General features: G+C 41.7%; 1 protein-coding gene across 1 annotated transcript; it reads left to right on the plus strand.

Annotated features, from left to right (window-relative positions):
- Positions 1–59,280: 59,280 nt before the first annotated feature.
- Positions 59,281–194,122, plus strand: LOC148540674 (cadherin-like protein 26). The gene is made up of 20 exons (XM_088442598.1): positions 59,281–59,397; positions 84,933–85,004; positions 117,169–117,276; positions 131,917–132,066; positions 134,291–134,435; positions 135,215–135,381; positions 140,787–140,918; positions 143,661–143,846; positions 146,441–146,751; positions 147,991–148,133; positions 154,983–155,213; positions 167,664–167,885; positions 170,563–170,678; positions 174,065–174,121; positions 177,477–177,524; positions 179,553–179,609; positions 179,705–179,782; positions 182,526–182,585; positions 183,648–183,737; positions 192,467–194,122. The coding sequence occupies exons 1-20, from the start codon at positions 59,362–59,364 to the stop codon at positions 192,683–192,685; spliced, it is 2,628 nt and encodes an 875-aa protein (XP_088298724.1). The 5' UTR covers positions 59,281–59,361; the 3' UTR covers positions 192,686–194,122.
- Positions 194,123–288,358: the final 94,236 nt, after the last annotated feature.

The raw sequence follows: 288,358 nt of genomic DNA on the forward strand, positions 1-288,358 counted from the left end.
CATGACAGTTAGGAGCTGAGTGGTTGGTCGTTTATCACTCTCCAATTTATCACTTTCCATAGCTTAGTACATCTCCCCCTTCACATGTCACAATTTGAATTTTTGAATTTAGGACCTCAGTCAGAGCCACTTGCAAAATGCGAGCGCTCGATCTGAATGAGGGCGGCCGCTTCTTCTTTAAAATCCGGCCTTCTGGCTGCTTGCTAAGCTGTGGGTGTCCACCCACAGCTTTAGAGAGTGACCAGGTGATGGTCACGATAGTCGAGACCATCGCGACCATCGAGGCTTGCGACGAGACCCTTTGGGTCGGGACTTGTCTCCCGCAAACTCCAGGTAGCTTCCTGCTCTAACAATGCAGGAAGCTCCCTATTGACATCACTGCTGATTGCAGTAGGGCGGCTTACAAACAGCAGGCGTTCCTTCAGGAACGCCTCCGTTTGTCCGGCCACCTCCCCTCCCCGAGCTGTCATTCAACATCGACAGCCGCCCCTTTTGTAGCGAGCCCCAGGGCGAGTGAATTTGTCACTCACTCCGGGGCTAGCGCATGCGCACTGCAGCCGCTGCGCGTGCGCAGGGCCTCACCATCGACCTGCTTGCGAGCGCATAGGCACTTGCGAGCGGGTCTGAATGAGGTCCTTAGTTTCTTCATCTTCTGTCATGGCATAAGAATGTTTTGCTATTGCTACGTGACCATTTTTCTTATTTGAAATGTTGATGCTTTGTTTATAGGCTGCAGCACTGTGCCTAGGCCAGTATGAGGGCTATGTGCAATAATTTGCTATGTGAAGCTTGTGCCGCCAACACATTTTTCATAAGCTCTGGTAGTAACTAGTACATATCACTCCCACGGAGCACTGATGCCCATTAGTACAAAAATCAAAGTGAAGCTTCATATGCGCCAATTACTATTACAAATGTCATTCTGTCAGGAATATAACAAGGCTTATTGTTTTAAATGATCATTTATATCTTTGATGATCAAAGCGTACAAGCCAATTCTTTACGACAGATAATGAGTAAGCCCAGGCTGCAGGAACAGTGATTGGCTCATTTCTGTCAGTAAGATGTTCTCAACTGTGGAATGTGTTATTTTATTGTGTTCAAAGAATTCCAATAGTATTCAGGTATGACCCTTTCTTTCAATTACATTATTCCTATTATTTGATTTGCTAAATCCAACCTAATAAGAAATTAACCCTTTAAAACTTGCCAGGGATAGATCCAATAGTGCAGCTGGTTAGGAAATGTGAAGATAGTAATACAATGCTGCAATACTAACCTTGGAGGCACAGAGAGAAAATAATAGCTTTATCAGTTCTGAAATACTAATACAAGGTTGAATCAGCAGCAGGCAATGAAGTCACAGGGTTCAATGTCAGGGCAGATAAAAATGAGTAAACAAGTAACAGTCAGGTTTGGAAGCAAACAGAGGACCATGAGGGCAATTGTGAACTATGGGACACATTGGAAGAACAGGAACAATAAACTAATACAACTGTTTCTTTCAAAGCCCACCCAATATATACGACATAGAACTGTATGGAGCTAGATCTTATATCATCTACATAAGTGTAGTGTTCAGGAGCACACACAGGATTTCTACAGGGGGCTTCCAAATGCTTAATTTAGAAACAAAGTAAAGAAAAACTGCACAATAAAGCAGACACTTTTTTGTAGTTAAATTATATTTCATAGGTACAGTATAGTTGAGTACTGCAGTGTTGTTCACACAGTCTTATCTCTTTGCACTATTGTTCATTGTGCATGTGTAGTTGACGATAATCGCTTAACTGTGTATACATTGGCATTGAGTCCATCTCAGAATCAGGCCCAATGGTAGGAGTATAGGCAACTCTCTGGGGTCAATGCTGGGGTCCACAATGTCCAAAATTAGCGATGATCCCACACTGAGATTTGTCCAATGCAGAAAGCGGACCTGGTGATGTTGAAGTGGAGCTTGGAACTTGTAATGCAAAGTCCAACTTGCGCTGCTGTGGTGTATATAAAAGTTCAGGTAGTCCAATAAGATGTCAGCATCCAGTGTACAGTCCAAGATTGGCACCAACGCGTTTCACTGCTCTAGGCAGCTTTTAGATACACCACAGCAGCGCAGTGGATTACTGCAGTGGGTAAATCACCCGCAAATGTAATAGGGTGCGACTATAGTAAAACTTTATTATTCATCCCAAAAAAGCATCTCGCATCCAGCTGTTTTCCCTCGGGCAATGTAATAGAGTGCGGGGGGGAGGGTGATGCCACAGCCAGAGAAACCCTCTTATCAGGTCCCCCGGGCCAAAGATTTACCCCAGACCACTAGTCAGCCCAGGTCGGGGATCCCTAGGGAGGTGGGGAGTCCATGGAGGGGACAGGCTGACCGTGCACAGCCAATCAGCGGGCAGCTCCTATGGAGGCACCCACTGATTGGCTGGCAGCTCCTGCAATGACTGGGCACATGTGGGTCTCAGTCATTCGAGCGGAGGAAGGATATGTGTAAACATACCTTCCTCGTGTCCGGCCTGTTTGTTTTTTTAACCCCCCGGATACCTACATGACCCGAAGAGTACATGATCAATGCATAGGATGATGTGAGGATACTACTTGGAGAAGTGGATGTGATTAGCTACAGGGATACTAGGTTTAGTTGTATCATCTCTAAAACTGGCAAATCGGTGCACAAACAAAAACACTAAGGGGCTTATGTAATAGGTTGAAAGCTGAATCATTTTAAAGGCAAAACCAACCTAATTTTACCTGTAAAATGATTGCCGATTTAAAAATATACAGTAGGAAGACGCGCAGGAATTCCCATAGTGGCTGCAGCTCACAAACCTTTACATAAGGTCCCAAGGCTGAAGAATAAAAGGTGTGTTCACAATCTTCACAGATTCCTGAGGAGAGTCTAATGTAGAGCTGTTCATTGACCCCTGTGTTTTGTTTTAGAGCTGAATTAATTTTTGTGTTTTGATTTTGGTTCTGATTTTGCTACACCATACTTATGTCTTTTGGTTTTGGGTCTCTATTTTTTAAAAATCATGTAATGTGGGCCTTTTTCTGTTCCTACAATATTACTAACCTCAATAACATTAATTTCCAGCCAATTATGACCACCTCACAGCTCACAATATTTTCACCAATATTGGCCAAAGGTTGCAGTTAACTGACTGGCTAAACTAAGTGACAGAGCAGCGGCACCAACACAATGCAGTCTAAAAGAATATAGAACATCTATAAAACATTGCCACACAGCAGTGGCAGAAAAGAAAAGTGGTGCAAGATGGAATTGTCCTTGGGCCCTCCCACCATTCCTTATGTTGCATATTAAAAAATACCTGCGCAGTTTAACAAACCAAGCACTTCAGTGACAGGGACTACCACTTTTGTGGCTGAAGTGCATGGTTTGGGCCCCCAGAAATCAAGCTACCAATGGGTTTTAGGCAGTTAACAGTGTTGTTTTGTTAATTATCTCTTCTCTACAGTGGGAAGATGACAACATAATAATCCTCACCCTCATCAGTGTTAACATCATCATCATCATCACCACACAATATTAACTCATCCCTGGTGGAATCCACCATTACAGAAGTCTCTGTACTTTGATGTAATTGGCAGGAAATGTCTTCGTCATGGAATTTGTAGTTCATTTTTATAAACATCATCTTTTCCAAACTTTGAGAAAGTAGCCTCCTATGCTGATCGCTCACAAGGTTCCCGGCTCCGCTAAATATTGCATCCAAATACACACTGGAGGGTGGGCAGCTTAAGTAAAGAATAGTGAGTTGGTACAAGGGGCTCCAGATTGCCTTTTTTTTCCTCCAGTCAAAGGGACTGTCTGACATGATAATTTGTACACATGTATACTGTCATTAAAATAATCCTCCACCATTCTATGGATGGTTACAATATCAGATTGCATTATGGTAGAGGTGTCACTAATTTTGGGCAACTCTTTTAGACTTGACCACATGTCAAAATGTTGTGTTGACTCATTCACATCACTACTGGGTCTGTTGTGAAAGCTCAATTTTTCCTGCCAACAGTTGCAGGAGAAACTGAAGGAGAAGTCTCCGTCGTGTTATGTGCCACTTGAGCCACCAACTTTCTCACCAGGATTTTTTGCATCTCTTAAGATCTGTGTCAGTTGGAAAGATATTATGTATGACTTAAACCTGGGATAAAGTGTGGTCACTAACTTGTAGTGATCTGATTTCAAGATGTTGACAACCATTTGGTCCTGGTGAAACAAACTTAATCTACAAGTCCAACATCAAAATCAAAATCACTTTGTTTCACCTCAACTTTTTTCAGTTTCCTATGTTGCTTTTCCATTATTCTAAATAAGGAAATCACCTGAATCATCTGACTCAAGCTAGCAGTGTCTGAACACACTTCATAGGTTACTACTTCGAATGGTTTCAGTACCTTGCATAAAACAGAAAGTACTCTCCACTGTGCTGAACTAAGGTACATTCCCCTTTCTCGCACTATGGGGCATATTCAATTGGGTGCGAAAAAAGCCAAAAACCCGCAGCTGCGAGGTTTTTCCTGCAGATGCGTGTTTTTTTGCTATTCAATTAGGTGCATTTATTTTCTAATTTGCGCGCCGGGATGTTTTTATTGTCGCACCTGTAGAGCAAGTGTGATTACTTTTCTAATTTCGCTAATTTTAGAAAAAATCAGTGGGACTTGCTCTGGGAGCTAAGCGGCACCATGAGGACTAATTAAGCTTTTGGAAGTTTCCAATTAGCTTAATTAGTCAGTAATTACTCCCCTTCCAAAGTGCTGTCTTCTGCATCCAGTGTCGGGACCCGGACTCAAGCAGCAGCGATGAGTATGTATTGTGAGTGAGTGTGTGTGACCCCTGGTGTATGTGTACCCCCCAGTGTCAGTGTGGCCCCCCGGAACTACATCTCCCAGCAGCCCTTGCCCCTCCCATCAGCCTCTGGAGCCTTCCAGGAGCCCTCAGGACTCCCAGCAGCCCCCTCTCCAGCGAGAAGATAAATTGTAGGCCACCGAGAGCCGTGGAGTACACCGTAGATCTCTGGGCAGGTTACGTGGTGCAGTGTTTTCAGAGCTGAAAGCCCCACAACCACTTTTTACAAACTGGATACTGCTGGTATAAGGATCGTGTGCATACCCGTGGTAATCTAAAATTGGGCATGAGGGGCAAGAGGTTTTTCCTTGTTAAACCTCGTGCCCAATTGAATATGCCCCTATGTCATGGCTTGATGTGTAGGTCTGGTTGGCTTGTTGCTGTTCCTCCATTTGCTGAAGCATATAAAGGGTGGAATTTCATCTTGTTGCTACCTCTTGCTTCAGTTAGTTGTATGGCTAGTTAAACTGTGCTTGCAGCCACTGCATTCTTCTACATGCTGTTGCTGAATGCCGAAAATATCCAGTATTTTTTTTGTCATAGACAGCATCTCTTGCACACACCTGTCATATTTTAAAATATTCTGTATCACCAAGTTGATTGTGTGCACAAAACATGGGACATGTTCAAATTCACCCAGTTGAAATGCTCTCACAATATTTGTTGTGTTATCAGAAATGACAAATCCTGAGGAGAGCAGGGGGATGCAATCAGGAAACCGGTTGACGTGATCCCGACAGCCGGCTTCCTGACTGCTTTATCCTGGCGTGGATTAAATGACAGGCATCTATATCTAGACGCCTGTCATTTTCCTGATGCTGAGAGAAAGACGCCTGGCATCCCGATCGAAGGGATGATGGGCGCTGAGAGTGTACAGCCGCGGGGGGAGGGTTAGGTTTAGCGTACGCGGGGGGACCTAGGGTTAGGCACCCCCCCGGGAGGGTTAAGGTTAGGCTAGGGGGAGGGTTAGGGTTAGGCTAGGGGGAGGGTTAGGGTTAGGCACCCCCATGGGGGGATGTAGGGTTAGGCACCCACCTGGGGGACTTAGGTTTAGGCAGCGGGTAAGGGGGGGTTAGGGGTAGGCACTTACAGGGGAGATTAGGGTTTGGCACTTACAGGGGGGATTAGGGTTAGGCATCCCTAAGGAGGGTTAGGGTGGTTAGGTTAGTATATACTTACCTGAGGATGATCGGCATTTCCAGCGCTGTCGGGCTGCTGCTGCCAGGATCTGTCCATCTGTCGGGCTGCCGTGCCGGGAATCGAAACTGCTGGCCATGCGGCCGTTGGTATTTCATACCGATTCCTAGCAGGGTAAGCCATTTTGCCATGACATCCGTTAGCTTCTCTAACAGGTTGACACTGGTATGACTCTTAGTGAAGCCAGTGATACAGAGAGTAGCCTGCCTGTGAATGAGCTGGCATTTTGTGTTACATACTATTGTTGCTGAAGGTGATATACCCACTCAATGGACTGTCACAGTCATGTAATCTTTAGAGTGATTAATACCATTTGTCCACATATCTGTGGTTAAGTGGATAGTGGATAAAATGGTATTTTCTAGGCCATGAATCCATTTTTTTTAACTGTCTTGGTATAGGTGAGGAATAGCTTTTCTGGTAAATTGGAACCAAGATGGAATTTGGTAGCAGGGACACAGGACTTCAATTAACTGTCCAAAACCAGATGCATTGATGGCAGATATTGGACCCAGACCTAATGCTAGCATAACTGTCATGGCTTCAGTGATCTGCTGTGCAAGTGGATGGCAGATTTCATATTTGCTTCATTGTTTCACAGTAAATTGATGTTTGAAACCACTAATAGTCCTTGGTCCCCTTCTGTGATGAAGATTCACCCCCAGCAGCAGCAGGCCTAGTGCTCATGGATTCTTTTGAGGCATCCTGGATATCGGAGTACTCAGTTAGCCATTGCAAATTGAATGCAAGTGGGATACCTTCAATCATTAATGAGATTGATGATGAAGGTGTTGGCAGTGGAGGTTGCATGTGCTGGGATCTAGCTGAAAGATGGGAGCTAGCTGATGCTGGATTGCTTGGTATTATTTTTAGCAGATTTTGACAAAAACTTTGCATAAACTCCATTCAAATGACTTAACAGGGAGGAGCAGGGGCATATTTATAATGGGTGCAGGGTGTACGGTACACATGGGCCCCTAGGTCCATGGGGAGCCTGCACCGCACACCCTGCACCCATACTTTTTTTTCATACTTATCTCTCTGATGTTCCATAGAGTACTACAGAAAATGCCTGGAAAATGACCACCGCGCAATATTCCTGATAATCTGTGCATGCGCAGTGGACTCCAGGTATACTCTAGTGCCCGGAATCTACCACTGCTATCAGTTTGCTGACGGCAGCTGCGGAGAGAGAAGGGGGCCCCTCCTCTTTTAATATGCCCCTGAGGGGGAGGATCCTAGATGGTTAACATCTCTACCTCTACTTACTTTGGCTGTACAAACACTACAGATGGCTTGACAGTTGTTGTCAGGATTTGGAAAAAAAATTCCACACATATGAGGTGGATTTTTTGGTTTTATGCCCAGGCATAACAATAGCCTTCTTATTATTATGGGAAAGAACTGCTGCCACTGGTGCCTGACTTACACAATCAACATCCTCATTATCAACATCCTCATTAACGGTTTCTGCTACACAAATATCCCCCTCATCCTATGGCATCCTCAATTTCTATTATGTCACCATCTTTACTTGTACTGCTCAGCCCCACATTTACAGAGGGTGCAGAAATGGTGTAAGGATGCTTCTCTATGAGTACAGTATCATAAATGTCAGACTCACACATAGCACTCGTGAACACCCTTAGATTCTCCTCAGAGATTTGTGACGTTTCTGAACACAGTTTGTTCTTCAGCGTTAGTGTTTTTTTCTGCACTGATTTGCCTGTTTTAAAGTTGACACCTCTTTAGACTCTGAGTAAGAAGTTGTTGCATCGTCATGCGATGTTACAGAAGATGCCTTACTTACAGCAGTTGCAGAACCACCACTCACACATAAAGTCCATGGTCTGAGCCTTTCCTTGCTCATGCATGTGGTGTATGGCATATTGGCAATTATATATTTTTTGGCAGGAAACTTTCCCTTTATTATTAGCTGTGATTTTTTTCTTTACATTGTAAACTATTGTTTTGATTTCAGATGCCCTTTCTTAAACCCTCTATGCCCTTGAGCACCAGCTTTAGTAGATGTTGGAGGATTAGGATTGTCATGATTAGCAGCAGCCACAGCACTAGTACTGGTTGCGGCTCCTGCTCTTCTATCAACCGATTGTGATCCAAATCAACTCAGTGGCATGATACCTACAGAGCATTATTGTAACACAGTGCATGGACATGAATACACACAAGTTTTGTTAAAATAAAATAGTTTTTCCTCTTTCTTAACAAATGACAACAACTTCACACTGTGACGTACACAGCACTTATTTTATTAATGCAGTGACATGGCACCTACTGAGCACTATTGTTTAACACAGTGCCATTGCCAGGCCATGAAAACATGCAAGTTTTGTAAAAAAAAATTGCTTTCCTTTTTTTATTTTTAAGAAATGACAACCACTTCACACTGCGACTTACACGGCACCTACTGAACATTATTGTTTAACACAGTGCCGCTGCCTGCCCCTGAACACACACAAGATCTTTTTATCTTTTTTTTCCCCACAATGCTGTGACTCAATGCAATTATTGGCACACTGGCACCTAATGAACATTATTATTTTAAAACACAATGTCAGAACCTAAACAACACAACAAGATTTTTTTTTTTGCATACTGCTGTGACTCACTGTGATTATAGGCATATTGGCACCTAATGAATCTTATTATTTTACAACACAATGCCCAAACCTGAACAACACACACAATTTTTTTTTTTTTTTTATTTCATTTAATATTTTTTACCTGCTGTTGTGACTATAGTAATGGTGTCACACTGGCACCTAAACAAACCCCTAAAAGACAAATGCATGGATAACATTGGGTTACAGGGATTAGAGCATGGCCTTATGGGAGCATTTAATTACATTTGCAGGAAAGTTGTGATAAAGTGTAGTTGCCTGGTACAGAAAACTAATGATTTCTTTTTCCAAGATTGTTAGAAAACTTTATACTGTAGTTTACCAAGCCAAATGAGCAGAAGCAGAAATTGTTTATTAAGCAGAGCAATTCTTTATGTAGTTTATTTTTTCTCTGTTCCAAGCATAATATACAAGTCTGAAAAAAGTAAAGCTCAAAACATTATTTCCTTTAGATAACTTAAATAGAAAGACAATTTGTTTAATTGGCTTAAGGTATTGTGAACTCTGAGCTACACAGGAAAAGGTAAGGTCAGTGTAGTACAGATTGAGAGAGTGCACTGGAATCAGATATGTTTTTGTATGATATTCCTGCAGTACCATTAAGGCTTTTCTCTGAGTACTCAGTCTGAGCTACTTTCACATTGTTTGCTGTATCTATCAAGTGGCTCTGACATAAAGAAATTGCTCTTTTATATTGTCCTTTCACTCCTTTGCCTCTCTGTCCGGTGGTCGCTGTGAAAATCACCGTGGAGGCACTCATATTAAATCCAAAACACGCGAGATCTGATACTGGGAAGATGACATTTTGGCTTGTTTTGAATTCCGAGCCTGGTGGTAAAACCTGAGCCACAGCTCAGATTCACTCAGATTCAGTAGGTTCTAGGAAACCGAACCCGCTTATCTCTAGTCTAAAGGGTATATTTACAAGGCACCAGATTGTAAAGCTACTGTTCACTATCCGCTATCAATGCATCTGGTTGTGTTCATATGTCCACGCTACCGATAAGTTGTGGTCATGTGTCCACGCTACCAAATTCCACTTTGATTCTATTTTTATCAGAACATCAATGCCTCACCTGTACCGGGATGTTAACGTATTCTTTGAAAGGCAAAGAAAATGATTTCCAAATCTCGTGCAAAAAGAGCAACCAGCACAAACCAGCCCTTTCAGTGTCACCTAACAAACTCCAACAATATATATGTCACAATAAATTAGAAAGTTCATATAGGTGCTCTAGTGAAAATAAGGAGTAATGTTCTGACGGTTTTAAATGTTCAACAGAAATCTCCCTGATGTAAATTCTTAGTTCTTTTACTCTGGCATGTCATATGTAGCAAGAATTAATCAGCTGACCCGGCTAGACTTAATGTTCCTTAACTGTTTACTTTAGGTGGGGTTTTGAAGGATTTTTGAGCCTATAATTGGATCACTGCAAAGAGTTGGCCAATATTTTCTAAGAGATTTTTTTAAAAGTTTGTGTTGGGAAATAAAATCTGTTACAAAGGCCCATATAAATTTTTAATTTATTTTTTGTTGTAGTGAAGTTGCCTTAGGTATTAATACATTTGCTCTTTCCACACTAATGGCTTCAGCTACCATTTTATCTACCATTAGTTCTTTATAGCCACAGGATATGAATCTCTCTTTCATTTCCTTGGCCTGTTCTGTAAAAACATCTATATTAGAGCAATTCCTTGTCAAATGTTTAAATAGGCCACTTGCGATTGAGTCCAGCCAATTAGTATGATGACAGATCATTGTATGGATAAATGTTCAGGAATCAATTGGTTGTACAAATTATTTTGTATGTATTTGATTATTCTCTACATAAACTGTGATATCTAAAAATGTATTTCTGTTTCACTCACTGTAGAAGTAAATTTATATTCCAATCATTGGTATTTAAAAAATTAAGACATTCTTCCAACTGTTCCCATTCTCCTCTCCAGATAAAAAAGATATTGTCTATATATATTTTCCAGGACACTAGGTTTGCCCCATATGGGTTGTTACACCATACCCTATTTTGTTCCCATTGACCCATAAATATATTGGCACAATTGGGAGCGAACCTAATTCCCATTACTGTACCTACTTTTTAATTTTTTTTTTACTTTAAACAGAAAATAATTGTTATGCAAAATAAAATCTATGCCTTTAATAAGAAATGTTTGTAAATATGGACCTAGTTCAGATTCAGCTAGGTAGAGGAGCCATTTGTACCTACAATTTGTCTGGAGAACATAGCCAAGATTCTTGGTAGTGGAATACCCAAGTTATTTCATCTTATTCCACTGCTGCAATTGAGGCTTTTGTGTCTCACAATGAATTGGCAGGAGTCCATTTCTGCACACACTTGTAATAGACACCTTTTTATGATTTGTTCAATTAAATAATTTTACACTATATTATCCTCTTTTCTTCTGTTTCAATTACCTACTGGGAGCATCATGTCCTAAAGGAAACAGTTGGGGAACATCAAGTCTAACCGAGTCAGCTGAATGATTCCTGCTGCATATGAAATGCCAGAGTAAAAGGAACTAAGTATTTACACAAGGGAGATTTCTGTTGAACATTTAAACGGTCGTTAATGTATTCTTTGCCTAGAAAATCCATTGTACCTACTGTCTACTTAACTACAGATATGTATTAAGCACTGTCTAGTATTTCTGGGCTGTGCAGTTAGGTGGATCACCACTGGGGGCTGTTATCTGGATTCAGTTTACTAGACTGATGGGGATTTGCCTGTAAGGATTTAACTCTGCCTGACTAGCTGTAATTGTGCATCAGATATTTAACTAATCTCTCTGACACAGTGAGTTGCTGGTCATTGATGTTTCTGCATCTGTTTCTCCTTGTGTTGGACTCTCCTTGTGACAGAATCTCCAAGTCAGATACTTCATATCTGTTTCCATTGCTATCCTGAACTCTTGCTCAGCATTGCTTCACAGCTTTCATCATATCTGCATATTTCAACCAGTGGTATACTGAACTCTTGCTCAGCTTTGCTCCACAGCATTCAGCAAACATGCATATATCAAGGGTATTTACCAAGTGTTTTCTGCTATTCAAGTCTCTTGTAGACCTGCATTTTCATGGTTACTGTGAACTCTGAGTGTGTATCCTGTTTTATGTTCCTGCTGGGTAGTTTCATGTCTGATGTGCTTATGTCTACTGTTGCTCTCTGCCTGAGCTCTGGTACACATTCGTCTACAGCCTGTCCGTGATGTATGCTGTAAACAGGGACTTTTGTTTATCTTCCTGCCCACTGCTTAGTTACATCTTATGTATATAGTTTTTGGATTTATCTTCCTGTATGCCATTAACTGTTTTGTATTTGTGTACTCTCCAGACCTCAAGGGATACACACACCCTGCATTCACATGTGCTTTATATAATAAACTTTTTGTGCACCTGCAGCTATACCTGGAATCTGGAATTGGGTTTTTACACACACTAAATCATAACAATATGTGGACAAGTGGTACTGGCAGAGCTAAAGATTACATGACTGTGTGGGTGTATTGCTCTCAGCTGCATTATCTAACACACAGCACTAGCTCATTCATAGGCAGGCTACAGTACTCCCTGTATCACCAGCTTCACTAATGTACATATGGGTCGATCAGACAATGATTCGATATTGTTGTCTGATCATCCTGCATGTGCTGGATGTTCGATATCGAACATGCACCAATCCCCAAATGACTTAATGATCCCGCGAGCAGTGATCACTGGTGCCTAGAACAAACAGGCTAACCTGGTTGATATCGACCAGGTTGGCCTGCATGCATGGGCGATGGTTGATATCGATATCGACCATCCGTGCCCGTGCATCAACCATTATTTGATCATGAGAGGGGTTGAAAAAAAGAACGATATAAACGATAATGATGTTATCATTTATATCGTTCTTTTAAGTTGATAGGTGTTTATGCACTATAAGAGGCATACAGGTGTTAATCTGTTGGAAAAAGTCAGGGATGTGATAACAAAATGGCTTATTCCTCAGGATTTGTCATTTCCGATAACGCAAGTAACATTGTACAAGCATTACATCTGGGTGACTTTTAACACGTACCATATTTTGTGCTCACAATAAGCTTGGTGGATCAGATTTTCTTTAAAAATAAAAGGTCCGTGCAGGAGATGCTGGCTGTGGCCCATAAAATTTATGGGCATTTTTGGCATTCAGTAACTGCATGTAGAAGAATGCAGCAGCTGAACAGTTCAATTTGTCATGCCACCAACTGAAGCAAGAGGTAGTGATCTGCAACTGGAGAAACAGCAAAAAGCCATCATGACACACACATCAAGCCATGAGAGGGAGGACGTGTTACTTTACTGCAGCACACTGGAGAATACTTTCAGTTTTATGCAAGCTACTGAAACCATTTGAAATTGTAACCAATGAAGTGAGTTTAGACACTGCCAGTCTGAGTTAGGTTAGGAAACTACTGGAAAAACAGCTGGATTAGCTGATTTCACTAAGTATGTTAAATTTGTAGATCAAGTTCTTTATTTTCTTTGCCAGGACCAAAGGGTTTGCAACATCTTGCATTTGGATCAGTACATTTTGGCTACCATACTTGATCCTAAGTCCTATGTAATACACAGATATATAGAGCTCCTTATTAGGAAGTTATCTGCTTAAGTGGCACATGACACAATGCTTCAGTTACTCATACAAAGACTGCAGCCAGGAAAAAACTCACCTTTCCAAGAGACCCACTGGTAATGATGATGAGTCAACTCAGCTCAACTGTCCCTTTTAATATACAACAAAAGAGTGGGTGGGAGAGAAGGTAGTTGAAATACCGAAAGCCAGGATGCAGGCACTCACAATGCTGGTGCTGGAATCCCGACACCAGTCAGAATCCTGGCGCCAGCATCCCAACGCTAAGTAGTGGGGTTAGGGGGAGGTTTTAGGGTATACAATCGGAAAGCCGGCTGCCTTAATACCGACAGCTGGCTTCCTGACTGTCATATCCCGGCGAGGGATGCTGGGCGCCGCGAGCGGACAGCCGCGTGGGGGGGGAGGGTTAGGTTTAGGGCACCTGGGGGGGACCCCCAGGAGGGTTAGGGTTAGGCTAGGGGGAGGGAGGGTTAGGATTAGGCAACCCCGGGGGGACTTAGGGTTAGGTACCCTCCTGGGGGACTTAGGTTTAGGCAACGGGGAAGGGGGGGTTAGGGTTAGGCACTTGGGGGGGAGGTTATGGTTAGGCACTCCTAAGGAGGGTTAGGGGGTTATGTTAGGTTAGTAAGTACTTACCTATCGATGATCGGGATTTCCAGCACTGTCGGGCTTTCGCTGCCGGTAACTCTGCTTTTGTCTGCCAGGCGCTGCCGGGAATCTAACCATGCGGCCGGCGGTATTTCATACTGATTCTGGTTTTAGGGGTTATGGGTAGGCACTAAGGGGGTGGGTTAGGTTTAGGGTGCGGGGAGGGAGTGTTAGGATTAGGGGTAGGGTTAGGATACTTACCAACAGGTGTTGGTATCCTAACCCTGTTGGGATACCGGCATCAGTATTCTGACCACCGAGAGCCCAAGCACTGGCATCCTGTACCCAACCCGGTGAGAACCTGAAGACAATTCCATCTTGCACCATTTTACATTATGGGCTTTACCAAGATTGTGTGTGTTTAAAAGAGAGCATATATTATTATTACTGTACATTACTGGGAGGTGTGGCCCCAAATCAAGATTATAGTAATACAAAGGAAAATTCTGACCTCCTGAAAACATAGTTACAAGTCTCCACATGATTATCATCACTCTGCTTTTGTACAATGATTGTGAATAGTGATGGCAACAAGTCCCAGCGACAGGTGGAGACTAGTGGCACAGCCGTACCGGGCCCCAACATTTTAAGGGTGCCAGAGGAGCCCACAGACAATACTGATTGTAATGAGTCAGAGTGACTCATACAATACACTGCCACAGCAAAGAAGGAGGAGGTGACTCGACCCTCCTCCTCCCCTCTTGTCTCCTCCCCTGTTCTCCTCGAATCCTCACCCATCTCTGACCCTCCCCTCCTCTTACCTTCTCCTCTCACAGACAGCATAATGTAATCCACTCTGGAGATTCTCATTTCTAATCTCTTTAGCTATATAGCAAAAATAATTTATTTTTACCCACAGATATTTCTACACAGTCACCCAGGCATATAGGTTTCTTTCTCTGCAGCTTCTCCACAGATACAGAGTACCATCCTCATTATCATCCTTTATTGTGTGTGTTTGACAGGGAGTGTATATTTTACTGTACTTTCCTGGGGGTTTTGGTCCCGAATCAAAGTGATATTAATACAAAGCAAAATTCTGACCACATAAAGATAAGGTTACAAGCCTCTACGCAATTATCACCACTATGCTCCTGTACAATGAAAGTGAATAGTGATGGCAACTATAAAAATGTGCATACTATAATGCAAAATAAAGTAGTTAGCGGATTATCTCAGGAAAACCAAATTTATGGAACTACTAATAGTTGTCCTCTGGTAACTTATTAATTAATTATCACTTTCTACAATTATCACTTTCTATCGGCCTGAGGGCCTGATTCAGTGCCGGACGCTATTTGCGCTCACTCGTTCTGAAAAAGGGGCCGGCTATTTAAATTGAGCGCTCGCTCTTTGCAGTCTGTTGACACCTCTATGTCTGAGCGAGAGTACGAAACATGCGATTGCTATTTTGTAAAAACGCCCCCTGGCCGCTCGCATCCTACATCATCTCCGCTATTTATTTGATTAATCGAGTACATCAAAAGGCGTCTGAACTGCTCGCAGTGCTTGTGGTAGGATTTTCCTACCGCAATCATGCGAAACAACCAAGTGACGTGGTCGATGACACTGCTTTGTTAATAGTGCACACCCTATAAATGCCCGTTTTGACCATTTGGCATGCCTGCGTTCGGATCTCCACTCCCGGTTTTCAAGCACCTTCCTCTGTTACCACCCACAAATGCCTCATCCTGTCACTCAAATTAGCAGGCACTTGCTATTTTGCGAGCGCTCGATTTCCGACTGCACTGACTGGTTGGTGCATGCGCATTACGACCCATATGCATGCGCAGATGTGCGAACATCGCTCAGAGCAAACGAGCGGCCACTTACGAGTGGCTCTGAATCAGACCCTGAGGCCTGTGATTTGGTAATATATATTGTATTTTGTATTTTTAATAGGCTTTACTATTAGGCTATTAGTTTTTGATTAATGAAAACATTATATAGGGTTGTACAATTTATTAAACTGCCATCCTATCTGCCACTGTTGTGCCACTATGTTTCATACAGATGTGACCTAATACACCTAACCTCAATATGCCATGCAGTGTTAGTGAGCCTCCCAGTACCATGTGACTCAACTTGTGCCAAGCGTCTTTTTCACGTATTTTTCATATCAAAATGTGTCTTAGTCACAAACTGCAAGGCCACTCCCCTGATGAGTGCACTTTTGGGGTCGTGGCCTCATGGCAAGGGGGCTTGCCCCGAGCTCTGGGAGCTGCTAGGAAACCCCCAGGCTCTCGCACCACAGTATGGATGTTCCATCACCACTGCAGCCCTGCTCGATGACACCATCTGAGAGTGTGACACATCCCCTTGGCTGGTGTCACCTGGTGTGGCCTGCACCCCTCTGCACTACCCTAAACTTCCCTAAAGGGCCTGAATTTGAGGTGCACAAAAACGTGACCACAATTTACTTGACACTGCACTTCCTTTAGTTAGTTCCTTGTTCTATACCCATCTAGGATTTTAAACACAGAATACCACATGGTTTATGGTGCGTGATATAGGGGATTTTTATCTTAACTTTAATAACCACTGTCCGTAGTGTGTCCCTATTCAGCAATTACATTTACCACACAGTTGAAGTCTTTAGCGTAGGGTTGCAGTCCCTTTAGTCAAGGATTGATTATCCAGATAGGAGACACTATCTAAAAGGTGTGTACACAATAGACAATATTTTGCCGGGGCTGACATATCCTCAAAATCGGCTAATGTGTGTACCCACTATATCAGGCCATACGCGCCCGTCTGGTCATCGGTCGCATTGTCTGGTCGGTCCTACATGCACCTTAATCTGACAATGCGATTGACGACCCCATGCAGCAGGATGCAGCAATTTCCAACATATTGGGAGGTCGGACTATCCAAAGGAGCTAAAGTGTTTTGTATGGTGGCCTGAGTGAGCCTAAGGTTTCATAGAACGGCTGCCTCATCTCTGCTGCTGAGGCCAGTAAGTCTGCGTTTGGAAGATGCGTTCACTGTCCTCGGCACTACCACAAACAGAGGCAGCAAGCAGGGGAGAAAGGAGCGCTCGCAAGCTGGTCGATGGTGGCCCAGTGCGCATGCACACGATGGAGCCAGCTCCGTCGTACACATGCGCAAGACCCGGACAGCGACAGGCAAACCGTCGCTCCGGGTCTCGTACCAAAGGGGGCATGCTGTCGATATTGAGTGACAGCTCACCCCCTTTGGTGGGCGTGCCGGGGGTGTGGCTGCCCAGACGGAGGCGTTCCCATGGGAACACTTACCGTCTGGGGCCGGCCCCACTGACATCACAAGTGATGTCAGTGGGAGTGCTTTCGGCTCTGTTTGAGCCGAAAGCACTCCAGGGCTTGCGGCAACGAGACCCTACCACAAGGGTCTCATCGCAAGCCCGATGGTCGTGATGGTCTTGACCATCTTCCTGGCCGCTCGCTATAGCTGTGGGTGGTCACCCACAGCTATATGAGCGGCCAGGAGACCGCTCTAAAAATCAAGAAGGACGGCCCTGATTCAGAGTGAGCGCTCCGTCAGAGCGTCCGGCTCTGAATCAGGGCCTCATTCCCCCCACCATTGACACACCACTTCGTGCTACATTGAGTTGCCCTTACCTTGCACCTTTGTCCTACAGTCTGTGGTGTCATAGTAATGTTTCTTTGTACTTATGTTATATACTTATACTATTGTTAGCTGTTTTGTATTGTAATTATACTATTAATCTGTTATTTTGCTAAATTTTTTCCTACCCTCTTGCACATTGCAATAATAATAATAATAATAATAATAATAATAATAATAATAAGTGAATACAAATTATTCAGTCATACCTTCAGTTATTATGCACGCACAAACAACTCTGCCAGATAATCTCTAAATTATATAAACAGGACATATAAATTCAAGAGAACTGATGACACCAGACCTCTTATCACATTAATGGTGCCTACACACTTAGCGATGTGCACGATTTCCCTTGAAACTCTCCCCGGCAGCTCTGCACACAATTTGGTGTCCAATATCCATACAACCTCTCCTGCATCCAGACTTTCACAGTGCATCGGGTCCTAGATTGTCAGATCTGCCTTACTGCACGGTAGATCTGACGATGCAATGTGCAACCAGCAGGGATGTGCATCGCATTGTGATCGTGAGTGGGGACTCATGATTTGGGCATTTTTTACACGATCTGTCGTTCCGATGTATATGTGTAATATAGGACTGGTTACCGGCACCCAGCGACACCATCCCTCTCTGTGAGCGCTCCATCCACAGCCCTCTGAGAGTCTCACTACCAGGAAGCTGCGCGGGTCACATAGGGCATCAGCTGCTGTAGATGTGCAAGCCGGGAGAGTTTGTGAGCATAAATCCCAGGGGGTGAGTATTCATGATAACTGGGCTCAGCTCTCAACTGATGGTCCGTGTCCTCAACGCGTTTCTTCGCACACCGGCGGCTTTATCAAGAGGCGGAAATGTAAGTCTGTGGGGCAGGTCCAGGCTAAATAGATGGAACAATTAGCTTATTAGATTGGCTCCCGATGTTCACAATTAAGGAAACTCTTTGACCCACATGGATCATATGAAAACAATACTCAGATAGATAAATCTTTAAAATGGAATTTTCATCTATAATATGGATCTATCAGATCCTATCTCTATAGAAGTCCTCCATGTGAAGGGAGGTGAAGCTTGTGGTATAATCACCTCTATGCCTTAAAAGCTGCTACTTTGTTTTCCTTATCCACTGGACTTTGCTTTAAACAACTGGATTTCTGATCACTTGAAAGCCAGTCGCAATACAATTACCATACTTGGCTTGGATTAACACGGGGACAGGTGAATGAGGTGACAAGTTGACTTTATTATAGCCTCCAGACCCATTGAGGCTGCGACTCAGTGTGTCACCGGTTCCAAAATTGGGAGCAACCACTTTAGCAGCCCATTCGATCAATCCCTTAAAGGCCAACAAGCGCTACATTGCTGTAAGGCCTAGAGGTGATTATACCACAAACTTCACCTCGCTTCACACGGAGGACTTCAGATATACATTTACTCTGCGCAAAGACCTGTAGGTTGGAGATGATGGATTAATATTATTATGGTCCGGTGAAATCACTGTGTCTTTGGACATTTTTCATATATTTTAAAAGTTTGTGATTCCCAGCAGGGATCGTATTTTATATACAGTATATAATAGGAATATAGCAGCTGCTGTTGTGTTTTTTCTACATATTACCCAGACTAGTCTGTATAGACTTCTTTTAGAGAAGTATTTTTAAATATTTGTGATTGTAATATTTGTATAAATGCTAACTAATATATAAAGAGAAATTTCTTAGTCATATATTTGATGTCTTGACTCTATTTTCTGCCATGCCCAGTTATTAATTAATCTAATATTTGAATTGGTTATTTATAAGCGTAGCCAGGGCTGGCTCCAGGGTTCTGAGCAACCTGTGGCACCTCTTGAGAGAGCGCCCTAAAGCCGCGCGCGCGACCAAATTTGGGGATGTGGCCTAATTACCATAGGCCACGCCCCCGGTGTGACATTATTTGGAGGCGTGTCCGCATGGCACGCCTCCAAATAACGTCAGGCTGGGGGTAAAGCCCAGCACTTCGTCACTGGCTGGGCTTCCCCCAGCCCTCTCCCATCAGTGAATGGATGCTGCGCGCATGCGCGGAGCATCCATTCACACTCCGGGGATCCCCACAGCTGCGGCGGTGGGGGTCCCCAGCCCCCCAATTTGACCACTAACGGGCCACTTCGTCCCGCGGGTGGAACAGCGAGACAGTACTGAAATCGGGATGCTGGGGAGTGGTGCCGCCCTCTACGGGTGGTGCCCCTGTGCGACCGCACAGGTCGAACACCCCTAGAGCCGGCCCTGAGCGCAACACCAACATTCTTCTTGTGCTCGTCTGAGACTACCTAGGTAATCTCATTTTTTGGGGTTCCTCACAAACCCTTAGGTGTATGCAGCTATTTTATATATTTATACTTTTATACATTTATATATAAACTGTTACTAGCACCAAGCTGACAATCCAAGAGCCCCTGTGGAGATATCGGCATTGCTGTAATTGACATAAATGGAGGAGAATATTTTACACTAAAGGAAATTGATTGATCTGCAAAGCGGACATAGATACAATGTATCTAATTGAGTAATGAACAGAGCTGATAACTTAGCATGCTGTATGTCTATTAAGTGCGATGACACACATGTGAAACTATCATGCTGCCATAAATAAATCACTGGTGATAAATCGATAGTGCTAATAACTCAGCGGTTTTGCATGTTTGGTAATACTGTGATGTAATAATTTAATTTTGGGAACAAACAAACATTGCTGTATACATCATAAAGGAAAAAACTGAGCCGGTTAATAAGGCATAGAAGTGTTTGATAATAATACAGCAGCTATCTAAGGGCCTGTTTCAGAGCCGGACGCAATTAGCGCTCGCTCGTCCAGAAAATAGGGGTAGCTATTCAAATGAACCGTTCGCTCTTTGCGGTCTGTTCACGCCTCTAGGTCTGAACGAGCGAACAAAACATGCGAATGTAATTTTGAAAAAAAACGCCCCCTGGCCGCTCGCATCCTACGTCATGTCCGCTATTTATTAGATTAATCAAGTACATCGACCAGCGTATGAACTGCTCGCTATTCTTGTGGTTGGTTTTTGCTACCACAATTTTGCGAGCAGTTCTGGCTATAAAATAACCCAGTGACGTGGTCAATGACGCTGCTGTATTAATTATGCACACCCATAAAACGCCCATTTTGACCTTTAAGCACGCCTGCGTTCGGATCTCCACTCCCCGTTTTCAAGCACCTTCCCCTGTTACCACCCACATATGCCTCCTCCTGTCACTCAAAATAGCAGGCATTCGCTATTTAGCGAACAAACGATTTTCGGCCGCACTGACTGGTTCGCACATGCGTATTACGATCCGTACGCATGCGCAGTTGGGCAAACATCGCTCGGGACGAACGAGCGGTCGCTTACGAGCGGCTCTGAATCAGGCCCTAAATACCATTTAAGGTGCATTGAGTGTGAATGAAAATCCCTGACATCACCAAAGACAACAGAGCTTTTTTAATACAATTAATCTTATTATTATTTATCACAGCCATTATAATTCAATCATAAGGGGATATTAATAATGACTTCTCCATTAAACAGGGGCCAGACTCCATTATTTAACCTATTGCACAGAATTACTGCTGTAGTGCTATCTCTGAACATAATGTTAGTAATGAATCTCCAGGGATGAGCTCCTTTGCCAATTGAGTGGCAGTCTATTGGCTACATTGTGAATGACTTATTGCAGAACCAAAGTAACATGTAAATACACAAGTATGTCTATTTGAACTAACAGAGATTAGTTACTATGTATATCTGGGGATTGCATTGAACCTATACAGTTCTATTAACCCTAATATAAATCCTCTGACGTATTTTTCAGTACATTTAGCAACTCTCAGTGAATATAAGATTACACATTGTAGATCCAAGTATAGGATTCATTCTGCGGAGCTATCATAGATTGGCCAATTTAGATAAGCGCCTCATAGTGGTATACAAACTGTATAATACTGAGTGGTTGCCAAATTTCAACATTGGACTTTCCACTTCATGAGATTAATTGAACAAATAGATTTATTTATACTCAGTTTATTCAGTTAGGAAGAATAAGGTAATTACAAGTGAACAGTGTTTTTTATATCACTTTATTTTCAATTATAACACATTTAATATATTAACTAGAATATATCGCTAGCTTTTGTTTAATAATCACAATATACTTTATAAACGTAATAAAATATAAAAATAAAAAATAAATAATAAAAAATATAAACTAATAATTAACAATAAATTATTTTATTTGACAATAATAAAAGTTATATTTTATGTAGTATTTGTATTGGGATTTCTAATATAACCAGATTACTTAAACTCATCCAGTGAGTGCCCCATATAGGAATCTTTTCTCTTTTCTTCTTCTTAATGCCTGAATCTTATTCCTGGGTGCACTTCCACCGAAAAATGTAATTGGACTGAACAAGTTCTCTATAATGTAATAATATGTGGATTGGAATGGCTGAGTTGCTAATATAGGTTTAATATATGATTAAACTACAGATCTATGCGGACACTTACCTTTTTTGTGCGGATATAAGAGATAACAGGGATGTCTGTAATCCATGGAAGGAACATTATTGGGATATTCATTGAGAATCCCTCATTCTGAGGGCATTGCTTCTCCTCCTCATGGCTAGACGTGGGACTCCGGAGAGGTAAGTAATACTATGGGTGCATGGTGTGCGGTGCGGGGCCCCCCTGACACAGAGGAGGGGGCCCATGACAGAGACTGCCCTCCTCTCTAGAAACACCCCTGGCTGGCGACCTGCTTAATGATGTGTCCAAAATACTAGTTAGTACAATAATAAAGTACTGTAGTGCCCCTATGTGTAAAGAAAGTAAACAAAATATTGGTGCAAAAATAAATAAAGAAAAGACTCCTTAATACTTATTAATTGCCTTGATCATGGCTTGATCAGACGTAGTCTAATGATATTTGGTGTAAAAAACAAAATATAACCCATACACAACTTGCTCCGAATAATCCCGACTGTGCAACAAGTTAAAATCAAGCAGTCCTGCTAGTTGATAGCGTGACAGATATAATACATACTGTAGCACCTGTTGTGATAGACAATGTAATATATTACATACCACAAGCCCTTCACTTTCCTATAGGAATCTTCTTTCCTGTAATGTTTGTAGAAATTACATGTAAACAGGTAATTCCATACCAAATCATAACAAAAAAAAAGTAACCTTTCAACCCGCCCATCTAAGATTTTCATGAAATTTGGTAGGATAATAGACGGCATAAAGTAACTTTCATATATAAAATTTTAACCCTCAGTGGTACACAGTGTTCATGCTACAGGGTTGCAAACATGACAAAAAATGTAAAATTTATACTTGCAAGGTCAACTAAAACGAATCATAACTTTGCTTCTAATTGTGGTAGAACTTTCATGTTAGTCTTGTTTTGAAACTAATGGACCATAGTTTTCATAAAAATAGTTTTATATTTACAAATTTACTTTTATATTTCAAGGTGAATATCTAAAAAAGTGTATTTATTATTTTTTTGTACATAAAGTATGTTATACACTTAAATACAATCTCTCTTTGGTATAAGTTTCATTTTGGAAAGTTTTTGGAAACAGGAGTAAAAAAATATTAAGTACGACAGTTGAACCCTTCTTGTACTAACCATGCAAGTGGCAAGTTCAGACTTGTCTTGTAGTGTCTCTCTGTGTTCTAGGGATGGCCATCAGTGATTTTCCATCGATGGTCACCATAGATGGCACCATCAGTGATAACCAATGGTACAATATCAGACACCCGCTGCCGAGTGTCTGGCTGGCCGCGTGCTAATAAAAAAACAGGGGGCGGAGCTTAAGCGGCGGGGGTTAGTGGACAGCCAGGGGATGGGGCTAAGTTCTGTGTGATGAACAGAACAAAAAACATCGGGGTCCACTTTGCCATCGATGGCAGAACAGAATTGACTCTCTGCAATTGATGGCAAGAACATCTGTAGTAAACCATCAATATTTGTAAAATTATGATGGTTGATGGCCATCCGTACTGTGTTCTTTTTGTGGTGGCTGCAGCTTCTGCATTGAGAACTAGTGATATAAGGGACTAAGACAGTTTACCTAATATAGTTTATCAGTGAATAGTGGTAGTTTGATCATGGATAAAAAGTACATTAAGACTCAGTGCTGCAACCAATTTTATATTAAAAGACACAGCAGCAGTAGAAAACAATTATCAGGCTCAGGCAGGAATGTGGAATATATCCTTTTTTATAACTTTTGCAATTTTTACAGCTTTCCTTTTGCATTGGTTTTCGTCTTTCATTCTTTTCCTCTTGATGGGTGATGTTCCCACACTGTGTAAACTTTCATTTAAAACTTTAATTTAATGACTGCAAAACTAATTCAGTGCTGCATGTTGCTACTTCTGTGTCACTTTCCTCATCAATAGATGCGCTTGGTCCTTCCTCAGCAGTTAAAGAATCCCTTTTAATTTGTTTCCTACAGTTATCACAAACCATTTGATCACTTTGACACGTGGCTGTATTTCAGTCATCCGTGGTAGCACCTTCCTTAATTGTTTTCTACTGATGCTATGTCCTTTAATAGCAAATGGGTTGCAGCAATGAGTAATAATCCTTATCCATTTGTCATGCTCTTGATCAAACTACCACTATTCACTGATAAACTGTATTGGATAAACCAGAGGTTCCCAAAAGCAGTCCTCAAGGCTCCCCAACAGTTCAGGTTTCACAGATATCCATGGTTGAGCACAGGTGGTTGCAGCTCTCACACAAACTCTGTGGAGGGGGGGGGGGGTGGAATGATGCATCATCATGGCCCTGCACCCTATTTCACAATGCCAGTAATCTACAAAACAAGACCAACATGAAAGTTCTACCACAATTTGAAGCAAAGTTATGATTCTAGTTGACCTTGCAAGCATAAATTTAAATTTTTTGTCATGTTGCATGAACAGCGTGTATCAATGAAAAAAAAACGACTGGAGTACTTGTGTGTCAACATTTCAGGGCGTCAACCATTTTATCAAGACCAATTTATTATATAAAAAACATACCTTTAATAGTGTTCACCTTGTGCATATTCTCCTGCTGCCGCGAATCCTGACGGAGACCCAATGATGTCATGTGGGGTGCCGTGTCGCCGGCGTCTCCAGGGGGCGTGGCCAACTAGTGTTTACCTTCACCATAGTGACTGTAGTTAAAAACAAAGATAAAATGAAATACTAACAGGGATATTACAGAGGTACAAAAGACTCTAAGACAATTATACTGACAGCCAAGACTCTGATGGATGAAAAATAATATGTAATAAATCCATACATGAATCGGCAAATCGCCATAAGACTGAATGTATCATATTAAGGAAAAGGAAAAAACTGTGCCGTGAATGATAAACTGAAACAGTATGGGAAGATCAGGATCACTCAAATATAATAAACTGACAAAAAACTGCCTAAGTAAAGAAGCAGTGGATATGGACCTCACAAAAACCAAACTATCTGTGGGATACTTGTCTAATAGCATAATTTAACAAGACTAAATGCAAAGACTGTAGCAGACAGTATAACTGGAGTGAGATCTGTTGAAGACTTTTATAAAAAGCTAGTGAATGAGATGATCTCGTTGAGTCCTTGTGGATTGACAGTCTGTAGACTGTGTATCCACCAAGCTTCCCTTTGTAGCAATATACGATTATGATCTCCTCCTCTAGGATTGGGAGGAATCCAATCTATCATTTTATAGCAGATGGTAGATAAATTGTGTTTGAATTTGTGAAAATGCCTGGCTACAGGATGTTCTATACTTTCTTTTTAAAAAAAAAATAAATAATAATACATTTCTCACTAGCAAATGCTATTTTGTGAAATCCACTTCTAATAATATATAAAAGGTTAATCTATAAAGTACTTAATCACTTTTGTAGGCATTACAGGTGTTAAGTGCATTTGACAAACATTGTCAACACAGTAATAAATGTTCTGTGTGTTTTTCAAGGTCATCACAATGTAGCAGATCTAATGTTAATTACTGGGATGTGTCTACATTTGCCTTGCCCAAAAATGAAGGCCAGATGGCCTGGGGACAGATATAGATAATATCATCTCCACACACCTTTATAAAGAATCTTGGGAGGCAGAAATGAGAGAAATCTAGACAAGACTGCTAGCATCTGGTAACCATAGGAATTATTATGGGGAATTATATCTCAGTATAACGAGGCTCCTATCTATTCTGTCACATATTAGATAGTATGAGAAACAACTTTCAGAATAATGGGAATGTTTCAGATATAGTGATAAGGACACTGCATGCACAAACACACCATTTGACTTCTCCATGAAGTTGTGTAAAACTGGTTTAATTTAAAGGCATAATATTATTACATATGGTGTATTATTCTTTCAAAGATTTTTATTCCAACTATTAAAAGCAACTCAATATTTGTTGATATGTGTGTACTGTATGTGGTGATATACAGGTTATAAATAGTAGACAACAACAGAATCCAGATATAGTAGATGGGTTGGGTATGGCATCCCGATGGTCAGAATCCCAACCGTAGGAATGCCGGCAACGAAGTCCCGATGGTGAAAATGCCAGCGATTTTTAGTCGGTATTCTAAGGTTATCCCCAACCCTAACCCACCTCTCCTGCAAACTAATGCTAACCGCTCCCACCCCCCGCAGCATGACCCTAACCTTCCCCTTCAGCACCATAGCCCAAACCCTCCCCTCCTGCAGCCTAACCCAAATCCTCCCTCCTGCAGCCTAAACCTAACCCGAATACTTACCATTTGAAGTTGTCTGCATTTTGACCTGTAAGAATCCCCCAGCTGGTATAGTGCACAACAGGATTGTAAGTGCTGACTGCTTCCCCAGTAGAAAGCCCAAGTACTTAACCAGATGTTTGGTTTATTGAAGTGTTTGTACAGCCATACTCACAGCTATACAGTCAGTGGATCTGGGTGGAGTGGAGCTTGAGCAGAACATACAGAGGATCAGCCGGTCATGTACAGTATGAGGGTAGAGGTGCAGCAATGTAACGGTATTTGCAGATTGCAATGCAGGATACATTCAGGGTCACTGGAGCTAAGTGGAACATCTCTGTGTCCCACTGTGATACTCAAACAACGTAACAAGATGGCACCACACATGCGCAGAAGACCAAACTGAAGTCATCTTGATAAAGGACATTTGGAGCATTCATAGAGAAAGCGCTGTAGTGCACTCCATATTTCAAGATAAAATTGTTTTATACTTTCTTGGGTTCTAAAAAGATTATTTACGAAAGGCACAACTGCGGGAGAACACTGCAAATAAGCTTTACACCTGTAGCCCCTATGCCACTGGGTACCTCAACGCACCTGGTGGGGAGAGGGGTGATAAATTTCACTGTTAGGTTGATCACACTTCTTATTTAATCTCATGGTGGTCTTTCTCATTTGATAAAGAAACTGTCTCTCTCTCTCTCTCTGTAAATATATACATATATACAATATGTTGACAAAAGTAGACACCCCAGCGCAAGCGAAATGGTCCCATGCATACCTTTGCACACAAATTCCAAATGGCCACTACTGTGGCAGTTTTGATAAGAACACTTCATAGGGAGGCCCATGCTCTTGCAGTTCTACAGAAACAACAAATGTGTTTATCAGGACGACAATGGTACCTGTCATGTCTCCTGGGCAATGCTGGACTGGTATACAGAAAATTCGGTAACCTGGATGAACTGCCCAGCTCAGAGTCCAGATCTTAACTGCAGGGGCGTACCTACCCATTGGCCAGTATGGCACTCACCAGGGGTGCCGACCAAAGGGGGGTGCCGTCTGGCAGTGCCACCAGTAGCCAAGGGGTGGACAGGTCCCCCGGTCCCACAAGTGTAGGGCAGACCGCAGTGATAGCGGGCTGCCCTACACTGTTTACAAACACACAGCCGCCAGCGGCGGCTGTGGGTTTGTAATAGCAAGCAGCTAATGAGAATCAGACAGACTCTCATTTGCTGCTGCGTCGTCTGCAGAAGGAGCCGGCTGGAGTTCACTAATGAGCTCCGTGTGCCGGCTCCTCCCGCAGCATGTGATGGGAGAGACGTCATATGTCATGACGTCTCTCCCATCAAGGAGAAGAGTGTCCTGGACTCAGTCAGAGCAGACAGCAGCGGTCGCGTCAGGAGCTGGGATCAGGTAAGTTGAATTTTTTTTGTTCTTTGTGTGTGTTTGTGTGTGTAATCCTGGCTCTACAGGGGGGCACTTAAATAGGGGGTGGCAGCTACTGGGGGCACTTTATGGGGGGGTGCCTGTTACTGGGGTGCACTGTAGAGGAGTGGCCACTACTGGGGGCAATTTATGGGGGTGGCAACTACTGGGAGCACTATATAGGGGTGGCCAATACTGGGGGCAATTTAGGGGGGTGGCCACTACTGGGAGCACTATATAGGGGGGACTACTACTGGGGGCACTGTATAGGGGGGTCTACTACTGGGGGGCACTGTATGGGGGGACTACTACTGGGGCCACTGTATAAGGGGGGCTACTACTGGGGGCACTGTATAGGGGGGTCTACTACTGGAATAGCAAAACATACCACCTGCTATTGTCCAGGAACTTGTAGACAGTTTGTTAAGAAGGGTGCCAACAGTAGTAGTGCCCCCTATACAATGCCCACAGTAGTAGCAGCCCTTAGAGCATTCCCGCTAAAACAGGCTTCCAGGTGTTGTCCATACCTGTGGGCGGGGAAAGATTGCAGTGCAATACTCACCATCGGCATCTATTTACAGTGAGAGGAGAGCTTGAAGGCAGCCCGGCATGTCCATAAGTGCTGTTCACACCCCCAAGAGTATAAATCAATAGATGGGGTGACTCGCGCCTTCTAGCTGCTGCACAGTCCCACTTACAAGAGCACCAAATCTTGAAGAGCATATATATATATATATATATATATATATATATATATACATACAAAAAAAGTGGTCCACAAGCGCTGCTAGAACTCTATGCAGATGTCTTGATAAAGGCATCCTATTTCTTCAAAAGATAAAGAACAACAAGTGAATTATATCATCCAGCAAGAAAACTAGTTTTTTCACTGTGTTCTTTAATAAAAATCTCTAGCCCCTATTTTGGTGAGATGCATTCACATAAAGGTTTCTTTAATAATCCCTTTACTCTTCCTTCCAAAGCACGGAATTATTCACACTCTTATAGAATTGTACTCACCTGTGATATAAATCCCTATATGCCCAAAAAGGTTTCTTTTGTCCCCAGGTGTTCCAGGGTATGAAATCCAAAACAGTAATAGTCCAAAGATTTCCAATCAAATTTCCATACAGGGCTGGTACAGGAGAATGGAGCTATCACACAGGGCTGGTACAGGAGAAAGGGCTTGGGTACATTATGAAGGGGCTGTCACACAGGGCTGGGGTACAGGATGAAGGGGCTGTCACACAGGGCTGGGTATAGAAGAGGCTGTCACACAGGGCTGGGGAACAGGATGAAAGGGCTGTCACACAGGGCTGGGCATAGAAGGGGCTGACACACAGGGCTGGGCATAGAAGAGGCTGTCACACAGGGCTGGGCATAGAAGGGGCTGCCACACAGGGCTGGGCATAGAAGGGGCAGCCACACAAGGCTGGGCATAGATGGGGCTGCCTGTCACACAGGGCTGGGCATAGAAGGGACTGCCTGTCACACGGGCCGGGTTCCCCTCATCCAGGTCTTAGCTCTTTGCTCAGTGTCCCATGCAAGATACTGCAGCTGCTCCGCGTACTCTGACCGGGAGCTTTCAGACAGGAAGTGAAAGTAAACTCACTTCCTCTCTAACCTGAGCAGAGCTTGAATGATGTGGTGTGGGGCTGGCTCCTGCAGTACTGCTGGTAGCCACTAGGTGGCTCTGCCAGTTACAGGCAGCAAAAAAAAAAAAGAATAAAAAACCCAGCCCCACGGACATGTTAGCCCACCGGGAATCTTCCCTGTGAATTAAATGGAAAAATCTGCTCCTGCCCACAGTAGTAGTGCCCCTTATACTATGCTAACAGTAGTAGTGTCCCCTATGCAATGCCCATGGTAATAATGCCCCCTTACAATGCCCACATTAGTAGTGTCCCTTGTAGTAGTGCCTCTTGTAGTAGTGACCCCTATACATTGTCCTCAGTAGTAGTGCCCTTTATTCTTTTCCACAGTAATAGTGCCACTTGTAGCAGTGCCCCCTATATAATGAAGTAGTGCTCCTATACATTGCCCACAGTAGTAGTGACAATTGTATTTGTGTCCCCTATACATTGCCCACAATAATAGTAGTTCCCCTTGTAGTAGTGCCCCCTATACATTGGCCATAGTAGTAGTGTCCCATGTTGCAGTCCCCCTACATGTTGCCCAGAATAGTAATAGTGCCCCTTGTAGTAGTGCCCCCTATACATTGACCACAGTAGTAGTGTCCATTGTAGTAGTGCCTTCTATACATTGCCCATAGTTATAGTGCCCCCTATACATTGTTCACAATAGTAGTAGTGCCCCCTATACATTTCCCACAGTAGTAGAGCTCCTTGGAGAAGTGCCCCCTATACATTCTCCGCAGTAATAGTAGTGCCCCTATACATTGCCCACAGTAGTAGTGCCCCCTATACATTGCCCACAGTAGTAGTGCCCCTATACATTGCTCACAATAGTAGTAGTGCCTTTTGTAGTAGTGCCACCTATACATTGCCCACAATAGTAGTAGTGCACCTGTTAGAAGTGCCCCCCTATACATTTCCCACAGTAATAGTGCCACCTATAGATTGCCCACAGTAGTAGTACCCATTGTAGTAGTGCCCCCTATACAATACACACACAAACACAAACAGTACTTACCTGAAGCCCCGCTCCGACAGCTCCTTGCTCTGAACTGTGGGAAAGAAGTCATGACGTATCTCCCAACACCCACTGCAGTAGGTGCCCGACATATGGAGAAGGCAGTGGCGGCGCCTTTTCCATATGCCTCTTGGTGGTGGGCAGCTCAGTGCACTATGAGCACTGTATATATATATATATATATATATATATAATATATATACACACACACGAGGGTGAGTCAAAAATTATCTGCACTCCAGTTATATTAAAACCTCTGTTTTGGCTGCACTGTCTTATCAACGCTTTCCATACTAAAGGTGCTTACACACTTGGCGATATTTTACACGATTTGCCTGATTCCGATGCATCCTGATGACTAATCATGTAAAATATGTCCAAATCGTGAGTGTCCATTCACGATCATGATGCTGATGTGTGTCCCTGCAAGTCGTACATCACATCTTCAGATCTGCCGTGCTGTAGGGCAGATTTGCCGATCTTGTACATGATGTGTTGCAGATCATGAGTACTTTTTACTCACAATCTATTGCACGATCTATCACGTCCCGTAACTTGACTGACAGATCCCTGTACACGCCCAATTGCCATTTTGTGCAGCATCGTGCTTTGAAGAAGGACGCAATTCAGCCTGCACACCCAAGTCTGGACTTCTGTGTTTTGGTGAGTATTGCTGCTGCATTGATGAACCTGTAACCACTGTCCACCAATGTGAGCCACCCACTGTCCACCTGAAAATGTATGACCCAGCCACCACCCGCCTATATGAGGCGGCTGGTGGCTGGGTCATGCATTATACACCCTGTCCACTATTGTTAGCCACTCACTTACCCACTGTCCAGCAATGTCACTCACCCTCTCTCCTCCTAAAAGTATAAAGCATAACCCAGCCACCACCCACCTATAAGAAGAGGTTGGTGGCTGGGTCATGCATTATACACCCTGTCCACCAATGTGAGCCACCCACCTACCCACTGTCCACCAATGTCACGGGCCACCTATTAAATACCTAGAAAATATTAAAACTCCATAACAAACATATGCCCATACCAAATATATTTAAACACCATAAACACATGTTAAAACAACATAACAAACTTATTAAAACACCATAACAAACATTAAAACCCTGAAAAAAAACATATTAAACACCATAACAAACATATTAAAACACCATAACAAACATTAAAACCCTGTAAAAAACATATTAAAACACCATAACAAACATTAAAACCCTGTAAAAAACATATTAAAACACCATAACAAACATATTAAAACGCCATAACAAACATTAAAACCCTGTAAAAAACATATTAAAACACCATAACAAACATATTAAAACCCTGTAAAAAACTTGTTAAACACCATAACAAACATATTACAACACCATAACATGAACAAACACACTTAAAAATTTACCTAAAAATTTAAATATCAACATTAAAAATCACAAAACTATTTACAATTATTGCTAAAACTGTATATGTCCATATTTTTCTTCTTCCTAGGAATGTCTATTGATAAGGAGAGAGCATTTGTCACTGGATTACTGGATATCCTGGAGTCCAAAGATTGTCTATTGCGGATAAGCTGTAGAGAATAGTCCAAAAAAATGGCAGTGTTGGAGGAATTGCTCGAGTACAAAAAAAAGTTTTGCTCTGATGCTACCATCAAAATGTTCCGCACCAAAATCCAAAATTTGCAGATAGTGTATGTGAAGGAGCGGAAGAAGGTGGAAGAATCCAAGCGGTTCGGAGCCTCGACGACCTCTATCAGCCCACGCTGTGGTACTATAACCTGATGACCTTTATAAGCAAGCAGGAGCCACAACGGCAGTCTCTGGTCTTGATGGCTGAGCAAGAGGAAGAAGAGGAGGTGGCAGAAGTGAGTGGACCATCTGAGCCTGTTTTGGTAAGTAGAGACACAGGCCCTGATTCAGAGCCGGACGCTCTGACAGAGTGCTCGCTCTGAATCAGGGCCGTCTCTCCGGAGACGGCGTTCCGTGGGAACACCTCCGTCTGGGCAGCCACGCCCCCGGCACACCCACCAAAGGGGGCGTGCTGTCAATCACCATCGACAGCACGCCCCCTTTGGTGCGAGACCCATAACGATTGGCTTGGCCGTCGTTATTCGAGTCTCGCGCATGCGCATGACAGAGCCACCTCCATCGTGCGCATGCGAGCGGGTCTGAATCAGGCCCACAGTTCATACGCCAATACCTTTTTATTTAAAACAAAACATTTTAGAAAAATCTGAAATGTCTACTTTAGTCAGTTATCTCAGACAGTCCTCCTGCCATACCACCGCACCTGGGAGCTCATTCAGAGCTGGTCGCTGTGAATGTGGGCGTTTTTTTTTTTGGTCTCCAGCCACTCGCAAAGCTGTGGGTGACTACCCACAGCTTGTGCGAATGGGCTGGAGACCGTCGCGATAATCGCGACCATCGTCCTTGTGATGAGACTCTGGGGCAGGGTCTAGCTGCCGCAAGGCTGAGTGGACTTCCTGCTCTAATAGAGCAGGAAATCCACTACTGACATCAATAGTGATGGCAGTTAGACTGCCGAACAAACGCCAGGCGTTCCTAAGGGAACACCTGTGTTTGTGCAGCCACCCCCCTACCCACCCACAAAATGGGGCAAGCTGTCAATCAACATTGACAGCCGTCCCGTCTTGTTGCAAGCCCCGCAGCAACTGACGTTCAGTCGCTCAGCAGGGCTCGCACACGCTGGACCCGGCGCATGCACAATGCGCAGACATTGGGCCGCTTGCGAGCGGCCCTGAATCAGCTCCCTGGTCCATTAAAATAGTCATATACTCCTCCCTCGCTTCTTTGGCACATGCTGTCGATGTTGTTTGAATTGGTGGTGCAGACACTGATGTAAACTGGGCAATCTCCTCCGTATGTCCTGCATCTTCTGGCCTAGCTGTGAATGGTCCCCATTGTGTAGTTTTTCTTTGCAAAAAGTTATGCGACACACAGCACGCCATCACAACCCAGTCTATCTTGTCCACACATAGGGTTATGGTGGTGTGGAAAATGTGGAACCGGTTACTCAGTATTCCAAATGCATTTTCCACAATGCGCCGTGCCAGGGATAGACGATAGTTGTAGATCCTCTTCTCCCTAGTCAGGCCCCTATGTGCAAATGGCTTCATAACATGTTAATGTAAAGCAAAAGCCTCGTCTGCTATGAAAATGTAATTTAGGCCGTGCTTTGTCTCGTCCAGTGATGGCAAGTTGAGGGTTTTGTTGGTGAGTCTCTGGTAGAATGTCATCTGTTTGAAGGACTCGCCATCTGAAGCCTGACCATTCTTGCCAACATCCACAAACAAAAATTCGTAGTTGGCATTCACCACTGCCATGAGAACGATGCTGAACAAGCCCTTTATAGTTGTAGTAATATGATCCGGTGTTGGCAGGTGGGTTGATACGTATATGTTTTCAATTAATGGCTCCTCCGCAGTTAGGGAAATTCCAACGTTGTTCAAACTCTTCAACGATGGCCTTCCACTCATCCACTGTGTTTGGAAACTAGAAAAATAGTAAAAAAAAGAGTTAAAACATGACTACAATATTTTTTCTCCATTTTTTTCATATAAAGACTCCAACCCAAGACCCTGATTTGTCCACAACTCCGGAGATCAATCTGATCGGGGATAGCAAGGTGGATACTGCATCCCCATGTCCACCGACCATTGAACCCCCAACATCTTCCGCACCTCCCCAAAGGAAGAAAAAACTACAGGGGAGAAAGCAACAGCAACCCACCCAGTCGGAGGACATATTCTTGTGGCAGGCGGAACGAATCCTCCAAAGAAAACCGGACCATATAGATGACTTTACATCACATATAAATAGTGCAATGCGCCAAATGATAGGGCATATACAAAAGGAATTCCAGAGGCTGGTCTATGAGCTGCTGATTAGGGCTCTAAATTCTACTCTGCCTATTTCAACATATATAGCAGACCCTCTTATGTGCTCAACTGCCTCTGTGAGGCCCCCCCAGTCCAGTTGGAGGCTAGTCCCCCACCTAGTACCCATCCACAAGTCAGGCAATTTACAGTTCCATGCTGGAGGCAGAAGATGATTTGCAACATTTTCTAAATATGTAATGTTTTTTTTTTTAATTATTGTTTCCTGTACTATCACCAAATTTTAGCACTCCCAATAGCTACTGTATGGTATACGGTGGTGATGACGCTGATTTGACAAGGTCACTAGTGTGTATTGGCCTGTTCAATCTGGCATCTGACCCACCATATACCATACAGCAGCCTAGCTATCGGGACTGATAAAATTTGATAATAATGCTGTTTTCTACATTTTATATTCATACTTTAAGTTTATATGGTAAAAGAAAATATATGTATATATTTATTACTGTGCAGTGTTGTTGGCACAGTGTTGTTAATGCAGCCTTATTGGCTGACAATATTGTTCTTTTAAGAGTGAAAAAAAAAACAGATATAATTTTTTTTTGGACAAGAAACAAATGTGTAGTGTGTTTTATTTTCCTTACCTTGCAACAGTGGTACTGCAGCACTTTAGCAATAGCCTTACAGGTCTCCGGGATGTTAACTCCCAAGGACTGAGGGGAGATGAGGGTCCCAAACTTAAGGTCTTCCAGTGACCTTCCTGTAGCCAGGTACCTCAGGGTAGCCACCAGCCTCTCTTCAGCAGGGATTGCCCTCTGCAGCCTTGTGTCCTGATTCCGGATGTGGGGGTCACCATACTCAGCAACTCCTGGAAGGTGTCGGCAAACTTGCGCAGGTAGTTGCGGTAGTTGTCCAGGTTGTTTTGCTTGATCTCCATCAGCAGGACATGTGAGAGTGAGTATCCCTTTGCAGCAGCCACTCCTTGGTTCAGCATGCTCCCCTCCTTCGCTGGGCCCTCTCCTTCATCACCTTGACCCCAGCATAGGCGACAAACACTCTATACCGATAGAGATCCATCAGCACAGAATTCAGGAACAGGATAGAATGCAGATAGCACACACTTGCAGGTAGAACACAATTTGTAAAAGGCAAGCCAAATACAAAGCAGAGCACAGTAGCAATGTACAGGCTTCAGCAGGTATACACCTAGCCTCAATAGTAGCAGAGCAGAATTTGCACAGAGTTAAAATGGCGCCTGCTTTTTATACCCCCTAGCTAGGCCCGGCCATTATTTAAATTTCCATCCAATCGTGAAAATCCTCGTGTGTTGTTTGGTAGGCTCACATTTTATCATGCACGATCTCACGATTTGGACATCCGACACGATGCACGATAGATCGTGAGATCGTGTATCAAATTGGCGGCTTTTTGCACCAAATCATGTGCATGGCAGCCGGGGAGACTTCAAGGGAAATCGTATACAATGTCAGATCGTGAGCACATCACCAAGTGTGTAGGCACCTTAAGTCGTTGTGCTGTGCAGGTTTGAACATGTTACGTCAGTTCATTTGTGACTGCAGTGAAAATAAAATGGTTGCCCCACTTGTGATTTGCACGAAAGAAGAGCAGTGGGCAGTGATTCGTTTTTTGTGGTCTGAGGGTGTGTCTGGTGCCGATATTTATTGAAGACTTTGTGCACCATATGGAGAACGTGTTTTGTTGCGAAGAAGTGTGTATGAATGGATAGAGAAATTCAAAGAAGGTCGCACAAGTTTCAGCCATGAAGAAGGAGCCGGACGCCCATTCACGTTCACGACTGATGAGAACATTGAGTGTGTACGTGAACTGATTCTGTTGGATAGACGAGTGAAAGTGGATTATGTTGCAAATCACCCTACAGTACGAAGATTCACGTCTGATGAAGAGGTGAAGACAGCGTTGCATTTGTGTCTCGCAGCTCAGTCTAAAACATTTTTTAATAAGGGAATACGAAAGCTTGTTGACAGATGGACAAGTGTATTGAAAAGCAGGGAGATTATGTAGAAAAACAATGTATTTGTCTTTTCTGAAAGTTGATAAAAATAAATTCTACAGCCAGAGTGCGAATAATTTTTGACTCACCCTCGTGTGTGTGTGTTTATATATATATATATATATATATATATATATATGAAATGAAAAAATGAAGTACAATCAACTTTTAACCATTTGGTTCATTATTACTGTATCTATAAAGATTTTAGGTACAAGAAATAAGAACCATTTAAAGTTACATTTTAAGCATGTGTCATTTTGTCAAATAAAACTTATTTTAAAGACAATTTTATATTCGCAAGCAAGAGTTGTTAACAAAATTTAAAAACATGTTGTGAAATCTCTACATAGTGGTTACATAGTATATGCATTAAAAAAATTATGTTAAAAAATGAATATCTCGTCCTTCATGGCTAAATAAGCATATGTCACACAATTATGCCAAAAACTTTTAAATTCTTGGGGGCTGATGCAGAATTTACATGCAAGTTCATTCTGTGAATTCAGAGTTATACAAATCCAGTTGTGCCTGCTCTTGTGGCTGAACGGTATAATAGAGTGGAAACAGGGCATTCACATCATGTACTGCCTGCTACATTTTATATGAGCAGGTCAAGGGCGTGTATAGAGCATTGAGGGCTATGCTGAGTTATGCATAGTCAGAAATACATCTGGTTTCAGACAGATCTATTTCTCCAAGGATAGGGCTGACCAGGGGCGTATTTAGAGAGGAGGGGCCCGTGTGCATACCCTGTCTGGGCCCTCCCCTCTCTCCCTTGCGGCCAGCAGAAGATTGACAGCAGCAGTAGACTCTTCGCACTGGTCTGTGCCCAAAGTCTACTGCGCATGCGCAGGTCACCGGGAAAATGCAGGACTGCGACACTCGACACAGGACTTTGCAGAGGTAAGCATTAGAAAATATGGGTGCAGGGTGTGCGGTCTTGGCCATGATAATAATGATGGCTATTGGCATACATGCAAATAACTGCAGTTAGGGCCTGATTCAGAGCCGCTAGCTCGCGCTGTGGATTCGCAAGCGGCCCGATGTTCGTTTGCAACCCTCTTGCTCGCCCAGCAAAGGCAGTCCAGGGTAATGAGTGGAGAGGCCATTTGTGGGTGGTAACAGGGGTAGGACACTTATAACGGGGGGTTGGAGATGCAAACGCAGGCATGCCTGGGTGGTTCAACGCCGTTTTAGAGGCATGCATAATTAACAGGCAACGTCATAGTACACGTCACTTGCCATTTTTTTACACTGATTTCCTCGCAATGCTTGCGTTCGCATCCGATGGTGCTCGATGTACCAATGTTTTAATACACTTCCTGGAGATGACGTGTTGCTTGAGGGCGGCTCTGCCTGTGCGATTGGGCGTATGCATACACAAAGTGGCCGCACGCTAAGACATGGTGGGCGTGCTTATGCCTTGGCGAGCGATCGCTTCCCGTGGCGTCACTTTGAAAAATATGCGTAGCGAGCATAGAAAAATCTAGCGAGCGTATGCAGATAGCAAATGGGTCTGAATCAGGCCCTTAGTTCAGCCACTTGATACGCATAGAGGGGCCGATGTGTGTGGGGTGTACATCTGTTTTTGTTTAGTGTAAAACATGCAAATTAGTTATGTGCATTCTCACAAAAAAAAAAGAGTATATTGTTGGTCATATTTAAACTTGTGCTTCTTATTACAGGTAAGGTGGGAAGGGGTGAAAAAAGTATAGTAATAAACAGTAACTGGGTAGGATGGTGAAACCCCAGGGAGCATCACTCAGTTTACTAATGTAATGTATGATATGGTGAAGATTGTACATTGCTGGCTGCCACAATTTGTTCCATTATGTGAAGGAAAAACAATGGACATAAAAATCTTTTGATTCTAATACAAGTGAGTGCTGGTCTTGTATGTACCAGGGTCCCTGATGGAGCTCTTGGAAAGGATTTTGCAATAATATATATATATATATATATATATATATATATATATATTTTTTTTTTTATTATTTGCAGAGTTACTAGCTATTTATTGTTTATTCTCCTTTCTGTTTTCCCACCTTCCCTCATCGCCCTCTGTTTGTTCCCCTTTCCTCCTGTCCAACTCTGGTCATCTCCCTGTCCTTCTGTCTGCCTCTGCAATTAAGTTGCAGTGGAATGCAACTTAAAGGCCCCCATACATCAGCAATTGATTGCAGCAATCGTGCAATTTGCAATCGATTGTGTATAAAAATCTTTCCCTTTTTCAATCGATTGCAAATTGCACGATTGCTGCAATCAATTGCTGATGTATGGGGGACTTTAATTGAGTCTATACCTGGAAATGGTCCATTTTATTTCAGATATTAAAGTTTAATTTATAAGTTATACAAAGCGGAATATTAGATCATCACCCTGTGGAGTTGCAGTACACACAAGAGGTTTATACTATGGCCATAGTGTCCTTGAAGAGCTTAATTTAACATGAAATGAACAGTAATTGAAGTGACGTTAGAGTCTGTGAGGGATTTAAGGCAGATTTAACGGGGGAGTCCACACACACACACACAGACACACACAAAGACACACACAGACACACACGCACACACGTCGAGAGGTGAAGTTAGTAGGATCGTTTCCAACTCATCCCAATAAGTAACAAGCTGAATTCCTCATTTAAACTACAGCTATTGTTGCAGTTTTTGCGATACTTAGTTGTGTTTATTATGTCTATTATGTAACTATAATAAAATTATTGCTACAGTCACTATTGCAGTCTTTGTGCTACTTATTTGTGATTATTATGTTCATTATGGAACTATAAGAAAATAGTTGCCACATTGGGATATACACATGTTATTCAGAAGCTATTATGGTAAATATTGCAAGTCAATTATGAAGTATCAAATAGCCAGTATAAAAGGTTTTTATCTAACAAATAGATGATCGTTCTATTTATTTAATAAATAGAGGACTTTAGGATTTAAATTTGTATATACTATTTCTTATATTATTAATGAATATAAGATTAGAATTCCTATAAGTATGTATTATTGGAAATAAAATCTAGTATAGCTGCTGGATTTGTTAGTGGAAAATAATTCCCTTTCCTCTTAAATCAATAGAGGATTATTATAAGAATATTATTGTTTTTTATTAGGTTGCCCTATCTTGGTTCTCTGAGGATATAAAGTTGAACTTGCTTAGGATAGAACAACAATTTGTTGTTATTATCATCTTAAAATATGGTATGTATATAATCATTTTATCTATTTAAAATAAAAAAAAAATTGGGATCTTGCACCAGTTTATTTCACCCCCATTTCTTTTTTTAGTCAAGAAATACCCCTGATGAAGTCCTTTCTATTATCTGTGCATGTGTCCATTTACGAGGCCCACTGTAGCGATATCCATATGACAAGGTGCGACAGTGGTCTTTTAAAAATCTTCCTGTTAATGGTTATATTATCAATATCTGCTCTAAAGATTGGATGTAAACCATTTTAAGAACTATTTTGTGTTTGATTGATTTTATATGCAATAAATATTTTGCAGAACTAATGGTGGCCATTGTGCCTTTTTGGGTAATATCTTGGTGCAAGGGTTTATTTTAGAACAACCCCAAGGAGGAATTACATCCTCAAAGATTTCCAACTTCTGACTTGGCACACTTACTGTAGATGGTGATTTAGAGACTATTTCTAAAGAAGAAAGTTCAGTAACGTTATGTCAACACATCAACTGATTCAAGACACTGTATTTTCTTTTGAGGACCTATTTCATTGACTGTCTATTGTATCTATATATTTTTTAAAGATTATGTAACATCATTACAGTTAATGTGTAGTGCAATCTTTTTTCCTTCTTCTAGATATATATACATTGTCCAAGGTCTGGCACTCCATGGATATATATTGTGATCTAGTAATGCTGTAATAACTGTGCATATATATATTATGACATGTGTATATAATATGATGCGTGTATCTTGATCCAGCGACACCTACTGTAATATATGCACAGGATTGTTTGAGGGAGGGGGCCCCAAACCCGTATCTTGCCTAGTACCCCATGAGATCTAAATCTGGCTTTGATTGGTAGAGCAAACACACTCTAATGAGGATGTTTGTCAGCACTAGCTAGCTGCTTCTGACTGGCTAATTGTGCAATCACTGCTGAAGCAGATAGTGATTTCTTTATTGCTCATGCATATTATATATGCATATGTTATGTAACGTTCTTTATAGTTTTTTTTACTTTTATTCGTATATGGGAAAGAACATTTTACCCACTGTTTTATAAATTTTTTACTTAAATAACAACCTAAAAGCAACATGAATTTTGCTATCAAAATGATTGTTAAACCATCTGTGTGCCTATTGTTGATATGTCTTATTGGAGTAGATATAGGAGCCAGTGTAATTGTGGAATGGAGTTTAGGGCCAGACAGTTTGGCATTAACCAGGCTTGCAGGTTTATTAAGAATAACAGCAGTAACTATTAAGATATTACAGCACAATACAATTACAGCAATTGTCTGCTTTGTACAGAGTAAGCGGTTTATATCCCAGGAGACAGCAGTGATATGGTATGTACACACACCACGGAGAAACATGTGCTGCACGTCCATACAGTACATCCAGGGCCGGTGCAAGGTTTCTAGGCACCCTAGGCAAACCTACAGAATGACGCCCAAGCTCCTCCCAGTGTCTTCTCTGCCGCTTACACACAGACACACACACACACATACTTGATTGTTTTAAATATTGTTAGATTTACGTATATTTAGATAAATTAACATAAATTATGTGAAAGATTATGAGACAGTAAAAGAAATTACACAGCTGAATAAATACAGTATACTACACTTAGATCTTGTGCTGGTCAAAAACACAATCTCAAAAATCAAAATACAATACTGGAGAGATCAACTGGATCTCAATTTGCCAATCAAGTAAATCCTGTAGGCAAGTCGACATGACCTGTCAGTGACCACACTACTAAGAACCCTGTGATCACATTTTTCCTCTTTTGGTTTTGTGCTAACTTAAAAATTAGTTTGCAAAAGTCTGCACCATTAATAAAGATTTAAGGGGCACACTGGAGACGGTCAGTCACTCATCCAGCTCCTAGCTCGGGGGAAGCATTGCATGCATCAAACATCAGCAAATGAAGTGTCATGTGACTGCCAGTACAAGCCTGGACAGATGAGTCACTGGCTCCAGTAGATACCACCAGTGAGTCACATTTTGGGGTCAGACTGTGGGGAAAGGGACGCATAGTGGAAGTTACGGCTTATAAGAGCCATGGCCGTTGCTGATGGCCATGTAGAAGAGGCATGTCTAAGAGACATCTTTGATTTATTAGCTTTGACTCAGCAGCAGCGCCCTTCAGGTGCCAGTGCCCTAGGCAGCTGCCTATAGCTGCCTAATGGTAGCACTGGCCCTGAGTACATCACACACTTGGCAATATAACGCAGGGGCTTGCATGTGCAGTAAATGGTCTGGTGGCCATCTTAGTAAAGGTGGCTGGCTGGCTTCAATACAGAGCAGTAGATGGTGCTCGAGCACACTCCTCTCTAACACCTATGACCTGGTTGTGTATAAGTGTATGTGTAAGTTTCTGGGTTCTGCTTACCCAAAATAAAACAAGATACTGGAAATACTGTATGTTAATAATACCACTTTCAGACAGGAAAATCCCTAAAACCTGGGTTTTTTTCCATATCTTTCAACCCGGGAAGGACCCAGGAATTTGCTCCTTACCCCCTTTAACACAGCACATAATTCCAAGGAAATTCCCGGGTCGACCCCTTAGACACAGAACACAGATCATCCCTGCAATATACAGTGTGTCATAATAAATGGACTGCTTTTATGGCACAGAGATGAGGTCATGAAAAGTGCAGCCCGTGCACCGCCATACAGCCAATAAGCGCTGCTTACTATGCCCGGAGTAGAAAAACCTGTGTTGGCACCTTTCAGACAGCCGCCAACCCATGTAAGACCCGCGAAAAACCCAGTTAAATACCTGGGTCGAAATACCGGGAATTAGGTCCCGTGTTGACCCTTTCAGACAGGAAAAAAAACGGGTCAACCTGTCTAGAGCCGGAAAATTACTGGGTTCTTTTCTCTGTCTGAAAGGGGTATAAGAAAGTATTTATAAATTCTGTAGGTTCAAGTGAGAAAATGTACAGTAGGCAGACATATGAATTCTACATATTTTCTTAGATGTTACAACAAGGCTTCCAAGTTACAATGAACGCTGAATAATATCAATACTGAAAATTATGTCTGTATTGCCTCAAATAATAAATTCATCAAATAGTTATGTCACATCAATATATTTATTCTTATTTGGAGCTCCTCAAATGTGAGCTTGTCCTTTAAAATCTGCAGCAAATCACTGGAAAGGATTGGTAAGTGTGTCAATTATTCTCAAACTCGCTGGGTATTAAATCAGATGTATTTAAGCCCAAACCTAACAGCGAGTTCTAGCGATTTGTGGTGATTAATATAATTACTCACAAAAAACTTGCTACCTAATACATTCCCTGTATGTCTGCAAATCTCCTAACACTGTGGCATAACAATATTGGTCAAGCTGTTGGTCTTACTCAACTGTTCATTAACATTGCATGATGACATTGCAAAGTTTTATGCTTTAGCTCTGTTGACTCTCGTATTTAACCATTCTTGTGATCCAGGTGTCTTCAAGTCTTTTGCAAACATCCCAATGTGTATTTTATAGTATACTCAGATCCCCTGACCTTGTTTCAATATACTGCAGTGCTGACTTATTCATATTACACAATCTTTTTATTTTTCATAAGTTTGCCATCTAGTGAGGCCAAAATGTATTAGCTTTAAACTAAAATGAATTCTCAGTCTGGCAATGGGAGAAACGCGGTTGCCCGATGTGAAACTGGTGCATGCTGACAGTTCCGAGCTAGACACATCTTGTGATTTATCCAGCTTGTACTTGTTTTTTGTTGTTTTTTTGGTGAATACATTTTACATCTGCATTAATTAATGCAAATGCATTTAAACTCAGGATGAGCCTCAGGATGTGGAATGTACAATGTGTACAGATAAAGCAAACAGTGAGTTGACACCAGATGCATCTTGAAATGCACTGTGCACCATATTTCACAAAATACAATCAACACAGTATTTAATGAATTATCACCCTACAAATAAACTTATAGTTAAACCCTTAAAACGGTAGCCCAGGTAGATAGAGGGCAACAATTCATACAGATGAAATGTCTGTGGATTTGGGGTCTAATTCAGAGATGTATGAAAATCCTATGCCGCACTGCGCATGTGCAGGTCTCATTCTATGAGAACGCTCGCAGTGCCCTGGAAGTCGTAGCCTGACTGACAGGCTGCAGCGTTGCAGAAAATGGAGGAGTGTCTCTGGCGTGCTGACGCCAGTGGCTGTGTCCTTGGATGCAGCTTTACTGTCTTCAGCAACATGAATTCTCCGATCCTCCTGAGTAACCTGAGGGTTACTCAGATGACCAATGTTTAGGCAGGTGATTTGATGCTACTTCCTCGGTGCAGTAGCAGATCAGAGAAGCCGGCATCTATGTACATAAGATGTCTCCTGCAGCATTAGCATATAATCACACAGCCGCTGCATACAAAGACGCAGGGGCTGTGTGATTGGTGTACATCTCTGTAACCAGGCCCTAGGAATGTCTTTCACAGCTATTGTTATGGAAGAAAATTCATCTCTGATACCAAGACCAAAGGTTTCCCTGAAAGTGCAAGTACTTGGTGCTATCTGGCTAACTGGACCAAGGCCAATGAAATAAAGTGCAATGTGTACATTAGAAATACTGTCTGGTAGCAATGAATAGTGGTCCAGACCACGAACAAAGGTAGTTCAATTATTTCAGCATACACGGATAGAAAGTTACTGGAGATTAACTGATCAATGCGTCTCATCTCCTATAGAAAACTTTTTCAAAATGTTATTTGTCTCTTCCTTTCCTCAAGCAATCCTGCAGAGAAGTTCAATGTACCGTGCAGATAGCTAGAATTCTTATACCTTACTAACAATAAGCAACAACACCATTTGTGACGGTATACGTTCAGGAAGCCGGCTTCCAGACACTGTTATCCCGACTAGGGACGAATGACAGGCGTCTAAATGTAGATGCCTGTCATTTGCCTGACGTTGGGAAACTAGCGCCCGGCATCCCGATCGAGCAGATGCCGGGCGATGCAGCGGAAAGCCATGCGGGGGGGGGGGGTTAGGTTTAGGGCTCCCGGGGGGGACAGGGTTAGGCACCCTCCCGGGAGGTTAGGGGGAGGGAGGGTTAGGGTTAGGCACCCCCCCGGGGGACTTAGGTTTAGGCGGCGGGGAAGAGGGGGTTAGGTTTAAGCATTTAGAGGGGGGATTAGGGTTAGGCACTGGGGGGGAAGGTCAGGGTTAGGCACCCTAAAGGAGGGTTAGGGTTAGGGCGTAGATTAGGCTAGTCAATACTTACCTAAGGACGATCAGGATTCCTTCCTCTGTCGGCCACGTGCTGTCGGGATTTGAACCGCCGGCAAGGGGTCCAGAGGTAATTCATACCGATTCCTTTGTGACATACTGTATAAGAAACTTTCACTTGTGGTTTCAATAATATATTCACATTATTGATAGAAAACAATAAGCAAGACACTATTTGGAAGATGTATCAATAAAGAAAATGCGGTAAAACCTCTGAAAATGGCAGTTTCCGCAGGTTTACCACAATACATATGGATCTCCATATTATTAAAGTGGTCTTCAGCTAATATCAGCTGAATTCTATGAGGTTGCTATGTGCCTGTATGCAGCATGCTCCTAATAGCAGACCCTTTTGGAGCTTCTGCAGCTGGGCAATGCCAGTATTACTAAAGCATTGCGAGTATTAGTGACACCCCAGTCACGCTATTAATGCAGGCTAGCAAATATCAAACTTACTGTTCTGGACCTCTACCCACAAGTACGTTTTCAGCTGGTTTTCTGGGAGTAACTATCCCCTATAGCGGCACAATATATAAGACCAATTGATATCGTAACCACTTGTAGGTTTATTAACAATAAGGAGTATAAGGGCAGGAGTACTGACAACAATATTCAGCTTAGTGCCTTACAAACAATATATATCAGTAACAGAGCCGGATTTAGACCTCATGGGGCCCTAGGCAAGATACCAGTTTTGGGGCCCCCTCCCTCAAACAATCCACATCCCTATATTTTAATTTCTGACTCTTGCCCTTGTACAGCACCTTGAAGAAAAGGTCCGCTGCCGCCTTGAAACGTCGGCTATGTATGTAAGGGTTGGGTATGGGATGCCAGCACTCAGAATCCCGACGCCAGCATCCTAACAAGGTTAGGATACCGATACCTATTGGTAAGTATGCTAAACTTACCCCTAAACCCTCCCTCTCCACAGCCTAGACCTAACCCTCCCTCCTGCAGCCTAGACCTAACCCTCCCCCCACAGCCTAAACCTAACCTTCCCCCCGCAGCAGCCTAACCGCTATCAGCACAGACATCCCCTCCCCTCACAGCACAGACCCCTCTTTCCTCACATCACTGACCCCTCTCCCATCTCAGCACAGACCCCCCCCTCCCCTCAAAGCACATACCAATCTTTCCTCACATCACTGATCCCTCTCAGCCCAGCCCCCTCCCCTCGTAGCACAGACCCCTCTTTCCTCACATCACTGACCTCTTTAAAAACTGACCCCCCCTCCCCTCATAGCAAAGACCCCCTCTTTACTCACATCACTGACCCCTCTCCAATCTCAGCACAGAACCCCCCTCCCCTCATAGCACAGATCCCCTCTTTCCTCACATCACTGACCCCTCTCAGCACAGACTCCCTTCTCTCACATCACTGACCCCTCTCAGCACAGACCCCCTTCTCTCACATCACTGACTCCTCTCAGCACAGACCCCCCCCCTCCCCTCAAAGCACAGACCCCTCTTTCCTCACATCACTGACCCCTCTCAGCCCAGCCCCCCTCCCCTCGTAGCACAGACCCCTCTTTCCTCACATCACTGACCTGTTTAAAAATAGACCCCCCCTCCCCTCATAGCAAAGACCCCCTCTTTCCTCACATCACTGACCCCTCTCCCGTCTCAGCACAGACCCCCCCTCCCCTCGAGATCCTCTCTTTCCTCACATCACTGACCCCTCTCAGCACAGACCCCCTTCTCTCACATCACTGACTCCTCTTAGCACAGACCCCCCCTCCCCTCATAGCATAGACCCCCTCTTTCCTCACATCACTGGCTCCTCTCCCATCTCAGCAGATCCCCCTACCCTAACAGCACAAACCCCCTTCCCTCACAACACTGACCCCTCTCCCCTCTCAGCAGACTCCAATATCCTCACAGCACAAACCCTGTTTCCTCACATCACTGACCCCTCTCCACTCTCAGCACAGCCCCCCTCACAGCTCCGACCGGTCTCCCATCCACTTCCCTCACCTCTCACAGAACAACATAGAACATTTCTCCCCTCCCCGCTAGCTGCAGCAAACTTACCTGTCCTGCCAGCATGGATCCTCGAGTCGAGTGGCTCCTTCTCCTAGTATTATTGTGGCGTGACTTGATAATGTCACATCGCCCTCACTGAGTATTGCTCCTGAATGGGGTGTACTCAGCTGGCTGCATACCATGCCTAATGGTAGGGCCGGCCCTGGCCTCCAACTTCACCCCCTCCTCCACCCACCTGGTAGGGACAGGACTCTGGATGATATACTGCTGCTGAGCTGACTGCTGAGTGTGTATCCCCTTGCTGCGGGATGGTGCCAGCAGCAGTAGCTCAAAATTAATATACTCTCCAGGGCTGGATTCCGGGGTGCCTGGTCACAGGCCCTTTGAGACCCGCCGGGCCCTAGGCATCTGCCTTGGTTGCCTAGCAGTAAATCCGGCCCTGATCAGTAACAATGCAGTATTGAGAGACTTACACCTAGCAATATTTATTTTACCGGAATCTGGAACTGTTCAGTTGCTTGGGCTGTTCGTCTACAAATGAAGTTGGTTAGTTCAGCACAGTAAATAAATACAATTAACTTTTGACTAACACATAAAAATTAATTAATCGATTAATTGAATCCCTTGAACAATTGTAGATAACAAAAAATAACTGATCTCACTGACTCCTAAGGAAATCACTGTTAAGTGTACTAATTTATCTCAGTAGGCTGCACCGACTGATCTGGCTGACTGATTGTCCTGCACCTTCCCGGAGTGTTGGATGATCGATATCGATAATGATATGATCGCTATCGTTCATATCGTGCATTTTAATTGTTCCGTGTGTACCCACCATTATACAGTTTAATCCTGTCCTGGGCTGCTGGCCAAATAGAAGGAATTTGGCAACATTTGTAGCGATAATCAGTGAAGGTTCATAAGAGCAACATAGTTACTAATTGTGTCTATCTCGGCTAGATTCTGGCTTTCCGCACAGTCAGTGAAGCTGGTATGCTCAGGGATATAGTGCAGATTGTCCTTTAATCTGCTCCCAACCTTAAATAAACAGTGCATTGTTGCTGAGCAGATAATGTAGCTTCTATGAGGACCTGAGGACACCTGAAACAGTAGCCTATAGGTAGGGGTTTCCTTTTTAGAACAAAGGCCCTCATTCAGAGCCACTCGCTAGCGGCAGTACGCTCGTTCCGAGCGATGTTCGCACATCTGCGCATGCGTACGGATCGTTATACGCATGCGCGAACCAGTCAGTGCGGCCGAAATTCATGTGCTCGCAATATAGCGAATGCCTGCTATTTTGAGTGACAGAAGGAGGCGTATGTGGGTGGTAACAGGGGAAGGTGCTTGAAAATGGGGAGTGGAGATCCGAACGCAGGCGTGCTTAAAGGTCAAAACGGGCGTTTTATGGGTGTGCATAATTAATACAGCAGCGTCATTGACCACGTCACTGGGTTATTTTATAGCCAGAACTGCTCGCAAGATTGTGGTAGCAAAAACCAACCACAAGAATAGCGAGCAGTTCATACGCTGGTCGATGTACTCGATTAATCTAATAAATAGCGGACATGACGTATGGTGCGAGCGGCCAGGGGGCGTTTTTAACAAATAAACGAGCGTATGTTTTGCTCGCTCGTTCAGACTTAGAGGTGTGAACAGACTGCAATTTGCGAACGGATCATTTGAATAGCCACCCCTTGTTTTTGAACGAACGACCGCAAATAGCGAACGGCTCTGAATCAGGCCCAAAGGCCCTCATTCAGAGCCACTCGCTAGCGGCAGTACGCTCGTTCCGAGCGATGTTTGCACATCTGCGCATGCGTACGGTTTTTAGTACGCATGCGCGAACCAGTCAGTGCGGCCGAAAATCGTTGGTACGCAATATAGCGAGGGCCTGCTATTTTGAGTGACAGAATGAGCGTATGTTTTGCTCGCTCGTTCAGACTTAGAGGTGGGAACAGACTGCAATTTGCGAACGGATCATTTGAATAGCCACCCCTTGTTTTTGAACGAACGACCACAAATAGCGAACGGCTCTGAATCAGGCCCAAAGTCTCCTAATAATTCTCATTAATTGGATATATCTGAAAGACTGTCTCTATAAATTACTGAAAATTGGGCTGTCACCTGAATAAGTCACTTTTTTAAGGAAATCAGGCTGCTCCTATTGCTCTCTTTCTCGACATTATTGGTATTAGGTACGATGATGGTTTGGCTCACTAAGGGCCTCATTCAGAGGTGGTCGGAGGATGCAAGCGGTCGCTCAGAAACTGGGCGGCCGATTGCATCCTGACCGCCCGCCTCTGTTGCGGTCGTTAGGCTGTGGGTTAACACCCACAGCTCTAATGACCGCTCAGGTGATGGTCTCTAACCATCGCGACCAACGGGGCTTACGACGAGACCCTAGGGTAGGGTCTACCTTGTCTTAAGCCCCGGAGAGCTTCTGGCTCTGTCTGAGCCGGAAGCTCTCCACTGACATCACTAGTGATGTCAGTGGGGCCTCCCCCAAACGGTAGGCGTTCCCATGGGAACACCTCCGTTTGGGCTGCCACCCCCCCGGCCCGCCTTCCAAACGGGGCGAGCTGTCAATCAACATCGACAGCTCGCCCCCTTTGGATCGAGACCCGCTATGACCGCTGCTGTCGGTCGTAGCGGGTCTCACGCATGCGCACGATGGCGCCGGTGCCGTCATGCGCATGCTCTGTGGGGGCCATCGACCCGGTCCGAGCGCATCGGTGCTAACAACCGGATCTGAATGACCCCCTAAGTCCCTTGCAGTAATAACTAAGTATGTTGTTGTAGATTGTCAGCTAGGTGACACTGCAGTAATGCTAGGTGTTGTGTGTTTTTGTTTCGTTACAGACCTCTCATGTCGGAACAATGACAGCCGCTGACTCTTGGGTAGTCACCACCCCTTTGCAACACCTATGTAATCGACCACAGTCCCAACCCGCCTCTCAGTTTGGCAGCTCTGCCTCTTCCTCTGCTGCTCCAGTGCACCTGGTGATCAGCAGTCGCTCCTCATATTCGGATGGCCGCAGCTTTTTTAGGTAAGTTATCCAGTGTCTATCCGCTTTCTGCTCTCTGTGCCACAGGACAGTTTAACTGTCAGTCGGGCAGTCCCTTTAATAGCCTCTGTCTGGGACCCTGGTACCGGTCAGTTATGCTGATGGTAGTTGTCCAGTGTCTCTAGTACAGGCAGGACTCCCCTCCCAAAGTCAAGCTGTAGAGTCCCCTCAACAACAATAGTGCCTGCCAGGTTGGAGACACCATAATTCCCAAGGGGGCCGGTCATACATATAATATAACAAGCGTTTTATTATATAACTAAAATATGTATACTGTGTGTATATATATATATATATATATATATATATATACAGTTTCACAAAACACAACTCATATTGCTACTGAATTATCATAACAATGAGGGATACTCTTAAAATCTGGGGTACTACACATGTCAACTCCCAGAGAAGACTATTTTTTATTCAACCATTTTTCAACAGTTTTCAAAGATAAACACATATTTAAGCCAGGGGGGAAATCAATTTTCAAACACGTTTGACATATTTAAGTCTAAAAAAAATTAGTAAGAAATATCATGCAGGATATTTCCAACTATTGTGCAGATGTACCATTAGTTTTTTGCATTATTTGATTTGTGATGTAACCCCAGTGGGATTTAATACTTTGGGTCTGGGTGCCAGTAATTGGATCAACAACATTTTTCTGATGGTTCACCATGAAGTGAGAATAGTTTAAGCCGAACTACTTTCCAATATTCTGATATGTGCCCATTCATCTGACTTGATGGTGGAACCAGGGGCGACATGACGACGAATGATGGCACTCAAGGTGACTTCATTTCTGTAAAGGATGTGAAATATGTGCAAGTCTTGATTGTCATTGAGACACATCCAAACTAAGCCAAATATCCAAGGCCCAACCACACGATTTCCGTAATATTTATTTTGAAAGGGAGAATGGCTTCCTTTGAGCAATTGGCCACTTGTTTATTTCCGATGTCCCCTCAACAAACTCTCGTTGATTTAAAGGATTTGCCCTGGACCACCCATTGGTTGAGCTTCATTCAATGCTCAATAGCAAATAATTGCACCAATCCACCAATGTGATGACCAATCAGGGTTTGAGTCTGTCCCAAATAGAAACCCTTTGACCAAAGGTAAATGATCATCAAGTCATCCTTGATTTTAATTTTAGTATGCGATTTTATGTCTTGGCATACTGTTTCAAAGAATTTCATTGTCCTTTGTTACTGGTTTTACTTGACCATTTACTGTATGACTGCTTTTTGCAGAACAGCAGTGGTTACACATTCAACTATAGACTACACAGTAAGTGTCACAAATTCCTTGTTATGGTTCAACATCTTCAGGCCAAATTATGAACTCATTGTTCCCTGCCACTTTTATGGTTTCAACTTCAGTCATTGTTTCCACACAAAATTTGTGTAAAGACAGTGTCACAACTCCCGGATGGTTATGGATGCGGGCTGTATTAGGGAGTTGGCTAGACCTAAGCCTGAGGCGCGGAGTCTAATGTGCCAGCGGTATTCACCAGGGACCCTCGCAAGAAGGTATGGGCTTGGCTGCGTCCGACACACAGGTCGTGGCCCTCAGGATAGGTTCCCTTATACAGGTGTTGGTAAACTCTGGATGAAGCGGAGAAGACGTATAGCTTAGTCGACAGGCCAGGTCAGAACCAAACGGACTTAGATGGTACCAGGGAGCAGGTGTAAACAGGTCACAGGGAATAGCCAAAGTCAAAACCAGATATCAGATGCAGTACCAGAGGTCAGGCAAAATCAGGGTCACAAATGAAGCCAAGGTCAGGAACAGGTAACGGATTATCACAGGAACACTGGAGTCTGCTAAATGAGCCTGATGGTTTTCTGCACAAAGGAGCCACAGGTTAGAACTGAACTCTAGGAAGCAACACTTTGCTCAGGCACCAGTGGGAGTTCTCAAAGGGGATATGACTCTGCTGCAAGTCCCTTATAGGCTGCTGAGGTCAGCTGAGGCAGGAGCACTCTCACTGGAAGAATGCTATCGGCTGACATAGTGCATGATGGTGATGTCACTGCATGGTTCCCAAACAAGGTCAGGCAGAAATCCTGACCTGCAGCAAATGGCAAGGTAAGTCACACAATTTGTGCAGAGTGTGACATACAGTTCTTTTCCTTGAAGCACCATTTTGAAAACCACTGCTCTCCTCCTCCTCACTGTAAAATCTGTCACTGTCTTCTGTCCAACCAACTGCCACTTGCCATTCCAACTGTCACTTTGCTTTACCACCCACCTGGCCCTGCTCATGTCACATGCTCTTGACCCCTTTTCTATTACTTGCCTATTTCCTGTCATAGTAATTTCTCCTGGGGTATTTACATGTTTGACTAATAATGGCAACACATTTATACAGTCCAGACAATACATTGAGATGAGTCTGTGTAAGTTCTGATGTTTCGAAGTTTAATCATATTTTCCTCAGGGATACAAATAATAATAAAACAAACACTCATCTTATAGCCCCAACATCTCATGCAACATTACTGGCTTCCAGCTCCATGCTGCCTACTGCTCACTAGAGTGATGTCACCATGATAACTCACCACCAGTCTCATCCCTCACCAATGCCTGTAATTACATAAAAAGAATCCTTTTACAAAGAAGTAGATATATAAATACTGGTACACTGAAGAACCATTAGATATACTGTAATACAGTTAATATATCTAAATAGTCGGCATATCAATCCTAACAGTACTGTCATTACTATGGAAACAGTATATACATACACCACAATCTAATTATACAGATGTGTCTTTATACATTGCTGCTGTAGTCACTCCAAAGAGTCCCTATCAGTGCATCAAGTCCTATGCAACTCTGCTTGTGCTGAGCATCTTTTTTGCAACTTGTTCTCCTGAAGATTCATATTAGTCGCAATGTAATGTGTCTAAGGTGCACCAGGAGACTGCAATGATTAATTTGATACTGTATGTGACACTTGTATAACTGCGGGGCTATTTTTTGTAAAAAGTTTGGTACGCGACTCCTGCTTCACAACGATAACAGGTGAAGCAGCAGCTGCTTTTTCTCCACAGTAAGTGGAGTATTAGTACATGGACCCCAAAAGTACTAACCAATCAGCTTCTAACTATCATGTTACAGGCTGTGTTTGTAAACTGATACATTTTGTGACGCCCTGGTTGAGATAGTAGGGCAACCTGGAGGTACTATAGAGTTTTTATGTATTTTAAGTTTTATAAACTAGAGGTACTGTATCCTTTTTCAGAAATTAAACCTTTCTTCTTCTTTTTTTTTCAATGAAGCCATTATCTACTGCATCTTATAATATTCTAATATCTTGTTTTAATATTTGAGATGGGTCCTGAGATAAAGACCTATACACAGTTGTACTTTGTGTTTATTTCCTGCAATACAATTCCTCTGCCTTCATTGACTGCAAGTATAATAATCTTAGTATTGGCAGCCACATCCTGGGGGGGCAATATGTTCGTCCTTGGATATATAGTAATGTGGTTTTAGATGTACAATAAGCAGGGTCATAGAGAGCCGACCGAGGCCTGTGGGATGGGAGGCATGGCCATGCCCACTAAGGAAAAAAAGAGAAAACATATTAGCAGTGCCACAAAGCTGTGCTGCGCCCTGGGGGCGCTGTGTGCCCCTCAGCCCAGCAAGCAGTCAACCACTACAGCCCAGAACACAGCTGTATGTGCTGGGCTGCTGACAGATAAGATGGGGCGGCATCATCAAATCCGGGCCCCCACCGGCCCCCTACAACAAGCCTGGGTAATTAGTACCCACTCCCCCCCTCTCAGTGCCCCTGCCAATAAGTAGGGAAGCCAATCCCGCCTAATTTTTTCAATCTTGGGATTGAAAAAAATCTCAATCCCGGCATTCCCAGATACCCAGGATTGATTTGAGCAATGAAAATAGCATAGGTCTACAGGAAAAAAAAATAAAACTTTCACAGTCCCCCCAGCCCCTCCACAGAAATGAAGTAACTTTTATGCCCCCCCCCCAATCTCCCCCAACCAGCAAAGCAGCACCACAGTAAGAGAAAAAATCATTCATGGACTCTCCAGACAGAATCCATTTCACTGTCTAGTCCAGAAGGCAGCACTAATCAGCAACTCACTCCAGGCAGCAGGATAGCTCCTGTGACAGTCCTCCTCACTCAGCCTTGCATCTTGCAGCAGGAGCACTCACACCACACAACAGGCAGCGCAGCACTGGCAGGTACCTGGCGGTGGTGCCAGCGCCAGGCCACCCAGTCCAGACTCAGTGACACTGTGACAGTGTCACTCACCTCACCACCAGTCACCACTCACCACCAGTGGCTCACAGCAGGCAGCGGCTGGCCCACATGTGGCTGCGGTGCTGGCCCACCACTTTTTCCATCTCCTGTCTCCACTGTCTCCTTTCCTCTTGTCAATCGTCTCAGGCAGTGGCTAATAGTGAGTCAGTGGCAGTGCTCAGTTGCTCAGCTCTCCTCCACGAGGGGGTGGGCTGGAATGGGGCTGCACAGCATGACCTCTGACATCATGCTCACTCAGCCTCACAGCTTGCTCTACACACGTCCTGACCACTGGGCCAGGGCAACCGAGCCCAAAGCGCGGCGAGCGAAGCAAGCCCGCCAGGGGACAACTTTCTTTTTTGGTAGACTGTGTGGGCAGGAAACTGCACTTCCACCATCAGTGCACGTCGCTTCCAGGTACAATATCTGAAAGGGAAATAGTTACTACCGTGCATTCGGACTGCCCAACTAAACTCATCATACACAGTTTAATCCTGTAAATCATGGGATTGATAATGCAAATCCCGGGATTCAAATCTCTGCATTTTTGGCCTCATTTCCGGGATCTCACTGATCCCAATTCCGGTATTGGCCTCCTTAACAATAAGAATTTCATTAATTTCTTTATCAAGAATTTTAATGAATGTTTTAATAGTTGCATTGTTGGAACATGGTTCAAAAGATGACTTGCTTTTTAATTTCAACAACTGTTTAGGTTTGTGTTTTCTTTTTTTAGGAGAATTAGCTCCTTTAAAAGATTTATTTACTTTCAGTTGTATATTCAATTTGTACCTCTCTATCTCACATTGGAGAGGATCTATTGCTGCTGTGGACACAAATGTAAGTCCTCTACTGAGCACTTTATATTCTGCCTCTGTTAATACTGTACTGGGAAGATAAATTTAAGATTATTTGCTCTTGGGGATTGATGGCTTGCATCCTCTTTGCCTGCCTCTTCCCCTGACCATCCCTTCGGTTATGATGCCTGGATCGATACCTCTGGCCCAGGTGTGTGTGCCCTACAGGGGTCTGCCTCCTGTTTGCATGTGTGTGCTGTTTAATGCGATCTGAATCGCTATTAGATGTAAAATCTTGACCTGTGGATTCAGTTTCAAATGTAAATCCGCTTTGTATATCTCTATTGTGTACCAGATATCTATTGATATACTCTGTTGGAGTCATAATCACCCATCACCTTAGTCAGATTTTCTTTCTTTAATTTAATTAAGTCATGTTTATAATTGGTAATCTGGCTTTGTAATTTTTTGTTTGTAGGTCAGTGTGCTATCTGCTAGCAAAATAGGTTAAATTCTCATCAATGGTCAACAATTTGTCTTTCATGCGGCTCAATTCTTAGATGACTCTTCGGTAACTAGCAGCATGTGGTCGAAGCTATACTTATTTAGGATAGCTATCCATCCTTTGCAAAAAAACATTATTAAGTCTGCCAGTTGTAGGAATGTTATGCACCCTAAAGCCACAAGGTATATTTTTTTCTTTAAAGTATTTACTTAAAATTAATCAATGGTAACAGTAGTCTGCGCCCTTTTTTAATCTAAATCAGTTTCTATATATTTCTTCTGGTGGATTACCTTCAATTTCATATTTAAATTGTTGTTTAAATTAAATAGCCTCTGCCCCTGTTTCTGAAAAACTGAGTTTCTCCACAGTGTCAGATTAATACATCCTGGTATATTGTTATCATCACCTTCTGCCATGTTAAGAATGTAGCTTGCTGTAATAGCATTGGTTATTTTCTGCAAGCAACAATAAATCACATATGTTACAATATAGTGACAATAAATGTCCCAGCACACATACAGTATAAAATACAGGTATGCTGCCCAAGAAAGCATAAGGTATATAAATTATCATAGCAAACATCAGCCCGCAATGAAGTGAGTTCAGACACTGCCAGCCTAAGTCAGAAGATTACCTTAATTAAACTACTGGAAGAGCAGCTAGAGAAGCTGAAGAAGGAGATGAAAAAACAAATTATTTTGGACTTGTAGATCAAGTTCTTTATTCACTTCACTAGGACCAAAGGGTTTGCAACATCTTGAAATTGAATCACTACATTTTGGCAACCATGCTTGAACCTAGGTTGAAGATGTACATAAAGTTTTGCTTTCCAACTGACACAGATTTATGAGTTGCAATGAATTGCTTGCGAGCAAGTTGTCAGCTCAAGTGGCACATTACAATGTCTGCTGCTTTAGTTTCTTCTGCAAATACTACTGACAGGAAAACATTTCCTTTTCCAAGAGAACCACTGGTGATGATGATGAGTCAACTCAGTGCACCAGAGTGAAACAACATTATGACATCTGGTCTGGTTTAAAAGAACTTCCCACATCTACCATGACTCAAACTGATATAGTAAGCATCAATAGAATGGTGGAGGATTATTTTAATGACAATGTACAAATTAGCATGTCACACAGTCCCTTTGAATACTGGGAGGAAAAAAAAGGGAATTTGGAGCCCCTTGTAAAAACTAGATTTGCATTATTTAAGATGCCCATCCACCAATGTGTATTCATAAAGAATGTTTGGTACAGATGGGTACCTTGTGAGCAAACGGCGTAGGAGTCTACTTCCAAAAAATATGAAAAAACTGATGTTCATAAAAATGAACTACAAATTCTATGAGGAAGACCTTTTCCGCCAATTACAATAAATACAAAGACTTCTGTAATGGTGGATTCCAGTGGGGATGAGCTAATATTGTGATATGACATTAACACTGATGAGGGTGAGGATGATAATGACATCTTCCAACTGTGACAAAGATTTACAAAACTGTTAGCTGACTTAAGCTCATTTGTAGTTTGTTTTATGGAGGCCCAAACAAACCAAGCACTTCAGTCAAAAATGTGGCAGTGCTTTTCACTGAAGTGTCTTGTTATGTTAAACTGTGCATGTCCTTTTTAAAATATAACATAAGGGTGGGAGAGCCCAAGGACAATTCCATCATGCACCACTTTCATTATGGACTTTACCAAAATTGTGTGTGTTTGACAGGCAGTGTATATGACTGTATTTTAATGGGGTGTTTATGTTCTTTTGTATCTTGCAAAGCCATCCATCACCAGCTTCTGATCCGGGCATATAGCCCTGTTTCCTGCAGCTTCTGCACAGTTATAGAAAAGTATCATCAAATCATATAATCCTATAATTAATAATTATTGACTTTAACTAGGCTGTTACTCTGCATTGAATAATAAGGCCTATTAATTGCAGTTTGGATTCAGTTTCAACTTTAAAAATCACATTGGGTTTTGGGAAGCTTGTTTTTTTAATAGACTTCTCCATGTCTCCGATTTGGATTATTTATAGTTATATTAGTACAGTAATCAATCAATCAATCAATCAATCAATCCTTTACCTGGCTTCTACTAAATACTTCACCTCCATTTACTTATGCTGACCTCAGGCCTCTGATCTACAGTAGTTGATTAATGAAAACATTCTACAGGATCATTTAGTTAATTATGTTTTATAGTACAGCTACATTCTTTTACACGGCCATGTGTTTGGCTAAAGTAAGCGACAGAGCAGCAGCACAGTCAGGTCACTGCAGCCTTTGGCCAATATGTGTAAAAACAATATTGTGAGCTGTAAGGTTGTCAAAAATGACTGAAAATGAATGTTATTGATGTTAATAATACTTTAGGAACAAAAACAGGTCCACATTATATGGTTTTCACTGTTTTATCAATTTTAATGAAATCCAAATCCAAAACTGAAACAGAAAACACTTGAGGGTGTTCTTTTTAACTTTGAGGGGTGCACCAGATTTATTGCACTATGGGCCTGATTCAGCAAAGTACGCAAACGGCATTGTAGCTGCATCTGTCTACAGAGCTGCTATGCAAAACAATGTAAACATCGCAGCTGCCAGGAGATGTTTTGAGACTCCCACCTGCAGCTTTGTAAATCCAAGCATCTGCGTAAAAAGTCACAGCATCATTAGATTGTTGCAGTCCTAAGTAAATCTATGGTCCCATAGATTGGCCGTGGGAAGTGAGACACCGGAGCTATGTTTCCTGGATATGGGATCGCAGATGCAGGCAGAGTCATGCCGCAAAAACGTTCGTGACACGCCTGCGTTTTTGCCACCACTCCCCGGTACCACCCTCAATCACTACTGGCCTGTCAATCACACTGTGAATAAAAAGTTGCAGCGTGCAACTACGGTAAAGTACTTTGACGCATGCGCACTGTGACTCAGAAGCATGAGCAGTTTACCGATAACCTATGTTTATACATTTATATTAATACATTTTTACTTTAAAATAAGGGTGTTTACAAAGTTAACACCTACTCTGGAGCAGCATTTTCTCCCTTTGAAACCTGCATTAACTTCATGCAATTTTCTAACTTATTAGCAGAAACTACTGGCCCTGGGTTTTTGCCATAGTAAAAACTCATGCAACCTAGGGTCTGATTCTGAGATTTATGCTAATTAAATTGTATCTACATGCTCTAACGGATCACAGTTGCTAAAATATGCTAATTCCTTCCAGAGCATAGCCATCATAGGACGCCCACTGCTGCCTTCTCATATCCGCCCGACGATGTGCAACAGCGTAAACATTGGTAACATTAACGCACATCGGGCAGTCTGCAGCAGGTAAGTCAAGTCTGACCTGTCGCAAATATTGCAGCTCTCCTGAAACGCAGAGAGCTCCCATGCTGTGAACGAGATCGCAATGGCTAATTTATGCACGCTCATGAAACGGCGTTTAAGCGGTCAGACACGCCTGCATTTTTCTAACCTCCCCCCTGTTACCGCCCCCAAATGCTAACTACCTGTCACTCACTTTGTGAGTGTTTCCTGTGTGCAAGAGTAATCTCAATGCAATCACTACATCCCTCCTTTTGGTCATATCACTTGTTCAAATTCTGTTAAAGATAAACACAAAGGATAATATTCCTGCCGCCATCTCAGTTTATACAGACTGCAGAGGTACGAGTATGTATGAGCAATTTTATTTTACATTTACAAAACAGTACCAAATTTGCATAACCAGCTACTCTGCTACTGTAAGGAAGGGTGTGGGGGCTGTCATCGTCAGATGGATACAGTCACACACAGGTGAAAAGAATGCTTGCAGGGGTGTCAGCTTTCAGAACATACTTTCTGTAGTGTAGATCATTCCCCACTTGACTTTGCTATCTTACAACTTGACCATGCAGGAGATTGCAGTGAAACTTCTTGGAGTTTTGGTAAGAAAAGACAATTTAATTTATAGTGCAAAAATAAAGTTGCATGGAATGTAATTGTTAGTACTAATATTTAATACATTGTCTTTTTGACACATTTACTTTTATCTTATTATAAAAGCCAAGTTATTATGTGCACTACATTGAGCAGATCAATATTGTACATGTTCTGTTATACATAGGGAAATAGTGCATGACTTATTGCAATGCAATGTAAATAGATTTGGAGGAAATGTGAGCTAGTGATTCAAGTATTTAATTTTTGTAATTGCTTTATCAAAGGACTGTGCTGTGTCAGTTTGCTATGTAAAATACTTATGAGATTTAATTGCTCTCTACTAGATGTAAGCTAAGCCATCTGTCATTCTGCAGTACAAGGATGAATCATAGAACTTTGTAAAAACGTCAATTAATATGTTATTCAAAAAGCATATTTCATACATAGACCAAGTATCACCTGGAATACTAGAAAATACTTTATGACTAGACTCACAAACATGCTCTGAAACGGACCCTGAATAAAAGTTGTAGTATTGTAAGAGCTGTAAAGTAAATGATTAGTTTGAGCAATAAATCTGCTGGTAAGGACATTTACAGCACAACCTATTGTGTGGTTCCAGATGGTTAAATAACATTTGTGTATATGAAGGACAGCAACAATTCATCTTGGTATGGGAAAAATGTTACTAGAAAATTAGCTATCACTGACACATTTGATCCATAATAAAGTTTTTTTTTACATATTCACACAATAACAAACCACCAGTGTCTGTCTGATTGTGCAGATAGGGATGGGTACCATACACTTCATCACCACCAAATAGTGCCAACAATTCATAAATGTAGGATAGAGAGATTTTTGTACATTTCAGGTAATGTTCGACATCCTTTGTAAATTTAGAAGATTATTATAGATAGTAGAGGCTTCATTTACTAAAAACCCCAACACAATGGGTCTTTTACATTAAATAAAAATGTATGCACAAATATATATAATGTATAGGGTAAAGGAGCTTTAAAAAAAGTTTGTCCTTGTGTCAAGCTATATAAACCTTCCCTCCCTTAGGGGTGCCTAACCCTAACCTCCCCCCCAAGTGCCTAACCCTAATCCCCCCTCTAAGTGCCTAAACCTAACCCCCCCTTCCCCACAGCCTAATCCAAATCCCCCGGGGGGTGCCTAACCCTAACCCCTACTTCCCCTAGCCTAAACCTAACCCTCCCGGGGGGTTGCCTCACCCTAAGTACCCCCAGGAGCCCTAAACCTAACCCTCCCCCCCGCAGCTGTCCGCGCCCGGCTTACCTTTGTTCGGTATGCCGGGCGTCGGTCTTCCGGCATATGGTTAATGACAGGCGTTGAGTTTTTGACGCCTGTCATTAGTACCACACTGGGATTAGAAAGTCTGGAAGCCGGTGGTAAGCATTTTGACCGTCGGCTTCCAGACTACATCACGTGAAATCAGGGGAAGCGCACATACACTGTGCACATAAAGAGAGGTGCCCACATCTAAGGCTAGTGTGCATGTGCTGCCTCTATATGCCAATAGGCTCAGATGAAAATGGTGTAGAGGAGAGTGAGCGGTCTCTCTTGTGTCCCCTGGCAGCCCCCTGTCAATATGTGTCTTAACCTGATATTGAACAGAACCATCTGATTAATGGACTTACCTTTGTGTTACAGACACTTGTCCTATGACCCTGAATCCTGTTCTTCCAGTTATGTGCTTGCACCAACTCCCTGTTTGCTTACACCTTCTTATCAGTATCACTGTAAATATAAAGTTTGTATGTCCAGGGACAGTACCAGCTTTTAAAGATTTGTGCCTAGAAATGTCCCTAATTTTCATTATGATAAAAATAATTGCTGTTTTTTGTTTTCTGAATGTCAGATGCAATTCTAATCAGCTGTTCTTTTTTATGGGATTCACAAGCTATTATTTATGGAAGTGTATGTACAAAAATGATGATGCAGTATAGACAAATGAACTGTCATGGTTTAGAAGGATGCCCAAGAAATGATCATTTCCTAAAAATCAGCATGGAAATGAGCTTGGCCAAAGGTAGGTAGAGATAAGCACAACTGCAACATTCTACAAAGGTAACACTTCTAACAAAACATGGTCATGATACTATAACTCTTCCTGCTTCGCCTCTTTACTGAGGTGAAGCAAGAAGCAGAACTGATGAGCTGTAATAACATCTCATCTGCCAGAGTGGGGGGAGTGCAAACTCCCCCCTCCGGCGACCTCTGACAGAGCCAACAGCACATACGGTCTAGTGCTCATGTGCTGTGTCTCACCTCCCGGCCGGCATCATTGGGCATGTGCGAGATCTTGCAAGCATCGTAAGATCTCCTGTGCACAGCCCGAAGCCCAGCAGCCACCCTTGTCACTTACCACCCAACCCCACCTTAATACATGGGGGAGAAGTAGTATCAGCGCACATAGCGTATCTATGCCATGTCAGACCTGTTCTAGAATAAAACTGAGACACAGTATTTGGTTACCTATTTATACTGAGGTATAAATGTTACCTATTTATTTTATAAATAACTGCTTTTGTTACTTATAAATATATAGAAGTCATTTGTAGTTGTACATTAAGCATATTTCTAAATAAAGTTTGTGCATTAAATCACAAGCATAGTCTCATGTCTGTAAATGAGGGTGAAAATAGAGCAGAGTTTATGATGCCACATTCATCATAGTTCCCAATATTTTCTGTGGTTGAATTGTGCGTGTGCATGATAAAAAGCCTCAACCATGCATCACAGTGGTATGACCAAGCATTACTGGGGCTTGATCAAGTGCTTCTGACATGATGGACCAACACTTGTCCCTTTTGTTTTAATTATTATTATTTTATTATTATCATTTATTTATATGGCGCCACAAGTGTTCCGCAGTGCCTTACAAAATATATAAACAGATACGTGACTAAAGACTTATAGTACAATACAATAAAATGCAGGACAAGTACATGGATAATATACATTGCTACATTAGCGACCACAACACCCACAGAAGCAGCAGAGCTTAAGCAACCAAGTGTTAGGTGCCCTAGTGGGGAGTAAGAAGTAGATGACACTAAAGTAAGGTGAAGCACAAGAGGGTAGAGGGCCCTGCTCATAAGAGCTTACATTCTAAAGGGGAAGGGCAGACAAACAGGTGAGACACAGAAGGGGTAGACGGGGAGGAAGGTACATATAATAATTTTATTTCTATATCGCTTTTCTCCCTTAGGACTCAAGGTTGCTTAAAGACATCAAAAGCATGGTACATTGTACAAGCAATTGGTGTTGCAAAAAATAGAAAACCACACAGAGATAATTAAAATCAACCGAAGCCTAGATAGCACAATAAGCATATTGCAGGGTTGGTGCAGATATTTTGGGAAATAATTTCCATGGGTTATATATTCCACCCACAAAAGGTACCAAATGAGGCAGCCGTCTTTGGCGCACTACATAGGATTACCCTGGGTGGAATAGGTTACGCCTAGAAGAAATTACACAAAATGGGTTTGGTTGCAGTGTCTTGATGCTAGGAGTAGGGTCCCACCATAATAGTCAGGTTCATGTATTTTTCATCCCATCCACGAGTGTACCAGGTGCTTCACACATCGTGGCAGATGCACCCAACACTGCTGCACTGCTATGCTGACCTCTCCAACTGCCCAGCTGTCGGGGACAAGGCAGCATTAACCAGGAAGGTGGGACTGGGCCCTCAAATTGGGACTGTCCTGCTGAAATGTGGACAAGCAGAATATATGCATTAATAAGGTGAGCAGCTCATGCTACAAAAAGCATGACCTAATAATGCACCGTAACACCAGTTCAGACATGATAATATTCAGGCGATATTTATAGAAACAGTCTGACATAGAAAAACGCTGTTATGTAACCCCCACTGAGACTGCTCTTTTCCAACTACTCCTAGCCCCATGCAAGATTCTGCATATGGTTGGTGAAGCAACCTCACATGGGTATTTAAGCTGCTGGTTCATGGAAAATTAAGGTATTTTGCATACGCATCTTCTGGTTACTGTCCATTGCTACATAATGTACTACACAAATGCATATTGCAATTCTTCCTATAAGTAATTTCAATTGGTGAATGAAAAGCACAGACATGATAATGCTCACTCGTTTTGAACACAGCAATTGACATGTCCTTTGCATGTGTCTTACATTCAAAAATAAAAAAAATGCTTATTTAAATAATAAAACATTTTTAAATTTCATTGATTTTTCCACTGGCGCGCCTTCCAATGCTGCTGCTATACTTGGTAAATAGTCTTCCCCATGCTGTTGGTATTGCTTTATGATACATATGATCCCCATATACTGTTAGAGGATAGGTATTGAGCTTACAGATAGTAGCTAAGGAATTAGGTGGCTATTTCTGCTTGACAAAAATAAGAAGAGAACTGAAGATATTTGAACAGATTAACATACCAGTAATGGTTTTACTGCATATATTTTCTGTTTAAAAAGGAAAGTTTACTCTAAGTATACAGGAACTCCGAAGTATTGATAACAAGCATTCTACTAAATATTTATCTTATGTATTATACAGTACCCATATTATTTGGCAATTTTGTCCCATGTAAACAATCAATTCTGAATGAGGTTAAAGGAAAATGTCAAGGCACGTTATATATCTTGACCACTTTGCAGTATTTGGAAACCATCTGAAAAAATCAATCTTTGAAGGATTGCAGATAAATATGAAAATTAATATAATGGAAACTCTAAAAATGTCACATAAAACTCCACCTGTTTCAATCATTAAAACTTTCCCATTATTATATTAAATGATTATTTAGTTTAGTGCAATGTTTTTCTTAAATTGATCATAGTGGAAATGCATGGACACTTTCAATCCATGAGTACAACGGTAAGACAATGCTCATGTTAGTATCTTCAATATGCGCTCATCCAATTTTGCAGCTAAAGTTTGTAGTTATAAATGTTTTTATTTGAAATAGTATTAAAAATATTTGTTAAAAATAATAAAATCATTGTAGCAATTTTCAATCAGAACACCCAAGTTTACTTTGTTCCAAAAATTAGCAAAATTGTTAAAATGTATAAAAATAAGCTTGAACATGTACAGACTAGTTTAAAGATGGTCACGCCTATCTGCTTCAATAAACTCACTCACTTCAACCCTTTATCTCATTTAATAAAACCATATTGCAAAATTAAATCTTGTTTTTTTCCCTACTAGCTGTACCCACAAATGAGCATTTACTCTGCTTTTTTTCTATTTTGCAACATGTCTATGATCACTTTGAAAACGAAAAGAGACCTGGTACTAGGGTGCATGGCTGAGAGTGACCACCCCCCATTTCAAATACTGTGCCCCTTTATATGTGGTGCACCGCTGAAACATCTTGAGGCATAGCTGTACCTCCTTCGCAGGCTTACACACCCAAACAGGCCCAGACCTAATTACTTTTTATCCCCCTCCTTCCTCAGAGACCCAGTACATTTGTTTCAATGTCCAAATGGATGAAACTGAAAATGTGGAATGGCGGTAAACCTGTGTATGAGTGTAGTAGGAAAAAGAGCAGTAACTAGACTTTTTGGTGCCCTGTGGCAGAGAGAGCACTGATGACCCCCACCCCCCATTTTTTAAATGGGGACATAAGATAGTGCATCTGAAAAAGGGCCATGGTCTCATGGGGAGGGGCCAGGCATGAGATAGGGTTGGCCAGGAGGTTGCTGGGGATAAAAGAAGAGGAAGATACAAGTGAGAATGATAATAAGCAGGAAAATTGACAGGCCCAAACAGCGTCCCCTGCCCTGTGGTGCCCTGTGCCATGGCACTGGTCGCACTACCCTAGTTACGGCCCTAGTAGGAAATTTGATTCATATGTGCAAAAATATGTCCTGTGCCACCACATTTTATCCATGTGTATACACGAGCATACACTTTACTATTTATATTATATGAATGCTATTTAGCAGTTTCCAATGCAATAGCCTGCACATGCTCCATGCAAATGAAAAATAAATATATGTTACAAATGGAGAGAGAGAGAGATTGAGAGAGAGAGAGAGAGACTTTTTCTCCACAGTGAGTGGAGTGCAGCATTAATAAATGGACACCAAAGTACTAACCAATCAGCTTCTAACTGTCATTTTACAGGTTGTGTTAGAAAAATGAGAGCTAGAAGCTGATTGGTTAGTACTTTCTCTCTCTCTAAACTTTGATGAATCTCCCCCTAAATATGTTGGAGAAATGTTATGCTGGTGAAATTTTGAATTAAACAAATATGCTCTAAGCACAGAAAGCTGACATAGTTACATTAACACATCCCTCAGAAAACTTTGATCTGCTCTGAAAAACAAAACTTTTCTTATTATATGAATAGCACACAAATAACACTGAACATATAAAATGTGTGACAGAGAAAACAGAACTTATTATGTTCTGCTTATATGCCCAGTGTTACATCTTATAAGGAAAGTCAAGCCTTTTGAATACAAAAATATTTTTTATTCAAGCTCAAACAGTAATTAACCACTGGAGATGGACATTGGCTACTTACTGTATAAAGGCGTTTTCTTGCTGAGACGCGCTCAGAATCTAGGAGAATATTTCATTTTTACCTCAGGCTCTTCGTAGAGTTCTGTTTGTTCATGTTATGTGAGGCCCAGAAAAAAGCCAAGGGCTTTTTCCAAGATCTATTCAAGGTCACAATGAGACAATAGTTTTCAAATGAACACATACATTATCTTAACTACTGCAGGAGTTAGGTTTGAGGGTTTTTATTAGTTTTCATTGGAGCTACATGATCAATATGAACATGATCATAGTGGTATAGTCAGATTATTAATCATTGCAAATGTGTCATTTGCATTCAGACTAGAGCTGATGAAAATGTGGAATAGAGTAACCATGGGTATTTTTTTCTCAGTCGAAGAACATTTAATAATATTGCTGCCAGTCATTAAGATTTATTTGAGAATGTGGAGTAATATAATAAAAGGGCATTTTATATCAAGAGATATCACTGGTTAAATATCTTTCAAAGTCCTAACTAAAAAATAGTTTACACATTTTTCTAAAATTCAGAATGAATAAAAAAATTATTTTCAAACTAATGTTAAGACTTTACTGTCACCTTCTGATGTTAGGGCATATTTTGAAGTCATGACTTGAAAAAATAATAATCTAAGTTCTTGCCTCTCCACCACTTCCTATTTGATTATTCTAAAACTAGCGTGTCTGTAAAAGCTATAGATTTACTTTGATGTAACAATGTTACAATGCTATGCAGAATAGAATTAGCTCAATCCTCTAGAATTGCTCCATGCTGATGCATTAAAGTGAATAGGTAAGGCTCATCCGTCACATGGGAGCAGTGCAGTGGCAGGGCACTGATAAGCTCCTCCAGTCCTCCCCTGCACAAATTAGATCATGGCATCATGAAAAGAGGGTTATGACCAGGAAGCTGAGCACAGAGTTTGTCCTTAGGATGTGCAAGGCAGCTCTTGGAAAGCCTCCCATGCTGCAGGGGTAATTTCCAGGCACCCTGTAAACCAAATATAGGTGCCATCAGGGCAATAATGGTACCACCGTCTTGACCTTGTGCCATGGCCGAACGCACTGCCCACTCACCCATGTTTATGGCTCTGCATGGGAGTGTTTAAACTCAGGAAACATTGAATATCAAGCCTACCTCTCAACATTTAGACAGTGACAATTGGGACAAAATAAGCCCCTCCCTTATCTGTCCAATTCACTCCATATCTGCCTTTTTATGCGAAATCTCACCCCTTTCAAGCTCCACTAAAAAATCAGGAGAGTTTGGAGGTATGCCAAAGTCTGCAGATATCGTTATCTTATTATTAACTGGGATATAATTTACTGAAATTGACATCTCCTTTATTCTAAAGTGCATGTAAAAGGGTATTTTGTTGCTAAACTAATGCTTTTAAGAAATAAACTATGAATTGTTAGGCTGTCACATGTGCTTATGCTCGGAAATACTTAAAGTACAGCAGAAACTCTTAGAGGTTATGAAGTAGAGAATCTTTGCAAAGGCAATTTGGAAAAAAGTGTAAAGAAGACAGATGAAGTGTACAGGGGAAAAAAGGGTATATTTTTTTTTACATTGATTTAATAACAGTGTCATTTCCAGAACGCTCTGAGCTGCCGTTCTCATATCTCCAACTCTTCCCAATTACAAATTATAACAGTGTTCTTAAGTGAAAAAAACTTAGTTAAACATTGTTATAAATTGATTCAAAATGAGAATAATTAACAAAACAAATCTCAAATCTTAAATAAGGCAGAAGTATAAAACAATGTGCAAATCCATGTCACTAAATAACAATTACCTTTTATGACAGTCTCATACTGAAGTGACCATAAGTTCCCATTGTTCAAGGGTAATTTCACTCAAAAATAGTTAAAAATAATTTAGCCAAGTCAACTGTTTTTATTTCAAGCTTGCAGCAGGAAATGTAAACTACTGTATGTTCTTGGACGCATATGACAGTTAACTGTAAACCATTTTTTATGCTGCTCTTGCTCAATACCTACACACATCTCCTTCCCCAACAGATCAACATAGGAGTGGAGAATCCCTAAGTTGTAAGGCACTTCGTAAATTCCTCAAACTTCACATCTATAGTACTCTTGATGAGTCTCTGACCTGTTAGGAAGAAACTAGGTCTTTTTGCTCCACTGTCCATGACTTTTATTCTACGATTGACATGTTCCTGCTGAGCCATAATCTCAGACCTAAAACTTAGCAACTCCCAGATACATTCTGTCACATGATCATCCCATATCTGCATATCCCCCAAAACCAAATGGAGGCTCAACAAATCCCTGCTTCATGACTGCAACATGGTCACAAACTCTTCTATATGAATATTTTGAATCAAATGATACCACAGATATCTCTTTAATTACCCTGTGGAATGCTATTAAGCAGTCCTCAGAGGTCATTTAATTGCTCCTGCTTCTAATACTAAGCGAGATATATTGTCAAAAATTAAGACGTTATCCATTTTGTTTATCATCTTGGAACCACAGCATAAATCTAATCCAGACCCAGCTGTCTCAGTTATAGTTCAACTTGATCTCCTTCTCAAGTGACTAATACATTAAAATGTCTAAACCCGAAGTTTTATGAAAAGGTGACAAAGCTGATAAATTGCTGGCCTTTAGACTCTGCACTAACATTTTAGCCTGTAACCTTTTAGTCGTTAAGGAATATAATGGCATTTGAATTTATGATCCTCCAAAAATTTGCTCTACATTCCAAAACTTCTACCTAAAACTGTATTGTCTCTGCCAACCCTCTGATGATATGGCCAAGCAGAAGGGGAATAGGGTGATTGAGGAATTTATGGACTCACCCGGACTTCCTCGATTGTCATCTCTTGCGACTAATCAGCTCAGTACCGAAATAATGCCAGAAGAGATCGAGAAGGTTATTAAGACCAAGAAATAGAGTAAGGCTCCAGGATGGCTTTACGATAGCCTATTAAAATAATTTTGCAGATGTCCTGGTCCTCCACCTTCACACCCTTTGTAATTCAATCCTTAAGGTGTAAACCCTGGCCAAAGGAGGCCTTAAAATCCAGAATTACTGTTATTCACATAGAAGGTAAAGACAGCTATAATTGCGCTAGTAACTGCTTAATTTCTCTGCTTAAATGTGATATTAAGCTGTATGCAACATTTTGGCTAACATACTTAACTCTGGGCCTGATTCAAACCCGCTCGCGAGTGGTCTTGACCATCGCGACCATCTTTTTGGCCGCTCACTATAGCTGTGGGTGGTCACCCACAGGTATGCGAGCGGCCAGGAGGCTGCTCTAAAATCAGGACGAACGGCCCTGATTCAGAGCGAGCGCTCTGCCAGAGCGTCCGGCTCTGAATCAGGGCCTCTGTTCTATTCTCTCTAATTCATTATGATCAAGTAGATTTCATCCCAGATAGATAAGGATTGGACAACACAAGGAGAACCATTGACATAATCCACATTTTGAATTCTAGAAAATCTCCTTCAATTATTTTGTCTCTAGATGCAGATAAATCTTTCAACAGGATCTCATGGCAATTTATGCCTAAGACTGTCTCATTTTGGTCTTACTGGAAGTTTTCTCATAGGTATCAAACCACTTAACTTCACTACCTCTTTGAAGGTCATGGTTAATGGTTCTGCTTCTGATCCAATCACTATTGGCAGTAGCACCCATCATGGCTACACATTTTCCCTCTCATTTTTTCCTTTGTTATAGAACCCCTTGCTGCTATCATGAGGGCTTCTCCAAATATATGGTCTGTGTGGACGGTGAACTTGGAAACCAAGTTGTCCCTCTTTGCGGATTACATTCTCTTGACTTAACAACCAAGGACCTCTCTACCCATCCTACTGTATTTAAAATCATGGATCAATATAGCTCCCTATCTGGCTATAACATTACAAAATCTGAGGCCATGCTCCGAAATTTATGCACTCAAGAAGTTATTGCTAGTCAATTTAAATTTAAGTGTCAGAAGAAAAAAAAATATCTAAGTGTTTACAACACCAGTTCCTATGAATCACTATTCCCGGGAGAACTGCAGTATATGGGTATTTTCTTCTCTCCTTGCACCCTTTATTGATATTGTGACTAGCCAGGATAAATGCCATAAAAATGGATATTCTACCCACACTCCTTTATTATTATTTCTGGACCCTCCCTGTAAAGGATGCGTTATCTGAACTCTTTTCAGACCAGGGAACCCTGGCAAGGTTCACCTGAAACAAGAAATTCTCCCAAAATCTAATGGTCTCTCTTTAAAAAGACCCCTGCTTGAGAAGGATATGGCTTTCCAGATCTACAAGCCTATTATGAAGCGATCCATCTAAGCCAAATTGTAAGCTTCTTTGCACCCCCACATCGTGGACTGATATTAAATCAAATCATCTTATGCTGCGAACTCCCTCTACTCTTTGGAGTTTATCTAAGGAAAGCATATTCACATTTAATCAGGTTCTTTACAACTTTGTGGCTTTCATAGCAGATTTGGGAGAATTGCAAGCCCCATCTCTCAATTCCTTTTCTCTGCTCTCACTATTGCTCACCTTTTTAAAAATCCTGATTTCCTGCCAGGCTTCTCTAAATCTTTTTTACTCCCCTGGGTTGCCAAGAGAATACTGTTTGTGGGGGACCCTCTACAGCAAGGCACTCTTCTTTCCTTAGCAAATTTGTTTGCTGCATATTCCAACATTAAATCAAAGTTTACAAATACATTCACTTGTGGAATCTTTCCTATTGTGTGATCTCTCATCCTCCACCCCTTTCTCAATTTGAGAAATGCTGTCTTCACTTCACTATTACAAAAGTACCAAATTTCCCTTCTGTATTATATGCTTTTTTTCACTACTAGAACCTTGTGGAAGGCATGAGAGAGAGTGGGAGAGGAATCTGGGACCTCCACCAGAGGAGGACTATTGAGAGACTATAAGGGAAAAGTTGGCTTCCAGCTCTATATCCACGCTGATCAAAGAAAATGCATATAAAGTATTTTACAGATGGTATTATGCCCCAAATAAATTGGCAAAAATGAACAGAACCCCTCCATCTCCCCTGCCTGTTGATGTGAATAAAAATTCCAATTTTCACCCACATTTGGTGGGCATGCCCCCAAATTTTTCACTTATGGGACAGGGTCTCAGCACTCTTCTCCTCACTCTTTCCATGCCTTGTCCAAAAATACCCATGGTCTTTCCTCCTATTCCATCCACTTCAAGGCTCTTGCTGTGACTCGCAGCCCAATAGCCAAGACCTGGAAACAGAATGAGCCGCCAGGTCTCATGCAAATCTGCTAGCTTTGGGCATCTTTTTTTGTTGAAAATGCATCTGTCGCAATGCGATGCAACTAGGATGCACCAGCAGACTGTGCTGATTCATTTGATATGCGACACTTGTATATCTGTGTGCACCTGAGTCTGTATATGAAGCACAATGGAACTTGGAATGAAAAAGCTGCAGCCACTACATTGTGACTTAGATGTATTTTCGGCAAAAAAAGATGCAAAAAAGTTGCCTGGTGCTAGCAGAGTCTCACAGAACCTGGTGTGCTGAGAGGGGCTTTCGGTGCGACTGCAGCAAAGATGTGTAAGGATACATCTGTACCAAGTGGATAAACCTCTCTACTCTCAAATGCATGACCTCATCCATCTCATTCAGAAGTTCTAGCAGGGTGACAGGTTGTAGAAAATGTCAATGAGAACCAATATCTATGGTCCCTGCGTACAGTTCTGCGCAAGTGGGTGAGCCATGGGGACCCTCAAACAGCAGACCAGATTGTGGAAATAGTGGGGAGATATGTGGCAGTCGATGACCTATTGAGTGTACCCAAATGGAAGACTGTTCCAGTGGAAAAGGGTGCTGGGAGGTGGAATAAACTAACATCCAGAGACAGTGGAACCTGGAGATTGGCCATCTGTGTCAGGAAGGTTCCCATCTTGTATAAGACTTGATAAAAATATGATCAGATGTTTTAGAAGTGGTGGCTTGAGCCATGCTGTTGCTAGTTGTTCACTTACCTCTGAGCCTATGCAATGTGATACTGCTTATATAATTCTCAGAGCAACTTTCTTTGCTCAGTTAGCGTTCTCTGCAGACCAACAGGCTGAGCCAGATAAACAAATGTGTATAATTACTGGTTAAGGCAAATGGATAGAGGAACTGAAAGATTCTGGTAACCTGGTTTCTTTAACTGGTATTCATTGGGGATATACTGCATTATGATACTGCTGTGAATTTAGAATACTGTGTGGTCCTCCTGTAGACACTGAGGGATTAGGTCCCTATTTGATGTTTGATGCTACTGTAGATTGGGGAAAGATTTTTCCTACTTCTGGAAGCTGTGAGAAACCCAATTTGTTACAAAAGTAAATAACCCAGACCTGTTTGGTATTACTGAAACAGTGCCAGTCGGAGTGTTTCCTGAATCTGAAGTGTTCCCTTTTTTAAGTATGGTTGGGGAGTCAGAAAATGACAAGAGCAGCAGTGAGGCGCAGAAGGATGTAGCTCATTCTGAAGTAGAAAATGTTGTTGAACCAGTTGACCGTATGTCTGATCTTGAAGTAAGAAAAGAGATCTTTGCCTCAGAACATTTAAAAGACCATACTCTGTTAAAGACTAGAGAGATTGTAAAAGTGGATGATTGAACCCCAGTAGAGCCTGATAGTAGATTGTCATACCCTCACAAGGCAGGATGTCAAGATTTGTTGTATCAAGTGTCCAAGAAAGGAGAAGATATTGTGGAACAATTGATAATTCCTACGGCATGTAGAAGAACAGTGTTAGACATGGCTCATGGACATATAACTACTGGACAACTAGGAGTAGAAAAATCTCAGAGAAATTTTGCAGCAGTTTATATGGCAAGTGGTCTATAAATATGTATCTGAACACTGTGTATCCTGCCCTGAGTGTCAGTACCATTCTCCCAGGGCACTTTATAGACGTCTGATTATCCCATTAACCATTATTAAGGTCCAGTTTGAGAGAATAGCTATGGATTTGGTTGGACCTCTAAAAAAGTCTACCCATGGTCATCATTATATTTTAGTTATATTTGATTCACAGAAAAAGTGGGTGATGTTAATAATAAAGTGTACCAGCCTGGAAAAAGAACACAACATATCTACCATGTAAATCTTATAAAACCTTGAAAGAGAGCTCTGTCAGCCACCCCGGTTCCTTGGGTAACCGCAGTACCTTTGGACCCCAAAGTAACAATAGCCAAAACCCTCTCAACTAGTCAACAGTATAAGGCTAAACAATTTACCTGATTAAACAACAGTCATTAAACATGGCATAATCATTGAACCAGAGGTTATGGTTAACCTAAAGCCTAATAAAATACCAGAAGCCCAACGGGAATTGGTTTCTAAAGAAATTAAAAAATGTTGGCGATTAGATATTAAAGAAGATTCACATAGTGAGTGATCAAATCCCATTGTACACATGCCAAAACCCGATGGAAGCTTACACTTCTGCAATTATTTCCATAAATTAAATAGTGTCTAATTTTGATGCCTATCCAATGTCTTGTGTGGATGAACTTACTGGAAGAATGGGAACAGCATCATACCTAACTTTGCTAGACTTAACCATAGTGTACTGGCAAGTGCCATTGACAGACAATGAAAAATAAACAACAGCTTTTTCTGCACTGGATGGTCTGTTCCAAAACAAGATGTTGCCATTTGGGTTACATGGGGCACCCTTCGAAGGATGATGTATAGAATTATAAGGCCCCATAGACAGTATGCTGCTACCTGTCTGGATGATGTAGTCATCTATAGTCCTGATTGGCAGTCCCACTTACCTAGGGTAATGGTACAAGCAGTGTTGGACTCCAGCCAGGCATAATTGACAGCCAACCCAAAAAAAGTGTTGTTATGGGATGGAAGAGGGGAAGTATCTTGGATTCACCATACAGAATTGGCCCCGACCCCTACATAAGAAGCAAGTAAGAGCTTTTCTAGGAATCAGAAAGTATTACAGACTTTTTACACCCAATTTTGACACCATTGCTGTCCCTTTGACTGATCTTGGTAAGGTCAGTCAAAGGGACAGCGATGGTGTCAAAACTGAGTGTAAAAAGTCAGTTATGGTTAAATGGAATCCTGTGGCAAAAAGGGATTTTACAGACATTGAAAATAGCATTGTGCACCCAACCAATTTTTATGACACCTGAATATGAATTTGCCGTGCAAACAGATGCATCAGATTTAGGGGCAGGTGCTGTGTTGTCTCAAAGCAAAGATGGTGTAGAGCTTCCCCTTATTTATTTAAATAGGATATTAAATATACATGGCATAAATTAAATGGGCATTAGAAACACTGGTACTATCTTTTGGGGAGGAAACTTAGATTGAATAAGAATCATGTTTCGTTGAAGTGGATGTCTGTGAATAAAGAGTCCAATAAGAGAAAAACTAGATGGTTCTTGGCATCACAAACTTTTAAGTTTTCAGTAGAGCATAGGCCAGGAAGTCAACTGGCCAATACAGATGCTTTGTTTCTTCCTGCCCTGCCCCCCCCAGTCCAGCCAGCTTTCTCTGTCCCCCTCCTACTCCAGTCAGCCTTCTCTGCCCTGTGCCTCCCCCGCTAGTCCAGTCCAGCCTGCCTTCCCTGTCTCCCCCTCCCAGTCCAGCCAGCCATCCCTGTCTCCCCTCCCCCCTCCTAGTCCTGCCAGCCTTCCCTGCTCTGTGTCCTGCACTTCCCTTTCCTACTGGCTTTTTATGTGGGTCTGGCTATTACAATATAATTTCTGTGGATCTGGCTATTTCAGTGTATTTTCTGTGGATCTGGCATTTTCAGTGTATTTTCTGTGGTTCCGACTTTCTCAATGCTTTTTATGTAGAATTGACGTTGCTTTCCCTATATATTTAGTATACATTCTGGTTTTGTGTGTGAATTTACAGCAGTTTTCTCTTGTATAATTTCATATATTATATTATAGATTGACAAGCCATAAATACAACCACATCCGCACCAATTGATGGGGAGGGGAGAAAGGGCCCTGCTTTTTTTCTCAGTACCGAGGCCCACAATTCCTGATGGCAGCCCTGTATACCTGTGTGAATATATATATATATATATATATACTGTATATACACATACTGTACAATACTCATTTCTGGTTGTCCCCATAATTTTGGGAATTCTCCATTACATGCATGCACATACTGTATACAATCACATGCCTTCAGACAGGATTGATATCTAGTATCTGTTATAATTTACAGCAGGAGAGGTTTCATTCCTTGTAATAAACAATCTATATCTTATTGTGTATTCATTGTAATAAACAATGAAATGATGGCATACATATAGTATAAATTTGTGTTAGTTATTATTATCACCATATATTATTATATATATGAGTTGCCACAAAAGCCTGCAGCATCATACACTGAATATATAACAAAACAATAATGAATTATTAAATAAAACAAAGAATGAAACAGTATATTGTACAAAGCAGCTGAAGGGCATAAGTTGTGAGCAGACCAGAGATATAAGCCTGTGTGCACGAATAGAGGTGCAACAAACAGGCCATGAGATGCTGTAAGAGAAGACAGAGATCGGACCAATGGTGCCTTGATGGGTGCTTACCGTATGTGGATAAGATAGGGGTATGCAGAACAATAGGAAACATTCTGTTTCTGTACTTCTCCCGTGGAGCAGCTTTTGCCCTTCTGCTCCACGGGAGATTCCTGTCCTCCCTGAGCTCGCCTTAGGACACCTGCATTACGGTTTGACAGGTGTACCGCCCCAGTCAAACTGCCCACCTGCCACTGTCCCCGGAGCGGGTCGTGCGCCGGCCGGGTGAAGGGCTGGCGCTTGTTGGATCTTTCTGGGATTTCTTTTCATTGGACTTATTTTTATGAACTATCTGGAGTCTTTACAGGGGTGTAGCTGTACACCGATTTGACAGTATATCTATTAAAGTACTATTAAATGATGGAATCAGTATTTAGTCGGTGGCAGAATAGCTGCCGGATCAAATACCAACAGCGGAACCCCGACAGACCTAATTCCCGACTTGGGCTAGTAAGTAACCTAACCCTCCCCTCTCCCCCCCCAACCCTAACCCTCCCTTAGGGGTGCCTAACCCTAACCACCCCCTTTCCCTACCCTAACCCTAAGTCCCCCCGGGGGTACATAAACCTAACCCCCACCCCCACCCCGCAGCTAGATGCTAAGACACCCGGCTTACCTTCGTTCGGTCTGCTGGGTGTTGGTATTTTGTAGTGGGGCTAATGATAGGCATCGGGACTCTAGAGCACTGCTCTGTAGCGCCGGGCCAGTGCTGCAGAGCAGAAAAAATCTCTGGGAAAATAGCGGCGGACATTTTCCCGGGGAGTCGCGCATGCGCAGTACTACTTTCCTCGGGAAAATGGCACGGCAGACCTGCACATGTGAACTAGATTCTGCATTAAGCCAGTATCTGCTGCACCACCAGAGAGAGGAGGGGACCCAAACTGAGTCTGCACACGGGACCCCTCCTCTCTTAAAACACCCGTGTAAATAAATGTAAATGAAATGTGTGTTTCTCCCAAAGCTGGGGCTAAGAGGTCAATCTGTATCCACCATGCCAGGCAGGATTTTGGGCAATACGAATAGTATATATTTATAAAAGTCTGACTAGCCATAATTTTCTTTTTGATGGACTGACAAATACATGAGTGTTCTGTTTCACTGTGCGCTGAGATAAATCTGGTGCTGTATTTATTCCAAGGTGAACTTCAATATGGGGGGTGCAAACAACAATAAATACTCTGTGTAGGGAAAGAAAAAAAATATTATAATCTGTGCTAATGCTCAGACTACCACACCAGGACAATACTACAAGCTAGAGGATATTATGCAAGGGTAAATATTTATAAAGTGTACAGGGGTCTGATGGCACATAAGGGACATGCTGCAAGGTTGAAAAAACATTAGGTACATGTGGAGCAGATGACAGCACATAAGAGACATATGCGGGGACTTATGTCAATTAAGGGGCATCTGAATGGGACTGATGGCATAAAAAGGGCATGTGCAGAGGTCTGAGGGGCATTTGAAAAAGCAAATTCTAATGGCCACCAGAAAAAGTATGTTTGTTATTGTTATACAAGAATAACTGCAAACATTACTACAACTTTACTGCTCCTAGGAAATATATCGTACAGGAAGAGGAGGAAGATGGGGGTCCGGCCAGGGACAGCTGGGCTCATGCGCATAAATCATACATTGCAGTTGGTACTTTGCCACTGCAATTAACATGGACAGGGGTGGCATGGGCTGGTGCAGTGGTCATGCTGCCCCCAGGGCATCACAACCTGGCTGACTGCATTGCTTTCACTATGGCCCGCACCAGGCACCTTTTGAGCCACAACCACAAACCCAGCTAAATTTGTCTCAAGTTTTTGGATCACTTGAGGAGTTCTGGCAGCTGCAGTTGGACATTAGGTGGGACTAATTTAGACTATTTTTTCCCATCAACTCCCAAGTTAAGCAGACCAATAACAGTGACACAATTTGTGTGCAAACCAAAGCCCAAATAATGATGCATAGAGAGCTGCATGAACAATGACCAGACAACACCACCGCCAACATTTGCGTACAATTAGATGGAGTGTGCAGACCCATGGAGGACTGAGGATATACTGTAGATGGAAGGGGGGTCAAATGGCTAGATCCAATTAAAAATAAATAAATAAATAACATAATACTGTTAATTTGTTGTTATATTGGTTGTATGTTGCACAATTTTCCCAGTACTGACAGATGAGTCTCTTTCTAAAGGGAAATGGCCTGTGGGCAGGGTTATATAGGCGTTATATAGATATGGAATTTGTTCTAATAGGCCACATATACACTGAGCGGCCAAATTATTATGATGGTCGGGTTGTTACTTTGTTCAGTCACCTTTTTACCTTTTATAGGGCTTGAATTCTTCTAGACATGGATTCAACTAACTGTCTGTATATTTCATAGGTAATATTAGCCCGCATGTGATAACGTTGCCTCTGTCAGACCGCAGAGGTGCGATGATGCAAGAAAGATTCATGCTTTCATACTGTTGTCTCCATATGTTCACGCTATCATCTGCATGGTGTCAAAATATGATTTGTCAGACCACATGATCTTTTTCCAATCATTTACTGTACAATGCTTATGTTCCTGAGCAAACTGGAGGGGGTTCACTCTATTTGCAGCAGATACTGTAACAATGGTGTATTCTGCTTTTGTAGCCCATACAATGTAATGTGCATTGAGAGGTCATCTGAGTTGAGAGCCAACAAAAATTCCACAAACTTCCGCCAGATCATGTTGTTTACCCATTATTGCATGAGTGATATAGTTCATTATTCGCTGCATACCTTCCCCTTTAGTTTCTTATACAAATCAAAACAGCCTGCTGTATGTCAGCAATATGTGAGGAACTTTACAGATATAAGTGGCTGGCGCTACGTTCCCTGTGAAGTCTAACGATAGACCCAGAATGCAGCCAGGAATAGCAGGAGCTTTCAACAAGGCCCCTCAAAAGGTTCATTGTATTGTGAAGTGGTTCCGGCGCTTCCTGTGATCTAATGAAAGTCTTTTCTTTTTGGTATTGTTCTCCAAAAAATATATGAAAAAGAAAATATATAGTGTAAAACCGTAACAATGATTGATATACACTCACCCTTTAGAAGTGAGTTATAAACGTTGGACCCAATTTTCACCGTGGTTCCCGAAGTGACAGTGGCAAAAACCCTGTCAGCAGTTCAACAGCAGGAAGTTAAGGAATTTCTTATCAGAAATAGGTTGCTGTTTTCTGACATACCAGGAAAAACCATGGTCATGACATAATCACTGACCCAGGGGTTAAGGTTAACCTAAAGCCCTAAAGGTTACCAGAAGCCCAAAGAGAATCAGTATAAAAAGAAATTCAAAAATGTTTAGAGTTGAATGTAATTGAAGAATCTCATAGTGAGTGGTCAAGTCCCATTGTGCTTAATCCAAAACCTGACGGGAGTGTGCGTTTCTGCAATGACTTCCGGAAATTGAACAGTATTCCAAAGTTCGATGCCTACCCAATGCCTAGGGTGGATGAATTAATTGAAAAGCTAGGGACAGCCAGATATTTAACCACTCTTGTCTTAACCAAAGGGTATTGGCAAGTGCCGTTAACTTAGAATGCCAAAGAAAAGACAGCTTTTTCTGCACCAGAGGGGTTGTTCCAATACAAGATGTTGCCCTTTGGGCTACATGGGGCACCTGCTACCTTCCAAAGAATGATGGATAGGATTCTAAGGCCCCATAGACAGTATGCTGCTGCTTATCTAGATGAGGTGGTCATTCATAGTCCTGATTGGCAGTCTCACTTGCCCAGAGTACAAGCAGTGTTGGACTCCATCTATAAGGCAGGTTTGACAGCCAACCCAAAAAAGTGTTGTCTAGGGATGGAAGAAGTAAAGTATCTTGGATACACCATTGGCAGAGGTTTGATAAAGCCACAGCTTAATAAAATTAAGGCAATACAACACTGGTCACGACCCCTGAATTAAGCAAGTGAGAGCCTTCTTAGGGATTACTGGATATTATAGGAGGTTTATACCCAATTTGCCACCATTGCAGTCCCACTGACTGACCATACCAAGGGAAACAGAATTTTGTTTGTGTTTTGTTTTATTTATGTGTTCAGTACAGTAAAGACTGGCTCCAACCAGCTTGCACAAGAAGCCCAGAATTGTGTCCTGTTTCTCCAGCTGCTGTGTGTGTAAAGAGGGAGTACATCTACCCAAGAGAGGGACCCTTATCCCAACTGTGTCACAATATATATTTATTTTGTATATGTATGCATGAAAAAAATAACATGTTTGAATGATATCAGCAAACCTCCTGCTGTGATGTTGCAATGACGAAGGGTTAGGGTAAGAAAACATGGGGTAAAAAGTGCTTCATTTGTAAGTATTGAGGATTTAATCAGTGGCTTATTAGTCCTTCCAGCTCCTCCCTCCCTTAATAGATTTTGTTCCTCTTATGATTGATGACTTAACACACTAATGCATGTGGATGCTTATAGAAACTTGCACATGATTAGGGCATGATACTAAAATAAGTGTATGATCACCATTAAGTTTCCCACAGGTGGCACTGTGTTCTGCTTTGCTATGTTATTTTCTATTGTAATTGTTTTAGTAACAGTTAAGTTCCTATGTGTTGTCATACAGTATATTCTGGCCAGTTCATGGCTGACTGTCTCAGCTGCTAAGTAAAAGTAGTTGAAAGTAACATACAAACCTGTTTATTCTAGAGACTCTTGTATTTTGGTTTTGGTTCTAAATAGTCGTTGTGTTTTATTTTTTTGGCAAAAGCACCCTCAAATATTTTGGTTTTGGATTTCTTTAAAAAATTATGAAAACAGCTACAATTGTGTAATTTGGACCTGTTTTTGTTCCTACTGTATTACTAACATCAATAACCTTAATTTCCAGTCATTTACAGTCAATTTTAAACTTCTCACAATATTGTTTTCACAAATATTTGCCAAAGGCTTCAGTGAGCTGGCTGGCTTCATTAAGTGACAGAGCAGTGGCACGAACACATGGCGGTTTATTATTATTATTATTATTATTATTATTATTATTATTATTATTATCATCATTTATTTGTATGGCGCCACAAGTGTTCCGCAGCACCTTAAAAAGTACATAAACAAATAGGTGACCAGTGACTTACAGTACAATACAATACAATGAAGGACAAGGACATGGATAATATACATTGCTACATTAGCGACCCTCACACCCACATAAGCTGCAGCCCATAAGCAACCAAGTGTTAGGTGCCCTGATGGGGAGTAGGAAGTAGATGAAAGTAAAGTAGGAAGAAGCACAAGATGGTAGAGAGCCCTGCTTGTAAGAGTTTACATTCTAATAGGGAGGGGCAGACAAACAGGTGTGACACAGATGGGGCAGACGGGAGGAAGGAACATGTAGCAGCAAGTTAGGATGAGGCTGGAAGGCTTTAATAAAGTAGTTGGTCTTGAGAGCCTGTTTGAATGATTGTAGAGAGGTGGAGAGTCTGATGGGGAGAGGGAGAGAGTTACAAAGTAGGGGAGGAGCATGGGCAAAATCTTGGAAGCGGCAGTGGGAGGAAGTAATCAGTTGGCATGAAAGGCGGCGTGCATTAGTTGAGCAAAGTGGGCAGACAGGAGAGTGAAGGGAGATGAGATCAGAGATGTAAATGGGAGAAGATTGGGTATGGGCTTTAAAAGCGAGTGTGAGAACCTTGAATTGGGTTCTGAAATGGAAGGGGAGCCAGTGGAGGGCTTGTAGGAGAGGGGAGGCAGATGTAGAGCGTTTGGAGAGGAAGATGAGCCGAGCAGCAGCATTGAGGAGAGAGATGGAATTTGAGGAGGCCAGATAGAAGGAGGTTACAGTAGTCCAGTCTGGACATGACCAGCATGTGTATGAGGTTTCTAGTGGCATCCTGGGTGAGAAAGGGTCTGATCTTGGAAATAATTTTGAGATGGAAATGACAGGACTGTGGGAGGTTCTGGATATGTGGTTTCAAGGAGAGGGATGAGTCCAGGATAACTCCAAGACAGTGCACTATGGGGCTAGATGAGATAGTTGTGCCATCAATAGATAAAGAAAATAAATAGTGGGAAGTGAGGCTATGTGGGAGGGTGGGAAAACAATCAGCTCAGTCTTAGACATGTTAAGTTTAAGAAATCACTGGGACATCCAGGAAGAGATAGCAAAGAGACAGTTGGAGATACAAGCCAATAGAGAGGGGGAGAGATCAGGTGAGTAAAGGTAGATCTGAGTATCATCAGCATAGAGATGATAATGGAGGTCAAAAGAACTGATGAGTTCACCTAGAGAGGATGTATAGAGGGAGAATAAGAGGGTCCAGGAACAGAACCTTGGGGAACACCTACTCTAAGAGGCTGTGGGGAGGGAAGAAGAGTCATGACAGGAAACAGAGAAGGATCGGTCAGAGAGGTAGGAGGACAGCAAGGATAGGGCAGTATCATGTAGACCAAAGGAGTGAAGGATTTACAGCAGGAGAGAGTGGTCCACAGGTCAAGGAGAATGAGCAGAGAGTAGTGGCCCTTGGGTTTGGCAGCAAGGAGGTCATTGCTGACTTTCATGAGGGCAGTTTCAGTGGAGTGGAGAGAATGGAAGCCAGACTGAAAAAGGGTCAAGGAGGGAGTGAGAGGAAAGAAAAGAGGTAAAGCGGTTGTAAGCAATATGCTCAAGAAGTTTGGAGGCAAAAGGGAGGAGAGAGATGGGTCAATAGTTAGAGAGAAGGTTAAGATCAAGAGTAGGTTTTTATAAGAATGGGGGAGACAAGGACATGTTTGAACACAGCAAGGACAGTGCCTGATGAGAAGGAGTGATTAAGGAGGTGAGCAAGATGGGAGCAGGCAGAAGGAAAGAGGTAGTGGAGGAGACAGGAGGGTATAGGGTCAAGGGGGGAGGTGGTAGGGAGGGAGAACCGGATGAGGGCCATGACTTCCTCTCCAAATACAGGGTAGAAGGATGTCAGAGTCAGTAAAATGGATGGGGAGGGATGATACGGGAAAGGAGGAGGTGGAGAGCTGGGGGATTGGTTGGATATGATGTCCTTATGTATGGAATCAATTTTAGATGTAAAGTAGGTAGCAAAGTCAAGGGCAGAGAGCGAGGAGGGGAGATGAAGAGGGGTGGGCGGAGGAGGGAGTTGAAGATGGTGATGAGATGCTGGGGATTTGAGGACTGGGAGGAGATGAGGTTTTTGAAATATGACTGTTTAGAGAGGGAAAGTGCAGCACTGTAGAATGATAGCATAAATTTGAAATGTAGAAAATCTGCCTTAGAGCGTGATCTTCTCCACTGTCGCTCGGTGGTTTGTGGATGCTTTTGCAGGTATCTGGTGCATTTGGAATGCCAGGGTTGGGGTGTGGATCTGCGAGGGTGAGAAATGATCACCGGAGCAACAGAGTCAAGAGCAGTAGTAAGGGAGGCATTGTATAGGGAAGCAGCTGTTCAGGGCAGGAGAGAGAGAGAGAGGATATGGGAGAGAAGTGAGTCAAGCAGGGAAGAAAAGGAAATGGTGTCGATAACCTCAATGTTACGCTTAGTGATGGTGGCTTTTGGAGGTAGAGGAGGGGAAGGAGAGAGGGATAGTTTAAAAGAGAGAAGGTGATGGTCAGAGAGGGGGAATGGATAATTGGAGTAATCAGAAATATCACACCGGTAACTGAAGACCAGATCAAGCAAATGCCCACTCACATGGGAGGGTGAGGAGGTCCATATTTTATAAGAAAATAGCACATCTTTGAAACATAGTGGCACAGTAAGTGGCAGACAGGATGGCAGTTTAATAAACTATACAGCCCTATAGAATATTTTCATAACTCAAGCACTAATAGCCTAAAAGTGAAAGCCTAGCAGAAATTATAATATATCACCAATGCACTTCTCCAAACAGTGATCACAATTCAACTCAAAGCGATGCTGAAAAGGACACAGGAGCTATTCAATTCAGCATGCTGTTACGTCGGAGAATGCCGGTTCTCAGGAATTAACCTGGGTCTTTAGTCGTGAAAACCGATATTCTCCGACTAAAGTGCCAGCCCTGAGGCTGTTAGTGCCGCACTAAGCCGGCAAACAGCTGTGCAGATGGCACTTTAGTCGGATTTCTCCTCGCACCATCAGGAAGGTGCAAGAGGAAATCCTTTATTCACACCAAACATCAAAATGCTGATTTGAATAGCTGCTGGAACTCCCTCCCTAGGCTATCCAGCATCGCTTTGAATTGAATCACGGGCAGAAAATCACAGGCCTCATGGCCAATACAGGTGTTTGCAGTTGGAATAAAGTCTAGTAGAGAACTAAATCACATCAAACTTATTCCAAACAGCAATTAACAGGCCTCATGCCAATACAAGCGTTTCATGCCAGAGTAATAACCTTTTAGAAAAGAAAATAAATTATTTAATAATAGAAAAAATTGTTAATTTCATTTTAATAAAAATGTAGGGCCCCACCCCAAATCAGTACCCATCCCAGACCTCCAATCCTGGGCTAGTACTGGAAAATTATTTCGCAATTACCAATACCTGGCTGAACAACAGTAAGAGCCCACTGGTTCCTGTAGTCTGGCTGATAAGAAAATATAAAAAAAGATAAGACACACCGGGCTAAATTTAGTAAGCGGTGGTTTTGTTGTCATTTAAAACCTGCCAGAAACCGCCAACAATTGATAGTGATTTCCATGTCAAATTGACAGCATTAACTAAAGGTATGTTGTCAATTTCATGTCCAAACTGAAACCCAGATCGATTCCCAGCGGCTTCTACACGATAACCCGCAGTGGCATGTTGGAATAGAAGCGAAATAGTAGACAAGCACTGCACAGATCACTAAGTTTTGTGCAGGCTTTATTATGTTTAAAACTATTGAAATCGTTAAACATTTTAAACATATGAATGGGATCCCCTGCCCCCAAAATCAATAACCAGCCCTGAACCTCTGAGCCTGGTCTGGTATTGGAAAATAGTGGGAAATATGGAGTGGGGTTCCCCCTATTTTCTAGCAACCAGCACCAGGCTGAACCAGCTGGGTGGCTAATGCTACTGATAAAGATCTGTTCAGTACCTGCAAAGGAGGAGCTCGTTGTGTGACAAATGGGAATAGGAAGTAGAATTGTAATGTGCCAGGGAGGGACTTGTATGTAATCCAAAACATGGAAGATCTGACATTTCAGGGATTATGATGCTTTGCCTCAATTTCCATTTGGCTGGGGGAACCAATTAATGTCTCGGTTTGATTCAGTACCCCCTAGTTCAGGTGTGTTTTGTTTTTCTTAAGAACCGAACTGCTCATCTCTAATTTATTTCAACACTCTATACACAATATAAAACAGCCACACAGACATTTGTTCATGTTTATGAATGATCTTTACAGTGTGCAAATGATTGGATGAGGTTTAATATGAACCTTTTTACATAAATGTTCTCACTCTTCTTTTTCAGGTTCTGCTCGTTGTATTGTCACATCAGCACCAAAGCCATGCTTTCTCAAGGAGAACCAACAACAGCCATAAGGTACATGAAGAGAATCAAGTATTATTGCAGAGACACACAGGGACTAGTATCCCAAGGTCCATATTTACAAATTTAATTAAGGACATAAATAGAATAGTGGGCTTCATTGAAAATACTACAATTAGTGAATTCAATAATACAATATTTCCAGATACAGCACATAACCTATGTGGCTTGTACTCATTGGCTAAGCAGTCATTCACTCCTCTTACACACAAGATTTTAGAAGCAACATTAAGTAGCATCATTAATTACAGTGCATCTAGAAAGTATTCACTTTTTCCACATTTTGTTATGTTACAGCCTTTTTCCAAAATGGAATAAATTAATTTTTGTCCTCAAAATTCTACACACAATACCCCATAATGACAACGTGTAAAAAGTTTTTTTGAGATTTTTGCAAATTTAATAAAAAAAAACCCTGAAGAAATCACATGTACATAAGTATTCACAGCCTTTGCCATGAAGTTCAAAATTGAGCTCAGGTGCATCTTGTTTCCACTGATCATCCTTGAGATGTTCCTACAGCTTAATTGGAGTCCACCTGTGGTAAATTCAGTTGATTGGAAATTATTTTGAAAGGCATACACCTGTCTATATAAGGTAAGAGCACAAATCAAGCATGAAGTCCAAGGAATTGTCTGTAGACCTCCGAGACAGGATTGCCTCAAGGCACAAATCTGGGGAAGAGTACAGAAAAATATCTGCTGCTTTGAAGGTCCCAATGAGCACAGTGGCCTCCATCATCTGTAAATGGAAGAAGTTCGGAACCACCAGGACTCTTACTAGAGTTGGCCAGCCATCTAAACTGAGTGATCGGGGAGAATGGCCCCAGTCAGAGAGGTGACCAAGAACCCAATGGTCACTCTGTCAGAGCTACAGCATTCCTCTGTGGAGAGAGGAGAACCTTGCAGAAGGACAACCATCTCTACAGCAATCCACAAATCAGGCCTGTATGGTAGAGAGACCAGACGGAAGCCTCCCCTTAGTAAAAAGCACATGGCAGCCCACCTGGTGTTTGCCAAAATGCACTTGAAGGACTCCCAGACCACGAGAAACAAAATTCTCTGGTCTGATGAGACAAAGATTGAACTCTTTGGCGTGAATGCCAGGCGTTATGTTTGGAGGAAACCAGGCACCGTTCATCACCAGGCCAATACCATCCCTACAGTGAAGCATGGTGGTGGCAGCATCATGCTGTGGGGATGTTTTTCAGCAGCAGGAACTGGGAGACTAGTCAGGAAAGAGGGAAAGATGAATGCAGCAATGTACAGAGACATCCTGGATGAAAACCTGCTCCAGAGCGTTATTGACCTCAGACAGGGGCGACGGTTCATCTTTCAGCAGGACAACAAACCTAAGCACACAGCCAATATATCAAAGGAGTGGCTTCAGGACAACTCTGTGAATGTCCTTGAGTGGCCCAGCCAGAGCCTGGACATGAATCCGATTGAACATCTCTGGAAATGGCTGTGCACCGATGCTTCCCATCCAACCTGATGGAGCTTGAGATGTGCTGCAAAGAGGAATGGGCGAAACTGCCCAAAGATAGGTGTACCAAGCTTGTGGCATCATATTCAAAAATATATATATAATGAAGGTGTTGCGCTTAAATAAATATAAATAATACATTTAATAACTAGACATGGCAGAAACCAGAATCAAGACACCAAATCTAAATTATGAAATAGTTCTTTATAAAATATCAATAGCAACAATAAAATACATTACAATAAAAAAAATCAATAATAAGAACTAATTCTTTGCTAGAAGTCCGTACAGACTAATCTAATTGATAAAAAAAAGTAACTGCTACAATAAAAATAGGTTCCCTATTTAAGATCCATCTATATAGAACAGTCTGTCCAAAGAACAGAATAATCTTACCGGACAATTTGTCCACAAGTTCGAGTCTCGATTTGCCTGATCCAACCTCCGGGTCTTATGATATTATTGCGTATAATAGACTCTGAACTGTGAAATGGGGCTGTTAAATAAATTGTCCTCCAGACCTTATGACAAACATACACATTCGGGACTCCGTAAATAAGGCTGCTGGCACAAAAGTCTCCCACATGGAAGTATACGGCAGGTGATCTAGGAACGAGTAAGTCCAAGGCTATAATTTAGTCAGCTTGTGCCCTCAACTCCTCCTGCAGCAGTCCAGGTGTAATGTATTCAATATGCGTGTGATGATAGTCACGCTGATGGCTCTCCTGGATCAATAAAACAGACTCCAATAGGTAGCAGATATAAAGCAAATAGTAGTAGTGTTTGAAAATCCTCTGATCAACTGACGCGTTTCACTTCCAATATATGAAGCTTTATCAAAGAGTGTACACTACTATTGATTTTTATAAAGAACTATTTCATAATTTATATTTGGTGTCTTGATTCTGTTTTCTGCCATGTCTAGTTATTACATTTATTATTTATTTTTATTTAAGCACAACACCTTAATTATATATATATATATATATATATATATATATATAGAATATAGGTGAAGGCGGCACTCAGACGACTTGTAAGAACTCCATGAAGCCCAGTTCAAAACTACATCGGCAAAACTGAACGAATGTTATAAGAGAGGATGGCATTACATCGCAGTGCCATCAGATTAGCTATTTCTAAAATATCAAGCGACCAGCCGGTTGCTAGGCATTTTTTGGAAGCGAATCATAGCTTAGCTTCCCTCAGATATCGGATCATCGATCATGTTCCGATGTGGATCCGTGGCGGCGACAGGTCACTTAAATTACTTCAACTTGAATCCAAATGGATTTTTCGTTTCGGTATAATGTCTCCGTTAGGACTCAATGAAACTTTAGGATCAAAAGCATTTTTGTAATGGTGTTTAGGTTGTTGTTTGATTGACATCGATGTTACCTATAGCTTAAAATAGGGATGTTTCTCAAAATTTGTTTGATTAACGTTTTATAGATGTACTCTAGGTTGGTTGACACATTTAGTTTTCATGTCATACTTACGCCTATTCGGATTTTGCTGCAATGTATCAGTACTACTTATTAGTGTTATTATTGTTTTTTTGTGACAGATTACATTGTTACTATGTTAACATAGTCTGATGTCATTGAGGTATTTCAGTTACAGCTGTGTTTGTTTTTAATTATATTGGGGGTGGTGTTGTGCACTTTGTCCAATTAACTAATGCCGTTTGTCTGTGTTGCACATGGACATCCGGTCACGTCACTTGGTGTTCAGTATAAAAGTGTCTTGTTAATGTTTGACTGTATCCTGACGAAAGAACAAATAAAGGTTCTGAAACGTTGACATTTGAACTGGGCTTCGTGGAGTTCTTACAAGTCGTCTGAGTGCCGCCTTCACCTATATTCTGTCACATTGTGGCCCTGCATGCGGGGTCATAGTTAAGGAGGGCACCGGACGCAGCTGTTTACAGCATTTGGAGTGCCGACCTACAAAGCAAGTATATATATATATATATATATATATATATATATATATTTATTTTCTTTTTTTTCTTTTTCTATGATTACTTTGGTAATCCTTTCTTAGGGTGTACAAAGGCCCTTTGGTGGATGCAGCTGGACTATATTCAATTTATTTTAACATCATTCATTGGCGCAAGGCTGAACAAAATTCTTGTTATCATATTCAAAAAGACTTGAGGCTGTAATTGCTGCCAAAGGTGCATCAACAAAGTATTGAGCAAAGGCTGTGAATACTTATGTACATGTGATTTATAAAGGCACACATCCACTAGAAGATATGCAAACGACTGTACGATGACGACATTGTAAACGTGCAGTCGTTTGTCAGTCTGTGATGTGCCTACACCAAATGAGCAGTCGTTCAGTGTAGGCACAATCAGTCATCTGTATACATGCTGAACCTGACGATATTGTCAGGTTGTGCAGCATGTTTGCACGATTATAGATGTCTAAACGACCAGTGGGAGTGCGCATCACTGGGCGTATAAGACATTTTTGCAAACGATTTGGAAGTGATTTATGAGCGATTGAACGATAACGATATAGTTATCGTTCAATAAAATCGCTTAGTAGATGTGTGCCTTTAGTTTTTTTTTATTAAATTTGCAAAAATCTCAAAAAAACTTTTTACACATTGTCATTATGGGGTATTGTGAGTAGAATTTTGAGGACAAAAATGAATTTACTCCATTTTGGAATAAGGCTGTAACATAACAAATTGTGGAAAAAGTGAAGCGCTGTGAATACTTTCCGGATGCAGTCTATCTTCCGTCTTTTAATCAGATGTTACTGTATGCTGTACCCTAGGCTATTTACAGGTTGTGATAAATGTTACAAGCCCTAATTTGACAATTTTAAACACAAAAAAATATGACACTAGTCTATCAATGCCAACACTTTTTATACACAAGTTTATGCCATTATGAAAATCACATATTGAATTCAGCTAAAAATGTGCTGATATAACACTAAGATACAGGAAAAAACATGTCAGTCATTACCTGTGATGGTGATAATTGTTGACATGGCATGATAGCACTTATCAGCACGTGTATATTTCATAAACTGTTAAGAAATAATCAGTGTGTGAGGAGAGTAGGATATCTTTGGATGGAACAAATCTTGCTTGCCACCTCGTTTTCTGCCTCCTGTAATTATATTATTGCTTTCAGTCTCCCATCTGCTGATTTTCTACCTCGCATCAGCCAATTTAGTATTATTATTTTTTTTTATGTTTTATTTTTTTTTTACATTTTAAAACGTAGATGCCTGCAGGGTCTGTAACAAATCTCCTAGGAGATATCCTATGCTGTCAACCTACTGCAATGCTAAATCTGCCATAATTCTATCAGATGCCTGAATATAATTTGGACAACATATTAGTCCTAAGTACTAAGCACTCTCAGGAAAAAGACCAGCGAGTGACTTGGTTGTCACCATTTAAAACCTTGCAGAAGTAAATTTCTTGTGCTGTGCATCAAACATACAACTAATTTGGGACGTATAACTGAAGCTTTTTTTTCAACACGACTTAATCAGAATCCTTTTGATAACGCTGTCATTTTTTCAAAATGTTATTTAACACTTACTTTTCTAAAGGCAGCTGTATATTACAGCAGATCTGTGTAAAACATACCAACACAACTTGTGTATATTGATGCCTTTAGGATCCCAGGAAATTATGAAGTTCTGGAAACACTTTATCGTGCAAAAAAAGAAAAAAGTGTAACCCCCCCCCCTTTTACCTCTGCAAAAGGTCTCTAGGTTATTAACTTCCTTGTTGTCTATTGTACTCACCCTTAGCTGCCCGTTAAGTGGCACACCCTTACATCTGTTCATTGCCTCCATCAAAGTATCTGTAGTAGATATAGGCCTACAGTACTTAGGAAAACCCTAATTTAAGTGTTATGGGTGTGTATCATAGCTTTAGTTCACTTAATAATTACACATTTACAAGAGCAAACCTGTGCTTTTCTTATCCGTAGGGATCAGATGTCACTACTACTCCTCTCTGCAAGTGAATCACTCAAATACTGTTAATAGTTTCTTATAAGTTACACAGATAAATGCAAATTAAATGACAAATAATTTGTTATGTATTCAGTCTTTATAACTCACAGTTTTGTACATGTAATACATACCATTTGACCATACTATGGCGAGGCATTTCTTGCAGGCAGGTCATATCCCCTTCTCTTTGAGGGGTGGTGATCGATCTTTGAAATTATTAAGATGTGAATCCAGGTGGATACATCGATTAGAAACTTTCTCTCCCAAGGGGCTAAATGAATCCCTGGGACTTCATTGCTTTTTGTGATTATTATATATGTAGTATGTGGTAATCTATTATGGATTTTGGTCTTTAGTCTGTATATGGGATTCCTAGGTAGTCGTATTTTGATGAATATATCCTTCTGACAATGACATTTTGGGATAAGTGGATTCTCTGATACTTACTGTTTTTATAATTATTGTGATTTAATATATATTGTATTGCTGCAACTAGATGTCTATATATGAGATGTACAGATGGTATACAATTCCCTATCTTCAATTATGTCTTTATTATATATTTATATTGTTATATGGCAACGGGTCATGGTCTCTGACGTCAGTGTTAGGCGCTGAGTTCCGGGACCGGAAGGCAGGAGATATGCACGTGGTGTTGGTGGTGGATTTAAGGTGAGTTGTTTGTACCATTTGTATCCCTGATGACGATGAAGTAAAATACATCGAAACGTTGGAGCAATCCTGTGTGTTGCAGTACTTTATTACCTGAGTGCCACCGAGGGAGGTGCATATTGTGGACGACCGTGCAGCGGGGTTCTGTCGGAAGGCACCAGGGCCAGCATTAATTTCTTTATACTGTGAGTGCCGCCCGAAAGTTATATATATATATATATATATATATATATGCACCCATATCAACATATATTTTGCCTTTTCTGGATAGAAACTCTTTGTCCAATTGAAATATGTTGCCACGAAAATATACCATCCTGTCACTTAGTAAAGGTATTAAATAGCTTTACATAACAGTCTACATAGGGGTCATGGGTTACACCAGCCCATCTTCCTGGTCAAAGTTCTGTGTGTTATATACATTTTTCACTATTGGGTGGTACATAGGGGCCCTTACAAACTTTTGCTATGGGGCCTTCAAATACCTAGTTATGCCCCTGATAGGGGTCTTGCAGATATAAAAGCCAGCACAGTATGCTGTAAGCGTTTTTCAGCCTATTTCTGTTTTCCTTTAAAGTATCCTCCTAACTTGACAATACTAAAGTTTCAGTTTTGGGTGTCTATAAGTTACTGCTCCTCCACTTAACTGAATGAATACTTCAGTCATACAAATGTTCTCTGGATTGATGTAATTGGTTAGGTAATTGACTATTTGACGACATACAGTAACTGCTAAGAGTCATGTGACTCAATCTATATGGTTCTCTCTGCTGGATATACTCCCCCTACACTTCCCTATTTCCTAAGGCTTGTGCAAAGAGTTCTTTATATCAACCAGTTCCAGGTGTAAGCCCTAATGAGCCTGCTACCAGGCTGAAAGGCCCAAAACCTGGAGTGGCCTGTGGATGGAGCCCTCCCTCTCCTCACATCCACACCCCCCAGGACCCAAACCGGATTTTCCAAAAGCCAATACTCTGGTCTGCTTACAAAACAGACTTCTCCTGTGGGTTTTCAGAACACAAAGGCCAAAGACCTAGGACAAATGTACCTGTCATTGACCACTTAACCAGTGCTTATATCACATATCCCCCCCCTTTGTTTTGACCCGTGGGGTGGAACAACCGCAGCCCCCAAACAATGGACACGTGACAAAGCATCTGCATTGGCCAGCTGGCTTCCTGGCCTGTGTTCTACCATAAATTTAAAGGTTTGTAATGCCAAGACCCATCTCGTTATTCTCGCATTACTGTCCTTGTTTTCTGACATCCACTTCAGAGGGTCATGGTCAGTGATCAATCTGAACTTTCTTCCCACCAAGTAGTACCTGAGAGTCTCTAATGCCCACTTTATGGCCAGTGCTTCTTTCTCGACCGTAGCATAGTTTTTTTCATGTACATTTAATTTCTGGCTTAAGAAGAAAATTGGGTGTTCTTCACCCTCTTTGCTTTGGGACAGGACCGCTCCGATGCCTACATCCGACACATCGGTTTCTACAACAAACTCTCTGTCAAAATCAGGGGTCTTCAGAACTGGTTGGGTACATAACACTATTTTTAACTCCTGGAAAGCTTTCTCTGCTTCAGCACCCCATTCCACCATGACTTTCTGTTTGCCTTTGGTAAGGTCAGTCAGTGGGACTGCAATCATGGCAAAATTGGGTATAAACCTCCTATAATACCCAGTGATCCCTAAGAAGGCTCTCACCTGCTTCTTATTCAGGGGTTGTGGCCAGTTTTGTATTGCCTCAATCTTATTGAGCCGTGGCTTTATCAAACCTCTGCCAATGGTGTACCCAAGATATTTTACTTCTTCCATCCCCAGACAACACTTTTTTGGGTTGGCTGTCAAACCTGCCTTATAGATAGAGTCCAACACTGCTTGTACTCTGGGTAAGTGAGATTGCCAATCAGGACTATGAATGACCACATCATCCAGATAAGCAGCATCATACTGTCTATGGGGCCTTAAAATCCTATCCATCATTCTTTGAAAGGTAGCAGGTGCCCCATGTAGCCCAAAGGGCAACATCTTGTATTGAAACAACCCCTCTGGTGCAGAAAAAGCTGTCTTTTCTTTGGCATTCTCAGTTAATGGCACTTGCCAATACCCTTTGTTTAAGTCATGAGTAATTAAATATCTGGCTGTCCCCAGCCATTCAATTAGTTCGTCCAACCTAGGCATAAGGTAGGCATCTAACTTTGACACACTGTTCAATTTTCGGAAGTCATTGCAGAATCACACACTCCCATCAGGTTTTGGAATGAGCACAATGGGACTTGACCACTCACTATGCGATTCTTCAATTACACCCAACTCTAAATTATTTTTAATTTCCTTCGAGACTGATTCTCTTTGGGCTTTTGGTAACCTATAGGGTTTTAGGTTAACCTTAACCCCTGGGTCAGTGATTATGTCATGTTTGATGACCATGGTTTTCTCTGGTAGGTCAGAAAACAGCACCCTATTTGTGATCACAAATTCCTTAACTTCCTGCTGTTGACTGGCTGACAGGGCTTTTGCCACTGTCACTTCGGGTACCATGGGCCCAGGGTTTACTGGAGGGGCTCGGATGGCTGACAGTGCTGCTCTATCCTTCCAGGGTTTTATAAGATTTACATGGTATATCTGTTCTGGCTTTCTTTTCCCCAGCTGGTAAACTTTAGAATTGACCTGCCCCACTTTTTCTAAGATTTCAAAGGGTCCTTGCCAGTTAGCCAAAAGTTTACTTTCTATTGTGGAAACCAACACCAACACTCTGTCCCCAGGAGCAAAGTTGCGTAAGCGAGTATTGTGGTTGTATACCCTCTGCTGTGTCTGTTGGGCCTGTTGCAAGTGCTCTCTTACTATCAGCACCACAGCAACAATTCTTTCTTGCATTTGAGAAACATGCTCAATAACTGTTTTATACGGGCTGGACTGCCACTCCCATGTCTCTTTGGCAATGTCAAGTAACCCCCTTGGATGTCTCCCGTACAATAAATCAAAAGTGGAAAACCCTGTGGAGGATTGGGGAACCTCTCTTATGGTCAACAGCAAATAAGGTAACAAGTAATCCCAATCTCTACCATCTTTGTCCACTACTTTCGTTAGCATGTGTTTTAAAGTTTTATTAAACCTCTCCACTAACCCATCGGTCTGAGGATGGTACACAGAGGTTCTTAATTGGTCAATTTTTAACAGGCGGCATAACTCCTTCATGATTTATGACATAATTGGGGTACCTTGGTCAGTCAGAATCTCCTTAGGTATTCCCAACCTGCTGAAGACATGGACTAATCCTCTAGCAATGGTCTTGGTTGATGTGTTGCGTAATGGTATAGTTTCCGGGTACCTGGTAGCGTAATCCATTATCACCAGAATATATTGATGGCCCCGAGGAGATTTCATTAATGGCCCAACCAAATCCATAGCTATTCTTTCAAACAGAACCTCAATAATGGGTAATGGAACCAGGGGACTTTTGAAATGTGGCCTTGGAGCATGATACTGACATCAGGGCAGGATGCACAATAGTCAGATACCTCTTTATGGATCCCAGGCCAAAAAAACCTCTGCACAATTCGCTCAGTAGTTTTCTCTACCCCTAGGTGGCCTGCCGTTATATGACCATGGGCCAGATCTAACACTGTTCTTCTGTATGCTTTGGGAACTATTCATTGTTCCACAATATCTCCCCCCTTATTAGTCACATGACATACTGCCATGTGAGGATATGACAAAGGACTATCGGGGTCTATGGGTTTACCATTGATCACCTTGACATTCAACTGGCTTTTACCAGAGTAGGGTCATTTAACTGCTCCACGGCAAAGACCTCTCTTCTGACCTCTAAATCAGGCAGACGATCAATGGTTCAACAACACTACCGACCTCAGTGGGAGGCACATCACTTGGCGAGCCACCATCATGCTCCGCATTTTCTAGTTCGCCAATCATACTAGAAAAAGGGAACATCTCTGACTCTGCTACTACATCAGTAACCCTCTCAAACGAGTCAGGGTGATTTACATCTGTGCAAAATCGGCGTTCCCACAACTTCCAGAAGTGAGCAAAGTCTCTCCTCAATATTGCATCATACATTAAGCCATGTACCAAATCCACAGAGACTATCGCGGAACCACATGATGTCGCAATGTTCACTTCTGCAGTTATATAATAGCGAGTGTCCCCATGTATGCAGGTCACACCAACAGTTTTCCCCTTACGCTTCAAGGGGTTCACCAGCTTAGCTTTCACAAGTGTCACCAGGCTACCAGAATCTAACAGTTCCTCTACACGGTTGCCTTCTACAGTAAGTACACACATGTGCTTATCAGTCTCAGCCCGCTGGTTGGCAGTACAGGCTGGCTGTGCAAAGAAAGACCCCCTGTGGTATACATGAGCAGTATCACATTGCATAGGTTCAGAGGTAAGTGGACAATTAGCTGCAATATGGCCGAAGCCACCACATCGGAAACACTGAATCACATTATAATCTAGTCTTTTATGGGGAAGGAACCTTCCTGGCCTAGCTGGCCTGTCTCCAGGTTCCTCACCCTCAGTCTTAGGTACATTCCATCGCCCAGCACCCTTCTCCCCTGGGACAGTCTTACCAGTGCCAATGGGAGTTCGCCGTTGCACCATTGGGGCTCGGTGGGGCAGACTCAACAGTTCCTCAGCTGCCACATACCTCTCCACCAGTTCGACTAGCTGGTCTGCGGACTTAGGGTCTGCATGGCTCACCCACTTGCGCAGAGATGCAGGCAGCGATTTTAGATACCGGTCCATCACAACTCTTTCCACAATCAGTGGACCTGTCAGCGTCTCGGGCTGCAGTTATTTTGTGGTTAGATGGACGAGGTCATGCATCTTTGAGCGTGGAGGTTTTTCCATTTGTAACTCCCAGCGGTAGACTCGTTAGGCCCGAACAAATGAGGTGACTCCCAAGGGGGTTAGGATCTCTTGTATTAACTTTGCAAAGTCCTTGGCATCAGCCAGGAATAAATCATAGTAGGCCTTTTGTGGTTCTCCAGACAGGAAGGGTGCCACAAGACTTGCCCACTGTTCCTTGGGCCAACTCTCCCTTTCTGAGGTTCTCTCAAAGGCCGTAAGATACACCTCCACGTCATCACTCGGGGTCATCTTCTGTAAAAAATGACTGACTCGTATACAGCGAGTGTGGGTTGGAGGGTCAGTGGAAGCATCTCCAGCCCGGGCTACCAAGTGTTGTACTACCTCTTTTAAGGCCTAGTGGGTTTCCTCAATGGTGATTTGTTGTTGCCTCTGGGCTGTCTCCAAGGCCAACAGTTGCACATTGGTGGATTCCTGCTGAGCTCTGGTAGCTACCTGCTGCAGTTTGTTCATTTCCTGCTGAGCTGCCGTAGCTTGGAGTAAGGCTTTAACAATGTCCTCCATTTTGTCCTGGGGTGTAGGTTGGAAGCAGAATCTGGCTTCTCTAAGCATCTGCGGAAGCCACCTCTATGGACTTCAAAGGACACAACTTTATATCCACACTGACAAATTGGTGTCTGTCCCTTTAAATTTTAAACGAAAATTTTTCCTTGCTGCAATTTCAGTGTGTGATTGCCCGCATTCTCCACCTCTTGTGACACGGAATAGGGGTCCCCCTCCTGGGGTAGATGGACTCCCTCTTTACACACACTGCAGCCAGTGAAACAGGACACAATTTTAAAATAAACATAAACAATATCCTAACCCATCTGGGTTCTAACTAGACAGTAAGTTCCCTCACTATCAGACCACTAAACAAAATCCCCATCCACAGTACCTTCTGGTTTACAGCCAAGAGTGTCTCAGAGCAAGGTAACCTACGGCCTGCTCTCCCAGGTATGAGACACTCAGTTACCACTGAACACAGCTTATATCAGCCAGTTCCAGCCCTAATGAGCCTGCTACCTAGCTGAAAGGCCCAAAACCTGGATGGAGCCCTCCCTCTCCTCACGTCCACACTCCCAGGACCCAAACCGGCTATTCCAAAAGCCGATACTCTGGTCTGCTTACAAAACAGACTTCTCCTGGGGTTTTTTAGAACACATAGGCCAAATGTACCTGCCATTGACCACTTTACCAGTGCTTCTATCACAATATATATATATATATATATATATATATACACACACACACACACACACACACATGTATATCTCTCCTAATAGTATAGTTATCTCTACTGTCTAGACTGGCTCTGTCTGCTCTAGAAGTGTGGAATAACTACTAACAGCCTGAACCCTGTGCTGCCACTCCCATTTGAAATCTGCTCACCACCTCCTGAAGGCAGATGTTCTGTATGTTGAGTTATTGAGTGCTGCTTGCTTGTCACTAGGAATGAGGGAGATCCAATAACCGCAGACTGAATAACCTCTGACAGGCTGGCTTTCACAGCATCTGTCCGTCCCTGCCTCTTGTCAGCTCTCACAGCCCTTATGCTGAGTAGCTTGGCATCCACTCCACTTCTGGCAGTACTTCTCTCAGCAGCTCCGCCCCACAACTGTCTCTGGGTGACCAGATTGACTCATGTACTCTACTACCATTGAAAGTCAGACCTTGCAGCCGCACCCACCAAGCCCATACTGGCTCTGAGCTACAGTATGCTGATGAGTAAGAGGCTGGCCAAGTCACATTATAATATTAAGCATGGAACTATGTGATCCTGCTTCATCTTGATGTATTAAGGAAACTGTAGTGTCTGTGGGGAGAGTTATCATACACATGTTTAACCAAGTAAATATATTTACAATACTTACGCCAGAATTAAAGAGTAAAGAGCTATCCAACCTGTGTAATGCGGGAACTAAAGATAGATACTCTGGTGGTGCTCCCCTAGAGTTTGCGTAGATGAACAACTCATGGGGACACTACTTAATAATATCTGCTAAAATACAATTTTATTTCAAGTCATTAAAATGCAAAGACGTACAAACACAGAAGAAGGAAGATTCCAGGTGAGTCTTCACCTATGCATTGATATAATCATACACAATTTAACACCCGGAAAATTCCAATTCACTTAAATATGTGCTATCTTGATAGACAGTATACAATTGTACCTAGTGTCAAACTCAAGTTTTCATTAATCGCAAAAATGTAAACAATTCTCTAAGGTATTGTGTTGCCATCATGTTGTTTAACTAGATTAAGAAATCCCTAGATAATATACAATTGTATCAAGAGCAACATATTGCTTTCTGAAAAGGATTCTTAGCAGTGTATATAAAATTATATTGCAATTTCTTAGTGTCCAGGTTGCACTATTCATTCATGACAGTGGCCCTCATTCAGAGCCACTCGCTAGCGGCAGTACGCTCGTTCCGAGCGATGATCGCACATCTGCGCATGCGTACGGTTTTTAGTACGCATGCGCGAACCAGTCAGTGTGACCGAAAATCATTGGTACGCAATATAGCGAGGGCCTGCTATTTTGAGTGACAGAATGAGGCATATGTGGGTGGTAACAGGGGAAGGTGCTTGAAAACGGGGAGTGGAGATCCGAACGCAGGCGTGCTTAAAGGTCAAACGGGCGTTTTAAGGGAGTGCATAATTAATACAGCAGCGTCATTGACCACATCACTTGGTTTTTTTTAACTCAGAACTGCTCGCAAAATAGCGGTTGAAAACACCAACCACAAGAATAGCGAGCAGTTCATACGCTGTACGATGTACTCGATTAATCTAATAAATAGCGGACATGACGTATGGTGCGTGCGGCCAGGGGGCGTTTTTATCAAAAAAACGAGCGTATGTTTTGCTCGCTCGTTCAGACTTAGAGGTGGGAACAGACTGCAATTTGCGAACGGATCATTTGAATAGCCACCCCTTGTTTTTGAACGAACGACCACAAATAGCGAACGGCTCTGAATCAGGCCCAGTATTCCTAAACTTCAGTTTTTCATATTACAGAATTTACACAAGCAGCGACAATATGTCTAGAAACACATATCAGAAACCCCTCTATTTTTGTTGCATAGGAAGAGCAATAATCAGACCTCACATTTCAAGTTATTTTTCTGTAAAGATATAAAAACAATCACACTTCATTATATCTCATGATTGTTAATTTTGGAATACCAGCAAGTGTCAAAGGTAAGTACAGATGTGGGGCCTCATTTATTAACGAGTTTTATCACCAAAACGAGTGATACATTTCACTGTGTATGATAAATGGTGCTCCAGCCAATCAGCTCCCAACTGTCAACTGTTAGGAAAATGACAGTTGGGAGCTGAGTGGCTGGAGCACCATTTATCATACACAGTGATATTTATCACTCGTTTTGGTGATAAAACTCATTAATAAATGGGGGCCGTAGTAGGAAAAGATTAACCAATGGGTGGATGGGTTACTGCTGTTTCGTATTTGTTATAAAAAAACTTAATAAAAAATGAGTGCACCTAGTCCTCCAAACAGGAAAAATAACACTAGAAAAAAGAATTGTAAGAAAAGATTGAAAAGACTCAGTGACCCAAAATATAGGGCATCTACTGTTCCCCCTTGTGTTCAAATGTGTAGGCAGCGGAGGGTAGAATGAGAGTGTTAGACTTCACAGTGGCTGAGTATAATGAGCTGCTTTGCTGTCGGCTCGTGCTGGTTACCAAAAAATCTTATTACAGATGAGAGAGCAGTAAGGAAGAATAAAGAAACCTTACTTGCAGGTGTGGGTAAATGTGAGGTCTGTGCCCAGCGGACACCTCGGTCCAACGTTCGTTTCGCCCGTTGCTGGCTTGGTCACGGAGAGTACCGGGTGTAGAGACTTAGCCAGTATAAATCATCTTTTCTGACCTCTCAGCTTTCCCACTTTTCACACCTGCAAGTAAGGTTCTTTATTCTTATACAATGATACAATGTGTAGTCAATGTGCAATGCTCATCACATATGTTAATACTTTTTATACACATATGTGCCCCTAGTGTATTGCCGTGGAATGATACATCCCAGTATGTCCTTCCACAGTTTTACTTTTAGGGCATGCTAACAGTGTGGAAGGGCAAGTTGGGATGTGTACTTACACAGCAGCTGGAGTGCCACACATTGCATACCCATGGCCTAGGCATTGTATAGTCATCAATAGGTTACACTACTACACCTGTCACTGTGGTGCCTTTTTCTATTATATGAAATAAAATTAGTGTGTACTACTCCTGGACTTCCCCCTTAATTTATGGTTGCCATCACCTGTATTAAACTAATTAATACTGCTGCGTCTCCTAATTCATTGTTCCCCTAATAGTACACAGAAAGCTGGGAGACTAAGCGTGACTAAGCTGCAGCGGGTATATCCGCCTCCTCCCTCCCTCTCCTGGAGCAGCCAGTACAGTACAAGTGCACATGGACTTCTGCATTTCGGCATTGCTGATGGTGACCCAGATGAGCAGAGGCCTCTGTGTACCCATCCTGCTGCTACTTGCAATGCCGGCTTACCTACTGTCGCACTCTCCCAGCTCCCATCAGCAGTACAGCCCAGCCACATTGGAAGGCCCACATCCAGTTGCTTATCTACAGCTGCAATAACCTGCTGCTCCATCCTTTGCATATATACCTGCAGCAGCATCAGGTCTCTATCTGACATCAGCAGAGAGCTCCTGTCACACTCAGGCACTGTATTCTTGCTCTTCAGCAGCCTCACTACTACCAGATTCTTGAAGAGACAACATCCAATGGCAGCTGGAGTTCAATGAGGAGGGGGGTACAGGACCACAAAGAGACATACCGGGGAGGGAGCAAGTTCCCCGGGAGGTGGGGAGCAACGGGCACACTGAGGTCTGCGGGGCACTGAGACACATCCATAAAGGCAGGATGCATTTTTGCAGTTTAAAATTGGCACCCCATTAAATAAAACAGCAAAGTGGGAATGCTACAGGGGTACAGATCCCATAAATGTAGACACATTTTTTATTAACAATCTATTAAAAACTCCCAGTTGTTTGGGATATATTAGGCTTAGCACAACACATTTCTGTCCTCATTGTTTTCACATAAATTAAGTTTTTATCTACTTGCAAATTGACAAGAAACCCTGTACATTGTTAGTCGAGTAACGGAACATATGTTGATCCCATTGCAGTGTCAAGGAGATATATACAGAGTGCTCCAGTTCATTATTTGCTGAAAGAAACAGACTGCTTTTGACGGCTATTTACTGCGCCTCTGAATGTTCCCGGGAGCTTGCCTCAATTCTATTTCTCCAAAATAATATCATAATTAATCTTTATTAGTCGGCAGAACATCACATGCTGTTTTTGTAAATTTAAATGCCTCAGCCTCCTAACACTAATCTATATTCAATATGTAACAGGCACCCAGACCCTCCTGATAGCCAACAAATTAATTCTAATTAGCATTTCTTCCTCTGAATGGAGATAGAGACATGTCAGTGCCTAATACTGCATCTGCCCAACAACTCACAAACTTTAAAATCACACATGCAGGATCTCCTAGAATAACATGTCCTGGTCTTCTTTTCAATGTTTTTGATAAGTCTGACATTGGATTTTAGCAGAGTAGTAAGGAAATAAATTCATGTTACTACTGTAAGTTTAACATGATAACATTGGGTTTATAAGGTGTCAGAGATGATGGCCATAGACCAGAGATGGGCAACCTAATGTACTTCAAGGGCCTCCTTCCTTCAAAGGGTCAGACATTAACAATAAATTCAAGAATGAAAAACGGAATAAATATTACCTTGGAATGGCCAAATACTTCAAAATACTGTAGCACCTTGTGCCCTTCTGCTGCCACTTGCCACAAAATGCACTCAGATCCTCATATATACTCCAACACTCTCCCACATGCCACTTAAATGGTCTAACCTCAGAACATGTCTTCCACATGCATAACCTCCACATATTCTTTTCACACTTCCATAACATGCCTCTCACACCTCAGACCTCCTCCAGATGTCCATCACCACCACATGCCCATCAGATATTTCCACATGCCCTTAATGTGCCCATCAGACCTCCTCTAATTGCATCTCAAACCACTCCTACATGTTTTTCACACATCCCCAACATGTCTCTCAACTGCCTACATGCCTCTCACTCTTCATTATCACGTTTCTTCCACCTGCCCCTATTCTACTTACTTTTAAAGTTAGTGCTAGTAGGTACTGCTCTGTGTCCTGCCCACTGTACTCCCTCCTCTTCTGGTATGCTGCATTGGACTCTTGATAGGGAAGTCGGCTACTCAAATCTTAAACTGGCCATCCACTATACAATTTTCTATCAGATATCTGTCCAATCTGGCTGGTTGGAATGAAAACTGGTAATGTATGGGAGCAAATGACAGTCGTCCATTTGCTCACAAACACTGGAAAATAGCCCAAAATGGTTGGTTAAAACACACAAATTTAACCAATTTGAACAATTTTTTTTGTCCTTTTTTCAGTGTTTAAAACCATATGATCGACTGTCATTTTCTCCTATACATTACAAGGTTTTCATACCAAAACCTGCCAGATTTTACAGATATCTGACAGAAAATTGTATAGTGGATGCCCAGCTTTACTCTGCACTTTAGAGAATAAGTGATATCTTCAACAACCAGCTGGGTTCCACAAGTTAATGATAACTGGGTTATCTGTTGCCCAACAGAATTTGGTACTAGATTGGGGATGTAGTTATGAGACCGGCGGCCGTGATGCTGCCGGTCTCAATACCTACATCGAAATCCTGACAAGGGACTTAAGATAGGCATCAGAATACAGATGCCTATCTTATTCCTGATGCCGGAATGCTGAAGGATGCCAGCCCGAACTAGGTAAGTCTGGGGCGCCCTTAGCCTTAGCCATGGGGGGGAAGAGGGTTAGGTTTAGGCAGCGTCGCGGGGTTAGGGTTAGGTTTTGTGGGGCTTTGGCACCTCTACGGGAGAGGGTTAGGGTTAGGCACCCCCGGGGGGGAGGTTAGGGTTGGGCACCACTAAGGGAGGGTTAGGTTTGGGGGGGGACAGGGGTAGGGATAAGGTACTTACCTGCCCTGTCGGGATCTTCTCCCTTCAGGCTGCCGGTGTCAGGATATGAACCGGTGGGATATCATACCCATTCCCTAGATTAGGGTGGCAAGGGACTGCTTTTTACATTTATGCTTATTTGTGAGTATATAAGTATGCTCAGTGCTAGTTGCCTGGAAGATATATGTATATAAGTAAAGATGTGCGATTCGGATTTCCTCTAATACGAACACACCCGAACTTAGGGGTTTCGAGTCAAATCGAGTCCCAGTTCGGAATCAGTTTGGGATTCCAAGTTGAACAGAGTCCTGGTTTGGTTTTGTAGCAAGTTCAGAACTCAGATTTAACCACTTGCCTGGCATGGACGTAAGCTTCTGTCCACATCAGGCAGTTCTTTATCTGTACTGGACATAAAATTTTGTCCAGACAGATAAACATGAGGGCAGCTACAGGAAGAGAATCTTCCCACAGCTGCTGCTCTCAGAGGGACCTTCTGGTCCCATCAGTTATCAGCACCCTCTCCCCCTCTGTCTGCTGTGCTGCCGATCACTACTGATTGGTCAGAAAAGCAGGACCCCCTACCCAGCGCCTGCAGAACTAAGCAGCCGCTGGGGAAAATTAAGTTAACTTCCCCCCTCACGATCCCCTTACATACCTGGTGCCTGGATCCGGTCTCAAATTGAACGTCACGATGGTCTCGATGTTTCCGATGTTCCTATGGTGGTTCCGATGTTCCGGTATTTGAAAAAACAATTTTTTTTTAAAAATCTTTAAAAAAAAAAAAATATATATTTTTTGGATGAAACCATTTTAAATAAGTTAAAATGGATGTACCTCACCTAATTCACTCACAAAAAACCCCCCAACAATTTTGGAGCGGTTTTAGAAAAAAAAAATGGTCAGTTAAGTGGTTAAATACCGAACTCAGATTTTGGATTGCATGAAAACAGATACAAATTACATGATTTTAGCTGTGTTATTGATTTTTTTAATAGATTTTTCGGGAATCCAAAACCGAACCAAAACCAAATCTGAACCAATATACTTGAGGGTGGTTTTGCCAAAGCACAATGATGAATTAGAACCAAAGCCAAGGCACAGGGTTCCACGCATATCTCTAATTCTCTCTATATAAGTGTTATAAAGATGAATACAAGGAGGAAAAAGGACAAATACTGTGAGGTTGGGGACATTTATTGCTTAAATTCTTTAAATGAAGTGGTAAGCTGCCCAGGAATTCCATTGGGTACACATTCTAACTTAGATTGGAAGGGGAGGGGGTCCAAGCTACTATAATGGCTAAGGCCCCATGGTCAGGACACAAATGTACTTAGAAGGCTGCTGCTTTGCGGACTGAGCTACTCTACCAGACAGCTCCTTTCCTTGCCTGATCACTTCCTCCCTTGACATATTTTTTTGTTCTTGCCCAGGTAATACAGTTGCTGCTGTTCCTACTTTATTTTGTCGTCATTACTTAGACATGTAACTTCACCAGCTTGTCCTTGGATTTACCTCTGCATTAACCTATTGGTAAAAACAAAACTGCCTTACTGTGCATCTAACCCATCTGCTTCTGACATTGCTTTGTTTCTAGTCTTCTCTACTGAACTCTGATTTTAATGTAATGCTGTGTATCCACTTGCAGATAGTGGAACGACAGTACGATTACAACATCATAATTGTACAGTCGTTCCTCTTCCCCTGCAGTGCCTACACTGAACAATATGTCGTTCAGTGCAGACACCCTCCCTCATCCCTGAACATGGCCAATCTGTCATTATCGGCAGATTGACCAGCATGTTCAGGCGCTGATTGATGTTGGAAACGACCAGTAGGAGCACGCATCGCTGGTCTTTTCCAACATTAAACTGCCCGGCTTATGCACAATTAATGAGCGATTGAGCGATTACAATGTCGTAATTGTTCAATTGCTCATTATATCTGCAAGTGGATACGCGGCTTAACTCTAACCATTACACTCTAATTTGATGTGATGCTTACACTTTTGCACAGTGCACCTCTTCAGATTTGGACACATAACTAAGCATACTTTGCTGTAATGGTCATATAGATGCACAAATCAACCTTAAAGTGAATCATGATTGTTTCATGCATCTAAGTAAGACTTTAGTCATACTAGCTTCAGTGTGAAAATTTCATTTATAGACTGTTTTGTAGTAGTATGCTTAAAATATGTACTCATTGTTGCCCTGGATAACTCAAGATCATGCTCTGTTCTCATCAACAGGTTCATAATTGCTCTCAATACCCACTATATGTATCACACACATAACTCATTTAAAATGCAAGCACAATGTTGAGCAGTTTCACGTTAATGCCTGGGGGGTGGGTTCGTGTGTACTACACACCATGCACCGATAGATACGCCCCTTACTGAGCAGTCTCAGTGAAGGCAGAGATGATGACATTGTATAGTGCTTGCCCTGCTCATGTTGGAACAGATTCATAATTTGGAGCAAAGCAAAAACAGGAGTAACTTTCCACCATTGCAAAACCATGTTGCATTACAGGTCGAACAGGTTTTAAGAGGTTATGGAAGTTATTTTGTGGAATATCCCCCAAAAACAGACATTTTCAAGGAATCCCCACAAAAGCTAGTTATCACTGTCCCCTGGATGTAAAAAGGAGAAACTGCAGCAGATATCTCTGATATGGACTATCTATTGCATATATTTGTTACACATATGTTGTAGTCATATATATATATATATATATATATATATATAATGTCCCGCAATGTCCCGGCACTCACTGTTAAATGACAATACTTGCGCTGGTGCCTTCCTAGGAACAAGGCTGTTCCTTGATAATGGGCACTAGCCTGAAACGCCGTTGGAATAAAGAAGTACATTTTTACACACGCGCCGAGTGCCGCCAGTCTTTCCTGTCTATATACATATACAGTCAGGTGCATAAATATTGGGACATTGACAGAATTTTCATATTTTGGCCTCTATTTACCACCACGATGACTTTGAAATGAAACAAACAATGTGTGCTTTAACTGCAGACTTTCAGATTTAATTTGAGGGTAATTACATCCAAATCAGGTCAACAGTGTAGGAATTACAACGGTTTCTATATGTGCCTCCCACTTTTTAAGGGGCCAAAAGTAATGGGACTATCAACTCAAAAGCTATTTCATGGACAGGTGTGGGCTATTCCCTTGTTATTTCATTATCAATTAAGCAGGTAAAAGGTCTGGAGTTGATTCTAGGTGTGATATTTGATTTGGAATCAGTTGCTGTCGACTCTCAATATGAGATCCAAAGAGCTGTCACTATCAGTGAAGCAAGCCATCATTAGGCTGAAAAATCCAAACAAACCCATCAGAGAGATAGCAAAAACATTAGGTGTGGCCAAATCAACTGTCTGGAACATTCTTAAAAAGAAAGAACGCACCGGAGAGCTCAGCAACATCAAAAGACTCGGAAGACCACGGAAAACAACTGTGGTGGATAATAGAAGAATTATTTCCCTGGTGAAGAAAAACCCCTTCACAACAGTTGGCCAAATCAAGAACACTCTCCAGGAGGTAGGTGTATATATGTTAAAGTCAACAATCATGAGAAGACTTCACAAGAGTGAATATAGAGTGTTCACCACAAGATGTAAACCATTGGTGAGCCACAAAAACAGGAAGATCAGATTAGAGTTTGCCAAACAACATCTAAAAAAGCCATTACAGTTCTGGAACAATATCCTATGGACAGATGAGACAAAGATCAACTTGTTCCAGAGTGATGGGAAGAGAGAAGGAAAGGAACTGCTCATGATCCAAAACATACCACCTCATCAGTGAAGCATGGTGGTGGTAGTGTCATGGCGTGGGCATGTATGGCTGCCAATGGAACTGGTTCCCTTGTATTTATTGATGATGTGACTGCTGACAAAAGCAGCAGAATGATTTCTGAAGTGTTTCGGGCAATATTATATGCTCATATTCAGTCAAATGCTTCAGAACTCATTGGACGGCGCTTCACAGTGCAGATGGACAATGACCCGAAGCATACTGCAAAAGCAACCAAAGAGTTTTTTAAGGCTAAAAGTGGAATGTTATGCAATGGCCAAGTCAATCCCCTGACCTGAATCCGATTGAGTATGCATTTCACTTGATGAAGACAAAACTGAAGGGAAAATGCCCCAAGAACAAGCAGGAACTGAAGACATTTGCAGTAGAGGCCTGGCAGAGCATCACCAGGGATGAAACCCAGCATCTGGTGATGTCTATGCGTTCCAGACTTCAGGCTGTAATTGCCTGCAAAGGATTTGCAACAAAGTATTAAAAAGTGAAAGTTAGATTTAGGATTGTTTAGTTTGTCCCATTACTTTTGGCCGCTTAAAAAGTGGGAGGCACATATAGAAACCGTTGTAAAACACCGTTCACCTGATTTGGATGTAATTACCCTCAAATTAAATCTGAAAGTCTGCAGTTAAAGCACATCTTGTTTGTTTCATTTCAAAGCCATTGTGGTGGTGAATAGAGGCCAAAATATGGAAATTCTGTCAATGTCCCAATATTTATGCACCTGACTGTATATTGTTGATACTGTTGGAACAAGGAATGCTGGCATGTGTAGTTCCACAGCTACATATACTAATTACCGCTAAATACATCACAGTAGTGCTGCTGTTAGGGTCTGCTCAAACTGTGGCAGGGCATGCTGACATGTGTAGTTATGCTGCAACCATAATTGTCACGGCCAGGGGTCAAAGTGGGCTGGAACGGGGCGGAAATGCTTTCCGTCTGTTCCATTTGGGGACCGGCCCACCTTACCTGGCCAATTAGCACTCAGCCCGGCTCCCCAGGGAGGCTCCATTTGCCGGGCACTTGCTGAGATTTTGTTGCCAGCAAGCACCCAGCTCCTTCCCCGCAGCGGCATCTGGAGGCTGGATCTCTCACTCCTGAGCTCGGCCTTCCGACTCCCTCCATGGGCACTATGAGAGAGACATCATGACGTCTCTCCCATAGTTCCGAGTAGCAGTAAGACCAGACGGCAGAGGACGCAGGAGCGGGGCTTCAGGTAATTGTTGTGATTGAATTTTTGTGTGTAAGGGACACTACTACTGGGGGCATTACTACTGGGGGCACTACTACTGCAGACATTACTACTGGGGGCACTACTACAGGGGGCATTACTATAGGGGGCACTGTGTAAGAGGCACCACTACTGTGGGCACTGCATAAGGGGCACCACTACTGAGGGCACTGCATAAGGGGTACTACTGCTGTGGGCATTATGTGTAAGGGGCACTACTACTGTGGGCATTATGTGTATTAGGGGCACTACTACTGTGGGGCACTATTATAGGCACTGTGTAAAAGGGGCACTACAGTGTGTTATAACATGAATAAGGGACACAATACTATGTGGTGTAATGTGAATCAGGGGCACTATGTGTGATGTATTATGAATAAGATTGTGCTACTGTGTGGCGTAATTTGATTTGCGGATACTATTGTGTGACCATGCCCCTTTCGTTTGAGACCATGCCCCTTTTTAATACCCATCATAGTAGTGCTAAATAAATTACAAGAACCGTAGCACTAATCCCTGTACACCTGCCTTCATTTTGGCCACAGGTTACAGTATGTGCAGTGACCTATATTGTCAATGTTGATATTTTGACTGTCTGTATTTTGATTTTTTCAAAATGTCAGCTTGTAAAATATAGACATGCACATATTGTCAATTGTAACATTTTAATGATCTATATTTTGAAATGCGGCCATGTCAATTAGTGTTTGCTCCCGTGGAACTACACATGCCATCATGCCCTGTTGCCTTTACCAGCCTCGACTGGTGACACTGTAGCAGGGGGCAAATACAACGCTTATTCAGTCAGCACAGGCCTGTATTCCCTAGATGGACAGGGGCCACAAATATATTTATGAATAAAATGGTAAAATAAAGTCGAATGGCGCCTCCTAGTGCATTAAAATAGTATATACTTCTAATTCAGAGTGATATATAGAAAACACACCTACCATAAAAGAACTTCCTTTGGTATACAGCGCTTGTGATAAATGAATACCAGGTTTCAACTTCACTGGCTTCCCATAATGTTTCAAACACAACACAAGTTATATAGTGGAGTGTATTTAAAAAGTGAATTTATAAAAAAAAAAAACCATTAAACGTACATTAAAATATTGCACAGAATATATAAATGCACATCAAGCCTATCTGAGCCAAGGGAACAGCAGAAGGATAGGTAGGTCCCAAACCAGGAGTATAGCCTCAACATGTTTCGTCCATCTGTATCAGCTACGACTTCATCAGGATGAAATCCTAGCTGATACAGATATATAATAGGATTCACATACTGAATGGGGGCACATAAGGAGCTACATGCAACAGAGAATCAGGACCTCAATCAGAGTCGGTTGAAGCGGCCGCACGGTCGTACGGGAAAAGGGGCCGGATATGCAAATGATTCCCTCGCAAGTTGCGTCCCTAAGTTCGGATCGGTAGCTGACCGACCAAGGGGAGGAAGTGGTGGGAAGACAAAAAAATACGCCCCCTTCTCGTACGCATTACACGTCGTCTCCGGGCATATAAGAATTAATCGAGACCATCGGGAACCATCGGAACTGGTCATAGAGCTTAAGGTTAACCATACCCTCTCTTAAGCTCTACGATCATGTCAGTGTAAAAACCTCCCATGTCACATGTGCCATGATGCTACTTTGTTATTTATGCACTCCCATAATCTGTATGCACTCCCATAAAACGCCGTTGGCATAATGAGGCACGCCTGCGTTCGGATCTCCACTCCCCCGTTTTCAAGCACCTTCCCCTGTTACCACCCACAAACGCCTCCATCTGTCACTCAAACTACCGACCTGGCTGTGTTCAAGGAGAGAGAAATTTCTGATCGTAGCAGCTAGTTTGCGCATTGCGAACTTTACGCACGCGCAGTATAGTGAACATCGGTGGCGTAAGACCGTGCGGCCGCTTCGACCGACTCTGAATGAGGTCCTCAGTCCCTTTATATGAATATGATATTAAGAATGAGTAAAGTACTGTGAAAATGCAATTACAATTATTCAGGGAAGTTGTAACAGAGTGACAATGGAAAGAATAGGGACTGGTGAGAAAGAGAGGATGAGTATTAGCAGATCTGTGGTAGTGAATCCTGTTGGGTGAGAGGTAGTTATCTAATTGAAGGTCGATTAAAATTGTCTCCTGGTGACATTATTATCATTAGCCCATGGGACTTAGGACCTCATTCAGAGTCGGTCGAAGCGGCCGCACGGTCGTACGGAAAAAGGGGCCGGATATGCAAATGATTCCCTCGCAAGTTGCGTCCCTAAGTTCGGATCGGTAGTTGGCCGACCAAGGGGAGGAAGTGGTGGGAAGACAAAAAAATACGCCCCCTTCTCGTACGCATTACACGTCGTCTCCGGGCATATAAGAATTAATCGAGACCATCGGGAACCATCGGAACTGGTCATAGAGCTTAAGGTTAACCATACCCTCTCTTAAGCTCTACGATCATGTCAGTGTAAAAACCTCCCATGTCACATGTGCCATGATGCTACTTTGTTATTTATGCACTCCCATAATCTGTATGCACTCCCATAAAATGCCGTTCGCATAATTAGGCACGCCTGCGTTCGGATCTCCACTCCCCGTTTTCAAGCACCTTCCCCTGTTACCACCCACAAACGCCTCCATCTGTCACTCAAACTACCGACCTGGCTGTGTTCAAGGAGAGAGAAATTTCTGATCATAGCAGCTAGTTTGCTCACGCGCATTGCGAACTTTACGCATGCGCAGTATAGCGAACATCGGTGGCGTACGACCGTGCGGCTGCAACGACCGACTCTGAATGAGGTCCTTATATTTTACCAAAGGGTACTGAAGAATCTTGCAAGATGTAGGTATTATATTATATATTATATACGAAATACTGATAATTACCATATGGAAGGCTCTGGATTCTCCCAGGAGGCTACAAACTGATGGTCAAAATTGGGACAGGATGTGGTGATAAAATGAGTATAGAGTTGTTAGATATAGTCATGTAGGTTATTTGGGGCATAATCTTTCTAATGTGTGACTTGTTCAGTTTGGGGGAATCCCATCATTTGTCCAAAATTGTGCCTCTCTGTGAGCACCATTTCCATCAATGGTTTCTGGCGCAAGGACCAGAAATACTGCACAGAACCAGGAACCACCTATAAGCACAGAGAGAAGGAGCATTATGTGGCCTGGTGATGTCACTGGCAGGCCCTCTCAGCAGCTCCTCCTCCAGTCTGTTCTGACCCTCGAGAATCAGTGGTTACTGGAATCAGTGGAGGTGCAGTGGCAGGTGTTGGACAAACTGCGAACAGACTACTGTATAGGAGCCAGATTGGAGATAGAAAAGGCTGCCAGGAGGTTGTTTTCACTGATGTAAGCAGCATGAGGGGGGCTCTGGGCTAGCATATAAATACATAATGGGCAAAATGGTGAATAAAGCCGATGAAAGGGGATAAAAATGCATCTCTTTCATATTAACATGTTAATATTATACACATGTATTTTATCATTCAAGTACAGTATCTCTGGCCAGTGTTACAATTTGAGTTTATTTTTGTTGATCAGTAATTTTCAGTTTCCCGAGAGCTGCCGCGAGAGCGACTTCTGGCAGCTTTGCGGGATGCAGCTTTCTGTTCATTTCTGCTGGCATCCTATGGAGGTGTAAGCAGAAATCAGGCTATTGTAATAATGCTTATGAGCTGCCTGCTTTGCGGGATGTGTCTCATAGAGGATTTGTACTCACATGCAAACAGAGGGGCGAATTCAGAGATGTACGTAAATTCAATATTTATGTACATCTCCGATGTTTGCAGATCTGCACATGCGAAGGAGCTAAACTACGCAAATGCAGATTTGTTTTCGCAATGTCGTTCACAATGCCCCAAAAGCCGCAGCATGGCTGGCGTTTGGGGGTGCTGACGGTGAGCTTTCCAGAAATTGGGGGGGTGTCGGCTACATTTTCTGGGCGTGCCGAAGCCAGTGTATGCATCCTTGGATGCAGCTTCACTGACCCCGACAGCGTGATTTCAGTGGACATCCTGAGTAACCTGAGGGTTACTGAGATGTCTGATATTCACACAGTTGATCTGATGCAGCGTCTTCGAATGCAGCAGCAGATCAGAGAAGCCGCCAGGAGCCATCTTTTTAAACAAGACACCACCTGCGGCATTTACATATTGTCACACAGCATAGTGGCTGCCACAATAGCGTCCATCTCTGAATCAACCCCAGAAATCAGTAAATAGTACTCTTATGCTCAGTGCAAGATGCTGGCAGCAGCTTGCTTATAATTGAATATTTCCCCTAATGTTTGCACTTGAAGACATTAATATATTTTTTGTAGAATATAAGCAAGACCATATGAACTTTGTCATATAATTCCTTATTATATGACTTGTTAGATGTTTACGTTTTAAGCACTTTATATATTAAGGTTATGTAAAGTAGTATACATTTCATGGCCACAGTATATTGCTTGTATCAAATGTGAAGTTCTATTGCTTTGTTTTGATCAAGTCTTTGGGCCTGATTCAGACCTGTTCGCTATCTGCGTACGCTCGCTGGATGCGTATGCAAAATTGGCAAAGTGACTCCACGGGAAGCGATCGCTTGCCAAGGCATAAGCACCCCCACCATGTCTTAGCGAGCGGCCACTTTGTATATGCGTACGCCCAAACGCACAGGCAGAGCCGCCCACCAGCAACACATCATCTCCTGGAAGTGTATTAAAACATTGGTACATCGAGCACCATCGGATGTGAACGCAGTGCTTGAGGTAGCTTTACCCTACCGCAAGCATTGCAAGGAAATCAGTGTAAAGAAAAACCAAGTGACGTGTACTATGACGCTACCTGTTAATTATGCATGCCTCTAAAACGGCGTTGAAACACTCAGGCACGCCTGTGTTCGCATCTCCAACCCCCCGTTATTAGTGTCCTGCCCCTGTTACCACCCACAAACGGCCTCTCCTGTCACTCATTACACTGGGCTGTCTTTGCATGGCGAGTGAGCGGTATGCGATCGCAGTGAGTAGTTTGCGCATGCGCAGAACAAAGCGTGCGCATGCGCGTACGCAGAACATCGGGCCTCTTGCGAGCACATGCATATAGCGAACGTATCTGAATCAGGCCCTTTGTTTGGATGAAGGGTATGTTCTGTGCAAACTGGGAACCAGAATTGTGTAGAAGTCCCCAATTAAATTGCTTTAGCTGTTACTTTCTGAAAAAGGCATTCAAAGTATTTTGAATGGCTGGTGCTTGGAGCAAATTAGATAATTAGTATGTGATTGAGACAAAGAAGAGTGCCTACTACTACTATAACGTAACTCCCCTCAGGGTCTGCAGTGACAAGAGTGGGTGTGAAGGTGAATCTGCTGTTGTATAGCAACTCCTCTGTGCATTGTGCTAGCTTATGTGAAGAACAGTGTGAGGACATGGCCTACATTTACATTGTGTGTGATTACCTGTAAAGTGCTTTCTTGTGAGAGCCATATACAGTTTTTTGCATGCAGGACACACTGTTGTGCTCTGTTTTGGGCAAGATAACCCATTTGTGTTTATACAGTTACATTTTATATAAGCTACAGTGTATGTTTGGGAATGTACAAGTGAAATCTTATACCCCTTTTACACCAGAGCAAAAACCTGGGTTTTTGCTGGGTCTACCCGGGTCGCAGCTCAGTGTAAAAGGGTCCCTGAAAAATAACCCAGGTCAAGTGACCCAGCAATCCAACCCAGATAGCTACCAGGGTTGGACCCAGGATGGACCCGGGTAATGGTGCAGTGTAAACGGTGCAACCCGGGTTATCTGACCTGGGTCATGCCTAAAATTAGCTGATTGGTGGTTGTGGGGCATTCACCTCCCACTTTTTATGACCTCACAGGTTTAGCAGGGCAGTCCTGAGTTCAGTGTGAACAGGGCTGACCTGGGAGTTACCCAGATCGAAAGTACAGTGTAATACCTCTTTTCCACCAAAAACCCAGGCCCTAAGGCTGGTATCCAATTAGCAGTAAAAACATTTTTCGAACTAAAATATTATGTTATTTTCGCAAATTTTGGGTCTTTTTTCGTGGTATCCAAGTAAACCCCATTTTTTACGTCCGAAAATTTTCTGTTTTTCTCACGAAAATACATAGGATCCGCGACCTAGGTGATTTAACTGCTGCGATATGGAGAAAAATGACTTCTTATCACAGATTTAGTTTCACCTGCCTGAAGCAAGTAAAGCAACATCCCTGATAAGTGTCGGCATCAGGACTAATTGGATAGCCTCGAGCGAGGTAGTTAGCAGCGGTAATTTATCGCTGCTAATTGGATACCGGCTCTAGTCTCCAAGTAACGGCAAACACAAGCATAACCCCTACCCAATGATTATAGTTATGATTGGAATCTTTTTGGCCTGTTCCAAACCCCTGCTTCATCTCATCTGTGAGCTCAAAAAAAATTCCACAATTTACTCTTTTCACGAACACTCATGCATAAACCCCTCATCACAGCTGTGTTAGCACAATGAACCACATTGGGTCCTGAATCAGACTTAACAGACCCAGTGGCTTCCACTCTATTAACCCGTGTGCCAGAATTCCAAGACAGAACCCAAAGAATGAGACATGGAGCTAGAAGTAAACATGGACAGGTCATCAACAACATCAAGCAGGCCATACTCAATGCCTCCAGATGGACCAGGGTTCCGATCACCACCTTGTCCACTTCACGTGTAGAAGCCACCTCAATGTGTTGCAGAGTGCCAGTGTCGCTGACATCAGGAGAACTAACAGACAGGGAGCAATCATCTGATACAGCAGAAACAGCATTAACAGTGGGCACCAGAGGAACAATGAACGGAGGAGGACAGAGGAGAGATTGGGAGAGGAGGGGGACAAAAGGACTCTGGTGTGGAGTAGGAAGCTCTGTATGATACACAGGGGCTTCTCTGGGAACGGTTGCCATGGGGTGTGGATGCTTGCAGAAGCCATGTACAGTGGCCCCTGGGACGCTGCTGTAAAAAGTGATTACCCGCAAAGGTCCAGTAAGTGAGTGGATAGGTATGTGGCAGGGACTGCAGGTTCAAAAATAAAGCTACCCTTTTTACTGTTATTCCTTATTCAGTATTTTAAAGACTGTTTAAATGATTACTAATAAATTGGTGATTGATATATTTGTCAGCACTTTTAGTTCTGTCTTTTGGATAGTTCAGAGGAGAAGTGATAGACTTGAATTAAAAGATGAGTTTTAAGGGCATTCTTACAGGAAGGGATACTTGAGAAAAGTGTTATGAGCTGGGAAAGGTGTTACAGAGATTGAGAGCAGTGCAAGAAAAATCCTAAAAGTGTGAGTGGAAAGTAGTGAGCAGGGAGGAGTATAGGGAAGTGGTCATATCTAGGAATGGAGTTGGGAGGTTGGAGTTCTTATGGAAATTATTTTGGAAGTGTAGGTAGGGATAAGTGTTTGAGGGATTTTGATTTGAGAGGAGTTTAAATTTGATTTGGTGTTTTACAGGAAGCCAGTAAAATAACAGGCAGAAGATGGCGCAGCAAGGGAAAAAAATTAAGGTGGGCAGCATTGTAGATGAAAGACTAAAGAGGGGTGTAGTGGAAGTTGGGTAAGCTGGTGATGAGTAGGTTACTTCAGGGAAGGCAGCAATAATAACTTAGTATCCAATGTAAAGGTCTGGGCAGGCAGCAAAGAAGATATTGGTTGGTAGCCAAAAGCAAAGGTCAGGCAAGAAACAAGCAAAGTCAATAGACAATAAAGAGCAGAATCAGTCTGAAAACAGCATACTTCCAGATATAGCTGGCAAGGAGGAACTAGACTACCTTCACTATAAAGAGCAGGAAACCAATCTGAAAGCTTCAACTGAACCATGCTCTCTCAAACAATGATAGCCTGTGATCAGTGTAACCCAGTGAGAAGAAGTAGTGACAGGAGCTTGCAGTGAGGCACTATGCATCATCTCCTATGTTTATGTTAGGTCCCCACAACATAGGACCCAATACAGCCAAAATCAATATGTCCTGCCTTCTGCCCTTGTTATATTGATTACTTAAGTCTGATGACATTTAAAGTACCAGTGCCAAAAGCCATTGGGCCTGATTCAGACCCACTCACGAGCGGCTGTCCGCTCGCAAGTGGGTCGATGTTATGGACTGAGTATGCGCACGACGGAGGGAGCTCCGTCATGCGCATGTGCCAGACGCGACGAGCGAAGGAAAGTCCTTCGCTCGTTGTGTCCGATCAAAGGGGGGCGTGCTGTCAATGTTGATTGACAGCACGCCCCCTTTGGTGGGCGTGCCGGGAGCGTGCCTCCCTGACGGGGGCGTTCCCACGGGAACGCCTCCCGTCAAAAGCCGGCCCACTGACATCACTAGTGATGTCAGTGGGAGTGATTTTGGCTCTGATAGAGCCAAAATCACTCCGGAGCTTGCGGTTGAAAACCTCAACCGCAGGCTCCGGCTCGCAATTTCGATGGTCGCGATGGTCTCGACCATCACGGCCATCACAATGCACGCTCGTATAGCCTGTGGGTGGTGACCCACAGCTATACGAGCGTCCAGAAGGACGCTCCATTTTCATGGAGGCCGGCCCTCATTCAGAGCGTGCGCTCTGCTCAGAGCGTACGGCTCTGAATGAGGGCCATAATGTTGTAGCTTTGAATGTAATTTCTCTTAAGTTATATGGACCTCAATTATAGTAATGGATTATTTAACAAAATATTCTCTAAAAGAATGAGATAGCCATTTAGTATTTATAGCATATACATTGTAAGAGAAACTACAGTAGGTGCACACCTGTCCCCCCTTCTTCTCTCACTGCTGGTTATGCTATAGACACATACAAGTACAGTATGTGTTTAAGAATTGCCAAGTACAATACAATGTCATGCTCTGTTAGTAAAATTTGAGAAGTCGCTGTGATGAATGAATGATATAAGATAACAAGTAATTCAATGTTTTGTTAACACTATACATATATAAGTGATAAGCTATAACACATTTCTTTCACTCTTAACTTTCCAACAGAGGCTTACTGGCAAAGCACCGCTGTATCGTCAAAAGAGAGACTGGATAATTGACACCTTTAACCTTCGAGAAGAGTTACCTGGCCCTTACCCAATGCTGGTTGGCACGGTGAGCTCTCAGGATATATTTCCATTTTATCGCTTTGTATAATACTACTTAATTTATGGCTTTATGGTTCATTTACAACTTAAATTAATCATGAGTATCTGTGGAGTCAAAATTTTCGTTATTAAATGTGGCAATATTGTGTTTGTAAAGCTATTCATTACGTTGCTTAGAGTGCATCTAGCAATGCAACATGGGGGCTTAAACAGGTACCATTGAAAGTAAAGGACGAAGCCCAAAGACCGCCGGCTCTGAGTTAGTGCAAATTTCAAGTCAATTTGTGAAGTGAAACTAAATGCACCCCTCCCTGATCAGCAAGGAATTACCTTACACGTGCACCACTTTATGTCATAGTTACACAAAGGCTCAATTACAGTTGGACCTGCGTCAATTTTTGTTGCGCAAATATTTATTTCAGTAAGCTTCTTATTGAGTAGTTACTGGGTATCAACCCCCCCAGCTGATAGGACTTAATTAGCATGGCAGCTAAATCATATCATATCACGGCTGTTTCTATACAAAACATAACCAACTTTTTCTCTAAGATTACTGCAGGAAAGAAGATTCTCATAATAATTTTAAAGTGGTAAACAAGAAATATAGAGATGTTTGTATTTACTACACTTAGGTCCAGATTTAATTAGCTGTGGTAATTTACTGCGTGAGGAAAAGAGAGGTAGCCTCGGACTTTTACACCCAAGCCTATACAATTACAAACCCTTTTCCTCGCATCGTAAAATTGCGGTTAACATGCGTTAAACCATAGGTTCCGCATAAGTGTCAAGAGCTATGGGTTAACATGTTTGCCACACCCACTGTAAGAAATCCGCTTTAAGGGGAGCCTGTGAGCTTACCGCGGGCTAAATTGAATAGCCCTGGCCAACCAAATAGCCTGTGGTTAATTGCTATGACTAATTGAATCTGACCTTCATATTGATATTGTGAAATGCACATTTATTAATAACTGTTAAGACAAGACTTTATATGACACTTCATTACGTACATTATTGAATTGTGTGCTTTAGCATTTACTTCTAATACTGTCAAGCCAAATCACAGATCTCATGGAGACAAAAGCTGGGTACACACTGACAGATATATTGGTCGATCAATTGACCGGCCAGTGTTTACCAGCGATATGTCTGTGAACAACGTCGTTCACAGACATATAGCGTCGGCTGTGCTGCACAGCCGATGGACAGATATATCTGTCCATCGACAAGTGTGTACGGAAGATGATGGTCATTTAGTGTATATGAACGACCATCATCTACAGACATATCTGCAGATCACTTGATCTGCAGATATATCTGCTAGGTGTATACCCAGCTTAAGGGCCTGATTCAGAGTTGCAAGCAAGTCTCAGTGTACAGATCTCGATACTGTGAACAAACTGCGCAGGTATCAGAACCTGCAACTTTCAGCAATTATGGGCCATTCAAAATCATGGATCCCAGTAGTATATTCACTTGTGGGTGATTTGGTGTAAGTAGCCAACAACCGTTCACACATAGAATAAGTGTATCATGATTATGTAGACGGAATTGTGGGCTATTCAGAAGTTAGTGTACTCTATGCACAGATCTGTCCTACTTCAGAAAGATCTCTTGCACCAAAGATATGGCTGATGCAAATGTGTGCTGATGAAGACAGCTACTTTTATAAGCTATTGGTTGGGATGTGGTCGCATAAATGCAGCCAGCTCTGAATACAGAAGGAGATCCACATGTATTTCTGAGCACGGAAATTGGCTACAATTGAGGCCAGTGAGACTCTGATTCAGGCCTTAAGTATACACGCCTCTAAGCCTGAACTACTGTATGTCTGGCGCAAATGTAAATATTTTTGAGAATTTTGAGATGCATCTGACTCAACATAATATGGGTAGGTGCCCACTGATGCCACTCTCAAAAAAGTTACTGTATTTACCATGATAATGTTGATTGGGATATCACAAGAACTCTACTGGTCACAGACTGAAAATTACCAGTAGCCAGAGACAGAGTGGAAACGTGCTGTGTCAGGGTCTAGCTCCAGTTTGACTTGGTCATATAAATAGAATATGGTGTTACAGTTCATCCGGAACATCTGTTTGACTTCGCCATCGGCAAATGCGTTCAGGTTCAATCACATCCAAAAAAAAGTGTTCTGAGCAGCCTTTGTGATACCTGCATTACCTAATTTTCTGCTCAGTTTCTTGCTCCTGGGTCCATCCAGCCTGGTGGTAGAGCTTCTGAAATCCCAGCCACATGCAATGAATACCAATGGTAGTATATATTGCCATTTTTCCTTCACACAAATCAATGCAGCTGATTTAGGCCCTTTAAGAGGCATCATCATTGTTTTACTTCTAATTGCAACTTGAAACACCTGTGAACACATGCAAACACATCCAAATTCACACAAACACTCACCTCAGGAGGTCGTCTGTTTGAAAAGTTTATTTTGTTGAGAGTTTGGTAATTTCTCATGCGAGTTGCAAAACTCGATTCTTGGTAAATTTGCGAGTTGTATGGTTTTCTATAGAAAGTACTTGCGAGTTTTGGTGATGGTGTATTTGGTAGTGTTTTGTAAACTCATGCGAGTTTTGATGTCTGTTTCCTGCGAGTTCACATGTGTTTGCCCTTAGTAAATTTGCGAGTCGGAAAAACAGGCTAAACTCGCATGAGATTGCAAACTCGCCCAAACACGATTCTTAGTAAATTTACTCCCAATTGTAATAGTCTACAAGCCGCAGCAAGTGCCAAGATTGTGTCGATTAAGACACAAGATTTAAAGCTGCAGTTTTTGTAAAGGGAAAACCAAGCTGGGTCCATTGTAAAAAATTAGCTAATTTTAATCTTATGGCTAAATCACTGAAATCTTGGTACTTGCAGCAACTCGCAGGTTTTTACATTTGGCCATCATGAGAAATGGATGCAATGTGAAACAGTGGAGTAAAAGCAGAAATTTATTCAGGTTGGGTATGGCATGCCCGACCCGGATTCTGACTGGTGTCGGGATGCTGGCACCAGCATCCCGTCAGCCGGGATTTAAACTACATCCCATTAATTCAAATTCAAGAAAGGGACATGGAATGGTTGGGAGAACAGATGAACTGTGATGCTACCAGAAACATCCTCTCTATAATCATGAGGCACTCTCAGAGAGATGTACTGTACTGTATCAAGCAGTGTAAAGCAGTGGAGAAGTTGCGCTTAGCAACCAATCAGCATTGAGGTAGCATTTATCAAGTATATTTTATAAAATGTTAGGTAGGGGAGGATTGTTTGCTGTGAACAATTTGTCCAGTCCACATCTCCACTCTTTACACGGATTGATACATCTTCCCCCATAGACCTTATTCAGTATTAATTGTAAAAGCAAAAACGAGACAATTTTCTCCTGGAATAAATCATGTACTAAATCAGGTTTTCCTAAACTCGGTCCAAAATGCACCTGTGCTTATGCATGGAAATTCTTAATTCCCGAACTGTTAGGGTGCCTTGAGGACCAGGTTTGAGAACCACTGTAATAAAGCAAGAAACAGAGTTGTATACCCTCAAATGCTGTAGCACTGCTTAATCTCTATCATCCTGAATTGATAAAGTTAATCAAAAATAGACTTTTTAAAATCATAAAATGAAATCTAATGCGGAAAGTTGTCTTAAGATAACAACACAAATTACAATGTTTATGCTCCCCATCAAATTATTAAATTGGTAATTGCATCAATTTTCTTTCAGCGTTAGAACACACAGTATACATATTTGTCACAATACTACTGGAAAGTAATAAGATCACATGTAAAAAAGTATAAGATTCAACTGCATGAATAAATATTTTGTGATTTTCAGATCTACTGATTGCATTGAACATTCATGTAATATTTTTAAATTAGAGCACACACATTACAATGTGATATTATTGAGAGGAAACTTGTCCAACTTACCTAATACAATTTGTAAGTGTCTCTAACATAAGACACAGGACTATTTACTAAGCTGTGTTAGGAGATAAAGTGAATGGTGATAAGGTACCAGCCAATCAGCTCCTAACTGCCATTTTTCAAACAGAGCCTGTGACATGGCAGTTAGGAACTGATTGGCTGGTACCTTATCAATTTCACTCTCATAACACAGCTTAGTAAATAGACCCCATAGTCACATACTGTATTTCTATACTGTGCTATCAAAATGTTATGAATTCAATTTACCAGCGACTTTATCATTTGTGTAAATACCATTAAGCAAATAATACATCAATAAAACTTATGTAAAAATAAATAATGCAGACCATGCTCTCTTAATTGAGCCAGCAGGCCACATGCCACCAGGGGTGTGACCACTGAATAATGGGGGCGTGTCAATATGACACACCACCATTTCTCATCACTCTGGGAAAATGTATTTCCATTCCAGTTTGAATCCCAGGTATCGCTAGATTTTAAATTAAGGGGAATATGAAGTAGCTTGATATAGTTAGAATTCACAGGCTTTCACTGTAGTAGCAGATGACTCCATTGGAATGGTGACTGACTGCAAATCATGAGGTGCTAAGTTCAAATCCTAGGTATGGCTGCATTTTAGATTAAGGGGAATATGAAGTAGCTTGATATAGTTAGAATTCACAGGCTTTCACTGTAGTAGCAGATGACTCCATTGGAATGGTGACTGACTGCAAATCATGAGGTGCTAAATTCAAATCCTAGGTATGGCTGCATTTTAGATTAAGAAGAATGTGAAGTAGCTTCATATAGTTAGAATTCACATTCTTCCCTGTAATAGCAGATGACTCCATTAGTAAGCTGTCTGACTGCAAACATGAAATGACAGATTCGAGTCCCAACTATGACTGTAGTTTGAAATGTGAATATGACTGAAGGAGATGAGATGTGATCAAATGCAGAGGGGAAATGCTGGGACTCTGGACCGCATTCAGAGTCGGTCATTGCGGCCGCACGGTCGTACGCCACCGATGTTCGCTGAACTGCGCAATGCATAAAGTTCGCAATGCGCGTGCGCAAACTAGCTGCTACGATCAGAAATTTCTCTCTCCTTGAACACGGCCAGGTCGGTAGTTTGAGTGACAGAATGAGGCATTTGTGGGTGGTAACGGGAAGGTGCTTGAAAACGGGGGAGTGACGATCCGAACGCAGGTGTGCCTAATTATGCGAACGGCGTTTTATGGGAGTGCATAATTAACAAAGTAGTGTCATGGCACACGTGACATGGGTGGTTTGTACACTGACCTGATTGTAGTGCTTAAGAGAGGGTATGGTCAACCTTAAGCTCTACGACCAGTTCCGATGGTTCTCGATGGTCTCGATTAATCCTCATATACCCGGAGATGACGTATAATGCGTACGAGAAGGGGGCGTATTTTTTGTCTTCCGGACGCTTCCTCCCCTTGGTCGGCCAGCTAACGATCCGATCTTAAGGACGCAACATGCGAGTGCATCATTTGCATATCCGGCCCCTTTTCCCGTACGACCATGCGGCCACAACGACCGACTCTGAATGAGGTCCTCAGAGAGCAGGAAGCTGCATTGCCAAGGGACATTTCTTCTTTAACAGCAACTTCCAGATACGCTGCCCTGGATATCGGTGCCCCCTCAGTTGGGTCTGCTACAGCGCCTAGGGCATGTGTTTTGGCCCAGGGTGACCCTGTGAAAGGGTCTCCTGGCTGAGTTTTAGTCAGGTGCTGGTTTTAAAAATACGGAGAAACCCACGTCATTTTCCCCCCAATTTTTAAAACCAGGACTGGCTCATAAAATATGGGCGACCCCTATATATTTTGTTCCCCATATTTTTAGACTGGCTGCTAGAGCCCGGGGTTGTTAATGCTTTTGAGGGGGAACCCCACATAATTTTTTACCTAAAATTAACCATCTATTTAAACATTTATACACACAAGCAGCCTGCACATATCTCACTGCTTGTTCAGGAGTGTTGAGCTAGGGAAACACATGCAGGAAACACGGGTAGGAGTGATACACATACACCATCGGAAAACATGATCCCGTCAAACATGGGAGCTTAGAAAATTAGCGAATTTCTTTTATAAAAAACCTTGTTTATGATAATTTCTACCTGTGTTTAAATACAGACCAGACACGATTCTCAGTAAATGTACTCCTTAGAGTAGGGGTGGGCAATAAGTGCCCCCCCAGCTGTTGTAGAACTACACATTCCAGCATGCCCTGCCACAGTTTTGCTATTTAATCAACTAAAACTGTTGCAAGGTATGCTGGGATGTGTAGTTCAACAATAACTTGAGTTCTTCCTATTGCCCACCCCTGCCTTAAAGCCTAGCTTAGTTGGTTTTATTTTACTGCAAACTGCTGCTATGTTGAGGAAGCTGAGAGAGCGCATAATGCTAGCTGGCAATACTTGCTTACACTCCCGATACGGCCGTGAGCCTCCTGAAAATGAGGTGCTGCTCCCAGCCCCCTGGAAAGCAGGCAAGTCTCCCACCCAGCCGCCAACCCCCCAGTCCCCCCGCAATTGTTACACAAACCCCCACAGCAGGGAGGAGGGGGGGTCGATGACATCATTATGACCCTGCCCCCTGCTTCATAATGCCGGTAATCTCGGTCATGCCCCCCCTCTGCCAAAATGTCAGCAAAAATGTAGCTGGCACTTCATAAATGTGGATCACAGTTAATAAAATGGAGATAAATTATACCACTTGCCAATCCCTGATTTATCAGCATGTGCAGAGTGACATCACATCCTGGGTTTGCAGTAGTCTTGGTTATTGGCCATTTCCAATCATTTTCTCCTTATTCTGAACTTGAAAGAGAAGGTTAAGAGATCTGGCCTGTTTTATTATACATGGGTTGCATACCAAGAGTCCAACAGTCAGGTGCTCAACCTGCACCATTTACTATGAAACCATCAATAAATAGTTGTGCCCAATTCTTTTCTAGGGATTACACCAACACACCCGGCTACCACCATAACACCCTGGGGCCAGATTAAGCGTGGAATACCTATTCTATATAGCTAGACACAGACCTACAGTCGACCTGGGGATTCTCCTGAGGCTCAGGCAGAGGGGCTTAATGTACCACACACTGCTCCAAATAGATCTAGCACAGCATATGGCATCTGTAATAATGAGTCTTGAACATTTCATATATCTATAACTAACAGATGGTGTGTTGGTTATTCATATTCTGTACATTACCTGACACACCTTTAAAACTGCCTACAGCAGGGACACCTGCTGTTCTTAAATCATCTCTCATGTTGATTCACTTTGTCTAAATTTTAAAACTCAAAGCGTGACATATTTTACTAACTTTCTCATGTATAGTGCAAATCTACTCCACTTTTCTCCTGTCCAATTTGATTTGTTCTCCTGTTAAAATTAAGGTTGTAGCTTAGTATTTTGCCAAATATCAGTCATTGACTTTTAATCAGTATGATATGTATGACAAAGATTGAAGAAATTTCTTCTTAAAAGGATACTATGCTTTGTTGCTGCGTTCTCCGATAATTGTATTGCTCCATTTTACTATAAGAAATAAAGTAATCCAATGAGAGTACCCTCTGCTGGAAGAGGTCTAGTGACATTCGATAAGGGACTGTCGAAGTTAACGTTTCATATCGGAGTTTTTACCTGCGATAAAGTATCGGGCGCGCTCCCACTTATCCCCGTATTCAATATAAAATTAACGAAAACGGAACCTCCGAAGTTGGATTTGCGTAAAGTTACGATTTTTTCCTTAAAAAAATTGTAAGACCCCCCTAAAGTTGTAAAAACATGGGGGATCACTATGGGTACCCCCGTTTTAGCCTTTAAATGAAAGTCGGGGATTTAAATAGCCGCAGCAGGTGTTTTTTTCCCGACATTGAAGAAGTGTTGCAGAAGAGCACTTAGGTTATTTTTTTCGTTTTTTTAAGTGGTCCCATCAAATTTGGGGTACATGAAAATGGGTACTAGCATATTTTGATGTCCCTAAAGTAAGTTTTTAAAAATTCTGTATTTGTGCACCTGCCGCTATAAATCTATTCTAGAAAACACCTGCCGCATACTTGCAGAATAGCCCTGAACCTATTTCCCTATTGTTATACAATTTTTTCCCATTTTTTTTTTCACCCCAATTTTTAAATACATTTTTTGGGGTGTCCCTTTTTTTTTTTAAACTTTTTTTGACACAGTTCTTTTTTAAATGTCATTCCCAGAGGTGCAGGCTATTTTTTTTCTGCACTTTTTTTCGACACCTATTCAATGGTGAAAAGTTATCCCCGTTTTTTTTATCAAAGACTTTTCAAAACTGCGATAAGTCTTTGAAATTGAATTCGGTGTAAAGGTAAAACCTGCGATAATGACGTCATACCTCCGATATTAACGCAAAAACTATGTTTTCGGTCCCATATAGAATACCCCTCAAAGTGTGTTAAGGTGAAAGTAAAATATGTATCCAAGCCCTCAAAATACAGTGGTACATGTATGAAGTGGTGATAACCCTATTTTGGGGCGTTTTCCTGATGGTGGAAAAGAGGGATCCTCTAGCGAAATCAGTGATTTCTCCTGCAGATGTTATTTTTGATCCTACTGTAGTCCACACTCTACTATGGGGACTGCAAAGCTCGGAGATTTATCAAACTGCTGAAAAGCTGAGGATGTCATTCTATGTACTAACAAGTTCAAAGATGTTCAAACCCCTCTTACTAGGTGTCTATGCATGTGTGACCTTATCATCAAATGCATGTGCAGATTTGTGAAAGAAAAAGGTTTTCACTGGGCACGTGTGGCAACTCCAGGCCATGCATGTGCATTACAGAATTCCATATTCTGTATACATAGAAACCTTTTGCCGCAGAATTAAACTAACTGCAAAGGATAAAGAAAACATTGAATTGGGCTTCATGTTTTACTGAACATCTCAAGGTAGGTCACTGTTGACAAATTGCAGTGATACTGTGCGGTCTATGGGGGTGATTCAGTAGTGTGTGAAAATGCAAAGCTGCACGCAAGACCAGAGAAAACACATTCCTTTTATCATTACTGTAATATGTCACTTAACCATTATTTTGATTGGTGAAACCATTAATGGTTTCCTGTGAATGGTTTCATGCTATTGGTTATAAGCATACAACCATTGATGGAGACCTGATGGTTAACCCTCTGATGGCCATCCTTACTGCACAGCTCTGACATCATTCTCTCTCAACCTCAAACCTCATGTGCTGTTGAGAAGGAGGAGTCAGAGTAGAATGTGCAGAGCCCTGATTGGAGGCGCTTAGCACATGCTCCTAAGACCCCCTGTGATTATCTGAGAATACAGAGATAGTGCTGTGCAGGCTGCTCCACCAAGACTACACTGCAATTTTTAGCAGCACTGTTGGGGTCACAGCCTGCCAGTAACCCAGAAGTGCTGGATGGGCAAGACTGTCTAATCAAGCCTTTGTACTCCATCCTGGAATCCTTAACAAGAGACAAGAGTCCACAAGGTTTTGTTGGACAGAGTTATGGCATCCTTACGCCAACAGATAATTCAGCACAATAATGCAGAAACAAGATTTAACTTTGTGTAGGCTGGTTTTTGCATTGTGAATGGTGGAGTGGACAGTGGAGTGGACACTGGGCTTAATTCATGTTTGTACGCACTCACAGCTGTTCATGCAAGTGAGCGATATCTGCAGACTGCGTATGCACAGCGAATGTTACATATACAGTCTAAAAATAAAATGTAACACCTCCACAGTCAGGGACTGGTTTAGAGGTGTACACACATGTGTCCGAACCGAACGTATGCAATGTTGAGCAGCTATGGGTGATTCGGAGTTGGTGCACTTGCCAACTAGTCTGAATACAGGCAAAGATCTGCATTTATTTCTGAGCATGCAAAATATGCAACTCTGGATCAGACCCTCATTGTTATCCCCTAATGCCAATCATCTTGGCCGCAGCAGTCTGTATGGAAATGCCAAGTAATGTGATTAGATGGCAACTGATTCATTTAATTAATTGATCTGTTATAGCTTCAACACTAATGTGTGACATACTTGCAACTGAAGGTCAATCCACATATAGTACATAAGAAGCAGCTAGATAGTGCTGCTGATAGTAATCATCATTTTCATTATTGCATATATTTGTGTATGCAGTTATATTTGCATCTACTTGAGCAGCCAATTTGTGAATAGTCCCTTCCTTTACTTGTATATGTTTGCCCACCCTTCCCTCCCCTGTACAGCCTATCCAGACATAAGTAGTCGTAACTGGAAAATAGGCAAAAAGTAGTTACGCAGATCTATTCATATGTTTTTTTTTGTCTGTATGGAAATGGGTAACATATGCAAAAATTCCCAGACATGCTTCCATCGCTAAATGAGCCCCATAAAAAAAAACTTTCTTATGTTTAAAGCAACTTTTGCTAAAGAGATTATCTTTCTGGCTTCCTGCTGTGTTTCCCGGTATGGCTTTTATATCCCAATACCCTTAGGTACAATATAAAGCTGGTCTACAGATATATGTGTATTCAATAAAGAAAATAACATTGCAGTTTTGTGATGTCAAGCACCTAAAGACAAATGCACCAGTTGGAAATGCATAGATCTCTGAGCCAAGGTAACAGTACTGTACCTGGGTTTGTGGACTTAGCACTGTATGATCATTTTTTTTTTGCACATAAATGGGAAGGGAGATTTTATTTTGTGGGACAAAATACTTACGGTAAATGAGCTACAGGTAGGTACACACACATTTCTTCCCTTAAAAGAACTTATCTTGCTAGTCAGAGAAGCAAGAAAAAAAGCTTTGACTAATATTTATGGAGCATATGTTGCACCTTCCTGTTGTACATTGTGTAAACATTTAAGCACACAATAACCACACACATAACAAAGACTTCCGTCAATGGGGGTGTGTTCTACTACTGAAATGTGGATGTGTCTTACAGACACTTCCCCTGCCCTCAACCTACCTCCCACCTTGATCTGATTACATGCAAAAGCCATCCCTTGGTTGAATGCCCTGATTGTCTGACTGCACTCATCCTCTAAGTGTGCCAGTAAAAATACAACAAGGTATTCAACTTGCAAACTTACAGAAGCGATATAGCCAGAGGACTAATTACTTTATTAAGACCGAAGTCTAGAGAATAGAGTACAATCCCACCATAAGCAACTAGTGCACAGCAAAGCCTACCTACTGTACCTGTGGGCCCTAGTTCAGTCATCCCTGACAACCAGGACCAGACCCAATCTTAACTCATTCCACCTTCAGATGCCACAGACAGACCTTTGGGTGAAATCCTTCCTCCATCACGTTACAGTTAGAGAGACAGAAACATACCTCACCTTCACTCTTCTGATTACTCTATGTTGTTTATTTACATAACTTTAAGCTAATGTACAAAGATGAATACTTCCCTTCACCTCTCTTGGGAGGTATAGAAATTATGTGACCAGTTGCTTTCTAGAAATTCGTAGCCATTTTGCTTCCCTGTGTATATAGGCATGCATCTACCCTAAGAACAGATAATTTCTTCCCCTCTTGGGCATAGCCTCTCTACATTTTTCCCCTCATCACGATAATTTAGCCATGACCAGAAAATAGGTTTTCATAATAAAATGTAGACGTGAAAACTTTATTTTATTATGTGTTTAAATGAAAGACATGAACTGTGAATGAATAATACTGTAACCCAGCAAGACATACCATTTTGAAAAATAAACAACCCACCACATCAAATGTTTATATTAGTGCCCGGGTGTGGGAGATCTGGGCATTATAACCACCCCATCTTTGGACTTCCTGACATTTTTTGTAGTATAATGTTTTTGTCACGATTGGGCTATGGTGGTTCTCTGTAACAGTATTGGAAGACGTTGAAGAATATATGCCTTCCTCATCCACAAGTACCAGATGTTGGCTAGACCTGACCAAACTTACTGGGAGGTGTTCACCAGCAGGGCTGCCTTCAGAAATTCTGGGGCCAGGTACTAACAAAATAGGCAGGCCCCCCCCAGGTATAGGTCAGAGTTTAGCGTAGCTGTGGATAATGTGGGTGGAGCTATATCAGAGGTGTTTCCTCAAATGTTGGGTAAACCAGGGAAGGCTACGCATGGTGGAGGGGGCAGGGGGGTGGGACAGGGCAGGGAAGACTGGACAAGGGGGACACTGGGCTGTGAAGGGTGGACTGGGGTGGCAAAGGGCAGGGAAGGCTGGTTGGACTAGGGGGGAAAAGGCCAGTAGGGGAGGGGCAGAGAAGACAGGAAGGCTGGCTGGACATGGGGGGGTGCAGGGAAGGCTGGCTGGACTGGGGCAGGTAACACAGGCTGGCTAGGCTAGGAGGGGGGCACAGGGAAGACTGGCTGGACTGGGGGAAGGGCAAGGCAGACTGGCTGGACTGGGGAGCATAGGGAAGGCTGGCTGGACTGGGGGGGAGGGGCAGGGAAGGCATGCTGACTGGACTTAGCAGGCTGGCTGGATTGGGGGAGGGGCAGGGCAAGGCAGGCTGAATGGGGGGGGTGCAGGAAAGGCTGGCTGTACCGGGGGGGCTGCAGAAAAGGCTTGCTGTACTGTGGGTACAGTGCAGTAGAGACTAGCTGGATAAGAGAGGGGAGGACACAGGGCAGGGTCAGCATACCTGCTTTCTTCATTCTTTTGTCCAGAGAGAGAGGGGGCCCAGCTGGCAGCTGCAAGGAGTGCACCAGGCAGCAGGCAGAGAGAACGAAAGAGCATAATCACTGTGGCATTCAACTATGGACTGTCACTGGAGCCAGCCATGAGTATCAGCTGCGCTGTAGCATTTGACCTATGGAGCCGGCTGCGAGCCAATCACAGCTCGCGGAATGGCGTCCGCCACTCCTGATTGGCTGATCAGGAGCTGCTGCTCTTGATTGGCTCACGGAATGGCAGCCAATCAGGAGCGGCCATTCCCAATTGGCTGATCAGGAGTTGCTGCTCCTGATTGGCTGCCGTTCTGCGAGCCAATCACAGCTCGCGGCTAGATCCAGTCCATAATGAAATGCCACAGCAGTGCTGCCGCTTCTCCGTGCCTGCCGCCCAATGCATTTCTTGCCGTTGTCAGCTGGGCCCCCTCTCTCTCCGGGCCCGGTACTAGAGTACCCGCAGTCCCCCCCTGATGGTGGCCCTGTTCACCAGTGACCCCTCCAAGCAGGATTTGGGTTTAAGCTGCACCCAGCAAGCAGGTCGCGTTTTTTTGGTCAGGTATCCAGCATAAGTGGGAAATGGAAGAACACTATCACAGGGAAAGTACAGGAGAATGATACTGGAAGTTTTGCACTTTGGTGATGTACTGGGTACACACCCTGTTGATCCAGACGCAAGGCTGGCAAAGGAGAATAACACTAGGAGATTGTACTTGGATGATGTACTAAATACACACACTGTAGCTTCAGATGCAGAACTGGCACAGGAGAATGGCACTAGGAGTTTGTATTTAGATGATGTACTAAGTACACACAATGTGACTTCAGCTGCAGAACTGGCACAGGAAGATGACACTAGGAGATTGTTCTCAGATGGCGTACTGAGTACATATACTGTGGTTCCAGACACAGAACTGGCACAGGAGGATGACACTTCGGAGATAGTATTCGGGTAACATACCGAGGGCCTGATTCAGCTTTCGGAATAGAGTAAGATATAGCAAGTAACTGCAATTTAGAGCTCTTCAAACAATGTACCCTTTGAGTAAGTATTGACTGGTGATCTCCAGACTATAAAACTGTCAGGTTGCGGCCTAGGATCAGCCGTTACTCACCTCAGTGCCAGCTTCCCCTGACCTCTCGAGCGGTCAGAGGCCAGGTGCGGCGACGAGTGACACACTGAGGATTATACCTGGGGTCTGCTAGGACATCCATGTGCTCGCTCCGTAATTTGGTTCCTGCAGTTACCATCATGGATGCAGCCATGACAGTCTACATCACCTGATTAGCCCTTTACCCAATGGTAGCATTGGTTGCTGTCAGCTGACACTATCCTCCAATGGACTGCTACCTTAGGGTATTTAGCCGGGCTCGTTACTTCCAGTGTATACTAGCTGTTGCATGTTACAGGTTCCAAGCTCCTTTCTTCCAGCGATACTCTCCTAGTGTTTACCCATGGTGTGGGTGTGTTCAGCTTTGGGAAAAGAGTAAGATATAGTACGTAACTGATCATCTTGGTAAAACCATGCTGCACTGCAGGTGAAGCTGATTTAAAATGTGCAGAGATTTAGATTTGGGAGGGGGGTGTCCAAACTGACATTAAATTGCAGTGTAAAAATAAAGCTGTGCAGTATTTGTGGGCTACATGCAAAAGCAGACAGTATTTACCCTGCATGCAAAATAAAATGTATGTATTTGCACCCCTTGCATTGCAACATGGTTTGTTCTGGTTCACAGTCTTAAAAGCACAGGGAAGAGACAGGTAAAGTATTTAGAATAAGACACATGATGGCATATTATTAAAAGGTAGAAAACCCATTTAAAAAAGTGAAATTCCATTGTCTGAAAGATACATTGTTAAAAATGTACTGCATGCTAATCTGTCACTGTCCAAATATCTGATTGAGGTAAAATATAGTTGCAATTTTACATTGAGTCAACACATGTAATATTTATATGATATATAATGCTGGAAAGCATAAATTAATTACAGTATATTAATTGTTTGTCTCTCCTGACTGGTATCTGGCAGGTAAAACTGGAGGAAGGATTCAGACTTATTTACAAGCTACAAGGGAAAGGAGTGGATGAAGAACCCAAGGGGCTTTTTCACATAAATGAAGATTACGGAACAATCTACGTGCACCAGAAAATAGACTTTGAAACCACTCCTTTTTTCCTAGTAAGTGTTACAGCTGAGGAACAAACATGTTTATTCAAGTTCGACCTCTTCTAAATTTCTATTACAGTAATCACAAAACTGTTTCCTCTATGGGACTGATTCTGAATAGCATGCAATGTGACTGTAGATGACGGGAGCTGCAGCAGCCAGATTTACTACCATACGCTAATGCGAGGATCCATTCAATTAATGATGTGTTTGTGCGTGTGCAAGCAGAAGCCAGTGCCGACAATTGATGTTTCGCTGGTCGCTGCAACCGTCATCATTACTATCGGCACTTGTATCAGCCCCATACCAGGTGCAAGAGATACGTCACAAACAAATTTCCCTTCCCTGTACGCACAACTCAGAATCAGACAGAGTATTTAATGTACACTCATAACACAGGGTGGTTATGCTTTGCCACCTCCCAGTTCCTACCCTGAAACGCCCTATTTAATGGAAAGACAGATCTGGCCATGTTCCGTCTGGGACATTTGTCAAAATTTCAAAAACTCACCACATGCATTATGTGCTTAGAGATCTGTCCAACTCAGAATCAGGACCTATGTCTACACGCCAAGCCAGGGAAGTAGCAGTGATACATGTGTCACTCAACATTCGTAGAGTGAGCACTATGAACCTCAAAGAGCAGGAGTAAATCCCAGCTAGAAGGTGCAATTCTGCACCTTAGTAAAACCATAATGTGCTGGGGGCAGTAAGTGTAGCATGTGACAGATTAAGGTTGAGAATTGGTCCATCATAAGTCAACTGTAAATCACAGCGTATGAATAAAACTGCCCTATATTTATGTACTACAGGAAAAATGAGGTGTATTTGTCTACAAATATTTTTTAGAAATTGCATTTGTGCCACTTGCAATACAATGTGGTTTGTCCAGTTGCACTCTTTGGGGCTGATGCAGAGGTGGACAGAAATCATCCCACTGTGCTCCTACATTGTGTGTACAGAGCAAATGCATCAACTTGTGCATATACAGTGTTATATACATCTAGCAGTGCACTCACCCCCTATTTGTATGCTTGATCTGCTACAACTCATCATCATCATACACACTTGCACAGATATGTAAGATATGTAAGATGCAACTGAAATGCATATGAATCTGCATCACCTGTTGCACAGTTCCAGGAGCAGACACAAAGAGAAAATATTGCTATTTGCTTACTTTACTATTTGGCGTGGCATAAGTGAGCGGTGTGGGGGGTGATGGCACAATTGCGTCATTGTGGCCCTACCCCCAGCTATATAATGTCGAGACTGCCGGCATTGTAAAGCAGGGGGCGGGGCTATGATGACACAATTCACTGCGAGTGCATGTCATTGGCCACCCACCTTGGGAAGTGGGCGGGCCCCGGACACCGCTATCATTAGTCACTTATACAATCACCAGAATATTCACATGCTGACTGTTTATTATATTCTGCATGGCTAAAGACTCCCAGCCAATTCAATTTACAGTCACACAGAGGATCAGCTCATAGTGATCAGTTGGCATGGTTAAAATAAATAAAAATATATTACCTCTCACAACATTGCAAATTTCTTATTGGACCAATCATAGAGAGAAGTAGAAATAATATTGTATTTTATGGTTGACAAGGGTTTCTGGAGAACATTATATTTAATTCAAATGTATTATTTATATAGCCCCTACATATACAGAAGTGATTCTAAAGGGAACATTTAATAATTTACATCAGTTCCTATAACAGTGAACTTTAGAGTATACCCTTACAATACATTAATACTTTCTGATTAAGCAGAGTGCAGTTTCCATTATGACGGGTAAAGTAAAACACTTGAGGGTGGATTTGACAAAACCAAAACCATAACATTTGAGAGTAGTTTTGCCAAAACCACAAACAAACATGGGGGTCCGCGCACATAGACAAAATAGTTTTGTAAACTCAATTTATGATACGGAATATGGATTAATGGGGCTGCAAAGAATACTCATTTATTTTCCACTGTTCCCTTATTTAGTACTGACTATACTTTGTTTTCTTGATATAAATGTTGTGTGGATTTGAATAATTTTAGCACCCCAATTAAAAACAATCACCTTTCCTACAGATAATTGCCCACATTTTTCCATATGGCATATTCCCTTTTGTCAACAGCTGCTGTGTTATACCTCGACACTGACACTGCTTCTGATAGTCTTACTTTAATAGCACCGGCTGCCAAAGTTCTCTGCAACTTTCTTTTTGTTTACATGCAGTGGAAATTCAATGCAATCAACAAAACTTCTATGAAAGTGGGTACTAGGCTAGGAATTCATATGAAGATTGTGGACATCAATGATAATGCCCCGGAGTTCAAAAACAAGACTTATTACGTTTCAGTTAATGAAAGCGCTGTGCAAGGTACAGTATTGAAAGACAACTTGATTCACCATCTGCTCACTGCTGTCGGGTCAGCTCATTTGCTCTCCTCTGCTTGCTGCTAATTGCACAGCTATGCACAAATTGCTATCTGATGTAATGGTAATAAACTGTGCCTGTCGGGCCTATACAACGGCTTACTTGCTTATGCAAAAAAAAAAAAAGGTTTTATTTTTTATTTTTGTAATTGCAGTCACTAAATAAATGCCTTGCCCTCTCCAATTACATTGACATCTGTTTGGCAATTTGCGTCTTAGTTATGCTTCATATAGTGCAACATGTCATTATGCCATATGACAAACCATGCTTAGACGTGTAGTTCATCTACTACATATACAACATTATATCCCCCCATTTCCAAGCTTATACTCATCATAGCAAAATTAGATTTCACTCCAGACCTCAACTTGCCGGTCCTACATGTATATGAATAATATTATATCTGTGGCCATTGGTGAGGTGAGACATAGTATTCCTAGTAATATACCATTACTTCTAATTATATTTTATTTTATTATCAGAGATACAACTTCCATCTACATGTGAAAATATATTTACTTTCATAAAATGTTTAATTGTAATTTTCAAATTAATTCTTCCCTTGAGCATAGTATGGATGTAGAATTTGGATGTAGACTTTCATAGCTAGACTTGAAAAAGATGCCAGTAAAACTGACATTGATGTTCTTGGTTGTTTGTTAGTTTTGGGGCCTGAGGATAAGTTTATTTCTATCCATGACAATGTGATGTGTCTGCTGCAGGTTACACAATCTTCACAATGCTGGCACTTGACAAAGATGAAGAGAACAGTCCAAACTCAATCGTGAGTTATATCCTCCTGTCTCAAACGCCCAAAGATCCCAATGTCGAGTTTACCATTAATGAAGAAAAAGGTTTCATCTCTTTCAAAGGGTGTCTAAATTATGAGGTATGGCACTATAAAGAGTTTGACTTATGGCTAAATTGTTCTTTTGTACAGTAATATTTTCCATTACATAATGTGTAACAAACTGACAAAGTACACACTGTTTTGAAAGCCTATTCTTGAAAGCCAAATGAATACACGAAAAACTAGAGACCTGAGTACACATAGGCAAAGTGGTGGGGTCATACTGTATTTGACATTTTTAAATTGCATACTTCCCTTGATAATCTCTATAAATGAACTGTATTTAAAATAAACATGTGCACAGACACCCGTGTTTTGGTTCTAAATCATCTTCATGTTTTGGTTTTGGCAAAACCACCCTCAAGTGTTTTGGTTCGTTTTCGGTTTTGTATTTCTTTAAAAATTTATAAAGAAAAGCTAAAATCATGTAACTTATACCCGTTTTGTTCTTATAGTATTATTAACACCAATAAAATTAATGTCCAGTCAATTCCAGGAAATTTTGACCACCTCATAGCACCTGAAATAATGATGGGGGTACTTAAATGCAATCCAAAATGTGCGAGAACTGGTTTTTAGATCCGAGTTCCAAAACTGCAAGAAGATCTGAGTTGGGACTCTGTTCTACTCTGAACCCCAAAGTGATCCGATCGGGACTCTGTTTTGACTTGGAACCCCAAAGTTTGGGCTTATTCGGGTTTTCAGCAATACTGAACTGCTCATTTCTAATTTAAACATACCTGCAGCTGCTTTTAGTTATAAGACTTAATATGCAGCCTTCTGGAAGTTGAGTAAATAGTTTAATATTTTTGTTGTTAATAAAAAAGAAACACCAGTAAGCAAGGTTTTAAGGGGAAACAGAATATAAGTAATTAATATAAAAATGGCAATTACTGCAATTTAGTAGTGTTAGTTACATTGCAGCTTGCTCTAATGTTTGAAATTAACAATATAGATTTCCTTTACTGTGCACACAACTCACATACAAACTGTAGTTTGAGTAAGGGGTGCCTCAGGCAGCAAAATGGCTAGGCACATCTCTGGCACATTGAAAAAAATATTATAAAGTTGCTCCAACAAGTAGGATACTGGCTGTCTTTTTTGTCATGGAACACATTAATGTAATTATTCCATCAGAAAATATTGTGCTTTTAAATTAGGGGTGTGCACCGGCCACTTTCTGTGTTTTGTGTTTTGGTTTTGGATCTGGATCTTTCTTCGTGTTTTGGATCTGGATTGGTTTTGCCAAAACCACCCTTCCGTGTTTTGGGTTCTGGGTTTTGTGTTTTGGATCTGTATTTTTTTGAAAAAAAGTATAAAAACAGCTAAAATCACAGAATTTGTGAGTTTTTATGCTCCTATTCAATTATTAACCTCAATAACCTTCATTTCCACTCATTTCCAGTCTATTCTGAACACCTCACAATATTGTTTTTATGGCCAAAAGGTTGCACCGAGGTAGCTGGATGACTAAGCTAAGCGACACGAGTGGGCGGCACAAACACGTGGCCCATCTAGGAGTGACACTGCAGTGGCAGACAGGATGGCGATTTGAAAAACTAGGCCCCAAACAGTACATACTGCAAAGAAAAAAAAGAGGTGCAAGATGGAATTGTCCTTGGGCCCTCCCACCCACCCTTATGGTTGTATAAATAGGACATGCACACTTTAACAAACCAATCATTTCAGCGCCAGGGTCTGCCACATGACTGTGACTGAAATGATTGGTTCGTTTGGGCCCCCACAAAACAAGCTGGCAATTAATGTGTCCCTGCACAAACTGGCTCTACGGAGGCAAGATGTCGTCCTCATCCTCATCGATTCCTTGTATAAAACAGGAAAAAGGGATTTAGGTGTCCCTGGACTGCTTACAGTCTTACCCAAAGTTTCCGGACTGCTTACAGTCTTACCCAAAGTTTCTGAACTTGACAGTAACTTTTTATGAATACGCTCCAGGTGACGTATAAGGGAGGATGTTCCTAGGTGGTTAACGTCCCTACCCCTACTTATTTCACCTTTACATATGGTACATATGGCAAGACAGTTGTTGTCCGGATTTGGATAGAAATATTGCCAGACCAAAGAGGTGGAATGTTTGGTCTCTGCCCAGGCATGACCGTGATGGGCTTTTTCATCCCACGGACAGCAACTGTCTCCCCCGGAGCCTGATTTAAACAAACCACATCACCATCAGAATCCTCCTCGCCAACTTCCTCCTCAGCGCCAGCTACACCAGTATCCTCATTCTGTTGTACTTCAACAGTGACATCTTCAATTTGCATATCAGCAAGTGGACTGTGGGTGCTCCTTTCAGCACTTGCAGGGGGCGTGCAAATGGTGGAAAGAGCCACCTCTTCCTGTCCAGTGCTGGGAAGGTCAGGCATTGCAACCACCACCACACTTGGACTCTCCTTGGGGATTTGTGATATCTTCTTGGAATGCACAGTTCTTCGCTGTGCTTTTGCCAGCTTAACTCTTTTGATTTTTTTAGTGGGAGGAGGGCTTCCACTGTCATGTGAAGCTGAACCACTAGTCATGAACATAGGGAAAGACCTTAGCCGTTCCTTGCCACTCCGTGTCGTAAATGGCATATTGGCAAGTTTACGTTTCTCTTCAGATGATTTAAATATTTTTTTCAAGGTAATTTTCCTGAACTTTGCCATTTGGGATTGTATGTGCCCTCTACTATGACATTGGCCTTGGCAGACGACTTTGATGGCATGTTATCGTCTATGTCATGACTAGTGGCAGCAGCTTCAGCACTAGGAGGAAGTGGTTCTTGATCTTTCTCTATTTTATTTTTATCAGAGAAAGTTTGGTCCTCCATTTATGTTATATTGATATATACGTGCGGCTAAGGCGCACACAAACACAGAAAATATTTTTTTATTTTTGCTGGAGAGTAGTGCACTTTGTGGGTTACACCACCCTTTAAGAAATGAGCCAGCCGGCTCTTTACTTATGGGACACAGGCGCACGCTTGGTGCTGCTCCTTTGTTGATGCACGTGTGGCTACTGCGCACACAATTCACAAACACAGAAAAACATTTTTTATTTGGTTTGGAGTGTACTTTGGGGGTTACAGCACCCTTTAACGGTCAAGCCAGCCGGCCCTTTACTTATGACACAGGCGCACGCTTGGCACTACTTTGTTGATGCACGTGCGGCTACTGCGCACACAATTCACAAACACAGAAAATATTTTTTTATTTGGTTTGGACTGGAGTGTACTTTGGGGGTTACAGCACCCTTTAACGGTCAAGCCAGCCGGCCCTTTACTTATGACACAGGCGCACGCTTGGCACTACTTTGTTGATGCACGTGCGGCTACTGCGCACACAATTCACAATCACAGAAAATATTTTTTTATTTGGTTTGGACTGGAGTGTACTTTGGGGGTTACAGCACCCTTTAACGGTCAAGCCAGCCGGCCCTTTACTTATGACACAGGCGCACGCTGGGCACTACTTTGTTGATGCACGTGCGGCTACTGCGCACACAATTCACAAACACAGAAAAAATATTTTTTTTTTAGCACTTGGGGGGAGCACCCCTGATGGACAGAGCACCCCCTTTACAACACTACAGCACCCCTTTAGGACTGGGACACTGCACAGGACTTTGGAGTGGACACAGCCCCTATGGACAACTGACTGCACAACACAGTCCAGCCAGCCCCTATGGACTTTGAAGTAGTGGACACAGCCCCTACTAACAACAGCAGCACAGCACAACACAGCCAGCCCCTATGGACTTTGAAGTAGTGGACACAGCCCCTATGGACAACAGCAGCACAGTGCAGCACAGCACAGCACAACACTACTCTGCACTACACTACACTACACTACACAGCCCAGCCAGCCCTAACTCCCACCCTCCCTCTTCACTGTCCACAGCTGAGTGAGAAAATGGCGCCGACGCGGGTACCTTATATAGGATCCAAAATCCGCGAGACCCGGAAGGCGGGATGATGACGTTTTGCCTCGATTTCAGATCAGAGTCAGGCGGGAAAAGTCGAGCCTGACTCGGATCGGCCTCGGATCGGGGGGGCTCGGGGGGATTCGGATTTCTGAAATCCGAACCCGCTCACCCCTATTTTAAATTATACTTTTTCTTGCTTCCAAGTGAATTTAGCATTGAATGAAAGCATCATTCATAAATTCATATTCACTTAGCTACTCATCACCACCGATCTTATATACAGCAGTCATTTATAAATAAATTGTTGGTGCAAAGTCTTATTTGTCTACAGTATTTTATGGAACTGTGCATGGATGTGTACTGTGACATTCAAAATTAGTGCATTTTGGACAATATGACAGTTAGTCCTATGTAAAGGAGCTTTGTGGATCACGTGCATCCCTGAAATACTGTAAGCTACAGTATAAGCTTTCCCAAAGAGCTGGACCATGTCTATGTGGCAACTGAGCACTCATGACTTTTACTGGTGTTACCAGTCCAGAAATGAACACCGCTTAGAGATGGTAGAAAGTAGAAACCAATATTTTCCATGAAACAAATGTGCATAGATATGTGGGAATTCATATGATATACCAGCGGACGGGATTCCGGCGGTCAGAAGACCGCCAACAGCATCTCGATGGTGAAGATACCGACAGGGGTCGGTAAGTAATCTAACCCTCCCCCTCTCGCCCCCTAACCCTATCCATAACCTCCCCCAGTGGTGCCTAACCCTAACCTCCCCCCGGTGGTGCCTAAACCTAACCCCCCCTTCCAATACCCTAAACCTAACCCTCCCATTACGGTGCCTAACCCTAACCTCCCCCCGGTGGTACCTAAACATAACCCCCCCTTCCCGCACCCTAAACCTAACCCTCCCCTTACGGTGCCTAACAATAATCTCGCCCCACTGGTGTCTAATCCAACCCCCCTTCCCCGCAGCCTAACCCTAACCCTCCCCGATCAGTGCCTAACCCTTACCCACACAGGCAGATCCCTAAACCTAACCCCCCCAATCCCTAGCCTAACCCTAAGCCTAACCAGCATACTTCCCTTTGGGATGCTGATGTCAGTATCTTGATCCCTTCAGGATGCTGGCATCGGCATTTTGACGGGCGTCGGGATTCCGGTGTCGGTATCCTGATATCTGTCATCCCATCTGCTGGCATCTTGACTGGATCCCTATATGTGAACATGAATCAGCACAGAGTATTTGCACAAAGGTAATTGCATCAGTTAATGTATAGGTAGTGCCAATGTCCTTATTTCTTTGTAAAATATCTAAGGTGGTCAAACAAGCAGTATATTGTAAAATATTTAATTAATGAGATGCGGCAGTTGTAAGCCAAGCTTACTGGTGATTTGTTGTTTCCAAAATATTAACAATATGTATTATTGATTCACTTTGTATAAATGAAACCAGCTTTAAAGAACTCCATCACTATAATGAATTGAACTAATAAAATGTATCTTTTTTTCCCCAGAGCAATAAAAATTACAAGTTGGTGATAGAAGGCAGAGACAACGGTGTGGACATACAACAGAGCAGCACCTGTGAGGTCCATGTTACTGTGCTAGACAGAAACACTAACCCACCACAGTGGTCTAAACCATCTGTACGTACTTAAAGACACTGTTGCTTAGATTCACAGCATGCGCCTTAAGCTGGGTACACACTACACGATGTGATGAATGACATATCGTGCGGTCGTTTGACACTGCACAATCTGATGAATGACCGCACAATGGGGAAGATGTATGAAGCCCAGTAACGGTATCAGCGCACGTTATGTGCGCTGATACCGCTTCTCCACGATGTATGATCGGGGGTCTGGGCGGTAAATGACAGGGGCACTATGCGCCCCTGTCATTATCGGCGCTGCTATCTACAAGATAGCAGCGCCAATAGCCTGGGCTATGTATGAACGGTCAGATCGTCTGACCGTTTGGCCGGCTGTAGCTGTCATTATCGAATGCTACAGCCTGGTGCTAGCCTATCCCCACAGCAGGGACAGCGCTGTCCCTGCTGCGGCGGCTGCCGGCTCCAGGGCTCCACACGGGGATCTCGCGATACTTGCGAGATCCCACGCATGCTCAGTGGAGCCGGCCAGGACAGAGACACAGCACATCAGCACTAGGCTGATGCGCTGCTGTCTCTAACGGGTAGCGCCGGAGGGGGGGTTAACGCTCCCTCTCTCCGGCCGATGAGATGTTTATACATCTCATTGGTAGTGCTTCCTGCTTTGCCTCGTTTAAGAGGCGAAGCGGGAAGCGTTATAGCGGCACGTTAAGTGCTGCTATAATACATCTACCCCAATATGTCGTTCACCAGCTGAATCTACAAGTATGGGGTCATTCATCAAATTGACAGATTCAGCAGCATGTAGGTTTGATCTGTCGATGCGATGAACAACCTCGCAGGAGCACGCATGGTCGCCCAAAGTGGGTACACACTTTCCGATGTGGATGATATGTTGGCCCGATCCGCCAGATCAGGTGACATATCTTCTAGTGTGTACCCACCTTTAGTGCGATGACAGATGGGATGGAGAATTTTCATCACGTTGGCTTTGGTTAGTGACTGGTCTTCTAAGACTGTTATTGACTAGATTCTTATATCACGTGCAAAAGATAATAGGCAATAGAGTAGCACTTAGTGAAAGCTATGCTCAATAAATAATTGAAGTAAATGTGAAATTATTAAAGTATATATATACACTAGAAACAATAGGCAGCCTCTTTGAACCAAAACATTAAAAGCTAACAGCTGTACTGTATATCTAAGTATCAGAATTTATATATTAAGTGATCATTAAATCAACTTCTAAGGATGGTGTTTTTTTGCCAATGGGTGATTTCTTTCCAGGTGTACTAGTGTCTCAAAAGACATTGGACAGTAATAAAATATACTCTGCATTCCACATGAAGCTCTGGTTTAAATGGTGACAAAATTTCCCATTTATCTCAAGGCATCAGATAGAAACATAATAGTTCAGTATGGCTAAAACAAGTACACTGTAATTTAATATAATCATGTAGTAAAGTGCCTGTACATGAGCAATGACAAGATGTAGCTTACCTGAAATCCATAGGTCACAAAAGTTTTTTCTGCCCAGCAAAAGTTCCGCAAGTACTGTACATTGAATCCAGTAGTGTCATCTGGTTATTGCCTCAACGCATTTCGTCTGTTGGCACCTCTTGAGAAGTCTGTACTAACAGACAAAGGGGTCTACGTACTAAGCCTTGGAGAGAGAGAAAGTGGACGGAGATAAAGTACCAACCAATCAGCTCCTAACTGGGTCTTTAGACCCCAAAATGTGAAAACAATGATAGACAGTATTAGATTGTACATGTTTTTGGCTATAAATGGTACAACTATTTCCCTGAAGCTGGCAACTGTGACTGACCTCATTTATGCCCATTATATAATAGTGCAGAAATGGCTGCAATTGAGTGAACAGATGGATGCACATTTTTAACTTGTCCTTCATAAGTACAGGCTACCTTTAAAGATATTAAAATACACTGGTCAAGCAGCCTGTCAGTGAGCTGAACCAGATTAATGTGCAAATGTGTGATATGCCATAAGAACATTCATAACGCATATAGGCCCTGATTCAGAGCCGGACGCAAAGTGGCTGCTCGTTCGCTCCGAGCGATATTTGCCCAACTGCGCATGCGTACGGATAGTAATACGCATGCGCGAACCACTCAGTGCGGCCGAAATTCATGTGCTCGCAAAATAGCGAATGCCTGATAATTTGAGTGACAGAAAGAGGCGTATGTGGGTGGTAACAGGGGAAGGTGCTTGAAAACGGGGAGTGAAGATCCGATCGCAGGCGTGCTTAAAGGTCAAAACGGGCGTTTTATGGGTGTGCATAATTAAAACAGCAGCGTCATTGCCCACATCACTGGGTTCTTTTATAGCCAGAACTGCTCGCAAAATTGTGGTAGCAAAAACCAACCACAAGAATAGCGAGCAGTTCATACCCTGGTCGATGTACTCGATTAATCTAATAAATAGCGGACATGACGTAGGATGCGAGCGGCCAGGGGGCGTATTTTTCAAAAAAACGAACGCATGTTTTGTTCGCTCGTTCAGACCTAGAGGCGTGAACAGACCGCAAACAGCGAACGGTTCATTTGAATAGCCACCCCTTGTTTTAGAACGAACGACCGCAAATAGCGAGTGGCTCTGAATGAGGGCCATAATCGTTACACGTTCGTAGTTATCTTATAGACTGTAATTTCATGTACATTGGTTTGACTCACAAAATGGCTGGCTCTACTCTGCATAAATATGATGGTGCACTTTAAAAACATATAAAGGCCTCTAAGTTTTTTTTTCTCCTCTATAGCTTCAGACCAGTGTAGCTGAGCGTGAAAAGAATGTAACCATCTTGAGATTTGGAGTAACAGATGGTGACACCAAGTTTACCCCTGGGTGGAGGGCGGTGTACACTATAGTAGCAGGCAATGATGATGAAAACTACAAAATTCTAACAGATCCCATGACAAATGACGGAATTCTAACTGTGATGAAGGTAAATTTACAGAAGTGATTTATGTACATGTACCGCGCCATGGGGATTGTCAACTGAAAGAAGTTAGAGGGTGTTTTAATGTTTCATATTTCTCTCTTCTGACTCAAGAGTTTATTCATTTGCAGAAAGCTTCCATGGTTAGTGATCTCACATTTTGTTTCCATATCACCATATGGTTGTCTGTGAATTTTATATAAATAAAAGCAAAATATGTCTACCTCACCTCCACCTGATACATCTCCTACCACTAGTTCCATAAGGCCTTGTCCTACCAACTCATAGTCTCCTTCTGTCCCTCCCTCTAGACTATAATCTCTCTGAACTGTGTCTCACATCTGTTAACCCACATCAACCAATTTGCGCAAGCATGCCTATTCTATGTCCACCTACACACAGTCACAACTAGGGATGTGCAGGCTCGGTTTTACTCGGATTTACTCGGTTCTTATCGCCACTTTACCGCAAATTTGGATTTATTATATTGGCTATCCAAAACACATGATAGGCGATAGCCAATAAAATGCCGTTTAAAGATCCGAGTAAATCCGAGTAAAACCGAACCCGCTCACCCCTAGTCACAACGCATATTCTACCACTAGCCACACCTGTCTGAGTAGACTGAACCCTATTCATGCTCTCTCGCTGTGATCTCTATATTATAATTGCTTACTCTCCCAAATTAGGGAAGTATATCCCAACCTTCTGAGAGAGCAGACAATTCAGCCCGGACAGCCTCCAGCTGCCATAAAGGGACCTGGTATGTGTCATGTCATCAAACCCCCTTGGTAAAGCACTGAGTGCTAGGAGATGTACCTTTTGCATTTATTATAGGGCAGGTGCAAGTACACACTGATGATGTTATATTTTGTAGTAAACCAGATGCATATGCCGCTTCAAGATATGTACAGCTTTGTATGTGTGCACAAATAGGCTACAGTATCTTTTTGTACATGTTTATTTTGAGTATTGTAAGCTCATTTTTCTGTCAACTCTACATCAGCCCCGGTGGGAGTGTCTTTTACTCTGATTTTGTAGTTTCATTTTAGAGCACCAATATATCAAATCCTCCCCCCCAGACACTCACTGAGTATGAATACAGATAAAACAGTTATAAAATGGCACAATTAATAGATACTAAACAGGTAAATTGAAAAAGATTATTATAAAGTGTATATATCATGAGACCAGGGGGTATATTTACTAAAGTGCGGGTTTTTAGAAGTGGAGATGTTGCCCATGGAAACCAATCAGATATTATTTAATATTTATCTATCACCTTCTAGAAGATAATAGCCAGAATCTGATTGGCTGCTATAGGCCACATCTACAGGGGCCGCAACTAGGGGGAGGCTAAGGGGGCACGTGACCTGGGTGCCGGACTTGAGGGGGTGCCGGGGCTAGGTTGCTGCTCTTGTGGGTTTGGAGCCGCATTCCAGCCTTGAGAGGCACAGAGACACCGTTAGTCTCATGTGGTGCCGGTCGCAAGCCAATCAGAGCTCGCGGACCGGCAGCCAATCAGCAGAGGCTGCTGGTCCGTGAGCTCCTATTGGTTCACGAGTGGCGCCACATTACAATGACGGCGGTACTGACAGTTCCCCAGTGTATGGTAGCACCGTCCCGTGCCACCCCGAGCTCACCCACGGCACGCCCCTGGCAGGTAAGAGATGAGAGATAGGGCCTTACTGTGGCTTAATGTAAAAAGGTCTTACTGTGGCATAATGTATAAGGAGCCTTATTATGGCATAATGTGTAATGGGCCTTACTATGGCATAATATAAAGGGGGCCTTACTGTGGCATAATGTGTATGGGGCATTACTGTGGTATAAATGTAGAAGGGGCATTGCTGTGGCAAAATGTATAAGGGGCATTACTGTGGCAGAATGTGTTGTAAGGGGCATTACTGTGGCATAATGTGTTGTAAGGGGCATTACTGTGACATAATGTGATAAGGGTCATTAATGTGAGGCATGTGTTATAAGGGGCATTACTGTGTCACAAAACCACACACTTTCGTCCTATATATTGTATTTATTATTTTTGGGGGTGCCAAATTAGGGCTTGCCCTGGGTGACAAAAATCCTAGTTTCGGCTGACATCTCCACTTCTAAAAACCCGCACTTTAGTAAGTATACCCCATAGAGAGACAGCAGTGGATTTTTCTGGCTCAACTACAAGTGCTCTAAAGATCACATCTCCATAGTTCCCTTGTAATTTTTGTCCTATTTTTTCATTATTATATTGCAGTTGGTGTCCCAGGTGACATCCAGATTAGACAACCAATTGCAAATAAATAGGAATGGGTATTGATGCCTATGCTGACATGCATACTGTCCACACTGACAGCAATAGAATACGCATCCCAGACAGAACCATCAGAAAATTATATAGATACCATTTTCTTGTGATCACTTCTGTGCCACACATTTTATTGCTGTCTATGAGCATTGCCTAGTATGACAAAATGATCAATATCAGTATTCACTGACGCTATACTTACTTCACATACAATTTGAAACTCAAGAATTCTGCTCATGTGGGTACGACCGCAGGTTCATGCACTTATCTTTTTATACATGTATTTTTTTATCTACAGCCCTTAGATTATGAGACAAACACACACAGTGATCTCACCATAATGGTAACAAATGAAGAACCACTTTATAGTTGCAAAGTCTTGCAGAGGCCCCTAACAGGATTGTGGGTATTGGATTCATCCAAAGCTCGTTCAGGGAATCCGTTGGAGACAGGGAAAATTACAGTTGACGTCATAGATGTGAATGATCCTCCCGAATTTAAACCTGAAACAATCCTTGTCACTCTGGAAGAACATTCTATCCAACCAGGCACTGTGCTGACAACAGTCGTGGCCAAAGACCCGGATATTAATGCACAAAGTAAAATTAAGTAGGTATTCAATGGAAAGTAACTATATAACATTAAAGTAACTAAGTAACCTGATTTATGCTGTTATGAAAGTTTATACTATTTCTCTTAACTATGTAACTATGGTGTCTATTTACTAAGCCTTGGATGGAGATAAAGTGAACGGAGATAAAGTACCAGCCATTCAGCTCCTAACTGCCAAGTCACAGGCAGTGTTTGAAAAATATGACAGTTAGGAGCGGGTTGGCTTGTACCTTATCTCTTTCCTACATCAGTCTAGTGGGTCTTTGCCATCAACACATTGTGTGAAATTTTAAGTTGTCTGTGATTGCTGACACTGAAGATATTTCATCTTTCGAATTTCCCCATAGGAAATTATGTTTTTTTGCAAAAAAGATGCAGTTTTCTCTTAAACACGACATGGGAGATAAACCATTTTACATCAGTCTAGTGTTTCTGTCAGCCCTGTCTCCCTAAGATTAAGGGCAAATCCCTTAGACAGTGGGGCCCACCCTGCTCTCAGCGCTAGGTCAGTTGTCTGACATTTCTCAAAATGGTTGAGCAGCAGTCCTGTAGAAAGCTCATTGCAGGTCTGGGCAGCGGTGGGCATATTAATCCCCAGGGGCTCCGATGCACTGCACCTGCTGCAATGCTAGTAATTCCGCCCCTGGATATATGTGTGTATCAAAACTCCATACTACAGATGTGTCCTGATACACCTTCCCTTAAAACGCCATGTATAACAAGACGCCTGGCACGAGTGAGCACACCGAGAAGGCATGTCTGCTGCAACTGCAGTAATAGTGTATGAAGTCACATCTGTATTCCAATTTGTGTGTACGGGGCAATGAAGTCTGTTTCTGACGGATCTCTTGCACCTACTGTAGCATGAGGCTGGTGCAAGTACAAATATTAATAATGCTGGCTGTGGCGGCATGGGTTTCCTTATGCAAATCCCCATATTAGCCCTAAGGATTCTTGCATTAACATAAGATTGTAAATCAGGCTTCCGTGGCTGCCCAATAATACAGCCACTTTGCATGCAACAGAGAATCAGACACAGAGTAGCTTATACCAATGGATGCATTAAAAATTGATAATTTAATTGACAGAAAATACCGTTGGCTTGAATCTGTAGTAATTGTTCATAATGACAATTCCCTATATCCTAGATGTAGAAGTCACCCTGTGAGCTGACATGTTTGTGTGTCTGCCTGCTACTGTACCTTCCTAGACATTCACATTTTGTTACTTTCTCAGGTACATTCTAGAGAATGACACAGCATCATGGTTGTCTATCAATGAAGACACTGGTGTAATCACAACCAAAGGGGAACTGGATAGAGAGTCCGACTATGTGAAAAAGAACAAGTATGTTGTGAAAATTCTGGCTGTGGATGATGGTGAGTTTGGGTATGGGCTTACGTTAGGCCTGATTCAGAGTAGCACTGCATCTTTGGGATAAAACTGCTCCCGGTGATCTTCCTACTGAGACACCCACTGGCAGCAGGGATAATCCGCCTGGACATGGTGTCCTGTGTATGTGCAGCTGCGTCTTTAGATACGCCCGAGTCTGTCTACAACTCCTCTGTTACCTCCCAGAAATGTCCACTGAAATCCATGGCTCTTGCGTTCAAATTCTGCTTGTCTCGGCAGTAACTATCTGAACGCATGCACAGTGTGACTCATGCACAGTGTGACTCATGCACAGTACTTCCAACATTGGCCAACTGTGTGAATATTGGCATTACGTGCAGTTACTGTAGTGTGCACCTCTGAATCAGGCACTTTGTGTTCAGGCATTTTAGTCTACAAATGCAAGGGTCAAATTATAAGGGCACCTATCATAGTATATGAATTATCTGAATGCAGACAACAAAGAAAGAACACAGCTTACATAGCTAATGCCCACATCTCTTCTTTTCAATGAAAATAAATACTATAAGATGATATGATTCATCTTCTGCTCATATACTGTAAGGAAACACTAACCCTCCCCACCCCACACCCTAACCCTAACCATCCCCATTAGTTCCTGAACCTAAGTCCCCCTCCTTCATGCCTAAACATAGCCCTCCCCCTTAGTGCCTAAACCTAACCCCCCCCAGCAGGGGAGCATCTCCCCGGTGGCCGGCAGCCGACTGATGCAGCTAGCCAGCCACCGAAGCCTTAGTATTCCGGGCACTAGAGTGTGCCCAGAGTCTACTGTGCATGCGCAGAACACTGGAAAAATGGCCACGGACAGGTAAGCTTAAAATAATATGGGTGCAGTGTATGCACTCATATTATACCACTGCCCCCCAGTGGTGCCTGACCCTAACCCTCCCCCCTAGGGGTGCCTACACCTAACCCCCCCAAAACCTAATGTTAACACCGCTAACTGCCCTAACCCCCCCCGACGGCTAAGATGACAGGTGCCCTGGACTGACCTCATTCAGGGATCCTTCCGTCTGCTTTCTGGCGTTGGGATTGGGATTAGCGTCGCCATTTCGACGCCTATCTTAACTCCCTTGTTGGGATATCAGCGTCGGCATTTAGACTACATCCCATAATATATATATATATATATATATGTGAGTCACATACTGCACAAATGCATTCAAACACCATACATGCACACAAACATGGCATACATATGCACATGGCATACACACATAACATACACACACACAATATTTACAAACCCACACACACACAGCATACATATATATAGCATACTTACACACTTCCTAGGTACCAGGCGCTGGGTTGCCGCGGCCATGAGCCTTCCTCTTTCTAGCTTTTTTTGGGAGGGTTGTGATCGCGGTGCACTGGCCGGTCACTGCTGATTCAGCTGCCAGCAGTCAGCGTCAGGTGGTAAGAAAGCCACCTCACGCGGAAGCGCTGAAATAATTTTTTGTGAACTATGAAGTCCTTTAATTGAACTGTGTGTGTCTAGGAGGGCTGAGGTATTACCCCACCTCTTTTGAAGATAGGCAGGAAGAGGGGTTGATAATGATCTATGTCCTGTGATTTGAGGAGTGTTATATAACTTTGTGTCCTTTAGTTCTATAGACTGTATAAACATGGTATGTCCATTGCTATTTGGTGTGCAGGTCAGAAAGGGCTGGAATTAGCAAGTGAATGGCTTTCAGGTAACAAAATGATGTATATCCCTCACAGTGTGAGGCCATGTGTGAACAACTAGCTCTGTCCCTTTTCATGACCCCTGAAGTCAGTGTCCTATATCATAATCCCAGAACAAGACCTCCTGTTACTTCAGTGCCCTACTTCTAAAGACTATTGTTATGCTATAGAGGCTAAAATAAGGATTCTGGTATTTACTATAGGTCTAGAAGGGGGAAGTTGAAGAGTGAGTTATATCATCACTTATCTTTAAAGCAGGGACCCTGTTAGTTTGGCCAGGTAACCCTGTATTGGAAATCTATTATCTCAAACCCTGCTGACCTGATTGGGAGACCCCGTTAAGTATGAACAAAAAATTAGGGATGTATAAAAAGAGAATACCATCCAACATTCAATGTTCACTCCTTAGGGTTCAGACAGTCAGGTTTGGGAGTGCATCAGGATATTCCTGTGGGTGAGATCCCCCACCCCATCAGCAGTGCTAAGAACTTTAGTTTATGTTGTCTTAGGAATTATTTCTCTTTTATTTTGTAAGAGAATATTTGCATTATAATCTGTTTGTCATTTTATTAATATTTTTGTAACTAAGCCTTGAAAATATTTTTTGGATTAAACACATTTAATCTAGCATATTCTCCATGATTCTTATTGAACTTGCGTGCCTGGATAGGCCCATGCTACATATTTGTGTGTCATTTGAATGTGATTTATTATTAATCTGTTGGGAGATCGCAGACCTCCGAAGAACAGTCTGCGTGGTGGCAGAAGAACCGTGTATTTTGGTAAGTGACCGCGGTGCGCCGTCATCACAACCAGCTGACCCAGATTGTTGTATCTGCGAGTCAGCGCAGGTTCATGACAAACCCGTTTAAGCCAACAGATTTCCCTACACCTGATACTACTCACGATTGCCATTTCCACTGGCGCTAGCTACCAGCAAAACTTTATCAGCTTCTACGGAATATACAGTACCTGTTTTCCACTTGTTCCCGTATGTGTGACCGTGCACTTTGGAGTAGCTGAATCACCTGGAGGTGAACGCGCCGCATGGAAGCCCCGACGGAGGTAGAAGGCAGATGTCTGCGACACTGGTCCCTGTGAGCACCACGCTGCAGGACACCCTCTCTGTAAGGCCAAGCATTGAGCTTCCTGACGGTAACTATACCTCACTGTGCCGGCACACAGCTCACCACTTTGGATTATTTTTCAATGCTTAGAGACTGACAGACACGGTTTTGAGAGTCTCTACCCACTCTACCATTTGTACCTTCTGCTGGTTATGAGGAACTCATTCAGTTTCCAACATTGACCTTTTCACTCCAGTTACAAGTAGTGTCTATTCACTTAGCTACATTTTGCTTATATGTATCAGCTGCAATTTATCGGTTACACTATTCTTCCCAGAGATTGCAACATTAGCATCATATGCTACTGACTGTACTTATTAGCACTGTGCACGTTTTGTCTTATTCGCTATTGCTCTGTATGTCTGGTGTATTTTAGATTGTTATTTTTATTTATTGTATTACACTCCCGGGAGTATTTTCATGTGTATACCCCTTTCATATCCAATACATATATTTGAATATATAGCAGCGCTATCTGTGTTTCTTTGTTTTTGTTGTGTTTATTGAGGATTGGCAATCCTCTTTTCAGGTTGGCTGCTGCTTGTTTTATGTTCATGATTTATGCACCTTTGTGCAGATTTATGTTCATTTAGATATTACTCTCCTAGCGCCAGGTCTATATTCTCTTCATACAGTAGGTACAATCTGATGGGCAGAGCATTTTCCTAAATGTCCTGTATGTCTACCATTCTCCAGTCATTCCATGAGCAGGTCTTAGAGCAAGTAGAATGATAAATTTGTCCTTGTTGCTAGCACTAACATGCTATTTCATAGGGCCCTGTTGCAGTATTTGCTTGAGCCTCAATGTTTAACCTCATTTATAGGTTAACATAACCATGAGAGCTAAGACATCGGGGTGATTTATATTACATGTGCCACTTTGTGTGTGAATCTTTTATTACACTGCTCTAATCCTTCGCCACTTTGATTGTCAAGTGTTAGTCAAATGATTCTTTGTCAGTCAGTAAATATGCTCTGAGACTCAGTATTACATAGCTATAGAAAATAATACAGTTTATAGTGCATATAAGTTATAACAAACACAGCGTGCAATTCAACAGAATGATAATTAACAAGAATCAATTGAAAGTGATGAGTTAGTCAGCTTTTAAATGTGAAAGTTTTTATACGTCCTTCATACAGTAGCTTCAATTCACCTGAGTGGAACCCTTCATCATACAATATGCTCAGAAAATCGTTGGTCAGTCACCAAAGCTGAGTACTAAGCACAGATCCATGTTGTTGCTCTGTCTTAGTCAAATACCAACAAACGCAGGGAAGACACCCTTCTCATATACTGTATATTTGGTTACAAAGTTTCTTCCAATGGTATCTGGTTCTAACTGGTATTATAACTGGCCCATAATGATTACCGTGGACCCACTACATGTTACAGACACACACAGAAACAAGTACATAACACCATCCCCATTGTTTTACTTTCAACATCAGTTTGTATTCTGTTCCAAGTAGTGTACAGAGAGGTGAAAACTCCTACATCAGGCCTCACACAAGATATCTGCTAGTCATGCAGAAATCACTACCTTTATAACTCTATGGTGACAATGACAACTGCTATGCCTAGAAATGGGGTGTAGTAGGTAATACCGCCGGCCTAACCTCCCTCCAAGTGCCTAACCCTAACCTCCCCACTAAGTGCCTAAACCTAACCCCCCCGTCCCCCCAGAATAAACCTAAGTCTCCCAGAGGGGGGTGCCTAACCCTAACCTCCCCCCGGGGGTGCCTAACCCTAACCTCCCCCCAGGGGGTGCCTAACCTTAACCTTCCCCCGGGGGTGCCTAACCCTAACCCCCCTTCCCCTAGCCTAAACTTAACCCTCCTGGGGGGGGTGCCTAACTGTAAGTCCCTCCGGGAGCCCTAAAACCTAACCCTCCCCCCATGGTTGTCCACGCCCTGTGCCCGGCTTACCTTCGTTCGGTATGCCGGGTGTCGGGCTCCCGGCGTAGGTCTAATGACAGGCATCGGGTTTTCGATGCCTGTCATTAATACCTTGCCGGGATTTGACAGTCAAGAAGCAGGCGGTCGGCATTTAGACCGTCGGCTTCCTGACTACATCCCCTAGAAAAGCACCTCCGTCATCAAGGTGCCACATATTATACAAAAATCAAGTCATTTTAAGGAGTTAAAATGTACTCTTTCTACTCCTTTATCGCTCATCAATATTCTTCCTTTACATACTGTAAGTAGGTTCTACTCTCCTCAGTATGGAACAACCTCCATCCACCCCTCAGCTTGTGCAACTTATGTTTCTCAGCAAATGCAGCCTTATTGCTTTGGCAGGAGTCTAGCTACATGGAGGAGGTCAAAGCTGATTTTGTGCTGAATTTCTGCAGTATTGTGCTTCATAAATCACCTCCTACTGCACACAGTTAAGGCAGGGGCCTGGGAATGAAATGTTTTGTATTTTGGGACTTCTTAATTGCAACAATATAATATTTATTAATGAATGTGTTTTCAATTTGAACAATACAGTAAGAAATGTTAAACTGTGGTAAAAAAACATACAGATGTGTCCTCATACACCTAGCCTCAATACTCCATGCGGCGTACGACTCCTGATGCGAGTGAGCCGCATGGCCCGCGTGACTCTGTTAGTGCCAAGCGTCTTTTTTGCATCTTTTTTCGCCTGAAAAATTTGTCTTAATCTCAAATGTGATGTGACTACGATGCACCAGGAGACTGCATTGATTAATTTGCTATGCAACACTGTTATATCTGTGTGCACTCTCATTCAGACCCGTTCGCAAGCGCCTGAGTGCTCGCAACCGGGTCGATGTTTGGCTGTGCGCACATGCAACGGCTGCACTGCACGTGCGCAAGCACCGGAGTGAGAGAGAAATTCTCTTGCTCCGGGGCCCACTACAAAAGGGGCAGCTGTCGATGTTGATCGACAGCTTGCCCCATTTTGTAGGTGTGGCGAGGGGATGGTTTCACAAACGGAGGCGTTCCCAAGCGAACGCTTGCCATTTGTGGGCGGCCCCACTGACATCACCATTAGAGCCAAAAGCTCTCTGGGGCTTGCGGCAGACGAGACCCTACCACAAGGGTCTCGTCGCAAGCCCCGATGGTCGCGATGGTCTTGACCATCGCGACCATCATCCTGGTCGCTCATTAAGGCTGTGGGTGGTAACCCACAGCCTAGCGAGCGGCCAGGAGGCCAGATAATTTTTAAGATGCGGCCGCCCTCATTCAGAGCGAGCACTCGCATTTTGCGAGCAGCTGGAATGAGGTCCTGAGTCTGTAAATGAAGCACAACAGAACTTGATGTGGGTAAAGACCGTGGCCGCTGCTTTGTAGAGCTTCGTATACAGATTCAGACTCAGTCACACACAAATATACAAGTGTAGCATATCATATTAATCAGTGCAGTCTCCTGCTGCGTCTTAGTAGCAATTCGGGCCAACATTTTTTAAAAAAGACGCTTGCAAAGTACGGAACTGGGCACGCCGAGAAGGGCTGTTTGGCGTGACTGCAGCAGTAGTGTATGAGGACACATCTGTATTTTGCAAGTATATCCATTGTACAAATGAAATTACATAACCTATGTTAATTATTAATCCTTCTATCCTCTATAGCAGGGGTGGGGAACCTTTTTTCTACCGAGGGTCATTTTGATATATAACATTATTTGTGGGCCCGATGCAGGCCACGTCCCCTCCGTGTGAGGTCACTTGGGGGCGGGGCCACAATTGACAGTGATTACAGCAATACCCGAAGCATCCTGATTAAGCTCCGGGGAGCTGTAAGGGCAGCAGTGTTGCCGCTTGAAGTGTCATAAGGACGCTCCAGGCAGCACTGCTGCATAGATTCTGGCTGCAGAGTACCATTCTAGGTACCCTGCTAGCCAGATGAGGCTAGCAGAAAACAGCTCAGAGGGCCAGACCAAATGATTCTGGGGCCCCCGGGCCTGAGGTTCCCCATCTCTGCTATATGGTAATATACAATCCCAAATAAATATACAATTCTCTGTATTTTAAGGTGTTCCCGCAATGACCGGCACAGCCACAATGATAATTAACCTGAAGGACATTAATGACAATGTACCAAGGCTGGAAAGCCCCTATTTAACAACTTGTGATAAGCCAGAAGAAGCCCTTCTCTACACACCCATCACTGACAAAGACCTGGATCCTTACTCTGGTCCATTCTATGTTCAGGTTCTGGATAAAGACCTTGAAAAGAAACCAGTCAAGCTTCTAGACTATAGTGGTAAGAGGGAGATTTAACTGCCAGATTTATAAAATGACATGTTCCTGACTTGCAAAAGACTCACAGTTTTTAAGTTTGGTATACACTGGAGCGATGTCGGGTCGATTTGTCATTTCGTAATGACAAATCGTCTACATCGCTCAGTGTGTACATTCAATATACTCGCTACGGTGGTCGCTTGTGTGCTGCACATCAAACCTGACAACATCGCTAGTGACCTATGTCATGAAGGATGGAACAGTGGCCCTGATTCAGAGCCGGACGCTCTGACAGAGCGCTCGCTCTGAATCAGGGCCGGGCTATTTTTTTTTAGAACGGCCTCCTGGCCACTCACATAGCTGTGGGTGACCACCCACAGCTATAGCGAGCGACCAGGAAGATGGTCGCGATGGTCAAGACCGTAGCGACCATCGGGCTTGCGACGAGACCCTTGTGGTAGGGTCTCGTTGCCGCAAGCCCCAGAGAGATTTCGGCTCTAATAGAGCCAAAATCTCTCCCTCTTACATCACTAATGATGTCAGTGGGGCCGCCCCCAAACGGAGGCGTTCACATGGGAACGCCTCTGTTTGGGCAGCCACTCCCCCGGCCCGCCCACCAAAGGGGGCGTGCTGTCACTCAACATCGACAGCACGCTCCCTTTGGTATAAGACCCGGAGCGATGGAGTGCCCGTCGCTATCCGGGTCTCGCGCATGCGCACGACGGAGCCGGCTCCGTCGTGCGCATGCGCTCTGGGCCACCATCGACCCGGTTGCGAGCGCTCATCGCTTGAGACCAGGTCTGAATCAGGCAAAGTGATCACTCCATCATTTATTAACTCGTTCAATTGTGGAGGGCAATCCCCGATCAAAGTAATGTCAGTACGAATGCCCTTCGTCTCTATGTGTAACCAGCTGGAAAGGTTAGTCCCTGGTAGATTTATTGCTCATTACCTGCAAACTTCTACATCTTGTTTTAGTTATGTTTGTTCTTTTTTCTGTATGCATGGTCAGCTGCACAACACAACTTCTCTTGTTCTGCATCCAAATCCCAATAACTGTTCTTTTTAGGATAACAGTATAGTGCTACTGATTTTGTTCTGTATGTGTTAGTCAATTTTTGTTCTTTTTTTGCATGTATCAAGTCTGATTTACCTTTTGTTTTAAGTACGGTAGCATAAAAGAAGGATCTGCAGGTTCACAGCATAAAATAAAATGATTCATGTTTGATTGTAAAAATACCCAAAGGGCTAATTTACTAAGCAATGGGTTCTAAATCCTGGCGGTTTTGCAACTCGTTAATTTACTTAAGGCAGAAACCGCCACAAAACCACTGAGAAAGCACACTATAGATTGGAAATAAACAGCAGGGAAAATCAAAGCACCACCTATGTTTTAGGTAGAGATGTGTGGTTTGGTACTCCAGAAATGCGAATACACCCGAATTTCAAGATTCTGGACAGATCTAAGTGGTTCTAATCTCCTGAGGAGACCAGGATAAATCCGAGTCGCGGTTCTGATCTTCCAGCGGTTCGAAATTCGGATTTTAAATCAGAATTTTGGGTTTTGGATTGCAAAAATTATATGATTTTAGATGTTTTTAAAAACTTTTGATCATATATATATTTTTTTAAAATTCAGATCCAAAACCAAAACACTTGAGGGTGGTTTTGCAAAACCAGAACCCGAAGTTAAATCCGGATCCAAAACCAAAGCACGGGGGCAGCGCACATTTCTAGTTTTAGTCCATGAAAAGAATAGAATAGAAACACTGAATTTATCAAGCAGCAGTTTTAAAAAACATCATAAAACCAGTCTATGCTTCCTCATGCTGCCCATTTGAAAAAATAGTAAAATACTTAATCATTCAGAGGAAAGGGGGACTGATTCAGCAAGGATCGCTATTCTGTTTATACGCACGCAACGCAGTTGCTAATACTAGCAAACTAGTGATATGCAAATGTTTGCATTTGCACTATTATTGCAGCCTAACATAAGGACGCCCACTTCCCCTTACATCAGTATACTTTGGCAACATAGCGAAACAATCTGTAACATCGAGTAACATCGGACCCATATGCACAGTTAAGGCAGGTCAGGCCTCACTCAGGAATTGCTTACTTCAGAGCACGCTATGAGGCCTCAGGCTGCGTATGGTATCGCAGAGGCTAATCTAAGCACACCTCTGTAACGCCGTCCCAAAGCACTGGCACGCCTGCGTTTCCCTACCACCCCCCATTACCACCCACAAACGGCACTTCCTATCAATCACTCTGCGATGGGTCTGCGTGGTCACAGTGATCGCAGTCCCGATCGCAGTGGCCGGTTTGCGCATGCTCACTGAAATGCGTATTCATGCACAGTACGCAACAATCGGCCGATTGCTTGCGTAGAAGCAACTACAATCCTTGCTGCATCAGGCCCAGAGAGCGTTGGAGCAAAACCTCCCTTCCCCTAGTTAATGGGCTGCATCTTACTACACCACCCTAACCAGAGTTGACAAAGACAACCTCTGGAGGGGTAAGTACTGTAGCATTGCTAATTCTGTAACAGTGTTACTGATCGTGGGGACAGTTGCTTTTTGGAACAGCTGTTCCCGCAATGGGGCATTACTGATTTGCACGGGTACTTAATTATCCACCTCCGCAACACGCAGCGAGTTGTATACTTAATTATTGGGGGTCGGCCGGCACTCGATGATGAATAGGCTCCTTAGGACTTTAATTAGAGTGAGGGTTTTTTGCAATGCACGTCTTTTTTTCAATTGTAACAGGCATGTGGCTGCATGACTTGGGGACCAGGACTGATGCTGGCATAGGCGTGCAGTCGCAGGCAGTGGGGGTGCAGATGCGGACATAGCAGGGCTTGATTAAGGCTGTATGGGCCTGGGGCTAAAAATGTCCAAGGTCCTAAACTGAGAGGGGAGGGGAGGGGAGGAGCTGAGACAAGTGCTGTGTGGGCGTGGCATGAGCCAAGTGGGTGTGTACACCCCATACACGATCATCATCCTCACTATTTTGCTAAATAGATAATAATAGAAAAACTTAAAAAAATATATTTTACTATTTGCTTTATGGCCAACCAGGGCCGGATTAAGGGCAGGGCGACAGGGTCGGTCGTCCTGGGGCCCCCACACATAGGGGGCCCCCACACACTGTCCCCGACCCCTGGCCACATGCCCGGCGAAAAGGTTGATCGCGATCTACTGGAAGCTCACGGAGCTCCCACCTGTAGATCACGATCAACTTACGGTAAGTGGATCGCTTCAGAGGCCAGCGTTCCCAGTGATGCAGTGCGCGGGTGATGACATCACCCACGCACTGCAGAGGAGAGGAGCTTGCGGGTCAGATCCAGCAAACACCGGCAGCAGCAGTAGCAGTGACGGCGTGGAGCGAAGACAGGTACGTTTTTTTAACAGGGTTGTGGGCGGGTAGGGAGAGCACAACTACTGGGGGCATTGCAAGGGGCATTGGAGGAAAAGCACAACTACTGGGGGCATTTAAGAAGAGGCACAACTACTGGGGGCATTGGAGGGGGCACAAATACTGGGGGCATTGGAGGAAAGTCATAAATACTGGGGGCATTGGAGGAAAGGCACAAATACTGGGGGCATTGCAGGGGGCACAAATACTGGGGGCAGTGGAGGAAAGGCACAAATACTGGGGGCATTGCAGGGGGCACAATACTGGGGGCATTGGAGGAAAGGCACAAATACTGGGGGCATTGGAGAAGAGGCACAACTACTGGGGGCATTGCAGGGGGCACAAATACTGGGGGCATTGGAGGAAAGGCACAAATACTGGGGGCATTGAAGAAGGGGCACAACTACTGGGGGCATTTAAGAAGAGGCACAACTACTGGGGGCATTGGAGGGGGCACAAATACTGGGGCATTGGAGGGGGCACAAATATTGGGGGCATTGGAGGGGGCACAAATACTGGGGGCATTGGAGGAAAGGCACAAATACTGGGGGCATTGGAGAAGAGGCACAACTACTGGGGGCATTGCAGGGGGCACAAATACTGGGGGCATTGGAGGAAAGGCACAAATACTGGGGGCATTGCAGAAGGGGCACAACTACAGGGGGCATTGCAGAAGGGGCACAACTACAGGGGGCATTGCAGAAGAGGCACAACTACACAGGACATTCCAGAAGAGGCACAACTACACGGGGCATTCCAGAAGGGGCACAACTACACGGGGCATTCCAGAAGGGGCACATCTACAGGGGACATTGGACATCAGGCAGATAGACCGGTATGTGTATATATATATATATATATGTGTATATATATATGTATACATATATATTTATTTTTTTATATATATAACTTATTGATAGGGGCCCCACACGTTTGTTGCCCAGGGGCCACCACAGACCTTAATCCGGCCCTGTGGCCAACTGTGTGGTCAGCTAGGCAGCTTGTCATCATCTTGCTACCATGATGATGGACCCATTTTTATGTGAAGGCCTGAAGCTGTAGCTCCATCTGCCCCATTGTTAATCTGGCCCAGGGGCAAAGCGCAATAAGGGCTTTGTGTGGCCGTGTAGTCATGTTATCACAACTAAAGTGGCCTGTGAAAATTGCAAATGTAGTAATCTGGAGGTAGTCTGCCTTTCGGGTGCTATAACACGGATTGCAAAATGTTGATGATGACTGCATGTGTAAACACTTCTATATACAGCATCCAAAATTACTAAATCTGCTGCAACAGTGGTTTTAGAGTCACTTTACACTGAAGTGCATACTCGTTTTACACAAATAAAGAATGCTTCATACTCAGTTGAGGAAGATGAAGCCTGCAAATATATTTTTATTATTTGTGAATAAAAAAAGCAAATTTCCCTATTTGTGACTGCTTCACTTCGCATTGGTGATATGAGTGTACTATTTGGCAATGGTATGCAGAGTAAATAGTATACACAAATGGATTCACCAGAGGTACTAGACAGCTCAGGACTTAACCAGGAATTTTGTTTATTGTGTAGTAGTATGTTTGTACAGCTGTACTCACAGCTACACATACACAGTATCCTGAATGGAGCAGAGCTTGACCACTTGACCATTTTTGTGTCGACCATTTTCATGTTGAACTTTTTACCCCGTCGACCTTCTTACATGTGTCTGTCTATTGTCCCTGTCGGCCTTTTGTCCCTGTCTAACTATTGACTGTCTAACATCTTGATTCTATCTAGACATTGTCTATCTATAGTCCGGAACCCATAAAAATCACTGCATAACAAAGAAGTGGCCAGAGAGAGAAACCCATGTGTTGCAATTCCAGAGAGGAATCAACTGGATTTGAGTAGAGCAGAGGTTTAGTTGGAAGTTGGTGGGGGTACCCCTTTGAGTGGACACGTTGCTGCAGTGTTTTATGGTTGAAGGTTGGAGTCTGGTGCCAGCTTTGAGGGCTGGCATGCAGAGACTAGCCGTGACCAGGGATTTAGGATGTGATGAAGCCTTGAGGGTTGATTAGTCCTTGCAAGTTATGACCTGTGGCCGAGGGTTGATGCAGCCTTTGGGCTGTGGAGGCAGCCTTGAGGGCTGGTAGGACTTGGCAAGTTGCAGCCTGAGGGCCGAGGATGAGGTGCAGCCTTTGGGCTGTTGAAGCAGCCTTGAGGGCTGGTCAGTCTTGGAAAGTTGTGGCCTGAGGGCCGAGGATCAGGTGCTGCCTTTGAGCTGTTGAAGCAGCCTTGAGGGCTGGTCGGTCTTGGCCGCTTGTGGCCTGGAGGCCAAGGATAAGGTGCAGCCTTTGGGCTGAAAGTGTTTGATATGTGGTAGGTTGGCTGAGTTGCGACACTCAGGATGCTAAGATGTGACCAGTGCCACTGGGATGACACTGGCGACGGTGCGCTGGATTGCGCACTCTGGACACAGCGCTTCGATTCTACCAGTGTTGCAGGATGACACTGGCGACGGTGTGCAGGATTGCACACTCAGGATGCTGAGAAGCTGCCAGTGTCACCGGGATGACACTGGATTTCACACTTGGAACGCTGGTTCGCGGCCCGTGTCGCCAGGATGACACTGGTGATGGTGCACTGGTTTGCGCACTTAGGACGCTGCGATTCCACCAGTGTCGCCAGGATGACACTGTTCGACGGTGTGCAGGATTGCACACTCAGGATGCTGAGATGCTGCCAGTGTTGCCGGGATGATACTGGCGATAGTGCGCTGGATTGCACACTTGGAACGCAGGTTTGTGGCCCATGTCACCTGGTTGACACAAGCCACCTGATGCTGACCAGCATCCTAGGTGAAGTGCACTCCGAACCGCCCAGATAACACACACGGTAATGGCAGGGAAGCACTCTGTGCTGCCTTGATGACACAAGCAGCACACGACAGATGATATGCGGACCGTGTCACCTAGATGGAACAAACGACAGGGAGATACTCAACAGAATGGACTCTGGAACTCCACTGACAAGCAGGAGACTGGAAACTGGAAGCACGAGGAACTCTATCACTGGCATGGAGTGCAGGGCTGGCTTGGTTTTAACAGGAACAGGCCCCAAGCACAGCAAGCCTCCCTTAATGATGCAGCTGTGCTGTGCACAAACATGATAATTAATTAGCATGCACCTGACATTGCACTCAGACAGGCAGTAATTAATGCAATGCCTCAGGCAGGAGCTGCATACACTAAGATCTTCTTAACCGCAGATCCTGACATTATGTTGCTGGAGAGTAAAATGTCCAGTACACTCCATTGGTTGACCCAAATAAAATCATTTTACCTCTGATCTACATTACGTTGGGTCTAACGTTGAGTTTTGTGAAAGCATTTGATATTGAAGGCCAGTCTTTCAGTTATTCAAAAGAAAAAGTTTCCGAAGTTAAGCAAAGCTAAAAGAAGGAATATTTGTTGGCCCCCAAATAAGAAAACTGCTTATGGATTAAATATTTAACGCTAAATTGATGGAAATTGAGTTTACTGCTTGGTCCTCCTTCATGGCTGCTGTGCGTGGATTATTAGGGAACAAAACAGAGGCTACATATCCATTGTGATTGAATTATTGGACAACTACAAGAATATGGGTTGTACAGAGTTTATGTATCAAGCAGTGAAAAGTGTGGAGAAATTGCCCGTAGCAACCAATCAGCTTTGAAGCAGCGTTTATCAAGTACAGTCTATAAAATAATAGGTAGGAGCTGATTGGTTGCTATGGGCAACTTCTCCTCTGCTCCACTTTTCCACGCTTTTCAGTGCTTGATACATAAACCCCTAAGTGATGAACATGGGGCAAAGTTTTCACCAAGACATTCTGACAATAGAGCATTGCTACCAAGGATGCTGGGACCCTGAAATGATGGGGGACTATTGCTGGTTCCTTTTTAGAGAGACCAATGAGATCCTGTACAAACGGAATTAATCATCATAATATTTCCCTAAAGCAAAGTGACTTTACATTTTTATCTTTTATTAACAATTACATTACACCTAATTTGGATTGTTAAAAGTTTCTGCAGTTTTTAATAATTTATTTAGTTTTATTAGTATTTTATAAATGAATACAATGAGAATATTTCTGTTCTATAAAACTGTATTAAAATTTTCACTTACTGTATCTTACATTTTTCATTTATAGATATTACCGCTTTTTATATATTTGTGTATCTAATAAATGTGACATGACAGAGAAGAAAATCAGATTTTTCTAAATAAGCCGAAAACATCATGCAAGATACAGACATGTTTTACATTTTGCTGAGTTAAGTTATTGCTGTGTGTGTTAATAGTGATATTATTAATATATCATTAATAATATTATTTATATAGAGCTTTTTCTCCAGTATGACCTGAAGTTGCTTTACTAATACTATGAACATAACTGCATTTACCAAGTCCGTGATCCTGGAAGTAATCCAGCCACTTGTCCTGAGGGGCTGTATGGTCAGCTTTCATCCAAGTTGGGATCTCATGTGTTTCCAGCTTGGGGGTCATCTAGTTGATGCTTCCCAGCTACAGTATAGAGTATGCACCAACTGTTCCAAATTTCCAGGGTTTCAAAGATTTGTTCCTGGAAATGCCATGGCTTTTCTATATCAACCAACTGCTTAGCACAATTTATCGAATGTATTTTTTGCTAGCTTTTTCCCCCCGATTATGTAGACTATATAAATACAGATCCTTTGAAAAGAAATATCTATGAATATGATTTTAAAATCTAATTCAGTAGTCATTTTGCAATGTGAATTGTAGCACTTCTCCCTGATAGTAGCCCAGATGACACTCTTAGTTACACTGCTCATCGTGAATACATTCTGTAATGAGATGCCAGGATGCTGATATAAAATGGCCTTCCTGGTATCTCTGTACTGGCTGTAGGCACTAAATGCTGCCACTCTATGCTGATGTAGTGCATATGTTGTTTTGTAATAGGCTGCTTTCTATCAGGATATACTTTGTGTAGAATTGAAGTAAAGGCTTGAACAATGTTAGAGGAAAGAAATTGAAGCCTATAAACATGTTAGATTATTATCATACAGTATTATTTCACATCTCGTGCCATTTCAACAAGTTTAAAAGTAACATACTGGTCTTTGCTTTGCAAAATGTGTTTAATGTGGCAATTATTTGATTTTTAAACTACTTTACTTTATACTGTATGTATCACCCTCTGCCTCCTCAACCAGATCTCATGTTAACGTCTATACACTAATAGGGTATATTTATTAAAGTGCGGGTTTTTAGAAGTGGAATTGTTGCCTATAGCATCCAGTCAGATTCTATCTATTATCTTCTAGAATGTGCTAGATAAATGATAAGTAGAATCTGATTGGTTACTATGGGCAACAACTTTGCTTCTAAAAACCTCTTATATCTTTCACTTTATAAATAAAATAATTTTTTTTAGGAAACTTGAGTGAAACAGTAGTTAAGCTGGACATCCACTATACAATTTTCTGTCAGATATCTGTCCAATCTGGCTGGTTGGAATGAAAACCTGGCAATGTATGGAAGCAAATGACAATCTATCATATGGTTTTAAACACTGAAAAAAGGACAAAAATTATTGTTCAAATTGTAAAATTTGTGTGTTTTAACCAATTTGTCTGAACAACCATTTTTGGCTATTTTCCAGTGTTTGTGAGCAAATGGACGACTGTCATTTGCTCCCATACATTACCAGGTTTTCATTCCAACCAGCCGGATTGGACAGATATCTGACAGAAAATTGTATAGTGTATGCCCAGCTTTAACTAAAGGAGAGATAATTACAGTGAAAAGTCTGACACACAGGGGTAAATTTACTAAGGTGGTTGCTCTGGGCAACATCACTTCTTAAATAGAACGCCCATCTTAGTAAATTTACCCAGCAGTATGAAAATTTCACCTCCCAGTAGTTACCTGTTAAGTAGAGATGATAAACAGCAGGGCACTCACTAACAAACCTGAAGATCTGGTTATTAGAAAAATGAGATATACCTACTAGCACTGAAGGTTAAAAATGTAACTTGTTAGGAAAAATCCTGCAGACTGTGAATGGAACCCTTCAGGGTACAAGTCCTCACCAAGTGACATTTGAAAGTCTTTGGGCCTGATTCAGAGCCACTCGTAAGCGGCAGCTCGTTCACTCTGAGCGATGTTTGCCCAACTGCGCATGCGTACGGATCGTTATACGCATGCGCAAACCAGTCAGTGCGGCCGAAATTCATGTGCTCGCAAAATAGCGAATGCCTGCTAATTTGAGTGACAGAATGAGGCGTATGTGGGTGGTAACAGGGGAAGGTGCTTGAAAACGGGGAGTGGAAATCCAATCGCAGGCGTGCTTAAAGGTCAAAATGGGCGTTTTAAGGGAGTGCATAATTAATCCAGCAGCGTCATTGACCACGTCACTTGGTTTTTTTTAACTCAGAACTGCTCGCAAAATAGTGGTTGAAAAAACCAACCACAAGAATAGCGAGCAGTTCATACGCTGGTCGATGTACTCGATTAATCTAATAAATAGCGGACATGACGTATGGTGCGAGCGGCCAGGGGGCGTATTTTTTCAAATTTACGTTCGCATGTTTTGCTCGCTCGTTCAGACTTAGAGGCGTGAACAGACCGCAAAGTGCGAACGGTTCATTTGAATAGCCACCCCTTTTTAGAAAACGAACGACCGCAAATAGCGAGCGGCTCTGAATGAGGGCCTTTATTTTCTGTATTGTTACCTTAAAGGGAACAAAGCCAACCTACCCATTCTATTTCCCGCAGGAGAACCACACCAATGCCACCCTGGAGACAAATAGGTTTGACAGGGGTATCAAACTCGTGGCCATCCAGCTGCCGTGGGACTACATATCCCAGCATGCCCTGCCACAGTTTTAGCATGCCCTAATAGCAAAACTGTGGCAGTGCATGTTGGGATGTGTAGTTCCACTGCAGCTGGATGGTCACGAGTTTGACACCACTGACCTAGAATGAGGGAACTCCAATTATAGCTCTGATCTTACATACCTTACAATATTTAATCCATAACAATGTATTCAGTTATTTACTTGTCTTTAAGCAGAATCTAGAAATCATGCAACATTCCATTGTGATTTTCTGTCACTGAAATCAGATTGCATTGAATTACACTTTAATTACTATAGCAGTTCTAGGAAAACACAAATAGATTTTGTTACTGAATAACTATCAACACTAATGTTGAAAAGAGCCTTTTCTTTAAATCTGTGAATACACAGGCTAAACCTCTTTAGGGTCAACAGTAACATCTACAGCCTGTAAAAAAAGTGAGACAGATTCAAAAAGTAGAACACTATAACTTAATAATAAATACACTAATATGAATTTTTCTCTAATTAAATACATTTTTAAATCATGTAGATTCCCGCGTTTCCTGATTGCTAATTTATGATAAATCACTGATACAATCTAACAGTCTCTCTTACTAAAAGCAAAAAAAAAAACAATGTCAGCTTAAGCACTGCTCTGTCATTACACCACAGAGCTTTAGTTGGGACTCTGCCAAAGCTAGTAAGCTCCGGAGCTCAGTGATAGTGGTTACTGTTTTGACAGTACAGTTTAGGATAGGTGTATAAAACATGCCACCTAGAGTGCTGTTATTTTTTCTTTATAAGTGCTGGGATCTCTAGCCACAAATATTTACTGACAACTAAAATGGACGTGTACTGCTACATCTGAGAGGCGTGTCATAAAATTGATTTACATGTATATGAGCTCCAAAGCAGTAAGTAAGATCTATTTGTGGATGAAAACACACTGATACTTTTCAGAAAATGCATGTAGCCCTAGGGATCATTGTGCCTTATAACCAATGCAGAGGAAATTATACTAATGATCCCAGTTGAAAGTATAGATCTCTGTTTTTGTCCCCAAATATAACAGCTTTATCTTGGGGATAAGATGCAGTCAGGGAGATTGCTAGACTCTTCAGGGAGACTGCTACTATTTCAGGGAGTCTCCCTGACAATCAGGGAGAGTTGGCAAGTATGGGTTATAGAGTGCTGTGTACCATTTTCCTTTGTGGGCAGAGTGTTTGCATAGACCGCCCCACCACTGCGTGATGATTTTTGTTATTGCAGAGTTAGGGTCAGGGCCATGATGACACAAATTTGGAGTGGAGGTCCACAATGTAGTCAAGAATTAAATAATATTTCATTTTGTTTTAATAAGAAAAATATTTAGCTTTATAACACTTTAAACCGATTTTATAAAACTTTCACAGCTTGATGTTTCTAACCAAAACAACCTTCGTTTTTACAGGTTGAGATGAAAAATTTAATTTTACTGGTGTGTACAGTATGTGACAAATGTTTTTTGAAAAAACTGTTAAGGGTGTTTATATTAACAATTTTGCATTGTGTATTTGTTAACGTATGTTGAAACCTGAATGCTGCAAACATGTACAAACTAGTTTCTACTGTACCTTCTTCTGTTCTTGCAACTTTACTTTTCCTTGACATACAGTTCTTCATAATTAGGCAAAACCAGTTATTTTGCAATGTCACGCTCTAACTGGTCTCAGCTAAACAAGGTCCTCAGGTTTAGCAAATTCATCATGTCCACGGTAACACATACTGTAGACTGAATATTTACATCCAACAACGTATATCATATCATCCATCTAACTCTTGTAGTGGCTGGAGTGGTGCAGCAGTGCCTGCACAACCACAATGCAGTCGCTTGAGAAGTGGTCACATGCCCCACCCACAATTGGGAGAGTTGGGGGGGGGGGTATATACATTTACTAAATCTTGCAAAGAGACATGTACAAGTCAATACATGTAAGTCATAAAGATAACATGAAAAAAAAAATGAATGATAAGAATGATCAGGGACCATGTCTAGAATTTCCTCCGAAGATGCTAAAACGAATCTGTAATATAGACGACACATAGATGAACATATTAATTATATGTGCTTCATTCACTATGAAGCCACACTCCTGGTGACATCAGCGATTTTTTTTAGTGTCCCTCTTCTACTTTAAATGTGCCCCCAATTTCTATGTTTCAGATGATGTGCTCAAGATTAAAAAAGAAAAAGATGCTTACCAAGGCAACCACACCATACACCTAGAGATCTATGACCGGCAAGGGATGATCTCTCATCAGAACCTCACAGTGTATGTATGTGACTGTCTAGGTGGTGAGGCCTGTGTCGAAAAAATGATGGGTCCGCCATCTCTAAGTGGAGGTGCTATTGCTCTACTACTACTGGCTCCTATATTTTTTCTTTGTGAGTATTTCATTAATTCTCTAAACTATGAATATTTACATCAACAGAAATGTGTAGCATTGTATAACTTATTCAGTGTACATGTGTGTTCCAACGTGTTTGATGCATGTTTGAGCATCAGACGGCTTTCCAGCTGTTGGGAAACTACAGCAGAGCATAATGGCACTTGTGATTCAACAGCATGTTGCCTTACTTTCTTTTGTACCAAAACAACACACTTTTTTAAGTTTTATTTTTAGTGCTTTTTGTCTCCTTCTGATCCTTTGTTGGTACAGGAGACCGATTCAACAGGCATTCTGTGAGGAACGGTGACAAATGGCAATAAGATGAGTAGTCTAGATAGATTGGAGAGAGAGCTTTATGAGTACAAACCATACATCCTGTGAGATGCTACTATGAGCCTTTCCAACACCCATCATTAATGTATATATCTGGCATATATGACTCAAGGATTTGCCTTTATTACATTAGACTGAAATTCTAGAAAGTCGTATATCCATGTGGTACCCCTGAACCTGGGAGTACCTCATGTTGTGTACCCTTATATATGTGTTGCTGGACATTTGAATGTATTCATTGGTGACAGTGGACAATGTAGCCAGCTTCAGGAGCTGGTGTGCAGCTGGAGAGACTGGACCTCCAATGCAATAGAGAAACAGTGCCCCATGACCAGAGGGGCTTGTACTGACAATTGGGCGGCAGTTGTTGTGTGCAGTTGGTAGGTGAGCTATGAAGGGGAAGCTGCGCTGCGGAGGGCCGCTGATGGAGCTGCTGGAGAGTGCAGGGAGCTCAGTGAGCTGAGTGCTGGCAGCCATTAGAGGCTCCTGACCCGCCTCCCTTAGTGAGGAAAAGCAGCTGGAGGTGTTCCTGGGTGGAGCCACAGTTTGATGACAGTGACTGGAGGCTGTACCGGACCCTGCAGGCACAGAAAGGAGTCGTGGTTATCGCGGGGGGTAAGAGGCTTGACCACATACACTCTTCTACAACGACCCGCTAACAGTGGCCCGCTGCTAGCTGGCAGCTACAGCCCTATGTATAGTGCCCAGCAATAACCTCCCCAGACACCAGTGCAGAAAAGGAGTTATAATTAATAAGTGTCTACAGCCTGAAACTTTATTAGCCGCATAAGCCGCACAGAGCCTTAGACTTGGTCCTTGGGACTTGTGGGCAGGAGAGTCCCCGTAAGGAGCTGCAGGAGTTGCATATAATAAATCCCATCCGAGCAGCTCTGTGTGCAGTAGGAGAGGCAGAGCCATCTAATGCTGGGCATACACTGCCAGATAAAATGTCTGTCCGCGGCATACACTGTGAGAGAAATCTCACAGTGTATAGCCCGACATCCGCGCTCCGCCCCCGGGGGAAGGAGACATTTCCCTGTTCCTTCCGTAGGAAGGAACACAGGAAATGTCTGTCTGTCGGCTGCGCTGGGCATACACTGCCCGATGCGGCCAACAGTTTACCGGGTAATTTCGCATTGGACGGGCATGCTGGACAATCCAGCATGCCCGACCGAGCAATATTTAACCCTCGGTCGCCCCCCCACGCTACAATTATCGCGGCGATCCGCCGGATCGTCCCGATAATTGTAGCGTGTATGGCCAGCATAACAAACTGTCACAGTAGTCCGTTTGAAGCAACAAGGTTGCAGCACTATTGACATTAACATTGTTGCAGAGTCTGTCAGCCATTATTAAAAAGAGAGACAATTGCATTTAGGAGCAACACAGATTTATATTAACCCACAGTGGAGCTATTTCTGCTTAAACAGGATAAAGTCAGAACTTCCAGCTAATAACCCGGGCAATGCAGTGTACACTCAGGAATATTTAATACAGTATTAATTCATGAACTAATAGCTTCTGGCCAGTAAAGCTTAGGGAAAATAATCCACAAACTGAGAGACTAATTTAAGGACTGTTAGTTATTGTCTTACTGTTTAGTTACAGCGTTTAAGTTAATCTGTGGTAGGGAAAGTATTGCATGCATTAACCTCTTAAAACCATCAGCAGGAGAGGAATCCCTACCGATTGCGAGGGAGCTGTGTTACTGAATAATAAAACCTGAATTGTTGTTTTTCTCGTGTGAACTGTAACTGTATCTGTTATTGTAATTTAACTTGTAACTTTTACTACGAAAGTATAATCTTGTTCACCGTTATCTATTGACATTGCATGATCTTATCTTATTTACTTGTCTGTCTCACGTTAGCCCTTACCTCTCTGTTTAAAAACCAAGAACCTATCCTCGATATTACCTGAGACTTCTTCGTGGTACCATGTTTTACCAGGGTGTCACATCCAGACGACCAACTTGCTTATATTTTAAGTGTGCTATTTTGTGTACTGTATGTGTACTTTTTTGATATGCTATTGGAAATGACTGGTGGCAAAAAAAAAAAATTCTATTAAATTGTTTCTTGTTTGTTTAAAACTATAAACATACCAAACTTTGTCCATTGCCTTATCTTAATCCATCCACCAGAGGGCACTGTTGCTTCTCTCAGTGTCTCTTGAGAGATTTCTATTTTGTAATTTTTCGCATTGACATTGCAACCCCCAACCTTCACTTGTCTCAGCTAAAGGCAAATTTGACCAGTCTGACTTTTCCTTGTACAGTGCCTCCTACTGCTGCGCTTCCTCCAAGCACTCACATAGATGTATTTATTTCATTGATACAGTACTTTGTTTCCTGCTGTGCAAGATACAAACCAAGAAAGTCATGGTCCCCATGGAAACCGAGCCTCTCAATTCAATCATTGCATATAATGAAGAAGGGGGTAACAAGGATTGTGAGGTATGAAGTTTGGTGCCCACTGAACTGCAAATATATAGTACCTGGAAATGAATTCTTAGTATTGTAATTTCTTATTTATATGGCATTACAAGGGTACCACAGTGCCGGACAGGATAGTAGAACATACAGCACAGTTATATTATAAAGTAGTGATCAAATTGGGCAGTAATTAACAAGTTTAAAACTTTACACATAAACATAATTAATACTCACAAGTTATATAATTGCCTATATAGAACACAAAAAGAGAGAGAGCACTGCTAGCAAGAACTTACTTTCCAGAGAATGCTTTATTTACTGTTGTTATAACTACTGTAGAGATGTGCGCTGAACCCTGTGTTTTGGATCTGGATTCATCTTTGTGTTTTAGTTTTGATTTTGGTTTTGCAAAACCACCCTCAAGTGTTTTGGTTTTGGATATGGGTTTTCAGATAAAATCATGTAATTTTTTGCAATCCAAAACACTAAATTCGGATTTAAAATCCGAATTCTGAACTGCAGAAATATCAAAACCGTAGCTAGAATTGGTCTGGGTCTCCTGAGAAGATCAGAACTGCAACTTGGATCTGTCCAAATTCACAAAATTCGGTTGATTCGGATTTCTGGAGAATCGAAAAATGCACATATCTAAGTAGAACACTATGGAGCATATTTATCATTAAAGCTCTGATTCTGGCAATAAGTACAAAATTTTAAAATTGCAAATTAGCAATTTGACCCAAAAATATTGGTGTGTCATGTAAACAATGCTCTACTGCCCAAGCTATATTGGCCTTGAGTGGAAAGGGTTAACTGTGCTTGTTCTTATGCATGCATTTATTAATGCTTTCTGTTCCACTCTAAAAAAAAAAATCTGTATAATAAAAGGTTTAATTTATTCAAATTTTATATATATATATATATATATATATATATATATATACTGTATAGATATATATATATATATATTAATGAATTAAAAAATGAATGCTTTATTCTGTGATTAAAGCATTTATGTAAGCATTTTAATATGTGATCGGAATCCTGAAAGGTTGGTGACAAAAATGGTACCAAGAGCATACAATGCTGCGATACTTGTTAATAGACTTTCTCATGCAATGGAGAATCTTATCAGCAGTAATAAATCTCTGATGTATTGGGGGAAACTGAATTACCTAAATCAGGCAAGTGCTTCTCACCTTGAGTGACCATAACTAGAGTTGCCTCAGTTGTGGATCACTGATCAAAGTACAGGGAGTTCTGGGAATAGAATATCAATTCACTTCAGAAAGGCTGACCCTGGAATTGGTCTATGGGCCTGATTCAGCAGTGGGCGCAATGGCAATTACGGACACAGACCGAGCGATTGTTTGCCATAGCTCATGCGTATAAACCACACTGCGCGTGTGCAGTGAACACATTGTGATTACGGGCGCACAGAGGAATCTATTGCAAAGTAAGTAACAGGCTGCCAGCGTTTGGGGGTGGTGACGGGGGGTGATTGGAAAAGTGCAGGCGTGTCTGTCTGTTTGAACTCCGTTTCATGGCTGTGCATAAATTAGCCACTGTGATTGCATACGCAGCATGAGAGGTAACTGTGTGTGAGGAAACTTGCAGTGTTTGCGGCTGGTCAGACTTGTTGTATTGCTGTGTGAATGGCAGAGTTGCTTCGATGGTACCGATGTTTATACAGAAGAGTATAAACCCAACATATCTTGCTGCCTGGTGTTTCTATTGCACAGCCTTTAAAATTGCTAGGTAATCTAACTATAGAGTATTTCATATAGTTTTAAAATCTGTACCAAGGCAGGAAATTACTCTGTATCTGTGTTTGTGGATTGTCCTCTCACCATTTGTTTATTTGCTTCATGACCCTTTGCTGTTTGAGGAGGGTGTTAGGGGAGGGGTAGAATCAGTGTGGACACCTGGTTTCAGCCATACTTATTACTTATATCTAAGGCTGCTAAAGCCAAAGCTGCGTTTGCAAGAGTGCTTAGATTTGAATTGCTTAATTTAAAGTGTAACTAGAATTTTTAAATTGAAGCCGGAGTTATTCAGGAGTTAAACAGGAGGAGAACAGAAGGAGAAATTAACAAATCAACTATTCCTGCTATTAAGGACTGTTTTAATGTACCACCACACTTCCAACATGCTTATGGATTGTGCCTGTACCTCAGGCTTGCCTACCCTCCCGATTTGGTTGGGAGCCTCCCGAATATCGGGTGCCGCTCCCGACCCCCCGGAAAGGCAGGCAAGCCTCCCGGCTGCCGCCTACCCCCCCAGACTACTAGTAAAAACCCCCGCTGCCAGGGGGACCGATGACGTGATTCGCGTCATCGTGGCTCCACCCCCTGCTTTACAATGCCTTTTTTCCGGCATTGTGAAGAGGGGGCGGGGCCATGATGACGCGATCGGGTGGTCACGCCCCCGCCCCGCCCCGCCCCCAAAATGGCATCATAGCCCGGCCATGCCCCCCACAGAATGCAGGCATTCAGCTCCCTCCTGGAAGGAGGGAGCTGAATGTCGGCAAATATGCTGTACCTGGATCCCCAATGCTGCTCACATCCCTCCTGACCTCCTCATGCAATCTGCTTATCCACTCCAACTATGCCATACCGAATGATGCAGCAAGATGACCCCTCTAATGGACCTTGGTTGTGGCCCCCAAATCTTGAGGCCTGGTGCAATTTTGATCAACTCACTGTCTTTTCCTCTTAAGTTTAAACTAACCTTTCCATAAATGTTAAATTACTGTCACCCTTGTATCCAGGCAATCTGTGTCACCCCTGTCTGTCTTCCCCCTCCCCTTAGAATGTAAGCTCTCACGAGCAGGGCCCTCTTCCCTCATGTGCTTCTCCTTCACTTAATTATACTTTAATATACAACAGTACCCCACCCTTGGTTGCAGACACCATGCTGCTTATCTAAGTGTTATGCAGCAATGTACTAATCATGTATCTGTCCTGCATTGTTTGTACTGTTAATAACTGTTTTCTTGTGTGCTCATTTGTTTATGTACATTGTAAGGCGCTGCGGAACCCTTGTGGCACCATATAAATAAAGAATAATAATAATAATAATAATAATAATAATAATAATAATAATAATAAAATAAAGAGTGACAATCGACGGATATGAGATGGCAGCAGTGGGCGTCTTTATGCTGGCTGAGCGTTGGCTGGAACTACCACATTTTCGCAGCTGCGTTGTGTGTGAAATCGCAGCAGCGATCGCATTAGTGTTCACTGCTGAATCAGACCCTATCACTACACATACAATTTGTATCTTTTGGTTCAAATCTCTGTTTCTTCCCTGCAGAATGTTTTTGGTGTAACATTTGAATATACTAGGATTGAAAGTGACTGGGTGATTTAAATGTTTCACACACTCTCTATATATTTCTTTAGGCATCAGCCATTTTGAGTGGAGTTGGAAACATGGCTGACGTTGCAGGCAAAAACCAGGTAACATGAGATGCTTGCATTATGTTTTCTTTCTCTGAGATTTTTTTTTTGCACCTTACTCCATGTAAGACGTGGTGGGTCAGTACCTGTTATCTAAAGCTGAGAGCTTAATCTGTGTATATTGTCTACATATGAAATCTGTGTAGAGAACACAGGCCCTCATTCAGAGGCTCTGAATGTGGGTGGCCGCTTGCCTTTTGAAGTGCGGCCTCCTGGTCGCTAGATAAGCTGTGGGTTACCACCCACAGCTTTAGCGACCGACCAGGTTGATGGTCGCGATGGTCAAGACCATCACAACCATCGCGGCTTACGATGAAACCTTGAGGTTGGATCTCGGCAACCGCAAGCCCCAGGGAGCTTCCTGTTCTGATCGAGCATGAAGCTCCCCACTGACATCACTGCTGATGTCAGTCCGGCTGCCCACAAAACGGCATGTGTTCCTTAAGGAACGCCTCCGTTTGTGAAACCACCCTCTCCCATCCTACTAAACGGGGCGAGCTGTCGATCAACATCGACAGCCGCCCCATTGGTAGCGAGCCCCGTTGGTAGCAAGAATTTCTCTCTTGCTCCGGGGGCTTGCGCACGTGCAGTGCGGCCGCTGCGCGTGCGCAGGGCCTAAACAATTACCCGCTTGCGAGTGGGTCTGAATGAGGTCCACAGTGAATATATTTATAAAAACTATTCTACAGTAAAAGTGACTATATAGGAAAGGAGGTTTTCACGATCGTTGATCTATTACAGTTTAGCTAATGAAAGCACAATTTTTGATTGGCTGATAGGCAACACCAACTCTTCTACAGTTACCTAGAGAATAATTTGCATGTACTGTAAGTTCAGATACACAATATAACGAAATGAAGTAAACCTATACAATCAGCAGTGTCTACACACAAATCAATCCTAACACCTGACCTGAGAGTTGATTAAGCTAACTATTCTTTTATTGGCTATAACATGAGTGGATGAATTTTATGATAGATGGTCCTTTGTCTGTTGGGTTAAGCCACACAAATCACTGTGGCATGTTGCTGAGGTTGATTGATGATTGCACCTTCCAACATGCCCAATAATAAGCCTATCAATTTTAATAGGATTGTTATCTTTCATTGTGGCTGTTTTAGTGCTACATGTGGCATTAGAACCTGAACACAAAGGATGCATTTAAGTGTAAATAGAAAATGTATAACATTCCCTTACAGTATCTGCTGAGATTTTGGGATCACCGATATGGGTGCAGAAAAAATGTTTGACACTATAATTTATTGCACCAATGTGTGTATTATTTACCTCTGTTTTGCAGTGGAACACTTCATTCTATATTGCAGTGGTGCATAATTAAGCACCGCTGTCATTTATGACCAAACAATAATCTTGTGATATCTTGTGGAAACATGGCCCCCCTGCAATGTTTTAGCCATACTTGGTAACTTTATTATATCCCTCTCCGTGAGAAGCCCATAGAGGGGATGAAGGTGGGCAGCAATGGGGGCGGGGTCATGTCATTAGGCCTCGCTGCCTCATGGTAATATGCAGTGAATCCCACATATATTTTAATAGGGGCGGAGCCAAATTCTGTGATTCTCATAGAATCACGTTATTAGGCCCCGGGCCCCTACTCGAGGACCATCGATTCCCGGGAAAATTCTGCCCACTTCACTAGGTGCCTACCATTCCAGGGGTGCGAGAGGTACCCGAAAAATCGTGAGCCTCTCGCAGGTTCTGGGAGAGTAGGCACGTATGATTTTAATCCTTGCTGTTAACGTAACGACCGTGCATAAGGCTTCTATCCAATCACAGGGTTTCTTACAGCATACAATAGATAAATGCACTTTCCTTCATACTGAGCATGCGTGAACTGAAAAAGTCATGCATGCCCAGTAAATACTTTCCAGACTGTGGTTGTACTACTATATTCAGATAATAGTAGAAATGTAAATAATATCCATTTTATTATTTTTTTAGATTTATTAAATTATATATTTTAAAAAAACTCACATTAGTCCTGGTTTCAGTGACGCTTACATATTTAATTATGTTTTTAAACTGTGGAAGAAACTTAGAGGACCTAAATGAAATACATGCAACCATGGAGAGAACATACACACTACATACAATGTTGTGCCATGGTTGTATTTCCATAGCTTTAAGCTTACAATTGTGCCAGTGTGCTTCCCTAAAATAGCACATAAACTGCACTTGTACCTGTACTGCAGTTAATGGACCACAGATACCGCTCACACCACTCAAAATTAGGCTTGATTCACTACACTATGGTGACAATTCAGCTGGGTGCAGGTCTTTAGAGTTTAGAGCCAAGTATTTTAAGCACCTCCCTACTTTACCCTGCTTAGCGAGCAGGATTTCAGGGAGGAGGAGGAGGAGGCGTGATCTATTAACTCATTTTTGTATATAAAGATGCTTATTACCATTAGACTACCTCCTGCAATAATGCACTTTCACACATCATATACAGCAAAAACTAAGCGAGTTATTCCAAGACCACCAACACCTTTATTGACTTCTTACTGACCCTTTATTTATTCAGCCCTTCTCTTCTTCGTTTGAAATTTATTTCACTTCCTTCATAAAAGATAAAATAAATTACCATCCATATGCAAAAATGCAATAGTACCTATGGGAGATGTAGAATGTCCGACTGACCATAGCTGCCAGTGTCAGTGCAACTCCATCTTCAGACTCTCGACACACCCTCGACTATCAGCCACATCCCCAGACTGACAGCCACATCCCCAGTTACCACCCAGAAACGCCCATTGAAATTGCTTGGATCTCCATGCAATTTTGATCTGCGTTTCTGTGCGGTAACCATTGCAGCACATGCGCAGTGCGACCCAGGCGCTTGCACAGAGGGAAGACATTGGACATTTGCACCCCATGGTTTCCCTACGTCCATCTCTGAATCACCCCCCATGTGTCTACAAACCCCATTGTACAATATAGATATGGTCTAAGTTGAAAGGTTGCATCTTAAATTTTTGCTCATTAATGGCACTGCAGACTTTCTCTTTCTTTCCAATGACTCTGTTTACCAACATTTGTGATGACTTCCAATTTTTTTAATTGTTATCTGTGTTTCAAAGTTAAAAGTACTGGTAAGAGTTCTGAGAAATCCAATCAGACTACCTCTATAGGTCCATTGTAATAAATGAGCTAAAAAAATTCCTGTAAAGTGCGAAGTCATTTATTTAAAAATTCATACAGAACATTCCAGCAGCAGATATACAGTACAAATGTGTTAATACTAATTAGTGCTTTATTTTAACCATAAGGTAGCAATAAAGCAATAATTAACAATAGCACAGAAATTCTGACCAATTTTTCTTCATTTCAACAGGAGGAAATTGATGCTGGATTTCACAGGTCCAGTGCCAAAATGTATTCGGTGAGTTGGTTTAAGTACAAAGTATTTGCATGTTTTTGGAAGTGAGAGAAAGTGCTATGTAATACACTGCCTTGACAGTTTCACAATTTGTAATGAAAACCACAAATCAGCAAACTTGTAAAATATTTGCAGGTCTGTAGTAAAGGCAGCAGGAATAAATTTACATACTTATAAGTAAAAGCTGACTAATTAGAAAGAAAAACTGTTAGCATTTTTTATTTTAAGCAGATCAGCAAGCTCAACTTTTTAGCTGTGTACCCCAGAGACATAAAGCAGGATAAAGGGGGACTTTTGTTTAGCTACTTGTAATGCAAACAGAAATAAATGGAGTGTGTTACTACCATTTAAATGGTTTAGGAATCGTCATATAATTGCAGGATGCCCTAGAAAATGTTTGCATTTCAATTATGGCAGTTAACTCTGTTTTGAGATTTCTTTGCCCAAAACAAATAAAAAAAAATAAAAAATTTTTTTTGTGCCTTCGTCACACTTTCATAATTTGTATGTGTTGTTGAATGTACAAAAGAACAGATATACTAGTCCAAACCCAAAAGTGGGAGTTGTGCCTTTGGAAAAAAAGCCCAGTAGTTCTGTTTGTGTTGAGCTATCCAAGCAGTCAGTTCTCCCTATAGCATAATCTCTTCATTCACATTTTATTGCTAATCTTCAACTTAATGAAAATATTTGAGTACTATAGTGTTAGGTTTACCATATTGCCCCTTTAAATCGGGACACTCATGAAGTTCAGTTACTGGCTGACTTCAAGTCTGCATTTCATTTGGTTTCAATCAGCCACAGAACCTGTGTAATTCATGAATGTCCCGGTTTAATGGAGTAGTATTTTTAGCCTATATAATGTACATATAAGGTGAGAAGCTTATAATATTTCTCAAGCACGCCAGTGAGTATTATCCTATTTATATACAAAGTGCCACTACACCTCACAGGCAAATATATATATTAAGAAATGTTACTAATAAAGGTATCTCACATCTATGCTTTAAAACTTGTAAACAACACCTTAAAACACAGGTTCTCAAAATGGGCCCTCAGGACCCCAAACAATGCATGTTTTCCAGGTCTCCTCACAGAATCACAAGTGAAATAATTAGCTCCACCTGTGGATATTTTAAAATATGTCAGTGAGTAATGAATACACTTGTGCACCTGCTAGGTGACATGGAAAACGTGACCTGTGAGGGGTCCTGAGACCGAGTTTGAGAATCTTTGCCTTAAATGATAACATAAACATAAAAATACAGTGTATGAATTTACCACTGGTGTGATCTACTCAAAAAAACAAAAAACCCAGAATACCTTCTTTTTTGCTGTGTTCCATGTCTATTGCTCATATCTCCAAATAATTATTAACATTCCACCATAAAGTGATTCTTATTTTAGCAACACTAATGTGTAAAACCAGTTAATGAACATTTTTTTAATTCTATAAATAAAGGTGAAGATTTCTTTATACATAGAACTTTGTGCAATCCCCACTGTGAGTGCACTTACACTAAAAGGCTATAGATAATGTATACAAAATGCCTTTCGTCTCTCAAACTGTTTCTGCCCACAAAAGATCTCAGTGGAAAAAAACTCCTCTGATCTCACATAGACAAGAGAAAAATAATCTGACATATTATCGCTTAAACAAATTATCTAAAATAGTAGAATTGCACTCACATAATTAAAACAAAGCAGTTATGATAAAATCCCTGCTGAGGTGCCTACAAGACACAAGTGAATTACATGCAGACAAGAGACCTGGATAGGAAATTCTTCTCTTCAAAATTCCATCCAGTGCTATCCCACCAACGCATTTCAATGTTCTGGTCTTTCTCAAGTCAGTAGGGAATTGAAACAAAGTCTTATTTTTTATACTCTGTTTCAAAGACTGCTTTTTCCATTTTTTTATAGTCTGTTTTAAAGACTGCTTTACTACTTTGTTTATTGAAATGCATAGTAAGTGCCCAATTATTATGAAATATGATGTGAAGAAAAACATTATTTATTCTCTTTGTGTTACAGGCACCAGCTGTAGTTTTGCATAATAAGGCAAGAGTAAGTCGCTCCAATAGCATGCAGGTAGGTATCCCTGGGTGTGGTAAAGGTGGGTAGAATCACTTTCTTTTCTAGTGTCAGTATTCATCAATAGTTCAAATGATCTTTTATATTGATAGGTCAATTCAGGAAAGAACCTCATAGGAAACGGTGCTGGAGCAGGGACGTTTGATCGAGCAAACAGAAGACGACATTCTGTAAGTAAAAGCCAAACATGAGCACATAGTAGGTTTACTTTGGCAGGGTTGTGGTGCCTGCTTGCCTGTACTCTAAGCTCATAATATGGCTATATTATGGGTATAGATGAGAGTAGAAACTAGACTTGACTAGCTTACCAGTTGGTGCTGCAGAATTGCACGGTCATCAGGCTGCCCGGATTCATCATCTTACATATATTGTACTTCTGTATGGTTGTAGGATTATCCAAAATAAAAAGTTTTATTACAGGATACATGTATTTCTTTTATACGGTTGGGTTGAAATTAGGTATGGACATCATATATCAATACAGATGTGTCCTCATACACTGTGGCTCAAGTCACACCAAACAAGTATCTTTGCCGTATGTAGAACTTGTGAGGGATACTCAACCTGTGTTGTTTTTATGCAGGTGAACTACTGGACCTAGCAAACCTGCTGGGGCAGGATGGCACTTGTTGAATCACAGGTGCCAGCATGTCCACCTGCAAAAAAACAAACAAAAATAATTGACAAAATGCACAATATTTTATTAAATAAAGACTTCCCCAGACACCCTTGTTTACCCCTTTATTGCACTCTGAATCCAAGGGGAAAGTTACTCTTCGTACCTGTTGGCATTTCACAAGGTTTTTAAAAAAAAAACAAAAAAAACCCATCAGCAACTTGTTTCTTTCAGAACCTCACTGCAACTGAGAGGTCACTCAGGAACACTCTTTATAGGAAGGAATGAGGCCACAATGGTTGGTCAGAGCGTGGGAGCTGCCAACATACTGACCAATCAACACCTTTCCATTCATTCCTATGGAGAGTGTCCGCAAGGAGTTCAACCATTAGTCAGAAATGGTCGTACACAGCTTTAGAAATTGTTGTACATGGCTTTGTTAATTGTCAAAGGCCCCCATACATCCCTATGGAGAGTGTCCACAAGTTCTCCATCGCCCAGAAATTGTTGCACATGTGGTACAATCCACTGTATATTGTATCAGATGATAAATAAATATAAATTATTATCATTAATAATAGTAATAATAGACATAATTAAAAAAACATGGGGTACCTCCTTAAGGCTCAGTCAAGACTACAGTAGTATATTTATGTAAATTGTCGCACAACATTGGAGAAGGAAGCAAAAAATCAGCGTACAGTATTCAAGCATAATGTAATTTCACTACATTGACGACTTTTTGACGCATGCGCCATGCAGTATAGGAAAGGCAACATCTAGTGGTCAGAAAGTAGTATTATATCCTCCCACATCTCAGTACGTTATACAGGGCTGTCTTAACAGCTTTGTAGTCCCTGGGCAAAGCAATGCAATGGGGCCCCCTACCCACCGATTCACGGGAATAATAATCTAAATGGCCAATAAAATTAAACCTTTCGATTTTTGGGTACTTTCAACAAAATCAAATGTTTAAACTAGGGATGTGCAGGCTCGGTTCTACTCGGTTCTGTTCGGTTCTTTTTACCGGATCTTATTGGGTTTCAGCTGTCACGAGTTTTGGATAGCCAATAAGATTCGGTAAAAAGAACCGAACGGAACCGAGTAGAACCGAGCCTGCACATCCCTAGTTTAAACATAAAAAAACATGATGTAAATTGTGGATTATGGACTCCACCTCCCTCTTCCCTTCTCCAGCTTTCAGTGCAGTTCCTGCTCAGCACTGCAGCTGTGATTAAAGTATGAGGGCCCCCTGAGAGAGGGGGGCCCAGGGGAACATGCTTCCAGTGCTCCACCCTTATCCTGACTCTTTGTCTGCAGGATGGGAGGCAGGTAGAGAATGCTGCCTGGCTGCTCTGAATGTGTGTAATTCACAATCTGAGAAGCTGGGGAGCATCTTTCTCTGTCTGCCTCTCAGCTGCTGCCCTATGCATGGAGTGAGCTGCTGCACACTCCATGTAGATGCCCCTGGCCCAACGCACCCCTGTTCGAAGGCCACTATAATTGTAGAGCCTTGGGCAGCTGCCCATTGTACCCATATGTTAAGATGGCCCTGAGGTTATACTACACCAGTATGCATCCAGGTGCGGCGTATAAGACACGGCAGGCCTGCCACACGCAACATGGCATGGTGACGATAGGTGTATAAGGGCACATGTATATCGAATATATATTAATATTTATGTTTCGATTTTGGGCCGATTTCCAATCGATGCAGCCAGTGTTATATAGCAGCCAGATCATTGCCCTGTTTTCACTGCTTTCACTGTTACATAAGCGTTTTGCTGCATTCTGTCAACAAAGAAAATCTCCAGTGAGTATGTGCGATTTAGAAATTTGTCTAAAAAAAGGTTTATCCCCTCCAATATTCACACTATATTGATTTAGTAAGTAACGATTCTGTATTTATCAAAAAGATAGATATGAGTTCTCCGATCGTCCATCCCTATTTGAAGCGGAGGTTAGATCCATGGAGTTCTGTGCTGATGAAAACAGTGGGGGAGAGGAATTATGAATATAAATATGTTTTACAATACTAATTTAGAAGTTCAGACTCTGTAACTGATGGTGAACAAGGACACATGAACAGGAAGGACAAAGCACAGGCTCACAAGTAACATCAGCTTATATTTCTTTCCCTCAGTAATCATTTATATATGTAACTATTACTACATCGCTATAAATTTCAGGTGCTGTTTAATAATCTATGTCTATTGTAACTGTTACCATAGAGATGTGCACATCTCTGACAGTTACATAGAGAAAAAGACTCCTAATTTTGTGTAATGTTTTTTCAGAGCTATGTCTTGGAGAGAAGACTAAGCAACATGGATCGTGCTAACTCCTTGAGGCATTCTGTAAGTTTCCATAAAAAACATTTTATATATATTAAATTATAAAATACAGAGAGGCCTGGACACTTCAAATGGTGCTTACACCAATACTGCCAAGCTTAGCATGTGCTCAATAATCACACTATCATGGAATTTGCATAAAGTCATATGCAATAAAAATGCAAAAAAATACAGTAAAAAAATCTAATAGTTTATTGCATTTTTATTTGGTACATATGGTGAAAAAAAAATCATATTCAGAGATGCAATAACAGAATAACTGGCATTAATAGTCTGAAAAGTACTGGTCTCTTTTGTGAATAATGATACATATGCCCCTATATGTCAGCGGCAGATCATTGCAGGATCTCAACGGGTGATGTTCATGGTTTTCCACTTGCCCAAAAAGGGTGAGAAGAAATGGTTCCGGCAGGGATTTAATGTAGAAAAAGGAGACAGAGAGACTGCAGTGGAAATTAGAATGACACAGAAAGTGGAAAATTACAATTATATATAGAGAATAATTTATCCTCCCACCTTTGTCTATCTTTCACCTGACCGAATTTTCCTTTACCCGTTAGCCTTGTGTACTTCCCTCATCTGGGACTCACTTGGCATCTTGTCCATTGGAATCCTTTCACACCTGCCACCACCTTCATTGGCATTGTGTTTCCTGACACTCTATACCCTTCCCCCTGAATCCTCTGTGTCACCCTCTTGGTTTAATTACTACAGAATAAAAGATTTCCACCAAATTACACAAAGTTCTTGAGTTTTTTTATGGTATATTTTTTTCATTAACATTGCAAAAATACAGATTTCGTGATTAATAAAAAGCCCAACAAGAATAACAAACACCAAGAATAAACACAAAAAGCATAAACCCAATATACTGTACAATATAGGCATAAACATGGTGCCATGGTCCATGAATAAAAATATATTTATAGTTTGGGACAGATAAATGCAGCCAAGCAGTGCAGTTTCACTGAAAGTAAAGTGTTCAGATGAAGGTTTCAATAAACCCTTTCTTCATACTTTTATTTTTTTGTACACTTAAGGATAATTTTATTTCTCTCTCTACAGTCAAATTTGGGACGTCATCGCTCTTTGGCATCTGGTAACCATTCGATGCTTAGAAAACATTCAAGGACTCTGGAGACAGCTTTATTACAGGTAGAATTTCCCCAGATTATGGCGTTGCAATAAATAAATTAATTTATAGAATTTACATATCAGATATGTCATTAACTAGTTGACAGTGTGATGAATTCAGTGCTTCTTGATCAGTACAGCATGCCAATCCATCTCTAAATAAAGTTATCACTAGCATTTCAATAAATATTTTCTGATTCAGCACAGTTGGCATAATGATTAGCATCACTGCCTCACAGAACTGGGGTCAAAGGATGTATTCCAACCAGTGCCTTATGTTTGTGGAGTTTATATGTGCTCCCTGTGTTTACATGTGTTTCCTGCAGGCAATTCCGGGTTCCTCCCACACTTCAAAAACATACTAGTAAGGTAGTTGGTTTATCACAAAAAAAAATTGATGCAGTTGTGTGTGTGTCTGCATGGTAAGGAATATAGTGACAGGGACTAATGTGAATGCCTGAATTCACAGGCTTGCTGGGACCTGTAGTCCCTCTCTAAAGGACAATACAATTTCTATTTTTGACACAATGAACTCTGCACCCACCGCCCAGGGGTGCAGAGGATAGCCCCGGCCTGGCCTGACTAGTGTGGGGTTGTGACTGTTTTGGCAGTGGGACCCCGTCAAGTGTGTTCCCCTGCTGTGGCATTACACCCCTGCTAGTTAGATCCTGGTGCTGGTTGTGGATTGTGCGGGGAACCCCTACTACTTTTGTCCCCCCATATTTCCATAACCAGGACCGGCTCACAGAGCCTGGTGCTGGTTAATGAAAATACTGGGGACCCCTATGATTTTTCCATGTATTTTTATGCTTTTGTTGTGTGTGTGTGTGTGTGTGTGGGGGGGGGATCTTACTGATAAACACGCGGCTAAACTTGCTAGCCTTAAATTAGTCTATTTTTTTGCATGTTTTTTTTTACTATTTCTGTACGAGTCTACAACTCGCACCCTATTGCATTGTGTGAGTTGTATATTTAACATGAGCAATATCAGAATGGCGTGTTTTGACACGAGTTTGCATGTTCTCGCACTCTATTACATTGGTTCAATGCATGTTTCTAGCAGCAAACTGGCACATTTTTAAACTCAGGAGTATATTTAGAAGTGGAGATGTTGCCCATAGCATCTAATCAGATTCCAGCTATTATCTTCTAGAAGGTACTAGTTAAATGTTACGTAGAATCTGATTGGTTGCTATGGGCAACATCTCCATTTCTAAAATCTCTCGCTTTAGTAAATATACCCCTCGGACTTGCATTTATCCCTAAAGCTGCATACACACGCAACGATTGAGTTAATGAACGATTTTAGTAAACGATTTTCTACCTTGAAAAAATGAACTAAAATCGTTTACTAAAGTTGTTCATTTACTATGTTCATTTAAATGTAATGAACGATTTTTATGAACTACAAACGATTTTTGCATATTAACTTAATGAAAATCGTTGAGTTGACAAGTCTGACTGAACTACAAACTACAAACGTGAACGCGCATAAACAATAATCGTTCACCGTTTGACTCAGAAAGTGAACGATATTTTCAAACGATTATCGTTAAACGATATCGTTAAACGATAATCGTTCAAAAAAATCGTTGTGTGTGTGTATGCACCTTAAGTGTTTATAATCTGTAAATAAAGGAGTCTATATTTGTCTAAACACTGGAGATAATCCCTCTATATAATATGTTCATACATAGACTCCATACATTACAAGTGTGTTTAATGGCACCACTTTCTGCTCATATATATCACTAACTACTAATCATATAAATTCAAGAGTTTCTGCATATACTTAAAAAAATCTTGTTATTAAGTTACAACATATGGATACAATTGGATTTATTCATTAATTGATAAGTAAACAAGTTTGATTTACAACAGATTACTTCAGAGGTAGCTCTGCCTACTACTATATTTGTGGTTGTATCAACAAGAAAACAGTGACTTACATTACAAAACAATGGTTTATAAACATTGCTGCATCCACAATCATAATACTCAAATAAGCAGCAGGGCGGCAGCAAACAAGTTTTGTGCTGTTGAAGGGAGCATGTGATAGTATAAGGGAAAGAAGAAGCACATGAGGGAAGAGGACCTTGCTCGTGAGAGGTTACATTCTAAAGAGGAGGGGCAGACAGACAGTGGTGGCACATTGAGAAAGGAGCAAGGAGCAGTGGTTAGGATGAGAGCTGGATGGCTTTGATAAAAGAGTGGGTTTTGAGAGCCTGTTTGAAGTTTAGTGGAGAGTCTGGGATAGGGAGAGAATTCCATAGGTAGAGAGCAGCACAGGAAGTAATCAGTTTTCAGAAGAGGTGGCATGCATTTGTGGAGAGATAAGGTCAGATATGTAATGGGAGACAATTGGGTTTTCTAATGGGGGGCATCCACTAGATGATTTTATCCCTGTCCAACCTCTTAACGATTTTCCCTTGAAGTTTCCCTTGAAATATGATCTTCCACTCTGAACAATTTGCAAAAGATTTGCAAAAGATTTGCAAAAGATTTGCAAAAGATCTAACAATAAACTATGTTGTTTTAATCTGTGATTGAGAGCTTTCAGCTATAGTGGGCAGACAGTGGTTCATCGTTTGATCGTTCAGCGTGAACGATGTGTAAACGATGTGTAAACGATTTGTAAGCAATCAAGTGAAATTGACCTGCATGTTCAGTCGATGGAGGAGACGATCAAACGACCAGCGGGAGCGCGCATCGTACATCGTTAGAAACAATTACTGCACGATATGCAAACGATGTTCAAACGATGTTTGAACGATTATCGAACGATTATCGAACGATTTTATCATTATCGTTCAATCGTTCAACTTTATCGTCTAGTGTATACCCCCCTTAAGTGAGAAGCTTGAATTGGGTCCTGAAGGGTAAGGAGAGCCAGTGTAGGGCTTGCAGGAGAGGGGAGGCAGATGTAGTATGTTTGGAGACGAAGATGTGCCAGGCAGCCACATTGAGGACTGACTGGAGTGGAGCCAGGAGTCAGGGAGACCAGATAGGAGAAGGTTACAATAGTTCAATTTGGAGATGACAAGTGACTGGATGAGGGTCTTAATTGCCTCAAGGGTGTTAAATGTCTTATTTTAGAAATATTTCTGAGATAGAAACAGCAGGACTATGAAAGGTACTGAATGTTTGGTTTAAAAGAGAGGGAGAAGTCAAGGATAACTCCAAGACAATGATTTATTCCTTTATTATCTGTGATAGCACCCCCTAATTTTTTGTTTGAATCTATTTAATCACAATACACAGCTTAACTAAAAATACTACTTATAAGGAAATCTTCCTAGCACGATAGACACTTCCTCTTCACTCTCCTATCCACAGCAGTCTCATCGTCCCCTAAGCCCCCTCTCTCTATCTTACTTTGTCCCCCTCCATAGCAGTCTCATCGTCCAAGGCCCCCTCTCTCTTTCTCTCTACCCCTCCTCTCTCCATTTCTCTCTAGCAGTCTCACAACCCCCTGAGCCTTCCTCCTTCCATATCTCTCTGCCTCCCCTCCATAGCACTCTCCTCCCCCCCTGATCACCCCTCCATTTCTCTCTACTCACAACTCCCCTCCCCTCCATAGCAGTCCCATCCAACTCTTACCTTTTTGCTGTGTCCTGTTACTGTGTGGCTATATTAGGTTCCTGCTGCCACTCTGCAAGCTCCTTCCAGCGTCAGACCCAAGTAAAAAGGAGGCTGGATAAAAATCTCTACCAAAAATTTCCCCATCCCCTTTGAATCTGCCACTGGGGAAACCATATGTACTCACTTCACACTAGTTTTTATCCTTCCTACCAGCTCCACTGCTTTTTCCTCGTCTGCCCTTCTCTAGCTGCACCCCTGTGATTAGATACAATATATAGAATTATATGGTCATTATAGACACTAAGGGGTAAATTTACTAAGGTCCCTGTTTGCCCATATTATCATGTAGTATTTTATACTTTTTACAAACATGGGAATTTGCTATGAAAAAACGGGGGTATTTTCTCAATTTTTAAAGGTGAACACGGCCAATTGTAAATTAAAAATGCACCAGTAAATACAGCTAGAAATAAATACACCATCATCTGAACACAGCAGTACAGTACTTCTCATAGACAGGAATACAACACTGGAATTTACCAAGCAGGCGGCCGACACCCATACTCCCACTGTAAAATAAAAAATTAAATAAACAATGAAACATCTGGCAGAAGGTAAGTATGTGTGAGTGTGTTATGTATGGAATAAAATTAAACTTTTTATGGTGTTTGAGTTATCACATTATTTTACAATCTTTTTTAAAGTGGGAGTACGGGTGCCAGCTGCCTGCTGGCACTTGAAGTTCCACAAGTGGCAAAGGGCAGACACGTTGGCACGTGTAGTTCCACTGTAAAAACCAATAGTACTTATCTATTTTTGACACTGTTAGCCCTGCACCAACAGGCCAGGGGTGCAAGGAATAGCACCAGGCTTCAGACTATGCCTGGGGTGTCGGGAGAGGAGGACCCATTTAATGGGTGGGGGGGTGTCCCCACCTTCCCTGAGATCCCCAGCTTGGGCTGACTAGCTTGGGCTAGGGTGACCCAGTGAAATAATATCCTGGCTGTGGCATTACACCCCGGCTAGGTTTGAGTCCAGTGATGGTTTTAAAAATAGGGGGAACCCCATTCCATTTCCCCCCTTTTTTTTAGAACCAGGACTGCCTTAGGAGCCCAGGGCTGGTTATGCTTGGGGAGGGGTACCCTACGTCATTAAAATTGTTTTTTTTAAACCTTTAATAACTTTCACACACAAGTAGCCTGCATGTATCTCATTGATATGTGCAGGCTGCTTGTTTGAGAGGGAAACAAGGGAAGGAAACATGGGGATTAAACATGGGTAGGAACAATCACATACACCATCAGAAAACACGATCCTGACAAACAAGGGAGCTTGGTAAATTCCCGAATTTATTAAAAAAATACAACACTCGATTCTGATAGTTCCTACCCGTGTTTAAAAATGGACAGATACGGACAGGGCACAGATCTTAGTAAATTTACCCCTAAGTTTATGAATTAGAGTAGGTTGCAAAAGTACAAATGCAAAATTGCAGCCTTAGGTGCCTTTTTTAGATGCACAGGTCTGACATAAAATAGAGCTATAGACACCCCTTGTTTTGAGCTACATTTGCACATGGGGCTGTCGACCACACTGCTGCCTGTTCGAAAGAGGATTTGATAGTATCATATGTTAGCAAACTACACCCAAAAATAATTGAAAAGATTTGAGTGGAGTCATACTGGAGTAACAAAGTGAGTGTGTCACAAAGCAGCGGCGACCAGGTCTCCCCAGCCACGCTCTGTCTCACCTGTCCTGCAGGTTAAGGATATCCAGATTTGCCTGAGGGATGTGTTCAGCTTAAGGGACCCATACATCAGTGATGGATTGATGCGATCCTGCGATGCTGCAACCCGGCATAGAAGGATAGCAGAAATCCAACATGTTGGATTTTCCTGATTTGACGATCGCAATCAAAAAATGATCATGATTGTCTAATCGGGGACATTTAACATGTAAAATTTCAGCGATCCTGCAACGGATTGCTGAACATCGATGGTGGGTGGTTGGCGTTTCCACCCGGAAGATCGGCATTTCCGAATGCATTGCTACATCGCGCCAATCCGTCGCAGATGTATGGGCACCTATACAAGCTGCAGCATGTGTCTGTGTTGCTGGATTCCCTTCCAGGCTGATTATGCACCTGAGTGTCTCTCTATCTGTGAAAACTGCAGATTCTTGATTTTGGTAATGCTGGTAATGCTGGTCCTAAACTGCAGAGTTCATGTGGAAGTATTGTTTTAAGTCCTTAGTGCTTGCCATTTTCTCTGCATATCCACAGTGCACTCCACGCCAGAGTTCCATCCAGAATCAGACATAGGCGCAGCTCTGACAGTCAGAGCAAGTGATTAGCCAAAAGCCAACCAGAAGCCAGTCTGAAATCACATGATACTCTCAGACAATCCCTGGACAGCCTGGGAACACTCCCAAGCTCCCAGTGCTTTGTTGTTATATCCTGCTGCAAGCTGCTATAGTATTATCTCTAGTTCCTCCAGCGCGCTCCTGGCTCCAGCTGTTCCGGTTCAATTCACGTGCCAAGCATTCCAGTTCCATCCCGGTCTCCAGCATTCAGGTTTAATCACAGTGTCCAGCATTCCAGTTCAATCCCGATGTCCAGTATTCTGGTTCAATCCCGGTGTCCAGTATTCCGTTAAAATCCCAGTGTCCAGTATTCCGTTACAATCCTGGTGTCCAGCATTCCAGTTCAATCCCGGTGTCCAGTATTCTGGTTCAATCTCAGTGTTCAGTTTTTCTGGTTCAATCCCTGTGTCCAGTACCAGGCTTTACCACGCCAGTCTACTCCTCTTGACTGCATGAAGAAAAGTTATATCAGACCCCCAAGCTTCTGCCCAGACCTCACTGACTCCATTCCAGCTAGAACCCTCAGTCCAGGTCCACAGCCAAACACATCCGTGATACAGTGTACCTAACAAAAGTCAGTCTCACCACTCATTTTAATAGAAGACTGTCCATTGCATTTCAGCAGTCAATAAATGTAGGACTGTCCCAATGACTGCTCTCTGCCTGACTTTTACCTGACTAATAAATATTCACTACACTAACTTCTGTTCCATCTGCTTCCAGAAACATTGGGGTATATTTACTAAAGGTCAATTTTGATTGATTTAAAATTGATCAATATGGATGTGGTGTTTCTCGGGCTAAATCACATATTCAATAATACTTAAAAATAAAATAAAAAAAAATTATCTGTTAGTAACAGTGTGATTTAGCCACAGAAACACACTATCGATGTTGATCGATTTTAAATTGATTAAAATCGACCTTTAGTAAACATACCATTAAGGTTGATCCCTCACATTCTCCATGATCGTATATGTTCATGTATAACACCATGTTCTGCTGTACCTTGTTGCTTTGTCTTACTAGCATGTCTTTTTTACAGACAGCCTAAAAGATTGTAATTTATTGTTGTGTTATTTTTAATGACAAAATAAAAAAGTGAATTTTCATTCTGTAGTGCATCTTATAGATATGAGAGTTAAAATTGCAAGCTTCTTGCAAGAGAAGAAACATTTCTATTTTAGGCATCTAATGATTGCTTCCAAATCGCTAAAAACACAAATCAGCAAACAGAGAAAATAATGATTCTGCAATAACAAATGACTGTCTTTACACAGAAAAATGTTTTCTGTAAGTATGATGTCTTCAGGCCATTATACTATGCTATGGGGAGACTAAAAATATAATTATCCAACAAATATAAAAAATACTATACAGATAACAAAGATAGAAAAGAAACAATAAAGACACTGAACAAAACCAAAGAAAAATCTTGCTACAGTTACAATTGCTTGAAATGTAATTAAAATGAAAACAAGTTCTTACATCAACCAATGTCCTGATGGTAAGCTTACCCTGCACTCACCTTTCACAGACATTCAGACCAGAAAAGAATTACTGTACATGAGTGTAAGGGGTATATTTACTAAGAATCGTGTCCGGCTGAGATTGCATTCTCCTTAGAGTTTTCCCTGTTTTTTTCAACTCAGAAATTTACTAATGCAAGCATGAGTGTAAAAACATGATTTTGCACTGATATAGATGGTAAAACATGAAAACAGAAGTCAAATGACCATCGAACCAACATGGACATAGAAATACAATTTACGGATTTACCTAGAATCATGTTTAAAAACATGATAGAACACAGAGCATAAAATAAGAAATTAATAGAAGTGCCTGTGAGCTGCATTTTCTGCAGAAGCACTGCACATATCAGTGTGATCTGTGCAGTGCTTCTGTGTCTACTGTAAAGATAAGTTTAAAAATCTGAACAAAAAAAAAACAAATGGCGAGGGCTGCCCCCACAAAAGCATAACTAGCCCTGGACCTCTGAGCCTGTTATGGTTCAGGAAAATTGGGGGAAAAACCAGCGTGGGGTTTTCCCTTTTTTTCTATAACCAGCACTGGGCTGAACCAGCGGGGGTGGTAATGCCATAGTACACCTGCCAAAGCATTAACCAACCCCAAATTGGTCAGCCCAGGCTGGACAGTCCTTGGGAAGTGGGAACCCCAAAAATAAAATGGGGCTACCTCCTGAGGATCAATTAGCCCAGGGCTCTTCCCTGTACCCCCTTTTTTTAGAGTGGGACTAAGGCTCATTATGTTTTTAACACTTTATTTCACCTATAATACACTGATCACACTGATCTGGGCAGTGCTTAGAGGAGTCTACTGAGAAAAAGCCAACACGATTAAACTAGCACACGTTACAACATGATCAGTAACATTATCGAATCAAAATAGACAGGCAAACATGATCCTTAGTAAATTATTAAAATTTTCTGTGATGCCCAGTGTGTTTAAACATGGCCAGACACGATTCTCTTTAAATATTCCCATAACAGTTCATGGATATACAACTTTCACCCTCATGTATCTCTTATTGCTCTTAGACAGCTGTAAAATCAATGTGACTTTTTATCTGATCCCATAATGATCAAGGTGCCCTCGATCTTCTCTTGCAAATTACTAAAGAGAAATGTGACTTTTCAAACATGTTCAATAGGTGTATTGGTGGTGGCTCTTAGCCTTTCCTTGACAAAACACATTTTGTAAAGTTCATTTACTTTATGTATATATGTGGTGTTTCCTGGATTATATAATTTGTTTTCTTACACTTACACATTATTTGTTTACCACAGAAACTCGGAGCCCAGGTGAATGAGTTGGAATTATACAAACCTCAAGTATTTTCAGAAGAAGGAGAATCTTCTCGAGCATCCTCACTGGAAACTATTAGTATCACAGGCAGTAGCATTCACCTTTCAAGTCTACAGAGTTTTGGGTCGAAGTTCAACATTCTGCAAAACATCTGTGAAGACCACATGGTGAACCTACCCAAGACTGAGATGACAACATAAGCAGTTTTTGCAATAGGAATGCAGCATGGGCATCTTGTGCACTGAGAGAAATAAAAAACTACAGGTGCCATATTAGTTATGGTGATTTAACATTGGAATTGGCAGTTGAAGTATGAACAAACAGCTAGGGCTCACTACTTGTTTTGAGAAGATAAAGTCAATTTTCATTTGCCTCATCACCCTCATTATGGGAATTTAATGTGTAAGCTTTGCACACCTGATGGACACTCCATGCATTATTTTATTGTTTTTGATATCATTTGCAAATTAAGCACTACACAGAGATGGTTCCAGTGAAAAAGTGTCTTTTTTCCTGGCTGTCCCTTTCATGCCCTAAGAGTAATGGGACTCCAGTTTGCGCAAAAAGTAACATATCTTCCATAGACACATTATACAAGTTGTGGTAGGTTAATTTTACACTTACTTCTGTAGACCATTAGGAGATGTAAGATCCATGGTGGACCAAAGTCTGGGAGTGCATTAAGCAACTGCTTACCATCTTTAAAATAAAAAAAGGTCATCCCATGACATGAAGTATATTACTTTACTCTCACAATAAAGTAATATTTAAATTGTTTGGTGCTAAATGCAGTAAAGCCAGTTTCGGAATCTTCTTATGAATTCTGAGGAAAGAGGAAAGAGCCAAAACAGTCAGGTCTATCTATAATTGTGCACAAAATAAATTAGAATTCAGGGTTAATGTTTTTATATATAATAGCTTCTCAAATGTAAATAGTGTTTAATATGGTGAAAAGGGTTTAATAGTGGTTTAAACTGTACTGTCTACAGAAAAGGTTATGTAGTCAGGATTGGTCACTGTGTATGAAATTTGGTGATGAGGGTTGATCTGTTGATTATTGAAAAATCAAAAATGCTTTTTCGCCATTGATACAAGGTTAGTTCTTGCAAGTCTTAATTCGTTCTCAGTTAATAGAAGTGCAGTAAAATAGGGTCAAATATTAAAGTACTGGAACCATGTTATCAAAATTACTTATAGGTTAAATATCAGTCATCTCGGAAAGTAGTTTTATGATATTTTGTCAAAATGTCATTAATGCTGTGGTGTTAAAATGTCCTTAATGTAAAAAGTCATTTAAAAAGGTCATTTTTTAAATAGAAAGTAATCTTTGAGGTAAAGGATTTAAAAGTTGTTTGAAGGCTGAAAACACTTGTATCAAATCCGTTTATTCCAATTTTGGAGCTTGTTTGTATTTTAATTTTCTTTTTATAAAGTTCTAAGACAATTTAGAAAAGATTAAGCTATTTTTTAAAACATTATTTTAAGGACAATTTAACTCCACTTGTGCTAATTTTCCCCACCCTTATACTGTACAGGCTATGGACATCACTAAACCTATATTCAGTAATAAAAACAGCAAAACTTGCATGGAATAAGAAGGTATAATACTTGATGAAATAAAATGTTTACAGATTTGACTGACTCATTCATGATGTTTATTAATTGCTAATTGTGGACATGCAGCATGTTTATATTTGCACACCCATTAAATCTAATTTAAAGGAGGTGGATTCTAGTGGAGGCAAGGAATGGCAGCATGTTAGATGAGCTCAGAGGCAACCACCTTTGAAATAGCATATGTCACCTTTCAAATCATTCTTCCATGCTATCACTGCTATCCCTAACCAACAAGTGAACAATGGGTCCAAAACATTTTAAAAGTGAGAATACAGACTGATTATTTTTGGCTTAGGTAGCTCAGTTTACCATTAAGTCAATGTGGTACATGCTACACTCTCAGACCAGAAAGCAAAGTCTATCTAAAGGAGACCTGAAGAGAGATTAATTCCACTTTACTAATAAGTCACATAACTGAAAACTCTTCAAACTTTAAAAACTTATATTATATTATATTATATTATGTTATGAGTCTAGTTTTTTGGACCCATCATATGCTGAAATGCTAGTTATCATGCCTGACACTACAGCTTCCCCCGTCTCTCATCTCTATCATCTACTGCACCTTCCTGTCTCTTATCTCTGTCCCTCCCATCACCCATTTTTGTACCCTACATCCCCATTTCCCTGTCTCTCATATCTGACCAACTCAAACCCCATTTCCCTGTATCTCAATTCTGCCCCATCACCTCCTATCTCCTTGTATCTCATCTCTGTCCTCCACAACCCTGTGGTTCTCATCTCTTTCTCTCCTTCTCATCTCTGTCACCATCACCCCTCTTGCTGACTGCAGACTCTGACAGGAAGGAACAGCACTGTTCTAAAAGTGTTAGGGGGAGAAGACAGAAGAGGGGCTATGTGTGGTAGTCTGCCAGTCAGTGAGAGCTGTGAGTGGAGTGAGGGGGCAGGGCCTCCTTGCAGCTAGACACCTGCTGTAGGAGATTATAGAGGATATGTATAATGCCTTAGAGAGAGATAAAGTGGAGTAGTTGTGCAAAGAAACCAATCATCTGTCATATCTAAGACTGTGCTAAATAAATAACAGAAGCTGATTGGTTGCATTGTGCAACTTCTTCACTTTATCTTTCTCTAAGTTGTATATTTACTAAAGTGCAGATTTTTACAAGTGGAGATGTTGCCCATAGCAACTAATCAAATACTAGCTATTATCTTTTAGAAGGTACTAGAATCTGATTGGTTGTTATGGGCAAAATATCCACTTCTAAAAACCTGCACTTTAATTTGGCCCTAAGGCTTGATACATCTTCCCCCATATTATAGATATCACAAAACTGAATGGAAATACAATTAATTGAATAATAATACGTTCATTTATATAGTGATTTGCTCCTGTTTAGCCAAACTAAACTCAACTAAACATGAAGCAACCAAAACATAATTGACATCTGAAATAAACTAGCAGATATGGAAGATAGTTCCCACCAAAACAATGTAAGACTGGAGATGGCTCACAAATCAGTTCAACTAACAGATCTTCAGGGCCATGTTTCGGAGCTGTTAATTTCTTTAATCTAGTAATCTTAAGAATACAACCTCCTGATATACCAGATAGGCTACAACAATTTCATGACAGATTTCCTCATAAGGTTCCAAATTTATAAAAGAGTAGTTTGTAAAAGAAGCCAGACAGCTTCCAAATATTTGCCTCTGGTGTGTATTACAGTTAGTTACTAATCTCTAGGCTAATTTGAGAAGGACATTCCATTAAACAATACCTTCTGATGTTTCCCAAACATCAGGTCCTTTTGAAATAATACAAATTGATTTATTTCTGCTTACAAAAGTTAGAATGCTTCAGTATGTTTTAGTATGTATAGATTTTTCTTTCTATGTGGGTCAAAGGGTATGTTGTGACTAGTGCAACAACATTAATTACTTCTAAAAAACTCACACAGGAATTTGTTTGTAGGTATGGTATATGTTATGTAATATCATCTGACTAGTTTTTTTTTTTTTTTAAATATAACTTTTTGGAATAAAACAGCTACAGTACATACACCCTATCATCCACATACCAGTGGGTAATTCAAAAGTTTCAGTGGGACAATTAGGAATAAACTATCAAAAATATATAGAGAAACTACTATGCAGTGGCCAGAAGCTTTACTATTAGTACTGGAATGTATCAGGGTAAACCACAGAGAAGAATTACATATTTCCCCCTATAAGATACTGTTTGGAAAGCTACCCAATGTTATTATCACACCCACATATGAACTGAAGAAGATACATTCTGCTATGATCAGTACACAATCAATACCTGTGGAAGGCGCTTGTCACGATCTACAACCTGGTGATATAGTGATGGTCCAGGCTCACTGACAGACTGGTGGGAAGAATCCTATCAAGTATTCCTGACCACTCCAACTGCTGTTAAAGTTAAGAAGATGATGACATAGATTCACAATACATATTGTAAAAAAATCTCCCGAGACCGATCAATCGGAGGATATTCTTCAAGAATCAGCTGCTTCACTTCACAAGTAAAAGCATCAAGTGATTGTTTCTTACAGGAACATTCTGGGCCAACAAAGTAAGTGGTTGAACCAGTCATAATAAAACTGGGCCACTGGCAAGTGTAGTAATTCTGAAGAGAAACAAAGAGTACTGTGAAGATCATCATGAACAAAAATATGTTGTTTGGTCCAAAGTAAAGGTGATTTCAGAAATACTAGCTCTAATAGAACAGATGGTAGGAGAATTGGTTTTCTATATTTATCAGACAGTGGAAGAAGTGCCCAAATTCATAAAGTGGCTTTACAGAATAGAATGGAACTGGACCAGCTGTTGGCAGCTGAAGGTTGTACATGTGCTGTAGTAGATCAAGAATGTTGTACATATATAGACAATAACGGTTGGACAATCAAATAAGATTCAGGAATTATAGAAAGACTTGAGAAAAATAGGTGCTGGAAAAAGGTGGGACCGTTTTTGTCAACTGATCAAGTGTTTCTAACCTTTTCTCTGGAATTATAAAATATATTATGTTTGGCATAATTATTTTGGGCTTAGTATTCATAGGCTTTAAGAGTGGACCACTGATTTGTGTACAATGTATTAAGAGATACTGTAGGTTAAAAGTGAAGCAGGAAATTACTGTCTTAATTACAGATCAGGAATCACAACCTCTTCAGAAGTTCTTCCCTCCCTCTAAAGATTATTAATAATAAATGCAGGTTTTCTCATTCTAACTGGCCAATTAAATGCAGATTTAGTTATATTTGTATCCAGCTGTGTCCCTGACTGCAACCAAAAATCAATTTTTCTTTGCTCTGGTGAAAACTTAGGGCCTGATTCATCACAGATCGCAAGTGTACGCGTACTGTGAGTGCGTATATACTGCAGTGCGTGGGCGTGAGTTAGCATTGCGATCACACTGTGATCACCTATGCAGATACAACACCATTGTAGAGTGAGTGACAGGAAGTCAGAATTTGGGGTGGTGATGGGGGAGTGGTTGTAGAAATGCAGGCATGCCTATCCGTTTGAATGCTGTTAATTGGGTGTGCATAAATTAGCCACTGTGATGGCTTGAGTTCTCACTGCATGTGATGACAGTTGCAATTTCTGAGTAATGTCACACCTGTTTTAATCGTGCCTGAGAGGCCGTTGTTTCTCAATGGTACCGATGTATATGCTGGTCTGCAAGGCCTTACAGATGTGTGAAAGCGGTAGTGGGCATCTCTCTTCTGGCTTTGCAATTGCAAACATTAGCATATTTTTGCAGCTGATCTGCGTGCATAATCGCAGCTGCGCTCACAATAGCAATCTTTAGTGAATCGTACCCTTAGAGAGCAGTGAGCTCCGGCACAGTGTATATATCTAGAACCAGGAGTCAATCGGAGGTCTGACCTCTGACCCAGTGACTTTATGAGACATGCATAGCCTGGCATGTACCACTGTATAGGGTGTCATAGTACAATGTATAAAACCCTGATTACCTGTGCTTACCGTGTGACTACCACTGTGTTGCCACTGTGCACCACTGTTACCACCATTGTATTATCACTGTTACTGTTACCAATAAACCCAGTATCCTGGTTAAGGACATCTGTGTGGCCTAAAATTCACCTTCACATCCACTGTCACATTATTGGGGTCACCCCAAGGTTCCTTCAATAGGTCATATCAATAGCATATTGGTCCAGGCACCCCAGGCACCTGAATGTGAAATAAACAGAAAGCTCCTTTATTTGGATCAACACACAGAAATTGCACAGTGCAGCTGCAAGCAATCCATTCACGAAACTGAAAACTATGCTACATGAAAGTTTGCTATGGAGATGAGGCTAAAGTAAGAAACCATAGGCCTACCAGTGGCACAGCATGTATATTCCATAATTCAGAGCACCTGGGAGTAAAAGGTGAAACCATAGTCACATACATTTAGAATGTGTTATTTGTACCATATTTGTGGACAAACCTCGATGCCGTAAGTGTGTTAGAAGACCAAGGATTCAAGGTCAAGTTCACAGCATGATAGCAACAGCAATCCAGTGCCAGCAAATATATGCCCCAGACACAGAAAAGTGTTGTATAATGATGGCCTCTGGGACAAGCCAGTCTATGGAACTGTGGCACAGGCATCTAGGCCACCTGGGGTATTAAAACATCCAAATCTCCTTGATGGAATGGTGATGGGAATAGATATAAGCAATACAGAGACTGACATGTGAGAACTGTAAGCAGAACTGCTGTCCCTTCCCAAAATCAGTAACCAGAGCTGAAGCACCATTAGCGTTGGTGCATACAGATGTGTATGACCCAATGGAAGTAAAATCAATATGTGTATACCAATATTTCCTCCCATTCAATGATGACTTCACAAGGATGACACACATATACTTTATCAAAGCCGAGAATGAAGAAGTGAACAAAATAGCAGAGTACAAAAGTCTGGTAGAGACTCAAACGGGTTAAAAATTTAAAACTTTAAGATCTGACAATGGCAGAGAATACAATAATAAAGATGTAGCCATCTTCCTGAAGAAAATGGCATTGAGAACTAATTAATGATTGGGTACAATCCAGAGCAAAATGCTGTCAATGAGTGAGCAAACCATGCAGTTGTGGTGACAGTGTGGACTATGCTAAGTGGTGCAGATCTAGAAATTGTTTTTGGGTAGAAGCAATGTCTATAGTAGTATAGTAAAGAATCGTTCACCCACAGTTGCTGTAAAAGGCATAACACCAAGAAAGAACATTGTTAACTTTGTCTTTGGAGCCTGAATACCCCGGAGGATGCACACTATTGCAAGTACTCATTTTTCTTGATACCAGTACACTTGCCTGATAAGCATAGATTGATATAGATGACTCCACTGTCCACAGTGGCCACATGTGCTGTGCACCCATGTGGAGGAGTTGGAGAGATTTAATCAGAGGAGGAAAAGGAATTTGAGAAACAGTAGGGAAAGGTGAGGAGAAGAAGGGATAGAATGAGTAGAGCAGAACAGGAGAGGGGCCTACTGGATAAATGAGGAGGAACAGATCATCCCCCTCTCCTCACTGGCTGTGTACCCTGTCTCTCAGTCTAGACATACCGACAGGTAGTTGAACCAGTCAGTCAGAAGCCAAGACTTCGTTTAATATGGTGGCTGGTCCCTGGCTGACAAGTGCCTTGGGTCCCGTCCCACCATGTTAGTGCATATATTGATGCATGGTGGGCACATAAGTCAAATGGCTGACTCATGGACCAATATGCACTGCATACCTTACACACATGGTGGGTATGCCACTGCCTGAGCCAAATATTATGGAAGCTAGCACATTCCATTTCTGCATTCCCTATGTATTATTTAAAAAAACGAAACAAAAAACCCCTGTTTTTTACTTTAAAATTCCTGAACACTATGGGTCTGATTCAGAGTTGTACGCAATGCCGAAATGTTCACAGTCCAGTGATGTTTTGCAACTGTGCATGTACGAAATGGTGAGGAAAGTCTTACTATGTACACACGAGCTGGTGTTTGGGATGGCATTTGCAAAGTATCCGTAATCCCAACATCCTGAGAAGACCACTGCAATCCATGGGTGTTCCTGGGTGGAGTCTGTGAGGTGGCCGAAAGTGAAAGCAAAAAGAGGCCAGTACATGGGCATGGTATGGGAGTTTTCCATGGGTGTGTCTGCGATCGTGGCTGCATTCCCAATCACAGAACCACAGTCTCAGAGGTCATATTTAGAGAGATAGATGTGCCTGAATCTACACAGCCCAGTACTTACTCAAAGCGTTGATGTGTGTCAGATGTTGCGTCCATGATGGTGTGTTCTCAACCCCCAGCGGACCTACTCACAACGCAGGTAAGGAAAATGGGTGTAGCAGCATTTGCTCAGTCCGGTGCACGCTAGTTCAGATGGGTAGTTTGTTTGCAGATATTTGCATATTTTTGCAGCTGCAAATGTAATAGTGTACAACTCTGAATCAGGCCCTACAGTATGTGATTGTCAATATGTTGACAACTGTTTCACCAACAAACACTTACTATCATATTTACCTCTTCACCACTCAGATCCCTCTCATCCCTGTGCTCAGCCTTTTTAAATACTTTTGGGCAGGACACATTCCAGCAACAATCAGTAATTTTTCGTTAAAATGTATTTAAAATAAAACTAAGTAAAATATCTTGTTCCTCATAATGAAACCTAATTTTGCTTGTGAGTGCGATACAAGGAGCATTAGAGCACTCAGGACCTGATTCAGACCCGCTCGCTAGGATGCGTTCGCTCATAGCTGGTCGATTGTTGCAATCTGCAATCTTGGAGCCTCATGCACACTTGCACAAGGTCTGACTTTACTCAGTAATTGGTAACCTCATGGCACGCAGTCAAAGCCCAAGCTGCATATGGCATCGCAATGGCTAATGTATGCATGCCCCTGTAATGGTGTTCAAATTCACTGGCATGCCTGCGTTTCGCCGACCACCATCCCATCACCACCCCCAAATGCTCAATTCCTGTCAATCACTCTGCAATGGGTCTGCCTAGTCAATACAATCACAGTCTGATCGCAGTGGTCTTTGTGCACTGTGATGCATATGCATGCACAGAATGCAACAATCAGCTGACTGCCTGCGTAATCGCAGTTGCGATCGGTAATGAATCAGGCCCTAAGTTGGGAAAACCTACCAAGCTCACTCCAATAGTATATACCAGAGATTCCCAAACTCGGTCATCTAGGCATCCTAATGGTCCAGGTATTAAGGAAAACTGCTTGGGCGCAGGTGCCTTATTTAATACCTCAGTCTTTTGATTTAACCATCCGTGCTCAACCATGGATTTTCATAAAACCTAGCCCATTAGGGTGCCTTGAGGACTGAGGCCCTGATTCCGAGCCGGACGCTCTGACAGAGCGCTCTGACAGAGCGCTCGCTCTGAATCAGGGCCGTCCCTCTTAGTGTTTGGAGCGGCCTCCTGGCTGCTCGTATAGCTGTGGGTGACCACCCACAGCTATAGCGAGTGGCCAAAATGATGGTCGCGATGGTCAAGACCATCGCGACCATCGGGCTTGCGACAAGACCCTTGTGGTTAGGTCTTGTCTGCCGCAAGCCCTGGAGTGCTTTTGGCTCTATCAGAGCCGAAAGCACTCCCACTGACATCACTAGTGATGTCAGTGGGGCCGGCCCCAGATGGTAGGCATTCCCATGGGAACGCCTCCATCTGGGCAGCCACACCCCGGCATGCCCACCAAAGGGGGTGTGCTGTCAATCACCATCGACAGCACGCCCCCTTTGGTGGGAGACCCATAACGATGGCTTGGCTGTCGTTATTCGGGTCTCACGCATGTGTACGATGGAGCCGCCTCCGTCGTGCGCATGCACACTTGGGCAACCCGCTCAGCGCTCGCGAGCGGGTCTGAATCAGGCCCTGAATTTGGGAACCTCTGGTACATACAAACTTTCCACTTTCTGCAGTAGTATTTGCCATTTGAAGGGCACCATCAAATAGTTGTGGCGATCGCTGCCATCACAATATGCATTGAGATGGCATGTGAATATGGTGTAGAAATGGATGGTTTAATAATTTCCCTTGTTTAAAGAAACATGATTGTATGCGCATACACATAGTGCTGAAGGAGAGCGCTCTGTTTTCTGTTGCTTCCAAAACCCAATACTGCTGAAGTCGCGTCACAATGCGACCCCCGACCCGATCATCCTGAATACATTACTGTGGGTGCACAGGGTGTCCATGCATCTTCCAGCTACATCCTCCATTGAGGACGGATATGCCCCTGAGTGTCTTAGAATGTACACTACAGAAGAGACCATGCTGAGTACCATTATCACCACCGCTGTATGTGGTGCATACTCCACTGTCACCACTGTGTATATGTAGGTTGGTATGTGCTTCTAAAACAACATACCACCTACATTAACTCTCAGAAGTTCCTGGCTGGATCTGTAGAACCTGCTGCATTCTGTACACATTCTACCTGTTTAATAAACCAATCTTGGTTTAGTTATTCATTTTGTGGACTGATCTCCATTCCACACCTCTGGCCCCTCTATCATTACCTATAGGATCTGACAAGAGGTTATGGGCCCAGGCCACCAGCATGTGAAGAATAGCGACATAAATAAAGCAGCTGGAGCAATACAGAATTAAAGGATCTGAGTGAGTTCAGAAAAATTGTTTATTCATACTAAGGGGGAAAATGTACAGTGCAGGAGCCAAGTTAATAAGCTCAGAGAACTATACTACATGGCAATTCACCATACAGATGCAGTTAAAGCGGGAAAAGTTTTGGAAGGTGACTAGCTATCCCAGGGATAACCCTGTCCCAAATTATGTGGATAGAGCCATGGGGACCATAGGATAAGAAGTAGAGCAGCATATATATTTCACAAAATATGGGTAGCTTGCCAGATGTCTTATGAAGACAAAAGTGTTAGAAGAAACAAACTAAGGCACACTCTGTACGGCACTAAGCTAACTGCATGCAAGAATATGAATGAATATAGATGACAAGGAGGTTGCAATGGGTATGCTACAAAATCTTAGGTCATGGTATGATTTTCTAGCAGTAGCTATCAACGGAGTTTGTATGGGCCAAATGTTGCAGTTTCAACAGTGCATTCCTACTGAGACCAATGCTGAGAATTCTGTCACAGCACGACCTCTGACCCAGCTAGCCTAAATGTACTACTGCGCATGTGCTGCATATCTGTGCATCTTCCATCTCCGTCCTCCATTGAGGAACGAAATGCTCCTGTGGGTCTCAGAATAGAGACTGTGTATATTACAGGAGAGACCCTGCTGGTTACCACTGTGACACCACCAGCATATGTGGCACATACTCCACTGCCATCTGGGTGTATATGTATGCAGGTGTGTGCTTCTCCAGATAGCACTCCACCTATTGTATATTAACCCACACACATTCCTGGCTGGATCTGTAGAACCTGCTGCATTTGCCCTATGTTACCCTGCAACTCATTCTACCTGGTAGTAAAACAGTTCTGGTTAAGTTATTCATTGTGTGGACTGACCTCCATTATCGCTTGCACCTCTATATATACCTATAGGATCTGCCAATATAATGAAGCATTGCTGCTGAATCAGTGCTTCAATAACTGCGGGGGAATGTCAAAAAAGATGGTAAGCAATGGTGGCAAGTGGCCTAGAATCAAATAGAAAACCCTCATTATAAAAAGAATAATAAAGCATGAGCTTCTCAACAGGGCACATTTATGTAAAGATTGACACATGTCACATAGCCTCCTATATGCAGGGGGGGGGGCACGTTTTCCTGTTTGTAAACAACTCAATGGTTTTTGTTTTTTTTGGGTAGTGGAAGGGGGGGGGGGTGGCATAAAGCAGTCTTAGGTGTTAGCCAATGCTGGGTGGAAACAGCTGCTCAAAAAATATTTTTCTTTCTGAATCCCAGCCCATTCCCTTTTGGAACTGGAAGCAGAAAAAGAGCTTTGTAGGTGATGTATTGTTGCAGGGATTCTTTTGACTGGCTGTCACTTTGCATTTTCTTTATTTTACATCTTAGAACACAAAGCTAATATTATCTGAATGTTCCATAAATGTTCATGTTTGAGAGATAAAGCCACTGTGTCACAGGAGCTGTAAGAAGGTAAAGCTAAACCTAACCAGTGTTCCTGACACTTTTCTGATCTGTTTCATTAGGGGCCTGGTAATCAAAGTGTCGGATGATTAGGCAGGAACATATCAAGATGTTGATTCACAGAGGCTGGAAGATAACAGGGCTGTTAGTAATGTCTCATAATCCAACCAATAGTAACAATTTCCCTGCTTTGGTGCAAATTCTACTTAACACTAATGAGGCCCTTGGTAGTGACTTTCTCCTGGTGTGACAGGAATGTGCTAAAATCAAAAACTAAATAGGGATCACAGATTTGACAATAATTGATAAGTAAACAGCCTCTTACACAGGATATTTCTGGTTTCATATACAGCACTTCACACCAACATGATATCAGATGGGTGACCAGGACCCGAGAACTGAAGTATATTTAATGCAAAACAGAGTTGTGTGAAAGCAGAAAATGCTGCAATCTTTTGAATGGGCAACAGATGGCACTCATGAGCTTCTTTTGAGTTTTACTACTTAATAGTAATGTGAAAAGTACCTAATTATCAGTCTATGCTCAGTGAGTTTAAAATGTGCAACAAATCTGGAGACTGATCTGTCAGCATAACAACAGGGCAAGAAACTTCTAGAATCTTGAGCTGTTAAGCCCAGTGTCAAGTGTGCATTTATTTGTTATCTGCCAAATATGTATATTCTAGGTAAATTGCACATATAAAAAGGCAATATCAAATTTGTATAAATTAAAAATACACTGAACATTAAAATGACTCTTAATTGTAACATGGACACTTGTTGACTTTTGTGATAATGCACACTTTTTATCTTGTTCACAATTGTATCTTAAAAAAAAAGTATGAATATGAGCAGGAGGATGTTTCTAATGGTAAAACTGTACTGTACTGCAGTATATTTGAAACACTTTAAAAATGTGATGTGACACACATAAGGTTTCTGTGTTTAGCAGGCTCCGTCTGACAGTGCTCACTACAGTGTATTCAGTACCAGACTGGGATAAGCAGGGTGCACCTGGAAAATAATATACAATATGCCCCACACCCCACATTGCAGGCTAGATAAAAATTCTGAAGTGCACCAACCCTACTTCACATAAGATGCATACACACGTAAGATTTTTCTGAACGATTTGTCGTTAACGACGTCGTTATCGTTCAAAAAGTCGTTCAGTTTCTGAGTTGTAACGATGAACAAAAATCATTCAAGAGCGCTCCCATTTGTAGTTTGTAGTTTATCGTCCATTTCAGACTGTCCAACATAGCGATTTTCATTAAGGGAAGGATCATTTTTCGTTCATTGTTGTAAAAATCGTTCACTCTTTCAAGGGAAAATCTGACAGATAATCTGACAGAAAATCGTTGGTTACAACATCGTTATGTGTGTATGCACTTTAAGAATACCTAGGGGGTATATTTACTAAGGTGCAGGTTTTTAGTAGTGGAGTTGTTGCCCATAGCAACCAATCAGATTCTACTTATCATTTATCTAGCACCTTAATCTAGAAGATAATAGCTAGAATATGATTGGTTGCTATGGGCAACATCTCCACTTCTAAAAACCCGCACCTTAGTAAATATACCTCCTACACTTCACCAACGTCTCCATAAATCATTGGGCACTAGTGATAATTTAAGTGTACTTTTGCAAGTTGGAGAGCACAGTGTGAATCTAACAGTAGTTTGAGTTTCATACATAATGTCCCATTTTTCTAAACTTTATTTGTTATTATGACATACAGTATATAGACTTAGGTGCAGATGCAGAACTATAGCTGTCACATAGGTTTGACAGGTATGGGGCCCTGAGGTGAGAGTGGCTTAACAATGCCAAACATCTATGGCCCCAATTATCTTTGAGACTGCACAGAGGCTGGAAGTGAAAGCCCAAACAAGCCTTCACTGCTTTTGTGCTGGCTTTTTCTATGGGGCTCAGCGATTTGATGTTATGCACCTTGGTGTATCCTGTGGTAAAATTTTCCTGGAAACACAACATAAAGCGTTTCTTCTCATAAAATAAATTGAAAAATGCAGCACAGACAGGCAGCACAGACGGTGTAATGGTTAGCATTACCGTTAGGGTACTCCCACACTCCAAAAATATACTGGTAGGTTAATTGGCTCCCAACACAAATTAACCCTAGTGTGTATGTATGTGTGTGAGCATGTGATAAGGAACATAGGCCCTCATTCAGAGGCGCTTGCAAGAAGCATCGACAGTCGGCCCTTTTGTAGTGAGTTCCAGAGCGTGAGAGTTTTTTTCTCGCTCCGGGGCTTGCACAAGCGCAGTGCGGCCGCGGAGCGTACGCAGGGCCTAAACATCGACCCAGTTGCGAGTGCTCAGCGCTTGCGACTGGTTCTGAATGAGGACCATAGAGTGTAAGCTGCGCTGGGGCAGGTACTGATGTGAATGGCTAAATATTCTCTGTAAAGCGCTGCGGAATATGTATGCGCTATATAAATAACTGGTAATAATAAATGCACTTCTGTAATTCAAAACAAAAGGAAGCACAGTTCTATTTTAAACCACTACACTGCACACAAAATAATATCCTGTTATTTTGGGTATACAAGTAGTCCATATTTTTGGCTACCAAAAATAAATATGTTCTAAAGAAAATGGGCCTATAATATGAGTGGTTCAAGGTATGGTATGGAAAAAGTTTGGCATGGTTTAGTTCAAGCTGCAGCTTAAGATTGACAAACGATATATTGTAAGTGCATTGGTGGGTGTGCACACCCAATATGTCTGTGAATTACATGATTAACAGATATATCAGGTCTGCCCTGCAGCACAGCTAATACTGATATATCTGAAAGATATATCAGTATGTCAAAAAAGAGAACATATAAAATGCGCTAATATTGTTTGACTTGAAAATACTTGAGAGGAACCAAATCTGAATTTTGTCTGTGAACAGTTTGGTCCAAATCACACTGAAGAATCAAGCTAAAACCTCATTAGTTTCTATGGGGATGTCCCTTAAACACTCATTTAGAGGTCTATTCAACATATTAATTATTGGGGTCCGATAATTAACGTTTCATCTCGACGCGAACGCCGGAGCAATTCATCATTGCTCCAGCGCGGAGACAGCTGATCTGAAAATTAATCGTCTTCCTAAAGCGACCGGTGTTGGACCACTTTGTATAGATTGATCCTCAGTACATAGACCCCTTTGTGTGACAACGAAAGTTATGGTGCATACACACGGTCAGATTTTCCGTCAGATTTATACAATAACGATTTTAAAAATCGTTCAGTCATTCATATCTGAAAGAAAATCTGACATGTGTCCCTGCAACAATGAACGATGCGCGTTCCTGTTTGTCAGATAACGATATCTGTCATCTGTGTTTTCAGTCAGATTTGGTCGATTTTCATTCATTTTAATACTGTCAAAAATAGTTTGTAGTTCATGAAATCATTGGTCAAATCGTTCAAATTGTTCGTCGTTTATCGTTCGTAGTTCATCGTTCGTCTGACAGATCTGATCGTGCGTATGCACCATAAAACTTGACACATTCCCAGTGCAACTAATATGCATATTCAGATTACAGATAATAGCTCAACTGAGAAAACAGCATTGCGTCCCTCTCTAAATCAAGCCCAATGTAAGAACATTTTGGTTTAAGGTAAAGAGTTTGTGGTATTGCATTGTAACAGAGACTTATATACATTGCTACTGATCACAAAAGTATATCCAATTAAATATAAAAAAACCTGCTCTTTGAAAAGTGTGTGTTTATTGCATAAAGAAGAGAAAGAGTATCCTTACCCATCTGACCAATGGAAAGAGAAATAAGAGCATCTGAAATTGTTAACTAATTTTGGAGACCCATAACTAATATCTGTCGGGGTATCACACATATATATATATATATATATATATATATGTATATATATATATATATATATATATATATAGTGATGTGAGTAACTATGCATGTAGGAATACCCCCTAACCATCCTGATTTGGTGGGAACTAAAGGTAGGAAGAGAATGCACTCACCTGCTATGTACGCAAGGCAGTGGGCAGCCCAACAACTAGGGAAGCGATGTACTGTACACGCCCTCTGCGTGACATGAAATGGAGGCATGATGTGTGAACATGCCCCCTTTTCATGTATGCGATGATGGCTTGCGCACAAGGACCCAGTCCCTGCATTTCAAATGTTGTTTATTAGGACCCCCCAGTCTTAAATCCCCTGGGACCCCCAAAGCCTTAATCCACCTCTGACTGTATGTTTAGCAAATGCAGCTCCCTTCTCCTGCAAGTACTGTAACAGAAGCAGATATGACATGTTTTGTGCTTCACTGTGAGAACAAAAGATGCTCAAACACACAGTACACAATTCATACACATGTAACAATAAATGGCAGGAAATTCAAGTGTAAATAATAAGTGCCCAAGTCCCACTGTTAAATGCAAATCAAACAAGACACAAATATACAATTTTAAGTAGATTAAGTCCACACTAATAAACAAAAATGTTTTAAAAACGAGTGTTTAGCACACTGTGATCCTGCTATTAAATTGCGGTGGCAGCAATTATACTATATTTGCATAATTAGGTGTGTCTTGGACATGTTTGCCTTACAGCCATCATCACCATCAGCTTGCAACTTGCACCAGGGTTTGAGTACCTGCAAGTCATGTCTTTCCAAATATTTTGCATCAACAAGCCCTTACAGTACTATAGCCTTGTCTGTATATGCCCCCTCTGTAACCACATGGCACAATAATAATAAGGAATGCAAATTTTTTGGACCATAACTCATATTATTATAAATAGGCGCCATTGTCTGAATCCAGACTAAAATACATGGAGAATAACCTGTGAATATTGTTTGACGTAAATCAGCATTCAATTACAGTAAATTCAAAGAACATTGGTAGCCACCTGTGGCGTAATTAGGGACTTTGGAGCCCATGGCAAGAAGAAAAATGGTGCCTCCCACTTTGAGCGTGCACCGTGGATGCATGTGCCAAAAAGTGGGCATGGTCACATGCCACAAGGGGCATGGTCACTGAAACATGGGGGCATGTCAACACGACACCACCATTTATCGTCACTGTGGGAACATTCCTTTCCATTCCATATGCACCTTAATGCCCCCAGTAGTAGTGCCATTTATGCAGTGACTCCGTAGTAATGCCCTTTATACAGTGCCCCCAGTAGTGCTCCTTATAAAGTGCCCCAGTAGTGCCCCTTATACAGTGCCTCCAGTAGTGCCCCTTATAGAGTGCCCCAGTAGAGCCCCTTATACAGTGCCCCTTATGCAGTGTCCCCAGTAGTGCACCTTATGCAATGCCCCTTATACAGTGCCTCCAGTAGTGCCCCTTATACAGTGCCCTCAGTAGTGCCCCTTATGCAGTGGCAACAGTAGTGCCCCTTATACTGTGCCCCTTATACAATGCCCCTTATACAATGCCCCTTATACAGTGACCTTAGTAGTGCCCCTTACATATAAAACACACCGATACACACAATACAAAGCACACTACTTACCCAAATCCCTGCTCCTGCACGTACCACCATCTGGTCCTCCTGCTCGGCACTATGGGAATTGTTAGACACGACAGTTTTCATCCATTACCTTTACGTCGAGTTTTACCCTATTCTCAAATGTTATGGGTTAGGCGCATTACGAGTGATCCGGCCCAATTGGAATATCAATTGAATTTAATGGTTGATAAATTTGTAGTGCATGGTTAGAAATTAAATGAACTGCATAAGATCAAGCAGAGAGTGTTGGACTTGCCCAGAGAAATGACCATCACTTCTAATCAGATGAGGAGTTCATTAACCCAAGTCATGCCCTGGGTTAATCGGTTTAACACTAGAAGTACAGAAACAGCCAGGATTGTAAAAAATCTCTGGCCGTTAGTCAATACTGATAGTGATCTGCCGACTTTAAAAGGCTCTAGAGTAATGTCATGCTATATTCGTGCTTGAAATCTTAAGGACCGACTGGTGAAACTAGATGTTGCCAAGCTGAAAAAGAAAAAAAACAACATTTTTTATCTTTAAGAAATGGTTATCTTCGATGTTTGGGATGTATAACCTGTAGGGCGGTGATTCTGGGTGATACCTTCAATCATCCGCATACGGGTAAGAGATTTTCCATTAGGTTCCCAGTGACGTGTAGCACGACATTTGTGGTATATATGCTGTTTTGCCCATGTGGACTCAACTACGTGGGTAAAACAGAACGCCAAATCAAAGAGCGCATGGCTTTACACCGATCGCCCATCCATTTAGGTATCAATGCAGGATTTAGCGAACAGCCAGTCGCCAGGCATTGGATAGCTTTAAAACATGGAGTGGCGGATCTTAGGTTTAAAATCATTGATCACATCCCACTTAATATCAGGGGTGGTGATAGATCCTTGAAATTATTGCAAGCAGAGTGTGGTTGGATCTTTAAACTTGATACCATGGCACCCAGAAGGCTTAATGAAACCCTTGGCTTGCAGTGCTTTCTATAGATATATTAGCCTGTGCTGCTTATATTCCTACACTTGTTCATGTATTATTATTACTATAACTTTACAGTATTATGTACCTGTTGTTTTGTGGACTGTGCATGTGGACATCTCCGTTATGCATAGTTTGCTGTATGATATGTTTTGTATATAGCTGTTACGTCCATTGTGGTATATGTTATTTATGTGGATATAATGTGTTTGAAATTTGCAGTCAGTACTGTATAGTTATTATATGTGCTTAATGTAGTGTTCATATCATGCCGTGTATGTTGATTGATATCCCCCTATTAATGTTTCTATACTTTGTTGCCATGACTACATGGGTGGTGCAAGTGGTCCGGTTACCTCGCGGACACTTCCTGATGATGTCACGCTGACCGCGACTCTGTTTTTTGGGCGCATGTTCACTGAGAGGTGGAGGCTGAGTTGCCGGCTCACCTGGATCAGGTAATTTTTAATTGTTTGTCTATTTATGTGTTTGGTATTACTGTATGTGTGTATCCCAGATGAAGGGCTGATGCCCGAAACATTGGATTGATGCAATAAAAGCTGTCGTGGTTGTTTATTACCTAGTCGTGGAGTGCCGCCATTATTTGCTGATTATTTAGGACCTGATGGTCCGTGGATGGCACCTACGCTCTTTACAGCCTGTTTGCCATGAGTGCCGGAGCTTTCCTGGTATATATATATATATATATATATATATATATAGAGAGAGAGAGAGAGAGAGTATAGAAAGAGGTGCAGCACTCCTGGCATCTTAGTAAAAGATAAACTCTTAGACAGCATGCAAAAAAAGGCAACGTTTCAGTGCCGTTTATTGTGGCACTTTCGTCAGGCTTAAGATACAAAACACATACATCTTACCTTATATACCTCACCTACAACACCGTGAAGTGAATGCCGGGAGCGGGACCATGCGCCCATCCAAATGGCGCACAAAACATGACCTCATCAAAAAGACGCGTCATCAAAGTGCTACCATCACCATGACTGCCGAATACAGAACATAGAAAAAAACACAGAAAAAAACGCATGGCAAAAACAGAACCAATAGAGCCAAAAAAAGTAATGAATCACAAAAAAACAATTAAAATACAAATCTTAACTCAATGACACATAAAGCATAAAGTTATAAAGTTATGGCATACCCAATCCTAGTAAAGAGCAAATATAATATATAGCATAAATGACCTCTTACAATGGCAGCATAAAGAAGTACCATATAATACAAGGATATTAAAGTGTGTTATAAGAAACTGCTGAGTCCTAACTGCTCATTGAGTCCCTTAGGAACAAGGGACCGAGACGAAAGATCCAACGAGTTTCTAGTTGGAGCAGCTTTAGCGCTCTATTACCACCCCGAGCAGATAGTGGAGCCTGATCGATCATCCTATATTTTAGAGTAGTTAGTGGATGGTGAGCCTGGCAAAAATGCAGCGTAACTATTACCACTAGAGAGAGCCGCTCTGATAGATGACCTGTGGGCTGCCATACGTTCCTTGAACATACGCTCCGTTTTTCCACTATATGACAGCCCACAGGGACAGAGCAGCTGGTAAATCACAAATTTAGAACAGCAGGTCAAGCGCTGATGTATATATAACGTGCGTCCTGAATGGGGATATTGGAACGTATCACCCGGAATCATGTATTGACAAGTGGTGCAGGTGCATTTAAAGAATCCTTTTTAAAGGGTTAGAAAATTTCAATTAGCACTAGGTGTACGTGTGATATCGGATTTAACCAATAAATCGCGGAGGTTCTAACCCCTTGTGTAACAGGACATCAAACTCATGTCACCCAGTCCCAATTCAGGGTCTGATTTAACAATTTACCATAAATTCTTAGATATGTTATTAATGCCAAAGCTGGCGGAATTAAATTGGCCAACCCATGGAATCCTAGGTGTAACATCCCTTTTACGATTGTACTGTAATAAAGTATTGCGATTGATTTTTAACACTTTCTGTTTAGTTTGTTCCAATGACTTAGGATGATATCCCCTTTGTTTAAATTTACCAATCATTATATCCATTTGTCTTTCTGCTATAATAGGATCAGAGGTGATTCTTTTGATCCTTAATAATTGGGAATAAGGGAGACCCCGCTTTAGCGGCTTTGGATGGAAGCTGTTGTACTGTAGTAAATTATTCCTATCAGTAGGTTTAGAGTAAAGTGCTGTATTAATTCTACCCTCAGATAGGGAAATCTCAACGTCCAAAAAATTAATTAAGCTATTACTGATGGTATATGTTAACGTAATAGGATGGGGTTTAGTATTATGATGTTCAATTATATTTATAAGGCTATCCTTGGAGCCTTTCCAGAACAGAAGAATATCGTCGATATAATGATAATAAAAAATGATGTTCTGAGCAACATGTGCATTAATAAAGAAAATATCATGTTCAACTTCGAACATGAACACATTAGAGTAGGCAGGGGCTACACTAGAGCCCATGGCACACCCTCTGCCCTGGAGAAAAATCGTCCATCATAATAGAAATTTTTTTTAGTCAAAAATTAAGTAATTACAGTACAAGCTTCAAATCTGGACCACGATAATCTGGATGCCCTGCAAGGTATTTACCAGCAGCCGCTATACCCATATCATGTGGGATCACCGTGTAGAGACTTTGGACATCAATACAGCATAACAGAATGTCATGCTCAAACATAGGTAGATCATTTAATTTAATTAATAAACTCGTTGTATCGAGTAAAAATCTAGAATGTGACTGAATACACGGTTGTATAATAGAATCCAAAAAGAGAGCCACTGGTTGAAACAAGGAATTTCTTGCTGATATGATCGGGCGCCCTGGTGGTTTAACCAGGGACTTATGTATTTTCGGGTTTGTGTACAATAATGGTACAACAGGACATGCTGGAATTAATGCATCCCTAATTTTACTGGATATCAAACCCCCTTGTACTGCACCATCCAAAAGATGAAGTAGTTACTTCTTGTACGAAATAGTCAGGTCCCGTGACAATTGATTGTAAGTATCATGGTCTAATAGTTGACGATCAATATCATCCTGATAATCCTGAAAATTAAGGATGACAAGGGCACCCCCCTTATCTGCAGGTCTAAAGATCAAATCCTTGTTGGATGCTAAGGACTGTAGGGCTTTTCTCTCCTGGGTAGATAGATTACTCCTTAGTGAAGGCTGTTGTGAGACATATGCTTTGGTATGGTTTTCAAGTAATCTCATAAAGGTACGGATAGAAGCGTTATGTGATTGTGGTTCGAAGGTAGACTTAGGTAGTAATTTGGAGATTTGTGCGGGCACCTCTTGTTGAGCAGGTAAAACAGAAGGATTTTTAAAGAAATATTCTTTTAATTTTAATTGTCGATGCAAACGATATTTTTCGATTTTCCACTGTAGCAGATCTTGTTGATTGGTGGGTACAAAAGATAATCCTTTAGATAATAATTGTTGCTCACTACTGCTCAATTCATAATTTGATAAATTAACTATTGGGGTCTCCGGCCCCTGGGTGGGCGGCCGACACGGTTTCTGCCTCTGCCACTGCCGGCCCCGTCTGTTGTACGGACGCCTCCTCCTCCTCCTGCACCCCCAGTTCTGGTCTTCATCCCTAAAGGGCGATTGTCACCAAAATTAATATTAACAGTATCAGATTTACTGGCCGTAGATGTATATTCATTTGAAGAATCAGGGTCTCTCTCTATACGATGTTTCCTACGAAAAAATGTTTTTTTAACTCCAAAATTCCCTGATCTATCAGTCCAGCAATAGACATTATGATTGTCATAGTCAAGGTCTACCTTTGTTCTTTTATCAGATTTGTAGATGACCATTTAACTTCTCATACTAATTATGGGTAGTATCGGCCTCCAGAATTGTGAACAAGTTCAAAGTCAGCAATTTTAGACTTAAGGCAATTCATTTCTTTTGTAGATTGTTCGATAATTAACAACATGAGATCCATCGAACATTTCTTTAGAATTCCCACCCATTTTTTACAAAAGGCGGGATCATTTCGACCAATCGTGGGTGAGTTTCTTACTCAAAGCCCCCGGGGTATCTTTTTAGCGATATGATAGTCACTGAGAGATATACAGTGGTAGTAGTAGTCAATTTCTTTGGGCTTAAGTTTCAACAATGTTATATATGAATCATCTACAGATGTTGACTCCACTTGTTCAGTAAGAATCTCTTTATAGAGGATGTCCTCAGCCTCAGCTTCAGAATAACTATGTACATCTCCCAAAGCATATGTCATAAATGAGTAACCACTAGCATCTTGTGGATTTATTTCATCAGTCATATTGAAACAACAAAGAAGTAGCCTTCACAACAGGTGCAGCCCTTAGCATATAGTTATTGCAAAAACACTCAAGTAGATATATGGACCAAAACAAATTGCATACAGGATATTCTATCTCAGCAATTGCCAATAGAAGGGTAGCCTAGACTTCAAAATCCCAATGTCAGAAAACCTTTCATAATCCAATGTAGCTTATTATAATGAGTTTAGAAACTCGGCGTCTTATATTGCAAAACGTCCCAGAAATCAAGTGCAAAAAAAGTCCAGAATGAAATGTCTAATAAAGGATAATTTCAATGCATAAACGCAAAAAACAGGAGGTTTAGTGTAAAACCACCAGCACAGGTAAGGTGACAAAAATGGTCCACTTCATAATGTAGAAGACAAGTAGTAATAACAGAGAGCCTTGACAGAGTTTACATATACATGCTAACTATGTAACTCACGTAGATATGGAGCAAAGGGTCCGGCTCACCCTCATGGAGTATAACAGCGTTGGGTGCCCGCACAAAGGATTTTTCAGAGTATAGAGAGAGGTGCAGCACTCCTGGCGTCTTAGTAAAAGATAAACTCTTAGACAGCTTCCATCCAAAGCCGCTAAAGCGTGGTCTCCCTTATTCCCAATTATTAAGGATCAAAAGAATCACCTCTGATCCTATTATAGCAGAAAGACAAATGGATATAATGATTGGTAAATTTAAACAAAGGGGATATCATCCTAAGTTATTGGAACAAACTAAACAGAAAGTGTTAAAAATCAATCGCAATACTTTATTACAGTACAATCGTAAAAGGGATGTAACACCTAGGATTCCATGGGTCTGCCAATTTAATTTCGCCAGCTTTGGCATTAATAACAAATCTAAGAATTTACGGTCAATTGTAAAATCAGACCCTGAATTGGGACTGGGTGACACGAGTTTGATGTCCTGTTACACCAGGGGTAAGAACCTCCGCGATATATTAGTTAAATCCGATATCACACGTACACCTAGTGCTAATAGAAATATTCTAACCCTTAAAAAAGGATTCTTTAAATGCACCTGCACCACTTGTCAATACATGATTCCGGGTGATACGTTCCAACATCCCCATTCAGGACGCACGTTATATATACGCCAGCGCTTGACCTGCTGTTCTAAATTTGTGATTCACCAGCTGCTCTGTCCCTGTGGGCTGTCATATAGTGGAAAAACGGAGCGTATGTTCAAGGAACGTATGGCAGCCCACAGGTCATCTATCAGAGCGGCTCTCTCTAGTGGTAATAGTGATTTGCCAGTTGCGCGGCATTTTTGCCAGGCTCACCATCCACTAACTACTCTAAAATATAGGATGATCGATCAGGCTACACTATCTGCTCGGGGTGGTAATAGAGCGCTAAAGCTGCTCCAACTAGAAACTCATTGGATCTTTCGTCTCGGTACCCTTGTTCCCAATGGACTCAATGAGCAGTTAGGACTCAGCAGTTTCTTATAACACACTTTAATATCCCTGTATTATATGGTACTTCTTTATGCTGCCATTGTAAGAGGTCATTTATGCTATATATTATATTTTCTCTTTACTAGGATTGGGTATGCCATAACTTTATAACTTTATGCTTTATGTGTCATTGAGTTAAGATTTGTATTTTAATTGTTTTTTTGTGATTCATTACTTTTTTTGGCTCTATTGGTTCTGTTTTTGCCATGCGTTTTTTTCTGTGTTTTTTTCTATGTTCTGTATTTGGTAGTCATGGTGATGGTAGCACTTTGATGACGCGTCTTTTTGATGAGGTCATGTTTTGTGCGCCGTTTGGATGGGTGCGTGGTCCCGCTCCCGGCATTATAAGGTAAGGTGTATGTGTTTTGTATCTTAAGCCTGACGAAAGTGCCACAATAAACGGCACTGAAACGTTGCCTTTTTTTGCATGCTGTCTAAGAATTTATCTTTTACTAAGACGCCCGGAGTGCTGCACCTCTCTCTATACTATGAAAAACTGTTTGTGTTGGCACCCGACGCTGTTATACTCCATGAGGGGAAGCCGGACCCTTTGCTCCATATATATATATATATATATATATATTAGGGGTGAGCGGTTCGGATTTCTGAAATCCGAACCCCCCGAGCCCCCCCGATCCGAGGCCGATCCATGTCAGGCTCGACTTTTCCCGCCTGACTCGGATCTGAAATCGAGGCGAAACGTCATAATCCCGCCTTCCGTGTCTCGCGGGTTTTGGATCCTATATAAGGTACCCACATCGGCGCCATTTTCTCACTCGGCTGTGGACAGTGAAGAGGGAGGGTGGGAGTTAGGGCTGGCTGGGCTGTATAGTGTAGTGCAGAGCAGTGTTGTGCTGTGCTGTGCTGCGCTGTGCTGCTGTTGTCCATAGGGGCTGTGTCCACTACTTCAAAGTCCATAGGGGCTGGCTGTGTTGTGATGTGCTGCTGTTGTCAATAGGGGATGTGTCCACTACTTCAAAGTCCATAGGGGCTGGCTGGACTGTGTTGTGCAGTCAGTTGTCCATAGGGGCTGTGTCCACTCCAAAGTCCTGTGCAGTGTCCCAGTCCTAAAGGGGTGCTGTAGTGTTGTCCAGGGGGTGCTCTGTCCGTCAGGGGTGCTCCCCCCAAGTGCTAAAAAAAATTATTTTTTTCTGTGTTTGTGAATTGTGTGCGCAGTAGCCGCACGTGCATCAACAAAGTAGTGCCAAGCGTGCGCCTGTGTCATAAGTAAAGGGCCGGCTGGCTTGACCGTTAAAGGGTGCTGTAACCCCCAAAGTACACTCCAAACCAAATAAAAAAATATTTTCTGTGTTTGTGAATTGTGTGCGCAGTAGCCACACGTGCATCAACAAAGTAGTGCCAAGCGTGCGCCTGTGTCATAAGTAAAGGGCCGGCTGGCTTGACCGTTAAAGGGTGCTGTAACCCCCAAAGTACACTCCAAGCCAAATAAAAAAATATTTTCTGTGTTTGTGAATTGTGTGCGCAGCAGCCGCACGTGCATCAACAAAGTAGAGCCAAGCGTGCGCCTGTGTCATAAGTAAAGGGCCAGCTGGCTTGACCGTCAAAGGGTGCTGTAACCCCCAAAGTACACTCCAAACCAAATAAAAAAATATTTTCTGTGTTTGTGAATTGTGTGCGCAGTAGCCGCACGTGCATCAACAAAGTAGTGCCAAGCGTGCGCCTGTGTCATAAGTAAAGGGCCGGCTGGCTTGACCGTTAAAGGGTGCTGTAACCCCCAAAGTACACTCCAAACCAAATAAAAAAATATTTTCTGTTTGTGAATTGTGTGCGCAGTAGCCGCACGTGCATCAACAAAGTAGTGCCAAGCGTGCACCTGTGTCATAAGTAAAGGGCCGGCTGGCTTGACCATTAAAGGGTGCTGTAACCCCCAAAGTACACTCCAAACCAAATAAAAAAATATTTTCTGTGTTTGTGAATTGTGTGCACTGTGGCTGCACGTGCATCAACAAAGGAGCAGCGCCAAGCGTGCGCCTGTGTCCCATAAGTAAAGAGCCGGCTGGCTCATTTCTTAAAGGGTGGTGTAACCCACAAAGTGCACTACTCTCCAGCAAAAATAAAAAAATATTTTCTGTGTTTGTGTGCGCCTTAGCCGCACGTATATATCAATATAACATAAATGGAGGACCAAACTTTCTCCGATAAAAATAAAATAGGGAAAGATAAAGAACCTCTTCCTCCTAGTGCTGTTGCTGCTGCTGGGAGTTGTTCATCATCCCAGAGAGGAAGTAGGAACACCACTACTTTTACTAAACAATTGACCCTCCAACAGTCCCTAGCGATGAGGATGAAGTACGACAGCAGTCATCCTGAAGCAAAACGTATAACTGAGGCCTTGACTGCTATGTTGGTGTTAGACGTGCGTCCGTTATCTGCCATTAGTGCAGTGGGATTTAGACAATTGATGGAGGTAGTGTGTCCCCGGTTCCAAATCCCATCTAGATTCCACCTGCATCCTCAAAGCAGCAGCGACAAGCGTGCGTCTGTCTGTTAAAGGGTGGTGTAACCCTCAAAGTGCGCTCCACAAACAATAAAAATATTCTTCTTTTTTTTTCTCTTTGTGAAATGTGTGGGCTGTAGCCGCACCTGCATCCTTAAAGCAGCAGTGACAAGCGTGCGGCTGTCTGCTAAAGGGTGGTGTAACCCTCAAAGTGCGCTCCACAAACAATAAAAAAATTCTTCTTTTTTTTTCTGTCTTTGTAAAATGTGTGGGCTGTAGCCGCACCTGCATCCTTAAAGCAGCAGCGACAAGCGTGCGTCTGTCTGTTAAAGGATTACATCGGTGACAGCATCCAAGTAGGCATGTCAGACAGTCCGTACCTGTACTGGCAGGAAAAAGAAGCAATTTGGAGGTCCCTGTACAAACTGGCTCTATTTTACCTGAGTTGCCCCCTCTCTAGTGTGTACTCCGAAAGAGTGTTTAGTGCAGCCGGGAACCTTGTCAGCGAAAGGCGTAGGAGGTTGCTTCCACAAAATGTGGAGAAGATGATGTTCATAAAATGAATTATCAACTCTTCCAGGGAGACCAGCCTCCAGAACGTACAGAGAGACCTGTGGTTGTGGATTCCAGCGGGGACAAATTAATACTCTGTGAGGATGAGGATGTACACAACACTGAAGAGGGTGAGGAATCGGTGGATGAGGAGGATGAGGACGACATCTTGTAGAGCCAGTTTGTGCAGGGACAGATTAATTGCCAGCTTGTTTTGTGGGGGCCCAAACGAACCAATCATTTCAGCCACAGTCGTGTGGCAGACCCTGGCACTGAAATGTTTGGTTTGTTAAAGTGTGCATGTCCTGTTTATACAACATAAGGGTGGGTGGGAGGGCCCAAGGACAATTCCATCTTGCACCTCTTTTTTTTCTTTGAATTATGTACTGTTTGGGGCCTAGTTTTTCAAACTGCCATCCTGTCTGCCACTGCAGTGTCACTCCTAGATGGACCACGTGTTTGTGCCGCCCACTCGTATCTCTTAGCATAGTCATCCAGCTACCTCGGTGAAACCTTTTGGATATAAAAACACTATTGTGAGGTGTGAGGTGTTCAGAATAGACTGGAAATTAGTGGAAATTAAGGTTATTGAGGTTAATAATAGCATAGGAGCAGAAAAACCCACAAATTCTGTGATTTTAGCTGTTTTTATGCTTTTTTTCAAAAAAATACAGATCCAAAACACAAAACCCAGAACCCAAAACATGGAAGGGTGGTTTTGGCAAAACCAATCCAGATCCAAAACATGAAGAAAGATCCAGATCCAAAACCAAAACACAAAACACGAAAAGTGGCCGGTGCACACCCCTAATATATATATATATATATATATATATATATATATATACATATATATATATATATATATAAAAATATAATATTTATTACAATACAAGAAAAGAACCCTTATCTTGTGCCACAAATTTTTAATGCTGAACCTCTAAAAGGATCCTGTTAGCTGAACTCCACAAAACAATATAAAACCAGTAATCTTTTATTGAAAATATTATATTTTTGTTTGTACACAATGTTTAGTCCATAACATCACAGTGTGGGTTGCTTAATTCTCTTGATACCATCAATCAACTCCAGGAGGATTAGCTTGATTACTTCACGTACATCTGCACTTATACCAAAAATAATTCATCCAGAAAATGAAACCAAATGGCCAAAATAAATTCCAATAAAACTTCTTCCAGTCTAAAATATTTTTAATATAACAATAATTGTTCTTACATAAAATGATACCTCTGCAGCAGCTGAACTGTGTAATTTCCCCATGGTGTACTATTGAACTGGACCAGTTATATGCTAAAGCTTGCACAAAGGACCTAATCTACACTGAATTGGAGGCCCTTCAATATTTTCTGAGACTTTTACTTTGCATATGATCAGTTGTTAATCATACACCTTACTATAATCCTACAAAATCCTTGACTATGTGCAAGTGTACCTTGAAGAATTGATGCTGTTTTGAAGGTAAAGGGTGGTCACACTAAATATTGATTTAATTTAGATTTCTCTTCTGTTCATTCACTTTGCATTTTGTTATTTGATAAAAATAAACTATTAACAGTTCTATTTTTGAAACCATTCTTACTTTGCAGCATTTTTTCCACACTTGCCTAAAACTTTTGTACAGTACTGTATAATATATATGAATCTTATATATAAAATTCATTGGTCTGTTTGTTTGTCTGTCCAATTATGCATTTAGACACCCTTGCGCCGATTTGGATGAAACCAACGTGAGGTGGACCAGTTGCATCCTGGCCAGGTTTTAGGGGGATTAGGGTCTGGGTTGAACCTCCCGTTGGTGTACGCTGGGCAGAACTTTGACTGGGGGAGCCTGTTCTGAGCCTTTCACTGGAAGGATTTGGATGAATACTTCACAAATTGGTAACACTGGATCACAAAAGACATACTAGGGAGTTGAGGTGCCAGTCGGACCTCCTGTTGGTGTACGCTGGCCAGATCTTTGACCCATGGAGCCTGTTCTGGGTCTTCCACTGGATGGATTTGGATGAAAACTTCACCTTGGGGTGAAAATTGGTCTGAGATGCATAATGGAGTTGTTGGGGTCTCGGTCAGACCTCACAGTGGAGTGCACCGGGCAGAACATTGAGCCAGGGAGCCTATTCTGGGCCTTCACTGGATGGATTTGGATGACATCACATAACAAAACTTAATAACTTGAAGATTTAAACCTGGGCAACGCCGAGTACTTCAGCTAATATATGTATATGTATTCAAGCAATGGGAGGTACTGAACCATCCTCCCTACAGCCTTGACCTGGAACTGAGTGATTTCCATCTCTTTTGACCATTGAAGAAGCACCTGGGTGGAAGGCAATTTGCAACCGATGGTGAAGTTCAGCAAGCAGTCATGTCCTGGCTTCAGGCACTTGACATTGATTTCTTCTATAAGGGATAAATGCCTTGGTTTACCATTGGAACAAATGCATAGACAAGTATAGAGACTATGTGGAAAAATAATCTGTATCAAGGCTATACTATTGATTATATGTATATGGATGAGTTGAATAAATTTATGCAAAGAGAGGTCTTGTCACCTTATTTATTGAACCACCTTCATATATACAGTATGTATATATATATATATATATATATATATATGTATTATATATTATGTATGTATATGTAAATATATATATGTATATGTGTGTATATATATATCAGGGGTGGAACTACCGGCGGTGCAGCCGGTGCACTGCACCAGGGCCCACCACAATATAGGGGTCCACACTGCCTGAATGGCAGGCTGCAGTGCAGCTGCTAGCCGGGCAGTCATCAAGGCTGTGACTAACCCGACCAGCAGCTATAAGCAGGGGCTCAGCACTCTGCTGGGTAATAAATCCCAGTAGCCTCTGCAGTGGGTTCAGAGGAGCATGTGCTGAGCTCTGATTGGAGGAGCCCATCACATGCCCCTCTGACCCAGCAGCAGCGCAGCCTCATGGGTGTGACTCATTGTGAGGCTGTGACTGCTGCTCTGCTGGCTGCCTGTGGATGCTGCGGGTGAGTACACTGTGTGGTCACTATAGGTGGCATATTGTGTGGGGACTACAGTGTACAGTGTAGCATAATGTGTAAGCACTACAGGTGGCATAATGTGTGGGCAGTACAGGTGGCATAATATGTGGGTACTACAGGTGGCATGTGTGGGGACTACAGTGTAGCATAATGTGTGGGGACTAGAGGTGGCATAATGTGTGGGGACTACAGTGTACAATAATGTGTGGGCACTGGAGGTGGCAAAATGTGTGGGAATTACAGGTGGCATAATATGTGGGGACTACAGATGGCATAATGTGTGGGTACTACAGTTTAGCATTATGTGTGGGCACTACAGGTGACATAATGTGGGGGGTACTACAGTGTAGCATAATGTGTGGGGCACTACAGTGTGACATAATGTGGGGGGTACTACAGTGTGGTATAATGTGTTGGACACACACTGCATCTCCCTGTCACCCACTGCTTGTCACCCACTGCCTCTACCTGTCACACACTGCCTGTCAACCACTGCCTGTCATCCTCTCTCTCTCACCCACTATTTTTCCCTGTCACTACTGCCTATCACCTCTACCTATCACTCTCTCCCTGTCACCCACTGCCTATCCCCTCTCCCTTTCACCCATTGCCAGTCAACTATCTCTGTCACCCTCTACCCCTCTCTGTCACCCACTGCTTCTCCCTGTTCGTTGTTCAAGATGATCTTGCGCGCTTAATCAATTAATTAGCAGCTGTCCTATTGAGTGTAATCAGACACCTGATGGTAATCTGACACCTGATTGACACTCTATTCTTGGAAATAGGGGGGTTCTGGATGCGCTATTTATATTTGAAGTGGGATAAAAAAAAGGGCGTTATAAAATGAACAAAACAGTTGTGTACAGATGTATCAAAGGTTGTAAATCTATGAGACCGGCAATTGCTGAGTAAGCAGAGGGCTAAAAACGACACATAGAAACAAAAGGATGTTAATAGCTCTTTCATTGACAAATGTGTGTGTTGGAAGAGTAGTATGTTGCGGTAGTCCCTTGTCTTGCACGCTGTGAGTGGAGCAGCGGTATAGTACTCACCCTATCTTACCCTATTGACGGCGCAGACTGAAGTCTGCTGACGACTTGTGGGAATGGGTTGTATCTCCCTGTCACCTCTCTCCCTCTCCCCTGTCACCCACTGCCTCTTCCCTCTCCCTGTCACCCACTGCTTCTCGCTGTAACCCATGGCCTGTCACTTCTCCCTATCACCCTCTCCCTGTCACCCACTGCCTCTTCCCTTTCCTTGTCACTCACTGCCTATTATCTTTCCCTGTCATCCACTGCTCCTTCTTGCCTCTCTTTATCTACTTCTTACCCTGTCACCCTCTACCCTCTCTGTCACCCACTGCACTTTGAAATTGGAGTAGGGTGGGGGGCCCAAAAGCTAATTTTGGCACCTGGGCACACCACTCACAAGTTCCACCACTGATGTGTATATATATATATATATATATAATATATATATATATACATACATATATATATATACACATATATATATATATATATGTATTTATGTATTTGTGTATAGATATATATTTACATACTACCTAATCCATATAGGAAGAGCCTGAATCCACAGAGACTGTGTTTATGGTGAATTCTCCTGAATTTTACTTTTATTTTGCCATCTTAAGCTTTTATTTTAACACATTACTGTATACAATAAGGCCTATAAAAAGGACCATTGCAATCCTGATCTTATTGAGGGAATTACTGATCAATTGCTTGCTGATGTTTCCTGAATTTTTGAAGATTTATGAGGGAATTAGAAGATTTATGACGGATCTTATTGAGGGAATTACTGATCAATTCCTTGCTGATGTTTCCTGAATTTTAGAAGATTTATGTAAGTTGAACTGTATAACCTTCAAAGTAAAGAATAACCCTTGAAGATGTTTTGTGAGACAAAACATGTAGGGTTAAGTTTTTTAAAATTAATTTTGGAGAAGGCAACTGGAAAAATCATGCCCCTAATAGGGTGAATTTAATTTATGCAAAAATGAAAAATTGTATGATGAATTGCCAAACTGTATGTGATTTTATACTTTGTAAAAGTACTATTTTAATAAATTGTGGTAATAAAAAAGTTTTTTAATTGTTTAAGGGTGTCTATAATAATATATATTTTTTAATTGTATGGGCTTTTGATACAGAAAAATGAGCAAGTAGACCAAGTAATTGGTTAAAATCTATTACCATTTTTCAGCTTAACATATAACCTAACATTTTAAGAAAATAGTGCGCCCATGAAGCCTTGTAAACTATACATATATATATATATATATATATATATATCAAACAAATTGACTCATCAATGATGATATTGAAGGGCACTCACCAGACTTGATATACTGTACTATTGTTATCAAGTTTCTTTACTATTCCAGCATATCATAGGTGTTCACAAAAAATGTCTTCGATGTTTCAGTCCAGATATAGGACCTTTCTCAAGAAATGTGATCTATACTCAAACGGACAAAACAGCCTCAGAACAGCAACCCGCCAGACTTTGGTATAAATACTCACCCGTACTATCATTCCAAAGCCAAACACTCAGATGCAAGATAATTAATTGGGAACCCCCACCATTACGCGGAGGTGATAGAGTGAAGAAATTGCACCAAAGAGGGAGTAAATGGATCAATCATCTGGATACGGTTGCCCCTCGGGGGTTGAATGAGTTTAATCCACTATCAGTGTTTTGAACTAAACAAGCATCGGATCATCAGTCTGAGAATCTAAGAGACTTTCTGGGATTCTTTATATCTTATTTTTTATACTGTATTTATATTTTTTATTTCTATATTTGTATTTTTTCTTTTTCCTTTTATTTTTTATTATTTTAATTTTTTGTCAGTTTGGTTAAAAATTATTTTTTTACTTTTTGTCTATAGTTTTTGTTTATCTTTCAGCTTATTTTTATGCAGTATTTGTAATTTTTCCCTTTTTTTCTTTTTCTTACTTATTTTATTGTAGTATCTTTCGATACCTGTGGTGTTTGAATTATATTAGTTTATTTGTTTTCTTGTTTTTTTTTTTTTATTTAAATTTTTTGTAATTTTAAGTTGTGGTGATGTATTTATTTGTGTTCTCTTTCTTTTGGGTTTATTATTTTCTTGTAACAGAGATAATTACTAACAGTAACTCCTCCTGTCATCACAATGTTTTGATGTGATTTTGACAGTCCACTATATGGATTTGCAACATACAGTATCTGGTTATTCAAATTGGCTAGTTTGCTTGGTGATATAAATTAGTAATATATAGTAACCCCATAGGGGATGGCATTTTGTGTATATTGGTGCTTAATAGATTTTATTATTACCTGGAGGTGAGGTTAGTGGTATTTTTCTATTAGGTATGTATCTTTTGTAGGGATGTGCGCTGGACCATTTTTGCCGGATTTGGATTTGGTTCTAATTTGTCGTCCGGCTTTGGATTTGGATTTGCCAAACTGCAGTGACTGGTTTTGGATTTGGATTTTTTTACAAAAATTTACAAAAAAAGCTAAAATCACATAAATTGGTCTTTCTTTTCTTCCTAGAGTATTATTAACCACAATAACATTAATTTCCAGTCAATTTAGAACACCTCATAGCTTATAATATTGTTTTCAACATTATTTGCCAAAGGTTGCAGTGAGCTAACTGGTTACTAAGTGACAGAGCAGCGGCACAACGACACAGACACCACAGTATAAAGCACATCTATGAAACATTGCCACACAGCAGTGGCAGAAATGAAGAGTAGCGCACCCACCCAGTGGGGTATGGCCAGCAGAATCAGAGTACTTGTTTACAAAGTAGGCTACGGCCCAAGGAGTCACAGTGCACAATCTTATTCACATTACACCACACATAGTGCCCCTGATTCATATTACACCATAAAGTAGTGTCTTTGATTTATGTTACAACACACAGTAGTGCCCCTTTTACAAAATGCCCACAGTAGTGCCCCTTTTACACAATGCCCACAGTAGTATGCCCCCCAGTAGTATGCCCCCCCAGTAGTATGCCCCCCCAGTAGCAGGCCCCCCCAGTACTATGGCCCCCCCAGTAGAATGGCCCCCAAGTAGTATGGCCCACCCAGTAGTATGGCTCCCAGGAGTATGGCCCCCAGTAGTAGACCCCCCAGTAGCAGGCCCTCCCAGTAGCAGGCCCTCACTATTATGCCCCCCAGTAGCAGGCCCCCTCAGTAGTATGCCCCCCAAGTAGCAGGCCCCCCCAGTAGTTTGCCCCCCCAAGTAGTAGACCCCCCCAGTAGTTGTGCCCCCCAGTAGCTGTGCCCCCCAGTAGCGCCCCCAGCCCTTACACACTTACGAAAAATTAAAAACTTACCTGTATCCCTGCTCCCGCACCGTCCGCTCTGCATCCACGTGACGAGGAGGGAGCCGGAAGACGGAGCTCCTGAGTGAGCTCCAGCCGGCTCCCTCCATGCAGCAGCCAATGAGAGTCTGTGTGACTCTCATTGGCTGCTGTAACAAACACACAGCTGCCGCTGGTGGCTGTGTGTTTGTTCTGTGTAAGGCAGACCGCTATCACAGTGGTCTGCCCTACACTCGAGGAGCCCTGATGTCAGATGCTCTAGTGAGAATCCGACATCAGGCGGCCGCCGTTCGGCCCCGAACGGGGATCCGAGTCAGGCGGGGAACACCCGAACAGCATTCGGGTGAACTCGGATCCCCTATGTTCGGAGCGGTTTGGATTCCACAGAATCCGAACCGCTCATCTCTAATCTTTTGATACATTATTTTTATACTTTAAACAGATTGTGTTTTGATTGTTGTGTGTCTTTTTTGACCACTTCTTTTGTATTAGTTCACCCAGTATTTCACATTGAACTTGTGGTATGTCATTTAGCTGGCTCCCTGTACTACTTTGGGTAACACTTGCTGATCGGTTATTATACATCTAGCTATACTGAGTAGATGCCTGCCCACCCGGGATTGTTTTTGTTTGTTTTTTGGGTTGCATAGCAGCCCATCGCTGAACACTGCTATTGGTTACCCCCACTGCATCTGTGCCTGTGTTACACAGGTGGAACTCATCGGCAGTCTTAGGGCCTGATTCAGAGCCGCTCGTAAGCGGCCGCTCGTTCGTTCCGAGTGATGTTTGCCCAACTGCGCATGCGTACGGATTTTAATACGCATGCGCAAATCAGTCAGTGCGGCCGAAAATCGTTTGTTCACTAAATAGCGAATGCCTGCTCTTTTGAGTGACAGGAGGAGGCGTATGTGGGTGGTAACAGGGGAAGGTGCTTGAAAACGGGGAGTGGAGATCCGAACGCAGGCGTGCTTAAAGGTCAAAACGGGCGTTTTATGGGTGTGCATAATTAATACAGCAGCATCATTGACCACGTCACTGGGTTATTTTATAGTCAGAACTGCTCGCAAGATTGTGGTAGGAAAAACCAACCACAAGAATAGCGAGCAGTTCATACGCTGGTCGATGTACTCGATTAATCTAATAAATAGCGGACATGACGTAGGATGCGAGCGGCCAGGGGGCGTATTTTTCAAATAAACGTCCGCAAGTTTTGTTCGCTCATTCAGACATGGAGGCGTGAACAGACCGCAAAGAGCGAACAGTTCATTTGAATAGCCACCCCCTTTTTATGAACGAGCGAGCGCTAATTGCGTCCGGCTCTGAATCAGGCCCTTAGTTTGCAGTTTGTGCTGAGACGCATGAGACTGGGACTTGTATTTGGTAAGTAAGCAGTGGTTTCTGTAGTTTGATATATAATATACAGATGTCCTGTATAGCTGGTTCTATATTGTTTTCCCTTGTTTTCTGTTTGCCTTTGGATTTTGGTTTTGGAATGATAGTACGGGTGAGTATTTATATGGGGCCTGGTGGGGTGTACGAGCTGTTGCTGGTCTGAGGCTGATTTTGTCTGTATGAGTATTGATCCAATTTCTTGAGAAAGGTCCTATATCTGGACTGAAACATTGAAGCAACTTTTGAGACCACCTATGATATGCTGGAATAATAAAGAAACTTGTTAACACTACTATATCAAGTCTGGTGAGTGCCTTCGATATCACCGTTGATGAGTCCATATGTTTCATATATTTTTGGTACTTGCAAATGAGGAGCAGAAGTTTTTATATATATATATATATATATATATACACACACAAAACTTGTGTTCTCTGACATATAAGTTTATTTTGTGTTTTTATTACTCCCTTTTTCATTATAAGTATTTAACTATATGGATATGGTATATTTTACATTGGTATTGTCACTGGTTTGATACAACTTGTTTTATCTCATAATTGAATATGGGGCCGATTTATTAATTGTCAGGTTTTTTTTGTTTGTGGGAATAAGAAATTCTATACCACCTGAATATATGAAAAAACACATCCAGGGACAGGGACTCCAATATGAGTCCATCCCAGCGATGTGTAAAGTAAAGTTATTCCATCAGCAGTCACTTTACTTTGTGCAGTGTTACCCCAAGCTGCCTACTGCACATGCACAGTCGTTAGTCCAAGCATGAGCGAGTGGCTGTTGCCAGGGAGATATCTGGAGGATACATTTATTTAATAATTTTTTTACATTTTACTATTTTTTTACACACAGAAGCATGCACGGATCTCATGGATCTGTACATGTTTCTGTGAACTCGGACCTGCTCAGGCTACACTTGCTAGCCTGAAGCAGGTCTATTTTTTTTGAGTTTTCAGTCAGTAATAGTGTGCGAGTTAAACCCTTGCACTCTATTACATTGCCTGAGTTGTATCCTCACAATGGCAAAATATCTGGATGCGTGTTTTGCCACTGTGAGTTGCAAGGGTGTGAGAAACATGCGAGTTTGCATGTTTAGTTCTATACTCACACATTTTCAAAACTCAGATCCTATTCCATCTCGCCCCATGTGTTTTGTTTTAGGAACTGTTTTCTGATGTTCCAATTACTGGAAGGTCATCCAGATGAGGCCAGACTGCAGTTCCCTGTATCCTAAAAGCCACCATACAGTAAGTTCTACCAGTAGCTTTGTAAAGGTCAATGAAAATGTTTAGAGGCCCGACAATAGGCACAGAACTGGAAGGGAAGTCCTGCACATTATTAGATATGTATTATTGTAAGAAAGTCTACTTTATTTAAAACCCTGAGGATGGAACTTTCAGACTATATAGGAAAAGTGCCTATTGGAGGTACGAAACATGTCAGTGGTAGCATTCTACGAGAGATCCTGTGAACTACAAAACCTGTCTTTCTTACACATCATGGTTACTAATCATTGTCTGTTGCTTGCTGGGTGGTCATCCTTATACTGTATTAATGATTCTGTCTAGAGGCCTGAGAAATACTCCTTCATTTTATCTGGATAGCCTGGAGATTAGGATTTGCATTTGGTGATATTGTAGTAAAGGGAACATGAAGGTATGTGAGCCGTTGTTTCACAGCACTCTCACTACAGAATGAGCCATGGATCCATTTTTCTGATTCAGACTCTTTCATTTTACCCAGGACAGGTTTGTAGTACTCATAGGAATACTCTATTTCATCTATTACATTTCAGAGGAACAACTATACAATAATATAACATCTGCTTAAGGACCTCTGATATGGTGTATATTTAACAAACATTAGAAAGATCCTAATTATACATACAGGCTGCACCATGTTACTCTTCTTGATGAGTGTGTTTTATATTTATTAGATTTTGTAATTTATTTTAGTAAACTAATTATGTTATTAATTTGAAATACTTGTTTCTTGTTATTGTCTAAACAGTGGCATATCTATAATGGGTGCAGTTTGTGCGGGGCACATGGGCCCCCAGGTCCAGGGGGGCCCCGCACCGCACACCCTACACCCATATTATTTTAAACTTACCTGTCCGTGGTCCCGCGGCGGCTGTCAGCGCTGCTTAGAACATCGGAGAAATGGCCGCTGTGGCCATTTTTCTGGTGTTCTGCAAATGCGCAGTAGACTCCGGGCGCACTCTAGTGCCCAGAGTTTACTGTGCATGCACAGAACGCTGGAAAATGGCTGCCGCGGCCATTTTCCCGGTGTTCTGTGCATGCGTAGTAGACTCCGGGCACACTCTAGTGCCCAGAGTCTACTAATGCTCTGGTGGCTGGCCAGCCACATTAGTCGGCTGCCGGCCACTGGGGGGAGAGGAGGGGGCCCCGCATGGGGAGTGCACACTGGCCCCCTCCTCTCTTAAGACGCCCCTGTGTCTAAGTTAAGAAATAGACAAACAAGCCTATTTTTGCACTGGCAACCTACGACCTAAAGGGCATAGTTATAATATCTACATATTTACTAGTGCTGAAATTCATTATTTCTGATGTTTGTCTAATTGAAACCGTTTGGTATAGGAGCCTGATCTATCTGGTGCTAGCAAAATCACTTACTACTGTTACAAATATTCCTATTGTTTGTATATTGTTGAATAAGGTTTTAATTTGCACAAAATAATATTTCTTTAGTACTACCTGGAATTTTATATTGCACCCATTATGTGCAATGCCCTGGACACAAAGTTCCTATATAGCAACTATGCCAGTTTGCACATACTTCAAAATACTGCAACCCATCAGTACAGTTGAAGACTGTGCTGCTGTAGACAGGAAAATGTTTTTTCCTGCTACAGCCTGCCAGCAATTATCTGATATATGTATGTATGTATGTATGTCAGAGCGTACACATGGTTTCCCTCTAAGGTCCATGGATCTGGGGATGCCTAGAAACTCTGAAATACATCCAAATAGGCAGAATAATGGGGGACAATAGTGCTGAGTGGGAGCCTCTACAATTAAATCAGCTTAAAGTGGTCCTGGAACCAAGTGCACAGTACAGTCATTCTGATACTCCCCACTTGGAAGGCCCTAGCTCCTCATGGCTAGGCCATAGACAACTTATTTATAGCTTGTTTTGTCCATGAAACCGGAGATCCCGGATTCCAAGTTTCACAACTTTTAATTAATGGATCTCTGGGTTGTTGAGGTCTGGAAACTCAGAAATTCCTAATAAATACACAGAATAGTGGAGGCTATGTGCCTCTAAAATCTAATAAATTTAGGGGACCACAAGGCTGGGTGGAAGCCCATAGACATGAATCAATTTACTGTGGTCCTTGAACAAAGTGCTCGTGTGCCGCTCTGCAATTCCGTCCATCTCTGAATCAGGCTCAATGTCTGCAAGAATCATAAGATAGCTGCACAAAGTGAAGGATTCTACTGCCATTCTTAATTGTGAAAAAGTGCCTGTTGCCAAAATGAAGGATAGCTCCTCCTGCCTTGTTAGCTTCAATATTAATGTGGTAGTACAGTAGTTGATCCTTCTGTCAAAATGTCACTTGAGAAATGAGTATGTGTCTGAAGTGATGGTGTGACAATGGGGACTTAGAGGAGAAGAATGGCTATGCCGAATGAGAAGTGAAGGGAATTCAGCAAAAGATTAGGCAGCAATCTCTCACATACCATAACGGTCCGGTAATAACAAAACTATACTAAAGGCAGATACCTAAAGGGATACTTCATAACAAGACATACATTACTCTGCAGAACTTGACAATGAAGACTATTTGGCTGCCTTGTGCTTCTCTTTATTTGTTTGAGAACACAGATATTACATCTTCCCTCTGATTAAATGGAAAGCTTGTCTTCAAATGTTTCCCTCTCTCCGCAAATCATATCTCCGCACCTCTCTGCTGTACTACAAGGTATTCTTTTACCAGATATAAATTGCCTTCAAAATGCAAAGCAGCTGTAAATATATCTGAACAAAGTTGGATTGTTGTATGTAGCAGTGACGACAAAATGTTCAACAGAAGGGTTAAAATAAAAGAGATTTGGCGTAATGCACAGGTGAATTGTGTATCTCAAAATTCCTGCAAAATCTTTTATGACGTCATTCAATGTCTTCTCAGCAAGCGCCCCTGACACTAAACAAATGAGCACTGATTTGCCTGTCAAGATGGCATCTTTTGCAACCCAGCTACAGTACTTTTTGCCCAGAGTTGACAGTGAATCTGATCAGATTGGGTCATGAATTACTAAAATAAAAAGTTGCCTTTCCTTTTGTAGAAATATTAAAATGAGTTACAAGCTTTGACAGTCAGGCCATTGTAGAAATGAAAATATTGCTGAAATTGTACAGTAACTGTATATTTACAAACTGTTTTTTGAAAATGTAAGGTCATTAAAATCAGGTAATCTGTATGACCTGTAGTTAGGTATTGTCATCCTGTGGCATTTATCACCCAGAAAAGATGGGACTGGGCATATCAAGTTCATTGCATTTAGAGAACATAGAAGGGTGTTAAATAGCATGTAATTCACTGAGGAAGCCTGAGAGGGGGGGAGCTTTTGTAGTTTCATTAGTATGCACATCCCTGAGTTTATCCTGTGAGCAGGTAAGGTTAATTACATGGAGAAGGAGTTTGGTATACATAGGCCTTTGTCTGCTTCTGCATATAGAATACTTGAATACTGCTCAAATGCATCCCCATATTCTATATGGTTATGACAATAAAAATATTCTACCACAGCTACGGGTTTCCAAAATCATAGAAATCTAACTGAAGTCTGTATGCAGGCCGGATGTGATTATGGAGTCCCTAAGACTTAAGATTTGGGAGAAATTAGATATCTAACCAAACACACATTGCAGAGCAGTCTTGTTTATAATAATTTTATATCTTAAATAATGTAAATTAATGTGAACATTCCATATTTCATGTGGCTACTACTGTACACAAGGAAAAGTATGTAGCTATTTGAACTTAGGTAAAAAGTGATGTGGTCCATCCTACTGTAGCTTGCACTTTGTGTTATTAACCAGCCAGTCAGTCATCAGGGACCTGACATCACTGTGGGGGGCACGGGGGTTCTGATAAAAGGTGATCAATTCTAATTTGACCTGAACTGGATTTTCCTGCCATTCCTCCCAGCACAAGAAGCCAAGTGTATTTATGTATTTTTTCCTTTTTTATTTTGAAATACAGTGTTAGGTGACCTGTGGCATTTTTGTGTATTTTCCACAGATGGTGGTAGTAGAGTGGTGTATTGTGTAATGGACAGGGTGATAGAATTTGCATTGTGAATATTATAGTCTGCTTTGCCCTCACAGTACTTGGGAACTTAAGTGATCACAGTTCTGACATAAATGTAGTAGCAGTCCAGGTGTTACAGTCCTTGACTCTGACCTAGTTAGTGACAAATCAGGGTTACCCTTTGGGGTCCCTGGCAAATTGGATGGCATCTAGTGGGATAAAAGATAGTTTTCTGTTTGGTGTGAACAGGCTAGACCAAAACAATTATACATGACACCAGGATTCAGTACAAACTGATTTTATGTAAAAGACTCAATGATTATGAGTGGCTACTAGACATATGTGCAAGCAATAATCCCCCCTTCTCATTTTTTTCTATCTTTTATTTGCCAGGTAACTGCAGAGAGATGGCAGCAGTTTACAAGACAAAGAGGTGTTGATTGACCTTTTCATGCAGCAAGTTCTAGCCTTGTCAGACCTTTCTGAGGAGAGACTGAGCATAGTGGAATACAATATGGAGCATCATGATGGAGAGGGACCAGTATTTGATACAGAGTTCATCTATCATGGCTGCTGAGGTAGCAGTTACCTGTATTGGACATTCATTTTCTGCAGGGAATAATAGCTCCAATTTGGATTCTGATTTGGACATTTATATGGACATTTACATGTGGGACCTATGGATGTTGCCACAGAATAGGACCTGATCCATCAGTTCCAGGAGAGTTCCAGGGCACGAGAGGAGAGAGAGTTGGCAGAGCATCAAGGTTAGAGCATTTCTGCTGCTGATGGCACAGCTTCAAAGGAGGAGTGATTTCTAACAGCATACTGTAGTGAGCCCAGGAAGGTAACAGTTAAGACTCATGTAGATTATTTCCATACTATATCTGAAGATTATGGACTTGGATATATTCCTGGAGGTATTTAAAAAGATTTCCTGGAATATCAGTCATCCCAGCTGTGGCCGGAGGCTGGCCTCATGTGTGGAATGGCGGTCGCGGCACTGAAGGGGTAAACCCCCGTGCTGTGGCGCCATTTTAAAAGGACAAAAAGGCGCCAGGCGCCCATTGTATATGTATACTCTGCGCTACACAATGAGTGTTAATAAGTGTGTTTTTAATGTTTTATATGTCGCGGCCAGGATCCACTGCACTGGGGGAGTGTAGGTAGAATGTGGCTGCACGCTGGGAGCCACTGCGACCAGCACTGAAACAGTTACGGTCCCAGTGAGGACACAGTTTAAAAGCACACTGCACATGGTTTATTATAAACTGTATTAAAATATATATGTATTGCTGTAATGCACTGCAGCTGCTCTGCAATGCATTAGTGCATGAAGCAGAGTATATTTAATAGGCTGTGCACTATATGGTTTAAATGTATATTTTGTAGAGAAAATGCACTTTTTGTTTATGACATGACCAGCCTCTGTGGTTGCAGGAAACTAGATACTAATTGTAATTCCCTTAGCAGGAGGTCTGATGAATAGGCTTGACTGGAAGTTCTCTGTGTAAAGGTGTGACTAGTGTCATATAGCCAAACCCTTCATGTACAGAACTTCCTTTTGAAAAGACAATTTGTTTTTAAGAAGATCCTTTTGGATGTCACTTCTAAAAGCTGAATGTGTTAAGGTTGGAAATGCCAAACTGATTGATACTCCCATTGGGAAGGATGAATGTCATTTACTATCTCCTGTGAAATGTTATGTCAACATTTTAGGAGACAGTTATTACTATATGATAAATCAGTTTTGTGTAGGTTTGGGTGGCTCCTTTGAAATGTAATATGCTGTTACATTATATTATGTGAGACAGCCTGATTGGTTGAGTGGAACACAGGGTGGGTTTACCCCCCTGTGTTATTGCGTTTAAGAATGAGTTAAAAAGAGGGACTGTGAGCCCTGTATTTTGTACATCCTTGTGAATCCTGTGTGGAGAAGAATTGCTGTAACATCTTGAATTGTATGCTAAAATTCCCCTTCAATCCGAAGGCAGGGTCTTTTTTAAGACTGAGAGCAATAAACATCTTGCCTTTCCTTCGACTATATTTGTACCCTGCGACCAAAAGAATTGCGCCAAATGCTATTTCGTTCTCCGGCTGTTCTGGGTAAGAGCTCCGTGTCTCCAAGTTCAAGCCCTCTGCCAAGCTACCGTGCAGACCTGGTCCATTGCAAGGGATCAGGAGGATTCAGCCGACACCAAACAGGAGGTGTGTCTGCAGTTAGTCAACGCATATGCAGTAGAGCGGTTCCAGGCGCCGGTGGTAGGAGCCTGAGGGTAACGTAAAAAGCGGTTCCAAACGCCGATGGTAGAGTTTGGTGGTGGCAGCATCGGTACACGCCCATGGCGCAGTGGGCGGAGTCAGTGACAGGCAGTCACTGACGGTGAGTGGGAGTCCGAAAGCACTAACCCTTAACGATACTGGATCAGAACCTCTATACACACCTTCCTATACCTTCTAATGTCCTGCCTATACCTTCTAATGTCCTGCCTATACCTTCTAAGGATGACGCTAATTTGCGTACGCAGTCACACCATAAATAAAGACTTAGACGTGGAATCTGTGGTTCCAAAGCACTAGTGATATTCAGGTAAAAGTTCAGACAGTTACACGCAATTGATCAAGACACAATTTAGGCGCAAAAGGAAATTATACAGACCCAAGTACAGTATACATACGCAGGCGCTTCCGGACCCAGAGATAGGCTTCAGCAAGAGACCCCTCGTCATTCAGCATTCAGCATGAAGACTGAGAATCAGAGTTTGTGCACTCATATTTATACCCCCCCAGAATAAACAGGACAAAAGGGAAGTCTGTTGCTGATATCATTGGTTCTCAGGGGTGAAGCATCTGTTAAAGCACATTTAACAGGCTGGTTCAAACAGACTCTCCCTGCGTCTAACAGCTGGGGGTCTTCCTCTTCACGCCTCCGTCAGCATCCTAACAGTTGTTTCTAAAATATACATTTTGTTGCTTGTAGGCTCTGCAATCCATAACTCAGGAATGCATGATGTGATCTCCCCACCGATAACACCGGAATACTGTGAAAAGAGTACGCATCAGTACAACTCCAAACACGACTAGTTTAGCATGTATAATACCTTAGTTATCAAATATCTTTATTTCTTAGCATTTAAACTAACTGAACCTACTTAAATCATACACTTTAAAGCTTATTGAACCTTATGTGTGAATATGTAATGTGTGGGTATTGAGGGTTTGATATAAGGATGCTAGTTAACTTGGGGCAGATGCATGCGCATAAAGCTAATAAAACAGCGGTTTCATACAAAGTCCTATGCATTCGCTAATATGCGACTAGTTAACAGCGCTATTGTGTGTATTAATGTGCGTATGGGAAATGATGAAAAATGCAATCGCATGGTGATATTAGTATTATCGCCACATGTACTAAAATGTGAGTTTACCTAAAATGCCGCTTAGGCGGCCATTTGCAAAATGGCGTCTTGCGATCTCATTTTCAAGATGGCGTCTTGCGGCCAGTCGCAAGATGGCGTCGCCACGATTACATTTTAAACTGAACTTGTCTCAGCCAATTATTCAGCTTCGACACCCATGACCAGGGACGGCCTAGGCGAAAGGTGTCCGGTCACACCAGCGGATTGGGCCTGGTATCTGATCATGGAATAAAAGGCAAGGCAGCAGAAGTTTTTGCAGCGCTTCCCCAGGAATCGATGGTAATTATGACCTTTTCAAGTAGCCCTTAGTCATTAAATGTAAACTAACCCTTGAGATTTATTGCCAAAGGTTTAGGACTTTACACCATGGAGATAATGACAACTATCCTGATGCTGTGGATAATCTGAGGACCACTCTGCAGCAATGGCTGAAAGAACTGGTTGTGAATACCTTTGAAGATCTGAAGGACTTAATGATCAAATACCAATTCCTGAATGTTTGTCCTGTTGAAGTGAGGCAGTTAGTTCTGGATTGTGAGCCTGTGTTTGTGGCCAAGGCTGCAGATACATATGCTGGCCACCATGGACTATAACTATGAATTCTGGAGCTGCTAGTTGGAGAGGAGATTAGCCTGCAGGCAAAGTGTTTGCAATTTCTATATTCCTTCCATTGGTCTACAGAAGCTGAAAAATATCTCTCTCTACTTATGACAAAATTCACTACAGATCCTATATTAATTTATATCCCAATCCAGAACTTCCTTGTATAATTGAGGCAAATGCTTCAGATTCTGTAATAGGCTCAATATTATCACAAAGAGAAAAGATGCTGTTGCTTCCGAAAGGAATTATGAAAATAATATTAATCAACTGCATATCATTCACAATCTAATGGGCAGACAAAATGCACCACCAAACATTGGAACAATGGCCCTCATTCAGAGCCGTACGCTCTGAGCAGAGCGCACGCTCTGAATGAGGGCCGTCCTCCATGAAAATGGAGCGTCCTCCTGGACGCTCGTATAGCTGTGGGTCACCACCCACAGGCTATATGAGCGTGCAGTTTGATGGCCGCGATGGTCTTGACCATCGCGACCATCGAAACTGCGAGCCGGAGCCTGCGGTTGAGGTTTTCAACCGCAAGCTCCGGAATGATTTTGGCTCTATCAGAGCCAAAATCACTCCCACTGACATCACTAGTGATGTCAGTGGGCCGGCTTCTGACGGGAGGCGTTCCCGTGGGAACGCCCCCATCAGGGAGGCACGCCTACCAAAGGGGGCATGCTGTCAATCAACATCGACAGCACGCCCCCTTTGATCAGACACAACGAGCGAAGGACTTTCCTTCGCTCGTCGCGTCTGGCGCATGCGCACGACGGAGCTCCCTCCGTTGTGCGCATGCTCAGTGCACACCATCGACCCACTTGCGAGCGGACAGCCGCTTGCGAGTGGGTCTGAATCAGGCCCAATATCTACAGTGTAACATTTGCCTTCTGCAAGATTACTGGATTAATGTCATGCCATTGGCAGAGTTTTCATTTGATAACTCCACACACTCATCGACGAGACAAAGTCCTTGTGACAGCCTATGTACCCCCCCCCAGCGTGATACAAAGCCTGCTATTCAGCCCGTCCCAAAATGGTATATTTTTTACAGCCTGTTTCTGCTTTCATGTGTATTGGACATTAGTAGGACCTTATATCAAGGAGTCTGGCCATGTTGTGTTACTGTGTGTAATATGTAATTCCCATGGCGGGAAATAGTCCCTACTGTATATACAAGTGGTTATGCCTATCAGTGTATTATATCTCTAAAGCCTGATATATTATGTATAAGATGCATATGGCATATGTAATACTATAATGTGTGGTAAGGAGCCAGGGGGGAGACATCCCCCCCCTCCCACTGAAATATACAGGCAGCCTGGTATCTGTGTGTGCCTGCTAATATCCCCCACAGGAAGTTACAAAGCTGATAACCCCCACAGCCCCCTCTCTCTAAAATCTAGACAGGACGCTATAGTCAGCTGAATGGCATGTGATATCACAAACGACGACAAGGGGTTCACAGGGACTCCTTCTATAGCCCCAGGGGAGCCAGCCTTCTTATCAACATGATTAAGTTTCCTTTGTACCAAAGGGGCCATTGTGAGACTGGCTGGCACTGATATCCACAGGGAGAAGCAGGGAATTATGTGATCACTAACTGCTCAGTACCCAGCCCCTGCGTTCAAACCAAATAATACTAAGGATCAGGGGTGGCACCTAACCATAGGAACATCAGAGGTTTCATAATGGCAAGTGCAAGGGTTTTGAGGGAGTTCTGAGCTGAGACCCGGGGTGGTGTGGAGGTACCTAGCTTACGTGGCAGGACCCAGGCTGGGCAGGAGTCGCCAGATTCTGCCCAAGCATTACGCTCCACCTGGAGCAGTCCCATGGGACTGGTGTGCCCGCTGGAGCGGGGTGACTGGTCTGCACAACCTGCTCTTGGCGAGCAGAGACGATCAGGCCAAGCAGGCCGGGAACAGCAAGTCAGGGACGGAGGAGCCATTTCCCAGAGAAGCGTGGAGCCACACAGCAGCCGCACAAGTGTGGTGTCCCCAGCCCAGGCGGGGAAGCCGGAGGGTGTAGCTGCCAACCATTATAACACTAAAAGGTACCTCTGCTATAGAGACCCTTTTCCTGGTCACACCTTGCCTCTTCCAGAACCTGTTCAAATTGATGAACGTGAAGAATTAATTGTGGAAAGAATACTGGATTCACACATTTTTTTTAAACAAACTCCAATATCTGATTCAATGACAAGGGTATGGTCCAGAAGACAATTCATGGGAATCAGAACAGAATGTCTATACTAAATTATTTTGTGAATTTTATTAGAATTATCCAGGGAAATCCAGCAAAGCACCATTCAGAGGACGTCCTTAAAAGGGTGGAATACTGTTAGAGATGTCAGATAATCTTACCTCTGGCCACCAGACGTCACTGTGTTTTGATAACTTGCTCTTAAAATTGCCCTTATCCATGTTAAGATGGCCGGTATTGCATCAAATTTATCTACTTCCTTTTGTTAGTAATGTCTGACATTCTTATCTCCAGCTACTGGAGGTTGCTGTGCTTTGAGAACTTACCCTTGATATTGTACTTATCCAAAAAGTCCAATATTGCATCAAGATCATTTATTTTGGATCATGTTTCCTGTTTGGGCCTACAAAAGCCAGTTTCTTGTTTGAACCTTTGCTTGAGTATTCTGCCTGCCCCGCGCTTTCTACTTGTTGCTGTTACAGTGAACTTTTTATCAACTTACTTGTGTACTGACCTATCTATGTTTGACTACCCACTTGTATATTTACTCTGGCCAATCGACTTCAGGTAATAAAACCATTATTGTAACATTAAATCAATTTTTAGTTCAATAGACTAGAAGAATAAAGCAATAAATTGGGCAAAATTAGGCACAAATATGGTGATGTATATGATGTGATATAATATGCTTTTTTTTATGAATATACTCCATTTGTCCATGCCCATACTTAAACAACCATAAGGAGAAGAGAAACATTTGATGGAGTCTTATAGGGAATAAATACACCGTAGAAATTCAGCACATATAAACATGGTTGAGACTCTGATGGTGTAACTATGCACTCATCTAAAAATGAACACACAGTGGTGGTGCAGTGGAAATAAAATCGTTTATTCTGTAGTTTTTTTTAATAGTTTGAAGTGTATGTGAGACAGTAAAACTAATCATAAGGGGCTCCACATTTTGCTGTGTGCAAAAGAGTCTGAATCTGTATTTAAAGTGCTGCGATGCAGCAGCTACTGCTTTTTCTCATGCAAACTCATCCTGCGACTTTGAATGGTTTTAAAACAATTCCTGTGTGGTTAAAGTCGCAGCCCAGCTTCTGTAGTACACTTTGAGTGTGGTGTTTCACTGTGTCTGCAATGGAAATAATAAAGAAATGTAAAGAAAAATATCAAAAGCAGATTATAGTTATCATCCTGGCCTATGTATACCGGCCTCGGAATCCCAACAGCAGTTAGAATCCTGGTGCCAGAATCCCGACCACCAGATCCTGATGGTAAGTATTAAGGTTAGGGGAAGGGTTAGGTTTAGGGTTAGGTTAGGCTGCAGGAGGGGGAGGGTTAGGGGGAGGATTAGTGGTTAGGGTTAGGTTAGGCTGCAGGAGGGGGAGGGTTAGGGGGAGGATTAGTGGTTAGGGTTAGGCTACTTACCTTCAGGCACAAAGATTCTGATTCTGTCGGGATGCCTCTGTCAGTATTCTGACCGCCGGTATCCCAACCGCCAGGATTCCATATCCAACCTCCATATGCTACACTTCTCAAAGCAGTTCAGTCACATGTCACACGGTGTATTGAGGCTAGGTGCATGAGAACACATCTGTAGGTTCTGGCATCCTCTCATGGCTGCTGCTTTTAGAACACACAAAGCACCAATAGAAGCTGCAGAGGCATGGAAGCCAGCAAGTGTTGAATTTGGATTTTGATTTCTACAGTCCTCATGTTTCAAATTGTATTTTATAATTTTTACACATTATTTTAATATTTATAGTTTCTTATGGTATATCCAATAGTGATTTACCAAACCCTTTGCAACAAAAGCACTAGGAATGTTGATGGGAGATATATTTATCCCAGGTTCTTAACTTCTGTTTGCTAATTATCCAGGTTATGAGCAGCCATGATTTGCGAGACCACATGTGAGAGGCTGATAAAAGGTGTGTCAGTTTTTCTGGACAGCCTCTCATTACCTGGGGAGCAGACTGACAGACCTGTTGAGAGACACTGCTAAGTGCTGTATTTAAATGCTGTTTTGTGTGAGTTGAACAGTAGGTCCTCCCACACTTAAGGTGCATACACACGGTACGATACCTATGAACCATATGAACAATAATGATATATCATTAATATCGTTAATTTTTATGCAATGAACGACCAACGATGCGCGTTCTCGCATGAACGATAATGATATCTATGATCGTTCGTACATGCAGGCCAATCTGGACGATATCGTCAACTTTGCCTGTTCAGAGATGTAGCAGGATGACTTCACTGAAAATATCTTTCAAAGATCTCTTTCAAAGATATATTTCAAAGATATCTTTCAAGTCATTGGTGGTACAGATCGTTCCGTGTGTACACAGCATTAGAAAGGGAGACTTCTTTTTAATTAGAGCCAGACAGAATAAGATTTATCTTTATTATTTTGTTTATTTTGCTACACAAATAAAACTACCTGCAGATACTTGTACCAAAGTCCAGGAGCAGTGTGATACTGCCTGGCTGGAGTATGCAGAGGGTGGCCATTTACCCCAGAAAATGGCACTCCTTAACCTGATCTTGCAACACCTTATTCTTGTAGAGTTTATTGCACAGATTTATTCTAAAAATATGTCAACTTACAATTTTCTACCATTGATTTGTAAGTTTCTCATATATTCCCTGTATTTTGCTGTGGAAAACATTGTAGCACCATATAAATAAAAAATAATGATGATGATAATAATAATAATAATAATAATAATAATAATAATAATAATAATATTATATTGGACACCAGTATATATCATTAGGCATCTATGTTTTTATATGATTTCAAAGAAAGTTTACAGTATATATATTGATTTATATTATTTATGTGACAAAGATATATGAATGTTATTGATCAAATCCTTAATTATATAAATGAGTGCTTGCTCAATTCATTATCATTTACTTACTTGTGATTTTAGCATACAATGCATGCATTTTCTTTACAGCTAATTAGTTACGTATATTGATATTCTTTCTGTAACTGTTTAAAAAAGGCTAGCTAACCAATCACTATTTAGACCTTATTAATTGGTTGTTACGAATTATTTGTCATGTGTGGTCATAAGTTTCACAAAGTGAATGAATACTCCTGATGACTTTCAGGACAATTTTGACACAATTGACACAATTCAGTTCCTATACCAGGAAAGTATGTGTGCATTCCAACATGACCCACATTGTGGAAGCAGAAGGGGAGACATTACAGTACCTTAGTGCAGTAAAGGGAAGCTAGGATATAAGGGCATAGCTACAGTAGGTGTGGCTGCTATGGAGCATGTGCTGCCTCCAGGGCCTAACCATTCCCTTGCACCTAATGGCCGTGAGCTCACATCCTGAGCCCCATGGTTGGCTTTTCTACTATCAGTGCATTTTTACAGAGCAGCACATCTGCCATCAAGTGCACAGCTGGTGTCTCTCCTCACTATGAGGTAACGTTTCTGTATGTGACTACAAGTTTACCCCATCACCCATGACTCATGTTTGCAAGGAGCATATTTTCCTTTCCAATTTCTTAGTGATTCCTAGCCTTCTTATATATCACATTATATCATAGGATTAGGATTAAGGAGAATATATATATATATATATATATATATTAAAAATAGGTATTCTTTGCTTATAATACTGAGTATATGCTAAGTAAACTTTTATTTAATCATATTAAAATCATAATGAAGCAGAGAAATTTTTATATATGCAAATTATTTAGCAGTTTATGCATTTTGAATTAAAATTATCCAATATTTGCATCTTCTGTTTCCTTAGCTAACTTATATGATTATATGAAAGTTTTATTGACATATTGTCAGTATTATGTAAAAAAAATTATATCTGTATATATATATATATATATATATATATATATATATATATATATATATATAAATAATTAAACAAATAAAGTTTCCCTAATCCTAATGTGTATGGTCTAACATGGCCATTATCCCAAACTGCTCTTAATGTTTTTTTTTTTTTACTGGTACTATTCCTACTTCTCTGATCACACATTCACTGCATCAGTGAGGAGGTGGAGCTCCTGAGCCCAGCTGCAGCAGCACATGGATGTCAGGAAGGTGAGCACCTACCCCACTTTGGGTTGAGGTGGGGCCTGTGAAAATAATTTGCTATGGGGCTCTTACACTATATGTCTTGCTACATTCCTGCTAGGATATGTGTACTTGTGAATTTTTATCTGAATGTAAATGACTATTGCTATTCCTAATAAATAAATGATAATTTTTAACTTTCCATTTCGAGGACATGTGGAGGAGAGACTCATTTGAAATAGAAGATGTACTCTCTCCTTAAGGACATAACAGACAACCTAACAATACTAAGGAATCGATAGAGATTTCTCCAGGATATATTCTCTTCAGATTGTTTTACTTTAATGTATTTTCCTTATTGGGATGCAATTTACAGTTATTTACCTTTTTAGGTATAAGGTATTGAATTCTATAGGGAGAATCAATTTTTGTGTAACTGCCCTTCAAAGTCCTTCCCTTGTGTTCATCTATGTGGCTGAATGTGTAAGGACTGAAATGCCCACTTTTAGTACCTGTGTACACTGTAATACAGATGGTGCATCCTTTTAGACCAGCATCGGTTGCACCATTAAAAATTTTACCAGCCCTATAACAAGTGCAGTTTCTCCATCTGACCACGGCCACATATGCTTGTGGCTGTGCGTCTGTGTGTTCAGCCACTTGCATTAACATGCCCACAACACTCCCATAATACGCCAACTGAACAGCCCATTTTTTGCATACATTTCTAGCCACCTCCCAGTCACTGTCTAGGAACGGCCATTACTATTCCGCTACCTTTCTGATATCATCTGAATCAATTGCAACAGCACCTTTGTGCGTAGACTCTGTGAAACCCATGCTGATCCGCTTAAGATTGTTTTTCTCCTTTTACCTAGATCTTTAAAAAAAGATCACAGTTACAGGCTGGCATAACTACAAGACTGCAGGTTGTTTTATAATTTTACAATTTTTTTCTTACGTATAATTGTTCCTTACACATCTTTATTTTACAGATGAGGTGTTTTGGCTGTATGGATATAGAGCAGTAGTTTCAGATGGTGAAACAGGAGCATAATTTAAGCATTCCAGGTAGCATTAGATCATGGTTATAAACGCTCTATGCCTCCTGAAGCTCAGAATAACCTGACCATCCATTGCTGGATAGCATTATTTTTTCACATAGCAAACTACTATGTGAAAGTTCTGGATCCACGTAAAGATCACTGCTTTCATAATATTTTTATTACTTTTGTATATATTATGAGGATGATGGGGTAAGCAAAAGTAGCATACAGCAGACTTTTCGGAATGTAGTTACCATCCCGGTGGTTTGGATGCCGGTGCTCAGAATACCGGTGCCAGAATCCCGACAGCAGTCGGAATCCCGGTCCCAGGATCCTGACAGCAGTCAGAATCTTGACACCAGTAACCCGACAGCAGTCAGAATCCTGGCACCAGAGTCCCGGCCACCGGCATCCCAATGGTAAGTATTCGGGTTAGGTTGAGGGTAAGGGGTTAGGGTTAGGCACTAGGGGGAGAATCAAGGTTAGGCTATGGAGGGAGGAATAGGGCTAGGCTGCAGGAGGGGGAGAATTAGAGTTAGACTGCAGGAAAGGTGGGGAGTTAGGGGTTAGGACATTACCTTAATGGGTCAGGATTCTGACAGTCAGTATGCTGCTGTCGGTATACCGATTGCTGGCTTTCCAACCACTGGGATCCCATACCCAATCCGACTTTTCAAAAACATATATGTGCATGTAACATATGTAAGTTCAAAAGAGAAAAATGAGGCACAGCATTTTCCATTGTGCTTACTATATTTACAGGCCAATATTTTATCTACTGTAGCATTATTATTATTGTTATTATTAATAATAATGATAAATGTAATTTCTTTCACGAAATAGGATAATCTTGGGGCTACATGCCAAGGGTTGACTGCCATCCAAACGGCTGCTGTTTCTTGCTGACAACTGCAATGAGGGTATGGTGCAAACAGCACTGTTCTAGTTTTTCATTCATTTGCGGATAACACAGAAACCCATCTCTGTCAATCAGCATTTGTTAAAGAAACTTAAAGCCCCCATACACCAGAGACTGATTGTCGCAATATTGCGATCTCCAGATGCCAGGATCCGAGGATCTATGTAATCCAACATGTTGGATTTCACTGATTTGCCAATCCTGATCAAAATATGATTGTGATTTACAAATCGGTGACATTTAACATTTAGAATTTCACCGATCCTCCAGCGGATCGGTAACCATCGATGGCCACTGATCATCGTTTCTGTTGGCTGGTGTATAGGCCCCTTAAGACAGTGTTAAATTAATTAATTCTCAGAGTGTGGTTCAATTTATCCTAAAATGCAGAGGTCCTAGGCATGGGATCACCGCAATTCTGCTACTTAGGTTAAAGGTGGTGCTGGTTAAAAAAATAAATGTTACTGTGAATTAACATTTAAATTAATCCTATCCTATCCGTATGAAATAAACTGCATATTTTTCCATTTTTTTTTACCCTGAAATTGTAGGGAACAAGCGGTCATGCAGTTATCCTCAACTATGGGCATCTGAAAACACCAAATTAAATTTCATCCATGGTCATGCACTAAACAAATGAGATCATTATCTAAAAGGCGAAAGCACTCTGATTGGCAGGAGCATCTCTGGATCAATGGACAATTAAGCAAATGGAAAATTTCAGCATCTGTCTGAATTTGAATCCTTTTAATTCAAGTGTGGAGTAAATTTTTCATTTCCTAGCAGGAGAAAACACTGAAATATATATATGTTCCTGGCTACATGAAGATTTTACCGGTAAGTGGGTCAGGCAGGAATTAAACCAATATGAAGTAATCCAAGTTATATAGAATGTGGAAGTCATTTTAAGTTGTAAAACTCCAGGATAACTTTTAAAATGTCTTTGCGTCTTCTGCCTCCCTGCATTTCTCAGTGGAGTTAAGAGCACAGGAAGTCTGAAAATAAACCTTACTTGCAAGAAAGGTTTATTTTTACTTTTCTTTTCTTTACATGTTCAGGAAAGCATACAGGCACATTTCATATTGTATAGAGAAATCTATTTAACATTATTTGGAGTTACTAAACTGTTTACTTGGACAAATAAAATATACTCCAATTTTAAAAGTGCTCCTTATGGCCAAATGGAAGAATAATTAAAAAATACTTAGAATAATCAATTGCATTCCATTCTGCACAGTGGCAGAACTACTGTCATGTCAGGGGGTGTGTCATCTACAGAGCCGGTAGTGCCAGACCATACTCCCAAATCAAGGGATGGTGCATATGTAGTGAAGCCCCATATGCACAGATCCTATGTAGGCTCAGAAAAGTAGAGTGGAGGCTACAAGTGGTTAGAATGCCAACAAGTGTTCTGCCCCTGTCCAGGCAAATTGAGGAACCAGGTCAACTAATGACATTCCTCAGTGAATGTGCAGCCACCAACTAAGTGGAAAGTTTGTCATTGTAATCTTGTCACTAAACCTGGTGTCTGAACATCTGTATAAGCTTGCCCTGCACTTGATGGCCAAATTACTTAAGATTTGCTTGTGCAGCAATGGGGTGAATGTCAGTGCAGGCTGTACCACAGAACAGGCACAATTCTAGAAAGACTGATATTGTTGACTTCAAATAAATATCCCCAAGTACCTATGACATGACCAGACTCAAGGCAATATTCCATAACAGTTACTAAAAAATGGTATATGACACATTTCACATTTGTCTAATTTCTAGCTTGCTAACATAAATTGATTCCTTGAACGTGGTTAATCGTTAATATATACAGTACAGTATAACTCACATAGTTGTACTGTATATCCCACATAGATTGATGTCAGAAATTGGTAATATTCCCATTATTTTTGTGAGTGAGTCTGATTGCTTGTTGTACTCTTGGTAATCTATTTACCAAGCAGTGATTTACCCCTTTTTCCATCATAAAAAGTGTTTATTACGGCTTTTGGCAATGTATTAAAAGGGCAACCATAGAGAAATCATTTATTTCTCCTCCGGTCTCCATGATTCCTTAGTTTGCCATGTCCCCACAGTCTGTTATGGGGATTGCGGTCCGTTTGCAATTTCTGAATCTGTATTTTTTTGCAATTTGTGAAAACAAGAATATATTATCTTTATTATACATACTTATCAGTGCCAGGATCTCCTTTTCTTGTGCCTGCACAGTACAGGTCTGGTATCACACATGTGCACTACTGTATTGCACACAAAGTAGCTACGCTATAGACAAAGGCTATTTTAGACTTCGTGATGGGGGTCTCTTTCTGTAGACATCTCACAGATAATCAATTTAATAAACTGCAATGGTATAACATATATTAAGTTTGTTAAATATATTCTATATTAAAGAAAAAACAATGTAGCAGAAAAGCCAGTTGTGAACGGGATACGTTTAGAAAGCCGGCGGCCGCAATACCGACTGCCGGCTTCCCGAATCCTTAATCCCGGCTAGGGTTAAATGACAGGCGTCTAAAATCTAGACTCCTGTCATTTTCCCGATCGAAGGGATGCCAAGTGCTGCGAGCGGACAGCCGTGGGGGAGAGGGTTAGGTTTAGGGTACCCGGGGGGGACTTAGAGTTAGGCCTGGGAGGGTTAGGCCAAGGGGAGGGAGGGTTAGGGTTAGGCACCCCCGGGGGGACTTAGGTTTAGGCAGCGGGGAAGGGGGGGTTAGGGTTAGGCACTTGGGGGGGAGATTAGGGTTAGGCCCTTGGGGGGGAGATTAGGGTTAGGCACCCCTAAGGAGGGTTAGGGTTAGGGGGGTCGGTTAGGGTCGTTTTCACTTACCTTAGGGACGATCAGAATTTCCAGCGCTGTCGGGCTTCCGCTGCCGGGCTCTGTTCTTTAGTCGGGCCTGCCGCTGCGGGAATCGAACTGCCGGCCATGCGGCAGCCGGGATTTCATACCAAATGCTTGTGAACTAGAGATACCATATCTAAAGCTGGGTACACACTAGACATTGGAACAAATGCCCGTGAACAGTGATTGTGCTTCCACACTGGACAGCTTTAATGAATGATGGAACGATCATTTATCCGTTATTTCTTAATAAAGCACTGGCCACTAGCGATATCGGTAGGTTTGGTATGCAGCACATCAAACCTGGTGACCATTGCTAGCAACTGCGGGAGCGCACAATTATGCGTACACACTGAGCGATGTAGGAGACAAGTTATTACGAAACGGCATATCTGCCCGACATCGCTCCAGTGTGTACCCAGCTTTAGAAGATACTAGTTTTAGGTCTATTCTTGTCACCCCAAATAACTTTACAGAATGTAATAGGATTAAATGCAAGAAGCATTGCCAATAAGTGGAATAAAACACTGTACTTTGATCTTTTGATATTCATTGGTGCCCTGTGTACACAACTGAAGCCAGGAGAGCGCATGCCGAAGACTCATGGAGAAAAAGGTGTTGTCATGCTGGTAAGGGGTATGACCACACAATAGAACCCCCAATTCAAATGATGTCCCTTAGTCACATTATACCGCACAGTAGTGCCCATTCATCACATTACACTGCACAGTAGTGTCCCTAATGTATTTATTTATTACCAGTTATTATATAGCGCACAGATATTTCGCAGCGCTTTACAGAGAATATTTGCCCATTCACATTAGTCCCTGCCCCCGTGGAGCTTACTATCTATATTCCCTGTATAGGAAAGATTGGACTGCACACCCTGAATATATATAATGGGAGTTGCTATCTGTTGAGACTACTTGCAGGCACAGAAAACAGACAAATTACAAATGTACAACTCCAAATTACTAATTATATATACATTATGCAATAAAATTTTGCAATCAATAGTGTTTTTTAGCATAATCATGGCCAAGGTTATGGGCCTACCCACCATATCCAAGTAACCTCTGCAGGGTAGGTCCCTAACATACTAGGGTTCAAATCCAGAGTGCAGGACACCCCTAATTTAGCACAGCTGAGCCACCCCAGTGCATCGCCATAGTAAGAAAAGTGAAGTGTGAAGTAAGAAAGATTAGAGCAGCTGCATAGAAAGGTGAAAATACAAATATAATAAAAACAAACAGTGAAGTGTTCAAATTGTGCAGAAAAGAAAGAATGTGTTATAATTATAATGCGATGCCCTGAAACAGACCAACCAAAGCAATCCAGGGGACGCACTCCCCAAAAATCAACCCAAAGTTGCACTACAGTATGGTTGCATGGAGTCTGGTTTGTATATGCACAATTTTAGGTAAGTCTTACAAGTTATATACTGTAGTGCAACTTTGGGTTGATATTTGGGGTGTGGGTCCCCTGGAATCCTTCCGCACACCTGCTCCTTCTCTCTGGGAAGCAGTCCATGGTTGTGCAGATCCTTCTGCACACCCGCTCCTTCCCTATGGGAAGCAGTCCCTGGTTATGCAGATCCTTCTGCACACTCGCTCCTTCCCTATGGGAAGCAGTCCCTGGTTGTGCAGAACCTTCGGCACACCCGCTCCTTCCCTATAGGAAGCAGTCCCTGGTTGTGCAGATCCTTCTGCACACCCACTCCTTCCCTATGGGAAGCAGTCCCTGGTTGTGCAGAACCTTCTGCACACCCGCTCCTTCCCTATGGGAAGCAGTCCCGGGTTGTGAAAAGGGATCCTTTTGGATACCTTAACCTCTGTCCGGCTCCTTCCACAGGACGCCGGGGATCTGTGTTCCTGCATGAAAGCTAGTTTAAACAGATGCACTAGCACTGCCGAATTAGACTCGGCAGTGCTAAGTTTCACTGCTACGAATGTACGTAGCAGTGAAAGCATTCGGGGAGACAGCTGATTTTTGGATTAGCTGTCTCCATGGCGGAGCAATGATGAATTGCTTTGGAGCACTGCACAAATTAGAATGTTAATTTTCAGGGTCTGCCTGGACCCTGATAATTAAAATAATGAATATGACCCAATGTCACCTGGAAGCTTTCAGATACATTGTTGAATGTGGTTCTGACAGTCTGTTAAAGCTTCAGCTAGTATTGTTTTTATCAGTTATATGTATGCACATGCTTTATTTTTAATTCGATGGGTTCAATTTTGTTGAACAGTGATGCATGTCTGTGCAGTTTTGGCTCAGTATCCATCACATAGGTGATAATACACAGATTTACATCCATGAAGTAAGATGGCCATACATTAAAATAACTTAAATCCAACTAGTTGGCTGGTTGGAATGAAAATCTGGTAATGTACAGTATGAGAGTAAATGAAAATCAGCTATTTGCTTTCAAACCCTGGAAAACGGACAAATACTGATGTTCAGACAAGTTGTTTAAACAGATTTAACCAACTTGGTTTGGGAGCAAATTGTTGATTGTCATTTGCTCCCATACATTACCAGATTTTGATTCCAACCAACTGCTGTAGTTGGATGGTTGGATAATAGTTGGTCTAGTGTATGGCAATATAATGCACTGGATCATTAACACAGTAAAATAACATTTCTGTGCAAGAAATGTATAATCTGCTCTCATTCCATCTCCGGTAGCTGAGCAGTTAAAATATAACGAGGAAAATTACTTGTTGAAAAAAAAAAACAATAACAGAAGACAAATAATGTTAATTAACGTTTGCCCTTCTGCTATTACGTTGCTCTCAGTTACATAAGTGTGAAATCAATCACAGTCCATAGAGGCAACCGCACTTACACATTATGGCAGTCTCCAGGACTGTGACAATAACATAAATATAAGCTAAACTTGCTAATGAAAAGGGAATGTCCTTTAAATGACCAATTAAGACAAGTTACTGGTAAGGTATTATTGGTATAATATAATGAATTTAATGCTTCAAGCAGTAGCCAATAGTTTATTTACACAATCAAAGTTCCATCATAAATTATTAAGGAGATCAACGGGTAATTAACAACACAGGAAATGACAAACACAGCTGACATTAAATGCAGAGAAATGTAACACATTCACTGGGTGACAAGTATGGAAAATAAACCGAGGTGATGTACACAAATGATGCAACATGTCACACTGAAAAATTCATTGTAAAGTAGCTCCAAGCTACAGTATATAAGAAAGTCAGGAAGAAATGTAATTCTAGGCATTTGTAATCAGGTATATTTCTTTCTATAGCCTTAAGTTTTAATATATTTTATATTAAAGCTCCAATATGTATACTTATGCCTTATACAGGTATCATTTCACAATGTCATGTCATTTAATGTACATGTATGTGTCAGTATAATGACAGCTAACAGAATAGTATAATAATGATTGCCATATAATGGATACTTTACACTTGTCAGGTCACTGTGGCCAGATAAAAAAAAAAAAACAAAGGCAAAAAAAAAAATCTGTTTTGTTCCTTGAATTATGTTAATCAAGATTTTGCAAGACAAATCAGTGTAATAAATAAATGGAGATTTTAAAAACCTAAAGAAGGACAGTGATAGATGCAAGTTAACATAAACAGCTTCTTACATGCAGCCACAAGGACTAGACATAATAATTAAAATGATGGATTAATTCTATCCAAAAGAGGGATAATTGTGACTCTATTTATAGAGTGGAGATCATTTGTTTTATCTCTGCTTATTTCGATTTAAGAAGAGATTAACCCTAGAGAGATCCGAACTTTCTCCAGTGGTAACCTATTTTGCCCTCCTAAAGCTGAGTACACACTGACAGATACATTGGCCGATCAATTGATCGGCCAATGTATCTGCTGCCCGTCGGGCAGTGTGTACCCGTGATATGTCGGTGAATGTCGGCGTTCACCGACATATCGCATTAGCTGTGCTGCACAGCCGATTGACAGATATGTCTGCAGACATACTGTATCTGTCCATCGGCAGATGTGTACGAGCGGTTGGTAGACCGCCCGTACACACACAGCGGCAGCCATGAGGAGGGGGCGGGACGCACCCCCCCGTCCACCGGGACTCGCCCCCAGGTCGCCGGGACCTGCGGGCAGGCACAGATGATGGTTGTTCAATGTGTACGAACAACCATCATCTGCAGATATATCTGCAGATCACTCGATTTGCAGATATATCTGTACAGTGTGTACCCACCGTTACAGTCATCTCCATAGATTCTTTGCCGGATCCACTCCAGATTTAACCCAGAATGTTAAATAGTTGCGGAACTGCATGATTGTGTTGCAAGATATTCAGTCATACATGCTGCACTGACTGAACCACAGATGATAATAGAGGCCCTAGAACTGTATACAGAGACAGTATCAGGATGCATTATAAAATGCAAATAACAAATCTTGCAGAGAGTTAAAAGTAACAAGCATAGAGGAGAATCATGGGCGTCAGAACAGGAAGGGGGGGCAAAACATTTGGGGATGGTCAGGGGCTGTGCATCAGGTTGCAGGCTGGGATCACCATCACGACCATCTCAGGCTTACTCAGGCTGGTTGGCTTGCAAGGCCAGGAAATTGCGTCGGTAAATGCACCTGACCTTGCCATTGCCAGAAAACAGGACGGACGTGCCCTCGTTTCCGGGAACACCAGCCGCCCCCGCCCCGCCCCTTAAATGCCACTGCCTGTCAATCAGGCAGAGGCATAGGGGGGTCTGCGTGCAATCATGCAGGACCCGTTCTGCATATTCACAGAACGGGTCCTGCGCAATGTTGAATAAGACCCTAAAGTATGACTTAGAGACCTATTGAAAAACAGTGAAGGTGTATTTAATAATAGCAACATCACTTCTGGTAGACTATACACCACAGTCATGTGGTGCATTATCCCTGCTTGCTTTTATATTATGTATGTGTATTTATTGTATTCATATGGACTGATGTATAATAATTGTACATAGGTAAATATTTTTTTATATATTATGCTATTAATTTTCCATCATTAAATGGTAACCTTTTTTTGAGTATTCACACGGTTCCCTTATTAATCTCTATATCTGGCTATTACAGTTCCATAGACGCAATTCTATATTAATATACCACTATACCCTTTGCGCTGTATCCTGTTTTCTACATACAGTTTGTCATGATGGGGGGGGCTGTGTGCCTTCACACCCCCTCAAATTATAATACAACTCTGCCAGGAATATAAATATTAATATAATAATATTTATTTTATTTACATAGCATCAACATATTTACAAAGAATAATTTAGTCATATTGTTGCTTGCCCTAATAGATGGAAAGAGGCAATTCAATTCTTGGTGATAAGTGTGAACGCTGAGTATTACTGTAGAGGAACACTGTAAATTTCTTGCGCACCTCTATGGGCTGCAAAGAGAATATATGTGACATTTCTGCAACAAGATGTGGGGAAAATGGCCTGCCCACCTGCCAATCACGACCACTGCAAACAATTGAATTGGCCCTTTATAGCGTAAATCGTCTAACACACACACACACGCACAGTTACTACACCTAGTTTTTGTAGAAGCAATTAACCTCTCAGTAATGTTGCAGTCAGTATCTACATGTAAAGCAGGGGCATCTTAAGAGAGGAAGGGGCCCATGTGCACTTCACGTGCGGGGCCCCCTCCTCTCTTCCCAGTTGCCAGCAGCCGACTGATGCGGCTGGCCAACCACCGGAGCATTAATAGACTCCAGGCACTAGAGTGTGCCCGGAGTCTACTGCACATGCGCAGAACGCCGTGAAAATGGCCGCGGTAGCCATTTTCCGATGTTCTTAACAGCGCTGACACCCGCCGCGGGACCACGGACAGGTAAGTTTAAAATAATACGGGTGCAGGGTGTGCGGTGCGGGGCCCCCCTGGACCTGGGGGCCCGTGTACCCCGCACACACTGCACCCATTATTGATACGCCACTGATGTAAAGTCCCTGAAATAAAATTGACAGACAGCTAGTTTGCAGCTTCTGATGCATAGGCCACAGTATGAAAAGAATTCCGCACAGAAACTAAATTCATCATTGGGTTATGATAGTATGCAAACTCACATAATTTATCTCGCCTAAGGTTACGGGTAATATTCCTGTTTGGTAGTGCTCCCCAGAGTCAAGAACAAACTAACCAAATAGTTACAACAAAGAAAGTAGACTCTTTGGGGTATATTTAGTGCCGGTTTAAATTAGTGGAGATGTTGCCTATAGCAGCCAATCAGATTCTAGTTATTATCTTCTAGAAGGTGCTAGATAAATCATAAGTACATTCTGATTGGTTGCTATGGGCAACATCTCCACTTCTATAAACCCGCACTTTAGTAAATACAGTATACCCTTTGTTGGGGCACTCTTGTGACTAACACAAGAGTGCCCCAACAAAGAGTTTACTTTCTGTCTTGTAACTACTTAGCTTCTGATGCATGGAAAAATGCACACTTTTTTTTTGTTAGCTAACCACACAAATTTATTGTTAAGAAAGGATCTTTTTTACCTCAGAATTAAATAGTATTTCTTTTTGAGTTGAAATAAAACCAGATAGTAAGGACACAGTATGAAAGCTTCCCTTCTACAGCATGACCTAAATTAATCAAAAGACACTTTTAAAAATGTATCAGTCTCCTTGCTGCTTTGTGCACATTTGTCCAGCCCATCAGCCTCAGAAATCTGACTGCACTGCGCAGTCTCATGTGTTAAAGGACCACATTCACAGTGACAGCACAGGGCCAAAATACTCATAGGATAGTGAATTCATGTGAGGTTCAAATCATTTTTGGTTCCTCCTGTTTCAGCAAGTATTCCATAAAAAGTCTTATTCAATGTGTGACTCTCAGCTGAATAGCTGAGCAAAAAGGGACTTGCAATTAGAGACCCTCAGATTGATCACCACTGTGCTAACAGAAACATTATGGAAATGAAAGATAAATTGCTAAATTGTGCCCACAGGCAGCTGAAAGGTGTGTACCCACAGGGTGTTATCCTCACCCGAAGCAGATTTAAATAGATAATATTTGGGTACCTTCCTCTCGGCGCCTCACACAAAAAGAATTATAACCAAAGAATAACACTTATCGTATTTTATGTGGTCTGTGGTTTTTCTTTAGAATAGTTATTTTCGCAATTGTTTGCAATAATAGTAAATGTGTATCCAGATAAATGGAATATGTGAAGACACAAATGTATACAATCTAGTGTAGGATGTTCATAAATAATGTCAACTGCAAAATAAAGTGCTTCATAGACACAAAAATATCCTTATATCACATAACAGAGGATAGTCCCATAGACTGCACCCTCCTAAGTGCATGCAGAAATGTTGGCGCCGGCAGCTATCACGCCCTGACAGAGCAACAATTGAATTGCTCTGTCAGGCGTCATAAAAAAAAAAGCCGCCGGCAGAACAATTGAATTCCCCCCACTGATCTTTATCAAGGCATAAGAGTAAGTCTTCCCTTCCCAGATATTTATACCTACTAGGCTACTAATCCGAATTACTTGGAGGAGCCACCTTCATTTACAAATCGATATATAATATACATACAAATACTGATGGATCCCGTTCTAGCAATCTAATACATAATGGTTCTATCTATAATTATACAATCAAATCTCCAGAAAATCACAATACAGTAGTTAAATGAAAATAAAAAAAATTAATTCTGTAAACCAGATGAGCTTGGTATTTCCAGTGCACCTGATTTATTTTTCCCTTCGGCTCATAATATTTGTTCTCTCCTTACATAAATGATAGCGGTTTTAACATACCACTGGCATCTAACACCGGATGTTTTCCTGCAGCCATCTTAGGTTAATATCCCCACTACAGCGCATGGCATCTAACACTTCACCATGGAGTGTATATGAGTGACGTGATCAAAGTTCTGGACCTGAAACCGGAAATACCCAAACCACCAGTTTAGGGATGGGCAAATATACAGAAACATCCCATCACTAAACTGGAAGTGTCAGAACCAGTTAAACCGTAAGTGCCCAATACGCCATTTATCAAGATGGTAAGAAATACATGAGTTTCCTTTCATATTAAATAATACTCTTTTAAACAGCCAGTCAGTATTAAACATCATCATAACTGATTAGAGTAAAACTAGGAAATAGAACAATGTTATACATATAAAAGTAAATCAGACCAAAAATCTGTCAGCAATCAACTTTAAGTAGTGATATTGTCTTTAAGTAGTGATATTGTCCTTCCAAGATGTTACAAAATCATATTCATTAAATATGGAGTTTAACATAAAACCAGCTGACCAGAGAAGTTCATTGTTGTCTAAAGAATTGTCGAAAAGGGACCTTTTCTGGCAAATATGTGATATAAGGATATTTTTGTGTCTATGAAGCACTTTATTTGCATTTGACATTATTTATGAACATTCTACACTAGATTGTATGAATTTCACATTCTATTTATCTGGATACACATTTACTATTATTGCAAGCAATTTGCAAAAATAACTATTCTAAAGAAAAACCACAGACCATGAAAAACAAGTTAAGTATTATTCCTCGGTTTTTTATTATTTATTTGTGTAAGGGACAGAGAGGAAGGTACCCAAATATTATCTATTTAAACTCCTTAAGGGCAAATGCCAACTTGTTACGTCAGTCCTTCAATGAAACACATGATATAAGTAATTGGCATTAAATGGTTAGTCATCAATTTATTTTGATAATAACAGGAGAAAGAAAGAGAGAGAAAATGGTGGCAGGAAACAAAAGGCAGGCAGAACAGCATCAGGCATCAGACTATGCAGGCTCTTGCACACCTGCAGCGGCCTCTATTAGTAACAAAGAAGGGAAAGCATCCTGCCCAATTGTTGCACAGTTCAGATGGTTTCTACCTACTCCTTCATATTATGCCTAACTAGTGACCCATCCAGCCATGATGTTGACCTCGGGCCAGGAGACTTCAGCCAGTACAACTAAGAAGGTGATCATACTATGCATGACTGCTGTTCTGATATGCTGCCTCCCCCACCATACCACTGCAGGACTCCCTCTATGAGCCACCAGTCAGAAACAGACTATATAGAAACCTCAGCTAAAATACAACTCTGTTTGACCAGATAATCCAAGGGCCACAATTCCAACATCCAAACAAAGTCAGTAACAACTGCCTCTCGCAAATCTATAAAAGTAAGGCTCTTCAAGTCATTGCCACCCAGGTAAACAAACAGTAGTTCTGGGATCCCAAAGTGATGGCCACAGCCAACAACCAATACCTGTGTGAATCCAAGCACATTCTTCTATACCCGAGCCAATTTTATCCTCTGAGTACCCAAGAAAGCAAGGGTGGATTTAGATGCCCAGAACATGAAGGAATGGCAAAAAAATCTAGTTAGGTTTAGGGCCAGAGAAAGAATCTATAGCAAATAGTGCGAGAGTCAGTAATTCCTCTGCCAGGAGTTATTTCTGCCTGGTAATGACTGGAATATTAATTTTGTGACAAAGAAATTGGTATAAAGTTTCATATTATATATAACAATGTATGGGTTGCGGATGGCAATCATCACTTGTAATTGACCTCTGTTTTTTGCATTTTTATCCAGATTAATAAATGTTACACACAAGGGCTACATGAAATGCGAGTGTCAGTATTGAAATATCAGTACATTTTACTTCTCTCAGATTATTGATGTGAATAAGATGCATATTTTGTAAAAAAGTCTCTGGCGGGATGCTTAGTGTGACTAAGTTACAAAGTAAATTGTACGTCAATTGGAGCTATTTGGAGCAATTTCTGGATAGGTGTATGTGGACACATCTGTACTTTCCTTCAGAACAAGTGGTAGCTCACAAGCTGATTGCAAATGTCTTGCTTATCAATGCCAAAAATGCAGAGATACGCAAGCTAATACCTTTGCTGAACCTCAAGATGAGGCAATTCCACATTCATTTGATTAGGGTACCAAGACAGCCATTGCACCAAACCTGTCAACTGCACCGGTGTGTGGGTGCTGTAATTAGGTTCTTTTTTTGCCAGCTGTCTTGAAAGCTGGGGGTACCTCAGTAGGGTTTGGTATGAAATACCAATGGCTTAAAAGCCGTCGGTTCAAATCCCGAAGCTGGAAGCCTGAGACATTATAATCCAGATGCCGGCTGGTAAGTATCTTTAACCCTCCCTTCTACACCCCCTAACTCTCCCTTGGGGATGCCTAACCCTAAGACTTTTGGGTGGTGCCTAACCCTAAATCCCCCCCATGGTGCCTAACCCTAAACCCCCTCCCTGCACCTAAAACCTAACCCTCCCAGGTGGGTGCCTAGCCCTAACACCCCCTTCCCCTAGCCTAAACCTACCTTCCCATGGGGGTGCTTAACCCTAAGTCCCCCCAGGAGTGCCTAAACCTAACCCTCCCCTCCCTAACGTGGCTAACACGTTGCAATGCCCGGCTAACCTACGTTTGGTATGTCGGGTATCAGAATTTTGACGTGGGGCTAATGATAGGCGTCAATATTTAGATGCCTATCTTTAGTCCCATGCCAGGCTTTCAGTGTTGGGATTCTGGTGGTCAGCATTTCGACAGCCAGCATCCTGACTACATCCTACTCCAGAATGTCTGGTGCACTCCGTGATTGGGTAAGTCCAGAAGAACAGATGCAGATTTGTTGAAAACAACAGTGAGACATACTTACAGTATTGGACAACCAATTGTGGTAAAAGTAAAACATTTCCTCTTCTACTTCACTGTTCACTTTATGATGACCTACAGTACTGAGCAAGCCTGCTCTGCCCCATGGTCACCGAGGAGGGACTGAAACCCCGCTGAGAGTCAGATACTAAAGCAATCTGTGAGAGTCCATGCTGTCCTGAAGAGACTGTCATGGCAATGCTACATCTGAAAGTCAGACGACTGCTTCTTCCATGCAAGAGGCAGTTGCTGTAGCCCACAACAGGCCAGGGTGAGCACCATCATCAAACTGCAATGCAAGCCTGATGAGGAACACCACCTACTAAGAACAACGAGAGAACAACTGGTGCCACCAAATTGCGAGACCTAGAAGCTGATGCAGGAGATAGAGCATCTGGAAGGCCATTATGCAAGCTGGGGAACATATTGTGGCTAAGCCACAATGTGGCCTGATGATATAAGCCCTTGGCTACCATGACAGCCCAGGACAATGGACTAGCAGGCAAGGGGGAATGGAGTTGTAGCAGTGGACAGTGAAAGCAGCAGGCTGAGCCACATAATTGAAAATAAGTGTACGCTGGTGCACAAATCAATGCTGCCTATATACTCTGAAACATGAGTTTCACCAATACTCATGAAAACATAACACATATGCAGCAAATAGTAACAGGTATAATGGCACTTTGAAATAATGAAAAAGGAAAATAATACTTCCTTATTAATGGGAACCTTGTGATTCAATAGAGATTCTCAGAATAACATGTAAAAAGAAATAATTAAATTGCAATAGTGTAACTCTGTTTTAAACATGCAATATCATCCAATACATTAAGCACATTTCTAACAAAACTATAATGATAATGTTCATTGGGATGCCCCCCACTCATTTAACTCACAACTGTAAACTTTTTTCTGAGTTTCTTTATAGGTATCTTTATATTGATCACCCTCTTAATTGACAATAATTTGGGGTTGCCCCCTAAATATCATACTCACAAATTCCTCCTTATGTAATGGGCATATCTAAGGTTCTTTAAAGACAGCTCTCCACCAGCTTGGTTTTGTTGGCATGATCTTGTTTTATTAATGCCAATGCAAAAAAAGGTTTATAAAGTTCAAAAAGCCTTTTAGTTAAAACATATAATAAGTCCAAAAAATAAAATCAAGGTGTATCCCCATAAGGAAGAGGTTAAATGATACTGGACCATAGATGTTAGGGATCCCAAAATGTAGTCCAAAGTACAGCAAGTTATCCTTCCTTAGTGGGTAAAAGATCCAAATATAAGTAACCAGCAGTCCCCTTCAACACAATTCGACCCACAAAAGGGGTCATTTTCAAGGTGTGGGGGATAACTAGCTTCCTCTTTATAAATACTCTGCTAAATGAAACAATTAATCAATTAGCCAATCCCTGTGAACGAAAAACCTTGTAACAATGATATACATCGTTTAGAGCTAACATACATCCATTAAATCTAAGTAGTACATGTTTACTGGGCCCGTTATTTCCCACCTTTCTCCTGTGCCGATTCAGCAAGTGATGTCATCTCCAAGGTCCCGCGTGGCCACATGTTGTCCAGACACTTCCAGGTCATGACATCATGCCGGAAGTGATGTGCTGCTATTTGTTACTTTCACAAATTGGCCATCTCCGGATATCAAGTGGCGGCAATTTTCTTGTAGCCAATGTCCTTATCTTTTAGCAGCCATATTATTGTGGGTGCTTTATGTAATGTTCACGTATTTAGCTGATAAAAATATCATAGATAATATACAATGTTAATAAATACTTAATAAAAACTTGTAAATTAAATTAAAAACTAGAAAAACTAAAAACACACTAAAAACACTTTAACCTGTAATTAAAAGAACCACTGAAGCTCAAAATCATTATTTAAACCATTAGGTATTAATGTATCAAATTTGTGGATGAGCTTCATTTCTATTTTTGCAATCAAACACTAGATTATTACATCTCTGACTACTTTTCACTTGTTTAATGCCAATAAAATTATTTATCCCAGCTACTGAGCAATTGTGTTCTTTTTTACAATGACAAATAGAAAAGTTGGCTACGTTTATTTGACCGGTCAATATAGACATTTAACATCCCTGGCTCGAGACCACCGAGCCTGCTATCCGGGAAAGCAAAGATGGTGAGACTATCTAAACAGAACACAATATTGCTCACCTGTCTATTCCGATGGCGTGGTGCCGTGTGAGCGGCCACAGTGAGAGCAGGCAGAAAGCTCGCTGCACCCATCACACCAGAAACAAAGACGGAGGAGACAGTGAATCTGTGAGTTCTTTCTGCCAATTGCTACCGATACAAACAGCACAGTGCTGTATAAGCTAAGCCATAATCAGATTCAGCAGACGGCTCACATATTAGCTGTACTAGGAGATATTTACTGCTGAATGATTAATGACATTTTACATCTTTATCTGAGCTCCATACATCATATTATTTTTTCCTTTTTCTGTGTCCAAATGACATAAGGATTGTATCTTTTTTACCAACATGTTGCCATCTGGATTATAGAATTACCTAATTGGATGCAATTATTCTCTGTGTTTGGCATCATTATTTCCTACTAGGTATTGTCTACACTGGACTGCTAGACATCTGATATTGCATCTCAGACTTAGAGCTATTAGGAGGGGAGTTTTTTGGTCTTAGAAAAGATTCTTTTAACGTTTTATTCATGTATGCATTTTATATATTACAATAATTTTTATTGATTAAAATTGTATTAACCTGGAAACACTTTTTCATTTCTTTTTTACAATATGCAGATAGGGAGTGTGTTTCTAAACCATTTCTCACGTTCCTAAGGTATTCTGCTATTCTTATTTTCAGAGGTCTAGTGGTTCTTCCTATGTAATATTTACCACATCTACACTCTATTTCATAAATAATATTTTTCATGTGGCACATGATAAAATACTTAATTACATATTTATGATTATTAATTACAACCTCCTATTTCCTCTCCACAGTGTTATATTTCTACTTCCGATGCATCAACTGCATCTATGGAAACCCTTTGTTAAAATCTTGAAATTTTGCTATTGTGCTTAGATGGGTACTATTCACCAGGCTGTTCTTAAGGTTAGAAGCTCTCCTATAAATAACAGTTGGTTTTTTGGGGATTGATGTACCTAGAATTGGATCTTTGAGTAAAAGTGGCCAGTGATTTTTCAACATATTCTCTACTTTTTTGTGCTGGAAGCCATAATTTGTTATAAAAGCCAAATTATATCTCTCCTCACATACTCTCTTACATTATTTTACTTTGAGAGTAACTCTGTCCTGTCCATAATTTTGGCCTTATTCAAATCATTGTCTACTTTTCCTTTCTCATAACCACAAGCCAAAAAAAAAAGTTTTTCTCATTTCCTTGGCTTGTTCCTGAAACATTTCCTCCCTGTGCAATTTCAGCATAGACATCTAAATTGACGGGCAGGTATAGAATGGAGCCAATTTGAGTGATAACAGCTCTTAGTTAGGATATATGATTTTGAGTCCGTTGTTTTACTGTAATTTTTAGTATGAATGTAAACAGTTATATCAAAAAAATAATTAGTGTTTGACTAATATCAAATGTTAATTCAATAGTAAAATCATGAATTTTTTAAAAATCACAAAAATCATTTAAAACCTGATGGTCACTCTTCCAAAGAAAAAAAGATGTCATCTATATAGCATGACCAGGACACCAGGCTTACTCCAAATGGATTGTTATGCCATATGGTATGTTCCTCCCAATGGCCCATAAAAATATTTGCATAACTTGGAGCAAACCTGGTGCCCATGGCAGTGCCCAGCTTTTGTAGATAAAAGTGTCTTTGTATAGAAAATAAAAATGCTGTAAAATGTATGAAATACTAGTCAAAATAAAATCCTATATTTCATTAGTTAGATCTGTTTTAAATAGGCTTTCTCAAACTGTATTAAAACCCAAAGTATGTTCTAAATTGTATATTATAAATTTATGTCAGCACGAACCAGCCTAAAATCATCCTCCCATTTTAAATTATTTATAATATTTAAAAAATCCCTTATATCCTTTAGATGGGATTTGTTTTAATCCACCGGTGGCTGGAGATAGAAAACTACATATTGGGAAAGATTAGCGGTCAATGATCCTATGCCAGCGCCACATGCCTGCCAGTAGAATACACTCCCAACACCCACACATCCCGAGCAGAGCAGTCAGACTCCCACTAATCTAAAGATTGCAGACAGGGGAGCCACAACATACTGGAGACAGGATATAATGAAGGTAAGTGTTTTATCTGTACTCGGCTGGTCGAGTCTAGACTGAATCATTGGAATGGTTGCTGACTTGTTCACCTGTTATGAATTCTGGACTGGTCAACTGTGATTGGTTTGCCAGCAGTTTTTATCAGGTTTGTAATGGAGATGTATAAGGAGTAATTGGGTGCTCCCAAGTGTAAGCAAGCCTTTAGGATAAAAAGGTTTCCCTGGTAAAACCGATATAATTGTAGAAGAAATGGGGGTTTTGTCCTAGGTGGGGTGCTACTTGGATGCTGTCACACTAAATGGTCAAAGATGTCGCAAGATAAAGACATGAAAAAACAGTAGAAAAACATTAAGGACACAGGGGTCCAAACAATGAGGATGATGATGTCACACTGAATGTTCGAGATTTGTACATGAAACAAGCATTATTGTACATGAAACAAAAAACATTTATTGGGATAAATAAAAATCATATAGGACACAAGGGTCCAAACAATGAAGGTGATGGTATTAGATCTCAACCTTAGGCTGATAGCAATAAAATGAAACAGTTTCACATCGGGGATCAAATTCCAAAATCACAATGTTAAAATAGTAAATATAAATAAAAAGTCATTGCTGGTATGTGGATAGATGCATAAACTGATGAGATCCTACCCGACAGGTAGTGGGGAGCCAGCGGGTGTTGGCTGCAGGATCCCGGGTTGCCCTACTAGGTCACCAAATGCTTAAACCCAGCCAAGCAGAAAGTCCTGTGATGAATGAAGAATCCTGAAACTTGGCACAGATGCAGATTCGTCGACGCGTTTCGAGACCAATCGTCTCTTCTTCAAGGCTGTTGCTGCCACTGATGCCTCCTTTTATAGTGGTTAGTTTGATGAGGTGGGTGCGTTTAGGAAATTATTGCTTCACTTCAGTTCACGGGCTTTAGGTGGATGGAGGTGATGTAATCATTCCTGGCCGGAAGTGTTTTGGCGGCCATCTTGGAGTAGGGCGATTCATGATAGAAGAAGATTGGTGGACGCCATTTTGGAAGGGATTTCTTTCATGCTGAAAAGACCTATTTGAACAGTCTGTTTTTGATGGATAAAAGCTCCATATTGGTGTAGTCCAATTTTTTACTCTGTATCTTCTGATGGCCATCTTGATGAAGTGTCTTACTCTCAATAAATGTGGTTGCCGGAGGAAGTTGTTCCTTTCTTCCTTAATGGCAATCCTTATTAAAAATGAAGTAAAAGAAATACAAAGTGTATTGAAAAACCTTATTCGGTCTTGTTCCCTGTGGCTGACAGTCTAGGACTTGATATAGAAAAATAATGTTGTTATTTCCATTTTCTTTATTTTTATAAAATATCTTCAAATAATTAGATGGTTTTCCTCGTTTTGGATACCTCATGAGAAGAGAGAAGTGGGAAAAGGTAGTTAGATGGTGAAAAAACAAAATTAGTGTTGTGATGTTACGGGAACAGAAATAATTTCAGATTAAGATCACAAAAACCATTTATTCTCAAAATCAGCATTGAGACCTTTTGGGGACCAAGGTTTGTAGTTTGTAGATAGTTTTCATCTCTGTCTGGGCTAGGTTTGTTTCTATGGTCCTATAACGCTAAGTAGGTTTGATCTGTTTTAGACCCATGAAATATTTGATGTGATTTACGGAGCATTGATGATGGATGCGAAAAAGGTCAGATAGGTTAAGGGTCATCACCCCTTTTTTATATTGCGGAGATGTTCTCCTATCCTAGTTTTAAGCGGTCTTGAGGTTCTCCCAATGTAGGCTTTATCACACGCGAAAACCATTAAGTATATCACTTTAGTTGAATTACAATTTATAAAGTCTTCGATTTTAATTTTCACATTGTTGACCTCTGTTTCTGTATATTTGGAAATGGTGCTCTTTACTTGTTTACAGGCTACACATATTCCACACCGGTGGAAGCCTTAGTTCGGATTGGATTTGAAGGTTTGAGTTCTAAAGCACTCCTAACCAAATGGTTTTTGAGGTTAGATGCTCTTTTATATAGGAATTATGGTTTTCAAAATGGGGTCTTCCTTGAGTAGATGCCAGTGTTTTTTTATGATGGATTCCATCTTTTTGTAGTCTGAATTGTATCTGGTTATAAATGACCATTGAAAGTTTTTTGGTTGTTTCCTTGTGGGTGGTTTCGTTTCCAGAAAATTTGATCTTTCTGTGTGTAAAATAGTATTTGCAATGTTTTCCAAATCTTGTTCTTTATATCCTTGTTTGGTGAATTCTTTTTTTAATTAATTTATTTGTGTTTTACACCCATTATCCTCGCTACAATTCCTACTTGTGAATTGTCCTTTGGGGACACCATTCAGCCAATTTTGATGGTGTTCACTGTTCTTTGGAATGTAGTGGTAAGTATCTGTCGGTTTATGAAAAGTTTTCGTATGTATTTTGTTTTCTTTGATGTAGATTGATAGATCCAAAAAGATTACTTAATTCTTGCTTATGTTAAATGTTAATTTTATGTTTAAATTATTATTATTAATTTGTTCACAAAAATTGATCAGAGTTTCTTCAGGACCTTTCCAAATAAAGAGAATATCGTCAATGTAATGGCTCCAAACAACCAAATTGTTGTTATAGACTTCTTTCAAATAGATCTCATTCATTTCCTAGTATGCCATGAATAGGTTGGCGTAGCTGGGTGCAAAGGTGGTACCCATTGTGGTCCCACATTTTTGTAAAAAATATTCTCCATTGAAAAAAAAGAAATTGTTTTCTAAGATAAATTTAATGGATTCTTTTATGAAGGTTTTCTTTTCTGTGTTGTAATTTGTATCAGTTAGATAATGGGAGATGGCTTCTGCTCCTAGGTTGTGTGCAATAATGGTATATAAGGACATTACGTCCGCTGTGATTAGAAACATATCTTCATCCCATATTATTTGCTGTAATCTCCTGATGGTATCTGATGTGTCTTTAAGATAAGATGGAATTTGAATCACTAAGGGTTGAAGTGGATGGTCAATCAATGCAGACAAATTAGATGTAAGGCTTCCTGTTCCTGCAATGATAGGCCTTCGAGGTGGTGTGGTAGTACTTTTTTGAATTTTGGGGAGTATGTAAATGGTGGAGATTATGGGATCTTCAATGTTAATAAAGCCATATTCTTCCTTGGTTATTGCTCCAGTGTCTAGATGTTTTTTGACAAATTTTTTGAAAATTATTTCTAATACGTACTGATGGATTGGTTTTCAACTTTTGGTAAGTGATGTCGTCTGATAGCTGCCACTGGATTTCATTTATGTGATCTTCTTTATTCAGAATTGTGATCCCTCCTCCCTTATCACATGGTTTGATAATTATGTTCTTATCATCTTTCAATGACTTTATTGCCTCCTTTTTTATTGATGTTTTGAGTACGTGGTTTCTTATTCATGGCTTTAAGGTCTTCTATGATGAGTTTTTGAAAAGTTTCAATGAAATTCCCTTTTATATGAGCTGGATAAAAAGTGGAAACTTTTTAAAAAATTGTTGGTTGGATTTCGTCTTCTATATTTTCAGTATTTTGTTCTTCATTAGTCGTATTTAATTTTTTTATTTCAAATTTTTTTTTAAAGAGATCTTTCTGATATATTTTTGTAGGTCAATGAATTTATCAAATTCATTGGATGATGTAGGGGGGGCAAATTTGAGACCTTTTTTCAATACTTTTTCTTCTGTCTGTGTTAGAACTCTTGAGCTTAGGTTGTAAATGATTTGTTTTTCCTCTCCTATTGTATTGATTGATGTCTCCTTTATTGCTGTTTTTTTGGCTTATTAATATTTTTGGATTTATTCCTATTTGCAGATTTCCCTGCTCTTGTTCCTCTGTTCTTTTTGGTACTTTGTTGTTTAATGCTTTTAGATTTCATGTTAGTCCTGGTTATCATTGGGTTTTCTCGCCCTTTCTTTCTCCGCGAAAAGGGGGCTCACTTTTTTTGGGTCTGACAGAGTTTTCCAGGTTTTCTTCTTCTATCACTGATAATGGGTTTTCATGTGTATTGTGTGTGTGATGGTTCTCTGAAATGGTTGTGTTCGGCCATCTGTCTATTGTGATTCTTCTGTTATGGGAATTCCTATTTCCTATTTCTTGGGTTTTTACATTTCTTTTTTCTGGATCAGGAATAGGAGATTCAGATATATATGAATCATATCTTCTTCTTGATTGTCTCCTGTTCATATTTCTTGGTATTTTGGGAGTAGTCAATGGTCTTCCTATTATGTCTTCTCTTTCTTCATATCTAACACCTCTTCCATGTGGTTTGTATTTTCCTACTGGAGGGGTAATGTAGGGTGTTCTTTCTTTCCTTCATTCTTGATTGTTTCTCCTTGTGTGTGACTCCCTCTTCTCTCTTCTTGCTCTGTGGGACCTTGATCTTGTGTTCCGAAGATTTCTCCATTTCAGAGGATATGATCTTCCATGATGTTGTGTATTTGGATAGTTAAAATTTTGGATATAATGTGTAGTTATTTGATCTTCTTTTATCACTTCAAAAGATCTTTGCTGTCTTTGATATCTTTGATATCTGTGATTGTTATAGGATGTGTCCCTGTTTCTGTCAGTAATGTTGCCCCTTCTCCATTCTCTGAGATTTTCAAAAACAGGTCTTCTCCTTCCTTCATGTCTTGCTGTATGTTCTTCTTTTCTGTACGTTCTTCTATTTAATGTGAAATTTCTTAGCTGTTTATCATTATTATGTAATGTTCTTTCTTCATTATCATCTTTTTTAATTTGACTTTGTGATTCCGAAATTGTAAAAATCAAAATCTCTTTGTAGTTTTTTTTGTTTCTTTTTCATTAAATCTTTTGTGTTTTGTTCTAATTTTGAACAGATTTATTTTTCTAATATGTTAAAGGTGGGAAAATGTTCAAACGGTTCAATCAAAGTTTTTAGAGTAGTGATTCTCTCTTTGATTTCTTTAAGTTTTTGCTTTCTTTCTTTGATGATAAGGTCTATTAAAGAAAAAGAACAGGTGTCTAATATTTTTGACCAGTCATGGATGAATTCATCAGAAGCGTCCATGAAAGAGGAATGTTTCTGTAACCTTAGGCCTTTTGGTATAACAAGTTCAGTGCGATATACTTACAACAGATACTTACAACTACATTCCAAAGAATAGTGAACACCATCAAAATTGTCTAAATGGTGACCCCAAAGGACAATTCACAAGAATTAGAAGGAATTGTAGTGAGGATAATGTGTGTAAAACACAAATAAATGAATTAAAGAAAGAATTCACCAAACAAGGATATAAAGAACAAGATTTGGAAAACATTGTGAATACTATTTTACACACCGAAAGATCAAATTTTCTGGAAATGAAACCACCCACAAGGAAACAATCAAAAAACATTCAATGGTCGTTTATAACCAGATACAATTCAGACTACAAAAAGATGGAATCCATCATAAAAAACACTGGCATCTACTCAAGGAAGACCCCATTTTGAAAACCATAATTCCAACGAAACCACAGTTCATATATAAAAGAGCACCTAACCTCAAAAACCATTTGGTTAGGAGTGCTTTAGAACTCAAACCTTCAAATCCAATCCGAACCAAAGGCTTCCACCGGTGTGGAATATGTGTAGCCTATAAACAAGTAAAGAGCACCATTTCCAAATATACAGAAACAGAGGTCAACAATGTGAAAATTAAAATCAAAAACTTTATAAATTGTAATTCAACTAATGTGATATATTTTATGGTTTGTGCATGTGATAAAGCCTATATTGGGAGAACCTCAAGACCACTTAAAACTAGGATAGGAGAACATCTCCACAATATAAAAAAAGGGGTGATGACCCATAACCTATCTGACCATTTTCGCATCCATCATCAATGCTCTGTAAATCACATCAAATATTTCATGGGTCTAAAACAGATCAAACCTACTTAGCGTTATAGGAACGTAGAAAAAAACCTAGCCCAGACAGAGATGAAAACTATCTACAAACTACAAACCTTGGTCCCCAAAGGTCTCAATGCTGATTTTGAGATTAAATGGTTTTTGTGATCTTAATCTGAAATTCTTTCTGTTCCCGTAACATCAAAACACTAATTTTGTTTTTTCACCATCTAACTACCTTTTTCCACTTCTCTCTTCTCATGAGGTATCCAACATGAGGAAAACCATCTAATTATTTGAAGATATTTTATAAAAATAAAGAAAATGGAAATAACAATGTTATTTTTCTATATCAAGTCCTAGACTGTCAGCCACAGGGAACAAGACCGAATAAGGTTTTTTCAATACACTTCATTTTTCTTTTACTTCATTTTTATTAAGGATTGCCTTTAAGGAAGAAAGGAACAACTTCCTCCGGCAACCACATTTATTGAGAGTAAGAGACTTCATCAAGATGGCCGTCAGAAGATATAGAGTAAAAAATTGGACTACACCAATATGGTGCCTTTATCCATCAAAAACAGACTGTTCAAATAGATCTTTTCAGCATGAAAGAAATCCCTTCCAAAATGGCGTCCACCAATCTTCTATCATGAATCGCCCTACTCCAAGATGGCCACCGGAACACTTCCAGCAAGGAATGATGACATCACCTCCATCAACCTAAAGCCCATGGACCAGAAGTGAAGCAGTAATTTCCTAAACACACCCACCTCATCAAACTAACCACTATAAAAGGAGACATCAGGCACACTGGCAGCAACAGCCTTGAAGAAGAGACGATTGGTCTCGAAACACATCAGTGAATATGCATCTGTGCCAAATTCAGGATTCTTCATTCATCACAGGACTTTCTCCCTGGCTGGATTTAAGCATTTGGAGACACTGCAGGGCAACCCGGGATCCTGCAGCCAACACCCACTGGCTCCCCACTCCCTGTTGGGTAGGATCTCCTCAGTTTATGCATATATCCACATACCAGCAATGACTTTTTATTGATATTTACTATTTTAACATTGTGATTTTGGAATTTGATCCCCGATGTGAAACTGTTTCATTTTATTGCTATCAACCTAAGGTTGAGATCTAATACCATCACCTTCATTGATTGGACCCTTGTGTCCTATATGATTTTTATTTATCCCAATAAATGTTTTTTGTTTCATGTACAAAATGGTTGTTTCATGTAGAAATCTCGAACATTCAGTGTGACATCATCATCCTCATTGTTTGGACCCCTGTGTCCTTAATGTTTTTCTACTGTTTTTTCATGTATTTATCTTGAGAACTCTTTGACCATTTAGTGTGACAGCATCCAAGCAGCGCCCCACCTAGGACAAAACCCCCATTTCTTCTACAGTTTTTATCAGGTGCTTGCTCTTGGACCTGTGTAGGTTTTTCTGTTTTGGCTATGTCCCACAGGATTCCATCTCTTACCTCATCCCTGGTTCTAGCTGTTTGCAAGCCTTAGAAGGATTGCTGATTTCTTCATCTGCTAAGTATCCTGGATAAATAATATTACATATTATTGCTAGCAGATGTACACCTGGTTAATATACTTCTCTGGAGTGTCCATGTGTTTTGAAATGTCTTATCCTGCAGTTTGCTGTACATCTAAAGAAATTACTCAGTTTTGCAGTTACTCTCATGTTTAAGTTACCAATTGCTCCTTATTCATGAATTGTTTGATCAACTTAAAGGCTCCTCCATTTTTACTCAAATTAATCTTAGAGGTCTTTATAATTTGATTCGCATTCATGAGGGGGATGAATGGAAAACTGCATTCATCACTCCAAAGATTTTTAGGATTCGCCAATTATTATAGGAGATTCATTAAGGGGTTTTCTGTAGTGGTGACTTCTCTCACGAATAAGTGTAAAAAGGGGGCTGAACCTTCTGATTGGGATTCTGAGTAAGAGTTAGCTTTTATTTATCTAAAGAAGGCTTTAATGACTGCTTCAGTTTTAATTCATCCCGATTTAGATGCTCCCTTTGTTGTGTAGGTTGATGCCTCTGTGGTGAGGATGGAAGCAGTGTTGTCTCAGGTCAGGGAGGAGGACAAGAAGTTGCATCTATGTGCCTTTTTCTTTAAGAAATTTTCTTTACCTGAGCTCATTTATGATGTTGGTAATTGTGAGCTCTTGGCTCTAGAGGAGTGGAGGCATTGGTTGGCAGGAGTGAAATACAGTTTAAGATTGATATTTATACTGATCATAACAATTTGCTTTATATTCAGGATGCCAAGAGGTTGAATTTCAGACAGGCCAGGTGGGCACTTTTTTTCCCAGATTTAATTTTACCATTCATTTTGGCCAGGTTCTAAGAATTTGAAGGCTGGTGTGCTGTACAGACGCTTTTTGCATACTCATTCTGAGGTTGTTCCAGAGATTCCCATTATTTCCCCTGAAAGAATTGTTCTGGGTTTGGCTAAAGAGTTAGATCAACAGTTGAGGACACTACAGAGTCAGGTGCCCCCTGAGTTACCAGCCAATCCTTTATTTGTTCCCGACTCCTTGCTGAGGGCAGTTTTGCAGGAGGTACTGTACATTGTAATAAGGTTTCAGGACACCCTGGGATCTTTAAAACTCTTAACTGTTATCTAGGTATGTCTAGTGGCCTTCTATGAAAAATTACATTAGGGAATTTTTTCAGGCTTGTCCGGATTGTGGGTGAGTTAAAGTCCCTAGAGGTCAACCTGTAGGTCCACTGACACTGTTACCTATCCACATTAATTCATGGATGCATTTATCTATGGATTTAATTATTGATTTACTGAATACATGGTATTTACTGCTATCTGGGTTGTTCTGGATAGAGTTTGATAAAAAATTGCACATTTTGTTCCTTTGGTTGGCTTGCTTTCTGCCAGGATGTTGGCAAAACTGTTTTTGTCCAATACATTTTGTTTGCATGGTATACCCAGGAATATCATGTCTGATAGAGGGTCACAATTTGTGGCTAGTTTTTGGAGGTTGATTTGTCTGTTGATGGGGGTATAGTTGAGTTTTTCTACTGCCTTCCATCCCCAGATGAATGGACAGACAGAGTTAACCAGATTTTGGAACAGTTCTTAAGACTATATGTGGGTCAGCAGCAGGAGGATTGGTCTGATTTGTTACCATAGGCAGAATTTGCATATAATAATGCGGTTTATTCTGCTTCTGGGATTTCCCCATTTTTGTGCAATTATGGTCTTAATTCCAAAGCGTTTTCATTAACCATACCTCAGTATGAGATACCTAATGAGATTCATGGTTTGGCAGCACATTTTAAATAGATCTGGAGGAATACCCATGTGGCCTTGGACAGAGTTAAGGAATTTGCTTGTAGAGCAGTCAATAAGCATAGAAGGCCTCTACTCAGAATTTTAAGATTAAAGCAATGTTCTCATAAATTAGGTCCTAGATAAATTGGATCATTTAGAATTTGCAGTAAAATGAATGCTGTATGTTTTCGTGTAAAGTCACCACCCTCTTTGAAAATTTCAAGCTCATTTCATTGTTCTTTGCTTAAACCTGCATTCAGGAAAATAACTTTTCCAGTTAGGTCTACAAGAAAACCAACACCGGTTCTGGTGGATGGTCATCAGGAATTTGTAGAGGAGAGGGTTCTTGATTCTAAAATTATGCGGTACAGGTGCATTACCTGGTACATTCGGAGGGGTATTGACCTAAGGAACATTCCTGGGTGGCTGGAAGAAATCCTCATGCTAAGGCTTTGATGAGAAACTTTCATAGATTTCCTGATAAACCCTGTCATTGGGGTCCCTTGATCTCTCCTTGAGGGGGGGTGGGGTAATGTTATATTTGTACTTGGCTGATTGAGTCTAGACTTAATCATTGGAATGGTTGCTGACTTGTTCACCTGTTTTGATGAGTTCAGCCTGAGCGTTGGCCTGGTTGACTGTGATTGGTTTGTCAGCAGTTTTATTCAGGTGCTGGATCTTGGGTCTGTGTGGGTTGTTCTGTTCTGGCTGTGTCTCCCACGGGATTCCATGTCTTGTCTTTTTGCAAGCTGCCTAAGAAAGATTGCTGGTTTCTTCATATGCGAAGTATCCTGGATACATTCTATTACATATTATTGCTAGCAGATGTACACCTGGCTAATATACTACTGTAGAGAGTCCATGTGTTTTGCAATATCATATCCTTCAGTTTGCTGTATATCTAAAGAAATTATTGAGTTTTGCAATTGCTCTCATATTTATTGAATTATCATTCTGGAATTATTACTATTTCTTAAGAATGTAGTGAAAATATAACTGCATACTCCTTTGTTAGCTGCTTAATTAGCTAAATTGAATGATTGTTTGTTAGTAGCTTGCAGTGACATTAACTGCAGGAGAGTATTCAGGTAATCACTTTTTATGAGTGCTATTTGTATTACTACATCCATTAGCTTTAGACAGACTTCTTCTTTCTAGTGTGGAAAGCTAAGCAGTAAGGACTTGGGTTTATTCCTGGATGAGAGGCCTCTTGATAATCTTGGTGTAGTGCTGTAAATGAGTTCTTACAGTGCTACATCCTTATGTCTATAATTTGATACCTGTGCTTCCTGCACTGTACTTTAAGTGCGAAGTCCAGGCAGCAGCCGAGTACCTACAAAAGGGGGTTGTTATTGGTGAAGGGTACTTTGTTTACATTTTGACAGTGCAGGAGTTCATCAGGTATCATAACAGTAAGCAGACATGATACAAAGGAAAAAAAGAAACAAGGAGAGGACAATGGGAGAAAGTAAAGACAGAAAAAAGAAAATGGAGCAAGTGAAAGATGAAAGAGAGAAAGAAAAAGAGAAGACAATCAGAATACACACAGAGTTCACTTCCCTGATCTACATTACAGTACAATAAAACTTGGTGCCAATAAATGTATAAACCTTTGAGGCCTCATAACTCTTTCCCCTTGCCATAATCTAATTAGACATATTATACATTAGTCCAGGGCTCGACAAATCCCGGAGGCCAGGTCGCCATGGCTACCAGGTTTTGCTGCCTGGCTACTAGATTTTGCAGTGAGGGAGGAAGCAGATCCTCATCAGCTCTGGTGGAGATTTGTGCCTAGTATTGCAGTGTTCATATCATGCACAGGAGTGCATGTGCTGAGTGTCACCTTCGGTGACTGCTGTGCCTCTGTCTATCCCGGCCTGCACTGTTGACTCCTCTCCATCCTGGCCTGCTCTGATCCCTGCTTTCTGTCCCAGTCTACGCTGATCCTCCTATACGTCTGCATAGATCTCTCCAGTAGTAGGGTCTATGCATGGCCAGGTATTGCGGAGTGGCTTCAGAGGGATAGTGGTGTGACCACGAGGGGAGGGGGGTTTTGTTGTACTTTCTGGCACCATTATTTTATGTGAAATGTGGTCCGTTATTACTGGAGGGTAGGGGGGTGGAGCAGGGGGGCTGTGCAGAGCAGTGAGAGGGCCTCCATTTTACTGTATCCATTCAACTGTGACCATTTTGTGGACTAGTATAGTGTGTATAACAGTTGCATAACACACAGAGCTGTGCTCCACACTCACTTCTGTAATTTGTTTTGGGGGGACGGTGGTCTGGCTCCTACACTTTCATCCTGTCTCCTAGATTTTAGAAAAATTTGTCAAGCCCTGCATTAGTCACTAATACTGACACTAGGGGGTTTATTTAATTAATGTTGGGTTGTATTATTCAAATAATTTGAATATCAGATCTCAGGAGTATGACAGGGGAGGCTCTGCCTGCCCTGACTGCACGACCCTGATGTGTATGACTCAAAAAATAGCACGATAACTGATAAGATCAAACCAGTTAAAATTAATTGGATTATTATCAGACATTTTGAAAAGTACTGTACGAAAATAACAAGTATCTTCTGAGTGCATTAACATGTCCCATAGAAACCAGAAAGATTTGGCAGAGCAGAAAGGCTAGATCTTGTCCAATTCAAATCAACCATGTGTGTAGTATCAAACTGGACTATGATCCTGTCACTCACTTCTTAGTTTGAGTGGGAGAATCACCATAATATGATTAATATATTTCCCAGTACATCCCACATCCCTGAAACAATGACTAGAATATTTTTTATTGCCCCAAACAATCAAAATAAATCATTATGTTTCTGTTATACATACAATTTATATACATATCCTCCTAGGATAGAACTTTTAATTTCCAGTGCAAATGTAATCCTAAATTTAATTAACCACTACCTTAATTTATCCTTAGCCCATCGCTGAGCTGACCCTGATGCTCTTAGCTACGGCCATTGCATTAAAAGGATACCTACAATCCCTCTCTGGCTTATCTTGTAGTTGTCCTAAACCAATAAAATAGCTATTTATGTAAAACTCAAAGAAAGTTAAGTTTGACAACAATTTTGCTGTTAGAAAGAAGCATAGTGAGAATCAGTATTTAAGGAGCTTTATTACAGGTTCTGCTGAGCTCCAGGGCTTGTCTAGAAGAATTAGATTAAAATCATTCCTCAGTTTCCTCGGTTACTGAGAGGATGGGCCAATGCACTTCTTGGTTAGATAGTTAGCTAGTCAGATAGAAGGCAGTTAACAATTTACAGTAATTCCATGTAGTAAAGGATTCATTCAACTAACCTAAAGCATGATCTAAGAAAAACCTGTGATGTAGTGAAATCTGCCTTCTTGCAATTTGAGACTCTGCCATTTTTTTGCATAGTGTGCTAAAGTTTGAGCAGCTATGCACCTTTGTAGTGAATTACTGTAGCAAGACATATATGTCTATAATTATTTTCAGTAGAACATAAACAAACAATTTATATTTACCAAAGTGCGGGTTTTAAGAAGTGGAGATGTTGCCTATAGCAACCAATCAGATTCTGCTTAACATTTATCTAGCACCTTCTAGAAAATAATAGCTACAATCTGATTGGTTGCTATTGGCAAAATCTCCAGTTCTAAAAACCCACACCTTAGTAAAGTTTGGTGCATTACTTAGAACTTGGGCTATTTAATATAAATGTATACATTTATAATGTATAAATTAAGTCATAGCAAGTGTTGAAAGTGTTTGCCATCAGCATCCAGGTCAGCTGTTCACGTATGCGTGAAGTGACGGCCAGCTGTTCACCACCTTAGTCAGCAGCAGAGTCCAAAATTCAAATAGGGGAGCCACTGAGGATGGCAGTTGGTTTGGTTCCCCTATTTGAATTTTGGACTGCGCTGCAGTCCCACCTCTGGAGCCGCCACTGGTGGTCAGTAGGTATTCCTGCTTCTGGCAGTGGTGTTGTGTACTGTGGCATCCACATCCATCGTGTCTCATGGCACTGAGAGAAAAGATTGTGTCTCAAGGACACTCAAAGCACTGAGAGAAAACATAGAGGGAAATTGAGACTGTGACTCCCAATAGTTGGTTAAGATAAGACCTTCCATAACATGGAGTGATGCATTCAAGCTTGCCTGGATGCTAATGGTGAACACTTTCAATACTTGCTATGACTTCCTCATGTTTCTCATAGACCAAGGTATGTCAAATACTTTAAAAATTATAAGAAAAACTTTGGGTCCAATTGTGAGCGAAACATTGTGTATAATATATATATTTTTTAATGTGGTGTGTTTCCCAACCCTGCATTTACTTTTCTGCATCAATTACTCTGTGTGTGCGACTTTCAGTATTTGCAGTTAGCCAGATATTGCTGCTACAGTAGTTTGCTGCAAAAGTTGCACAAGCAGTGTTTAATCTAAACAGCCCTTTTCCCGTGCTGTCACTTGCTGTGCTTAGACTTGTGGTTGAGTGGTGATTTCATAGAGCGCCCCTCAAACCCACCATTAATTTGTAAGGCATGTCAGCACTGTGTGAGTGCCACACATCACTGCCGAAATTGCCACTAGGTGCTTGCAGAACAATGTGCAGTAGCGTAGCAAAGGTTAAACATAAAAGTATATACTGTAGATAAAATAATATTGATTACAAAATACATTGTTTAATGCCCCTTGCCTTAATGAGAATTAAACCCAAGGTGACAGCTCTGTTAAGTAATTCACCTTAACCACTAACCAACGGAGACTACTGGCAAGATGCTTCCCACCTGTTGTCTATGACTTGCTATTCACTGCCTGTAGTAGTATATTAACAGACAGGGGATACATGACACTACAAATGTTAGAACTAGAGATGTGCGCTGACCCCCGTGTTTTGGATCTGGATCTCCCCTGGTTTTGGATCTGAATCTGGTTTTAGATTATTTTCCTCCGTGTTTTGTTTTCGTGTTTTGGTTTTGGTTTTGGATCAGCTAACAGCTAAAACCACATAATTTGGGCCTGTATTTGTTCCTACAGTGTTATTAACCTTAATGACAATGATTTTCAGGCATTTTTAACCACCTCACAACTCACAATATTGATTTCACTATTTTTCACCAATACAGGCCAAAGACTGCAGCGAGCTGGCTGGCTAAAGTAAGCAACAGAGCAGCGGCACAAATGCACGGCAGTTTAAAAAAATATCAGATATCTATGAAACATTGCCACACAGCAGTGGCAGACAGGACGGCAGCTTAATAAACTATAATAATGTCAGTCGGCAATGCCCCAAATTGTGCCAAATGTAAAGGAAAGAGGTGCAAAATGGAATTGTCCCTCCCACCCACTCTTATGTGGGATATTAAAAAGGACAAACACAGTTTAACAAACCAAGCACTTTAGCAACTAGGACTGACACTTTCGTGGCTGAACTCCTTGGTTTGTTTGGGACCCACAAAACATTTTTTGGAAGGACTACCTTCAATTATTAAGAAGGAGATTGATGATGAGGTTGTTGGTGGTGGAGATTGCATGTTATGGTCTATACTGCTGGTAGCTGATATTGGACTGCTTGTTATTAATTTACAAATTATAATTTTGTTAAACAAATTGCATGAACTTGCTGCAAATGACGTAACAGGGAGGAGGTGCCTAGATGGTTAACGTCCCTTCCTCTGCTAACTTTGGCTTTACAAATGGAACAGATGCCTTCACAACTGTTGTCAGAATTTAGATTAAATAATTCCATACCCAAGACGTTGCTTTTCTGGCTTTCTTTTTATCATCAGCAAGAACTGCTGCCACTGGTGGCTGATTTACGCAAACCGCATCGTTATCATCAACATCCACATTAGCGTCAGATAGGACACAAAATTCCCCCTCATCCTCCTTTTGCGCTTCCTCCACACTACCATCCTCATTTTTTATTTCACCATCTAATACTAGCACAGCTGTCATGGCATCAGTGATCCACTGTGAAACTGGGTGACAGCTGTTATACTTACTTCCTCTATCAAAGGACTGTTTAATAGTCAATTGTTTTTTTAAATTACTTCTGATCACGAATGAGGATGTAGGTGAGGATGCAGGTGTTGGTGTTGGAGATCGAAGGCGCTTGGATCCCACAGAGAGGGAGCAGGTAGTTGACATTGGACTTGCGTTTTGAGTTTTGGAACTTTGCGACATACACTTTGATATTTGATGAATGCGCTCCAAGTGACGTAACAAGGAGGAGGTTCCTAGGTGGTTTAGGTCCTTCCCTCTACTCACTCTTGCATGGCAATGGGCACATATGACTTGACAACTGTTGTCCAGATCGGGATGGAAATAATTCCACACGTGAGAAGTAGATTTTTTTGTCTTTTTTCCCGGCATGACAACAATGAGCTTTGGCTTTTTCAAGCCATGGGCAATAGATATTGCCTTACTTACACAAAGGACATCCTCGGCATCAACATCCTCATCACCAATATCTTCATCATCAACATCCTCATCATTCTTAGTGCCTTCAACTACCAAAATATCCTCCTCCTCCATGTGCCATTCCACAGAAGCATCCTCAATGACTACGTGTGCAAGATGTCGACTGCCCTTCCCCACATTTACAGAGGGCACACAACTGTTGGAACTTGGAGGATCCTCTAGTACACTAGTATTTAGGTCGGGCTCACACATGGCAACCGCGGACACACTTGTACTCTCCTCTGGGATTAGTGATTTCGATTTCTCAGGGCACAAAGTTGGTTTTCCCTTAATAACTTTCACATTTTTAATTGGACCACCACCACTACTACTACAACCAGAAGGGCTATCAGCAGTCTTCATAAAGAAAGGCCAAGGCCTTATCCTTTCCTTGCCACTTCATGTAGTGAATGGCATATTGCCAATTTTTTGTTTATCTAAAGGCAAATATCCTTTCAATTTTTTTTCTTAACTTCAGTAAAACTTGCTTTACCATATCGATGGCGTGACTTAAGCCCTGGGGCATGGGCCTTCCTAGAGGTCGAGGAAGTTGACGGCCTTGCACTGCTGGTGTCAGCTACAACATGTGGTTCTTGGCCTTGCTCTCCTGTCATGTGACAGCCCTCCATATTTTCTGCAGTCTTGAAGCAGTGTCACAATCACCAATAGTGTAGCCAAAGTGCGGTTACAAAATTCACACACGTGCAGTCGTGCGCACACACAAAAATATTAGAAAAAAAGACAAATGATGATTTTTATTTTTTGTTAGCTCCAGAAGAACTTGGCCCCAGAGTAACGGTTGATCACAACTGGAGTCGGGCAGCACAAGGTTGCAACTTGCGTTGCTGGCTGGCTCTTGTGCACTACTGCGGTTAAGCCTAACACCCACAAGCACACACAGAAGAAAAAAATATAAGAAACTTTTTTTTTTTTTTGGAGCACGACTGTAGTCGGGCTGCACAAGGTTGTTGCAATGTGCGTTGCTTGCTGGCTCTTGTGCGCTACTGCGGTTAAGCCTAACACCCACGAGCACACACAGAAGAAAAAAATATAAGACACTTTTATTGGGTTTTTTTGGAGCACGACTGTAGTCGGGTAGCACAAGATTGTAGGAATGTGCGTTGCTGGCTGGCTCTTGTGCGCTACTGCGGTTAAGCCTAACACCCACAAGCACACACAGAAGAAATAAACTATAAGACACTTTTCTTGGTTTTTTTTGGAGCACGACTGTAGTCGGGCAGCACAAGGTTGTTGCAATGTGCGTTGCTTGCTGGCTCTTGTGCGCTACTGCGGTTAAGCCTAACACCCACGAACACACACAGAAGAAAAAAATATAAGACACTTTTATTGGGTTTTTTTTGGAGCACAACTGTAGTCGGGCTGCACAAGGTTGTTGAAACGTGCGTTGCTGGCTGGCTCTTGTGCGCTACTGCGGTTAAGCCTAACACCCTCGAGCACACACAGAAAAAAAAAATATAAGACACTTTTATTGGGTTTTTTTGGAGCACGACTGTAGTCGGGCAGCACAAGATTGTTGGAATGTGCGTTGCTGGCTGGCTCTTGTGCGCTACTGCGGTTAAGCCTAACACCCACAAGCACACACAGAAGAAATAAACTATAAGACACTTTTCTTGGTTTTTTTTGGAGCACGACTGTAGTCGGGCTGCACAAGGTTGTTGAAACGTGCGTTGCTGGCTGGCTCTTGTGCGCTACTGCGGTTAAGCCTAACACCCTCGAGCACACACAGAAGAAAAAAATATAAGACACTTTTATTGGTTTTTTTTGGAGCACGACTGTAGTCGGGCAGCACAAGATTGTTGGAATGTGCGTTGCTGGCTGGCTCTTGTGTGCTACTGCGGTTAAGCCTAACACCCTCGAGCACACACAGAAGAAATAAATTATAAGACGGTTTCCTTGTTTTTTTTTGGAGCACGACTGTAGTCGGGCAGCACAAGGTTGTTTCAATGTGCGTTGCTGGCTGGATATTGTGTGCTACTGCGGTTAAGCCTAACACACACGCACACACAGAAGAAAAAAATATAAGACCCTTTTATTGTTTTTTTTTGGAGCACGACTGTAGTCAGACAGCACAAGGTTGCGTGCGTTGCTGGCTGGCTCTTGTGCGCTACTGCAGTTAAGCCTAACACCCACGAGCACACACAGAAAAATATAAAATACACTTTGAATTTTTTTTTTACCTTTTTTTTTTTTTTGGAGTCCAGAACTTGGGCCCAGAGATGGACATAGCACAAGCCCAGGACACAGCAGAAAGCCCGGATGAATCAGCAGACATCACAGTGAGTGACAGTGACAGCACCATGACCAGAGACCAGAATGGATCAGCAGACAGCACAGTGATAGTGACAGCACCATGACCAGAGACTGGAATGGATCAGGAGACAGCACAGTGACAGTGACAGCACCGTGACCAGAGACCAGAATGGATCAGCACCAGCCCAGGACACAGCAGATAGAACCAGCACCTCTCCCAGCCCTACACTACCCACCCTCCCTGTTCATTCTCCACAGCCGGAGTGGAAATGGCATCCGTTGCTTGGTCCCTTATATACTACATTGATCATAGAGACAAAAGCTTGCAAACAGCGAGATTTCAGACTCTATTGTTTTGCCTCGGTTTCGAGATTCGAGTAAGGCGGGAACCTCTGAGCCTGCTTGGAACTGACTCGGATATGCTAAATTCGGGTGGGTTCGGTTTTCTGGGAACCAAACCCGCTCATCTCTAGTTAGAACCTCCTTTTATTGAATGTCACTAATTGTAGATAATATATTATTTTTATTTTGGTGTGTTTCCCAACCCTGCGTTTACTTTTCTGCATCAACTGTGTGTATGTGACTTTCAGTATTTACAGTTAGCCAGATATTGCTGCTATAGTAGTTTGCTGCAAAAGTCGAACAAGCAGTGTTTAATCTTAACAGACATTTTTCTGAGTTGAGACTTGTAGATGAGTGGTGAATTCATAGAGCACCCCTCTAACCCACCATTAATTTGTAAGGCATGTCAGCACTGTGTGAGTGCCGCACATCACTGCTGAAATTGCCGCTAGCAAAACAATGTGCTAGGCACAGGTAATCACATGGGCAGTCTTTAATAAACTATCCCACCATGCACTACTACTATAGTATATAAAACTGTTTACACTGTGCAGTACCATACCTCCCAACTGTCCCGCATTCAGTGGGACAGTCCCGTATTTCTGCCACGGTTCCCCTGACAGAAAGGGTGCCGAAAGGCCTGCCCATTGATTTTTATGCCAACTTTCCCCTCAGCTGGTCAGTACCAGCCATCATGGACATGAATGGCCTGCTTCCAAACACTCAGCAGGTCACTCATTTTTGACCTTCCCAATTAGAATCCTCAACAGAACCCAGTTGGACATAACATCTCTCGCAGGTGTTACCACTAACCTCCAGCGCTGATGACTCATGCAATCCTCAACAAAACCCAGCTAGGCTCAGTCTTGGCTAGTGATAACATAACATCTCTTTCCGGTGTTACGTCTAACCTCTAGCACTAATGACTCATACAGGGAATCACCTAACAGCCAACCACTATAAAACCCTGCTCAGTGCATTTCTGCATTTCTCCTGTATAGTTTGTTTCTAGTGTTGTTTTAACTCCAGTATCAGTCTCCTCAAATGCAACATATACAAATTTTTATGGACTTTGTTTCCAAGCAAAGTCCTCATACAAGCTATGTACTCTGTTGATTTCACAGTGGAAACCAACTACACTGGTCCGAGACCTTGGTCTGCACTGAGTAAAGTCAATATCCTCTCGGGATCCCTGGTAAAGTCCAGTGGGAGTCTTAGACTCTGCGCCAGTGTATTTGGTTGTTCCAATTTCATCTGTTTACATTTAAGATCTATGTGCATGTGTGTACTCTAATACACTTGTCATCTGGTTTTGAGCTCCAGGGTTGTTGCATCTACTCCATGTATTGCATTGCATGCAATGTGCTGCCCCCACAGTGAAAACACATTTGTGTATCTCATTGCATGTTACATGCTGTACAAAACAGTGTCAACAGCTCTGTGTACCTTACTGCATGCTACGCATTGTACAACCAGTGCCAACACTTCTGTGTACCTCATTGCATGCTTTGTGCAATACAAATAGTGCCAACACCTCAGTGGATCTTGTTGTACACTAAACACTTTACAAAAAGTCCCAATGTGTCCATGTATCATATTGCACGCTACCAGACTACCACCTTTTGCAGCTAAACACCGTTTGGTGTGTTCCTCATTACAAGAAAAATCCTATGGTTTCACACAGCTGTTCTTTCAAAAGTTGTTAAATAGGCTTCAACAGCATCACTCTGTCATCTTTTGTACAAAATAACTAGACCGTATGGAGCTAGAGCTATGTATGATATTCTTGGAAGCATTTCCAGGTAGGGCTGCTACATACTGCACCAACTCTTTTAAGGCCTAGCGGTCTTGGTGCTGTTGCCCCCGGATCTCCTCAACATCTAATTGCGATTGCTTCCGGGCCTTCTCAATGTACAATTGCTGCATCCTGATTGCTTCCTCCTGAGCCCTGATGACTTCATGCTCACGAATGTAGCCTGTAGCAAGGCCTTAACTATGTCCTCCGTGTTATTGCTTGGTGCAGGTCAGAAGAAGGATGTGACTTTCCTAAGCATCTGCAGATGACACCACCAAGAAGTTCACAATATTTCAGTCCCCCCCTCCATTAAAAAGGTGTCTGCCTCTTTATATTTTCCACATAGATTTTGGCTGCAACTTAAGTGCAATGCTTGCTGTCTACTGGGGTACAGAATTACTAGCATTAAGAATATACTTATTAAGTTATATAGTTTATGTAAAAAGAATGGTTGTCTAAATATATTTTCCACATTTTTAGTAAATTTATAATAATTTAAATAACAATATAAAAAACTTGTAATAGCCTGTATACCGATATTTGAAGGCTTGTAATGTATTGAAATAGGGCACATCTATATAGGTTCAGATGGCTTCAATGTCAGATTCCATACATCTCGCTGGCCTTAGGCCAGTCTATTGCTAGGTGAGTTATTCTTGTTAGCTCCTGGGGCAATTTCATACAACTCCCCAGATATTACATCTGGAGAGTTGTATGTTTCACAATAGAAACATCTAAATGGCGTGTTGAGTCAAAGTGAAAATGGTTGTGCAAATATTCTTTTAAGTGTAGGTGTAGTCACATTCTATAACATTCGGCGACTTAAAACTCGCTGGAAACTCGACTGAATTTTGTGACTTTGCAAAACTCAACTTATTACATGTACCCCAATGATTTAGATCAGATTAGATCAAAACATACAAAGTAGTGATAAAAATAAGGCCAAAACCCTACAACTGGACACTCTGGGGGCCATTTGTGAGATTAAAAAATGTGTACTAGCGCTTTTGTAAAAAAGAATTTGAGGGCATTTTAATGCACTATAACAAATAGGGCTCAATTTGTGCAGACGTTACTTAATCCGCAGCATTTGTACCTTTCCCCTTGCCTTTTTCTCTGCTCAATTGACCTTCATTCAGGTATTATATCTTGGATCACACTTTAGCATTTTTATTTTTAATATATTAATTATGCATCCTTAATTTCCATTGAAAGTAAATCCAGGGGACTGGCTACCATCACCTCAGACTTGGTGTAAAATTATGTCTTTTGGTACAGTATGTCTTAAAAGCCTTTTACTATACTAAGGAATCAGGACTAAACAAATTCCAGAATCAATAGGGATACTGTATATCACCTTATTTCCTTATGCCCCAAGCAATAAATAGATTTAAACTCAATAAAGTCTCTTAAACATGCTGACTATGCCTTATGGGAAAAGTTATCTTTCTGTAACTGAGTGATGTGTCTAGATGGCATTATGATCAGGAATTGCTGCTTTGCAAAGATGTAATAGACATGAAAGGTTGGGAAGAAATAGGAAGGCCAACAATACCTCCAGTAGAAGATACAGAGACTGAGGAGGGGATCACAGGTGAGTAACGTGTTGTTGGAGAACAAAGTCTAGGATGAAAAGGAAGACTTTCTTAGGAGCTAATTTGGGTGAGAGAAACTTCCCCTTTTGCCTTGATCGTGTAGATTCAAACAATATAAGGGAGTTATAGGAGCTTGCTCTATCATAAAGACTATTTATATCCAGAATAAACTGTACAGTGAGTGAGATACAGGAAAAATCATAGTTTCCGTGCTCCCAAATATCCAGTTATGATGAAAAAGAACCTGCTTCTCTGCGAGCAGCTGTCTCCCACCATGCAAATATAAAAATCTTTTTCCTTTCTACTTTGTTGTCAGAGAGACAAAGCTGTGTATATTTCTTACCCTGAAGAACTTTACAAACATTTGCAAGATGTCAGGTATAATTAGACAAAGTGGAGATGTAAGACCCAGCCTAACGACTGTGTGTTTTGTAAAGATCAAAAGACGTCTGTTGCCAACTAGTAAAAACCAAATAGAAATCATTCTAAAAACACACACTCCTAGGCTTCTGCTGGTAAATAACGTACACATTTCAGCAGGACCTTACATTAAGACTGTTTTAATGGTTAACCCTAAAGGTTGCCATTTTAGAAAAATAAGTGTGTTATACAACTATTTACATTGGTCAAAACAAAGGTACAACCACCTCTGTGTTATGCAAGATTCAAAAGATACCTACACATTTGTAAATGTCAGTTGCATGGCAAGCCTCTACATCAGGGGTTACCAATCACGGTCCTCAAGGCACACTAACAGTCCAAGTTTTAAGGATAGCCATAGTTGAGCACAGGTGACTTAATTAGTACCTTAGTTATTTTGATTTAACCATTTGTGCTTAAGCATGGATATCACTAAAACCAGGACTGTTAGTGTGCCTTGAGGACCGAGGTTGGGAATCACTGCTCTAAGTCAACGCTTTACCCACTAGTTCAGTTTTTCTCAAAGCCTCCTTGCAGTCCAGGTTTTAAGGATATGCATGCCTGGCCATGGATGGCTCAATAAAAAATAGGTAAATGAGGAACACCTGTGCTAAAGCATGCATATCCTTAAAACCAGCACTGGTAGGGTGGTTGGAGGACAGAGGGCCTGATTAAGCAGCGATCAAAATTGCAACTACGGATGCAGATCGAGTGATTATTAGCCATTGCGCATGTGTATGCACCACACTGTGCGTGCGCGGCGATCACCCTGCGATTCCGCGCGCAGACAGGAACCATCACAAAGTGAGTGACAGGCCGTGAGTGTTTGGGGTGGTGACAGGGGAGTGGTTGCAGAAACAATAATTACATATCAACATTGTCATCTATATTCTAGTTTACATTTCTTTAAAAAGACCACTAACTGTTATGTGTGTTAGCATAGCAGGATTCTACTCACTTGTTATATAGATCACAGCAACAGATCCATTCTCTGCAAGCTCACAGATGTTTAACTTCATTGTGCTTGGATCGTACATGGTACTTGGTGCTATAGGACGGATCAGTTGCACCTTTATTTTCACACTCATGTTGATGGTGCCAACCTTGTTCCAAAGTCTCAATTCTCATAATGTCTCTTTAAGGTGTAATGCTTCCTTGGTTTTTTCTGTTAGTGCCATGTATTTCACCTCGGTAGTGGATAGGGCCACAGTGGGTTGTCTTCTACTTGGCCAGCTTACCGCTGTGCCTGCCAGTAGATATAGATATCCCGTATAAATATGATGATCATCCTCATCTGTTCCCCAATCGGCATCACAGAATGATTTCTTTGTAGAATTTCCAGATTTGGTGAATTCCAACTTCAAGGTACTGTAGATGAACCTTTTAGATATCTTAAGATTGTCTTAACTTTTTTGCAATACAATGTTGATCCCCAGGCTCAATGGCAATTACCACATATATATATATATATATATATATATAGTCCAATATACTGCACTCGCACCTTAAAAAGTTATATGTTCAGGGTGCTCTCCAAACCCTTGGGTTCCAAAATATAAGAAATATCTGTGAATTTCTCAGATGAAGGCACTCACTTAAAAATTATTGATTTTATTGAGACATTTTTCTTCAAAAAACTTTTAGACGTTAAAGTCAGACACCATATTTGGTTGTGTCGACGTTTCGGTCCAATTTATGACCTTTTTCAAGACTAGTGTCTTTCAAATTACAAGTTTATAGATCTACAAATGAATAAACAAAAAAACATAATAAGTGAAATGGTGACAATGTCTATCTGGCCCCATCCTACAAGATAATGAGCAAATAATCATTACATACGTCGAAATCATATGTATGTAATATTTTTGGATTATTTTATCATTTGAGCACTTATTGTGTAATATATTGTATATTTCTTTGATTATATATCCCATATTATGATCCTGTCATGTGATCACTTTTTGTCTGGTCCCATCCTTTATTTGATCTATTCTTTTAGCATTTTGATGATCCTAGTTTCATTTATTACACTATAGAGTAGTTTATTGATATGATTGCATCACATTTTGGTGTTTGTTTTTTGATTTGTTGATGTATGGGCATTTTTGCCCTTACTTTCCGGTTTTTGGCTTCAAATATGGCCGCCGGATGTTGGAGTGTCTGCTTTCAGTTGATTTATGGTTCATTGCATCATATTCAGGTGCCCATCGTTGAGTTAATTGATATCACATGGGGATGTGTGGCTGGGCTTGTTTAAATAAGCATGGTCAGTGACTCTGACCTCTGCTGCTTTCGGAGCTCTGAGCTCCATGTGTGCGCTGTGCAGGTTGCTGTTGATGCTGCCACTATGAAGGATAAGGTAATGTATGTCCTGCATTCCATTCAGTTACTAATATCAGTATTGTTGTGCTCTATATTGAGTCTGTTTAAATTATATATTGCTAGTATATACACTTTAGTTTACATGCTTTGGTTTTAAGCAACCTGGGTTCAAGCATATGAGCCACAGTATATTGTAAAATGTTTATATTATCATTAGGACTGACATTGTACCCTCAGTTTATATATGATGTTGCTCTATGATATATACTAGTTTGATGATATTGGTATAAGTGTACACTTATGTGTTTTCTATTTATATACTGTCTGATATTGTTTGGAATTGCTTTAGA

Source organism: Taudactylus pleione, unplaced genomic scaffold, assembly GCF_031769625.1.
Source record: "Taudactylus pleione unplaced genomic scaffold, aTauple2 ptg000018l, whole genome shotgun sequence".
Taxonomy (NCBI): Eukaryota; Metazoa; Chordata; class Amphibia; order Anura; family Myobatrachidae; genus Taudactylus; species Taudactylus pleione.

Bases quoted from the DNA above. Each gene is read 5' to 3' on its own strand.
- LOC148540674 (XM_088442598.1), top strand. From the start codon at position 59,362: ATGCAGGAGATTGCAGTGAAACTTCTTGGAGTTTTG. The intron at 167,886-170,562 runs GTGAGTATTTCA...TCATTGATACAG, and splicing joins GGCTCCTATATTTTTTCTTT to TACTTTGTTTCCTGCTGTGC. The intron at 170,679-174,064 runs GTATGAAGTTTG...ATATTTCTTTAG, and splicing joins GGGGTAACAAGGATTGTGAG to GCATCAGCCATTTTGAGTGG.